This window comes from Ovis aries, chromosome 1 (genome assembly GCF_016772045.2).
Source record: "Ovis aries strain OAR_USU_Benz2616 breed Rambouillet chromosome 1, ARS-UI_Ramb_v3.0, whole genome shotgun sequence".
NCBI lineage: Eukaryota > Metazoa > Chordata > Mammalia > Artiodactyla > Bovidae > Ovis > Ovis aries.
In genome coordinates this window covers 266,115,869-266,393,460 of record NC_056054.1, presented here as the reverse complement: position 1 = coordinate 266,393,460, position 277,592 = coordinate 266,115,869, and the positions used below count along the sequence as shown (strand labels likewise).

The window sequence follows — 277,592 nt, the reverse complement described above, 5'->3', positions numbered from 1 at the left end:
AATCATCTCTTTTGATCTACCTTCAAGTTCACTGATTTTTTTTTCTTCTGTCAGTTCAGATCTACTATTGAGTCCCTCTAGTCAATTTTTCAGTTCTGTTATTACACTTTCCAATTCCAGATTTTCCATTTGTTTTTTTTTTTTTTTCAATCATTGACTCACTTCCCCAGCTGCCAGGACGCTCCCTGTGGAGTAGGGCCTATGGAGGTGGAGTTAGGGTGAGAGTGTGGGGTGCCCCTTTTGGCTGCCACCCTCCACATGGTAGGTTCTTCCGTGGTGCATGGCAGGGACACAGGACCTGCTGCCTTTTACCAGCTGCCACGCTGCCTCGTCCACCCAGAGCCTGGGGAGACAGGCTTGGCTTCTCCATGCCCCATGCCTGTGCGACTGTGCCCCAACCTTGAGAACCATGGCCTCTGCTGTCTCCCTGAGTCTCCACGGGTTTTGTGGAATGAATATTTCTTCCAGTGGCTCCTTTGCAGATTCTGGCTGATGCTCTGACTGCCTCCTTGGGGGAGAGGTTCTGCCGAGCTCCTCATATATGACTATTAAAGTGAGCATATGCTTCAGTTTAGTTCAGTTCAGTAGCTCAGTTGTGTCTGACCCTTTGTGACCCTGTGGACTGAAGCACACCAGGCTTCCCTGTCCATCACCAACTCCTGGAGCTTACTCAAGCTCATGTCCATCAAGTCAGTGATATAATCCAACCATCTCATCCTCTGCCGTCCCCTTCTCCTCCTGCCTTCAATCTTTCCCAGCATCAGGGTCTTTTCCAATGAGTCAGTTCTTCTCATCAGGTGCCCAAAGTATTGGGCCATAAGCATCAGCTTCAGCATCAGTCCTAATGAATATTCAGGACTGATTTAATTTAGAATTGAATAGTTTGATGTCCTTGCAGTCCAAGGGACTCTCAAGAGTCTTCTCCAACATCACAGTTCAAAAGCATCAATTCTTTGGCATTCAACTTTCTTTATGGTCCAACTCTCATCCATACATGACTACTGGAAAAACCACAGCTTTGACTAGATGGATCTTTGCCAGCAAAGTAATGTCTCTGCTTTTTAATATTCTGTCTAGGTTGATCAGAGCTTTTCTTCCAAGGAGCAAGCAACCCCATGGACAATACAGTCCATGGAATTTTCCAGGCCAGAATACTGGAGTGGGAAGTCTTTCCCTTTTCCAGGGAATCTTCCCAACCCAGGGATCAAACCCAGGTCTCCCACATTGCAGGTGGATTCTTTACCAGCTGAACCAGAAGGGAAGCCCAAGATTACTGGAGTGGGTAGCCTATCCCTTCTCCAGCAGATCTTCCTGACCCAGCAATTGAATTGAGGTCTCCTGCATTGCAGGCAGATTCTTTACCAACTGAGCTATCAGGGAATCCTGAGCATATGCTTAGACAATAGGAAATAAACAATAAATCTCACTTATGTGAGAACATGTGATGCAGAACAGCCAGCTCTGGACCCACCATCCCCACTGTGGAGCTTGGGATTCCACACCTGACATCTGTTCCCACTCCAGGCCCGTTGACTGCGAGACTAGGAAACTCTCCTTGTAATTCCTTCCCCACCAAGTCCTGCTTTCCTTGGGGGTCTTTGTGTCAGAAGGTGGGCCTCTCAACACCCTCCTCCTCCCTGGTGGACCTGAGGCCAGGGAGACTGTCTCTACAGCTTGAGGTGTGATTGGTGCTGGGACATGAGGTGCATGCAGGAAGCACCCCCTTTCTGGGCTCCACCATGCACCAGGGCAGGTCTCTCTGGCTGGAGCATCTGTCTTTCTATGTGTGCAGCCCCTTTCCCCATCCCTTGTTACCCAGGAGAAGAGGGGGTCTCCAGGTCCTCAGTTAACTGGCTGCCTGGCTTAGAACTTGTCAAACTAGCCCTCAGCCCCTGTGGGAGAGAAAGCTGCTAGAAGCTGGCTCTGAGACCTGTCTAGCAGCCGAGGCTGGTGGGCGTCCCAAGCATCCAAGGAGAGGCCCTGGAACAGCCTGGCTGTCCCCTCTAATCTGTCTTCAGTCTGCTTCTCACTGGATTATTTGTAAAGTGATGTTTTCTCCACATGCTCTTCAGCCCTTGTTTAAATGAAGATTAGAAGCACACCCAGGAGACGGGGCTGGGGAGCCGCCCTTCCTGGGGTCAGCACCCACGCTCCTCTGTGAGCTGCACAGCTGAAAGGGGATGAGGGTGGGGGGTTGCCAGATTTTCAGACAAAGTCAGGCCCGGTTTTATATGCTGGCTGGATCTTGCTTTAAATAAATAGAATAGATCTTGTTTAGGGCATAAATAGAAACTAACAGAGCGGAGAAGGCTTGTGGAAAAGGAATACAAATGATCCAGGGATTAAAGAACTTGTAAAATTCTCTGTTCAGGGTCTCCCTGAGTTAACCAGAAACACAAGGGGAGTTACATATCCGGTCAGGAGCCAAACAGCACCTCCTGGATACTGGTGACCTAACTGGAAGCCAGAAGCAGGCTGGATGCTGGAGGGACCAGCACGCGCTGGCCCTGCCCCATGCCATGAGCAGACTCCTCTGGGCGGAGCCCATCCTGGGCTGACCCTGAGCAGAGAATGTTCCACCCACATGGGGAACAAGCTTGTCCTGCTCAGGGGGAGAGCAGAAACCACGTCCACCTACCTAGCTGCCCTCCCACAAGTGGGCTGGGGGGCGGGGGGGGGGCCCTTGTCCTGCTTGTTCACTGGGACCATGGGGTCCCTGTCTTCTGGCAGCAGAGAGAGTTCAGAAGTCTCGGTGATGGGATACGGCTTGACCCTATGTGGGGCCACTGGCTCAGCCCAAGCTCAGGGTGGGAGTGGCAGATGCCATCAGGCTGATGCCCACCCACCTGGTATCAGAGCCCACCTGGGCCTGGTGGTCCTGCCGGGGGGCTGGGTGGCCCCCTCGGTAAAGTGGGTACGTGGGCTCTTGTTTTTGTGCTTGTCTGGCCTCAGTATATGGTTCATCTGTGTCTGAAAGGAGGTCAACTTGCTCTGAGCCAGGATAGGTGGACATAGGGTCTGCTCTGAGGGCTCAGCCAGCTGGTTCCCACACAAGGCCTGTGGCTGATGGTGCAGAGGCCCCCAGCGTCCACCCCCTTGTGCAGCAGGAGGAGCTCCGTGTGTGTTAAAGACCAGACCCCAAGGTCACAGGGAAGCAGGAAGTAGCTGGAGGTGGGCTGACGGCCGTGGCTGATCCTGGAGGCAGCGAGACCACAGCATTGGCCTGACTCAGCAGGTTTGCTGAGAATCCCATCTCAGGCCCCCGCTGCCCCAGATTTTCCCTCAGAACCCCCAAGCTGGGGCTTCTCCTTAGCAGCTGGGGGTTCGGCAGGCCTGGGCACCCGGCCTGCCCAGATGGGGGTGGGGCCATGTCCTCTGCCCCTCCCGGGCCAGCCTCCCAGCCATGGCACTAGCCCCGCCCACCACTGCTGTTTGGGAACTGGCCTTGTCAGCTGCTTGGCCTCCTCTGCCCCCTCCCTCCCTGGAGCCCTGACCAAACTGCCCAACTGGTCATTTCCAGAGTCGAACTTGGGCTGGATCCCGGTGCTTCTCCAGAGGCCCTGCTGGGTGGGGGACTGGTTGAGACTCACAGGCTCCTCCACGGACAAAGCCCCTTCATGGCAAACCCCAAGTGACACTGAGGCCTGTGGGTAGACTCCATGTGGACATGGGTCCGGTCTCACCTCATGTCAAGGAAGTTCCTGAGAGGCCCACACATCTCCGGCCCTGGTCTTGAGGAGGGTGTGGAGCCTTTAGAACAGATGTGGCCCCTAGGTGGTACCAATGTCAGTTTTCACATTAAAGTCCAGTCTCCAGGAAGAGACTGTGTGGCCTCTGCCCAGGGTGCACGTGTGCTCTGCGCATTGAAAACATGTGTTCTGCTCAGTAAACACTTGTGTCCTGACACCCGGGCCCCACCTGCTGCCACACCTGAGCTGAGCCTCCTCAGGCCAGGACAGCTGAGTGGGCCTCACATTGCAGCATGGGCTTCCCCTGCCGTCAACTTTGTCCCCAGGGGAAAAACAACCAAGTCATCTGTAATAGTAATAAAAAGAGAGTTTTATTTGAGCCAAACTGAGAATGATAGCCTGGACGACAGCCTCTCAGATAACTCTGAGGAATGGCTCCAAGGAGCACAGGTTTCAGCAGTTTTACATCTTTCAGAACAAAGAGCATTAATAGGTCAGGGTTACCTTCCTTCAAGCTTTCAAAAAAAAAGACTAGCAAGTACCTAGCAAGTCAGTTTACATCTTGGAAGAAAAGCTTTGAAAAACCTAGACAGCATGTTAAAAAGCAGGGACATCTCTTTATCACCAAAAGTCCATATAGTCAAAATTATGGTTTTTCCAGTAATCATGTACAGATGTGAGAGTTGGACCATAAAGAAGGCTAAAGAATTGATGCTTTTGAACTGTGGTGTTGGAGAAGACTCTTGAGAGTCCCTTGGAGTGCAAGGAGATCAAACCAGTCAATCCTAAAGGAAATCAACCTTGAATATTCATTGGAAGGACTGATGTTGAAACTGAAGCTCCAATAGTTGGGCCACCTGATGCGAAGAGCCAACTTATTGGAAAAGACCCTGATGCTGGGAAAGATTGAACGCTGGAGGAAAAGGGGGTGATAGAGGATGAGATGGTTGGATGGCATCACCGACACAATGGACATGAGTTTGAGAAACTCTGGGAGATGGTGAAAGACAGGGAAACCTGGTGTACAGCAGATACAGCATGAGGTTGCAAAGAGTTGGACATGACCTAGTGATTGAACAACAACAACAAGCGAGTCAGCACAGCCTTGGCACCTGGGAGGGAGTCTTATCATCAAAGACCAGCACTGACATCCCAGGAAAGGAGGCATTTCATCTTTATTTTTAACATGAACACTCTTTACTTCTAGACCATACACCCTTTTCCATTAATAATTAAAGTAGATGTACAGTATAAATTTGACAGGACACAAACAGGCTGTTTCACTGGCATAAAATTCAAGTGAACTCCTGTATGAGCCAGAAGACCTTCCCTACTCCTCAGTGTGAACTTTTCTTGCATGAGTGGCCTCAGGCCAAAGTTGAAGGCTCAGGGCTTGGGAACCATCACCCAAATCCCCCCAAAGCCCTGTCCTCAGAGCATCCATTGGTCTGCAGCAGGGGGTTGTGAGAACAGACAGGCATAGGCCTGGGACTGTTGGGGGCCAGGTGGGGATAGGTGAGGCCAGATGGGATCAGATGAGGCCAGATGGGGACAGTTGGGGCCAAGTGGGGACAGGTGAGGCCAGGTAAGGTTAGGTGAGACCCAGTGTGGCCAGCAGGCTAGTGCTTAGACACAAAGGCAGGAGGTTCTCTTTCCCAGGCAGGGAACTAAGCTGACTTTCTTCCCAGGTGGCTGCTTCTCTCTCTCAGGCACCCCCAGGAGTGAATATAATTCTCATGGGGCTGGAGGGGTCTCCAGAACTGCTTTCAGGCATCGGCCCATGATGGGGATGGAGAGTGTGCTAACCTGGATGCTCAGATGTGCCAGGTTGGGTGGGGCTGAGGCCCTGGGTTGAGATCTGGGTTTCAGGTGCCCCAACTGTCCCTGTGGATCCTTCTCAGGCTGTGGGCCCCGTCCCTGCTGACTTTCCTCATCCTGTTCACCTCTCGATAGAGAAGAACATTCCTCAGGGTGTATGGGGGACATCTTTCTATAGGAAGCACAGCTGCCGGTACAGGTGGAGGTTGGACCTGACATGACAACAGATGCAAGAGGAAGAGCAGGTGACGGTAGCCGGGTCCCGTCAGGGAGACTGGGGGCCGCCCACAGGTCGGGGAACCTCCCACTGGTCAGGGAGCTGCCCACCTGGTCAGGGAGCTGCCCACCTGGTGAGAGTGCCCCCAGGGGGAGATGCAGAGCCGGAACAGGCCGAAATGCAGAAAACAAAAGTAGCAGGTGCAGAGGAGACACAGAAGTAACAGAAGACTCAGGTCCCTCCTCTTGGTTGGGGCAAGTGGTGAAAACCAGCAAAGTCTAAGCCATGACCCAGTGGGTCCCTCTGGTGTCGTTACCAAGGGCAACAGGACACTGTGCTCTTACCTGAGTGGGTCCACCAGGCGTTTGTGCTTAACGGCTTCATCTGAGAATTTCTCACCCTGACACAAAGGGGACGTTTTCCCCTTCAGGTGTTTAAGGAGACAAAGAAAACCTCAGTATATTGAGAGATCACATTCTCTAGTTGAAGTGCAAAAAAATTTTTAGGCATTAATAATGGAAATAGGAAAAAAAATACTACCAGGAAAACCCTCTCAAACTCTCCAATAGCCACTGGTTCTAAAATGAAAGAAAGCCTCAAAGATAGGCTATTTAGAAAACAATATATAAGTAAAAACACTAGAACCTATGGGATATGGTTAAAATATAAAATATAGTTAAAAATAAAATATAAATTTAAAAAGCATAGTCAGGAACAAGACAAGGGTGTCCACTTTCACCGCTACTATTCAACATAGTTCTGGAAGTTTTGGCCACAGCAATCAGAGCAGAAAAAGAAATAAAAGGAATCCAAATTGGAAAAGAAGAAATAAAACTCTCACTGTTTGCAGATGACATGATCCTCTACATGGAAAACCCTAAAGACTCCACCAGAAAATTACTAGAGCTAATCAATGAATATAGTAAAGTTGCAGGATATAAAATCAACACACAGAAATCCCTTGCATTCCTATACACGAATAATGAGAAAGTAAAAAAAGAAATTAAGGAAACAATTCCATTCACCATTGCAACGAAAAGAATAAAATACTTAGGAATATATCTACCTAAAGAAACTAAAGACCTATATATAGAAAACTATAAAACATTGATGAAAGAAATCAAAGAGGACACTAATAGATGGAGAAATATACCATGTTCATGGATCAGAAGAATCAATATAGTGAAAATGAGTATACTACCCAAAGCAATTTACAAATTCAATGCAATCCCTATCAAGCTACCAGCCACATTTTTCACAGAACTAGAACAAATAATTTCAAGATTTGTATGGAAATACAAAAAACCTTGAATAGCCAAAGCAATCTTGAGAAAGAAGAATGGAACTGGAGGAATCAACTTGCCTGACTTCAGGCTCTACTACAAAGCCACAGTCATCAAGACAGTATGGTACTGGCACAAAGACAGACATATAGATCAATGGAACAAAATAGAAAGCCCAGAGATAAATCCACACACATATGGACACCTTATCTTTGACAAAGGAGGCAAGAATATACAATGGAATAAAGACAATCTGTTTAACAAGTGGTGCTGGGAAAACTGGTCAACCACTTGTAAAAGAATGAAACTAGATCACTTTCTAACACCACACACAAAAATAAACTCAATGGATTAAAGATCTAAATGTAAGATCAGAAACTATAAAACTCCTAGAGGAGAACATAGGCAAAACACTCTCAGACATAAATCACAGCAGGATCCTCTATGATCCACCTCCCAGAATTCTGGAAATAAAAGCAAAATTAAACAAATGGGACCTAATTAAAATTAAAAGCTTCTGCACAACAAAGGAAAATATAAGCAAGGTGAAAAGACAGCCTTCTGAATGGGAGAAAATAATAGCTAATGAAGCAACTGACAAACAACTAATCTCAAAAATATACAAGCAACTTCTGCAGCTCAACTCCAGAAAAATAAACGACCCAATCAAAAAATGGGCCAAAGAACTAAATAGACATTTCTCCAAAGAAGACATACGGATGGCTAACAAACACATGAAAAGATGCTCAACATCACTCATTATTAGAGAAATGCAAATCAAAACCACAATGAGGTACCACTTCACACCAGTCAGAATGGCTGCGATCCAAAAATCTGCAAGCAATAAATGCTGGAGAGGGTGTAGAGAAAAGGGAACCCTCCTACACTGTTGGTGGGAATGCAAACTAGTACAGCCACTATGGAAAACAGTGTGGAGATTCCTTAAAAAATTGCAAATAGAACTACCTTATGACCCAGCAATCCCACTTCTGGGCATACACACCGAGGAAACCAGAATGGAAAGAGACACATGTACCCCAATGTTCATCGCAGCACTGTTTATAATAGCCAGGACATGGAAACAACCTAGATGTCCATCAGCAGATGAATGGATAAGAAAGCTGTGGTACATATACACAATGGAGTATTACTCAGCCGTTAAAAAGAATTCATTTGAATCAGTTCTGATGAGATGGATGAAACTGGAGCCGATTATACAGAGCGAAGTAAGCCAGAAAGAAAAACACCAATACAGTATACTAACACATATATATGGAATTTAGGAAGATGGCAATGACGACCCTGTATGCAAGACAGGGAAAGAGACACAGATGTGTATAACGGACTTTTGGACTCAGAGGGAGAGGGAGAGGGTGGGATGATTTGGGAGAATGACATTCTAACATGTATACTATCATGTGAATTGAATCACCAGTCTATGTCTGACGCAGGATGCAGCATGCTTGGGGCTGGTGCATGGGGATGACCCAGAAAGATGTTATGGGGAGGGAGGTGGGAGGGGGGTTCATGTTTGGGAATGCATGTAAGAATTAAAGATTTTAAAATTTAAAAAATAAAAAACTAAAAAAAAAAAAAATAAAATAAAATGCAAAAAAAAAAAAAAGAACTAAATAGACATTTTTCCAAAGAAGACATATGGATGGCTAACAAACACATGAAAAGATGCTCAACATCACTCATTATTAGAGAAATGCAAATCAAAACCACAATGAGGTACCACTTCACACCAGTCAGAATGTCTGCGATCCAAAAATCTGCAAGCAATAAATGCTGGAGAGGGTGTGGAGAAAAGGGAACCCTCCTACACTGTTGGTGGGAATGCAAACTAGTACAGCCACTATGGAGAACAATGTGGAGATTCCTTAAAAAATTGCAAATAGAACTGCCTTATGACCCAGCAATCCCACTGCTGGGCATACACACCAAGGAAACCAGAATGGAAAGAGACACATGTACCCCAATGTTCATCGCAGCACTGTTTATAATAGCCAGGACATGGAAACAACCTAGATGTCCATCAGCAGATGAATGGATAAGAAAGCTGTGGTACATATACACAATGGAGTATTACTCAGCCGTTAAAAAGAATTCATTTGAATCAGTTCTGATGAGATGGATGAAACTGGAGCCGATTATACAGAGCGAAGTAAGCCAGAAAGAAAAACACCAATACAGTATACTAACACATATATATGGAATTTAGGAAGATGGCAATGACGACCCTGTATGCAAGACAGGAAAAAAGACACAGATGTGTATAACGGACTTTTGGACTCAGAGGGAGAGGGAGAGGGTGGGATGATTTGGGAGAATGGCATTGTAACATGTATACTATCATGTAAGAATCGAATCGCCAGTCAATGTCTGACACAGGATACAGCATTCTTGGGGCTGGTGCATGGGGATGACCCAGAGAGATGTTATGGGGAGGGAGGTGGGAGGGGGGTTCATGTTTGGGAACGCATGTAAGAATTAAAGATTAAAAAATAATAATAATAAATAAAAATAAAAGTGAAGATATTACAAAAAATAAATAAAAGCTACAAAGCCAAAAAAAATAAAAAAATTAAAAGCATATTTAAAAATATCTATATTTAAGTGAAAACAAATGGACATACAATTGGTTTTTAATGTGATATGCAAGAAAACAAATTTTAAAACAGAAGAAAACCAGAAGAAAAGAATTACTAAAAGTAAACATGGAGTAATTGAAATAGAAAAGTAATAGAATCATAAACCCACAAGCAGATCTTTGAGGGGGAAAAAAAAAACCTATAAAATAGATAAAAACACTAGATAATTCCATCAAGAATAATAGAAAGAGAAACAAACACAGAATTTTAAGAAGAGAACAGGAAATAAGCAGAGCAGCAGAGGAAATGAAAGGATCCTCTCAATCCAAGACAAACAAAGGGTGAAGCAGATAATCTTCCAGGAAGCACCGGCTGCCAAAGCTGGCCTGGAGAGCAGCATCTGAACGGGCTGCGTCCCCGGGAGCCCTCCACTGCCCGCCCCTGCCCACTCCGAGCTTCTCCTCCGGGGGGCCACAGTCCTGAGTCTTCAGCCTGTGGGGGGACCAGCATCCCCGCCAGGTCAGCCATGTCAGCACAGGGACCTGCACATAGACCTCGGTGAGTCCGCAAGGGACGCGGGTTGGGCCTTTATGGGCATGGAGAGGAGCTGGGAGGACAGGACACGCGAGCCAGTTTCCGCCTGAGTCTTAGTCTTGCTCTGAGGGCTGGAGGGCCGCAAAGTGGGAAGACTGTCTTTCATTCTATGTCTTTTGTTCCACCCGAACGTTTGAAACCCTAAGTACCTGTGTTACTCTATCAAGAAAAGATGGTGTAACGTAAACTGACAAGTGCTCACTGGTGGATGATGGATGGATAGAGCGTGATCCACACAATGGAGTCCTGCTCGGCCTCAGGAAGGAGGGACGCCAACAGGTGCTGCCACCTGGGTGAACCTTGAGGACGCTGTGCTCAGTGACATAAGCCAAATGCAAAAGGACAAACACAATTCCCTTACCCGAGGTCCCTGAAGGAGTCAGATCCATAGCAACAGAAGGTGGGGTCGGGGGCCAGGGGCTGGGGAGGGGCCAGGGAGTCAGTGTTTTGTGGGCAGAGCTTCAGTTCAGGAGATGAGAAGGCTCTGGAGGTGGTCCACAGCTGGGTGAACGTGCTTCATGCAGCTGAGCTGTGCTCTTAAAAATGGCCAGGATGGCAAGTTTTATGCTATATATGAAAGTGAAAGTGTTAGCTACTCTGTCATATCCAACTCTTTGTGACTCCACGGACTGTAGCCCGCAGCCCTCCAGGCTCCTCTGTCCATGGGATCCTCCAGGCAAGAATACTGGAGTGGATTGCCATTCTTGTCTCCAGGGATCTCCCAACGCAGGGATCAAACCTGGGTCTCCTGCATTACAGGTAGATTCTCTACCATCTGAGTCACCAGGGAAGCCCTACATTTTGCCATAAAAAGGGCACATAAAAACTTTTTATGTGGATGACACCACCCTCATGAAAGCGAAGAAGAACTAAAGAGCCTCTTGATGAAAGTCAAAGAGGAGAGTGAAAAAGTTGACTTAAAATTCAATATCCAGAAAACTAAGATTATGGCATCCGGTTCCATCACTTCATGGCAAATAGATGGGGAAACGATGGAAACAGAGAGACACTTTATTTTTGGGGGCTCCAAAATCACTGCAGATGGTGACTGCAGCCAGGAAATTAAAAGACACTTGCTCCTTGGAAGAAAAGCTATGACCAACCTAGATAACATATTAGAAAACAGAGACATTACTTTGCCAACAAAGGTCTGTCTAGTCAAAGCTATGGTTTTTCCAGTAGTTATGTATGGATGTGAAATTTGGATTATAAAGAAAGATGAGCGCCAAAGAATTGATGCTTCTTAACTGTGCTATTGGAGAAGACTCTTGAAAGTCCCCTGAACTGCAAGGAGACCCAACCAGTCCGTCCTAAAGGAAATCAGTCCTGAATATTCGTTGGAAGGATTGATGCTGAAGCTGGAACTCCAACACTTTGGGCACCCTGATGCGAAGAACTGACTCATGATGCTGGGAAAGTTTGAAGACAGGAGGAGAAGGGGACAGCAGAGGATGAGATGGTTGAATTGCATCGCCGACTCAATGGACATGAGTTTGAGTAAGCTCTGGGAGTTGGTGATGGACAGGGAAGACTGGTGTGCTGCAGTCCATGGGGTGGCAAAGAGTCGGACACGGCTGAGTGACTGAACTGAAAAACTTTTTACAAGAAAAGTAAACTACTGCCAGTGCAGCCTGGACAGTGACTCTCCCAGGAGCCTTGCTGGGTGCCCCCTGGTGGCCAGGGCACTGTGGCCTGGCAACCTCCCCTGGCGTGATTGGATGCCCACAGCGAGGGCCTGCGTGGCCCAGGGGGACAATCATGGTAGTAGTACACAGGTCCCTGCTTGACAATCTGTTCTCTGGGGGACAAGCTTGAAGGGGGCATTTCCCTGATTCTGTGATGTAAACGCTGCATGGTAGAATGTCAGGCTAATCATGTGCGTTCTCAGGGTGTGGGACTGGGGAGGGTCACCGAGCTGCACTGACTGCCCTGCTGCCCAGCATCCACCTGCACCTGGTTGCACCACCCACTCCGGAAGTAGCTCTCCACCCAGCTCCCTCCCCTCCCCTGTCCTCTTGAGCTACCATCCCCACTGCATCAGGGACCAAAATACACAATAAGTTTTGAATGTGAGTTCTTTTTGTCATCTTTGGCTTCAATGTCTGCATTTTAACCGTATGGAACAATCAGGTTGTGAAAGGAAAAGTGAAATGGAGTCAGTGATGCTCCAAGAGTCTCTCAGATGGAGACAGAGGCCTCTGAGGATGGGAATTATGTAGTCCCAGCCTGGATGGACTCTGAACCCATTACTCAGTAAAGTCACCCAGAACATCTCCAGAACCTGGTGACAGTCTCTCTACTTACCAGGCCCCGGCCCTAAAATGACTCATGGTCCCTTTCAGTTCAGTTCAGTCGCTCAGTCGTGTCCGACTGTTTGCGATCCCATGAATCGCATCCCGCCAGGCCTCCCTGTCCATCACCAACTCCTGGAGTTCACTCAGACTCATGTCCATCGAGTCGGTGATGCCATCCAGCCATCTCATCCTCTGTCATCCCCTTCTCTTCCTGCCCCCAATCCCTCCCAGCATCAGAGTCTTTTCCAATGAGTCAACTCTTTGCATGAGGTGGCCAAAGTACTGGAGTTTCACCTTTAGCATCAGTCCTTCCAAAGAACACCCAGGGCTGATCTCCTTTAGGATGGACTGGTTGGATCTCCTTGCAGTCCAAGGGACTCTCAGGAGTCTTCTCCAACACCACAGTTCAAAAGCATCAATTCTTCAGTGCTCAGCTTTCTTCACAGTCCAACTCTCACATCCATACATGATCACTAGAAAAACCATAGCCTTGACTAGACGGACCTTTGTTGGCAAAGTGATGTCTCTGCTTTTGAATATGTTATGTTGGTCATAATTTTCCTTCCAAGGTGTAAGCATCTTTTAATTTCATGGCTGCAATCACCATCTGCAGTGATTTTGGACCCCCCAAAAATAAAGTCTGACACTGTTTCCACAGTTTCCCCATCTATTTCCCATGAAGTGGTGGGACCAGATGCCATGATCTTCATTTTCTGAATGTTGAGCTTTAAGCCAACTTTTTCATTCTCCTCTTTCACTTTCATCAAGAGGCTTTTTAGCTCCTCTTCACTTTCTGCCATAAGGGTGGTGTCGTGGTCCCTTTAGGACAAGTGTATTCCATCTCCTATCAACGTCAGGCCAGGCAAGTTTGAACAAAAAGGGCTCATGGCTTTTTGTCTTCAGCGGTCCCTGACTCTCTTCCCTGAACACCCTTCCCAGGTCACCTGAATCTGGGTCTCCTAGACTGCAGTTTTTAAGGCCCCAAGTAAACTCCTTTCTTTTGTGCTGCCACTCGATTATTTTGGTTGATAAGATCTGGGATATGGACTATTCCACAAGGTACTTGTCCTGCAGTCAAAGTTACAGAATTCCACATGAACCACCAAAAAGGATGAATTCTGCATGAACCACTACCCCAGCCTGACACCAGCCCCAGAGTTGCAGCCTTGCTGCGGAGACTCAAACAGAAGAGCAAAAGCTCTGGAAGCTGAGCCGGCACTGGATTCACCACACAGCAGGGGGATCGGGACTCCAGCAGGTCTTGGGGCAGAGTGCATCCATCCCCGCTGGACAAGTGCAAGCCCCCAGTGGGTGCTGGCTCCACTTGAGAGACTCTTGGAGCATCGCTGATTACTTCTTTCTTCCATCAAAATCGAACACTTGGGATGAATGGAATGAAATGAATGGAAAGACAGAAGTTCTTAGCAGAGAAAGACAAATTTTAAAAAGAACCTAATGGAAATTCTAAAATTTGAAAATACAATGTCTGAAAAAGATTTCACACTCAACAATAAGAAAACAAACAGCCCAGTGAAAAATGATCACCAAAGAAGATGTATGGGTGACAAGTGAGCACAGGAAAAGACGTTCATCAATAGTCAATAGGGGTTTACAAATTAAACCTTAAGCTATACTAAGAATCTTCTAGAATGCTGCACACAAAGTCTGCAGCTGCTGACCCGGGTGCTGGGTCCCCTGCAGTGTCGAGAGAACCTGTACAGCCACTCCAGACATCCGCCCATAATTTTTTAAAAAATTGAACCTATACCTACCATATGCCCCAAATCATGTCCTGGGCATTTCCCCTAAAGAAGTGAAAACTTAACTGCACACAAAACCCACATGTGGATACTTGTAGCATCTTCATTTATATGACCAAAGGCTAGAAACGACCCACTGTGCTTCAGGGGGTGAATGTTGGAACAGACTGGTCTGAATCGAAAGATCAAACTGTGAACAAGTGCAGCAGCTCTGATGGACCTCAGTGGTTTCAAGCTGAGAAGGAAACCTTTTGAGGTCACATGTTGTTTGGCTCCACACCTCCCTTCACTGTACTTGTCTTCACCCCACTTCCCAGACACTGCTTTAAAAAAAAATTGTGCCTTCAGATAATGGTTTGCATTTTTAGCAATAAAGTATTTATTTCATACAGATTGTGGACTTCCCTGGTGTCTCAGACGGTAAAGAATCTGTCTGCAATGCAGGAGATCTGGGTTCGATCGCTGGGTCAGGAAGATATCCTGGAGAAGAAAATGGCAAACCGCTCCAGTATTCTTGCCTGGAGAATTTCATAAACAGAGGGGAGCTACAATCCAAGGGACTGTTAATACATAGTGATGAATACTATGTACAGTATGTAGGCTGCTTTTTAGAGATCATGTCATTGAACCAAACTCAGGTCTGCTCACCAGCTGCTCGACGAGGCCCACTTACGGCCCCCGGGTGGTGGTGCGGAAGAGGGGAACATTAAGTGTGAGGTGCCTGGTTTGGGGTCAGGCTCCGAGGACAGGCAGCTCAGTCTCTAAAGACCCAAACTCCCTGATGGCTCCTGGGAAAGCTTTTAAAGGCCCTATGAGGAGAGGGTCTTGGGGTGTGTGATCAGCTTGTGGCCGTTCCTCTGATTGGCTGGTTGTGAAGTAAGGGGGAGTCAACATCATCGGCCTTCTGGTTCCAGCCATCTGAAGGCTGCAGGCTGGTGGGCAGCACACAGTTAAATTCTCCCACCTGTGGTGAGGGGGGTCTCAATATCTGCAAAACAGTTCAAGAATATGGCTGAGCATATTATCTGTATTCTATATCCCAAAGGAATCAACTCTGAATACTCATTGGAGGGACTGATGTTGAAGATGAAGCTCCGATACTGATGCGAACAGCCAACTGACTCATTGGAAAAGACCCTGGTGCTGGGAAAGATGGAAGGCAAAGGAGAAGGGGGCAATAGAGGATTAGATGGTTGGAAGGCATCACTGACTCAGTGGACATGAACTTGGGCAAACTCCAGGAGACAGTGAGCGACAGGGAAGCCTGGCGTGCTGCAATCCACAGGATCACATAGAGCCAGACGTGACTAGCAACTGAACAACAATAACAACGATTATCTACAATCCTTGAGGAGGAGCTAAAGGCCCTTGACTTAGTTTATTTTTTTATTTTTATTTATTTATTTATTTTTACTTTATTTTACTTTACAATACTGTATAGGTTTTGCCATACATTGACATGAATCCAGCACGGGTGTATATGCGTTCCCAAACATGAACCCCCCTCCCACCTCCCTCCCCATAACATCTCTCTGGGTCATCACCATGTACCAGCCCCAAGCATGCTGTATCCTGCATCAGACATAGACTGGCAGTTCGATTCTTATATGATAGTATACATGTTACAATGCCATTCTCCCAAATCATCCCACCCTCTCCCTCTCCCTCAGAGTCCAAAAGTCCATTATACACATCTGTGTCTTTTTGCTGTCTTGCATACAAGGTCGTCATTGCCGTCTTTCTAAATTCCATATATATGTGTTAGTATACTGTATTGGTGTTTTTCTTTCTGGCTTACTTCACTCTGTATAATCAGCTCCAGTTTCATCCATCTCATCAGAACTGATTCAAATGTATTCTTTTTAATGGCTGAGTAATATTGACTTAGTTTAATGATTACTTTTTTTTTTTTTGGTCTAGCTTGACTGTTTTCCTTTGTTTCTGCATTTTCTCACTTCTGATTAAATTTGCTCTTCGGAACTCAAGGAAGGTCTAGGGGGCTAAGTCTTTTCTAAACAAGAAGCAAGGGATATGGTGAGTGGCCTGTTTCTACAAAGGACCTTTGGGGTCCTGCTGGGTTTAATTGCACTACAGCACTAATTGCACTACAGTTTAATAGACTACAGCACGGTATAAATCTAACTTTATATACACCAAGAAACCAAAGAGTTGCTGTCTCACTTCACCATGATTTTTGCTTTATTGCTGTGGTCTGGAATGAAACCCAGAGCTTCCCAGATGGCTCAGTGGGTAAAGAATCCTGCAGTGTAGGAGACACTGGTTTGATTCCTGGGTCAGGAAGATTCCCTGGAGGAAGGCATGGCAATATTCTTGCTTGGAGAATCCCATGGATGGAGGAGCCTGGAGGGCTACAGTCCTTGGGGTCACAAAGAGTCAGACACGACTGAAGCTACTGAGCACGCAAGTAAGCGTGGAACCAAACCCAAAGTATCTCTGAGGTCTGCCTGCAGATGGCCTTCTTTTTTCCTATTGCAGTATAGTTGATTTACAGTGTGGTTTTAGTTTCAGGTGTACAGCAAACTGAATCAGTTATCCATATACACATATCCACTCTTTTTTAGATTCTTTTCCCATATAGGTCATTACAGAGTACTGAGTTGAGTTCCTTGTGCTATACAGTAGGTTCTTACTAGTTATCTATTTTATGTAAAGTAGTATGTATACGTCAATCCCAATCTCCCAGTTTATCCCACCCCCTCCATCCCCTGGTAACCATGTTTGTTTTCTACATCTGTAATTCTATTTCTCTTTTGTAAATAAGTCCATTTGTACCCTTTTTTAAAAATTCCATGTATAAGGATGTCATATGTATTTGTCTGTCTCTGCCTGACTTACTTCACTCAGTATGACTATCTCTAGGTCCATCCATGTTGCTGCAAATGGCACAGTTTCACTTCTTTTAGTGTCTGAGTAATATTCCATTGCATATCTACATCACATCTTCATCCATTCTTCTGTTGATGGACCATTAAGTTGTTTCCATGTCCTGGCTATTGTAAATATTGGTGCAATGAACACTGGGGTGCATGCATCTTTTCAAATTAGAGTTTCCTCTGGGTATATGCCCAGGAGTGGGATTGCCAGATCATATGGTAGCTCAATTTTTAGCTTTCTGAGGAAACTCCATATCATCCTCCATAGTGCCTGTACCAACATGCATTCCCACCTTCAGCGTAAGAGAGTTCTCTTTTCTCTACACACTCTTCAGCATGTATAGGCTGTAGATTTTTTTGATGATGGCCATTCTGACTGGTGTGAGGTGATATGTCATTGTAGTTTTGGTTTGCCTTTGCATTTCTCTAATAATTAGCTATGTTCAACACCTTTTCATGTGTTTATCGGCCATCTGAATGTCTTCTGTGGAGAAATGTCTATTTAGTCTTTCTGCACACTTTTTAATTGGGTTGTTTATTTTTTTTTATATTGAGCTACATGAGCTGTTTGTATATTTTGGAGATTAATCCCTTGTTGGTTGCTTCATTTGCAAATATTTTCTCCCAAACTATGGGTTGTCTTTTTGTTTTGTTTGTGGTTTCCTTTGCTGTGCAAAAGTTTTTAAGTTTAATTAGGTCCCATTTGTTTATTTTTGTTTTTATTTTCTTTACTGTAGGCAGTGGATTAAAAAAGATTTTGCTATGATTTATGTCAAAGAGTGTTCTGCCTACATTTTCCTCTAAGAGTTTTATAATATCAGGTTCTACATTTAGGTCTTTATTTTATTTTTGTGTGTGACATTAAGGAGTGTTCCAGCTTCAGTTGTTTGCAAGTAGCTATCATTTTCCCAGCACCACTTATTAAAAAGAGACTATCTTTTCTCCATCAAATATTTTGGCCTTCTTTGTCATAGATTATGTGACCCTAGGTGCATGGATTTATCTCTGGACTTCCTATCCTGTTCTGTTGATCTTTATTTCTGTTTTTGTGCCAGTACCATACAGTTTTGATGAATGTAGCTTTCTAGTATAGTCTGAAGTCAGGGAACCTGATTTCTCCAGCTCCATTTCTCTTTCTCAAGATTGTTTTGGCTATTCAGGGTCTTTTGTGTTTCTGTAAATGACTTTCTGGCAAAGACAGAACCATAAGGTAGAGCAGATTCATAGGTTCTGTGCACTGAGAGCAGGGGAGGAGCTGGACTGGAAGAGGCAGCAGGAAGGACTTTTCAGGAGTGATGCTCTGGTTTGAATCTTGCACAATGATGCATTTGTCAAAACTCAGAATTGAACATCACGAAGTGGATTTTAAAGTATAGAAACTAAAAATAAAAAAAAATTAGAGAGCCACTGCTCTGGAGGAAACATCAAGAGAACTGCTCCAAACTGAAGGAGATGAGGAAACATGAGACTATGTGACGAGTGGACCCAGAAACGTGGCTACACATGATATGCTCAGGGTAACCCTGGAAGGGGAATGTGGAGCAAGGGCTGCACAAGCTTATATGCTTCTGAGCTGTGATGACCCTCTTGTGGTTTTGTAACAGGATGCCCTTGTGCTTAGGAGAAAAGGAAATTGATAGTGACACATTTGGGGAGCAGGGTTGGCGTGTTGCAAATCCCTTTCAAATATTGGGAGAGAGACATTCAGAGACAGAGACAGAGGCTGGCATGATGGTACCTGGACTTTCACTGCTTAATTTTTCAAAATTTCTGTGCATTTTCAATTTTGTAATAGAAAGCACATATATTTTTTTTTAATGTCATGGGGAAAATAACTCTAGACATGTCTTAACATCTGGGGCTGAAATTAAATTCTAAATTTCTAAGCCAAAATAATTCTACAGCATTTTCCAGTCACGCCTTCCAAACTAAAGGGATGTGTTTATTGTTAATAGACTCAGCATCTGCTTGGAAAGTTCTGGAAACCAAACCAAGAATGTATTTTGCTCACAGACTTGCTTCCGTCCTTTGAAGGGGCTGCAAGGCACTCAGCAGGGAGCTCCCTGCTACAGGGCCTGGTTGCTAGGCTCGCTGGGGGAGGACCCACCAGGCCAGTGCCCCTAACCAGGAAGCAGGGGTGCTCCCCTCTCTCCCATGGAATGGATCCTGGGGGGCTGCAGGAAGTGGGCAAGGTGGGAGCTGTTGTTTTCATCTACTAGGTTGATCACTAGATGCTAGCCTTCCACTTGGATTCACCTTCACTTGGTGCTTCCAAATTTATAATGATTTTATTTCTGAACTTTAAATGCTTGGAAACAGCAATGATTTTACCATTTTATTTAAATTTCACCAGTGATTCCAAAGCCAGGAACACATAAACTACTGTCATCTCAAGTGAGCAATTTGCAAATTTCTTTTTCTTGCAAACCATGATTATCCATCAGAAAATATGGGGACTTTTCTCTAAATGACCTCCTTTAAACCTTACACACACACACACACACACACACACACACACACACACACGACTTTTGGAGGCATATTTATCAATAAACGGACATTACTTGAGCATCAGGGTTTGAATAATTTGAGCTGCACCCTCAGAGTCCTGGAGGCCCTGCCCAGATGGCTGAGAACCTGCTTTCTGGACCAAATGGACCCTGGCATATCTTTTCTTGGCTCCCAGAGTAAACGTCATGGGGTGAAATAAATTCACTTTCACTGACTCTCCTCTTTGGATTCTCTGTCACTGTTTTTGCTTTTGGTTCTTGGCCAGGTTGGTTGGTAAGGGTGCCAGCTGGGCTCAGCTGAAACACCAAGTGGCAGCTCAGGACCCTTAGGTAGTGGGGGTGTGAGGGCGGGGTGGGGGGGTGGGGAGGGGTGGGGGGGTGGGGAGGGGTGGGGGGGCGGGGAGCGGGGGGAGACGGTGCAGGCGGGGGGGGCAGGCGGAGATGGTGAGGGGTAGATGGTGGGGGGAGACGGTGAGGAGGTAGACGGTGGGGGGAGACGGTGCAGGTGGGGGACGGGGGGAGACAGTGCAGGCAGGGGCCAGGGGGAGACGGTGCAGAGGTAGATGGTTGGGGGAGACGGTGCAGGTGGGGGCGGGGGAGACGGTGCAGAGGTAGATGGTGGGGGGAGACGGTGAGGAGGTAGATGGTCGGGGGAGACGCTGCGGGCGGGGGGCGGGGGGAGATGGTGAGGGGTAGATGGTGGGGGGAGATGGTGCAGGCAGGGGGCAGGGGGAGACGGTGCAGAGGGAGATGGTGGGGGGAGACGGTGCAGGTGGGGGGCGGGGGGGGGGGAGACAATGTGGACGGGGGGGGGGGGGGGGGGGGGGGGGAGACGGTGAGGAGGTAGTTGCTCGGGGGAGACGGTGCAGGCAGGGGATGGGGGGAGATGGTGAGGGGTAGATGGTGGGGGGGAGGAGCAGGGAGGGAGGCAGCCGGGGAAGGAGGTACTGGTGGGGAGGCACTAGGGTGCCTGTGAGAAAGGGATGGGGAGAATTTTAAACAAATGGGTGAGGGACGGAGCCCAGCTGAGACTGTCCAGACACCAGGGCTCCTGCCCCTCTGACCAGCCGGGGCCTCTCTAGTGGCTGGTGGCCTGTGGTGCCTTCTTAGGGCTGCTCTGGGAGAGGGACTGGCTGGAGAAACCATCCCTGCTGCTGCTGCTGCATGAGGGGGCAGTCAGGGGGTGAACTTCCTCCTCCAGGGTGACTCCGCAAATCCTCTGGGAACAACAGTTCCTCCAAGGTTGAAGTGCGTCATCCCCCCAGGCCATAGTCCCTGGAGCATCACAGCTGGATCACCAGCAACATCAGAACATTGGACCCTCTCCCTTCCTCCACTGCCTCTGTCCCCTGGTGCTCCTAGCAGAGCAGCCAGGCCACTCCGTCCGGCCGTGAGGACATGAGGCCACTCCGTCCAGCCGTGGGGATGTGTGGTCTCTCTGTCTAGCTGTGAAGACATGTCCCTCTTGGGGCCTCACCCAGTGCCAGGTGCCTCCCTCTCTCGCCAGAACTGCCCCCACCTGAGAGCCTCCTATTCCACTGACTTGCCCTGTGAGGGGCGTGAGGCTCCTCACCCTGGGTGGAGACACTTGCTTGCTTTCAGAACAAATCCAGGCAATTTTGGGAATTCACAAGAAGAAGGTGTGAAGTGTGATGTGAGTAATGTAAGTGCATTAACACATTTCCAGTTTGATATGGAATTATTTCTCTGATACGTAACAACAAGCCAATAGGACCAAGACTCACTGGCTGCAGGCCCAGTTTGTGTTCACAGCTTACAAAAACGCTTGCTTTCCTTTAATACCCAACAGCGTCTCCTGTGTTTGAATTCATTACTTTCATAGGAAAATTGGGCCACAGCCCAGCTCCGCAGCAGACTTCTAGGGAGTACTTCACACTCTGTTCTCCTAAAGCAGCTGGATTCAGCCGCTAAACTCGAGTCCCAGGAAGGAGCGCCATGCAGAGATGAGTGCTGACCTCATGAGCAATTCCAGGTCCATTCAAGGGGAGGTTTACTCACTCCTCATACTGAAGACCCGACACAGCAGCCCGTGGTCTTGTTGGTCTCCTGCTTTGTTGAGTTTTCTGATGCAACAGCAAGTCTGGACCAGGGGACATCAAGCCCCTTTCTGTGACCCAGCCCAGGCTCCACTGCAGCCAGGAGTGGGTGTCGCCCTGGGAGAGGCCTGACACTTCTGTTTCCTGGAACTGAACTGTCGCCCATACTCAGCCCACTCCCCTTCCAGCTCTTCCCCTCTGTTCTGCCTCCAAGTGCCCCTGTGTGATCCCCCAGTGCTCCAATCAATTCTTCAGCCAACACCATCCTGTTTTGGGGCCTGTTCACTCTCGCTGGCTAATATCCAGCTACTTCTCATGGTTTCTTGCTCTTATTCCACACTGTGAAGGACCACCCGTGAGTTTTCAAGTATATTTCCTTCCTCAGACTTATATGACCTTGAGATCCAGGAGGGTAGAAGAACAACAGAACTATCTGAGGAAATAAGGGAAACACACTTGCTCAGTTCAGTTCAGTCGCTCAGTCGTGTCTGACTCTTTGCGACCCCATGAATCACAGCGTGTCAGGCCTCCCTGTCCATCACCAACTCCCGGAGTTCACTCAGATTCACGTCCATCAAGTCCGTGATGCCATCCAGCCATCGCATCCTCTGTCGTCCCCTTCTCCTCCTGCCCCTAATCCCTCCCAGCATCAGAGTCTTTTCCAATGAGTCAGCTCTTCACATGAGGTGGCCAAAGTACTGGAGTTTCAGCTTTAGCGTCATTCCTTCCAAAGAAATCCCAGGGCTGATCTCCTTTAGAATGGACTGGTTGGATCTCCTTGCAGTCCAAGGGACTCCCAAGAGTCTTCTCCAATGCCTTGCTAGAACTACAGAAAGGTGAACGTCCTGCCCTCACAGTGTACGTAGAAGAGCCAGTGGCATGTAGAATGACGTGGTCGTGAGGGTGCTTGGGCCTGGATATTTTGGGGTGATTTGTGGACATTCCAGAGGGAGAGAGCAGATTCTCCGAACAAACAAGAGCCAGGTTCACAGCATGGTCTGGCTTATGACCATGGTCAGATCAGTGCAGCGGACTGACCTGACTTCTGTGACCATGAAATGATCATCACGGTAAGTTTAGTGACCACCGTCATCTCATGCGTGTGTGTGTGCTCGTCGCTCAGTCATATCTGACTCTTTGCAATCCTGTGGACTGTAGCCCGCCAGGCTCCTCTGTCTATGGGATTCTCCAGGCAAGAATACTGGAGTGAGTTTCCATGCCTTCCTCCAGGGGATCTTCCCCACTGAGGAATCGAACCCACATCTCTTATGTCTCATACAGACACAATTAAAGAAATAGAAAAAAGGCCCAGCCGCAGGCTGTCTCCAGCAATGCAGGATGTAGCGCTGGGTGCACAGCCCCCAGTAAAGCCCTCTGCCCGCCTGTCTCCCACCACAGGGAGCTCTCTGCCCCTTAGGGCTGAGAGACCCCACCCTTTCCCCAAGCTGAAGCCGGAGGGCTCTGAGGCACCAGCCAGATGTCATCTCACAAGGGACCCTTGGTGGCCCAGGGCAGCAGGGCTCCTACCAGCAACAGGGCAGCTGACACAGTGGAGCTGGCAGAGCTGGGAGCCCGGGTAGAGAAGACGGGCAAGTGGGCAATCAGAACCCAACCAAAGCTGAAGAGGAGCAGGCATACCCAGAGCCTCAGGAGGCGGGGGAGGAGGTGTGGGCCCCTGCAGGCCCACCATGCCATGCAGAAGGAGGAGAGCTTGTGCACGAGGTCTGGGAGGGGTGCTGGAGGGCCATCCCATATGACGCGCTCTGGACTGGATGAAGGACAACAACTACCCGCTGCACGGCCACTGGCCACCCATTCCCTCCTCCTGGGCCTGCTTCAAGAGCATCTTCTGCATCTACACGGAGACTGGCAACATCTGGACCCTCCTGCTTGGTTTTGCGCTGTTTCTCTTTCTGGGAATCCTGACCACACTCAGACCAAACATGTACTTCATGGCTCCCCCTTCAGGAGAAGGTGGTGTTTGGGATGTTCCTCCTGGGAGCGGTGCTCTGCCTCAGCTTCTCCTGGCTCTTTCACACCATCTGCTGTCATTCAGGGACAGTCTCTCGGACTTTCTCAGAACTGGATTATGCAGGGATTGCCCTACTGATTATGGGGAACTTTGGACCCTGGCTCTACTACTCCCTCCACTGCTCCCCACAGCCACGGCTCATCTGCATCCGTCGTCTGTGTTCTGGGCATCTCTGCCATCATCGTGGCACAGTGGGACTGGTTCACCACTCCCAAGCACCAACAGACAAGAGCAGGAGTGTTCCCGGGGCTTAGCTTGAGTGGCATCATGCCTACCACGCAGTTTACAATCACAGAGGACTTCATCAAGGCCACCATGGTGGGCCAGACGGCTGGTTCCTCCGCATGGCTCTGATGTACATCACCAGAGTCGGCCTCTATGCCGCACGCGTTCCCGAGCACTTCTTCCCTGGAAAATTCGACATATGCTTCCAGTCTCATCAGATCCTCCATGTCCTGGTAGTGGAAGCTGCCTTCACCCTCTTCTATGGTGTCTCCAATCTTCAGGAGTTCCAATACAGCTTGGAAGGGGGCTGTACTGATGACTCTCTCCTCTGAACCGCCCCCCAAGGGTGCAAGAGAACTTCCCAAGCACTTTTAAAATAACTTCTTTGCTTAAGTGAGAGGAAGAGTCTGAGTTGTCTGTTTCTTAGAGAATTCTGTACCGACCAAGCTTCAGCCCACTTCACACTCACTGGGCAATAAACTCTCCATTTCCTCCCTGAGAAAGGTGGGGGAGAGCAGGCGTGGCCACCCTCCCCCCGGCCGCCCCCTTGGCCAGGCACCTGCTGTCCCCTCCCAGAGACTGGGCTGTGAAGCTCACCATGAGCTCTGACGCCTCCTCCCACCATTCTGGGGAAAAGCGATGGACTGGGACTTCAGAAATTCTGTTTCTGGAAGAAACTGTCCCTCCCTCACCTCTGACCTGATTTTGTAACCTGGCTTATAACAGGCCATCCATTTTTGCAGCATACTTTTCAAAAACAGTTATAACCTGGTCCCATCTTTCTAGGGCCTGGGCCTGCTCACAAAGCAGGAAGGACAAAGCCACCAACTTTGACCCCGCCTGGCTAGTCATGGAAGTGTGTCCAGGCTTCAGATAACTTGAGTTTTAATTTTTTTTTCTTGGCAGAGTAGTGTAAAATTAAAGTGGGGAAAGATACTTAATATTTAATACTAAGCTTTAAAAAGAAACCTACTATCATTGTTATGCAACTTGATGCAAAGAGTACGATGATAATAAAAGTACAGAAGGCAAAAAAAAAAAAAAAAGGAACAGAAAACAAGTTTCCTTGTGATAAGAACTCTTAGGATTTATTCTTAAAGAACTTCCATTATATAATGTACAGTAGGGTTAACATGCTTCTCATGTTGTCCATTACATCTCTAGTACTTATTTGTCTTATGACTGTTTGTACCTTTAGACCACCTTCATCCAATCCCCTTTCCCCGCTCACCTTGGGTAACCACCAACCTGATCACTTATCCTTGAGCCTGTTTGTTTTTGAAATACAATTGACCTACAGCACTATGTTAATTCCTGTTAACACAAAATAGTGATCGATGTTTCTATATTTCAAACTGATCACCATGATAAGCCTAGTTACAATCTGTCACCACACAAAGATACTACATAGTTATTGACTATATTCCCAACACCCTACATTTCGTTGTTGTTATTTAGTCACTCAGTCATGTCCAAGTCTTTGCAACCTCATGCACTGTAGCCCACCAGGCTCCTCTGTCTGTGGGATTTTCCAGGTAAGAATACTGGAGTGGGTTGCCATTTCCTTCTCCAGGGGATCTTTCTGATCCAGGGATCAAACCTGGGTCTCCTGCACTGGCAGGCAGATTGCTTACTGCTGAGCCACCTTGGGAAACCCCTACATTTCATACTGCAACCCATTTATTTTGCAACCAGAAATTTGTACCTCTTAATCTCCCTCAACTCTTTCTCTCCTCTGCCCACCTCCCCAGCCCTGGAAACCACTTGCTTGTTCTTTGTGTCTATAACTCTGCTTCACTTTTGTTATGTTTGGTCATTTGTTTTTTAGATTTCACATATAAGCAAAATCACATGATATTTGTTTTTCTCTGTCTGCCTTCTTTTACTTAGCAAAATATCCCTAAGGTCCTTCCATACTGTGGCCAATGGCAAGTTTTCATTCTTTTTTACGGCTGAGTAATATTCCATCACAAACACACACATACACACCACACGCTCTTTATCCATTCATCTGTTGGTGACCACTTGAGTTGCTTCCATAACTTGACTATTGTAAATAATGCTGCAATAAACACAAGGGTGCATGTGCCTTTTCGAATTAAGTGTTCTTTTTCTTTAGATAAATACGGAGGAGTAGAATTCCTGGATCATATTCTAATTTTTAAAGGACCTTCCCTGCACTTCTCTGTGGCATTTGCACAAACTGACACCCCCATCAACATGTAGGAGGGTCCCTTTTCTTCACATTCTCACCCACACTGATATTTGTTGTCTTTTTTATGATAGGCATTCTGACAAGTGTGAGGTGGTGTCTGGTTGTGCTTTTGATCTGCGTGTCTCTGATGATCAGAGATGAGCATCTTTTCCTGCGTCTCTTGTCCATTTGCATGTCCTCACTGGAAAAATGTCTATTCAGATCCTCTTCCTGCTTCTCAACCACGCTGCTTGCTTTTTTGCTATTCAGAGGTATAAAGTCTTTGTATATTTTGGAATATTAACCCCTTATTGGATATATTGTTTGCAAATATCTTCTCCCAGTCAGTAGGCAGCCTTTTCATTTTGTTGATAAGTTTCCATCACTGTGCAAAAATTTTTTAGTTTGATGTGACCTCATTTGTTTCTTTTTGCTTTTGTTACCCTTGCCTGAGGAGACATATCAAAAAAAAAATTTCTGCTAAAGACCTATGTCAAGGAACATTCTGACTATGTATTCTTGTAGAAGTTTTCCGTTTTCAGGTCTTACACTTCAGTCTTTAATCCATGGAATTTACACAGTCCATGGAATTCTCCAGGCCACAATACTGGAGTGGGTAGCCTTTCCCTTCTCCAGGGGGTCTTTCCAACCCAGGGATCAAACCCAGGTCTCCAGCATTGCAGGTGGATTCTTTATCAGCTGAGCCACAAGGGAAGCCCAAGCATACTGGAGTGGGTAGTCTATCCCTTCTCCTGCAGATCTTCCTGACCCGAGAATCAAACTGGGGTCTCCTGCATTGCAGGCAGATTCTTTACCAACTGAGCCATCAGAGAAGCCCCTTAATCCATTTTTTTTTAATATATAGTGTAGGAAAAGGTGCTTCAATTTGATTCTTTTGCATGTAACTATCCAGTTTTCCCAACACCATTTATAGGAGAGGCTATCTTTTCTTCACTGCATACTCTTGCCTCCTATGACAAAGCCTAACTGCCCATAAAAGCGTGAGTTTGTCTCTGGGCTCTATTCTGCTGCACTGATCTACGTGTCTCTTTTTGTGCTGGTATCAAACTTTTTTGGTTACTGTAGCTTTGTAGTATAGTTTGAAATCAGGGCGCCTGGTTCCTCCAGCTTTGTTCTTTCTCAAGATTGTTTTGGCTGTTTGGGGTCTTTCATGTTTCCAAACAAATTTTAGGGTAATTTTAGTTCTGTGAAAATTGCCATTGGCATTTTGCTAGGTGTTGCACTGAATCTGTAGATTGCTCGGTAGAATGGGCATCTTAACCATATTAATCCCTCCATGAACACAGTGTGCCTCTCCATCCGTTTGTGCTGTCTTCCAAGTTTCTTTCATTAGTGTCTCTTAGTTTCCTGAATAAAAGTGTTTTATCTCCTTAGATTTATTCCTATGCTTCTTATTCCTTTTGATGTAAATTGTAAATAGGATTGCTTTCTTATTTTCTGATAGTTTGCTGTTAGAATATAAAGTATAACTGATTCTTATATATTAATTTTGTATCCTGAAACTTTACTGATTTCACTGATGACCTCTAGTAGTTTTTTGGTGGCACCTTTAAGATTTTCCATATATAGTGTCATTTCATCTGCAGGGAGTAATAGTTTTACTTCTTTATTTCCAATTTGGATTCATTTTCTTTCTTTTTCTCATCTGATTGCTGTGGCTAAGACTTTCAACTTTATGTTGAAGAAAAGTAATGAGACTGGGCATCCTTGTCTTGTTCCTGATCTTAGAGGAAGTGCTTGCATCTGAGTATGATGGTAGCTGTGGGTTTGACATATATGGCTTTTATTATGTTGAGATATGTTCTCTCTATACCCACTGTGCTGAGGGTTGGTTAAATCATAAATCATTGTTGAATTTTGTCAAAACCTTTTTCTGGATCTACTGAGAGGATCATATGATTTTTATTCTTTAGTTTGCTAATGTGGCATATCATATTAATTGTTAGTGGATATAAAGACATCCCTGCATCCCTGGGATAAAGTACCCTTGATCACTGTGTATGATTCTTCTCATGTATTTTTGAATTTAGTTTGCTAGTGTTTTGTTGAGGATTTCTGCATCTATGTTCATCAGTGAGATTGGCCTGTAATTTTCTTTTTTGGTGATATCTTTGTCTAGTTTTGGTATCAGTACAACATTGGCCTTGTAGAATGAGCTCAGAAGCATTCCTTCCTATGCAATTTTTTTGGAAATAACTTGAGAAGGAGAGATACTTTCTAATGTGTAGAGGACCACCTGTGAAGCTATCTGGCCCTGGACTTCTGTTTGCCGGTTGTTTGTTTGTTTTCCTGATTCTATTTCATTATTGTGGGACTTACCTGGTAGTCCAGTGGCTAAGAATCTGCCTTGCAGTGCAGCGGACACTAGTCAGGGAACTAAGATCCCACATACTGCAGAGCAACTAAGCCCCCATGCCACAAATAAGCCCCCACAAAAAATAATTAAATACTCAAATAAGTAAATAAATATTAAAAATTTCATTATTGGTTATTTGTGTGATCATATTTTCTCTTTCTCCTAGTTCAGTCTTGGGAGGTTGTGTATTTTTAGAAATTTGTTTATTTCTTCTAGGTTGTCCATTTTATTGACATATAATTTTATCACAGTAATCCAATACCCCAACCACTAAGGCCAAAGAAGCTGAAGTTGAATGGTTCTATGAAGACCTACTAGAACTAACGCTAAAATAGATGTCCTTTTCATCATAGGGGACTGGAACGCAAAAGTAGGGTCAAGAGATCCCTCCAAGTTTTGGCCTTGGAGTACAAAAATGAAGCAGGGCAAAGGCTAACAGAGTTTTGCCAAGAAAATGCACTGGTCATAGCAAATACCCTCTTCCAACAACACAAGAGATGACTCTACACATGGACATCACCAGATGGTCAATACTGAAATCAGATTGACTATATTCTTTGCAGCCAAAGATGGAGAAGCTCTATACAATCAGCAAAAACAAGACCAGGAGCTGACTGTGGCTCAGATCATGAACTCCTTATTGCTAAATTCAGACTTAAATTGAAGAAAGTAGGAAAACCACTAGACCATTCAGGTATGACCTAAATCAAATCCCTAATGATTATACAGTGGAAGTGACAAATAGATTCAAGGGATTAGATCTGATGGATTGCCTGAAGAAATATGGATGGAGGTTTGTAACATTGTATAGGAGGCCGTGATCAAAATCTTCCCCAAGAAAAAGAAATGCAAAGAGGCAAAATGGTTGCCTGAGGAGACCTTACAAATAGCTGAGAAAGAAGAGAAGTGAAAGGCAAAGGAGAAAAGGAAATCCATATCTATCTGAATGCAGAGTTCCAAAGAATAGCAAGGAGAGATAAGAAAGCCTTCCTCAGTGATCAATGCAAAGAAATAGAGGAAAACAATAGAATGGGAAAGACTAGAGATCTCTTCAAGAAAATTAGAGACACCAAGGGAACATTTCATGCAAAGATGGGCTCGATAAAGGACAGAAATGGTATGGACTTAACAGAAGCAGAAGATATTAAGAAGAGGTGGCAAGAATACACAGAGTTCAGTTCAGTCACTCAGTCGTGTCCGACTCTTTGCGACCCCATGAATCACAGCACGCCAGGCCTCCCTGTCCATCACCAACTCCCGGAGTTCACTCAAACTCATGTCCATCGAGTCGGTGATGCCATTCAGCCATCTCATCCTCTGTCATCCCCTTTTCCTCCTGCCCCCAATCCCTTCCAGCATCAGAGTCTTTTCCAAAGAGTCAACTCTTCGCATGTGGTGGCCAGAGTACTGGAGTTTCAGCTATAGCATCATTGCTTCCAAAGAACACCCAGGACTGATCTCCGTTAGGATGGACTGGTTGGATCTCCTTGCAGTCCAAGGGACTTTCAAGAGTCTTCTCCAACACCACAGGTCAAAAGCATCAATTCTTTGGTGCTCAGCTTTCTTCACAGTCCAACTCTCACATCCATACATGACTACTAGAAAAACCATAGCCTTGACTAGATGGACCTTTGTTGGCAAAGTAATGTCTCTGCTTTTGAATATACTATCTAGGTTGGTCAAAGATGGACACAATAAAGGATAGAAATGGTATGGACCTAACAGAAGCAGAAGACATTAAGAAGAGGTGGCAAGAACACACAGAAGAACTGTATAAAAAAGAGCTTCATGACCCAGATAACCACAATGGTGTGATCACTCACCTAAAGCCAGACATCCTGGAGTGCAAAGTCAAGTGGGCCTTAGGAAGCATCAGTACCAACAAAGCTAGTGGAGGTGATGGAATTCCAGCTGAGCTATTTCAAAGCCTAAAAGATGATGCTGTGAAAATGCTGCACTCAATATGTCAGCAAATTTGGAAAACTCAGCAGTGGCCACAGGACTGCAAAAGATCAGTTTTTATTCCAATCCCAAAGAAGGGCAATGCCAAAGAATGTGCAAACTAATGCACAATTGCACTCGTTTAATATGCTAGCAAAGTAATGCTCAAAATCCTTCAAGCTAGGCTTCAACAGTATGTGAACTGAGAATTTCCAAATGCACAAACTGGATTTAGAAAAGGCAGAGGAACCAGAGATCAAATTGCCAACATCCGCTGGATAATACAAAAAGCAAGAGAATTCCAGAAAAACATCTCCCTCTGCTTCATTGATTACCCTAAAGCCTTTGACCATGTGGATCACAACAAACTGTGGAAAATTCTTCAAGAGATGGGAATACCAGACCACCTTACCTGCCTCCTGAGAAATCTATACAGGTCAAGAAGCAACAGAACTGAACATGAAACAATGTACTGGTTCCAAATTGGGAAAGGAGTACATCAAAGCTGTATAGTGTCACCCTGCTTATTTAACTTCTATGCAGACTGAAGGGGATGACAGAAGATGAGATGGCATCACTGTCTGGATGGACACAAATTTGAGCAAGCTCTGGGAGTTGGTGATGGACAGGGAAGCTTGGCATGCTGCAGTTCGTGGGGTCTCAAAGAGCAGGACATGACTGAGCTCCTTAGGTCCCCTGGTGGCTCAGACAGTAAAGCATCTGCCTATCAATGTGGGAGACCTGGGTTTGATTCCTGGGTCGGTAAGATTCCCTGGAGAAAGAAATGGCAATCCACTCCAGTACTCTTGCCTAGAAAATCCTATGGACGGAGGAGCCTGGTGCAGGCCACTGTCCATGGGGTCGCAAAGAGTCGGACACGGCTGAACGATTTCACTTCACTTCAGAGCTCCTTAACTGAACTTATTGTATTAATCCTATGATCTTCTGTATTTCTGTGGTATTGCTTGAAACTTCTCCTTTTGAATTTATGATTTTATTGATTTGGACCCCCCGTCTTTTTCTGGATGAGTTTGGCTAAAGGTTTATCAATTTTCTTTATGTTTTCAAAGAATAAGCTCTTAGCTTCACTGATCTTTTCTATTGTTTGCACAGATTCTAAGAAACTATATATACATATATATATATATATATATATGTATACAGATTCACTGTATTTCTATATACTAGCAATGAAAAATTATAAACTAAAGTTAAATATTTAAAATAGTATGGAAAATATGAAATATTTCAGGGTAAGACTGACAGAAGTTTGATACACCTGTACACTGAGAACTATGAAACATTTTGAAAGAAATTAAACAACTCATAAATAGATGGAGAGATATACCTTGTTCACAGGTCAGATGACCTGATATTGTTAACCTGTCCATTATGTTCAAATTAAGCAATAGATTCTACACCATCCTAATCAAGCCAGAGCACACTTTTGGTGTGTGTAAATTTATCAGCTGACTCTAAAATTCATATAGAAATTGAAAAAGGACTTAAATACTCAAAACAACTTTGAAAAGAAGAACAATGCTGGAGGACCACCACAACTCTAAGACATGATAAGGCTACAGTCATCAAAACAGCATGGGATTGGCATAGAGATAGACAAACAGATTAGCGAACAGACTAGAGAGCCCCCAAATAAAGCTGCACATATAGGGAAAACTAATTTTTGATAAAGGAGCAAAGGCAATTCAACAAGAAAATAAAAGTACAAAATGTCTAGAAGAAAATACATGAGAAAATCTTTGTGACCTTGGTTTAGTCAAAGATTACTAGATATGACATTAAAAGCCCAATCCGTAAACAAATCAATAACTTGGACTTCGTCAAAATTAAAAGCTTTTGCTTTTCAAAAGACATTACTGAGAGAATGAAAAGACAAGCCATAAGATGGAGGAAAATATTTACAAAGCATATGATGTATCTCATAAGGTCATAGTAAGAAACAGGCAAAAGATTAGAATAAACACTTCAGGAGAGAAGAGATGCTCAACATTGTGCCATAACGGAAATGCTAGAATCACGAAGAAATGCCATTTCACACCCCATAAAACGGCTAATATTAAGAAGCCCGAGCGCACCTCACGCTCCTGAGGACATGGAGCAACTGGAGCTTTCATGCAACGTGGAGAGAACAAACAACGGTCCAACCACGTCAGACGACAGCTCAACAGTTTCTTAGACACACACGGCATGCGCCCCAGTCACTTCACTCCTGGGTATTTACCTCCGACAAAGACTTGTACAGGAACATCCACAGCAGTTGTATCTGTGAGCATGGAGGTGTGAGCCTGCTCTGCAGGCAGGCCTGCCCCTCCGGGTGCCGGGCATCAGCTGGGGTTCGCAACACGCCTGGTACACCGGCATCTCGTTTGGGCCTCACACTGGGTCCCAGGCCGGGTGGCACAAGTGAGACCCCGCTTCTTGATGCCCAGGGCGTGTCCTGTGTGGTGCCCCTCAGGGCTCCTCCTGTGGCACCTGGCCTGCTGCTTCCCTGCCTCTCCTGCCTGGACGGTGGGGCTGGCGTATCTCAACCCTGGCATGTCCCCAACTAAGCTCCCATCTCCCCCACCCTCAGCTGCAGTCTCTACAGCTACTGCTGTTTGCCTCAGGGTGAGGGGCTCCACGCAAGCAGCCTGGACCCTCTTTCTCCCACAGCACACTCGGGATCCAAAGGGAAGACTGTGTTCCTCCTCCTGAGCCAGTGCCCTGGCCCAGCCCCACCCCATCTTTCCTGTGCCCCCTGCCCCCCTGAACCAGCTCCTGCTGCCCTGGCTGCCCCTCAACTTGCTGTTCTCCTCCATTGAGTTCACTGCAGGGCCACATCTCAGCTCCCCCTCGGCCTGCGGCTTCTCGAGCCCCAGCATTGACACAGCACTTCCTACATTCCCCCCACCCCACGCTTGGCTCTGGCTCTCTAAGGCACTCCTCACCCTGTCCACTGGCCACACACCACTGACTGAGGTCCCCAGAGGAAGGCTGATGCCCACCTCATCCCTGTCGCCTCCAGGCCCTGAATTATGGCCTGCACCTGGCCGTGTCCAGTTGGTGAGTGAGCTGCAGCCCTAAACGGCTGGGCTTGCAGTATAGCCGGGTGCCTCTATGCTGTGCACCCAGCCTCCACCAGTGAACTGCAGGGAGGGCGGGGCAGGGTGCCTGTAGGGCCCGAGCACTGGAGGCCTGGCCGGCGTCTGAGGAGCAGGGCAGCCTCCTCATGGGGCAGACACAGAGGGGCTCCTGCTGAGGGGTGGGCACCGAGGAAGAGCCCCCTGGGCTGCTCGGACTCTCGGTCATGCTGGTGCCTGTGGCAGGGGCTTGGCCTCGCCTCACCTCCAGACCCCCACCTGCCACAGCACCCGTGAGCCCAGATCTGGCCCAAGGAGGCGGTGCCCATGCGGCCCAGGGCCACATAATAAGGCAGCCCTCTGCCCCAGGCCTGTGTCCCCCAGGCTTCAGCACGGAGAGGTTTGTGGTGGGCTCTGCGGGTGAGCACAGGTGGGCTAAGCTGGGGTGGGGCAGTGGAGAGGGATGGGCTCCCACTGGGAAGCTCAGGGCCACTGAGTGCAGTGTGACTAGGGGGAGGAGGGGGAGGCCTCACCTGCAGACACTGGATTTGGGGTTACATCTCTGCCATCCGAGCAGCTTTGCAGAAGTAAGACGAGCAAGACTCATACAAGCCAAACCCTGAAGGTGGGAGTAGGTGGAATCTCACTTTGTCTGAGAAGGTGGAGCTGCTCCTTGACATGTTTGGGATCTGGGCATGGTGGTGGGGGGAGGGGTGGGGAGGTCACAGAGAGGAGTCCAAGATGAGGAGCAGCGCGCATCATTTATTGAACTGGCTCCCAGTGCAGAGGTGCCTCCCAGCTGGTCCACACTGTCAGCCCCAAAGACAGATGCCTGGGGCCCAGCAGCCCGCTCCATCCTCCCCTGTCACGACCCCGAGCCCTCCACTCTCCTGCCCTCGGACATAGGGAGATGTGCACCCTAGCTGGTGCTGACCCGGGCGGCCCCTGGAGACAAAGCCGAGGGCACCAGGAGGGGCAGCTTCCTGCGGCCACAGCTTTGGGGCCTCGGAGACAACGTCCACATGTCAAACCAAGTCTTAAAAAGGTACACGGACACTAAGGAAAGACATTTCTAGAGCGTCATGGATGGGAGTGGCCACAAAGCCTTTAAAATAATGGACATGGCATGCCAACGCGTGAGGAGCAGGCGTAAATGAACTTGGAGCAGTGTCAGGGTGGAGCCGGGGGGCCCCAGACACACTTGGAGCATTGTGGGCACAGGTCTAGGGCAGGCACAGATAGCTTCTGTTGGTAAAGAAACCTCTACATCTGCGGGGGGTGGGGGGCAGTCTGCACAGGTGGTGAGCGTAGGGGCGCAGTGGGGTTAGAGAGCGCCCATTCCAGTGACCTCGGATGTCAGCCTGGAAGAGACAAGGGCACAGGTCAGGGGGTCACCGTGTTCTCACGGTTGAGGTGTCCTCAGAGTCTTGACCCCTCCTTCACAGCCTGGGGCCTGCATGCCAGTCACCACACGGGGTTGGGGTGAGGGGAATGTGACAGGCCCAGGCTGCCACGGCCATTTCTGCTGCCACTGTGGGAAGGGGTGCAGGAGTCACCATGCCAGGGAGGCATGGACGTGGGGCTCCCCACAGCGTGCTATGTAGGGTGTCAATGCCCAGCGACTTGCGTGGGGCCATGTGGGCACGGCTGGAGGGTGGAAGTCAAGGGTGAGAGGACAGAGGAGCGTGCGGTCCTGTATCACCTGGAGACTCCCCAAGCACGTCCCACCCCAAGAAGAGAACCCCGGGAGGCAGGCCAGTCCAGGCCCCACCTAGGTCCTCACCTGGCGTTGATGAGGTACTGGGCAAGGCTGATGTTGGCTGGGGTCCCCGTGATGGTGATCTGGCGCTCTGATGACCCCTCCGTGGCATTGGCGATTTTGATCTGTGCTCCAGACATCTGTCGAATTTCATTGATTTTGGTCCCTTGGCGTCCAATTATGCAGCCTATTAGCTGGAAGAAAGGATGCAGGAGCGTCTTGGAGAGAATCCACTGCGGCCTGAGTGCAGCCGAGAGGTAAGGGGAGCTGGGGGTCCCGCTGCCTTGGTCCCTTCCCCGGTCCCCCCGAGAGGCACGCCCCCACTCCTGCTGGAGGATGGGAGCCGTGAGGCCTCGACTGTAGGAAGTCCCATCAAATGAAGAGCCTGCAGTCATGGAGACCCCTCACTGGGCTCAGTGTCCTCTGCGGGCCTGAGGCCACGGTGGCCCCTCTAGGCTGCACTCTTGGGCTGGAGGGATGTTTGAGTGGACACAGGAGCTGGAGAGGCATGTCCCTAGCCATCGCCATGCCCCCCAGGCTGCTGTCCCTCCAAGGACACCAGATCCACACCTGCCCTGGCATCTTGGTTTGGGGACTGGAGTCGGCATTCTTAGGATGACTCGAGGGTCCAGAGGATGGCTGGGAGATAACTGAGTGTGTGAAGGAGGGTGTTAACAGAGCGTGTGAGGGAGTGTGTAAGGGAGGGCGTGAGGGGAGCGTGTGGCGGAAGTGTGGATAGAGGGCGTGGGAGGAGTGTAAGGGAGACCCTGTAAGGGATTATGTCGGGGGCTGTGTGGTGGAGGGCATGGGGAGAGCATATGGGCGACGTGTGTGAAGGGAGTGTGTGAGGCCCTGTGAGGGAGGCGTGTCAGGGGAGGGTGTGGGGGAAGTGTGGGAGGCCCTCCAAAGGCCTCAGGGGTGCTCTGCTCCACCTGTCCCCGGGGTGACCCTGAGCCAGGGCAGGCCCTTCGCCGGGCAGCCAGGACCCCCAGGCAGCCAGGCATCTTCATTCTGAGTTCACCCTGATGCCCCCATGGCTCCTCCCCAATGGTAACTTGGGGGTGACGTCATCCACCCCCAAGGGCATTCAGCTGCTTAATGGGGCGGGGGCGCAGGTGGGCTCAGACGGGTGAGGCTGGACGTACTCACATCATTGGGAATGGTGAGCTCATGAGTGCTGGCCGGGGGGCTGGCGTCCAGACCTGGGCACAGCGAGAGGACAGGGTTAGGCGGGTGAAGGCTGGGGGAAGGCTGTTCCCACCGCGCGGGCACCTGACCCCGCTCCCCACTCGGCCACAGGCAGGCAGGGCTGGGGAATGCCCAGGGCAGGGTCTGCACAGCTGGGGGCTGCGGCCTGTGAGCTCTGGGTCCCAACTGCCACCCTTCTCTTGACCCAGCATCTCTCAAACAGGGAGGAGGAACCTGGCAGGAGGCGGCTCCCGTTTTCCTCCTGGGTACAACTTGAATCACTTGCCTGCCATGTGGCACAGCCTGAGACATCACTCAGAGCCTCTGGTGTCTATGCCTGGTGTGCAGACCACACTGATCACACCAGCCCTGGGTGCCCCAGACGTGCCAGTACAGCCACCTCTGCTGCCCCAGCCTCCCCCACTTCCCTTGCAGGCCCCGTGGCTCTTGCCCCCCAACACTTCCAGTGTCGGGGCAGGGAGGCTGGCCCGAGAGCCGAGCCGGGGAAGATGTGCCTTTCCACAGGGTGTCTGGGGGAAGATGAGCACCCAGGCCCAGCTCCTCACACGTCGCAGCTTCCATCTCTACAAATCCCAGCTCAGGACCCACTAAGTCAGAGCCAGCCTCTCAGGATCAAGGACAAGTCCCACACTTGCTTCAGAAACAGTGACCACAAAACGGGGGTTAGGGTTAGGGGCCCCGAGGGGAGGGAGGCAATCACCGGGCAGAGTGCTCCTTCATACCAGGCACTTCCACCCTGTCAGGAGGCAGCTCAAGCTCCAGCCTGTGGCTGCGACCCAGCGGTCCTGCCTCGGCCCCACCCCTCTCGCCCCTGCAGCCAGGCATTGCAGGCGCCGCTCTCTGGAACATTCCAGAGTTCAGAACATTCTGGGACCTGAGCCCTTTGCCCACCCCCTGCTCCTCCCTCGCTGGTCCCTGCCCCTCAGCCTGATCCCCACATGCCCAGGGGCTCCTGACAAACGGGACGGCCCGGTCCCTGCCCGCATGTCCTCCTCCATGGCAACCACGTCCCTGGAACAAGACGTGCGGTGGCCCCTGGTGTCTCAAGCACAGGGACCTAGCGAGGTGGAGGCTGTTCTGGGGACTGTGGAGCACAGGGATCAGCTGTGCTGAACAAACCAACTCAACCCAAACCGTCCGCCAGTTTCTCTTACGCAGCTAAACCTGGAGCTCCTGCTCTTCATCTCCTTTTATAAAGGTATTTTCAATACAATTACCAGTCCCTCGTCCATCTGTACGCACATTCAGTCGACAGTGACATTTACAACGTCACCTGAGACTTCCTTGGTCCTGAATACCATGCAAGGACTCCTGGTTTGGGGACCACACCTGCTTCCCCAGCTTGTGTTTTCCAGACCAGGGGGCTTCGTTGAAAAGGTGCTAGAGCCATCCCAGGGGTGGGCTTCCTCTCAGGAGTCGCAAGCACTGCCTCTCCCACACAAGTCCCAGATGCTGGGGGGCACGTGACACGGCCTCAGGGTGAGACAACCGTCCAGCCTCCTGACCTGCTGCCATGGCACGTGTGTGTGCGTGTGCACTGGTGTGTGTGTGCGCATGTGCATGGGGGGGTGCATGTGCATGGGGGGTGTGAGTGCATATGTACATGGGGGTTTGTGTACCTTTGTGCACGTGTGTGTGTGCGTGTACGTGGGGTGTGTGTGTGTGTGTATGGTGGGTGTATGTGTGCCCATGTGCATGGGGGTGTGTGTGCCCATGTGCATGGGGTATGTGTGTGTGTGTGTGTGGGGGGTGTGTGTATGGGGGGGTGCATGTGTGCATATGTGCATGGGTGTGTGTGTGCCCATGTGCATGGGGTGTGTATGTGTGTGTGTGTGTGGTGTGTGTGTGTATGGGGGGGTGTATGTGTGCATATGTGCATGGGGGTGTGTGTGCCCATGTGCATGGGGTGTGTGTGTGTGTGTGTGCATGGGAGGGCATGTGTGCATGTGCAAGGGGGCATGGGTGCATATGTACATGGGGGCATGTGTGTGCGTGTGCATGGCGTGTGTGTGCCCATGTGCATAGATGTGTATGTGTGCATATTCATGGTGTATGTGTATGCCCATGTGCATGGGGGGCATGTGTGTGCCCGCGTGCATGTGTGTGTGTGTGCATGTGTCTCGTGTGGCGTGTATGCATATGTACATGGGGGGGTGTGTCCATGCACATGGGGGGTGTGTGTGTGTGCGTGGGGGTGTATGTGCACCTGAGTTCTAAGGGTCCCAGGGGCCCTGAAGCGGGAGATCATCACAGGGATGTGTTAACACAAGTCCCCTGTCTCTGAGGTCGTGCTGGGAGGGCTGTGGTGGGGTCGGGGTGTGATGAGGGAGCGTTCTTCCTGGGAAGGCCAGGCCCTGGGGGCCCCCAGACAGTCTCCCAGAGACCTGGAGGTTACTGAAATCTCACTATAAACAGCAGAGGGCTGCAGAGAGCCCCTGGACACATGTCATCACCCAGATACAGAACTGTGCAGAGGTTGGTGTCCAGCTCCATAATCAAAATTCTTCTGTTTTTCTCTAATTTCCACTCAATAAAATCTCCATTAGCTTAATTAAAAGCCACACTGAGAAGAAACCCACAGCAAGCATACGGAGCATCAGAGCTGGGGTTTCAGCTTGAGAAATAACCCCTGAGCCCCGTGGTCTCAGCCGGGCCCCTGTGGTCCTGAGGGACAGATGACAGGCAGATGCCCTGAGGTCCAGAACAGCAGTGGGGGTGGCGGCTGAGACCCTCCCCAGCTTCCCCATAAGCCGGACCCTCGTTCTTCTGCTCTGATCCAGGCCTGCATAGGCAGTGGGTCAGAGCATGGCAGGAGCCTCTGTCACTAGGCCCTTGCCAAGTCCAGGGCACATACTGTCAGTGGCTTTGCTCCCAAACAGCCTGTAAGGAGCCATGCTCCCTGCTCCAAGCCTGGGTGACGGGATCTGGGAATCCACGCCCGCCCTGCCACGTCAGGGGGTGTTCAGTGCAGATCCACCCCAGGGTGGTCTCTCCTACGAAAACTCACAGCCTGGTTGGCCCTTCCCTCCAGCCCTCCATACTGTGCCCCTGGGAGGGTAAACGACCTTCCACCTGATGGGCCCGCTGTGCCCTGAGCTCTGACAGAGACTTGACCCATCACCGCGATCGCAGAGCCGTAGGTGGAAGCCTGGAGCCGCGTGTGCAGACCTGGAGGGGCCGCTCAGGCCGGCCCCGGCTGGCGGCAGCCCTCCCCAAAGGCGCTCAGCGAGTGGCCCTCTGGCCCCTTTCACCCGCCAGGTCCCTTCCTGGCTTGCTGGCTCTCCATTTAGCGTGGTTTTATTTTACCTGACGACTGGCCCATCAGATTTTGAGCTTCTTCGGAGGAGTGTAAAGGCAGCTTTTCTCCTGGAGAGCAAAGAAGAAACAGATTTAATGTTTTGCCCTCAAGGAGAGAAGCAAGGTCACTTCAACTAGGGAAGCTCAAAGTCTGACTGGTGCGCCGCCCTGCGCTATGGGGGCGCGGTCCGGGCAGACCGCCCTGTGGGTGTATGGCCTCCTGCAGGAGGACCTCCCCAACAGCCAGAGGGCAGCAGAGCAGGACGAACCCTCGAGGGGGAGGTGTCTCCTTCAGGAAGGCCAGCTGTGGGGTGACTGACCCGCACAGAGACATCAGACAGATCCCTGCCCGCCCGCGGCAGCGTGCCCAGCACTCAGACAGCCCTACCTGCTCCGCTCGCTGCCCTGAACACAGACGCTCGGAGAGAAAGGCCCCGGGTGAGAAGAGAGGTCAGAAAGGGCGGCTGGGTACGTACCGGGGAAAGCGGGGTTGGTCTGTCCGAGGGGAGGAAAGGGGGTTTGCTGCATGGCCAGCTGGTGGAGCTTGGTCAACTGCTGGGGTAGGAGGGACACGAGAGCTAAGAAGGTTATTGTTATCGAGTACAAGTCACACCAAATTAAAAACGCGTAACAGAAGTCTGCACAGATAGATAGAGGGGGGCCATGCGACACATGGCGGACGCGGCAGCACGCAAGGACTTGGCCTGGAATAATCAATGGGCCACGGTCGGTCAGCAGGCACTGAGTCCTTCCCCACCTCAGCCCTGCTCAGACGGGTGCCCGGGCTCACCGGGGAGGTCTACAGCCAGAGAGCAGGACCCGCAGGGCCCCTAAAAGCCTCAACGCCACACTGTCACTCACAGGACTCGGGCGTGTGGGTGGGAGACCCACGGCCCCTCCCTTCTGCATACCTGGTCCAGATAGCTGCCTGGTCCTCAGTCTACCCAGGGGGTGACTCAGCGGGGGCTCCCTGCGAGCCCACAGCCCACAGCCCACCTCCTGGATCACAGGCAGAGGGCTAGAAGGCTCCACCCGAGGGTGCTACGAAGCCAAGGGTGTTGCAGAGCCTCCAGGAGGGTGCCGGGCTCCCATGGGGCCAGCCACGCCTGCACCCTTCCCTTGTCCCTTGTGACCTGACCTTTGTCCCCCATCGCCTAGACTTTTGTGGGAAGCTTTGAAATGCAGTTTCTTTAGTTATTTTATCTGAGCCTCACTTCTTGAATAAGCACTAAAAACAACAGAGAATGGAGGTAACCATGGGAGCCCTGGCCACCTAAGAAGGGCTGTCTAAACCCCACCCCCGGCCTCGGAGACTTCTGGGTGTGTCCTTAGCCCTGGCTCACCCACTGGCCCCACGTCTCCAGCTGAGCGGATGGAGGGCCAGGTCATTCCAGGACATGCTCGCAACTCCCGACCTTCACAAAGGAAGCCTAGCCTGAGTGTTTCCAGGGCCCTGAGGCCTCCACTGAGCCCCGTGGCTGGAAGGTGGGGGCACCCGAGGAGAGTTATGGGCATCCCCAGGTGAGACATGGATCTAACCAGTCACCCCACTGGTCCCATCCTGCAGAGTCTGTGGGGGAAAGAGAAGGACAAACACTGGGATTCTGATATCCCAGCCTTGAAGGGTGAGCCCCTGGGTGACAGAGGAGTGGGTTTGCTTCTGGCCTCCTGTGGGCCGGGCATGCTCTGAGAGTCCCTGATGTGATGGGGCGTGGGGAGAACTGGCCACATCTGACTCAAGCTGCCACATGTGGCGGTTCCGAGGAGGGGATGGGGTGACCCAGGGTCAGAGTCCACCCTTGAGAGTCCCCAGTGAGGTAGGGCTGGGGTTTACAGCACACTGCTGCCTGGTATGTCAGCCCAGTGACCCGACACCATGGGGCTCAGGGTGTCCTGAGCAGACGTGCATGGAAGCAGCCTGAGAGGTGTCAGGAGAGCACATCCAGGAATCATTGTCACGGGGACACCAGCCCACGCCCTGGGGATGAGCGGTGAGCGGCGACTGGCAACTACTGTGCCATAGGCAAGACAACCCTGTGCAAGAGGCTGACAGGCCAGGGACCCCGCTGTTCAGCTCCTCCTTCCAGAGATATGTTGAAAGAAAGACGGCGAGGACCCCTGGGCGCTGGGGGCATGAGGATGAGTGTGGTGGGAGCACCGACTCTGTCCTGCAAACCACCCCCATCCCAGAGCACAGCAAGCCACCCTGGGTCACTAGGACGCTGGGCAGGTGCTGTGCCCCAAGTCCATCTACACAGAGGGCTAGAAGGGGGCTAAGGAGGGGACAGAGCTCCTAGGATGGAGGAGGAAACCCATGTCCAGAGACAAACATCTAGGCGGCCATCCATAGTCCCGGTAGCGCAGGCAGGCCACCTGTGCTCACCTCACTGGGGTTTCTTGCAGACACGGCACTGGGGCATGGACAGGGGCCCGATGGGGCCCGGCCCTTCCCCTGGGGGCTCTAGCCCTTTCACGTGGGGGCCGGGGCCAGTGGGAAGCCCCAGGAGCGGGCCTGCGCTCCTGTGCAGGGTCCGGCTGCTCCCTGCTCCTGGTCCACGACTCCACCCCAGCTGGTGTCTGTGCATCTGGTGGCCGGGCTTGTGCGGTCGCCACGTGGGCAGGGCCCTCTCCCTCTGTCCCCAAGTGCCCGGGAGCGCACGGCTATGCACCGGACAGGTCGGCAGGGCAGATTGGGGCTCTAGGGGCAGGAGAACTGACCCGAGTCGGCTCCAGCTCCGACCAGCGCTGCAGACATGGGCATAGCTGGGAGACGGGCCCCACGTGGGCAGCATGCAGGCTGAAGAAGCGCTGCCATGTGAGTTGGGTGAAGGAACATAGCACACTCACGAGGTTCCCCACTGGGCTGCCCATGGCCCCCACACCTGGGATGATCCTCTGTCTCCCAGTTAGATGAATAAGTCCGCTACCACACGTGTTACAGGCACAGCCAGATGACCCAGGAGGAGGGTTCTGCTCACACCTGGCAAGTCTGACCCTCAGAAGTTCAGCTGCTCCGACCCTGAGCTGTCCTCCGGCACGTGCCTGCTGCCTTTTATGAAACAGTGGCCACAGCACACATAACCCCCTCCGGCACCCACGGATGTAAGGTGACACCTGGGGAAGGACTGGCTGGACGGGGGTGCCCAGGAAGCCCTCCCCCCGAGTCGGGGACCGCTGCATGTCAGCTGACACCTTCCCGTCTTGGTTTCGTCCGTAACGGGGCCTCCTGGGCTCCATTTCTTCATTTTGTGAAGGAAGGCGCAGCACTGGGTGCTGAGGGGACTTCCCACTTTTTGAGGCATTTCTACCACAAATGTGGCCAGGATTGAGGGAAGAAAGGAGGGGAGGTGGTGCCACATCACAGACGTTTCTCCATGGCCTGCCCTTCCCACTGAACCGTGTCGGGGTATAACACACAGACAAGTGCTCAGGAGGGAACTCACAAGCATACAGCTACACGCACATTCAGTGACAGGCTGCGTGGTTCTGGCCGTGAGTCTCCTCTCCTGTGAGGTGCTCGCTGGTGTCCTTAGCCCATCTTTCTACCGGGCTGTTTTCTGCTGATTCATGTAAACTTACGTATTTCAGATTCTCATTCTAGTTCAGCTCCATGTACTAGAAAGATCTTTCCCCCAATCTCCTTATGGAGCCTTGAGAGAAACCACAGTTAAAAATTCTAATGTGGTCAGATTCATCACTGTTTTCCTTAATAGCTTGTGCTTCTGTGAACTGAAAGATATTCTATCTTTTTTTCTAGAAGTGTTACAGCTTTCTCTCTAGCTGTTGAAGTTCTCAGTACAGGCGGAGTGTTTGTTTCCCATCAGATGTTCTCGGTGTGACCAGCTTGCTGGCTCAGGCCTTTGCTCTTTCCCATAAAACAGCAGCAGGGACTTTGTGTCACTTCTGCAGTACCCGCCTCTCAACCTGGGGGGACCCCTGATGTCCCATCCAGGAGGGTCGTGTTTTTCCTTTCATTGCGCTCTTCTGGTTGGCTTCAAGTTTCAATAAGGACGAGATTTTTTTTTTTAATCACCTTCTAACTGTTGATTTTAACTCACTGTTTTGTGGGAGAGAGCTGTCTCTCTGATTCCAGCTTTTGAGAGATGGTGAGTCTGTGCTACGTGTGTCATGGAGCTTTGTAAGCGTTCTCGTGGGTCCGGCAGCTATGCTGGGGCGTGCTCAGGGCACACTGGTTAACTCGGCTCAGGCGGGACCATCAGAATCTCTTCCTTCTTGTCTACATGGCCTTCACGTTCAGGCTCCACTGCAGTGTCTGCCAGATTCCCCTAATGGTTTGTTAATTTTTTCCTTCACGTGTGTGAAGCTGTGTTTTAGGTGCATACAAATTTAAATTGCTTTCTTTGAGTGAACTGAACAGTTTATCAATAAGTAATGAGTAAGTGATTTGCAATAGTATATTGCTTCGAGTTAGTATTTTCCTATTTTTTTTTTTAAATTTTGTCTAGGTCCTTCTTCTTTAGGTGTGCCCTTTGAAATAAAACTGAAAACTTTTTTGTTTGCTTGTTTATTTTTTAAAAATCTGACAGATCTTGTTTTTTAACTGGAAAGTTTCTCTTACTTTGGTCACCGCAGATGTATAGTAATTTCTGTTGTCTTATTTTAATTGCCCTGATCATCCGGGGTTTCTTTTCTCTTTCCCTTTCTGCTGTGTTGATTAATGATATTTTCCGGTCACCCATTTCCCCCCACCCCACACCTTTAATGAAGTCACAAAAGTGAACAGTTTTCTGTTAGCCACCACTCTGGAACTGTAACACGTACACCTGCAGTCCTAATTCAGCATCTTTGCCTTCTCCTGAATGCTACAGTGGCCCCAGGATGCTTTCATCCCCTCGGCCACATCCTAAATCTTAGCTGTGCTCTTGGGGTCCATTTAGTTCTGTATGTTAATCTCAGCAATTAGCATTGATTTTGATTTTACAAAGTGTGTTTTCATTGACCCAGATGTTTACGTTTTAATAGACAAAAATATCAATGTTTTCTTTCTGATTTGTGTCTCCTTTAAAAGGAAGGAGATGGCAGATTTCTTCGCTCACCATTCTTTCTTGTGTTCGTAGCCTTCTTTCTGAGGTCATTTCCTTTTCCTGAAGGGCGCCCCTTAGAAGGTCACAGCTGTTTGAAAAACCCCTGCCCTCAATGATCCTCTGATGGTTGTTTTATCTCATCACCCCCTTCCGGCCCCTGCATTGCTCCTCTGTGACATTCTTTCTCCCTCCATCTTCAGAAGATACGCTTTGGTCTCTGGTGTCATGTGGCTTTGTTTGGACATGTCTAAGAAGGATTTGGGTTGATCTTGTTTGAGATTTGTTGAGACTGCTGAATGTGAGGACTGTTTTGTTACTGATTCTGAGAAATTCTCTGCGATCATCTCTTAGAGTCTTCCCTCCCTCCCACCTATCCTCTCTTCCTGGGGCTCTGACTGGATCCGGGTTCTTCCTTCTCAGTCCTCCATGCAAACAAGTTATCCAGGGTCTTATGAAAATTCAGGTTCTGATTCTGGGAGGGGCGGGCTGAGAGCTCTACCACTGAAAAGCAGCTCAGTTCAGCCAGAGAGGGTGTGTGACCTGGAGGAGGGGTGGGGAGGGGAGTTAACCTGCCCTATTAGCTTCTCTGCAGCAGGTGAGGCTGAGGGTGCCTCCCCGCCACCAAAAAGAGCCAGAGGCGTGGGCATCAGCAGGGCAGCCATGCAGGTCCCTCTCAGCAGGGCTCTCCCTGGGAGAGGGGGGACACTGAGGAGGCAGGTGGGGAAGGTGCTCCGTCCTAGCTGCGTCCACTGTGAGGAGGGTCCCAGGGACCACCGTCTGCACTCGCTGTAACACACGTTTCCATTTCCCCCCTGCTTACTCACTGAGCAATAACCTGGCCAACGCAGCACCCACCCTCCCCCAGGCACTCAATACCTCTGCTGAGACCCAGCGTCATGGGGACCCACAGCTCTGCTGCTCCTGGACCCCAGCTCTGGAGCTCTCTCCGTGAAGCTCCATGTCCTCCCTGTGAACCCCGGGGCACGGCGTACACCCAGGCCCCCGTTGGTCCAGCCCAGCTTCTGGTCTAAATCCTGCTTGCTTCCAGGCCCCTTTAAGGAGAAGATGCTGAGCAAGGGAGTGACTTGGGAACTCTGAAGACTAGAAATAAGATCCTCACGTGTGGGGTGCTTGAGGGTGACTCACTTCTCCCAGAAGAAAACAGTTCCTTCCTGGTATAATCAGCATGGGGACAGGAAGAGTGGAGGTGGGAGAGAGCAGTGATGATGCTCTGCGTCTGCTCCCGCATCCTGAGTCGTGGCTGCCATGGTCCTCCCATGTGTCTGAAACCACGTCTGACCCCTCGAGCAGGACCCGTGGGGGAGTGGGCAGCTGTCCTGGAGCATTGCCGCTGCCAGCCGTAATCTAGGTCACTGGCTGTGACCGAGGCCACCAGCCATGACCCAGGCCAGCCACCCAGCGGTCCCTGGCCTCTCTGAATGCCTGAGAGCTGTGAGTCTCAGGAGGATTCTGATGAAACAAGGCCTGAGCCTAGCGAGGACCTGGAGGAAGACTGTTGAAGGCGGGGCCCTGATTCTCAAGCCGGGTAAACCAGAAAGCAGGGGGAACTGCACATGCTTTAATTCTACATGGAGAAACCCTCGGCTTCAGGAAATGTATTTCCTCGTGGTCTACGCCTAATTCAGGAAGATGACTGTGTCAGTCACTGGGGTTGAAATGTTTAAATGGTGTATTCAGTTATCTTGTAAAATAAATTAGTACTGTCTATAATTATCATATTTGTGCTCTAAGAAAAGTGAAAGTGAAGTCGCTCAGTCATGTCTTCACTCTTCACGGCCCTGTGGACTAAAGCCTACCGGGCTCCTCCATCCATGGGATTTTTCCAGGCAAGAATACTGGAGTGGGTTGCCGTTGTCTTCTCCAGATCTTCCTGACCCAGGGTTTGAATCTGGGTCTCCCAAATTGTAGGCAGATGCTTTACTGTCTGAGCCACCAGGGAAGTCCGCTCTAAGAAATGAAGCTTTAAAAAAAATCCTACTGAAAATTAAGCTCAGATGAAACTGCCTTCCTGGCCATCGTCACTTGTTACCGTTTGTTTGGAACAGACTGTCAGTGACGGTTCGAGCTGTCAACTCTCTGCTCTGCAGGAGAAGTGTTTTATCAGAGTCCTGCTCTCTTCCCAACAGCTGCTCCACAGCACATGCAGGTCTGGAGGACACGGGGGCCCTCACAGAAGCCCTCAAGGCAACTATGTAACAGCGGCTATACAACAGTTTAAAAATTTAAAAAAAAATCTGAAACTACTCATTTTTAAGAGATACTGAGAACATCACATGAAAGAGCAAAACAATCGACTGATATAAAAACCAATCCACCAAACCAGTTGACGTCCCTGGGGCTCACTAGGCGCCTGCGCCCCCTGTGTGCCAGGCCTCAGTAGGGAGCACAGGCCCCGCTCAGCACTGCATGTCTGAGCCCTGGGTCCGAGTCCAAGCTGCAGTGGGGTAAACTGGCCCCTCTGACCCAGGTTGCTGTGTGCTGAGTTCTGAATGTGCTTTTGTACAGACGCTCTTCTGAAGGCAAGAGACTGCCAGCCATGGGGATCAAAGGCTGTGCCACCCCAGAAGCTGGCTTCCACTCTGACCTCTGCCACCCCTGCAGGTGTTCTATCGGGGTTCATGGACCACCCCCCAGCATTATGAGCACTCACTCTGCATGGAGACACACCCTCCCCCACCCCAGGCTCTTTTGCGCCTTCCCTGGGTCACAGCCAATGATGGTCAGTGGGACAAGGAGGGCAGGCAGCCCCACGTGGTGTGGGGGCGGTCCCCAAGTCCTGCATCCATCAGCTTCTCTGCCATCTGACTTGTTGCTTATGAGGATTTCTTTTCTACTCAATAGCAATTTCCTGCAATGATAATGAATTGAATCTCTGTGCTTTCAACACACATACATGTACTTAGTGTCAGTTAATTCTTAAACCTCCCCCTGCCCTGCTCTGTATCTTAGGCGACTGGCTCTGAACCTGACAATTCAAATCAGTGAGGATCTGCAGAAGACTGGCAGGCATCACGGTCCCTCGTGGCCCCTATGCCTGGACAAACCCCCACCCCCGCCCCCCAGCTCTCACGAAGCAGCACGTGGACGCATCCTCCCAGCACAGGGGACATATCTCAGGTGGGATCGCGCTCGCTGCAGCTGAGGCAGCGGCACATGAGCCCATTCCCTCTCCTCCTCCCTGCAGCCCACCGCCGGGGACCAGCGGGGCAGACTGCACTGCTCGGCGCATCTATAGCCCTGTGGCCCCGAGGTTCTCCCTGCATGGCTCTCAGGGTGCCCAGCCCTCCAGCAGCAGTGCCACACTGAGCCTGGAGCGCAGTCCGGAGCAGCCCTGGGTGTGCAACGTGTCGTAACACTAGCACAGAGCCTTGTCTGCTCTGTGGGCTTCTGATGGCCGGGATCTCGTGGGTGTGGGGACTTTGCTCCAACTGGGGCTGAAAGGGAGCGCACAGCATCACCAAAGGTTCCAACGCCCGTCCAAGGTGTCCCAGCACACCTGCTGATGGCTCGTCACCTGCCTGCACAGGTGCACACAGGGCCTGAGCTGTCCCTGCCCACCAGGGTGGGTGCCAGGGACACAGCAGCCCGGGGCCACCACACAAGGGCCCAGGTGTGGAGCAACAGCCGGGCTGCAGCCACGCTCAGAACAATTTGACACCAGGCCAAGTCCTCCACATGGAAGAATTAGTGCTAAGAGGTTAAAGGTTACTCAGGGCCATATGGATACGACACAGGTCAGGAACACGGAGAACGTATTAATATTATTGTGTAATATTAATATTAGTAGCAACTGACAGCAGCATGCAGGTAGGAGGAAGTGGTGACGAGAGGAGGTGAAGGGGCAGAGTGAAAACTCACATCTGGGTGAGGGATGGCGTACTGTCCCTGGATCGTGTAGGCCTGGAGAGAGAGAGACACCGTCAGCTCGCGAAGCCGCGGCCACACACCCCCTCACCGCATGCCCTCACAGAACGAGGGCCTCCTGGGGCGGGCTCCCCTGCCAGCGGGCACCGGCTCTCTGGTTACTCTGGTTAAGGCTTTCCCCTTCACATAGGACAGGCGATCCCTCCCTCCGGAAGCTGGGGGCGGGGGTTCTGTGTCCCCTGTGGCTGGATCTACAACCAGACATGCGATGGGGTGGGGGCAGGGTGGAGGGACCAGGTGGGATATGTCCAGCTCTCACCCTGTTGTTTCTCAATAGGAAATAGCTACGCGCCATCCAGTCGACCCCTGCTGGGGACTGATGGTTATTAACACTGGAGAGTTTAATCGGCCATCAGAGTACACACTTTCAGGAAATAACTTTTCCCAAGATAACCAAACAACAAAACAGAAAACTTTAAAAGGTGGCTCAAACCCCACTTTGCAAATGTCAGATTAAGAAATGCGCCCAAATCAGCCGCAGGCTGGCGAGTGTCTTCCGGCCCCAGGGGACTGGGCGCAGCACACGCTTGGTGGTACGGCCCCTAGGGGAGTCTCGCTGGGCTTCATCACGTCACTCGCCTTCAAGACGGTGACACGGAGCAGCCACAGCAGGTGTGTGTGACCCGCAGCCTCTCCCACACCCAGGCCCCTGCCCCACAGTCCCTCAGCGAAGATTCTTCCAGAAACTCATGGCCAATCAACAAACAAACCACACAGAGTCGAGGGAGAGTGAAGACAAAGGCTTTCACCGGGACTTGGGATATGGGAGCGTGTTGCAGGGCACACTCGCCCGCCGGGGGGTGGGTGGGTGCGGAGCCCTGCCAGGGGAGGTCTGGCACCTCACAGTGCAGGAAAGCAGCCCGGCCAGAGACAGCGAGCATGCGGCAGCCTGTGGCACCTGGGGCCGAGGGACCACGAGGCCCATCTGCAGGCGTTGCATAGATGCCACTAGGCACTGTGCCACCGTGTCTCTGGGTAAGATAGGCCCTGGAGGGGTGCTGCCCACGCGCTCCGGCTTGTGGTTCTTCGCCCTGGACGCTGCTTCTGACACCTTTTTCTCACTCAGCTGTCAGTGCTATTTGAAGTGCACAGCCACCCACCATCCTCTCAGAACAGAGGTGGAGACAAGCCCAGGCAGTAGGTTCTGTCTGGGCAGACTCTGGGGTCTGAACCTGCTGCGGAGGCAGGAGCCGCCTTTCTACAGCAGGGGCCTGGCCAGTTCTTCCCTGGAAAGGTCGGGCTAAGAGGCTCTGAAGCCGGGCGTGCAGTGTTTCCTGCATTCGGGTGCGGGGGCCAGGGCCTGGGACACGGGCTCCTCCGCCCAGCTGCCTGCAGTGCTGACGACCAAGACCAGTCACTCACTGGCCACTCGTGCTGTCCCCAGGGCACAGGGGCCGGGTTAAGGTGCTGCCCTCCCACGGGGGTGGTGACCTTGCTGCCCCGCCCAGCCAGGAGGCTGCCCGGGCTCCAGCTCTTGTCAGTCCGCCTCCCTTCTGGGTAAAGCCTGTGCTTCACCACCAGGGGTCGTCACAGGCTTGCCTGCACGCACGCTGGGGCCGAGGCCTGGCAGGTAACTAACCTGCCCACTCACCTGGATGCAGCGAGGAGAGGAGCTCTGAATAGGGCTGGCCCGCTGTGGCCACCCTGAGCCACGGGCCGTGGGAACTGCTGCTTCCCCAGGGGAAGCAACCCAAAGGCGGCTGCAGGAGCAGAGACCCAGCTGTTGCCGCACAGGGGTGGGGGAGAGGGGAGAGGGGAGGGATGGGGGCAGGGTGGGGGGCTGGAGACAGGACCGGGCCATCTGATGAGGCTCCTTCACAGAGCAGGATGGGGCAGCGCAGGAAGCCGGGGACGACCTGCGTTTGCCTCTTTTCCTTCTCAGCCCCTCCCCCACCCTGGGGCACCCAGGACCTCCGTCTTCACTCTCCCTGAACAAACACACAGCACCGCTGCCCGGACGCAGAGCTCCCCCTGGCACTACTGGGCTGCGTGTGCAAAGTCCTTGACCGAGGCTGAGGTGACCCTGCCGGCGCCCAAGGGCAGGAGACGCAGCACGGCCCCTCTGTCGGCCCCACTAGGCCAACCACTGGCTGAAGACAAACCGCCACGACCCCTTCCTGGTGGGAGAGAAGGGTCAGGGACTCTTGCCCAAACCCCGGTATGCAGTGCGGCTGTGCCCAGCCTCCTGGGCCTGCGGCCAGTGTGGGGAAGGGGAAGGGCGAGGGTGCGGACCATCCGAGTAACCGGGAGGCCCAGTCGGGCCTCCTTCATCCTCCTCTTGTTCCTCACGTGCTACTGGGAGGGACATGTGTGTGGGAACGCGTGTCTCAGGGGGAAATGGGCCAGTTTTTACAGTCGTAGTCGTCTCAACCCTGAGTCCCAAGACCCCTGGCAATACCCCCGGCCCTCCTTCCCTCTGAGCTTCCTAAAAGCACCAGAGACTAGACTGGGCAAGGCTGCCCAACTGCACAGGCCTGAGCCCAGGCCAGGGTTGTCCTGGGCCCCTTCCGTTCGGGGACACCGCCTGGCAGTCTCATGCGGGGCCTGCGCTCAGCCCCGGCCGGGCCAAGGGTGGGGAGCTCTGCGTCCAGCACGGGCGGGGAGACGTGCACGTGAGAAGGGAGAAAACCTGAGTGCACTAACGGGCAGCGGCGGGGGCTGCAGTAAAAGGCTGAGGTTGGCAGTGGAGGCCGCGAGCGGGTCGGCTCTTACCTGACCACCTGCAAAAATGACAGGGGTGGAGGCGGGCTTTGGGCGGTAGGGAATGGTGGCACCTTTCGGTGGGGACTAGGAAAAGGGACAGGAGGGAGACAGAGTGTTAGAGCGGCCTCGCAGCCTGACGGTCGTGAGGCCTCCTTCCGAGCCCCGCCCACTGCGCCACCCAGCCCTCCCCAGCCCCCGGCCCTCCAGGAGCCACCACCCTAGATACAGCCCCCAGCAGGAGGCAGCGGGCGAGGTGGGAGGAGCGACCCTGCCTGCACGCAACCCTTCCCTGGAGCCAAGCTTGGAGGGGACGCCTCTGCCTTCAGTCCTCGGGAAGAGCCCTGGGACTCTGTGCCCAGAATGGCGCTCCACTTGGCCTGGGCTGATGTTCAGTTGGCCTCATCTCAGCAAAGTTAGAAACATCCAATTTCACTATTGACAAAAGAGTCATCATTTAATACACCTCAGAGTCCAAATGAAATAGTCCACAGCTGTGATGAGATCTGCTACAACTTCCTTCCACTATTCTGTGTCCAAAACTTTAGGATTTGTGTCTTGGGGTGCACGATATTCTCAGGTACCAGAAGTATGCCAGGGTCTGACGATGTCAGCCTAACCCTGGGTCAGGAGCAGTCATGCCCGCTGCCAGCTGCTGCCTGGGCAACTGTCTTCCCTGGGAGCAGAGTCCACGGGGATGGGCTTGGCTGTTGTAGTCCCAAGTCAGCTGCACCACCAGCCCGGGGCAGAGCTAGGGGACCAGAGCAGTCTGTCCCCGCAGGGAGCTCCTGAGGCCACTGCCCACCCAGGCCCAGTCCATGCCTCCGTCAGGCAGTATGACTTCAGAGTGCTCCCACCCAAGGAATGTGCAGGGATATGGGGACCGTAGACTGGCTGGTGGCTTCAACTCTGCAGCCCAGGCTGCACCATGTGACCTTGAATACATCGTGTAACCTTGGCCTGCTACTGCAACCTTGAACACAGTATGACCTTGAATGTGCTGTATGACCTTGAACACAGTGGTGTGACCTTGGTTGTGCTGTGTGACCTTGAACATGCTATGTGACCCTGCATGTACTGTGTGATCTTGAATACATTGTGTGACCTTGGAAGTCCATGTGACCTTGAATACACTATATGATCTTGGCTGTGCTATGTGACCTTGGACACACAGTATGACCTTGGATGTGCTGTGTGACCTTAACTGTGCTCTGTGACCCTGATTATGCTGTTTGACCTTGGATGTACTATGTGATCCTGAATACACTGTGTGACCTTGGCTGTGTTGTGTGACCTCAGACACACTGTATCACCTTGAACATGCTATGTGACCTTGGACACACTGTGACCTTGAACATGTGCAACCTTGGTTATGCTGTGTGACCTTGAATGCACTGTATGAACTGTGTTATGCTGTGTGACTTTGAATATGCTATATGACCTTGGATGTATTGTGTGATCTTGAATAAATTGTGTGACCTTGGAAGTCCATGTGACCTTGAACATACTGTATGATCTTGGCTGTGCTATGTGACCTTGGACACACAGTATGACCTTGGATGTGCTGTGTGACCTTAACTGTGCTCTGTGACCCTGATTATGCTGTTTGACCTTGGATGTACTACGTGATCTTGAATATATTGTGTGACCTTGGATGTCCACGTGACCTTGGCTGTGCTGTGTGACCTTAGACACATTGTATGACCTTGGACGTGCTGTGTGACCTTGTGTGACACAGAGAGGCTGCTTCAGGGACCTGTGTTTGGGTAAAGGAGGGCTCCTGTCTCTCCATCTCTGGCTCGCCCTTGGTTGTGACCAGGCACCTCTCAGGGGATTCTCTGCAGTCTCAGGGTGCCTCATGGTCACCAAGCAGGAAGCATGACTACACTGAAGGACCATTTCCACTGGTGCAAGTGGAGGACTCAGTCCACTGCTACCCCCTCTCTGTCCCAGAGGTGGGGGTGGACTCTGTGCTGCTCAGCCTTAGCCATCACCCTTGCTCCACGGTGCCCTCTGACCCCACCAACAGCAGCACCCACACTGCACCAGCCCTGATGTCTAGCTCCCATCCCCTCTGACTTCTGATGGAAGAAGGCCTTCTGAGCACACCTCCCTGGGGGCCCTGATACTCACGTTCTCCACCTAACTAGCCGTACCTCGAGCAGCCCCGCCCCCCCTCGGTGGGGATTTCTCAGGTGGAGGCCCCACCCCAAAGCTCAAAACTCCATACACTCTTCATTTAACACCAGGCCAGGGGCCTCTGGGTGTGAGAATGCTCCCTCCCCAGTAAGCAGCCTCTCCTGGGAGCCCTGTGACACCAGTGACAGGAGGCCTCGTTCCCCCCACCTCCACAAGGACCCATCACACACGCCTGTGTTTCAGTCTGCCTCCCACGGCCCCGGGGGCACAAGCAACTATAGCCTACAGGTCAGGCTCTTCTGTGGGGCCACGTCTGACCATGAATGCGGCATAGGCAAGGCCACGCATGAGGAGTCCTGAGGAGACCACAGGTCCCGCTCAGACCTCATCATCCTAGGGTGGCTCACATCTCTGCCCTGCACCCCCACAGGGCACCTGCCACCCACTAGGCTGGCATGGGCTTCCTCACTTCCTGGGGTGTCTGCCACACTAGGGGTGCCAGGTCCTGCAGGCCACCTGCCCTCCTGGCCACTCGTGGTCCCAGCACCAGGACTGAGGAAGACACTGTTCATAACCAGGACCAGTGTAGGGGATGTTGCAGAAAAAAAACATTCAGGAAAATCTGTCCAGGGCACACCTGACTCCAGGGCACACCTGACTTCCCAATATCACACTTCAGGAAAATAAAATCAATACCAACTTTTTTTGAAGAAGTTGGACATGGTGCTTTAGCGCCAGGTCAAGTACAGAAGGACGTCCCTGGTGGCTCAGACAGTAAAGCGTCTGCCTACAATGCGGAAGACCCGGGTTCAAGCCCTGGGTTGGGAAGATCCCCTGGAGAAGGCAATGGCACCCCACTCCAGTACCATTGCCTGGAAAATCCCATGGACAGAGGAGCCTGGTAGGCTACAGTCTATGGGGTCGCAAAGAGTCGGACACGACTGAGCGGCTTCACTTTCACTTTCAAGTACAGAAAAAGGAGAGCCCCTGCTGCCCCCGAGCTAGCATCCAAGCAGGACTGCAGTCAGCCAGGGTGGACGCTCCATGGCTTCACTGTGGGGGAGCAGGGCCTGATGGCCAGGCAACCAGCGCAGCTAGTAAAACCTTCCGTTAGAGGCCTGATGACCGCATTTTAGCTTTAAAAAGACCAGCAACTATTATTGACAACTTTAGTTAATCTTGTAGCAGTTTGCGTATTGACTGAAACTTAAATCTTGGGATTTTCCTCAAAATTTTGAGAGGTTCCTTTCTGCTCAGCTGCACCTTCCTTACTTCTCCTTCTGTTGATGCTTTTCTCCACCCCTTTGTCTTCGCACTGTGGGCATTTTCCTGTGCTTTCATAAGCACAGCCTGCTGTGCCTCAGCAGTGTCTCTGGTGCCTGCACGTAGTCCAGCCAGGGGGCCTGGCGGCGGTGTGGGCCACTGCACTCCACCTGCATCTCCAGCCCTGATGTGCCCCTAGGGCACACCTGCACCAGGGTACAGCTGTCTCCAGGGCACAGCTGTCTCCAGGGCACACCTGTCTCCAGGGCACAGCTGACTCCAGGGCACACCCGTCTCCAGGGCACAGCTGACTCCAGGGCGCACCTGACTCCAGGGCACGTGTCTCCATTCCACATCTGCCAACAGCGTACACCTATCTCCAGTTCATGACCACCACCAGTGCACGCCTGTCTTCAGTGCACATCTGTCTCATGCACACACCTGCCACCAATGTACACCTGATTCCATACACACCTGTTTTCAGTGCACACCTGCCCCCAGTGTACACCTGTTTCCAGCACAAAACTGCCTCCAGTACATGGCTGCCTCTAAGCCACACCTGTTTCTAGTGTACACCTACCTCCAGGGCACACATGCCGCCACTGTACACCTGCCTTCTCTGCACACTTGCCACCAGTGTACACACGCCACCAGTGCACACCTGCGTCCAGTGCACACCTGCCACAGGTAACACCTGTCTCGAGTACACACCTGACTCCAGTACACACCTACTTCAGTGCAGACCTGCATGCAGTGCAGACCTGTCTCCAGCACACCAGCCACCAAGGCACACCTGCCTCCAGTGCACACTTGGGCCCAGTGCACACCTGTCTCCAGTGCACACTTGTCTTTAGCATAGACCTGTCTTCAGGACACAGGTGCACCATTTTTAAGGCCTGCCCCTTTGCGTGGACTCTTCATTCAACTCCATAGATTTTGGCAGGGCCTGTGCCCCCACCACCTTCTCTCCCCAAATCCCCAGGGAAGATGAGATCCCACCCTGAGGTGGCAGAGCTGGCAGCCCTCCCACAGTGCCCACACACTCTGCACAGCTCTCACTCAAGTTGCCTTGAGCCTGGATCAGGGACGTGGGCCCATTCCTGAGGCCCAGTCCAGGCAACGCTGACCAAATGAATCCTCAGGGCACCCGAAACCTCCAGCACTCAGAAAAAGGGCTGGGTGTAGTGAGGGGCAGGCGGGCGAGGAGCCCGGACTTGCAGACAGACTGTACCTCCAGCATGACCACACAGATCTGCTTGACACACTGGATGATGGCGTCCGGGGTCCCCGAGATGGTCACTGCCCGCTCTGTGGAGTTGGGCAGCATGTCCCCGGCCACCTGGACCTGGGCACCTGTGGACTGGAGAGACTGGATGTTGGATGGGGCCCTGCTGAGGTGGGCGGCGCGCACTGAAGCAACATGTCCTGACTGCCCTCGGGATGCCCACGAGGCGCTGCCTCAGGTCACCCCTCCACGCCCGCTACATGCTCCATCTGGAGCACCCGTGGGCAGCCACATCCGTCTGGCGCAGACCACTGCTGCCAGCATGGACCTGTGTAGGAGGGGTGATGCTGGGTGGGGGGAGGGGCATCTCAGCAGACAGGTTTTTTCCCCACATATGTGGAATTCTTCCTCTGTGTGGAGTTTGAGGTCCCAGACAAAGATGGACTCCAGTCTTGGGGCCTGAACTATATGGCCGTCTTTCCTGGAAGGAGTCAGGCTGGGGGCTGCCCTCCCTTGAGAGAGGAAGGCTTTCCTTGGAGATGAACATATGGGTGTGGGGTCACACCTCAGGCGACCTCCACCCCAGTGGGTGGCTCAGCATTCTCCCAGGCACCTCCCTGGGCAGGCAGAGCCCATGCACTGGGGCCCCGTCCTAGAAGTCAGGCCTGGCGCCTGTGCCTGACACCCACATCGGAGATCCCCTGGCCTCTCTGCCTTGTGCTCGTCCCTCCCCCGTTCCCAGCTCCGTGCTGCAGGGTCAGCAGGGAGGGGGCCGGTGCTCTGCCCAGGGGTGTCCTGACCCGCTTGGCTCACGGCCCTGGGGTGGGGGAGGAGGGCTGTTACCTCCCTGATCTCTTTGATCTTGGAGCCGCCTTTGCCAATCAGGGACCCGCACTGGCTAGCAGGGACCACCAGCCTCAGCGTCACCGGAGGCTTGCTGGTGGCTGGACTGTTGCTCATGGAGTTGATGATGTCCTGGGGAGGGAGAGGCATGCACACCACTGTGAGAGCCCAGACAGGCTTGCTGTGGACTGGGGGAGGGGGCAGGCTGGGCTGGTTGCAGGGCCTGCGAGGCTGGGCCCGGTTCAGGTGATGAGGAGAGGGAGGTTGGAGAACACCAGGAGACCCCCAGATAGGCCTGTTCCAGCGTCACAGTGCTGCTGTGGGGTGGGGCATGGGCCCCAGGGTGCCCAAACTCAGGGTCTGACCTCTGACCTTCAGGCCTGGTGGGGCAGACATCTGGACAGAGGGTGATACATTTGACAGAAAGATTGACTCCCCAGCTTGGTTGTCTCTCAGTAAAGAGATCACATAACTAAGCAATTTCAAAAACATCAGAAACACGTAAACATCTTGAGGTGTAACTCACTGGCAGATGGGCACAGAAGCGCACAGGCACAAAGGTGTGTTGGTTCCCATGTTTGGGCTCCCTGTGCCCACATCTGAGCCAAGCTGCCCACCCCAGGGGTCAGCCACTGTGGACAGGGCTGAGGCCCCATACCGCTTCCTCACTGCCAGGCTCCAGGCCTTCCCTGAGGGCTTGTGCTCTGGGGGCCAGGCCCGAGGAAACCCTCAGTGAGGGAGGTGAGCCTCGGGAGGAGGGGCACTGGTCTGTTATCAGGTGGACTGGTGGGGAGGTTCTGGGGGAGGCAGAGGAGCTGAGAGGTCCCCTCGCCCAGAGCAGGGACCCCTTACCTCTTCAAACTTGTAGGCGATCATGGCAAAAGCCTTGAAGATGGCGTCTGTGGGGCCCGTGATGGTTACGATTCTCTCTGGGCAGTTTCCCTCCGAGATGTTGATTCTTGCCCCGCTCTGGGAGGAAGGTGAGCAAACCTCAGAAACTGGATTCAAGCTACTGGGCTGGCAGCGGGCTGGGTCCTCAGGCCTACTGACCACCAGAGATGCCCACAGGCTGGCGGCACCTGGACCGCAGCACTGATGACCAGTCCTATCCTAATGAGTGGGCTGTGACCTGGCCGTGACCCAGGAGGGTGCCTGAACCACCAGCGTGCACACTGAGGGCTCCCCACGGTCACCCCTCACTCTCATCCCTGGTGTATGGGGTTCCTGATGGATCCAGGCCTTGTGGGGCTGGGTGCAGAGCTGCTGGGAGGCCCAGCCTCCACCCTCCCACCCGCCCAGGAATGGTGCTGGGCTCAGGGGGGCCCACTCACCTCCTCACGCATCTTCTTCACGGTCTCTCCTTTCTGGAACAGAGGTTCAGACAAGGGAGGGGGTCACTTGGGCTTCTGCCACAGGCCCGGGAGGCCAGACACCCCAGCACTTAAAGCCAGACTCGGTGCCTGACACAGGTGACCCCCCAGCCCTCCCTGCCCCCTTGTCCAGGGCCCAGGCCGCAGGCTGGGTGGGCCTGGCCCCGCAGACCTGATGCACCTCCACGTCTGACCTGGGCACCTGCTCCACCTGGCAGGTCTGCACCCTTCTCCATATTCACCACAGGCAAAGTGGGGACTAGGCCAATGGACAACCCCTCAAAAAAGAGTGGCTTGTGAAAAAGAGCCTGACTCCGAGCTCTAGGGGTGCCCCCACTGTTCAAGGACCATGTGGGACCAGGGAGCCTTAGACAGCCACAGGACTTGGGGAGGGGGTCCTGGCCTGCCTGCCCACAAGCATGGGCTTCCACACCAGTGCTTGCTCTCTCTGGGGGCATTTCTGTGCGAACGGACTCACTACACTCAGGCTGGAGGCAGGACACTGCTCCCAGGAATGACGTGGGGACTCGTATGGGTCAAACTTGGGGAGAAGGACTGGCGGACAGAGCCCTGGGGGATGGGGTGGCCTCAGGGGAGGGTTCCCAGTGCCCGCAGGACCAGACAACAGGAGGCGATGGGACAGGTTCGGGGGTGCAGCCTGAAGGCAGGGGGCAGGATTCCCAAGGGACTCTCTCTGCACATGTGGCACACAGGTGCACGCCCACCCCAGCACAGGCTCTCTGGGCCTCACTTCCCCCTAAGATCCCAAGAGAGGCAGAGTTTACTCAATAATTACCTTTCCGATAATGCTGCCAACTTCCTGTAGGAAAGGAAGCAGAGAGAGGTGATGTTAGAGAGCAGAGGGAGCAGGATGCCTGTGACAGGCGTGGGAGACCGCCCACTGGCCGGAACTCGAGCGGCAGGGGAGGCCGGCAGCCAGGAGAGGGCAGGCGGCAGGCTGCCCTGCCTCTGATGGACAGACAAAGAGAATGGCAAGCTGCCTTCTCGACAGACACATTGGCAGGCATCACTTGTGCACTTAGGCCTCAAGGGAGCCTGCAAGAAACAGGTGAAGGTAAAATCTCCCTCGATGACCTTGTGATGTTAAAGTTTAGTGCTATTGCTATTTGACCTTTTTAAAAACGGTTGAACATTCCAAGGGGCTTCCCAGGTGGCTCAGTGGTTAAAAATAAATAAATAAATAAACCCTCTTGCCAATGCAGGAGATGCAAGAGATAAGGGTTCGAACCCTGGATCGGGAAGATCCCCTGGAGAAGGAAATGGCTAGCCAATCCATTTGCCTGGAGAATTCTTGTTTGGAGAATCCCACGGACAGAGGAGCCTGGTGGACTATGGTCCATAGGGTCGCAAAGAGTCAAACGCAATTGAGCGACTGACCATGCGCACGCGCACACAGACGCGCACGCAGAGAACATTGAAAGATGTCTCAACACCCTGCCATAGTTTTAAAGCCTGGGGCTCACGATGGTTCAGACATGCTCACAGCTAGGACTGCCCATCATGGCACCTTCTTACCCAGGACAAACCCTCGGGCCCCGCTGGGCAGCCCCACCCAGGGACGCAGGGCCCACTGGCTTTCAGCTGCAGAGAGCAGCTTCCACAATTAAACTCATCTTCCTTGTTCCAGCGAAGCCCTCAACAACGACAGTGCCCTGGGGCAGACTCTGGGAGGGTCTGTGTTGTGGGGCTGCCCTGGGGGCTGTGTGCAGCAGTGGTGGCCAGGCGCTGGGTGGGGGCTCCCTTGGTGGTTGGGGTACCTCACCTCCCAGGGGAGGGTTGGGTGCTCACTGTGCCAGCTGCTGCTGGAAGTGGGGTGTGTAACTGACCTCAGACTGCCCTCTGCGGTACACACCCAGCCTCCGACAACCTTAACCAAATGTCACCCCACTCTGGGAGTGGGTAGGTGGTCACCCTTCCTTCACCTCTACAGAAAGGGGAGTGCCAGGTGTGAGCTCCAGCTTCCAGAGAGCTAGGGAGAGCAGGGCCTCGGGCATGAGGCCAGCCTCTGCAGCCCCAGGTTCCTCCTGCTGCCCACACGGATGGACCACGGAGCTAGGACAAGTCTGTGTTGCTGTACTGGAGTTGGGGGTGTGAGCTCAGGGGCCCAGCACAGAGATAAACATGGAAAGCAGTAGTGTGTAAATGTGCACAGACACACACGCATATACACAAACACAACTTCCCCAGCCCTGCCTGGGACCCACAGAAGCCCGAGAGCCACGAACAACCCCATGCGCCCATACCTGGGCTTCTAAGGCCAGCCCACCAGCCTCACTTAGGGGAGTCGGGGTCTCTGGGCCAGTTCCAGAAGCAGGAGGAAAGCAGGATGAGCGATAGCAGTGTTCTACGCCAGAGGGGCTGCTGTCAGAACAATGCGACCACCACGGCCAAGTCAGGGGCAATGTGGTCATCAGAGCCAGTCATGGCAGGACAGGGACAGTGTGCGGTGACAGGAGCAAACAGGAGCCCCACGTCCAGGAGCTACGAGTGAAGCAAGGGGCATGCTGGCAGCCACGCAGCCCCTGACTGGCTGCCAGCAAGGACCCCTGATGACCGTGGAGGGGGCAGGGAGGCGCCCGCAGGCACCCCCACCAATGACGCCCTGAAATCTGCACTCTGATGGGAAGGCTTCTGGGTCACTCCTGCCAACGGCGAGGAAACAGCCGAAAAAGCCAACACGAGGGAGTGAGGGACATTGTCTTTACAAAAGAGCTGGATGGGAAGCCGAAGGCAAAAGGCACAGGGACTGTGGGGAGTGCTGGGTGAAGGGAAGCCCTGGGGTGAGCGGCGGCGGGCACAAGTGGGGGCGTGCCAGTCAGCGTGCTGTCCTGAGGAGGGCGCCCTGGCGTGAAGGACACGCAGGAGGCGGCTCAGACGCAAGAGGCTCCGGGAGGAGCAGGCGTGGGACGGCGATGCAAGTTCGCGATCACTTGGAATTGTAAGAAGCCTGGTTCGGAACTGAGCCCCTGCGTGGGCAGCCTCCACTTCCCCCAGGCCCGTACCTTTCCGTGCATCAGCAGGCGGATGGTCAGCGTCACGTTCAGGCCACCTTCCGAGACCTTGGACTCCATCTTTCTTCCAAAATGCAGCTGGGGGTGGTGGCTCAAGGTGCCGAGGGCGCCGTGAGGAAGGACAGATGGGGCCCAGATGGTGTCACCTGGTGAGGGAGGGCTCACGTCAGGGGTTGGGTCTGCCCACGGGGCCAGGTCAAGGCTGGGCTACGGCCTTCCACACTGTTGGGGTGAAAGGCGGGGCTCTGAGCAGGGGGATCTGGGGCACCCAGCCACACGAGGGAGGGAAGGGCGCCCCAGGACTTGCGCTGTGGGCCCTGCAGGGGCTGCAGGCACGTTGGGGACAGGTCCCAGGGAAAGGTCGCCAGGGACTGACCCGGCCTGCCCGTTAACGCAGGGCTCTGGGCTCAGTGTCGCCTCCGTGACGAGGGCCCGTGAGTGGCTGGAGGGGAAGGGGTGACCCCGTCAGCCTGGGGACCTCCATGTGTGGGGGGTGTCTGCTCTGCTGCCACCTTGGCCCTGTCCACTGCCCAATACACCAGGGCCAGAACCCTCCCTTCAGCCTTAAGAAACGTGGAGACCACAGATTCGTGTCCCTAGAGGTCTAGAGTTGCGATTCCTTAGCTATCCTCATTTCTAAGGTGGATTCGTTTATGTATAGCAAAACCAATACAGTATTATAAAGTAAAATAAAGTAAAAAATAAAAAAAGAATACCTTAATCACTTCCTCCAATAAAGGATGCTATTAATAAAAAAATAAATAAATAAAGTGGATTCGTCTCCACTAACCAAACTGTGAAATTGCTGAGTGTCCCCACTTTACCAAGTTTTCAGAAAATGCTTTACATCCGGTATCATGGTCCGCTTACTGTATACTTCCTGCGGAGCCTTGGATCAGCACCTCACCCTCCTGGCAACATTCAGGCTCTGGTACAAGACTATAGACAAGGGGTGGTCACAGGCAGGGGAGCAGGAGGATGGGGACAGCGCACTGTGTGTGCAGGGGACTTGGCTGATGGAACTCGGCCTGACAGAGCTGAGCACCTCCCCTCCAGTCAAGGTGAGCACAGAGTCCAGGTCCAGGGGACAGGCCACCTCCTGCAGGATGTGGAGCGGCCACAGGGGCCAGTGATGAGGACTGGAAGGAGGTCAGGGAGGCAAGGGCAGAATCTGGCGGTCAGTGTGGGGAGGGGACTCCCGGAACAAAGGGATGAGAGGTGGTGCGACTGGTGGGGACGGGTCAGGAGGGGCAGGGTGCTGGGGCCTTTCGGGAGCGCCAGCAGGCATCTCTGTGCCCATGTCTGTGGGGTGCACGGGTGGCGGTTGGCGCAGAGGGAGGGCTTCGGCCAAGCAGCAGATACAGGGTTCTGACAGCACCACTTGGTGGACAGAAGGCAGGGGAAGGGCAGGCAGGGGGCCATGCCAGGTGGCTCACCCGGGACCAGGCCCCAGGCCCACAAAAAGCCCAGGAGAGGGCCAGGAGGAGCCTTGCTCACCAGAGAGGTGGGCAGAGCTGCTCGGTGATGGAGGACAAGCCCCCCTCGCTGGGGGACACGCCGCCCGCCTGCCCACAGGAGCGGAGGTCCTGAGACAGCTGGTGCACGGTGCTGTGATACAGCAGCGTGTAAACACATCACCTTCACACACTCACGTGCTCTGTCTCAGCTGACCAGTACGGAAGCCACCGACCACTCGGGGTTACTGACACTGAAATAAAAATCTCACTGGCCATGTCTGAGTAACCAGCCTCACGTGCTGGCACTGTGTCTGAGGGCACTCCGTCTCTGCAGAGCTCTGGACAGGGCAGGCAGCAGGGCAGGGGTAAGAAGGACCCAGAAAGGAGGGGATGGTCTCGTTCAGAGGATCACAGTGGTGCCAAATAGACCTACTGCCCACCGGGCAGACACCCCACAGCAACCCCACAAGTGTCCCCGAGCTTGGGGTGTGCACAAGGCACCCACGCACCAGCAGAGGGCAGTCAGGTGGGCACTCAAGACACCCACAAACCAGCACAGGCAGGCCAGGTGGGCACCCAGGCACCCATGAACCAGCACAGGCCAGCCAGGTGGGCACCCAGGCACCCACAAACCAGCAGAGGGCAGTCAGGTGGGCACCCAGACACCCATAAGCCAGCACAGGGCGGCCCAGGCACCCACGAACCAGCAGAGGGCAGCCAGGTGGGCACCCAGGCACCCACGAATCAGCAAGGGCGGCCAGGCCAGCAACGCGGCTCCGCCTCCTATGTAATTAGAATCACCTCCTCTGGGGGCGGACAGCAGGGCCCTGGGGCCATCTGTTATGTAAATGTTCCAGCCACGGAGGAGAAAGTGGGTCAGCGAGTGCCAGGGGTGCTCCAGGCTGAGGGCTGTCAACCGCCATCCATCACACGCGCCAGTGAGTGCCAGCCTGACTCACGTGCCAGGAGCAGGCGTCCCAGGCCTCGCCTCCACGGACTGCTGCAGACAGGAGCAGCCCCAGGAGCCGATAAGGCCGCCAGGGGCACCCTTGACCCTGAAGAGCCGGCCCCGCACCACAGGGAAGGCAGGACTCTCTATCCTCAGGCTGCCCCGCCAGGCTCGGGACACCTCCCACCTGAGGCCGCCCCACGTGCCAGCCTCGCTCCCGTCCCTGTGGCTGCCAGGGGTGCTTGGCAAGAAGCAGCAGCCGCACCCCTAGGGGCCCAGCTGGACGCCTGGGTCATCAGAGAGCTCTCCCTGCGCTGGGCGCTCAGAAACTGGTAGATCCTGACAAGAACCCCTCCTTCCGTCCTCCCCACGCTGGGGATTTAATGCATTTAATTCCATTTGATGAGAGGAAGAGGAGAAGCATATATGGCCCCCATCAGGCCTGGCAGGGCCCTCTTCTCGTCCCCCCGGAAGCCTGTCCAGCAGTGGTCTAAATGCTGCTTTGTGCTGACACCACCCATGACACCTGAGTCCAGGTCTCACCCTGCACCCCCGCCCAGGGCACCCGATTTCTGACTGACACCCTCATCCTCTCTTCAAGTTCTGCTTGGGCCTGAGGTTGGGCACACGGTGGGGCAGGGTTCCATTTACTCCTCTTTTCTAGTGTCCTCGTGCGTGTGCGCACTTGCTCAGTCGTGTCTGACTCTGCACCAGCATGGATGGTAGCCCACCAGGCTCCTCCGTCAGTGGGATTTTCCAAGCAAGGATACTGGAGTGGGTTGCCATTTCCTCCTCCAGGGGATCTTCCTGGCCCAGGGATCGAACCTGTCTCTCCTGCAACTCCTGCATTGGCAGGCAGATTCTTCACCACTGAGCCACCTGGGAAGCCCTTTCTTGTATCTTTAGAAAGAAGGTAATGGCATGGACTCAAAGTCTGACTTTTTCCCTAAAGGTTTAGTTCTATAAACGGCTCTCTGCGTGTGGCTTTAGCTGCCTCCCCCAAATTCTTATATTTATGCTTTTTGTCCACTCATGGGAATATACTTTCAAATTTCTCTTATGATTTTTTTTTTTGATTCATGAGATATTTTGAAATGTGTTCCTGAATTTTCAAATATTTGGAGATTTTCTAGATGGTGTTCTATTGATTTCGAATTTAATTCTGTTATGGTTGGAGAACATATCTTGTAATACTTGAGATATTCTAAGTTTATCGAGGACTTGCTTATGGACCAGAATGTGGTCTATCTCTGGTCTGTGTGCCTGGGTGGGCAGTTCCACATAAAGCCAGTATGACTGCAACACTCTTCTGTCCATTACCGAACAGCGGTCTTGACCTGGGTGGAGTGTTCCACAGATTAGAGCATGGACGGCTGTGATGCTCTTCTGTCCATCGCTGAGCAGGAATCTTGACCTGCAGGGGGTGTTCCACAGACTCGATCAGAGCAAGGACGACTGCGATGTTCTTCTGTCCATCGCTGAGCAGGAATCTTGACCTGCAGGGGGTGTTCCACAGACTGGATTAGAGCAGGGACGGCTGTGATGTTCTTCCTGTGATGTTCTTCTGTCCATCGCCGAGCAGGGATCTTGGCATCTCTGACTGTGAGCGCGGGTTCGTCTGTTTCTCTTGCAGTTCTAGCTTTTTTTGCTTCGTGTATTTTAGGCTCCATCGTTAGCATTGTAACCTTTAGTACTGTTACGTTCTGGGGACGAAGTGACCCCTGGATCATGATGAGAGATCCTCCCTTATCTCTGGTAATATTCTTGACTCCAAAACTTACTTTGTTATTAACATAGACACCTGACCTTATTAATTACTAGTGTTAGCATGGAGTCTCTTCTTCCATCTCTTATTTTCCATGTGTGTCTTTATATTCAAAGTGAGTTTCTTGTGGGCAGCATATAGTTGGTCCTTATTTTTTATCTTTTTTGATGATGTGTCTTTTAACTGGGGGTGTTGAGACCGTTCGCGTGACTGTTGCTGCGGGGGAATTTAGTCTATCACCGCATCTGTCCTTTGTTCCCTGGGTCCACTTTTCCTCTGCCATGCTTTGGATTAATGGCACACCCGTTATGATTCCACCTCATCTCCTTTGTTCTCTTACCAGTCCCCACTCTGGGTCTTTTCATCCAGGGGGCGGCTTCAGGGCCTGTGCACAGATGCTGGATCTGACTCAGTCCGTGGGCTGCGGCCAGACGGGCGCAGCACAACCCCACAGCACGGTGCCTGCCTCTTTAGGCCTCTGCACGTTACCGCCACACGTCTGTTATAGATCCCACAGCACCTTGACTGCAGGCAGTCAACTCCCTTTTAAAGGGATTTGGATAATAATACAAATGTCTCTCACGCTCACCCGCGTGGCCATGCTACCATTTCCCTTCTGCCGTAAGAATCCCCCCTTGTATCTGGTCGGGCAGGTCTGCTGGGGATGTGTTCTCAGCTCTGGAGCCTCTGGACAGCTTTACGCCGCCATCTCTGGAAGCCTGTTTCGTCTGGCGCAGTATCCCAGGTGGACAGGGCTCTCTGCCACCCGACCTGCACACTGTCCGAGGGGAGGGTCTGTTGCAGTCTCCCCTTGTCTTTTGAAAGGAAAGCCCTCCTCTCGAGCATATTTAAAGGCGCTTCTCTTCATCACTGGTTTTGATTATGATGTGTTTTGTGTTTTGAGTTCTTGGGGCCTCACTGAACTTCTTGGATCTGTGGTCTTAGAATGTCCATCAAATTGGAAAACTGCAGCTGCGTTTTGCAAGCACAGTTTCTGCCCCACGCGGTGCAGGACCCCTGCAGGCGTGCCGGGCCGCAGCCTGGTCCCTAGGCTCATCTCCGAGGCTCTGCTCCTGCCTCGGACTCGCTTGCCTGCCGCCCTGCACGCCCCTAGGACATCCAATGCATGTGTCCTCTCGGCTCCGCCGTGTCACCTCCAGAAACGCAGCCTGGGTGCTCTTCCCTGCCCCCCAATGTCTCCACCGGACACACTCGACTTCCCGAACACAGGCTGCAGTCACAGGGACGTCAGTGCCCATGCCTGGGTTGTGTAACCGTCGTCCTTTCTGGGTCGAGGGCTGGGCAGGAAAGGTCACCCTGACGCCATATGATGGTGACAAGAGCTCTGGCCATGTGGTCACGGGGTGAGTACCCAGAGGCACCCAGTCACTCCTGGGGGCAGCACAGCCCACACCCCGCCACACAGGGTGAAGGAGACCCCAGTGCTGCCTTGGACGAGCCTGAGGCCCGACCCTGTCTCCAAACCATGTGGCTCCTCCCAACCCGGGATGTGGACCTTCAGCGTGGCCGGGGCACCTCCTCAGGTCAGTTCCAACTGTAAGGAAATTGTCCAAATCGACCCCACCCAGTGCTCAGGAGACACAAATCCACTTTGATCGCTTTGCTTTTGCTCCTCTGCTCGGGGACAGGTGTCACCTTGCCCCCTGAGGCAAAGCCTGAGCCTGAGTTAAGGAAAGGGTGACTCCAGGGACAAGGCTGGCTGGCGACTGGAACCCACTGCATGCCCCCCCTCAACCAGTCTCACGTTTGCTCCGGCCCCTTCTGTACAGAAAGCCTGTGGCGCCCAGCACGGCCCCCAGCATCACCGTTGGGGTCGCCCAGCATGGGGCAGGGACACTCCACGTCTGTGGCATCCGAGGGAGGGCTTGGGCTGCCCTGCTGTGGGCCCTGCACCCAGGTCACTGGGGTGCTCCGTCCGCCTGTGAGAGCTCCCCTGGTCTTTCTTGATGCCAGGCTGGGAGAACTGGGGGGGAGGGTGGGGCAGGTTTCCTGGGACTGCGATCCCGTGCCCACAGGACATCTCACGCACTCATGTGTCCTTCTCTCGAGGACACCGGGGCCACAGCTGGGTGTGTGCCCAGGGCCGAGGAGCGCATCCAACAGCCATTTCCAAGTCCTGCACTCGCACTGCGAGGGGAGACAGACCAGGGAACAGAGGGGGAGGAGTCCCCAGCACTGACTGTCTCCCAGAGCAGGATTTGGGGGCTGGGAGAGAGGCTGAGGGGACCCTGGGTGGGCAGATGCAGCCCCACTTTCGCCCATGGCTGGTCCAGGCTGCTGAGTCTGTCTGAGAGAAAGGCCGCCTGAGGCTGAGGAGCCCGCTGAGCCCAGCACATTCCCACACTCAGGACTGGGCAGGTCAGGGCAGAGGGCAGAGACCCAGCAGTTTCCAAGCAGACCCCAGGCTTTTGTGTGACTGGACTCCTCTCCCATCACAGGACACACATGGGGAGCGGGGGGCTTGCAGCTGACCCCTACATTCCTCTCTCCCCTCCGCTGGCCCTGGCTGCCCCACAAAGCTTTCCAGCCTGCACTCGCCCACGCCGACTGCTCCACATCTAAGGAGGAAGCAGGCCAGAGAGGCACATTCAAGAAGCGAGCACGTAAGGGCCATTCACTGGAACTCTGTCATCACTGCAGTACTGTTCTGTTCCCACGTGTAAAATGCATTCACTTACATTTCACTTAAAACTGGTGGATTTCAGAAGTCAGCGTCAGGGGGTGGGTGGCTCTGGGTGAACGCCTGAAGCTGCCTTTAGGAGGCCAGCAGGAGGGTGAAGTTACACGTGAGGCCACACAGCTGGTCACCGCAGAGGATGATCCTGTTGCTGAGCAGCCACCCCCAATGGGAAGGTACCCGAGAAAGCCTGCTGATGGCCCCTCCAGGGACACCGCCCGGTGGAGCCACTGTGGCCTCTCCTTGCTGGATACCTCTGGGTATGACAGAGGACGTGCGTCAAAGGCTAGTGCCCGGACCAGTGCCAGCTGCTCTCGCCCCTGCTCTCTCCTTCACGAATGCATTCATGCAAGATGCAGATTGAAATTCGCCTTGTAGGAAACTGGTAATTAATAACTTTGTTAATTCAACACATATTCCCTGGCCATGACTAAGCTCCAGGCATTGTGCTGTCCTAAAAAGGGGAGTAAACAGGGAGGAAGAGCCTGTCAGGAAACCCTTATCATGACACAGGAGCCAAGGAACTGGAGGAGGGCTGGGCCCACAGAGCAGGGCCCACCAGGGAAATCCCCTCCCCCAGTGTGGGGCCCCCTGAGAGCCAGTCCCCGGTCAGCATGAGACCCCAGGCAGCAACTGGGGCTGGGCGCACTCCTGGGGAAGCAATGAGAAGGACTGTTGACCGGAATCCTGGAATGCCCCCGAGGCAGCGGGTACACAGGCCGTCCCATCCCAGGAAGGGGGTGGAGCTATGAGGTTCACGGCTGGGAAAGGAGATCCCCCCACCGGCATCCCAGGGCTCCCTGCTGGCCCAGGGCTCACCTGGCCTCCTATGGTGACAGCACCTACGCTAACAGAGCATCTGCGGTGGCAGAATAAGGAGGCCTCGGCACTGAGCAAGGTGCGTGTGCCGCCCCGCGGGGCCTGACTCAGGAAACCCAGGTAGTTCCACAGGCTGCAGTTACGGTTCTCCGGATTCCTCTCGAGCAAAGCCATGTTCGGGAGCCACTGGTCCTAATTCCCACCCAACGCTCCCCTCCTTCCATCTGCCAGGAATTCTGGGAGGCTGCCAGCAATAGGAACCAACTAGCCACAGAACCCAGGGCCTGCTCTCCTTTGTGAAAGAAATCACCAGGGGCAGTGAGTTGGGAGTTAAGTGATGGGTGGTGGGTGAGGAAGTGGGGGCAATGCCTCCTTCCATGAGCAGAACCTATTAATTATACACATATAATGCAATACCTAGGCAATCACTGAAGAGCTGCAAAGGGGATACTCATGAACACTATCAATAAATCCAAATAGAATCAATAAAAATGTTGCGTTACCCACAGGAAAGCAGGTGATAAGGAAACAGAAACAAACAGGGAGAACAAACAGAAAACAAAAAATAAAATAGCTAACTTAAGTTCTAACCTCTCAATAACTACATTAAATGTAAATAGTCCAAAGTGAAAGTGAAGTCGCTCAGTCGTGTTCAACTCTTTGCGACCCTGTGGACTGAAGCCCACCAGGCTCCCCCGTCCATGGGATTTTCCAGGCAAGAGTACTGGAGTGGATGCCATTTCCTTCTCCAGGGGATCTTTCTGATCCAGGGATCGAACCCGGGTCCCCTGCATTATAGGCAGGTGCTTTTACCGTCTGAGCCACCAGGGAAGTCCAAATAGTCTAAATTTACCAATAAAGGAAACAGAATGGCAGAGAGAACTAAGAAAAATGAGTCACCCATATGCTGTCAATAAAAAAATCATTCACTTCAGTTACAAAGATGCAAACAGACTGAAAATAAACTCTGGGGAAAGGTGTGTCGTGCCACCACTAATCAGAGGAAAGCAGGAGTGGCTATATGAGTGTCAGATAAAATGTGGGTACAGAGCACTGAAAATCATCAAAGGTGGAGAGAAAGTGAAAGTGAAAGTGAAGTTGCTCAGTCGTGTCCGACTCTTTGCGACCCCATGGACGGTAACCTATCAGGCTCCTCTGTCCATGGGATTTTCCAGGCAATAGCACTGGAGTGGATTGCCATTTCCTTCTCCAGCAGATCTTCCTGACCGAGGGATCGAACCCAGGTCTCCAGCATTGTAGATGGACGCTTTACCGTCTGGGCCACCAGGGAAGGTGGAGAGAGGCACTATATAATGATGAGTCCATCCATGAAGAAGCACAGCAAGCAGTCCTAATAGCATATGAATCACACGCTAGGACGGTAAAATATGTGAAGCACAAACTGACAGAACTGAAAGGAAAAATGTAGAAATTCACAGTTACAGCTGAAGACTTCAGTACCATCTCGACAGCTGAAAGAACAGCTGGGTGGAAATCAGTAGGGACATGGAACTCACAACACCATCAATCAACCGGACCTAGTCAACATCCACAGCACGCCTGGGACCAGCACGACACACAGGACACACACCAGTACAGAACACACCCTTGGCCATAAAACAAACCTCAGCACATTTAAAAGAACCGAAATCATATGGTATGTTCTCAGATCACAAAGGAATCCAATGAGAAATCAATCACAGAAATAACAGAAAAGTCTCCAAGCACACGAAAACTAAAACAATACCCATTGAAGTAATCCTTGGGTCAAAGAGGCAGTCTCAAGGATTATAAAAACATGTCGACCTGAATGTATCATGTCTGTGTGTGTGTTAGTCACTCAGTTGTGTCTGACTCTTTGCAACCCTGTAGACCGTAGGCCACCAGGCTCCTCTGTCCATGGAATTCTCTAGGCAATACTGGAGTGGCTAGCCATTCCCTTCTCCAGGGTACCTTCCTGACGGGGATTGAACCCAGGTCTCCTGCATACAGGCAGATTCTTTACTGTCTGAACTATCAGGGAAGCCCGTATCATGTATGCCTGAATAAAATACATATAACTGAAAAAATACAATATACCAAAATTTGCAAAACACAAAGCAGTGCCTAGAGGGAAATTTATGGCACAAAATACATTTCAGAGAAAAAGAAAAAGTCTTAAATAAATAATCTAAGCTCTCATTTTAAGAATCTAGAATAAGAACAAAATAAATCCAAGTAAACAGAAGGAAGGAAATAATGCAGAAATAATAAAAATTGGAAACAGGGAAACTAAAGAAAATCAATAAAATAAAGAGCTGATTCTTTTAAAAGGTTAATAAAATTGACAGACTTCTAGGGTGACTGAGAAAAAAAGAGGACAAGACAAAACACCATTATAAGGAGTGAAACAGAAGCTATAGCTAAGAACCCCGCATACATCAAAGGGCTAACAAAGCGCTAGGAACAAGGCCACATGAACAAACTGACCCCAGGTTAACTGGCTTGCTCTTTGAAAAAGGCAGACTGGCGCAACTCACCTAACATGAAATAGATCATCTGAATAGCTCTACCTAGCAGCTGAGGAAACTGGCTTCATAATCTTGAAAACCTCCGGAAAGAAATCTCCAAATTCAAAGCATTTCACTGGAGATTTTACCAACGGTTTCAAGAGTTAATCCCAGTTCTACAAAATCTACTTCAGAAAACAGAGGAGAAGAGAAACATTTCCCAATCCACTTAATGAAGCTAGCATGAGCCTGGCACAAAAGTCAGTAGAAAGATGGTACAAGGGACAGTACAAAAGGAGAAAACTGCCCTCAAATATACTGGTGTAAAAATCCTATAAAGACCATGGTAAACAGAATTCATCAATACGCAGAAAGAAATATACATTACCATTCTTCCAGTGACTCAAGGCTGGTAGAGTATTCAAAAATCAACTTGTGAAATTAATCATATCAACAAACTAGAGAAGAAATATCACTTGATCATATGCAGAAAGGCACTTGACAAAATTCAACACCCACTCGTGATAAAAACTCTCAGTAAAAAATACAGGAATAGAAGGGAACTTCCTCAACTCGATAAACAGCATCTCCGAAGACCTGTGTCCAACATCACACTTGGGGTTGAATCCTTTCACTTAGAACAGGGCACGGATGTCTCCTCTCCTCTCCCCACTGTGACTTACACAGTCTAAGGGGTTTAGCCAGCACCACAAGGAAGAAAAGGTGACGAGAGGAGCCTGATCAGAAGGAAAAAAATAAAGCCGTTCCAATGCCTGGTGGCTCAGACAGTAAAGAATCAACCTGCAAATGCGGGAAACCTGGGTTCAATCCCTGGGTCGGGAAGATCCCTTGGAGAAGGGAACGACAACCCACTTCAGTATTCTTGCCTGGAGAATTCCGTGGACAGAGGAGCCTGGAGGGCTATAGTCCATTATGTCGCAAAAGAATCAGATACAACTGAGCAAATAACACACACACACACACACAGGTGTTAATCTAGCAAAACATGTGTAGGACTTATATGCTAAGAACTACAAAATGCTGATTAAAGAAATTAAAGATCTAAATACATGGAGATACAGAATGTGTTTACAGATCACAAGACTCATCACAGTAAAGATGTCAGTTCTCTCTGAGATGATGTACGACTTTAACATAATTCCTATTAAAACTCCAGCAAGAATTCCATAGATACAGACAAGCCACTGTAAAATCTATATGGAAAGGTAAAGGAGCTAGAATAGTTAAAACAATTTTCTGACAAAGGAAAATAAAGTAGGAGGAGTCGGTTTCCTCAACAGCTGCCATGATCAAGGCTGCGGTATCAGCAGAGGGAATCAACGGAGCAGGGACAGAGCACAGAATCCAGAAACAGGCTCACACGGATGTGCCCGGCTGATGTCTAATGAAGATGTGAATGGAGTTCAGTGGAGGAAAGACAGCTCTTCAACATGCAGGGCTGGAGCAACTGAACACTGGAGACAAAAATGGACTCTGACCTAGAAGTCATCCCTTGCATAAAAATCAACTCAAAATAGAAAACAGATTTACATGAAAAATATAAAGCTATAAAACTTTTAGAAAAAAAAAGAAAAAACCCTCGGGGTTCAGGGTAAGGCAGAATTCTTAGACTTGACACTAACAGCATGATATACGAAAGGGAAACCTGATAAATGAGATGTGTCAAAACTAAAGACCTTTGTTTGCCAAAGAATATGTTAGGAGGATGAAGACACAAGCTACAGATGGGGAGAGAATATCTTCAAGCTGCATGTCTGACACGAAACTAGTTTAAAGCATACGCAGGGATCAGACTCGACAGTGGAAAACAAACAGTCCAATTAGAAAATGGGCAAAAGGCATGGACATTTCACCAAAGAGGACAGATGTTCGTGTCATTAACTACCAGGGAGATGCAAATTACTGCCCAGGAGGAACCACCATTCACCCGTCACCGTGGCTAAATAAACCGCAGAGGCCACACCAGCCCCGCCGGGAGGGTGTGGAGCCACCAACAGGCCACGCAGGTGCTGCAGGGAGTGGCCTGGTCACCTGGAACAGTGAACATGCATCTACCCTTCGAGCTGGGATTCAGTGCAGAGCAGGGAAGACTGGTGTCCTCACAAAAGCCTGAATGTGAGCTCATGGTATTAGTAATTGCCCAAAGCAGGACCCAGCACCTAATCCAGCGGTTGGTGCGACAGTCGAGGGGCATCCCTGCAGTGGACCGAGACCGCACACAGAACCTGCTCCTCCAGGAGGTGGCACCAACTGCCCCATGCGCTCAGCAACCGGGGGTGGGGGGCTGGGAGAATTATGCTGTGTGAAAAAGGCCAGTCCCCAAGGTCACACACTGTGCAATTCCACTGACTCAACATGGTTGAAATGATAATATTAGAAAACTGAGCAGATCACGGCCTGCCTGGTCCCTGCTCTGCCATCCTTCCCTAGCCTCAGGGTCTCCCTTCCTGCAACAGGCTGACCCTTGCCAGCCCGGCCAGGGCCTTCCCCCAAGAGTGCTCCCTACAGGCCCTCACCTGAACCCCTGACTGCCAGCACCTGCCTCCCGTGCCTCGGCCCCCACAGCCCCGGCCTGCTGGTGGAGGACACGCTTCTCTCTGCCATTCAACACAGAACCCCCTGTTCCCAGCTCCAGTCCAGGCTGCCGTGAGCAGGAGCCCATCCAGTGCTCACTCAAAGACGGATGATGCAGACAGTGGATGCTGAGTCCAGCCCATTTCTAGGCCTCACAGGATGTTCTGGAACAGAACTTGGCGATTTCTGAACTCTGAACTGGTGCGTGTGGGCGTCCAAGATGGTTTTCCTTCCCTCCCGTCTGCTCCCTCACTCATTCACAGACCCACTCGCCAGGGGTCTGTTGGGTAATGGGTGGGAGCTTCCTGGGGACACAGGTGGGGAGGGCAGGACAAGGCCCTGCCTCCAGGCAGAGTCAGGACAGGACAGGGGACTCTGCCTACGCAGCCAGAGGGGGACCTGTTCCCTCCTCCTTCCCAGGCTCCGGTTGGTTTGCAAGCCTCCTAGTTCCCAGAAGAGGGCAGAGGAAGCACTCCTGTAGGAACCAACAGAAGGCTGCACAAAGTTCAGGAAGCAGAGCTGCCCCAGGTCCCTTGTCCAAGGGGAGCACCACCCGCCTCCACATTCTCCCTTCTTCTGAGTGGCTCCAATGAGGAAAACTGAGTTTGTTTTCAGTTTCATGGGTTTCTGGTCTTGCTTTTATCATTTCCTCCCTCCTGCTTGCCTCTTCTTTCCTTAGTTTCTTAAGGTAAAAGCTTGGATAACTGTCTGTAAACGTTTCCCATGTTAGCATTTCATGCTTAGGTTTCTGGAGGTGCTGACTCCCTTGATTCCTAAGAATTTAGAGACGTGCGTGTATTGTATACATTATCTCCCAAGTATTTCCTACATTCTTCTGCTGCCTCCTCTTTGACCAGCACATCATTTACAGCAGTGTGCTTTGATTTTCAAGTATTTGGGAAATTTTGTTTCTTTGGTTATTGATTTCTAGTTCAATTGCAGTCTAGTCAGAACATATATTTCTTGTGATTTCAACTGTTTTAAATTTGTTGGGCTTTTATTTTCATACATAGTATAGTCTACCTCGGGAACACCTTGTATGCCCATGAGCCATGTCCCTTGGTGGCCAGGTATACTGTCCTGCAAGGCCACTGCCCTGTCGGTCACTGAGAGGGGACCTGGATCTCCAACTACAGCTGTGACCGTGCCCCCGCTTGTCCTACCAGGTTTTGTTCTATGTTTTGAGGCTCTGTTAAGCAGTGTATGTACATTTGGGCCGGACGTGTCTTCCTAGAGAACTGACCGTCTCATATTCATGCAACATCCCTCTAACCCTGGTTGCCACCTCGTCCAGAAGCCTGCTTCATCTCACATTAGTGCAGCCACCACAGGCTGGTCTTGATCAGTGTTCACATGACGTATCTTTCAGCCAGCCTGCCAGGAGCTTTATATATTCCACGTTGGTGTCTTGCTGGCTGCACATAGACTGATCGTGCTTTTCTCTCTACTCTGATCGTCTCTTACTTTGAATCAATCTGTTCCCAGAATTTACTTTTTATGTTTAGGTGTAATAACTGTCGACTCTCATGTCTGTGGACTCTCATGTCTGTGTATGTGTATTACACATGTGTGTTGCGTACTTCTGAAATAATTTTAGATCCATGAGTAGCTGCAAAAATAATACAGAGTTTCCATGGCCCATTCACCCAGCTTCTGTCTGATATAACTGCAGTACATTATCAAAACCAGTAATGGACCTTGGTCAGACATTAGTAACTAAACAGCATGGGCTCCTACACACCTTTGTTGGTGTGTGGCTCTCTGAAATCTTGTCACACATACAGATTTCCCTAACTGCCCACATGAGCAGGGTCATGTGGAGAGTCCAGTGGGCAGTTTGCAACCACTTACTCTCCTCAGTCCCAGCCCTGGGAAAGCCCAGTCTGCTCTACATTGCTACAACTTTATCATCTCCAGAACTTCCTGGAAATCCAACCAGGCCAAGGCACTCAGGATAACGATGCTGCTTCAGGTAACGGAGGCCCGTTGGTCATGGTGACTGGGCGGCACCCACTGCACACTGCACACGACTGTGTCCAGCTCCCCCAGGAAGGACATCGGGTGGACTCCAGCTTAGGCGGATCACAAATAAAGCAGCACATGCTTGTCGTCACACGAACACAAGGTTGCATTTTTCTGTGATAGATACCCAGGGCTGTGACTGCTGAACGGTACAGTAAGTGTACATTTAACTTCGGCCCAGAGAATTCCATGGACTGTATAGTCCACGGGGTCGCAAAGAGTCAGACATGACTGAGTGACTTTCACTTCTTTTCACTTTGTAGGAAGCCGGCAAACTGTTTTCCATTCCCACCCCGCCTGCCCCGAGGGTGAGACAGATCTGGTTCTGGGCGACCGTGCCAGCACTTGGGGGTGTCAGCGTGTTACTTTGGCCATCTGCAGAGATGGTGGTGATGTCTCCTTGTGGCTGACTCTGTTTGCTCCTAGACACCCGCTCAGGTGCATGCCTCTTACCTCACCAGCCTGCTGGGAGAAGTGCCTGCCGGTCTGCTGTCTGTCCTGCAACTGCACTGTCCTCCTTTCCTTCTGTGGAGGCTAAAAGAGCTGCTCCGACGGCCCAGGACACTGCCCTTCACCGGACGTGATTGATGACGATCGTCTCTGAGGCTTTGCTTTGTCTTTTCATATCTTAACAGGATATTCCAGGCAGCAAATACTTCTAACTGTGATGAAGCACAAATTCTCAATTTTATCTTTTATGACTTTTAATACTTTTATATTTTATGAATGAGTGCTTTTCTCTTGTATTTTCTTCTAAATAGGTTATAGTTTTAGATTTTGCATTTAGAGATTTGATCCATTTTGAGTTAATTTTATGTAAGATGTGAAGTTTGCCGAGGTGTTTTTTTTTTTCTTTGTTTTATGCATCGTTCGTTTGCTTCTACACCACCTTTTGAAAAGACCGTCCTTTCTGTAATAAACTGCTTTATTATCTTTGTCAAAATCAGTTGTCCACATGTGTGTGGCATATTCCGGGCCATATCCTGTTTATGCAAATGCAGACCTACCCACCAGCACCACCGTGTCTGGATAACTGTAGCATTATGGCAACTTAAAGTTACTCCAATTTCAATCTTTTTCAAAACTTTCTTGGTTCCATGAGTTCATTAGTGTTTTCACAAACTTAAAAATCGTCTTGCGTGCATCTACACACATCCCACTGGGTATCTGACCAGAGAGGCATCACACCCTCAGACCCCCTGGGAGGCCCGAGCTCGTTGAGAGTCCCTGCTGTGAACATGGAGGGCTCTGCCTCAGGTCCTTGATTCCTCTCGTCAGTATTTTCTAGTTTTCAGCATACAAATCCTGTGCGTATTTTTAAGACATATAGCAAGTATCTAACTTTTTGGAGTTCTTGTAAATGGTGCATCTTGAACTCTGGTTTCTGATTGTTCGCTGGTGGTCTATAGAATAGAACTGACTTCTGTATGTAGGTCCTGCATTCTTAACAAGTGAACTTGCTCATTACCATTAGTTTCCAGAGTTTTTTTGGTAGCATAATGGAATTTACAAGATAGACAACAGTGATACTTACAAACAGGGACTGTTTCTTCCTTTCCAATCTGTATGCCTTTTCTTTTCTTGTCATGTTGAATGGGCTAGAACTTGCGTCCTCTGTTCACAGGTGTGGTAAGAGCAGACATCCTGTCTTCGTGATTTTAGGGGAAGCACCAGTCTTTCACCACTAACTCTGAGGTGAGTTGGTATTGATAGTCGTTTCTTACTCCAGCACTCCAGAACCCAAACTTCTTCAGATCTTTTATATTGACTCAGTGGGCAAAATCTGTTTATAACCAGTAGTATATAGTAACAATGGCACCCCACTCCAGTACTCTTGCCTGGAAAATCCCACGGACGGAGGAGCCTGGTGGGGTGCCATCCATGGGGTTGTGAAGAGTCAGACACAACTTCAGGTTCACTTTTCACTTTCATGCATTGGAGAAGGAAATGGCAACCCGCTCCAGTGTTCTTGCCTGGAGAATCCCAGGGACGGTGGAGCCTGGTGGGCTGCCGTCTATGGAGTCGCACAGAGTCGGACACGACTGAAGCAACTTAGCAGCAGCAGCAGCAGCAGTATATAGTGAAATTCTGAAGAAACAAACTTTCCAGTTCTTCTTTTTTAGAAGAATATTTGAAGCAGAAGAATCCTAGCACCGCAACACCATCCTCAGGCGACGTGCAGCAGCAACAGCAGAAGCAGCAGCCAGTGTGCCCCACCCTCACATGTCCAAACACGGGGCCAGTCCGGCCCTGTCTCACGTATGAGCCCCACGAAACGGGGTGGCCACAAACTGGTCCAGGGTTCAGGCTCCACACCACCAGCCTGGGGCCCTACTGACGCTCATCAGACATAAACCGAGTCCGTTTCAGATATGAGGGGAAGAGGTCGAGTCGCAAAGTGGGGGGTGAATTCTGAGTCCTGAGGCATGCTCTGGGGGTGGAGGGTCGGAGATTTGGATGTTAAAGCAGAGGCCGTTCACGGCAGCCCACAGTCCCCAATAGGGGAATTCCCACCCAGAGAGGGAGCTGCCAGAGTCCCGCCTGCCAGGCGCCAGCTGAGGCTGCGTGGGTGCTGTGAGCGCTTGGTGCTCTGCCGGTCCAGTGAGCTATGCTCCGTCTCGGGCTGCGCGCAGAGCCTCAGCTGTACTGGGGAGACTGTGGAGGGACCTGGGTGGGGGTGGGCGCAGATCTGATTTATCCTGTTTAACAGCTCACTGCCCCGTCAAGCTGCTCGAGGCCGGGATAGCACAGACCCACAGAGCTTCTTGGCTGCTCTCTGTCCCTGGAGGCTCACAGCGCAGAGCTCATCCTTGAGGCCGCAGAGGAGGGAGGTTTCTGCAGGAAAATGTTCTTTCTGGTCTCAGTTAACGTTAGAAAGATGTTCAGGCCAACGCAACCTGACTGCACACAGTCTGCCAGCTCATCACTCAAGTGTCTAGAGAGACGAAGGCACCGCATGCTCACCGCTGTCCCTGCTTTAGAGGCCATGGAGCAGGGTCTCTCCTCTTCTAGGAAGATGTGGACCTCACCCACAATGCCTACACTCCTGTCCCACATCTGGGGAAGTGCCCAGGGTCCAGGGTGTCACCTACATCAGGCCTCATGGCTCACACACGTTCAAATCACATCAGATGCTGATCACATCTGCCCCGGGGAGAGCAGACTCCCTGGGCCCTGCTCTGGTCCTGTGGTGAGGCCCGCATGTGGACTTGGCTCTCCTGAGGCCATGGCTGTAGGAGCCCAGAGTCTCCGTGTGCCTGGCACTGTACACAGCAGGTGCTTGTTCTGTCCCCACACTTTACCTGCCCCCCAACTCTCTGGCCACAGCTGGAGGCAGACCACGGCAGGGTCTTCAGTCTAACGCTCAGTGTCCAGCTGGAGCCTGTGCTGGGGATGCAGAATCAGGAGGCAGCCACTGCCTTCGAGGGGTCAGTCTAGGGAGAAACGGCCTGCAGGCAGGACAGCTGGCTGTCCCAAAGGCTGAGTCCATGTTTGGTCCCCATCCCGCCCCTCAGCTATCCGTTCCAGTCAGTCAGAGAGCAGAAAGGACCTCTTCTGGAACGATGAGCAGGCGGGTTGTCGTGGGCTCTGGGCCAGGAGATGTGAGGGTCGAGAAGTTGGGGCAGGTTCCCATGTTCTTCTGCACTGGGGGGCCTGGGGGGGCCTGGGCAGCCTCCCTCCTATCTGTACCCTGGACAGGGCTGTCTGAGACCCCGGAGCCAGGGGTGGGCAGGCTGAGCTTTGGCTGGGAGAAGTAGCCGATGAGGGCAGGAGCATGCAAAGCCCAGGCTGCACGTCTGCTGGACTTGGTGCTCCGCAGGCCTGGGTCCACCCTCAGCTTGAGTTTTCTGATGTCCTATGACCTGGCTCAGCACATCAGATGGAGGCTGGTGGGAGAGGACTGGATGGGGGTTTGGGGGAAGGGGACAGAGCCATGCTTATTGACCCCACCGTCCAGCAACAGGTCCCTGCAAGTGTGTGTGTGTGTGTCCACCCAGGACCTCCCAAACAGTTGGGCGCAGAGCACAGCACCTAGAGGGGCAGCCAAGGTGGAGCCCTTGGAGCCTCAGAGGGGTGCACAGCCAAGGTCACCCAGGCCGCCGGGTCCTGGCTGGGGAGCAAGTCCTGCCATGGGCTGGCCACATGTGTGCTGCAAGCCAGCAGTTCCAGCCTCTGCTCAGCTAGAGACTCTGAGTCAAAGAAGAGCGAACCGGTTGTAACACGGGACAACTACCGATTGCGATGCTGCACCTCGGCGAGGTCCTCTCCTGGGACTGACGGGGACTCACTGTGGGGACTCACTGTGGGGAGCTGGGTCACAGGATCAACACATCAAACAATCAAACGAACACTAACCAGCGATACCTAAAGCTGACATCGCGTTTACTGTGTGCCAGGCAGAGTCCTTCCGCAGCCCCACCAGGAGGGGCCCCTCCCTCCATTTCACAGACCGGCTAAAAAGGCGGGGCTGGGGGCAGGGGGCCAGGATGAGCTGGGCAGTGAAGAACTGGGACTCAGCGCCCAGGCAGGTGCACAGGGACAGAAGAAGATGTCCTCAGGACTTTGGGGGCATCTACGCAAACAAGGAAAGCCCTGGTCTGGAGCTTGTGCCCTGGGGCACAGAGCTCTTAATTCCAGCTTTCATTACAAGGCAGGGACACTGATGGTCATTTATATCAATAAGAATGTGGGAATCGGGGAATCATTTTAGATAAACATAACAAAAGAAAGGACGTAGCTCTGTTAGTGTGAAAAGCAAAGGAGGCCAAGGTCAGCTGAGCTCTTGAGATTTTTAAGGAGAATGAAACCCAACAGTTATGAAGGAAAAAGCTGGGTGCAGGGCAGGCTGGTCGACATCACAAGGTGAGACCAAGGCATGGCCTCATTCCTGAGAGGAACAACCTCCTCCACTTAGGAACCAGGGGCTCAAAGAGAGCCCCTGACCCCTCCCCAGGGTTGCTCTCTGGGCAGAAGGTGGGCTTACCAGCCCATGACTTGCCCGGAAAGCATCCCCAGAACCCTGTCTCCTCTCCAGGCTCTGAGGAGGCGGGGCATGTCCTGGGGGGCCTGCCTCCCCACTAGTCACACAAGGAGGTCGGCCTCCCTGGGCTGCCGGATCCCGTCAGGACCCTGGGGAGCAGGCAGGGAGGGTGGGAGCAAACCTCGCTTCCTCGGAGCAGGGAGCCCGCAGGCCCTGCTGAGAGGCAGGGGTCCCTGGGGGAGAAGGAGGGACCAGAAATGTGAGGACTCGGCCCCCACCCACCCCCTGCCCTGGGAGCTGGGCCCTCTCCTGGGTGAGGGAGCCTTAGGTGCTAACTTGGATCCCCCGATCGAAAGGGTGGCTTTCGTTTCCTAAAAAGACCCAGGGTCACCCGGGCTTCAGATGAGAGCTGTGCATGGGCAGAATCGCCAACTGTGAGTCCCTGCCCCCAACACTGATGCTCCGGCTGGGATTAATCCCGACTTTAATCCTCGGATGCCCGTTAATCCTGCATCTCTGCACAGCCCGCATGGTCCTTTCCCTGCAACGGCCGGCTTGTTCTCCTCTGAGCTGAGCGGGGGACGCAATGGCAGGTGCGTGCGCTGGGAGGGGGGGCTCTGTTCCGGCCTCCTAAACACAAAGGCAGATCTGTAAAGCCAAGTCCGCACACGGCATGGGCAACCCCAGAGAGCCCCCGACATGGGGTGCACATCGGGCTCCGCTCTGCTGGGAGGAAGTGGGTCACACAACTTCGGGAGACAAGGGCCCCTGAGCAGCAGGACCTGAGGCTGAACAGCAGGGAGGGAGGGACTCACAGTGCTGCCCGAGCAGACCCCACCCCCATCCACCTGGGTGCTGACAGGACGCAGCCCCCTGGTTCTGGCATCGCTCACCCATTTCCTCAGCTCCGGGCCGGGTCCATGTGTCTGGGGGCTGCACTCGGGGAACAGGCAGGGGATGAGGATGGGGTGATGTTCTGGGCCCAGGTGGTCAGCTGGCCAGGCTTCTGGAGGTAGCCCCATGGACACGGCCAGGGGACAGGGCCTGGCCCCCTCCCTCACCACCAGGGCTCAGGCAGAGAGTCCCCGAACCCATGGCATTGCCCACAGGCCCCAGGACACTGCCCCGGAGGCTGTGTGGTGTTTAAACCTCAAAAAGTGGAAGAAACATGTTTCTCAGTCACCAGAACCCTATTGTAACAAGAGTGAATCCTTTTAAAACCAAGTACAAAGAGCGGAATCAAAAGTCCGACCGCAGGGCAGGGCACTACCCCTGCTGAGGTGCGAGCGTGGCAGGGTGGCTGTGGGTGGCCCCTTGCGTGGGGACACAGGACTGGGGGCTTGGAAAGCCCTGCCTCAGAGCAGCACTGAGCCCCTCCCCGGGGGTCGCTGTGTGCGTACCCTGAGCAGTCCCCAGGGACATACAGGACCTTCTGCATACATCTCTCAGACAGCATGTGCCCTCCTGGCTTGAGGTTAAAAGCAGGGTGGTTTAAAGGCTATAGAACATGCAAGCCTCAAATCACAGCTGGATTTCAGACCCGCCAGCCCTGGAGAAATGGAAACCCACTCCAGTACTCTTGCCTGGAGAATCCCATGGACAGAGGAGCCTGGCAGGCTACAGTCCAGGGGGTCGCAAGTGTCGGACACAACTTAGCAACTAAACCACCACCACCAACCCAGACAAGGAACAGCTCTGCCTCAGGGCTCAGCCCCAGCGCCCAGCGAGCACTGTGGGGGCACCCCCATCCCCAAGGGCCCTGCCGGGGTCTGGGTGCTGAGTGCTCTGTGGCTCCTCCTGCTGAACGGGGCTCCAGGCCACGAGAGTGGCCACAGGAGGTTGACCCTGCTGTCCCTGGGCAGCGGCCTCCTGCTTGGGGTGAGGACCGTGCTCGTCCGCATGGGGACGTGGCCCTGCCAGGCTGCCCTTCTGACCCACCCACTCCTGGAACGTTGCTCGGCTTGTGCCACCCTGGTCCCTGACACCTGCAAGCTTGTGGAAACTGGGCCCTGGGCTGTTTCTGAGCTGCAGCTACAGCCTGGCCTCCAGGCTTGCAGGCTGAGCCCCTCAGTGCCTTCTGGGCCGCATGCCCATAGGGGCCATCCCTGGACAAGACCCTTCCAAGCCATCACACATCTCTGAACCTTTTAGCCCACTGCCTCGGTGCAGACATCAGCGTATGGTCTGGATGCCTGGTGGACCCATGCCTGTTACTGAGCAGTGTGTCTGCTCCTGCTGACCAAAACGCCACCGTTCCTACAGGCCCATCTCTCCCAGGCCTGCCTGCCCCTCTGCTCCCGCCACAGGTTCACACTCCGCCTGGCAGTGCGCTTCCACACAGGCTTCATTCCCTTTCCTCTCCTGCCTTCTTCTGGATCATTCTGAACAATACCCCCAGCCCACACCTCGGGCTGAGGGAAGTGAGCCCAGCCTCGGCCCTGCCGCTGGTCCCCCTGGCCCTGGCTCCTGATCGGGTTCCCAGGGTCACCCTCTGCTGCCTGGGCTCGGCCTGGACGGCGGGCCGGCCGCCCTCCTCCACAGGGTCTCCTCTGGCTCTACACTGTGGCAGCGGGGTCTCTATGCAGGAAGGGCACAGAGGGAGCAGATCCCATGTCACTCCAGGGTGAGAGGGACCCCGCTGCCAGGTCACACTCGGGAGCAGGACACACGCAGGTGCAGGACACATTTGGGGAGCAGGACACACTCGAAAGCAGGACACACGCGGCAGCAGGACACACTTGGGAGCAGGACACATGCAGGAGCAGGACACACACGGGGAGCAGGACACACTCAGGGAACGTGACACACTCGGTAGCAGGACACACGTGGGAGCAGGACACACACGTGAACAGGACACACACGGGGAGCAGGACGCACACGGGAGCAGGACACACACGGGGAGCAGGACGCACACGGGGAGCAGGACACACACGTGAACAGGACACACACGGGGAGCAGGACACACACGTGAACAGGACACACACGGGGAGCAGGACGCACATGGGAGCAGGACACACACAGGGAGCAGGACGCACACGGGGAGCAGGACACACTTGGGAGCAGGACACATGCAGGAGCAGGACACACACGGGGAGCAGGACACACTTGGGAGCAGGACACATGCAGGAGCAGGACACACACGGGGAGCAGGACACACTCAGGGAACGTGACACACTCGGTAGCAGGACACACGTGGGAGCAGGACACACACGTGAACAGGACACACACGGGGAGCAGGACGCACACGGGAGCAGGACACACACGTGAACAGGACACACACGGGGAGCAGGACGCACACGGGAGCAGGACGCACATGGGAGCAGGACACACACGGGGAGCAGGACGCACACGGGAGCAGGACACACACGTGAACAGGACACACACGGGGAGCAGGACACATAGGGGGAGGAGGACACAGTCAGGGGCAGGACACACACCTGAATAGGACACACACGGGGAGCAGGACACACGCGGGAGCAGGACATACACGTGAACAGAACACACGCAGGAGCAGGACACATGAAGTTGCAGGACACACTTGGGAGCAGGACACACACGGGAGCAGGACACACGTGGGAGCAGGACACATGCGGGGAACATGACACATGCGGGAGAAGGACATACACGTGAATAGAACACACACAGGGAGCAGGACACACAGGGAGCAGGACATACGCGGGGAGCAGGACACAGGAGCAGGACACACATGTGAACAGGACACACACGGGGAGCAGGACGCACATGGGAGCAGGACACACACGTGAACAGGACACACACGGGGAGCAGGATGCACATGGGAGCAGGACACACATGGGAGCAGGACACACTCGGGAGCAGGACACACGCCTGAACTGGACACACACAGGGAGCAGGACACACGCGGGAGCAGGACACACGTGGGGAACATGACACATGAGGGAGCAGGACATACACGTGAACAGGACACACACGGGGAGCAGGACACACACGGGGAGCGGGACACACGCGGTGGGGAACTGGACACACACGGGAGGTTCCTGCAGCTGGGCTCTGCATCTGACCCGCAGGGTCCTCAGCTGGGTTCACGAGTACATTGGCTCGGCTGTGACCCACCTGGCCGTGGCTGCCAGCAATGCCAAGTCTGCCCTTCAGCACCCTTGGCTCTCATACTCACGTGGGCACCAATGTCCCCTGAAAGGCTCCGTGGATCACAGACACAGCTTGGTGTTCCTCACTCAGGTGGTAGGCGGGGGGAGATGAGACTCTGCCTTTCCAGGTTCTCAGGGGGTGTCCAGGGTCCAGGAACCTCCCAGAAAAGCACTGGTGGGCACCATCCACTAGAATAGTGTGGTCATGCTCCGAAGAAGGACCTGGTCCTTACTGCGGGACTGCCTGGCACACCAGCTTTGCCCCTGCCCATCCTCAGACCCTGACTTCTGAAGCCCCCCTTGCCAGAGTGAAGATGGCTCTTCAGAGGCTCCACCCCGGCGTGCGGGGCCCCATACCTTCCCAAGGCTGCCAGGCTAGCACACGCCTTAAAGGCTGTGCATTTCTGTAACCCCTCCTATTGAGCGGGGGCCTCCCTGAGACCAGGACACAGATGGGCGGCCCGGGGTGCATGCAGAAGGTGACCTGACTCCTTAAGCGGCCCTTTCAGTCCCTGATGAGGCCAGACTGAAAGTAATGAGTGGTCGTCAGAGACCAGACCAGGCCAGAGTGAAGGATGAGGGTGAGGCACTGGCTGTCAGGAGCACACGAGGGGCGCCGCAGACAGAGATGGGTCCTTGGCTTAGGGGAGCTCCCTCTGAGATTGTGTGATTTCTGCAGAAACAATCTTCTCTTCCGCTGGTAAACAAGGGACAGCCAACGCCCCTAACACCAGCCCAACTGCAGGTTTTACCCCCGAGTCTCGTTTCCCCTAGAGCCAATTACGGGGTGCAACTTACACTCTCATTAACATGAACACACATGAACTTGCTCCCCACATGATGACCCAGCCCTATCCTCCCAGTTGCTGGGAGGTAGGTCGGGTGGGACAGGAAAAGGAGACAGTGTTGAAACTGCACTGAAATTCTGGGCACTCTCCCAGGCACAATGGAAGCGTTAGAATCATTAACACACACAAAGAAGATGAAATTTCCTGCTCTGTAAAAAATTTCTTTTCTTCAAGATTGCAAAAGGATAAGAACCCTTTAGAAAGAGTTCACGAGACTCATTGAAAGGTTGCAGCCGAAAGGGACTAGGTATCACCCTGGCCGCCTCACATTTCTGCAAGGAGAGAAAATCTTATTTTGTTATCAAGGGTGCAGCTATTGTTTTACATCTCACCATGGAAGAATTTATCACTGAAAGTGTCCACATTCACTTCAGTGGACTTGGCTATAGACTCATGTTTCCTGGAAAGCCAGTTAAGATACAAATTTTAAATATTTTATTTCTGAAAAGCAAAATCATTTTCTCCAGGAGAACACACTCAAATCAAATACCATACAACCTGACTTCTGGGAAAGCATTTCTGGAAACATCTTTCCCCCAAATCCAAACAAGAATGTAAAACTGTCTAAACGTGCCAGCAGTCAGCCCACTACACAGACACAGCAAACGTTCTGTGCTCCACTCACTACCCGCAAAACACCTTCAGCAGACATCCTCGGCTAAGGAATGCTTCGATTCACTCACAGGACAGGTAAAAAAATGACATTTTGTTATCTGTAAACCACACAACTCAAGCATGTTTTACACACACTTGCAAAGTACTGGACCTGTCCCCCCCCACCCCCCACTTCCTTACGAGGAATTGTACTCACTGGCCTCCCAGGGATGACAGGGGGTCATTTCTCATCTAAGCATCAGGCTCCAGAAGTGCATGTGCTCCACATGCTGCAACACACACGCACAGACTTTATTCTGACGTGTGCTTTGCACTCACGTGGGTGCCGGCAGCTCACCTGGTCACTACAGGCTGGGTGGATGCCTCCCAGCAAAGATGCTGGTCCACGGAGGGTGTGGATCCCTGGGCCCTAGGGACAACCAGCCTCTCGGGGTGGGGGTCGTATTCCCACATGTGCCCCAGGAGCACAGACAACTGAAAAAATGACCCATGAAATCCGTACATCATGGCTCACTAAGGTGGCATGTTAACAGTGACCCTGACTCTCAGAGAGGGGCCCTGCTGTCAGACGAGGGGAACATCCCAAACTCTCGGCGAGGACCCCGAGCTCCCACTCCGTCAGCACCCAGCATGGCCCACTGGATGGCCCTGGATGCCGCTGTCTGGGCTCCGTGTGGCCTTGGCCAGGCCCACAGCCCCTTACCTCAGAACAAAGCCACACTGTGCGGTCGGCAGGGCCGGATGGACGTGGCTCTGGGACAGACGGTCACTCTCCCCGTTTAGAGAAGATAAAAAGGCTAAAGGAGAAACATCAGAGTGGGGTTTTGTTCTAAACCAGAGGAGGCTACGGCTCCCATTGGTCTCAGGTTGGAGACCTCGTGACATGGGATCAGGCACATGTGACCTACTTTTTGCCCGCTCCCCTCGTTCCGCAGGAGGGTGCGCCTGGCGGATGGGCTGTCATTCCAATGACTCCGTCCCCCGACAGGGGCCACCGCACAGACTGCCGTGCCTGCAGGACATCGCGTGGCCGCTCACCCTGGAAAGGAGGGGGGCAGAGGCCTCAGGCCCCCGTCAATTGAAATGCAGCGCTGCAGACCCAGGCAGCCTCCTCTCAGCTGTGGCTGCGCTCGGGCTGGGTCCCTCCAGGACCGTCCGGAAGGTATGGCCCGCGAATCCTCTTCTCTTCCCTGTTTCCTCTCTGTGGTCAGGAGCTTCCAGATGCTGCCCCAGGAGTCAGTTGCACAGGAGCTGAGCCTCGACTGAGCCTCGTGCTGCCCAAGAGGAGCGAGCCTGACAGTGGGCCTCTCTCCTGGGCAGTGAGATGAATGGAATGACCCAGACCTTGAGACTACGTAGAGGATGCAGCTGGTCCCTCATCAGAGCAGGCGCCTGCCACCATGCACGGGAGGTGACTTATTACCTCTCTCTCTCGACAGCTCACCCCAAATCAGGTGCAGATAAATGAAAAGACCAAGCCCCTAACCAACTGGCTGTGGGGAACTTCACCCAGAAGACTCGCTGGCTGGTAGGATGGGCCTCACCCTGCCAGGTGCTGTCAGGCCCTGTAGGGAGAGCCCACAGGGCATGGAGGCGCCTCCTGAGAGAGCCCGCAGGGTGCTGGAGCACTGTGCAATGCCAGCAGAGGTGCACCCACAGGTGGTAGCATGCCACTTTGCTGCCAAATCAGCCTGATTGTTCGTTACAGGAAAAAATGGAAAATGTGTGTAATGCAAACCACCAGTAACATCATCCCCAGAAAGACCACTGAAGAGAGTGGGGTGTTCTGAAGTCGACCTACTCAGACATCTTTCCAGTAGGCATGTATCATTATATTTTTAACAAAAATAGGACCAAGCCACCCATGATTGTTCTTTTTCCCCACTTAACATTATACATGAAATATTTTTCTATGTTGCTGTATGTAAATCTGCACAGTAGTCAAATTTCCTATGGTATCAAACTGTAAGCATAAGATTTTGTGCATTTAATTTTATGCATTTTCATGCATAAGGATATAGTCAGCTGCAAGGACTCTATGCTCTGCGTCCCTGAATCATTATCTTAAACAATGCTTTCCTAGTACTCCTTGGGCGGACCTGTCTCTGTCATCTTTTATCAACTTGGAATGTTTCTTTATAGAAGGAAGGTTAAAGGACACGTGTTTGAGGCTCTGGTGTGGGTGACAAACGGGTCTACCAGCAGCACTCCCAAGATGAAGGGCCTTCCCTGTGCTTCGGCCCACCCTGGGGAGCCTGTTAGCGGTGCCATTGAGCTCTGAGACCTGGGGATGCCAGTGCCAGAGGCTGGGCAGAGGTGGAGGAGACTAGGAGCCCTGTGGTGTGCCATTCGTTGTTGGCTCACCCAGTGCCGGCAGCTCTGTGAGGGGCAGACAGAGCAGTCCTGTCACTCGGTTCGCTCGCGGTCAGAGGGCACGGGCCACCGAGGGCCCCTCTTGGTCACTGGGAAGGCATGGAGAGGACTGGGCACTGGCTTTTGGGTCTGGAGGCAGTGCAAGGTGAGCGAGTGGCCACAGTGAGGCTTGCAGGGTCGGGGGTCACAGCAAGTGGAGGAGCTGCCAAGGAGCTTGCCTGCCTTTGTGCAGGGGGCAGGGGCTGGCCGGTGCCGAGTCTTTGAAGATGTGACATGGAAACGAACAGTGAGCAGAGGGCATGAAGAACCAGAGTTGAACAGGAGGTGAGGGCTGGGGGACACAAAGGAGGCCAGAGGCCCAGCCAGGATGTCGGGGAGCTGGGGATGGTGGCACCCAGGGCGTGCGGCTGGATGCAGCTGGGCAGACATGGTCAGGACAGGATGGCCCTGCCAGCTGTGCCTGCCTTGCCCATGGGAGTAGCTGGCAAACATTGGGGGAGGCAGAGAGGCCAGTGGGGGCCCCTTGATTCCTGCAGTTGCCAAGCTGCAGCCCGGCCTGGGGGTGCTCCTGGTCTGTCCTCCACGTGGTCCCCAAGAACCCTGGTCAGATGGTCGGTTTACATAAGCAGCCTTGCTCCTGACCACAGCCCGGGATGTGCCAGCCATGTGGAAGGAGCCTTCCATCCAGCTCCTGTCCAGACCCAGAGCTGCCTCCCAGTAATTGGTCCCTGACTCTCCTGCAAACAGGTACCTGGAGGCTGAAATGTTTACACCTTCCTTGGTACAAAGCAAAGATCAAAACAACTCTGTGCAGGCACCACAGAATTGAACATGCTGAGCTGCAAGTAAAAAAGCAAAACAAACCCAAGCAGACAAGATCTGGGCAGCAGGAGAGAAGCTGGAGGGGACAACAATGAAGGAAAATTTCAGAAAGTCAGGCCCAAGTTTTGCGACATTTTAAAGACACAGGTGTTTTTCTGACTGGAGGCAGGCTGACTTGGAACCTATATGACGTGTTATGTCATGAATTTGGGTTAACAAATCACAGCTGAAAACAGGTCCTCAGTGGCCGCCTTGTGACCCTGGGTAGACCAGGTGCCCAGCCTGGAATGTACTCTTCAGGTTTCAGCAATGCCTTTGCAAACTTAAGCACATGGGTGAATAAACCAGAACTGGCTCAGAGAGGACCACGCCTTACTGCTGAGCAAGAAACCTCAAAGGCTTTCCCTACAGGTGACACACTGAGGTCAGAGATGGTCAGTGCTGCAGGCCTGGGACCCGTGAGGCCCTGGGAGAACTCAGGCCTCAGGGTGCAGGGTGGACGGCAAGGTGGCACACGGAACACACAGGCTCCAGCACACGAGCATACGGGCTCTTGTGTCCACCCCCACCCCCACGAGGCAGGACGGTCAGCAGGGCCAGGCCGCCTGCAGCGCGAGCACAGAGCCCTACATGCAGCTGGTGTGCCTCAGTGCCAGTAACAAAGCTGGCTCTTCAGACTCCCCACTTGGTGGGTGAGGCCACTGAAGCCCGGCAACGGGGCACACATAGGGGAAGGTGTCCCGCGTCTCAGAAATTCCAGGGAAGAAGCTATGGAGAACCCTGTCTGCCTCAGCCGAGACTGGTTTCTTCAAGCTCTGGGTCACCTGGATGCAACCCTTCAAGAGTCAGTGGGAATGCCGGTCCTGCCCGGTCACGTGCAGCACCTCGCTTCTCTGCTCAAGCTTCCTGCTCAGGGCGTGTGCTCTCTCCCTGGCACGGCCCCTGGCTGATGCCGCATCAGGGACTAGAGAGTGACACTAGCCTGGCACCACACACGCACACTCCCTGGTTCCAGGGGTGAGTCTGACTCTGTGTACTCCTGGTAACTGGACACACAGACACGCGCTGCGTCCTGGCCACTCACCTTCCCCCATAAGCAGGCTAGACGCGTCAGAGCAGATCCATAGACAGCGTGGGTTCACCCTCGGGACCTAGAGCATCAGAGCTGGTTCTGGCGACTCGAGGGAGGGCTGATGGGTCGTGGGGCCCCGCGACCTGGAACACAAGAACACGGGGTGCGTGAGCTGACTGGTGAGCACCTCGTTTCGGACTGAGTCTCCACAGAACGGCAATGTTTCTTAAGACTTGGCTGTGAGACACGTGGGATGTGACGAAGTGCCTGTGAGGGCTCATCCTGGGACCAGTCCTCTGCCCTGAAGGAGGCAGCTCCATAGACTGGGGGGCTTCCGTCTCATAGACGAGCAGGACGGAAGCAGAACTTGGCCACACTGTGCACACTTCTGAGACTATAAGTGAAACAGCCAACCGTCTACTTATTTAGCATATATATACATACTGATTTTTTTTCTAAAATTATGAAATTATATATTAACTTAAGTACATTTCTGGTTTCCCACTTTTTACAGCTGGTATAATCATTTCATTGAGACCCTTCCCTCTCAGCAGGCAATCTGTCCATCTAGTCTTTCCCAGAGTGCACCATTTTCTCCTTGATCTAAGTTTCTTGATTTCTCACTTTTTGAATCCACATTTGTTGCACAAACAGGAAATTTCATACCCAGGCACAAGAACCCATGCTCATGACGTCATCCTCTTTGCTGCGTGTCAAGAACAAGAATATGTTTAGATCTCCGCGCCCTCTTGTCAGATCTCTGCACCTTAGAAGGCTTCTTTACAACAGCGTCCACCCTTTGGAATTGTGAGGTCAGAGCACCAGAAACAATGAGAAGGCCATGTTAAACATCTCTGCCTTTCTCTGTGTCAATCTGGTAACCATTTTAGGTAATAAACAACATCACTGAGTCTGTTTCAAGCTCAAAGATTCTTATCTGCATAATGCCAAGGTTTGAAATGAAATAAATGAAAAAACGTGACATGTAAGGAAACGCCATGAAAGACAACATGGAATAAAACCTCGCTCTTTCACAGAGGCAGATGGTGTCCCTGCTGGCGCAGTAAAAGAATCCACGTGTTACTGACTGGAGGGTCAGAGAGGCCTGAAGCTCACGAGTGGGAACTCCTGAGGAAGCAGTGGAAGAATTCTCAGCAAGGAGCCAAAACAACCCCTGAGAAAGGAACAGGCTTTTCACATGGTGCTGGGAAAACTGATATCACACAAGCCAAAGAGTGAATTTGGAGCCTTACCTCACACCATATGCAGAAATTAACTGAAAATGGGTCAGAGATCTAGGCTTAGGAGCTAAAACTGTAAACATCTTGAAAATACTGGAAGAAAAATCTTCATGATACTGGATTTGGAATGCTTTTGTGGATATGACACCAAAAAGCACAGACAGCAACAAACAAGTAGACGGACTGGACTTCATCAAAATTAAGCTCTTCTGTGCGTTAAAGGGCACAGACAGGAAAGCGAAAACACAACCCACACAACAGGAGAGAATATCCGCAAATCAGACCCCTGAGCAGGGTTAATACTCAGACTGCATGTGGAGCTTCCACAACTCAATAATAAAGAACCCCAAAATATACAAAGGATCTGAGGATATATTTCTCTAAGGAAGATACAGAAATGGCCAGTAAGCATGGGAAAAATAACTCAACATCATTGGGTATCAGAGAAATGTAAGTCAAAACCACAGTGAGGTACTTGAAGAGAAGCTGCTCAGTCATGTCTGACTCTTTACGACCCCATGGACTGTATCCTGCCAGGCTCCTCTGTCCATGGAATTTTCCAGGCAACAATACTGGAGTAAGTTGCCATTTTCTTCTCTGGGGATCTTCCCAATCCAGGGATTGAACCCGGGTCTCCTGCACTGCAGGCAGACTCTTTACCATATGAGTCACTTGGAAAAGCCCGTGAGCTACTTAGGGTGGCTGTAATAGCAACAACAGTAACAATAATGAAAATGATAATAAGAAAAAACAGAAAATAACAAATATCAGCAAGGACACGGAAAACTGGAGTCTTCATCTATTGCTGGTAGAAATATAAACTGGTGTGACCACTTGGGAAATCAGTCTGGCAGCTCCTCAAAGAGTAAAACCTAGAATTACCATATGACCTAGCAACCCCACTCTGAGGCTTGTACCCAAGGGAGTGAAGACGTATATCCGCACAAAACCTTGCACTTGGGCATTCACAGCAGTGCTGCTCAAGACAGTCAAAAAGTGGAAAGAACCCAACGTGCATCAACTGATGATGGTGGATCAACAAACAGTTGCCTATCCTTACAGCAGAACGTTACTCAGTTGCAAAAAGGGGTGAGGAACTGACATGCGCTACAATGGGGATGAAGCCTGAAGACATAACACAAAGGGCAAGAAGCTAGACGCAGAAAGCCGTGTCTGTGATCCTATTTACAGTAAACATCCAGAACCAGGACAGAAAGTGACCCACGGTCCTAGGGCTGAGGAGAGAGGGCAGTGTGATGAGCGTGGGCTTCCTTTTGGGGCAATAAGAATGTTCTGGATTAGACAGTGGTGATGGCTGCACACCTTTGTGAGATGCTAAAAACAACTAAATGTACACTTGTAAAGTATGAATTGTATGGCATGTGAATTATACTCAATTAAAAAAACAAAGGTAATTAATAAATGCCAGCAATGTAAGAGGCCCCAGGTTCAATCCCTGGGTGGGGAAGATCCCCTGGAGAAGAGAATGGCAACCCACTCCAGTATTCTTGCCTGGAAAATCCCTTGGAAAGAGGGACTCGGGGAGCTACAGTTCATGGGGTCACAAAGGGAATGGAAGAGACCTTGTACTAAACATCACAGGGTTAACCTGCGTCTGCTGCTGCTGCTGCTGCTAAGTCGCTTCAGCCGTGTCCAACTCTGTGTGACCCTATAGACAGCAGCCCACCAGGCTCCCCCGTCCCTGGGATTCTCCAGGCAGGAACACTGGAGTGGGTTGCCATTTCCTTCTCCAGTGCATGAAAGTGAAAAGTGAAAGTGAAGTCGCTCAGATTCATGTCCAACTCTTGACGACCCCATGGACTGCAGCCTACCAGGCTCCTCCGTCCATGGGATTTTCCAGGCAAGAGTGCTGGAGTGGGGTGCCGTGTCTACCCCACTCTTAAAGGAACTGCACTGGAATGACGCTCACAAACGGCACAGACACACAAGCACTGAGAAGTCGGGAGGAGAGAGGAGAACCGACAAAGAGCTGTCAGCGCACCCCTGTAAACTGGGACGTGGGTGAACACAAGGTAAATGAGGAGCAAAGCAAAGACAGAGAAACCGCAGCCTCTAACAGCGCTGAACAGGGGAGCCGGCTGTTCACCCTGCATTCCAGGAAGAGCAGGGCTGCGCAGAGCGGCTCCATGGGCCGGGGGTGCGTGTCGGGTGAGAACAACTATGCCAATGAGAATGGTCTATGAGGAAGTTTCGGGGTCATGAGTGCCACGGTGGCCACCATCCAGCACTCCTGGACAACCAGAGGTTTCCTCTTGGGAGTGGGTGACTCTTCAGGGTAGAAATGCCAATGTGAATTTGGGAGTGTCACGGGGAAGAGAACGGGAGGCACACGAGATCCTGCGCCTCTCCCAGGGCTGCCGATGCCCCAGCAGACAGGGCCCCCCTCACTGCGAGCCACACAGAGCAGAAAGACTGTGACAGTGGTTTCTGATGAAAATGTAAGAAAGCCAGAAATTAATGAGCTGAAGGACATTCCATTTGAAATTGACATCCTCTGAGAACTCGTTTACTAGACATGTAGCTCCAACAAGGCATCACGTCTGGTAAGGGCACCAGGAGACCAGTAGTCCGGAAAGTGACGTGACAGACCCGTGTGCGTGGTGACCCACTTTCTTCAACATCAGCAGCACACTTCAGAGGGTGGGGGCACCGAGCTCCCTGCAGAGTGAGGTGTGATCGCTGGGGACAGCCTCAGAGCAAAGCCTCCATTGTTCTGTCTTCAAAACTTAACTGGTGCTGGGAAGGGGGCAACAGAGGAGATAACGTGGGGTCCGTGACCCCCTCCTCACCTCTACCGCCACCCCTCACTGCACAATCCACTCAGAGACAACAGGAGCAATGGTTTTCAGCATCTTGCTGAACAGACCGCCACAACAAATCAGTTTCAAAGGACCAGAGCCCGAGGACAGCTTGTGCCCTCACAAGCACAGTCCAGACAAAGCGGCCTGCTGAGCCGTAAATGACACACACACACACACACACACACAGGCAGACACATGTGCGTGCCTGTGGGGGCATGAGTGGCTCCTGCTGGCATCTATGCCTTCATGTGGGGCCTGACTTCTATGGATATCTGAGAAGTTAGATGCCCAGGGGCAGTGCTGTCCTCTGCCCTCCTGGGCATCCTCCCAGGAAGGCTGGGTGACAGGAGGGGAGTGGGCCAGGAGAGGAGAAGGGACAAGGGAGGAGAGGGGACAAAGGAGGAGAGGGGACAAAGGAGGAGAGGGGACAAGAGAGGAGAGGGGACAGGAGAAGAATGGGGCTGGAGAGGAGGGGGACAGGAGAGGAGGAGGGACAGGAGAGGAGGGGGACAGGAGAGGAGGAGGGAGGGGAGAGGAGGAGGGACAGGAGAGGAGGGGACAGGAGAGGAGGAGGGACAGGAGAGGAGGGGGACAGGAGAGGAGGAGGGACAGGAGAGGAGGGGGACAGGAGAGGAGGAGGGACAGGAGAGGAGGGGGACAGGAGAGGAGGGACAGGAGAGGAGGAGGGACAGGAGAGGAGGGGACAGGAGAGGAGGAGGGACAGGAGAGGAGGGAGACAGGAGAGGAGGGGACAGGAGAGGAGGAGGGACAGGAGATGAGGGGGACAGGAGAGGAGGGGACAGGAGAGGAGGAGGGACAGGAGAGGAGGGGGACAGGAGAGGAGGAGGGACAGGAGAGGAGGGAGACAGGAGAGGAGGGAGACAGGAGAGGAGGAGGGACAGGAGATGAGGGGGACAGGAGAGGAGGGGACAGGAGAGGAGAAGGGACAAGGGAGGAGAGGGGACAAAGGAGGAGAGGGGACAAAGGAGGAGAGGGGACAAGAGAGGAGAGGGGACAGGAGAAGAATGGGGCTGGAGAGGAGGGGACAGGAGAGGAGGAGGGACAGGAGAGGAGGGGGGACAGGAGAGGAGGAGGGAGGGGAGAGGAGGAGGGACAGGAGAGGAGGGGGATAGGAGAGGAGGGGACAGGAGAGGAGGGGGACAGGAGAGGAGGGGACAGGAGAGGAGGGGGACAGGAGAGGAGGAGGGACAGGAGAGGAGGGAGACAGGAGAGGAGGGGACAGGAGAGGAGGAGGGACAGGAGATGAGGGGGACAGGAGAGGAGGGGACAGGAGAGGAGGGGACAGGAGAGGAGGGGACAGGAGAGGAAGGGGACAGGAGAGGAAGAGGGACAGGAGAGGAGGGGGACAGGAGAGGAGGAGGGACAGGAGAGGAGGGGGACAGGAGAGGAGGGGGACAGGAGAGGAGGAGGGACAGGAGAGGAGGGGGACAGGAGAGGAGAAGGGACAGGAGAGGAGGGGGACAGGAGAGGAGGGACAGGAGAGGAGGGGACAGGAGAGGAGGGGACAGGAGAGGAGGAGGGACAGGAGAGGAGGAGGGACAGGAGAGGAGGGCACAGGAGAAGAGGAGGGACAGGAGAGGAGGGGGATAGGAGAGGAGGGGACAGGAGAGGAGGGGACAGGAGAGGAGGGGACAGGAGAGGAGGGGACAGGAGAGGAGGGGACAGGAGAGGAGGAGGGACAGGAGAGGAGGAGGGACAGGAGAGGAGGGGACAGGAGAGGAGGAGGGACAGGAGAGGAGGAAGGACAGGAGAGGAGAGGGGATAGGAGAGGAGGAGGGACAGGAGAGGAGGGGACAGGAGAGGAGGAGGGACAGGAGAGGAGAGGGGATAGGAGAGGAGGGGACAGGAGAGGAGAAGGGACAGGAGAGGAGGAGGGACAGGAGAGGAGAGGGGATAGGAGAAGAATGGGGCTGGAGAGGAGGGGGGAGAGGAGAGGAGGGGGGATGGAAGAGGAGGGGGACAGGAGAGGAGGGGGACTGGAGGGGGAGGGGACAGGAGAGGAGAGGACAGGGGAGGAGGGGGCAGCCGAGGACAGATAGGGGTGGGGAGGAGAGGAGCGTAACAGGAGAGGTGGGGAACAGTAGAGGAGGGGGGTAGGAGAGGAGGGGAGTCTGGATGAGGGCAGGCCGGCAGGTGCCCTTGAAGGAGGGAGCAAGTAGAACATGTGGAAAACAGGGCTGAAAGGGTTTTTGATGAACCACGCTGTCTTAACACCAGTCATCTGGCTGCTGAAGGTGACAGGGCAGGAGAGAAAACAGGAGAGAATCACATGCTGATCCAGCCAAGACATGATGCTGACAAGGCGCCTCGAAGCCCCCAGATCCTATGGGAGGTTAATCCGAGCAATGACCCTGGGGCCAGAGCAACATACTGCCCATCTGGCAGAGGCGCCGTGGCACCCTCTCACGTGTCACACAAGGACAGTGAACACGGAGAGAGAGGTGGAATAGTGTGTGTGCGTCAAGCTGCACCTGACCTTTAGAAGTTGTGCATTCTCCTAAAGCTCTGAGAGGACAAAACCAAAGTGTTCTAACTCTCAAGGCAAGTCTCCACCAATTCTGAAGACAGGGATTGACAGATCACCCTTTCCACCCAGGGGACAATTAAATTAGAAACCATTAGCAAAGAGATAACTCTGTAATGCTCCTGGATGTGACACTTTTAGTTCAGTTCAGTTCAGTCGCTCAGTCGTGTCCGACTCTTTGCGACCCCATGAATCGCAGCACGCAAGGCCTCCCTGTCCATCACCAACTCCCGGAGTTCACTCAGACTTGGATCCATCGAGTCAGTGATGCCATCCAGCCATCTTGTCCTCTGTCGTCCCCTTCTCCTCCTGCCCCCAATCCCTCCCAGCATCAGAGTCTTTTCCAATGAGTCAACTCTTTGCATGAGGTGGCCAAAGTACAGGAGTTTCAGCTTTAGCATCATTCCTTCCAAAGAAATCCCAGGGTTGATCTCCTTCAGAATGGACTAGTTGGATCTCCTGGCAGTCCAAGGGACTCTCAAGAGCCTTCTCCTACACCACAGTTCAAATGCATCAATTCTTCGGTGCTCAACCTTCTTCACAGTCCAACTCTCACATCCATACATGACTACTGGAAAACCATAGCCTTGACTAGACAGACCTTAGTCGGCAAAATAATGTCTCTGCTTTCGAATATGCTATCTAGGTTGGTCATAACTTTTCTTCCAAGGAGGAAGCGTCTTCCAATTTCATGGCTGCAGTCACTATCTGCAGTGATTTTTGGAGCCCCCAAAATAAAGTCTGACACTGTTTCCACTGTTTCCCATCTATTTCCCATGAAGTGATGGGACCGGAGGCCATGATCTTCGTTTTCTGAATGTTGAGCTTTAAACCAACTTTTTCACTCTCCTCTTTCACTTTCATCAAGAGGCTTTTTAGCTCCTCTTCACTTTCTGACATAAGGGTGGTGTCATCTGCATATCTGAGGTTATTGATATTTTTCCTGGCAATCTTGATTCCAGCCTGTGCTTCTTCCAGCCCAGCGTTTCTCATGACGTACTCTGCATATGAGTTAAATAAGCAGGGTGACAATATACAGCCTTGATGTACTCCTTTTCCTATTTGGAACCAGTCTGTTGTTCCATGTCCAGTTCTAACTGTTGCTTCCTGACCTGCATACAGATTTCTCAAGAGGCAGGTCAGGTGGTCTGGTATTCCCATCTCTCTTAGAATTTTCCACAGCTTATTGTGATCCACACAGTCAAAGGCTTTGGCATAGTCAATAAAGCAGAAATAGATGTTTTCCTGGAACTCTCTTGCTTTTTCCATGATCCAGCGGATGTTGGCAATTTGATCTCTGGATACTCTGCCTTTTCTAAAACCAGCTTGAACATCAGGAAGTTCACGGTTCACATATTGCTGAAGCCTGGCTTGGAGAATTTTGAGTCTTACTTTACTAGTGTGTGAGATGAGTGCAATTGTGCGGTAGTTTGAGCATTCTTTGGCATTGTCTTTCTTTGGGATTGGAATGAAAACTGACCTTTTCCAGTCCTGTGGCCACTGCTGAGTTTTCCTAATTTGCTGGCATATTGAGTGCAGCACTTTCACAGCATCATCTTTTAAGATTTGAACTAACTCTACTGGAAGTCCATCACCTCCACTAGCTTTGTTCATAGTGATGCTTTCTAAGGCCCACTTGACTTTACATTCCAGGATGTCTGGCTCTAGATGAGTGATCACACCATTGTGATTATTCGGGTCACGAAGATCTTTTTTGTACAGTTCTTCTGTGTATTCTTGCCACCTTTTCTTAATATCTTCTGCTTCTGTTAAATGGTAACACTTTTAAAATGAGTCTAAATAAGAAATGATGGGACTTGATGAAATCAGAAGGTCATAAAACCCAATGATAATGAAAGTACTGTATGCCAAAATTCATACCATTCACCTACAACAGAACTTAAAGAAAAGTTTACAGCTTTTAATAGCCTACACTAGTGATAAAGAAGGTCAGAAAACTAGTAAATAGAAAATCCAACGTTAGAAGTTAGAAAAAAAAGAGAAAGTATTCACAGAAAATAAAAAGAACTTAATTATAATAAATATAATATAAATAAAATATTGCATATAAACCTGGAATGTTGGGTCCATGAATCAAGGCAAACTGGAAGTGATCAAACAGGAGATAGCAAGAGTGAATGTCAACATTTTAGGAATCAGTGAACTAAAATGGACTGAAATAGGTGAATTTAACTCAGATTATCATTATATCTATTACTGTGGGCAACAATCCTTCAGAAGAAATGGAGTAGCCATCGTAGTCAACAAAAGAGTTTGAAATGCAGTACTTGGATGCAGTTTCAAAAATGACAGAATGATCTTTGTTCATTTCCAAGGCAAACCATTCAATACCATGGTAATCCAAGTCTATGCCCCTGCCAATAATGCTGAAGAAGCTGAAGTTGAATGGTTCTATGAAGACCTACAAGATCTTCTAGAATTAACACCCAAAAAGGATGTCCTTTTCATTATAGGGGACAGGAATGCAAAACTAGGAAGTCAAGAAACACCTGGAGTAATAGGCAAATTTGGCCTTGGAGTACAGAATGAAGCAGAGCAAAGGCTAATAGAGTTCTGCCAAGAGAATGCACTGGTCATAGCAAACACCCTCTTCCAACAACACAAAAGACTCTACACATGGACATCACCAGATTGTCAACACCAAAATCAGACTGATTATATTCTTTGCAGCTGAAGATGGAGAAGCTCTATACAGACAGCAAAAACAAGACTGGGAGCTCAGATCAAGAACCCCTTATTGCCAAATTCACACTTAAATTGAAGAAAGTAGGGAAAACCAGTAGACCATTCAGGGATGACCTAAATCAAATCCCTAATGATTACATAGTGGAAGTGAGAAATAGATTTAAGAGACTAGATCTGATAGACAAGAGTGCTGGATGAATTATGGACAGAGGTTCATGACACTGTACAGGAGACGAGGAGCAAGACCATACCCATGGAAAAGAAATGCAAAAAAGCAAAATGGCTGTCTGAGGAGGCCTTACAAATAGCTGTGAAAAGAGAAGCCAAAGCAAAGAGGAAAAGAAAAGCTATATCTACCTGAATGCAGAGTGCCAGAGAATAGCAAGGACAGATAAGAAAGCCTTCCTCAGGGATCAATGCAAAGAAATAAAGGAAAACAACACAATGGGAAAGACTAGAGATCTCTTCAAGAAAATTAGAGATACCAAGGGAACATTTCATGCAAAGATGGGCTCGAAAAAGGACAGAAATGGTATGGACCTAACAGAAGCAGAAGATACTAAGAAGAGGTGGCAAGAATACACAGAAGAACTGTACAAAAAAGATCTTCACGACCCAGATAATCATGATGGTGTGATCACTCATCTAGAGCCAGACATCCTGGAATGTGAAGTCAAGTGGGCCTTACGAAGCATCACTACCAACAAAGCTAGTGGAGGTGATGGAATTCCAGTGGAGCTGTTTCAAATCCTGAAAGATGATGCTGTGAAAGTGCTGCACTCAATATGCCAGCAAATTAGGAAAACTCAGCAATGGCCACAGGACTGGAAAAGGTCAGTTTTCATTCCAATCCCTAAGAAAGGTAATGCCAAAGAATGTTCAAACTACCGCACAATTGCACTCATCTCACACACTAGTAAAGTAAGACTCAAAATTCTCCAAGCCAGGGTTCAACAATACATGAACCTCCAGATGTTCAAGCTCAAGGCAGAGGAACCAGAGATCAAATTGCCAACATCCGCTGGATCATCAACAGAGTTCCAGGAAAACATCTATTTCTGCTTTATTGACTATGCCAAAGCCTTTGACTGTGTGGATCACAATAAGCTGTGGAAAATTCTAAGAGAGATGGGAATACCAGACCACCTGACCTGCCTCTTGAGAAATCTGTATGCAGGTCAGGAAGCAACAGTTAGAACTGGACATGGAACAACAGACTGGTTCCAAATAGGAAAAGGAGTACATCAAGGCTGTATATTGTCACCCTGCTTATTTAACTCATACGCAGAGTACGTCATGAGAAACGCTGGGCTGGAAGAAGCACATGCTGGAATCAAGATTGCCGGGAGAAATATCAATAACTTCAGATATGCAGATGACACCACCCTTATGGCAGAAAGTGAAGAAGAACTAAAGAGCCTCTTGATGAAAGTGAAAGAGGAGAGTGAAAATGTTGGCTTAAAGCTCAACATTCAGAAACAAAGATCATGGCCTCTGGTCCCATCACTTCATGGCAAATAGATGGGAAAACAGTGGAAACAGTGTCAGACTTTATTTTTTGGGGCTCCAAAATCACTGCAGATGGTAACTGCAGCTGTGAAATAGAAATATGCTTACTCCTTGGAAGAAAAGTTATGACCAACCTAGATAGCATATTAAAAAGGAGAGACGTTGCTTTGACAACAAAGGTCCATCTAGTCAAGGCTATCGCTTTTTCAACAGTCATGTATGGATGTGAGAATTGGAGTATAAAGAAAGCTGAGCACTGAAAATTGATGCATTTGAACTGTGGTGTTGGAGGAGACTCTTGAGAGTCCCTTTGACTGCAAGGAGATCCAACCAGTCCATCCTAAAGGAAATCAGTCCCGAATATTCATTGGAAGGATTGATTTGAAGCTGAAACTCCAATACTTTGGCCATCTGATGTGAAGAGCTGACCATTTGAAAAGACCTTGATGCTGGGAAAGATTGAAGGCAAAGGCAGTCCTAAGATGGTGGAGGAATAGGACGGGAGACCACTTTCTCCCCCACAAATTCATCAAAAGAACATTTGAACGCTGAGCAAATTCCACAAAACAACTTCTGAACGCTGGCAGAGGACATCAGGCACCCAGAAAGGCAGCCTATTGTCTCTGAAAGGAGGTAGGACAAACTATAAAAGATAAAAAGAGAGACAAAAGAGGTAGAGATGGAGATTCCTCCCGAGAAGGGAGTCTTAAAAAAGAGAGAAGTTTCCAAACACCAGGAAACACTCTCTCTGGCGGGTCTGTGGCGAGCCTTCAGATCTCAGAGGGCAAAATAACGGGGAGGAAAAAAAAATTAAAACCCACAGATTGTATGCCTAACAGCAACTCCCAGTGGAGGAGCAGCCCAGATGCTCACATCCCCCACTAGCAAGCGGGGACTGGACAGGGAGGTGTGGGCTGCATTGCTTAGGGTAAGGACCGGGCCTGAATGCCCCAAGGGCAATCTGAGGGAATTAGCTTGAGATAGCACCCCAGACTGTGGGATAGCTATCCAGTGAAAAGCCCTAATCTAAGACACTGCCAGGCCCGCTCAGAGAACAATGGGCTGAGCAGAGCTAGCCGGCTGTGGACTGGCCCATCCACCACTGGAGACAGGCAGGCGAGGGCAGCCAGAGCCAGAAGGGGGCAATTGTGGCCCCAGAGAGGCATCCTATACCAAACTGCAATGAGACTTTGTTGCTAACCAAGACTTCTTGGGATTCTGGACAGTCGACATCCGCTGGGAGGGTCACAGCCAGAGATCAGCTCCCCAGAAGAGACACATGGCACACCTGAGAAGGTGCGCCCATTGTACACCCAGAAAACCAAGTGGCTGGGACGGGAGAGGTAATAAGTTGCAGCCTTCAACTGGGGGCAACTGTGCTCACCAAGCACCTGGTCACCTGAGCTGCTCAGACCTGGGATGGGCACAAATGCAGGCCCAACCAAGTCTGCACCTTTGTGGAGTACCTGAGAACCTGAACTTGAGTGGCTTAGACCTGGGGAGTGCATGCAACCCAGTGCCTGCCTCAGACAGTTCCCAGCAGAGCAATCTAGAGCCTGAGCAGTGTAGACTGGGAAAGTACACACACCGTGAGCGAGGGCAAACCCAGTGTGGCTGAATCACTGTGAGCACACACCAGTGATATTTGTTTGCAGTGTTCCTCCCTCTCCACAACACGACTGAACAAGTGAGCCTAAAAAAAGTGATCACCACCACCCCACTGGTGTCAGGGCAGAAATTAAACACTGAAGAGACCAGCAAACAGAAGAAGCTAAAATAAACAGAGGGAACCACTTTGGAAGTGATAGGTGCAATAGATTGAAACCCTGTAGTTAGCACCGACTACATAGGAAGGGGCCTATAGATCTTGAGAAGTATAAGTTGGATCAAGGAACTATCTGAAAATGAACTGACCCTACACTGTCTGCAACAGCTCCAGAGAAAGTCCTAGATATATTTTTACTATTATCATTTTTTAAATTAAAAAATTTAAAAAAATTTTTTAAGTCTATTACTCCTTTAATTTTCATTTTTATAACCTACTTCACCTTGCAAAAAAAAAGACCCTATTTTTAAACCGAACTTCACATATATATATATTTTATAATTTTGTGACTTTTTAAATATTGTATTTTTGAGAATCTAACCTCTACTCTAGATTTTTAATCTTTGCTTTTTGGTATTTGTTATCAACTTTGTACCTTTAAGAACCCAATCTTCAGTACCCATTTTTACTTGGGAGCGAGATCACTGGCCTGATGGCTCTCTCCCCCTTTTGACTCTCCTTTTTCTCCACCAAGTTGCCTCTATCTCCCCCCTCCACCTTTTCTTCTCTACCCAACTCTGTGAATCTCTTTGTGTGTTCCAGGTTGTGAAGAACACTTATGGAACTGATTACTGGCTGCATCTGTCTCTCTCCTTTTGATTCCCCCTTTTATCCTCCTGGCCACCTCTGTCTCCTTCCTCCCTCTTCTCATCTCTGTGGAACTCCATGAACATCTCTGAGGGGTTCAGACTGTGGAAAGAACATAGGGAAGTGATTATTGGCTAGCTTGCTCTCTCCCCTTTTGATTCCCCCTCTTCTCCTCCTGGTCACCTCTATCTCCCTCCTCCCTCTTCTCTTCCCCATGTAACTCTGTGTACCTCTCTGGGTATCCCTCACTTTTACCATTAACCTAAATGTTTTATCACTGGTGCTGTATAGATGGAGAAGTCTTGAGGCTACCATAAGAATAAGACTGAAAACCAGAGGCAGGAGGCTTCAGTCCAAATCCTGAGAACACCTGAGCACTTCTGAATCCAGGGAACATTAATCGATAGGAGCTCATCAAATGCCTCCGTACATACACTGAAACTAAGCAGCACCCAAGGGCCAATGAGTTCCAGAGCAAGACATACCATGCAAATTCTCCAGCAACACAGGAACATAGCCCTGAGCTTCAATATACAGGCTGCCCAAAGTCACACCAAACCCACTGACATCTCAAAACTCATTACTGGACACTTCATTGCGCTCCAGAGAGAGAAGAAATCCAGCTCCACCTACCAGAACACTGACACAAGCTTCCCTAACCAGGAAACCTTGACAAACCACCCGTCCAACCCCATCCACAGTGAGGAACCTCCAAAATAAACAGGAACCATAAACTGCCAGAATACAGAAAGGCCACCCCAAACACACCAATATAAACAAGATGAAAAGGCAGAGAAATACCCAGCAGGTAAAGGAATAGGAAAAATGCCCACCAAACCAAACAAAAGAGGAAGAGATAGGGAATCTACCTGATAAAGAATTTAATGATAGTGAAAATGATCCAAAACCTTGAAAACAATTAGAGTTACAGATAAACAGCCTGGAGACAAGGATTGAGAAGATGCAAGAAAGGTTTAACAAGGACCTGGAAGAAATAAAAAAGAGTCAATATCTAATGAATAATGCAATAAATGAGATAAAAAACACTCCGGAGGGAACCAACAGTAGAATAATGGAGGCAGAAGATAGGATAAGTGAGGTAGAAGATAAATTGGTAGAAATAAATGAAAGAGAGAGGAAAAAAGAAAAAAGAATTAAAAGAAATGAGGACAACCTCAGAGACCTCTGGGACAATGTTAAATGCCCTAACATTCGAATCATAGGAGTCCCAGAAGAAGACAAAAAGAAAGACCATGAGAAAATACTTGAGGAGATAATAGTTGATGGGGAAGGAAATAATCACCCAAGTCCAGGAAACCCAGAGAGTCCCAAACAGGATAAATCCAAGGTGAAACACCCCAAGACACATATTAATCAAATTAACAAAGATCAAACTCAAAGAACAAATATTAAAAGCAGCAAGGGAAAAACAACAAATAACACACAAGGGGATTCCCATAAGGATAACAGCTGATCTTTCAATAGAAACTCTTCAGGCCAGGAGGGAATGGCAGGACATACTTAAAGTGATTAAAGAAAACAACCCACAGACCAGATTACTGTACCTAGCAAGGATCTCATTAAAATATAAAGGAGAAATCAAAAGCTTTACAGACAAGCAAAAGCTGAGAGAATTCAGCACCACCAAACCAGCTCTCCAACAAATGCTAAAGAATCTTCTCCAGACAGGAAACACAGAAAGGGTTTATAAACTTGAACTCGAAACAATAAAGTAAATGGCAGTGGAATCATACTTATCAATAATTACCTTAAATGTAAATGGGTTGAATGCCCAAACCAAAAGACAAAGACTGGCTGAATGGATACAAAAAAGCCCCTATATAGGTTGTCTACAAGAGACCCACCTCAAAACAAGGGACACATACAGACTGAAAGTGAAGGGCTGGAAAAAGATCTTTCATGCAAATAGAGACCAAAAGAAAGCAGGAGTAGCAATACTCATATCAGATAAAATAGACTTTAAAGCAAAGGCTGTGAAAAGAGACAAAGATGGACACTACATAATGATCAAAGGATCAATCCAAGAAGAAGATATAACAATTATAAATATATATGCACCCAACATAGGAGCACGACAATATGTAAGACAAATGCTAACAAGTATGAAAGGGGAAATGAACAATAACCCAATAATAGTGGGAGACTTTAATACCCCACTCATACCTATGGACAGATCAACTAAACAGAAAATTAACAAGGAAACACAAACTTTAAATAATACAATAGACCAGTTAGATCTAATTGACATTTCTAGGACATTTCACCCCAAAACAATGAATTTCACCTTTTTCTCAAGTGTACATGGAACGTTCTCCAGGATAGAGCACATCCTGGGCCATAAATCTAGCCTTGGTAAATTCAAAAAAACTGAAATCATTCCAAGCTTCTTTTCTGACCACAATGCAGTAAGATTAGATGTCAATTACAGGAGAAAAACTATTAAAAATTCCAACATATGGAGGCTGAACAACATGCTGCTGAATAACCAACAAATCACAGAAGAAATCAAAAAAGAAATTAAAATATGCACAGAAACAAATGAAAATGAAAACACAACAACCCAAAACCTATGGACACTGTAAAAGCAGTGCTAAGGGGAAGGGTTCATAGCAATACAGGCTTACCTCAAGAAACAAAAAAAAAGTCAAATAAATAACCTAACTCTACACCTAAAGCAACTAGAAAAGGAAGAAATGAACAAACCCAGGGTTAGTGGAAGGAAAGAAATCTTCAAAAACTAGGGCAGAAATAAATGCAAAAGAAACAAAAGAGATCATAGCAAAATCAACAAAGCTAAAAGCTGGTTCTTTGAAAGGGTAAATAAAATTGACAAACCATTAGCCAGACTCATCAAGAAACAAAGGGAGAAAAGTCAAATCAACAAAATTAGAAATGAAAATGGAGAGATCACAACAGACAATATAGAAATACAAAGGATCATAAGAGACTATTATCAGCAACTACATGCAAATAAAATGGACAACGTGGAAGAAATGGACAAATTCTTAGAAAAGTACAACTTTCCAAAACTGAACCAGGGAGAAATAGAAAATCTTAACAGACCCATCACAAGCACAGAAATTGGAACTGTAATCAGAAATCTTCCACCAAACAAAAGCCAAGGACCAGATGGCTTCACAGCTGAATTCTACCAAAAATTTAGAGAAGAGCTAACACCTATCCTACTCAAACTCTTCTAGAAAATTGCAGAGGAAGGTAAACTTCCAAACTCATTCTATGAGGCCACCATCACCCTAATAACAAAACCTGACAAAGATGCCACAAAAAAAGAAAACCACAGGCCAACATCACTGATGAACATAGATGCAAAAATCCTTAACAAAATTCTAGCAAACAAAATCCAACAACATAGTAAAAAGATCATACATCATGACCAAATGGGCTTTATCCCAGGGATGCAAGGATTCTTCAATATCTGCAAATCAGTCAATGTAATATACCACATTAACAAATTGAAAAATAAACACCATATGATTATCTCAATAGATGCAGAGAAAGCCTTTTACAAAATTCAACATCCTTTTATGATAAAAACCCTCCAGAAAGCAGGAATAGAAGGAACATACCTCAACATAATAAAAGCTATCTATGACAAACCCACAGCAAACATTATCCTCAGTGGTGAAAAATTGAAAGCATTTCCCCTAAAGTCAGGAACAAGACAAGGGTGTCCACTCTCACCACTACTATTCAACACAGTTTTGGAAGTTTTGGCCACAGCAATCAGAGCAGAAAAAGAAATAAAAGGAATCCAAATTGGAAAACAAGAAGTAAAACTCTCACTGTTTGCAGATGACCTGATCCTCTACATAGAAAACCCTAAAGACTCCACCAGAAAATTACTAGAGCTATGAATGAATATAGTAAAGTTGCAGGATATAAATCAACACACAGAAATTCCTTGCATTCCTATACACTAACAATGAGAAAACAGAAAGAGAAATTAAGGAAACAATTCCATTCACCATAGCAACAAAAAGAATAAAATACTTAGGAACACATCTACCTAAAGAAACAAAAGACCTATATATAGAAAACTATAAAACACTGGTGAAAGAAATCAAAGAGGACACAAATAGATGGAGAAATATACTGTGTTCATGGATCAGAAGAATCAATATAGTGAAAATGAGTATACTCCCCAAAGCAATTTACAGATTCAATGCAATCCCTATCAAGCTACCAACGGTATTTTTCAGAGAACTAGAACAAATAATTTCACAATTTGTATGGAAATACAAAAAACCTCAAATAGCCAAAGCAATCTTGAGAAAGAAGAATGGAACTGGAGGAATCAACCTGCCTGACTTCAGGCTCTACTACAAAGCCACAGTCATCAAGACAGTATAGTACTGGCACAAAGACAGAAATATAGATCAATGGAACAAAATAGAAAGTCTAGAGATAAACCCATGCACCTATGGACACCTTATCTTCGACAAAGGAGGCAAGAATATACAATGGAGAAAAGACAATCTCTTTAACAAGTGGTGCTGGGAAACCTGGTCAACCACTTGTAAAAGAATGAAATGAGAACACTTTCTAACACCATACACAAAAATAATCTCAAAATGGATTAAAGATCTAAACGTAAGACCAGAAACTATAAAACTCCTAGAGGAAAATATAGGCAAAACACTCTCCGACATAAACCACAGCAGGATCCTCTGTGACCCACCTCCCAGAATATTGGACATAAAAGCTAAAATAAACAAATGGGACCTAATTAAAATTAAAAGCTTCTGCACAACAAGGGAAACTCTAAGCAAGGTGAAAAGACAGCCTTCAGAATGGGAGAAAATAATAGCAAATGAAGCAATGGACAAAGAATTAATCTCAAAAAATATACAAGCAACTCATGCAGCTCAATTCCAGAAAAATAAACGACCCAATCAAATAGTGGGCCAAAGAACTAAACAGACATTTCTCTAAAGAAGACAAACAGATGGCTAACAAAAAAATGAAAAGATGCTCAACACCACTCATTATCAGAGAAATGCAAATCAAAACCACAATGAGGTACCATTTCACATCAGTCAGAATAGCGGCTATCCAAAAGTCTACAAGCAATAAATGCTGGAGAGGGTGTTGACAAAAGGGAACCTCCTTACACTGTTTGTGGGAATGCAAACTAGTACAGCCACTATGGAGAACAGTGTGGAGATTCCTTAAAAAAAAATGGAAATAGAACTGCCATATGACCCAGCAGTCCCACTGCTGGGCACACACACTGAGGAAACCAGAATTGAAAGAGACACATGTACCACAATGTTCATCACAGCACTGTTTATAATAGCTAGGACATGAAAGCAACCTAGATGTCCATCAGCAGAGGAATGGATAAGAAAGCTGTGGTACATATACATGATGGAATATTACTCAGCCATTAAAAAGAACACATTTGAATCAGTTCTAACGAGGTGGATGAAACTGGAGCCTATTATACAGAGTGAAGCAAGCCAGAAATAAAAACACCAATACAGTATACTAACGAATATATATGGAATTTAGAAAGATGGTAACAATAACTCTGTATGTGTATGTGAGACAGCAAAAGAGACACAGATGTATAGAACAGTCTTTTGGACTCTGTGGGAGAGGGCGAGGGTGGGATGATATGGGAAAATGGCATTGAAACATGCAAATTGTCCCATGTGAAACAAATCACCAGTCCAGGTTCGACATGATACAGGGTGCTCGGGGCTGGTGCACTGGGATGACCTAGAGGGATGGGATGTGGAGGGAGGTAGGAGCGGGGTTCAGGATTGGGAACATATGTACACCCACGGCGGATTCATGTCAATGTATGGTAAAACCAATAGAATATTGTAAAGTAAAATAAATAAATAAAACTGAGATTAAAATAAAAAAAGATTGAAGGTGAGAGAAGAAGGGGACGACAGAGGATGAGATGGTTGAATGGCATCACCGACTCAATGGACATGAGTTTGAGTAAACTCTACGAGTTGGTGATGGATAGGGAGGCCTGGCGTGCTGCAGTCCATGGGGTCACAAAGAGTCGGACACGACTGAGCGACTGAAATGAACTGAACTGAGTTATAATAAAGAATAGATTAGAAATTATGAGATAAGAATCAATTGTGAAAATGAACAAATATAAAATTTGGTTCTTCAAAACAGTCCCCAAAATACACAAGCCTCTGATGACACACACCTGAGCACACACACACACCATGCATACACCTTTGCACACACCCGAGCATGCCCATGCACACACACACACACACGTTTGTGCACTGTCAGAGGAGATCCCACTCTGCAGTAAGAGGCTCTCCTCCTTGCCCCTGGCATCAGTGAGACCAAGGGGGCACCTAGGCCTCCCCCCAGTCCCCTGTGAACAAGGTCCCCCACCCATGTCAGCAGAGACCTGCTAAGACAGATCTTTATAAGGTCCAACATATCATCATAAGAATCAAAATTCCCAAGATGCAAACAAAAGCTGCCTGCTATAACAAAAACTAGGAGCATCTCAACATTAAAGAGAAAAGAAAATCAATAAATGCTAACACTGAGACGATAGAGATATTAGAAATTTCCAACAAGGATTTCAGAGCATCCATCACAAAACTGCTGCAGTGAGCACAAGTGAACAGGCTAAAGTAAGTCTCTAAAAGCCTCAGCAAAGAAGTGGGAAGCCTGAAGAACAACCACAAATTACCAAACACCAGTCAAAATGAAATAACCTCAGTATATCCACAGCCATTAAAGATATGATGGAAACCTGTAATAAACACTCCAGAAAAAAGAGATCTCCAGGTCCAGATGGCTTCACTGGGGGATTTTACCAAACATTTAAGAAAGAATGAACATGAGCTTTAGGCACCCCTGTCTACAAAAACTGAATACTTCCCAGTGCATTTTGTGAGGGTGCTGTTACCTTGATACCAAAACTGGAGATAAGACAGCTCAGGAAAAGAAAAATGTAGACCAATCTCTCTCATGAACATCAACGCAAATAGATTAAATGTTCTTTTAAATTAACAAATGAATCCAGCAAAGTGAAAACAGTTAACGCACCATGGCCAAGTAGGATTTATCCAGATGTGCAATGCTGGCTCCTTATTAAAATAATCAGTCAATATATTCTACCATATCAACAAGCAAAAGCATAAAAACCATATGACAATATAAACTCATGGATTAAAATGCATTTGACAAAATTCAATACTTAATTCATGATAAAAATAAAAGCAAGTTAAGAATAAAGGGAAATTATGTCAACTTGATAAACAGCACCTATAATGGTGATAGACTGAATGCTTCCCACGAAAGTAGGGACAAGCAGGCTGTGCCTGTTACCTGGTATCCACCATAACACTGCGAGTTCAGCCACTGCAACAAGCAAGGAAAAAAACACAGGCACACAGGCTGAAAAAAGGAAGAAAAACTATCATTGCTGTTTGCAGGTGACACAATTTCCTACCTAGAAAATCTCAAGGAATCTACAAAACAAAACAAAATTCCTAAAAATAACAAGTGAGTTCAGAATGGTGTGGAATATGAGTCAGATGGTGACTGTAGCCATGAAATTAAAAGACGCTTGCTCCTTGGAAGAAAAGTTATGACCAATCTAGACAGCATATTATGGAGAAGGAAATGGCAACCCACTCCAGTACTCTTGCCTGGAGAATTCCGTGGACAGACGAGCCTGGTAGGCTGCTGTCCATGGGGTCACTCAGAGTCGAACACGACTGAAGTGACTTAGCATGCATGCATGCACTGGAGAAGGAACGGCAACCCACACCAGCATTCTCGCCTAGAGGATCCCAGGGACAGAGGAGCCTGTGGGCTGCCATCTATGGGGTGGCACAGAGTCGGACATGACTGAAGCGACTTAGAAGCAGCAGCAGACAGCATATTAAAAAGCAGAGACATTACTTTGCCAACAAAGGTTCAGTTCAGTTCAGTTCAGTTCAGTTCCTTCTGACTCTTTGCGACCCCATGAATCGCAGCATGCCAGGCCTCCCTGTCCATCACCAACTCCTGGAGTTCACTCAGACTCACGTCCATCAAGTCAGTGATGCCATTCAGCCATCTCATCCTCTGTCGTCCCCTTCTCCTCCTGCCCCCAATCCCTCCCAGCATCTTTTCCAGTGAGGGTCTTTTTCTATCCCAGGGTCTTTTCCAGTGAGTCAACTCTTCACATGAGGTGGCCAAAGTACTGGAGTTTCAGCTTCAGCATCAGTCCTCCCAATGAACATCCAGGACTGATTTCTTTTAGAATGGACTGGTTGGATCTCCTTGCAATCCAAGGGGCTCTCAAGGGTCTTCTCCAATACCACAGTTTAAAAGCATCAATTCTTCAGTGCTCAGCTTTCTTCACAGTCCAACTCTCACATCCATACAGGACTACTGGAAAAACCATAGCCTCAACTAGACAGACCTTTGTTGGGAAAGTAATGTCTCTGCTTTTGAATATGCTGTCTAGGTTGGCCATAACTTTCCTTCCAAGGAGTAAGTGTCTTTTAATTTCATGGCTGCAATCACCATCTGCAGTGATTTTGGAGCCCAAAAAAATAAAGTCTGACACTGTTTCCACTGTTTCTCCATCTATTTCCCATGAAGTGATGGGGCCAGATGCCATGATCTTAGTTTTCTGAGCGTTGAGCTTTAAGCCAACCCTTTCACTCTCCTCTTTCACTTTCATCAAGAGGCTCTTTAGTTCTTCTTCACTTTCTGACATAAGGGTGGTGTCATCTGCATATCTGAGGTTATTGATATTTCTCCTGGCAATCTTGATTCCAGCTTGCGCTTCTTCCAGCGTTTCTCATGATGTACTCTGCATATGAGTTAAATAAGCAGGGTGACAATATACAGCCTTGATGTACTCCTTTTCCTATTTGGAACCAGTCTGTTGTTCCATGTCCAGTTCTAACTGTTGCTTCCTGACCTGCATACAGGTTTCTCAAGAGGCAGGTCAGGTGGTCTGGTATTCCCATCTCTTTCAGAATTTTCCACAGTTTCTTGTGATCCACACAGTCAAAGGCTTTGGCATAGTCAATAAAGTAGAAATAGATGTTTTTCTGGAACTCTCTTGCTTTTTTGATGATCCAGCCATCAAAGCCAACAAAGGTCCATCTAGTCAAAGCTATGGTTTTTCCAGCAGTCATGTATGATGTGAGAGTTGGACCATAAAGAAAGCTGAGTGTAGAAGAATTGATGCTTTTAAACTGTGGTGTTGAGGACTGCAAGGAGATCCAACCAGTCCATCCTAAAGGAAATAAGTCCTGAATATTCATTGGAAGGACTGATGCTGAAGCTGAAACTCCAATACTTTGGCCACCTGATGCAAAGAAGTGACTCATTTGAAAAGACCCTGATGCTGGGAAAGACTGAAGGCAGGAGAAGAGGATGACAGAGGATGTGATGGTTGGATGGCATCACCTACTCAATGGACATGAGTTTGAGTAAACTCTGGGAGTTGGTGATGGACAGGGAGGCCTGGTGTGCTGCAGTCCATGGGGTTGCAAAGAGTTGGACACAAGTGAGTGACTGAACTGAACGGATGAGTCAGACACAAAAATTAACTGCATTTCTGTACATAAACCAAGGACTTCCCAGGTGGTACCAGTGGTGAAGAACTCTCCTGCCAGTGCAGGAGGCATAAGAGAACTGGGTTCTATCCCTGGTCAGGAAGATCCCCTGGAGGAGGGCAAGGCAATTCACTCCAGTATTCTTGCTTGGAAAATCCCATGGACAGAGGAGCCTGGCAAGCTAAAGTCCAGAGGGTCTCAAAGAGACTGAAGTGACTTAGCATGCAAAACAAATATTTAAAATCACTGAAAAATAAAGTGAAATCCTTATGTACATACTTTATGAAACATATGCAGGATCTGTATGCTGAAAAATGCAAAATGCTGATGAAATAAATCAAAGAAACCTAAACAAGTGGAGAGACACTCCATGTCCATGGACTGGAAGACTCAACACGGTAAAGATATCAGCTCTCTTCAAACCAATCTGTAGGTTCAAGGTAGTTCTTATCAAAGTCCAGCAAGGTTTCATGGAGATGAGCTGTGTGTGTGCCCAGTCACTCAGTCATGTCTGACTCTTTGCGACCCCATGGACTGCAGCCCACCAGGCTGCTCTGTCCATGGGATTCTTCAGGCAAGAACACGTGAGAGGCTTGCCATTTTCTCTTCCAGGGGGTCTCCTGCCTCTTCTGTATTGGTAGGCAGACTCTTTACCACTGAGCCACCTGGGAAGCCCTCTGTAGACGCAGACAAGCTTATTCTAAAATTTATATGGAAAGAGATGAATAAAAGGGGAAAAATCCCTCAGTTTGATAACAAGGCTTACTTTGCATATACAGCATTCAAAAGAGCATTGCGCTGACATCGAGGACTTAATAAGTCAGTGGATGAGAAGAGAGCCTAGGAGCAGACCCAGCACAGGTCTGGCTCCTCTCAGACAGGACAAAAGTAGTCTGGCTCAGGGGGGTGGTCCCCCAACGAAAGGTGCTGGGACACGGTGCTCACCCAAGCCTCACACCTCACACAAATACCATATCAAAATGGGTCTCAGACACAGAGGTAAAGCAAGAAACTACAAAACTTTCAGAAAAACAGGAGAAAAAGCTTCAGGACCCTGGGGCCTGGCAAAGAGTTCTTAGACTTGACACAGAAAGCATGATTCATCAAAGGCAAACTGATAAACAGGACTTAAACAAAATCAACAACTTTTGCTCTGCCAAAGACCCTGTTAAGAGAATGAAAAGACAGCCTACAGATTGGGAGCAAATATTTACAAGCCACACATCCTACAAATGGCTAGTGCTCCTTGGAAGAAAAGCTATGACAAACTTATACAGGGTATTAAAAAGCAGAGACATCACTTTGCTGACAAAGGTCCATATAGTCAAAGCTATGATTTTTCCAGGAGTCATGCATAGATGTGATAGTTGGACCATAAAGAAGGCTGAGTGCTAAAGAATTTTGAACTGTGGTGTTGAAGAAGACTCTTGAGAGTCCACTGAACAGTAAGGCGATCAATCCAGTCAATCCTAAAGGAAATTAACACTGAATGTCCATTGGAAGGACTGGTGCTGAAGCTGACGCTTCCATACTTTAGCCACCTAATGTGAAGAGCTGACTCATTGGAGAAGACCCTGACGTTGGGAAAGATTGAGAGCAAGAGGAGAAGGGGGTGACAGAGCACGAGGTGGTTGGATGGCATCATGGAAAATAAGTACATGGAAAGATGTTCAATAAGATTTCTTCAGGGGATCTTCCTGAACCAGGGATTGAACCAGGGGGCTGTCTGGACTGGCTTCTGTAGTCCGCAGACTCGCCTAGAGGTGCCTGTTTTGGGGCCAGATGGGTGGCCTGGCCTGTGCCTGCTCCTCCCCACAACCCCTCAGCCAGGGCAGTGCCCGTAGAACTTCACAAGGCAGAGTGCTGGTGGCTGCACCCCCAGTGCTTCCTGAGCAGCCCCCTCCAGACAGAGCTGCTGCAAGCTAGGGTCTGGAAAGCTCCAGGAGGCTCCAGTCAGGCTTCCCCTTCCCACCTGACAGTGTCACTCAGCAGTGGGGATAGAGTGTGCTGTGGACTGACTGTGTCCCCAAAATCCGCAAGGTGAATCTCCACCCTCCAGCTTGACTGTGTTTGGAGTCAGGGCTTTAAGGAGAGTCAGTGGTGTCAGAGGGTGGGATCCTACCCAACAGCACCATTTTAAGAGGAAGAAGGGACAGGGGAGAAAGCCCTCAAGAGGAAAGGCCACGGGAGGACCAGGGAGAGGACCGCCACCTGCACAGTGAACAAAGGCTGCAGGAGGGCCCATCCCCACCACACTGGACCTCAACCCCAGCCTCCCGCGCCCTCCAAGGTGTGCTCCCACACCTGACCTCGACCTCCAGCATCCCTCGTCCTCCAAGGTGTGCTCCCACACCTGACCTCAACCCCCAGCATCCCTCGCCCTCCCAGGTATGCTCCCACACCCGACCTCAAACCCCAGCATCCCGCGCCTTCCAAGGTGTGCTCCCACACCTGACCTTGACCCCCAGCCTCCTACATACTCCAAGGTGTACGCCCACCCCTGACTTCAACCACCAGCCTCCTACACACTCCAAGGTGTGCTCCCACCCCTGACCTTTACCCCCAGCCTCCTGCACCCTCCGAGGTGTGCTGCCATACCCTGGTTTCCTGAAGAAAGCTCACTCATGCCCAGCCAAGCTCCCAAGTGTGCAGGCCACGCAGGGCTCTTTCTCCCTGTGATGGACACAGACCTCGAGGCACCCTCGGTGCCCAGGTATTAGTCCTCTGGTCTGACACAGAAATCCAGATGCCCAGAAGACAGATGTCTAGGGAGGTACAGAGAGAACTCAAGACAGTGGGCTGGGAGGGACCCCAGGGCCAGAACCAAGGCCTGTTGAGAAGGTCACTGATGGGGCTCTCAGCCCTGTGGAGTGTGGGCACCTCCTGCTCTTGCTTACCGAGAGGGCCTAGTCTGAGTTGTTGCATGCTGCCCCCACCCATGGACATGGGGGGCGGTGAGAAACCCCTCTGGTCCTCAGGTGCCCAGAGCAAGAGGGGGAAGTCTGGAGCCAAAAAGACGAGTGCCCAACCAGGAAGTCTGCACTGGGGCAGGGGACAGGAGGGAGCGGATGTCTGCGTGCCATTCATTCCCTGGACACTCCCGCCTGCCCCAGCACTGAGGTCAGCCTGGTCGCCAGGCGCCCCTCAGGAAGAAGCTGCATGGCCAAACACAGTTCTCCGAGTTCTCTCCTCCTGCCACAGTCCCGGGTGTTCCAGGGAGAGTTTGAGCCATTAGCCTGGGAAGGGGGTGAAGTCAACACTGGAAGAGCCACAGTAGACCTGAGCGTGCAAAACAGACTGTGTGTTTACAAGCCACTCAGGCTTGAGGATTGTTTGTTCCTGCAGCTCAACCCAGACCCTGAGCAACCCCTGCGGGACCGGGAAAGGAGCAGAGGCCCTCGGATAGGCTTTCTGTCCCCACACCTGGCCCACCGGGCTAGGCCACTGAGGAAGAAAAGTGTGGAGCACAGGTTCCTGCTGGGCATCTTGTCTGTGACCCAGCTGCCCTGTGAACCTGTCCCCGTGGGCTTGACTCTTACGAGCCAAGCTCGTCCACCCGTGTCTACTGCTATGACCCGTGCTGCCTGGACTTGTCTCTCCCTCGCTGCTGCTTCTTTTTCTCCCTCTGTCACACACTCTCTGTTAACAGGTCCTGCTCTGTTTCCCCGGGGCACCTGCTGCACACACAGGGACCCGTGCTCCTGCAGATGTGGGAGACAGAGCAGAGAAGGTGGACGTGTGAGCACAAGGCAGGGGCCCAGCTGTGGCCGGATGCTGGGGTCTTCCCAGGGGATGTCCCTGCCCTGGATACCTGCGCGGGGTCTCCTTGCCCTGCTGGGGCCTTGAAGCCTAAGCCGGGACTGAGGGCCTTGCAAGCAGCGTTCTCCCGCACTTCCTCTGGGAGCCAGCAACCCTGACTTGGAAATCATCAGAGGGCATGTCGCCAAGATGCCGGGTGACCCTCTGCCTCCACGATGGAGTTGAGCGGCTAGACGAGCCTCGGAGGCCGTTCTTTCTGATGGGATCTGGCTTGGTGCCCTCCTGCCCTCTTAGAGGATGGGAAGCCCATATGAGAACAAAGGAACAAGATTTAAGACATGCAGCAACAATCAGAATGTTGTAAGCACCCCACGCTCTGCAAACTCATTTTCAATCCAGTTCGGTGATCCTTGTGTGCGTGTGTGTTCTGTCGTGTCCGATTCTGCATGTGTGCGTGCGCGCGTGCTCCGTCACTTCAGTCGTGTCCAACTCTGTGCGACCCTATGAACTGTACCCACTGGGCTCCTCTGTCCGTGGGATTCTCCGGCAAGAATACTGGAACAGGTTGCCACGCCCTCCTCCAGAGGATCTTCCTGACCCAGGGATCAAACCCGCGGCATCTCCCACATCTGCATTGCAGCCAGATCATTTACCACTGAGCCACTCAAGAAGCCTGAGATGATCCTTAGAATTGTCTAAAGTGTTCTAGAGAGATAAGGAGTAGGGTGGGCTTCTGGAAGGTGGTATGAGAGGCTCGGTGAATGCTGTCCCCAAATACAATGACAAAACTAGACCAAACTTTTCAAATAGGCATTGATATGCCAGAAATTAACCACAAAGCACGTGACAAGTCAAGGGGCATTCACACTAGGAAGTCGGCTGAGCCCAGGGAGCATGGCAACAGTGCAGAAATGGGCGCCAGGCCAGGGGGCAGGCACAGCTTTCCAGGCAGCAGCAAACTCAACACTGTGTGGCTGCTAAACAACAGTTGTTGCAGCTCAGTTGTTCCTGACACATCCCCACTGCTCACTGACGTGGACAGATGTCACCAGAGATGCTGGAGCACACGCAGCATGCTGACCTGCTCTGGTCTGCTCATGCACACACATGTGCACGCAGGTGTGTGTACACACAGGTGCCTGCCACCTGTGCGCACCATCACAGCCTAGCTTCCTACAATGAGACTAGGGAGAAACCAGGGGCCGAGAGGGTTGACCAGTGAGCCTTGGCTGCTCACAGGGACCAGGCCTCCCACCGCCTCCTCCCAGGCCTCAGGTCACAGAGCTCCCAGGCCGTGTTGCCACAAAAGTGGTCCTTTTTTGTGGAAAAGAAATTTCAATCTGCAAGCAGCAATCTCACTGAGGAAAAACGTAGGATGAAGCAGTATTCTTAGATAGGAACTGACCACACATTTACTTGCATGCCATCCACTCCTGGGCCCAGTGCCCCTGGGGCTGGAGGGTCGACTAGCTGCCTCAACCTGAGCAGAGCTTCACCTCAAAGACACATTATTGACAGGAGCTAGAAAGGACATCTGCTCCGCCTCGAACCCCATACTCCTCTTATCAGTCCCTTCCTGTGCTGGATGTAGGGGACAGAGGTCTGTCATGGGGGATTCAAAGCTGAGATGCTAAAAGTTACACAGCTATTGAGCTTTAAAGAAACAAATAAAGAAAACCTCATATGTGTTTGCGTTTATCCAAGAACAAAAATACTGTGGACTCCTTTGAGAAAACCCATGCCAAGAGGTCCGGACACCCGTGGTGAGGACACCCAGCACCCGCCAGCAGTGGGTTTAGACGATGCTTCCAGCCCACTCCTGCCGAGCAGCCAGACTCCCATCCCCAGGCCTCCCAGGACTCCAACCACACCTAGTCTAGGCCGCAGGCAGGCAGGCGGGCAGAACTTCTTCAGGGAGGTCTACAGATGGCAGGAGGGGGCCCAAGCCCCTGGATGCAGTGGAGGAAGGCAGAGAAGCCTCTTGGAGGCAGGCTAGGTGTCTGGAGATAACGGCCAACTTTCCACCATTTGTGGTCTCCACCCCTTCTGTGAGGTGGCCTCACCGCCCACTGCCCTGCTGAAGGCACAGGCCCTTGAGTCACAGGCAGCCCCCCGCCCCACCCTTTTCAGTGGCCTGAAGCTCCATCTCCTGCTGATGTCAGCCCAAGTTCCCTGGACGGTAAGTCCAAGGTCACAGAGTGGGCCAGACCCCTGAACCTGAGCACGGGCTGGCCTCCCCTCCTGATCTCCCACCTTCCCTCTGCCGGAAGCCCCACAGGTTCCCTGCGGTTCCCCCAACCCTGGGGTCAGGGGGTGGGTGTTGGTCCTTCACTCCTGAGCAGCCCCGGGGGCTAAGGAGCTCTGGAGGACAGAGGTCAGGGCAGTTCTGGACACTGGGATCCCCTCCAGGGCCACTCCCTGCCCTGCCGCCTGTGGTGTCAGGCTCGCGGCCCTCCTTGGAGGGGCCTGAGACCTAAACCATGGAGGGGATGGCGCCACTGGCAGGCGGGGAGGATCGGGCCTCACCACAGAGGCCAGAGCCCCCTGAACGCCACTGGGTGGGAAAATCGCTTCCCACAGGGGTATTGTAGGAGCCCCAGTCTCCCCTGCACACAGGAGGCCCTGGAGACGAAAGGATGTGACTGGATCCTGCAGAAGTAAATGGCAACCCACTCCAGTATTTTTGCCTGGAGAATCCCACAGACAGTGGGGCCTGGGGGCCACCATGAGGTCACAGAGTCCCACAGGACTGAGCGTCTGAGCACGCACGTGACTGGATGCAGCAATACTAGCCACTAGGGGGCAGCAGAGCTCCACTGGCCAAAGCCTAATTCCTCAAAGAAAACAATTTGAGAGGATTTGCAAAAACAGACGGGGGTGGAGCGTGGGGGACAACAAGTCGCCCTCTACCCCCAGCCCTCAGGCTTCTGGTTCGCAGCCACGCCCACTACGATGGCAGCCTTAGGTGAATGGTAGATTGCGCCAGTGGTGGGTTGGGGGGGGTGCCCTCAAAACTGGAACCGTCTCCCACCCACCCTTCCAGAATCGTAGGCCGACCTGCTCTAACTCCGGTCACAGGGCCTCCCCAAGAGTCCGTCTGACAGTAAGCAGCGTCCCTCAGTCCTGAATATAGGCCTGGGTATGAGCAGAGAGGCGGTCCGCACGTGCACCTCTGCCAGGGGCAGAGGGCTCAGGGGGACAGCAGGGAAGCCCTGAGAAGCCGCAGCTCTTCACTCCTTTCAGAGAACAGAGTCCCTGGTCACTGGGAGTCTCACCTGAGTTGACACCCCCTCCCCCAGCCCTGGCCTCAGTGCCATTTGGGGGGCCTGAGAAACAGTGCTGCATGGAACAAACACCCACCTCAGGGAGGCTGCGCTTGAGTGGACGAGATGGAGGACGTGCAAGACAAAAGCAGGCCCAAGAGGGTGCTGAGCAGGGAGAGCAGTCAGGACAGTGCTCAGGACAGGTTGTGGGTGGCCTCACCAAGGGGCAGGGAAGGCCCACCAAGGTCCTTGGAATACAGACCTGAAACAAGTGAGGGAGCCAATCAGGGAGCAGAGCACCCAGCAGGCAGGCTGGTGCAAAGGCCCTGGGGTGGGGGTAGGGGTAGTGTGAAACGGGCGAGGCAGTGAGAGGTCACCCCAAGGTTCCATCTGCTGCAAGAACTGACTCCACTTTGGCACAGCCTGTCCCTGCAGGAGCAAGGATGTCGGAAGTTTCTTAGTTTGGGAGCCTTGACTAACCATGTCTCGCTCCATCTCTGGTGGAGAACTGGAGGTTAGCTGGTTAACAGGTGGTTCTTCCCCGCTGTGCGCTCCTGGCAGGTGGCAACCACGCCTGCTGCTTCTCAGCCCAGCAGCACGTGGGGACCTCTGAGAACCGAGTGCCCAGCCGGGATGCTCACTGGGCATGCCTTACCCTTGGCTTTAAGGGCACCCCTTCCCCACTCAGCTACAATACCCCAAAATAAGAATTTCAAGTTATTTTAGCACGATGCACAGGCCTCCGCGGTGTGCAGCTCTAGAGGGTGCCAGGAGCTTCTAGGATGTGGCTCCCAGCAGCCGCCTGCACCTCCTGGTCTCCTGGATGGACTCCCCTCACCTCCACCGCTGGTTTTTTCTACCTCACACTTTACATCCTGACTGAAGGGCTCCTGAGGTCGGGTCAGGGCACCACCTCTGAGTCACTGATGGTCAGCTGACCAGGAACCTGATCAGCATCCACAAAACCCCTTTGCCAGGCAACATGACAGTCCAGGGACCACGGCCTGAATCCCACCCACTCTCGAGGGGCAAAGCTCAGCACAGCTGCTAGACCAGGGTGAAAAGCCCACCACACCTCGTCCTGGGCTGACTTCTGGTAGGTTCCACTGAGGGAAGTGCTGGAGGGAGGTCCAGGCCGCCTGCCAGTGCGGTGGTGGGGGTGGGACAGAGAGCCCCATGCAGCGAGGCGGCCCTGCAGCAGGACTCGGAGCCTGTGCAGCTGTACCTTGACCAGGCAGCAGCTCCTCTGACCCCAGAGGATGCACTCTGGGGCCTGTGACACCTGGCCTGTGACACAGCCCCTGGGGGCTTGCTCTGAGGGGACCCACATCTCAACCCCAGGCTAATGCCCACAACTCGGCTGCTCTCGACTCAGCTCCATGTTATAAATATGAAAAAGAAAACACCCACCTTTCAGCGATGTGGAAGGTATTCTGTAATTGCAAAGTGCTCTACAAATGAGGGACTTGAAGCCCATTTTGCCAGGATAATTCTACAGTGAGAGTGGAGACGAGAGACAAAGCCGAGGGAGGAGCGCACGCACTGACTGTATTTCTTCTGAGTGACCAGGTCCAGACAGCACCAGAACCAAGTATCTGCTGGGGCTGGAGCTGGGAAGACAGGAGGTCTGTGCTCTCGGGGGACCCGGCCAGGAACCTGCAGGTGCGGGGAGGGGGAGAGGGGCCAAGAGCTAGGCCTCCCGCTGAACATCTCCTCCAGCAGGAGATGAGAGGGAGGCGGACAGTGCTGTCTCCCAGGCCCAGCTCAGCTTTAGCTGCCTCTGGGCGCCCCTCTCGCTGCTGCCCGGAGGCCACAGGTGGCCCCAAGGCTCTGTGGATGGACAGTGGGCACCACAGGACAACAGACCAGCTCAGTCAGTGTCACAAAGAGACGCAGGAGGGGCGTGCACCACAGTTACAGATGTGACTAGTTTCTGTAACATGATTGTGCTGAACTCTGCTGGACCGCAGGGCATGATGGTGTGGGTGTGACTCACGCAACTGTGTCTCCCTGCCAGGCCGCTTTACCTCTCGCTGCACCAGCCAGACACCAGCTAGGGCCTCAGAGCTGCAGCTGTCCTGACACCAGGAGAACCCCCAGCCCAGAAGCCCCCAGGAGAAAACGCCAGCCCAGGGCACAGAAGGAGCCAGAAGCCCACAGTGGGGTGCGCCTGCAAGAGTCTCTAGCCACCAGCCACGTGGAAGAGGTGTGCATCCACGGAGGGAGATAGAGTGACCACGAGCAGCCAGAAACCAGCCGGGAGCCTTGGAGAGGGGCACACAGGGGCGCGGCTGGGGGGTCATCTGTGATCCCACCCAGACACCCAGGGGGGCGGGGCGGGGGGAGGGCCACAGAGCAGAGCACGAGGGTGGGGGGCGGCCAGGACCGGCCGTGAGGCTGGCATAGAGGGTCACCGCAGAGCCTGCGGACGTGCCTCCTGAGCACAGAGTAGGCACTACTGCGTCTGGCGAGCTGCTGCCTCCCTTTCCCCGCACAGGACCGCAACCTTCTCGGCCACATTCTCCTCTTCACACGGGCTCATGTGGTCTGCAGGGTTCAGAGCCTGCGGGTGGCTTCCGCATCCTACCCTCCACTGCCACGAGATGGGGGAAGTGGCCCCCAACCCCCCCATGCACCCCCCTCCCTAAGTTCAGAGACTCTCCAGGCACTTCCTGAGTCTGCGGAGAAGTGCACAGAGCCTGGTCCAGTGGGCTTGGTGACCAGGGACCCTGGGACGGTGGGAGATGCTCTCACCAGCCTCCCTCTGGACCTCCTGGGTTGCGAAATCCCAGGTCACTTCAAGAGGGTGCTTGTCCTCTTCTCCGCAGATTTTATATTCTGAGGCATTGCTTTTAATTAAAATTCCAGTTAGAGGAAAGTGTTGAGAAGCTGGAACAGTGGCTCTGGCAGCAGCCCAGAGCTCAGCAACCCCTTGGCTCACCCAGGACCCCATCTGCCACCTCCCAGGAGACCCATTCGGAAGAGAAGGGCCTCTGTGTTTTCCGCTGAAGAATTCATTTTACTTGCTTATTTGACAGCTTCTTACTGGGTTGTAATGTGGAATCTGGATTAAAGTTGTGTGATCGTTACAATGCGCTTCGCGTGTCCTGCAACTGTCTCCCGCCACCCCCCATTGCTCATGGTCAGGCTGGCTCGCCTGTCACATACCAGTTCATTCCCCATCGTGCACACTGGCTGAGAGTGACTGTGGAGCTCTATACCAAGGCCACAGGTGTGGAGCCCTGTACCAAGGTCATCTCTGGAACTGACAGAGCCCCATAGCAACCATTGCCATGGGCCTCCCTTACCTCAACTGGCCATCCCCCAACTCCTTATTAGGTAAAACACCCACCCTATAGCACCCTAACCAATCACCTAATGCCACTCTTCTGGCAGGGAGTTTCTTTGTTTTGAGGCTATAAAAATTGGGGGCTGGCCCACAAAAGGGGGGCCTCTGCCTGGTCTTTCAGGAGGCGGGCCCACTGTGCTGCCGCGCCCACGTTATCTCTGCTCTCTGTTCTTGATAAACTCACTCCCTTCTGCACTGCTCTGCTTCTGGAAATTCTTTCCCAACCTGCGCACAGACCACGACAGTGACTACAGACAGCACCTGCCTTGACTCCAAATACTCTCGAGTGTATTTTCTGAAGATGAGGGCGTCTGGGTAGACCAAGTGCAGTTATGAGAACCAGAGCACTTAACAGCAACCCAGGTCTTTACCCAGCACCCCCAGCCCGCAGCAGACACACTCTGACCTCAGGTTCTCATACTTCACCTTCTTAAAATGAACAGAAGAGGGCATTCTAGAGCCATGAAATCAGCAAAGCTATCCTAAACAGTATTTTCTTAAAAGTTCAGGAAAACAAATTTCATGTGCTATCAAGTATCATACAAAGAGTTTCTTTTCAAAATAAGAAACAGAATAACATTCCTACTGACAATAAACACAAACCGTAAAGCCACGCTGACCGAAACAGAAAAACTATAATCTAATATCTTTAAGTTGATTAAGAGACATTAAGATAATGATGCAAGCAATTAAAAAAACATAAACTAGAATTAGAAAAACACAAAAATTATGTCATAGAACTCAGGAAAGAATTGGCAATAAAAGAAAAAAATGTTTCAAAAATCCAGATGAAATCAGAAGACATGCAATTTAATAAATACAGCAGAGGAAAACAGAAGAAAGAGAACATTTTTTTTTAAAAATCAAAAACAAAGCAGTGAGACGAATTCAAGAAGAAGGATACGCAGAGAAGGCAAGCCAAGAAGGCCAGACAGACAGGAACAGGGCAGAGAGGACAAAGGCAGGGGACCAGGCACTTCTCCAAGCCAGGACTCCTGTTAAATTAAAGATGTACCTAAAACAAAATGCACTGCTGGATTTGATCTGCTAACACTTTTTTTTTTAGGGCTTGCATACCTGTCTCAGAAGGCAGAGTTATCTATTGATTATTTTAGTATTACTCACATGATTTTTCCATTATAGTATGGCTGATCTCATAAAATGGTTAGGGAAACTTCTGACTTTTTCCATTCTCTAAAACAGTTTGCATACCTAATAAGGATTGTGTTTCCTCTCGGATATGTGAGGACATGCCAAGAAGCAGGATGCCCAGCCACACCTGAGAGCAGACTGAGTGCCGTTTCAGTCATTCCCATAGTTACCCAGACTTTACACATCATATGTGGCAAATTTCTTGATTTACATTTTTCTAGAAAAGTATCCATCTCATGTAAATTTTCCAGTTCTGTTGCATAAAGTTGTAAACATCTCAGAGGTGTTCTTTACTGCATTAACATTGTTTTGAAGTTTTATTGATGCATTTTTCTAATTTTTAGTTTGTACTGGAGTCTAACAATGTTGTGACAGTTGCAGGTGCACAGCAAAGGGGCTCATCCATGCACACACAGGTGTCCAATACCCTCAAAGCTCCCCTCCCATCCAGGCTGCCACGAAGTTCCCTGTGCTGTATGCAGAAGGACCTTGTTGGTTTTCCAGTTTAAATATAGCAGTGCATACACGCTGACTGAAAGTTTTAAGAGCCTCCACATCTTATATCTACTCCCTGGTCACCGAAGTTTTAAAGTTTTGTCTTCCCCCCACCCCCACACCCTGGACCAGCGTTGCTAACTGTTTTAAGTATTTCATATTTCTTTACCAGCATTTATTACACTCAGCACCTTGTTTTCACATTCTGCTGTGTTCACTTCTACCTTTAACTTCATTTATTTGTCCTACTTTGTCCTGAGTTATTTTTTAATTCTTTCTCTAACATTTAGAGTCATGGGATTGTTTTATTTAAATATCTCTGGTTTTCCAAAGTTTTCTCCTTAGAATTGCTCTGACAGCATCCTTTGTGTTTTGATGTTCAGTATTACCTCATTTTCCTTACTTTTTATACAGTTTATGCTTTTATTTAGAAGCATCCTCAAATCTCCAGACTCCAAATAACAGAGTCTGGGCTGCTTTTGGTTGTCATTTTGTGGTTAATTTCCATTTTTATTGTACTTAATGATCTCTGCTGTTGAAAAATATGATATTCTTTAAAATAAAATACATGGTGAATATATTTGTGAATGGTCTTGGTGTGTTTGAAAAATTGGAAGAAAGGAGAGAGGGAAGGAAGCAAGAGAGGGAGGGAGGAAAGAAGGAAAGTATGTTTTGTATCTGGGGCAGAGTTTGTCAGGAATGCTATTGAGGTTCATCGTGACCATATGCACTTTTTGTCTTTCCAATTTTTCAATTAAAGTTTCCCATTATGGTACTAGATTTGTCCATTTCCTATTCTTAGAGGCTCTTCCTTCATAAAATTTACATCTATGTAATTATGTACATAATTAGGGATACATAAAAGTTCATGAATATCATATCTTCTTAGGGGATTACAACTTATCAAAATGATGTATCTTTGTCCCATTTAATGCTTTTCATCTTTTTCTTGAAAATAACGTCGCTTGGCCTGCTTTCCAGCGATTAGCATTTGCTTAGGACCCTCCCAATACATTTTCTGTTTCGGTGTCATTTTAAAGACAATCTGAGCTTTGCTTTTTAATAGAGAAATTTCACATATACTTGAACTAATGCCTACAAGATGTCTGGCTTTAACACTTTGATTTCTAATTTGCTCCTTCTTCTCTACATTTTGGTTGTTCCAGAGTTCTTCCTCCACAAGAGCCAAAGTTGCACCATCTGTGCCTATGCCTGGTGGCTCCTGGTAGACTGTTAGTGTGTTCAAATGCACATTCATACACTATAGGCTTGAGCAGTATCTACATCTTAACCCAGAAGAACCACCGAAGTCTAGGAAACCTTCACTCTTCTCCTCATCACCGTAGGAAAGTGGAAAGCGAAAGTCACTTAGTTGTGTCCGACTCTTTGCAACCCCATGGACTATACAGTCCATGGAATTCTCCAGGCCAGAATACTGGAGTGGGTAGCCTTTCTCTTCTCCAGATTTTCCCAACCCAGAGATCAAACCCAGGTCTTCTGCATTGCAGGCAGATTCTTTACCAGCTGAGCCACAAGGGAAGCCCAAGAATACTGGGGTGGGTAGCCTATCCCTTCTCCAGAGGATCTTCCTGACCCAGGAATCAAACTGGGGTATCCTGCATTGCAGGTAGATTCTTTATCAATGGAGCTATCACTATATAAATACATATATGTAAGATTTTTTTTGGCTTGTAGTATGGAGACAAGACGGTGGAGTAGAAAGACATGAGTTCACTTCTTAGGAGAACACCAAATCACAAGTAACTGCTGAACAACCAGGGACAATAAACACTGGAAGCTACCAAGATTTTTCAACTATCACTTTAATTTGCAAACCAACAGGCGTCGATGATTATTCAGAGTAGCTGCCTACTGCCCAGGATTCCTTCCCGCCATTGTCAGTGGGACCAAACGCCACCTCTCTGTGGATGGCTGTCTCCCTCGTTTTGTCAGTCTTAGGGTGAGCCTGGAAACCTCTGAGTCCTTGACTGTCTGACAGCACCCTTCCTTTGTCCTTCAACCTGGATTATGGCTGTGTCTCAAATTCCAGGTTTGGAATCTTTTCTCCCCAAGTACTTTGAAGATATTGATCCAATTAATTCTAAAATACTCATGTGGTATACAGAATTTTATGTCAATTGATAGTGAGAGCTTTGCTCCTCTTGCTGACCACTTTGGGGTTTCTCTTCGGTCCTATCCTAAACTTCCATCCCACTGCCTCCCAGTCCTTACGGTTTCTCTGCCCACCCCATCTCACCCAACATTTCATCCCTGATATGCTCTGTGCCCTGACAGGCCTCTTCCGAGACGCGTTCGTCACCTTCTTTCAATCTTCTCCACTCTCCTTTTCAGAATACTCCTGACAACCATCGAGCTTCTCAAACTCCCCATGGGCTCCTCCTCTTCTCTTACACTCTCCACCTCTCAGTCCTTGAGACCTGCATCTGGGACAGCTCTGGGTGCTTTAGGCCTGCTTTCTAGAACCATCCTTGTTTCATTTGTCCAATCACTAATTCCTTCTTCATTTCTGTCTGTTCTGCAATTTTAACCATCAAGAGTTTTTCATTTTCATAACTTTTCTTTCCAAAATCTTTGCCTGTCTCTTTTGAAGGAGCTGTTTCTTTTATGAACACTCTTGTCCTCATGCCATTAGGTCCTCCCTGGAACATGTTCTTTCATTGCACTTGGTACTTCTCTCCCCTGCTCTGTGGTTCTCAAGTGGGTGACAGTTCTCGGCTCTGCTCACAGTCTGCTTTTGAGAGACCTGACTCGCCTGCATGAATACTGGTTCTGCGAGTGTCTGAATTCGAATACTTACCTGCAGTAGGCTCGCCACACATCTCCTGTGATGTTTTCATTCGCAAATGTTATTTGCTTCTGTCTCTTGGTAATTAACCTGAAGTCTGAGCTTCTGACTCTGTGGCCCCTGTTTCTGGGACAGCATGGACTCTGCAATCTTAAACTCTGTCTTTGGAGGATCCTGGTAGGGGGAACAGTAGGTATGAGTGTTCTGACCATCCTGTCCCAATCTGTGAGAAATGGATTTGTGCTCTGACTTTTCTGTCTTTTTACCCTATTTAGGGGTTGTTTCATAGCCAGTTGATTAAAAAAAAAAAAAGCCCAGAAACACCCTTCTTAAGTTCTGGTTGATACATTAATGTCAATGGCCACAGCCTCGAGCCAATGTACGGCCTCCATCTGCCTCCAGCCTGACCTGGCGAAGGCCTCACAGAGGCACAGGTCAAGTGGGCCTGGGGACGACCTGCCTGAGGTCCCACTGTGGAGCAGGGAGGACAGTGGGACTCACACGCAACAGGCTGAACAGAGAGGGGCCCTGCCCCAAGGTGACCGCCCAGCCCGAGGGCAGGCTCTGGAGCAGACAGACAGCCAGAAACGGCCACAGCCTCACTTCAGCAGCAGAAGCTAACCACACAGCCACTCTGTATTTATGTAAGTCTTACCCTGCAATTTCCCTGTTGTCTGTAATTACCCCATGTCACCACGTAACACTTGCCCTAGTTAAATGGTTGGCAGTTACCATAGAAACCAAGTACTGTTCTCTAACTGGAAAAGGCGGTTGTATTTTTTAAATATTTCTAAGTTATATTCTACTTTGATGGAGATCAATTTACAACTGCCACCAACTTGAAGAGAAAGTCAACCGTGGTCACCGCCCACCTCTGCTGTCCCAGCCCTCCCTTCAGGAAGGCCCCTCCCGGCCCACCTGTGGAGCAGCCACTTCGGCTGGCTCTGCGCGCCTGTGCCCGGCTCCTTCTGTCCTCACTTGCTTCCTCCTCCCGCCTGGCAAGAGCCACAGCTCAGAGCCCCACAGTGCCATGCCTCTCCCCAGGTTGCCGCTTCTTCTCACACCACAGATGGCACGGAGCCTAGGGCCCCCCACCCTGCCCTCCCCTGGCCCAGAAAGGCCCCCAGAATGTCCCTGCACCATGTCCATAGGCCGGAAGAAGTTCAACCATAAGCTGGCCCACATGAGGGCGTCCTGTCCTGTGTGTCACCAGTGGGCGACCACTGGCAGGCAGTTCACGAGGACCACATGCATCTCACAGGACTTCCCCATCTTCTCGGCTCCCGGGTGCCCCCTCAGCTTCCTGGGACAGACCTGCTGTCCAGCACATCCATGGCTGCTTCGTGACTGCGTGGCCCCTCAGCCCACCTGCCGCCCTCACAGAACCAGTCCTGTTTTCGCTCATCGACAACACTCCCCTGGGCTCCCCCTTGCTCCCCCTCTGCCCACTGCAGCCAGTCATCAAAGCCCCTGTTCTCCTGCCCGGCTCTTCCCTGCTCTTCTCCTGCACGTGCACCCGCTTTCCACCTGTGTCTGTCCAGACCACCTGGGTGAAGCCCAGTTCTCCTTCCCCACCCACAGGAAGGCTGGAGTCTGCTCGGCTCTAAAGGTTTACCTGGGACCCCACCCCAAGTGGAAGCTGCTATCTGGCCCCAGTGCCCCACCTTCCCACCACTCCGGCCACACGGGCCTCCAGCTGCTCTCCAGCCTCCTTGCCTACAACCTTCGCACTGGCTGTTCCCTCTGCCTTCCCATCCATGACTCGCCCCCTCACCCTTTCTTAAATGTCACCTCAGTGAGGCAACCCCGACACTCCTGTGGGTCCCTGGTGGGCCCTGCTGGGGAGCACGCGCACTTGCTTGTCCCTCGCCCTCCCCTTCCCTAGGCATGGAGCGCGTCACCTCCGGACTGCTTAGGCGGCATCTACCGCTGACGCTGTCTCTGGGGACAGAGCCCATCAGTGTGTCTGCTGATGGATGCGACCCCTCCCAGAGCCAGACCGGGTGCAGACGGTAGATCTGAGCTGTCTGCCCAACAACTCTGCAGACTCCGGGACAGCAGCCCTACCCTCCCAGCCTCATCTAAAATTGTTCCTGAAATCAGTTCCGATTCTGAAGCATCTCATCTCCTTCACTCTGCTCCTAGGCCAGTGACAGAGTGGCCATTCTGTGTGGCTCAGGAGGGGCAGCAGCACGCAGCCCGACCGCATCGCTGCAGGAACCAGCGTTCCTTCTCAGTTCTCTACAAACCACCCTGTTGAAGGAAACGGACACACAAAAAGCACATCCGAGAGGCTGTGAGCACCAGCAGGTGGGAGCCCACCCCCAACAGGGGCCTCTCCACATGCCTGGTGGCCAAGCCGGGTTACTGGGAGTCACAGAATGACTGAGAGTTAAGAACCTGGAGAGAAGTGGTCAAGCAAAGGGTCAACCAGAAGTGAGGACCAGGCCCGGCGTTGGGATGGGAGGGGAAGGTCAGATCTGGGCTGAGGTGGGTCAACCGACAGGCACTGAGGTTGGGCGCAGGCAGGGCACAGGTGGCAGAGCAGGCCGGGGGGAGGCGGGGGTCACAGGCGTCACTGGCTGGAACGGGGGGGCCGGGCGAGCAGGTCACCAGCGGGGGTAGATGAGAGTACCTGCGAGCGGCTCCTCCTCCCGGCCTGGGGACGCCTGTCCTGCCAGCCCGCCTGCTTCCCCGTGGGCAAGGACACTGTCCATCTACCAAAAAGCAAGGGAAAAATGTCACGTCACTCGATGAGCTTGGCACGCCCGAGATCCCGCTCAGCCCCGCTTGTTCCCGGTCATCCTCACGTGTGGAGGCTCATAACACCTTTATACGTGAAATTTGTTTTGCATCTGTTAGCAATTGTTATAACAGAAATACATTTAAAAGCTGGCAACACACTTGAAGAGGTGTCCGGGTGCTCTGGGCCCAGCCAAGCGCTGCGTTCCCTTAATGGAGTAAAGTGTGGAGGAGGGGGCCCTGCCCTGGACGGGGTTACCCTCCTGAGGCTCCTCAGCGGATGCCAGCAGCAGGAGAACGCTTCCAAAACACTCTGAAACCGCAAGGTCCAGTCATTATTCTAATCCTACCTAATGAAGAATGTTCCAGAAATATAGGCTGGGTTATGAAAATGCAAAAAAATCTTTACAAGGAAGAGACACTAACAATTTCTAAGCACTTGTTACTTCCAGCGCTCTCACGCCTGTTCTCTCACACACTCTGGCGGGGTGAGGAAGCAGTCATCATCACCACTTCACAGAGGAGCCTCGGGCTCGGAAGAGAGCAGTCGTCAGGGTTGCAGGGCTGGCAATGCCCACCGGAAGATTCTCACTGACCTGGCCGGAGACCCTGCAAGGGCGCTGGCCGCTCTGGGATGTGTGCACTCTCTTGGCGGGGGCGGGATGCTCCCTCGGAGGGCACGGGCAAGGGTGGGGCTCCTGGCCTTCACAGCACTTCAAGTGACTGCGTTCCGTGCCCCGTCTCCCTAGGGACAACAATGATGCCAGAATACTCTCCACTTGCTGCGTTCCCCAGTGATGGCTGACTTACTTCATGGTTCACGTTTCAATTATTAAATAATATTAACATCATGAATTTGACATGACCTTGGCAATGCATATAGATTCCTTTATTAATGTAACTATTAAAACTTTTCATGGTCGTGGGCGGTTTTCATAACTCTTCAAAACTATAGATACTTAAATATAAAGAGTAAACATTTAAACAATGGAAAATAAGACTCTCTGGTAGCATTTCTGAGCTCAGTCACTCTTAACACTGCCCGGTGGATCCATCTATCACGTTCCATGCACATGGAAGGAACATTAGTGTCCATTATGCACCTGGCATGTGATTCTTTACCATCAATGCATCTTAGAACTTTTTGACTCAGTACAATCAGAGGTACCTTGGCATGAGATGTGAAATACTGCCAAAATCATCTCCAGATGGGTCTCTGCAAATTACATCCCCATCAAATTCCTGAATGCTGTTTCTCTAGCCACTGCCAATGCAATTCACTCTCACTCTTAACTTTGACAAAGTGAAGGACGAAAACTGTTACCACAGTTTAATTGTTGACACTTGAAAGCTGTAAACATCTTGAATGAGGCTGAGCTCTTCCTCATATTTACCAAGTATCTGTACTGTGTGTGGGGCCTCATCCACTAAGCAGGACAGGCGATGACTCACAAGGATGAGTCAGGAGTGACCATAGTTACAACCCCCCACTGCCCAGTGTGAGTCCTCATCGAGCTATTTTTGGCTCTTTTGCTAGTAACTCTGGATGATGCTCTTAAATCCCTGTGCACTGATTAGTTGGCCCGAAGAGCATGAAATGCATGACTGGCGCCCCTGTCCCCTCTGCACACCCTGCTCCCACCTCCCTCCCGTCACTGCTGTGGACACTGCTGCTGCCACCTAATGAACAAGGTCTGCAATACCAGATCCCCGACCTCGACAGCCCCTCATTCCTGGAACCCTGCTCCTGGGTCCCCACCAGCCTGTCTGTGGCCCTTCTCCCTGACTCCACTGCACTGCCTGGAGTCTGGCTCCATTTTCAAGGAGCCCTGCCAGTGAGGGTGCATACACATCACTTCTCCCCAGGACCTCACATGTCTGAAAATGGATTATTGAGAAAATTCTCTTCCCTAAAGATTTTGTATACTTTCTCTGGTGAAAATTGCCATGGAAACATCCAGGGCTAGCCTAATTGCTCTCCCTTATACATGATACAAACATAAATAGCAAAATGGGTAGGAACTGAGAAATACTTCATAAAGGAAGAGGTCTAAATGACCAATAAGTAAGTAAGTAAGTAAGTGTTAGTCGCTCAGTCGTGCCCGACTCTGCGACCCCATGGACTGCCGCCCACCAGACTCCTGCGTCCATGAGATTTTCCAAGGAAGAATACTGGAGTGAGTTGCCATTTCTTTCTCCAGGGGATCTTCCCTGACCAGGGATCGAAACTGGGTCTGCTGCACTGCAGGCAGATTCTTAACCAACTGAGCTATGAGGGAAGCCCGTATAAGCACAAGAAAACGTGCTCAGTCTCATATTGGTCAAAGGTGTGCAAACTAAAACTAGAAATAGATGCAAATACATGGACCTCCCTGGTGGCTCAGCTGGTAAAGAATCCACCTGCAGTGCAGGAGACCTGGGTTCGACCCCTGGGTTGGGAAGATTCCCCGAGGGAAGGGAAAGGCAACACACTCCAGTACTCTTGGGCTTCCCTGATGGCTCAGTTGGTAAACGATCCTCCTGCAATGTGGGATACCTGGGTTCGATCCCTAGGTTGGGAAAATTCCCCTGGAGAAGGGAAAGGCAACCCACTCCAGTATTCTGGCCTGGAGAATTCCACAGACTGTATAGCCTATGGAGCATGGGGTCGCAAAGAGTCAGCCACAGCTGAATGTGTTTCACTTTCACTTCACACACCCACTGAAGGTGAAGGTGAAGGTGAAGTCGCTCAGTCGTGTCCGACTCTTTGCGACCCTGTGGACTGTATCCTACTAGGCTTCTCCATCCATGGGGTTCTCCAGGCAAGAATACTGGAGTGGATTGCCATTTCCTTCTCCAGGGGATCTTCCCGACCCAGGGATTGAACCCAGGTCTCCCGCATTGGAGGCAGACGCTTTAACCTCTGAGCCACCAGGGAAGCCCTCTGCCTTAATATGATAGTCTGGCAACACCCTGCCAGGTGCTGGAGAGGGCGAGGTGCACTGGGACTCCTAAACACCAGTCACTTAGGCTACTATTTTCTTCTGAAAAATCCCTCTACTAAATAGGAAAAAACCATGTATCCACTAATTATAAAAATTATGATGCATTCAATCCCCACCAAAGATAACCAAACCATTTTTACAGGTAGAAAAGTATTTAAATTAACAGTGAAAACAAATTTATAAAAGTAATAAGCAGATGAGAAGTAAATAAGCAGATTGCGCACTTGCACGAATGGGATGTAAGCAAGACTGATGGTCTGAGCTGGGGAGGCGGGGCTTCCCAGGGAACCCTGTTGCAGGACAGTCCCTGGGGGTACCCTTTGGGAGGCACATCATCATTTCTGCACTGTTTTCTTCACCGACTTACAAACATTTCTGAGGGTCACAGTTGTTTTGCACTCTGAGTGCATTTACAAGTAGAGTTCCAGCACAGCCAAGCACATTAGGATCTAAGGATGGGTCCCAGGCTGGGGAAAACCCAGACACACAGAACCAGACCCAGAACCATGAGCTGGGGAGGTCTGTCTACATCCTCTCACAGAATGGACACACACAGGGTGCTGCTACTCATCTAGACACGTGCACGAGGACACTCCTGCCATGTCTTCTGTTGTTCAGTCCGTCAGTCGTGTCTGACTCTACAACCCCATGGACTGCAGCATGCCAGGCTTCCTTGTCCTTCACCGTCTCCTGGAGCTTGCTCAAACTTATGTCCATCAAGTCAGTGATGCCATCCAACCATCTCGTCCTCTGTCACCACCTTCTTTTCCTGCCGTCAATATTTCTCAGCATCAAGGTCTTTCCCAATGAGTTGGCTTTTTGCATCAGGTAGCCAAAGTATTGGAGTGTCAGTTCCAGCACCAGTCCTTCCAATGAATATTCAGGGTTGATTCCCTTTAGGATTGACTGGGTTGATCTCCTTACTGTAAAGGGACTCTTAAGACTCTTCTCCAGATTCACAATTCCAAAGTATCAGTTTTCCAGCGCACGGCCTTCTTTATGGTCCAACTCTCACATTCATACGGAACTACTGGAAAAATCATAGCTTTGACTATATAGACCTTTGTTGGTAAAGTGATGTCTCTGCTTTTCAATATGCTGTCTAGGTTTGTCACAGCTTTTCTTCCAAGAAGCAAGCATCTTTTAATTTTGTGGCTGCAGTCACTGTCCACAGTGATTCTGGAGCCCAAGAAAATAAAACCTGTCACTGTTTTTACTTTTTCCCCTTCTATTTGTCATGAAATGATGGGACCAGATGCCATGATCTTAGTTTTTTGAATGCTGAGTTTTAAGCCAGCTTTTTTCACTCTCCTCTTTTACTTTCATTAAGAGGCTGTTTAGTTCTTCGCTTTCTGGCTCTAGAGTGGTATTATCTGCACATCTGAAGTTTTGGTGATATTTCCCCTCCCAGCAATCTTGATTCCAGCTTATGTTTCATCCAGCCTGGCATTTGGCGTGATGTACTCTGCATATAAGTTAAATAAGCAAGGTGACAATATACAGCCTTGACGTACTCCTCTCCCAGTTTTGAACCAATCCATTGTTCTATGTCTGGTTCTAACTGCTGCTTCTTGATCTGCATACAGGTTTCTCAGGAGACAGATAAGGTAGTCTGGTAGTCTCATCTATTTAAGAATTTTCCAATTTGTTGTAATCTACAAAATCAAAGGCTTTAATATGAAATAGAAGTAGATTTTAAATGAAACAGAAGCAGATTATTTTTTGGAATTCCCTTGCTTTTTTGCCAACAGATGTTGGCAATTTGATCTCTGGGTCCTCTGTCTCTTCTAAATCCAGCTTGTACATCTGGTAGTTCTCAGTTCACATATCGTTGGAGCCTAGCTTGAAGGATTTTTCTGGTGGAAATGGTTACATCAAGGAATTGGTGAATGTCCCTTTTTTGGAGCCATAGTGCTGTAACACCACTCCTAATGGTTTATTTACTTAATTTTGGAGGTAAAAAATTCATTGTAGAGAGGGGGGAAAGGATGCTGCTCTCTAAAATCTGGTGTAGTTTTGAGAAGCAGTGGGAAGAGGTGATTGCTTGAAACGTCATATTGTGGTAGGGTCTGCATTTTACTGCTACGAGTACAGACTTTGGGGCCTAAGCCAGCAAAGTAGAATGAGTGTATAAGCCAGGATATGACGATTCCACTCAGGACACACACCCAGAGTGGTGTGTGCATGCACCAGCCACGAGACACGCTAGATACAGCTCTGAGAGCAATGTGTGTTGTGTGTGTGTGTGTGTGTGTGTGTGCGTGTGTGTGTGTGTGTGTGTGTTAGTCACTCAGTCATGTCTAGGCCACAAGGCTCCTCTGTCCATGGGATTCTCCAGGTAAGAATTCTGGAGTGGGTTGCCATACCCTTCTCCAGGGGATCTTCCCGACCCAGGGATTGAACCTGGGTCTCCTGCATGCAAGCAGATTCTTTACCATCTGAGCCACCAGGGAAGCCCCCTGAGAGCAATGGGCCATCTTTAATTCTGGTTGCTCTGAAGGTTTTCTTTGCTGTAGTTTTTAGGAGTCCAGCAATGATGCCCATACATGAAAAATTACTTTTGTTTGCTTGTTTGCTTGCTTCTTTATTTATTCATTTCAGGGTCAGCTGTTTCAGAATTGAGCATATCATCCAATGCTTTAGAAAACTCCATGGCCTTTCTGAAATCTCCCCTCTTCCTGGGCTACTCATTACACACATGAGATCTTCTGACTCCATCCCACAGGTCTCTCACATTGTATTATTCTAGTCTCTTTTCTCTTGTGCTTCAACACTTCACTGAACCAGTGCCCACTTCACGAAGCCCGAGTCCAGTGTTCTGTTACAGACATCCAGTGAAATTATTCATTTCATATCCTTTATTTTTTTAATTCATAGGATTTTGAAATCATAGATTATGATTTCACTGGAAATTTTCTATTTTTAATATATTCTTTTTTTTGAATTAATAATCTTCATTGTTTTAAAGTTTTTGTCTGGTAGAGCAATTATATAAGTCCTCTGTGGTTTTAGTTCTCAGATCTTGTTTTTTGCTCACTGGTCCACTTTTAACGTTTCACTTAATATTGAACATTGTGGTTGAAAATAATTTGGGCTCTAGACAATGTTATCTTGCTCCAGAAAAAGGGTCCTGCTTTCTTCTTGGCAAAAAAAATCAGTCAGTCAGTCAGCTTTGAGATATAATGGACATATACTCAGATGTGCATATATTGTGTACACACTGAAAAGTTCCATCGCATGTGTACATCCATGAAGTCATCACCAGTCAGGATAAGGAACAGGCACATACTGGTGTTCTCTGCGGCCATCTGCAATCCCTTCCTCTCTGCTTTGCAACAACCATCATGTCCCAAGCAACCTCTGACTTGCTCTCTGACACTACAGAACTCACCTTCTCTAAAAGTTTATATAAATAAAAGCATACTGGATGCACACTTCTGGTCCGACTACTTTTACTCAGCTTAATTGAGATTCCCCAATGTCATTGTGTGACCATACACCACAATTTGTGTGGTCATTCATTTATGGATAGACATTTGAGATGTTCCAGTATTTCAGTTTATTAAAAAACAAATTTCTGCAAGCATTCTTGCTCAAGTTCAGTTCAGTTCAGTCGCTCAGTCGTGTCCGACTCTTTGCGACCGCATTAACTGCAGCCAGTTAACTGCAGCCAGGCCTCCCTGTCCATCACCAACTCCCAGAGTCTACCCAAACCCATGTCCATTGAGTCGGTGATGCCATCCGACCATCTCATCCTCTGTTGTCCCCTTCTCCTCCTGCCCTCAATCTTTCCCAGCATCAGGGTCTTTTCAAATGAGTCAGCTCTTCACATCAGGTGGCCACAGTATTGGAGTTTCAGCTTCAACATCAGTCCTTTCAATGAACACCCAGGACTGATCTCCTTTAGGATGGACTGGTTGGATCTCCTTGCAGTCCAAGGGACTCTCAAGAGTCTTCCCCAACACCACGGTTCAAAAGCATCAACTCTTCTGTGCTCAGCTTTCTTTATAGTCCAACTCTCACATCCATACATAACTACTGGAAAAACCATAGCCTTGACTAGACGGACCTTTGTTGACAAAGTAATGTCTCTGCTTTTTAATATTCTGTCTAGGTTGGTCATAACTTTCCTTCCAAGGAGTAAGCATCTTTTAATTCCATGGCTGCAATCCACCATCTGCAGTGATTTTGGAGCCCCCCAAAATAATTCTTGCTCAAAGCTTTGTATGAATATATGCTTTCATTAAGACTGGGTAACACCTGATAGTGGAATGACTGGTGGGGTGTATATTTAACTAGCTTTTTGGCTTAACTGCCAAAATGATTCCAAAGCAAAGATACCATTTTACATTCTCACAAGCAGTATGGGATGGTCTCCATCTTTGCCAGTGCTTGGCAGATGGGTCACACCAAGGAATATCTCACTGTGAATTTAATTTTGCATTTAGCTAATGACTAGTGATATTTAACTTCTATTCATGTACGTATTTGCCATCCACACATTTTCTTTGGTGAGGTGGATGGTTAAATCTTTTGGTCATTTTTAATTATGTTGTTTGTTTCCTTAGTATTGCATTTTAAGAGTCAGTTATACATTCCAGATAAATTCGATTTGCAAATATTTTCTCTCAGTGTGTGGTTTGTCTTGTCATTTTCTTAATACTGTCTTTTGGAAAGTAGAAAATTTTAATTTTTTTAATTTATTGAGGTCCAATTTATAAACTTGTTTCTTTGATGGATAATGCTTTTAATGTATTAACTAAATAAACTTTGCCTAATGCAAGGTCACAAAAAAAACATCATTTTGTTCTTGGTGTATAAAATTTTAGCTTTCTGATCTGATTCAAATTAATTTTTATACATGATGGGAGATGTGGATGAACGGTCTTTTTTTCCTTTTTTTTTTTTTTTGCATCTGAATGTGTAATGGTGTTGCAGCACCATTTTTTGACAAAACTAGCCCTTTCCATTAAACTGCCTTGGCACTGTTGTTGAAAACTAACTGCCCATCTATGTGCAAGTCTGTTTCTGACCCACTGGTCGATTTGTCTCTCTTAACACCAACATCACACTGTCTTCATTACAGTATTTTAAAAATAAATCATGGAACCAAGTAGTGTTAGTTGTCACATTTCTATCAAAAAACCCCTTGTTTTGGGGGGGTTTTTTTGGAATTCTCCTTGGGAGTCCACTGAACTCACAGGCCAGTCTGAGGAGACTTAGTATCTTAACAACACTGAGTCTTTGTGCAATGTATAGTTCTCCATTGATCTGTCTTCAATAATTCCATTCAGCAATGTTTTGCTATTAGATGTACTGTTTTCCCATTTCTAATTATTTGTTGATAGTATAGAGAAATACACTTGATTTTTTTGTATCTTGTATACAGTAGCCTTGCTAAACCCAGTTATTCTTGCAGCCTCCTTTTGATGCTATAGGATATTCTACATAGACAAACATGTTGACTGAGAATAAAGACAGTTTTAAATCTTTCCTTCCAATTTCAATGTCTATTATCTCCTATTGAACTTGATAGAACCTCCTGGAAAATATGTAATAGAAGAGGTGAGAACATGTGTCCTTGCCTTACTCTCAGCTGCAGGGGAATGACTCACTGTTTCCACCTTGACAGCATCAGCTGTGAACCTATCACTGCTGCCATTCACTGGAAGCCTCCTTCTATTCCTAGTTTTCTGAAAGCTTTTACCTGGAGTGGATGCTGTGTGTGTTAGTTATTTAGTCATGTCTGACTGTTCGCAACTCCATGAACTGTGTAGCTCACCAGGCTCTTCTGTGCAAGGGATCTCCCAGGCAAGAATACTGGAGCGGGTTGCCATTCCCTTTTCCAGGGGATCTTCCTGATCCACAGATTGAACCCGGGTCTCTCCCATTGCAGGTAGAGTTTTTACTGTCTGAGCCACCAGGGAAGCCCCTGGAGTAGTATTACATTGTATCAAATACTTTTACTGCAGGTACTGAGATGATACAGTTTTTTGGTTTTGGTCTGTTAATAGGGTGAATTATATTGATGAAATTAAAAGACGCTTGTTCTTTGGAACAAAAGATACGACAAACCTAGACATTGTATTAAAAAGCACAGACATTGGTCCATATAGTCAAAGCTAAGGTTTTTCCAGTAGTCATGTATGCATGCGAGAGTTGAACCATAAACAAGGCTGAGCATCGCAGAATTAATGCTTTTGAACTGTGGTGTTGGAGAAGACTCTTGAGGGTCCCTTGGACTGCAGGAAGATCAAATCAGTCAATCCTAAAGGAAATCAATCCTGAATAATCATTGGAAGGACTGAGGCTGAATCTGAAGCTCCAATACTTTGGCCACCTGATGCAAAAAGCCAACTCATTGGAAAAGACCCTGATGCTGGGAAAGATTGAAGGCAGGAGGAGAAGTGGGTGATAGAGGATGAGATGGTTGGATGACATCACCGACACAATGGACATGAGTTTGAGTAAACTCCAGGAGATGGGGAAGGACAGGGAGGTCTGGTTTGCTGCAGGCCATGCGGTCGCAAAGAGTTGGATACAACGGAGTGACTGAACAACAACCAAACAACATATTGATTAATTTTAGAATGTAGATGATACTTTGAATTTCTGGGATAAAGTTCAATTAGTTATTCTATTTGACTGGCTAAAATTTTGTTGAGTTTTCATATGTTCATGAGAGGTACTCATCCATAGTTTTCTCTTCTTCTATCTTTGCCTGGCTTTATTATTAGGGTAATATTGGACTCAGAATAATTTTGGAAGTATTCCCTCCTTTTCAATCTTCTGGAAGAGTTTATATAGAACTGGCAATATTTCTTCTTTAAATATTTAATAATATTCCCTATTAAAGCCATTTGGTCCTGGAGGTTTTTCCTGGGCCAGAAGAAGTGGTTTACAACAAAATTCACTTTTAAATCTATTTTGGAGAATCAGGATAATCAACCTGTACTTGAGTTAGCTTTGATACTTTCTTTCAAAAAACAATATGCATTTCATCTAAAGTAATATAATGTGTTGGCATAAGGCTGATCATAGTATATCCATTCTTCCTGTCTGACTACAGGTTGATCAATTTCATCAATTTTTCTCAAAGAACTACCATTTGCTTTCACTGATATTCTCTATCATTGTTTCTAGTTTGTATTTCGTTAATTCCTGTTTTGATTCATATGATTTCCTTTATTCTGCTTAAAGTGATCTTTTCCTGGTTCCTTGAGGTAGAAGCTGAAGACATTTCTTCTTTACTAATGAGGTGTTTCATACCCTAAGTTTCCTTCAAGTGCTATATTAGTTACATGGCAAATACTGTGATGTGATGTGTTTTCATTTTCATTCATTTCAAAATAAGCACTTTTCATTTCTTTTTGGGTTCCTTCTTGGTCCATAGGTTATTTAGAAGTTTGACACTTAATTTCAAGTATTTTAGGATTTTTCAGATACCTTTCTATAACTGATTTCTAGTTTGATTCCATTATGGTCAGAGAATGTAGTTGGTGTAATGTGAAATCATTTAAACTTATTTTATGGCTCAGATCGGTTCTATCACACTTCAAACATGAACTGCTCAAGATTAAATCCTCTTTCAAACGCAGCCCACCCCCGGTGCTCTTCTCCTGGCACAAGTGGCCCTGGACAAGAAGTAGAGGGAGGGGAGGCGTCTGTAGGTTCCCGGGAGGCGCGTCTCTATGGTGGTGATGGCAGCGGATGACTACAGCCACTGTGCTCCTGCTCTGTCTGTCTCAAGCTGCAACTCCAGGAAAGCCAAAGTGAAGAAGGGTGTTCACCACATTTTCAGGGGATGGGTGATGGGTGAACAGTGCAGCAATTCATTGAGAAAACTGTGCATCCCAAAGGCAAGGGAGGGAAACTATGGCCTCAGCAGAAAATTTAGACTTTCAGGGAAAATATGAGAAGTAGGTCATTTTGACTGGAGAAGGCTTGGTTGCTCCAACATCTAGGGTTTGCACCTTTCTGGACTTAGCTAATATTTGGGAAGTAATGCAAATCTTAAAAGGAAAACTGTTCCTTAACCTAAAGAGTCCAAGCCTGCTATGAAGCCAAGTGGAGGGAAGGGAGGGGGTTCTCTGAGCAGCCCACCAGACACATCAAACACACCGAACTCCCCCTGCAGTACATGGAGCTGCCAGTCCTGAACCAAATTGTCCTATTTTCCTCAAATATAACAACTAAACTCAGATATGCTTTACCAGAGGAAATGCATATAGCTGAATTTGCCATCTAAAATAGTTCAGGTGATGACATGACCTAAGAACTGAATGGCCATCCTAAGAGTTATCTGGGTTCACCCCACACTTCACCACATCCCTCTGGCATCTCTGACTGTGGACCATGGACATGACCCCCCAGTGCCTCAAACCTTCATGATTTGTCTCTGAAATCCTTCCAATGTCTCCTTACCCTGAGCCTGCTCTGGACCCCTCGGTTCCTACCATGGGTTCTAGTTACACTGTATTCAGTCCCAGAGGCCATAAGTGGGCTAGCCCCGCTGCCTCTCCGCCGCCCCCTCACAGCCCCAGGAACCTGGACAAGGACACTTCATGGGACCTAATGCACCGGCTGCCCCCAGTTCTCCCTCCTCTGCTCCAGTCTGGCATGGGGGTAGAGCTGCACAACAGTGGCTGGCCTTGTGGCCACAGTCTTCAGTGACGTTGCCTGGCCCCCACCCCACTAATATTGTTTGGGACAACACGCTGCTCTGAAAGGGCTTAAAACTGACGTTTACTCTTTAGAAAGGGCAGTAGCATGTGAGATGGCTGGATGGCATCACCGACTCAATGGAGAAGAATCTGAGCAAAGTTCTGGAGATGGTAAACAGGGGAGCCTGGTGTGCTGCAGTCCAAGGGGTCACAAAGAGTTAGACACAACTGAGTACTTGAACAACAACAACTCTTTAGCCACCCGCCATAGTACACGGCTGAGTTTACCATCATCTCAGATTTCTCTGAGCCATCACCAAATACCCACCAAGTGCTCCAAATGAAACTGTAGTGCATTCACTGAACACGCCACCTGTGGGGCCCTGTGTGGAGTCATTACTTAGCCCAGCATCCTGGCCTCAAAATATACCATCTGTTGATGCGGACATGGGAAAGCTTAATGTCATAAAATCCAAAGACTGGTCCCAGGTGACAAAAGCCGCAGTGTCATGAGGAAGGTGTCACTCCATGGACAGTGACGCAGACTCCAGGCTACACAGGAGCAGAGAACAAACCCTCTGAGTGGTGCCAGAGGGCAGTGAAGGCACCTTTATGCCCCGCCACCCCAGTTTCTAATCAGTCAAGCAAAGAAATCAAGACAACAAAGACTCACACCACACGCATGGAGGTGACAGCACCGGTGGCTGGGAGGCCCCTCTGCAGTCCCTCCAGAGAAGCAGTGTGTGTGGAGGCTGGGGGTTGGGGAGACCAGGGTCCCACCAAACCGGGTGCCAGGAGGAGTCAGAGGCCACAGAGCCTCCTCTCAGCACCCTACGGGCTGCTGGTCCCCACAGCGATGTGAGGCCCAGCCCAAGTGAACTGTTGCCCAGCTCAAAGTCCACAGACCCGGGACAGGACTCAGGTGGGCCGATGCAGGATACATCTCCCACCTTGGGAGACAAGGCTGACTTCTGCTTCCAGGAGGAGAAACAGAAAAACACTGAAGCCATGAAAAAAAACTTATGCCACACAAAGAAAATACCAAAACACAGCAGGAGGTAGAAGAAGAACATATGTTCAGAAATATGTACAGAAAGAAACATAAGTGATTTTAGTCTGCAGCCTGCCATGTGCTTTCAGAGAAAGAAAACAAAAACTCATGAAACGGGAGATCAAAAAAATTATAAGACGGCATTCAAAAAGCAAGAGCAATTAGTACATCAAGAAACAAAGTTATAATAGAATTTAAAATTGCTTTAGACAAAATCAAGTCTAGACAAGCTGTAAAGAAATGTAGGGCTCTGGGACCTGATGGAGAACTTCCAGCAGGGGAGAGCGGGGTGGGGGAAGCAGCGCCAGGCCACACATTCCCTGGCCGCCTGCATTTTCTAGCCCTTCCAAGAAGTTACCGAAATCACCCAAATGGTGAGTTCCCTCTCTGTGGATGCAAATGGAACAACTGTCTGGGTGGTGGTTATGGGGTCAGATGCTTCATGGAGGACTGAAAACGAGCCCCACACACGGGGAACTCGCTACCAGGGAGGGGGTACACACACACACAGGGAGCCCTCCTGTCGGGGACGGGACACGCATAGAGCCCCACACGCCAGGCGCAAGTTCGGGAGGACAGGGAGGCACTGGTCACAGACTGCAGGAGAGCAGCATGGGGAAGGCCCTGCATCCCCGGCACCTCGCAGGGCCTAGCGAAGCGGCAGGAGACGCGGGATCTGCAGGGCATCATCCCGAGCTCCAGGAACAGCCCAGCCTGCCACCTCCCACGGGTTCGTGCTCATATATCCGGGCTGCCACTGGCAGAACAGGGCACGTCTGCCTGTCCCCTCCACTGGGCAGTTTAGGTAGAACTGAACCAGCTGCTCAGGCTGAGGGCACATGAAATGGGCACATGAATCTGCTAAACAGATTTAAATCTCAGCAATTTACAAGGAAAAGTGGAGCTGATATATTTTACTAAATCAAGTTGAATTATCAGGAAACTATCACACAAGAATGTGATAATGATATACTGGAAAATCTGAATAAATCTCCCTTCAAATGTATCTGCTTTGCCACCCATCAGAAAGCACGATTATACCCCACAGCCTGATGCTAAACAACAAGAATTCTGCTAATGATTTTCACTGTGCAACTGAAAAGCCCTCAGCAATATACTGTAAGTAAAAGCAAAGTCATTATTCTAAAGGAGAACATCTCCACCTGCAGGAGCAGTGGGGGTGGGCGTGACAGGGAGTCCCCTGAGCCAGCAGCTCATCACAGCCTCTGGCGGGGACACAGTTGCTGACTTGAGATTCACCAAGCACTTTCCCTGTTCACGTGTGCTGTCCTCCTAATATTTTCAGCTGTTGTTTCTACCAACTTCTTCATTTCAGGAAAATAATTTTTCTAAATCAAAACATCTGATCACATCACTCCTTGTTTCACACCAACCAAAGGCTCCCCCGCCCCACCCCCACAGCACCCAGCAGCCCCAAAGCCGTCACCGCTGTGCAGTAATCTGGCCCATGAGGGCCGCCAGCTCCCACAGCTCTGTCCACCTGGAGCAGGCACTCCACCTCGCACCACCCTAAACAGCTGTACCTCCAACTGGGCACCTCCAGTGCCACCCACCATCCCAGCCCCCATTAAAACCACGTGGCCACAGATTGAGCCCTAAAGACAGAGGAGTACTTAAGACAGCCCCTCCAATCCAAGCAGGCACAGGCCACACCCAGGCGGGGCAGCTCCCAGGCAGGGTGGTTCTGGATCAGGCTGGGTGTGGGCTGGACGTGCAATAGCAGGGGGTGTGCATGTGCCCATGCCAGAGACACAGGGAGATCGCCACACTCATCTCTGTCTTATTATACATACCAGATACTAACTCACACACTTATTTCCACTTGGCATCTGGAAACCTGTCTAGGTCTCTAGAGGCCTGCTATGCCCATGTGCCTCTAGTTCCCTGGACCAGGCCCTCCTCGCAGCTCCCTGTGTGCAGGGCACACGCATGTGCAGGGAGGAGGTCTTCCAGGCTGTGCCCATGGGGAGGGGAGAGGGAGTCGACGCCCTGCCCAGGACCACCCTGGGCCTGCATCAGCTACCCTGACTGTGTAGAGCACGTTTCTGGGGCCCTGGCCATAGCCCTCCTTCCCCAGGGAACAGCATCTCTGGCCCGGCTCTAGCCTGCGCCCAGGAAGCTCACATTTGTCTCCTGCTGGCAATGATCACTTAGCAAACACAGACTGATGGCACTGCTCCCCGTCGCCAGAATGTGGCAAAGAGAAACAAACGTTTTAAAGCTGACTTTTATGTTCTATGACTTCGTTTACATTAAAAGTGTGAAAATACTCTCAGGGTGGCTGACTCCATACCCTGGTCCCCAGGCACTAACCACATCTGCCTTCCCTCCCAGGAAACTCTCTGAAGGCAACATCCAACCCCAACAGAAGCTGCCCCATGAGTGCCCTGCCCCCTCCCCCCGCCCGCCACTGAAGCCAAGCTTCTGAGAGGGGCTTCAGCAGTGAGATGAATGGGGACAGAAGTCGGGTCAGGACACCCCGCAGCCTACACACAGTGGGTGATGAGGGCACAAGCTGCTTTTGCTCAGCTCAGTTGTCTGTGAAAGTGTATCACAGAAACAATGATTTCAAGAAGAATAAGAGAGGGGAGGAGGGCTTAGAGCTAGTTTCACAACAGTAAAGCTATCCTTCTGCAGGGTTCTTAGTGGTGAAAGCCACATGGGGCAGTAGACGCATCATATGATCAGAAGCTAAGCTAGCTGCTTGTTTGGTAAAGATGGAATCAAGCCCCATGAGTCCTGAGCGAGGCCAGACTGGACCCCAGAACTAGTGACCAGACGAAGGCTTCCGGGAGCAGACACGTGGGGCAGAGGCCTCTAGAGAAGAACAAAGTGGCTGTGTCGGATGCTGTGTGGAGCTTGTGACCCACTGCAGCCCAGGAAAAGCAAACCGCTCCCACAGGGCTGACACCTCTGAGAGGGTCTGAGGTCAAGTGCCCACGTGGGAAGCTGTGAACGCACCTGAGCCCAGGTCACCAGGGCCACCACGGTTACACCATCCACATCTGGGAGACCTCTTCTGACCCTCGGCTCTGCCAGGCACTCAAGCAGTTAATCCTGCCCCTCTACCTTCTCAACTGCTGAGTACTCTGCAGAATTCAGGGGAAAGAGGGGAAGGAGAACAGAAATGAAATCTGTGTGCAGACAGCCCTGCAGGGCAAGTCCCCTTGTGACCATGGGCACCACTGTGCCAGCACTGAGGGGCTGGGGTCCACCTCACTCGGAGCCTCAGCAGGTGGGGAGCTGTGGCCAGAAAACTGTGCCCAGAGTGCCACACAGGGCCCGGGCATGACCAGAGCACGGTGAGAACTGAATGGATGTTGAATAAATAAATCATCATCCAATATGTCATCCAAGCCAGAAATAGGGAACTGCAAAATGTGTCCTGAATAATAGAAATGCCCTGGCCATTTGTACTTCATCTCTGGCTAAACTGTGGGTAAAAGGGACGGCAGGGCAGGCCTGGTTGCGGCACTGGCTGCCCAAGAGTGAGCTGCCTGGAAACTCCTGGAAACAGTGTGTCTGACTCAACAATGAGAAAGAAAGCAAGTCAGACACTTTTAAAATTAGGTTACATAGACAAAAGCCTATAACCAAAGACAAGATAATGACGATAACCACAACTGTAAGACATGGAAAAGCCCAGCTCATCCACTGAGCTGAAGGTGAGTGATGGTCCAGGAGGAGAGACACGCTCTGCCCCTGAGGACACTGGAGAAGCTCCTCAGCCAGAGGGCAAGGTGCAGATACACCCAGGGATTCTCCCTGAACAGAGCAAAGCACAGCGCCGTCCCCTTGGTAACACACTTGTAAAGGTCACGGTGGGGCACGAGGGAACCGAGTGCCATCACCATCCAGGGCGAGGACGTGGCTTCCTCCTCTCTCCCCCTCTGGGATCTCTCGCTTCAGGGGACGGAGCCGCCTTTGGGGGCCAAGGCCTCTGGCCTAGCGGACCTGCGGGTGACAGAGCGCAGCCACACCTGCACCCTCGTGACAGACTCAGAGCCAGAGCCACCAGCGAAGCCATCCCCCGCTGCTTACCCACCAAAACCCCAGGATAATACATATGTGTTGTTTTAAGCCACCCAGTCGTGGGCGACTTGTTACACAGCAACAGAAAACAACACTGAAAGGGGAGGGGAAGCAGGGGAGGGGAAGTCTATGGAGAAATGACTGTGAAGAAAAGCAGAGCACAGAATACCAGCCTGAGTCGGGAAGGTGAGAGAACTGTGTGGAGAAGTCAGAGGAGTGGAGAGAACTGAGAGCAGGGGGCCAGAGAGGCTTGCAGAATGCTGCCCAAGTGGCAACTTCCCGCCAGGGAGGCAGCCGTGTCCCCGCTCCTGAGAGGCGGGGCACCTGCTCCTGAGAGGGTGCGAGGAGAGAGGCAGGGCACCTGGGACAAGCCATCCTGGCCACACACCTGGCAAGCTCCTACCGGAGACAGGCGTTCTCACAATGCAAACCTCATCAGCCAACTAAGAGATAGCATTTGAAGAAAACCAATGTGATAAAGGGCTTTCCCAGTGGTTCAGACAGTAAAGAATCCACCTGCAATGAGGGGAGACCTGGGTTTGATCCCTGGGTTGGGAAGATCCCCTAGAGGAGGGCATGGCACCCCACTCCAGTGTTCTTGACTGGAGAATCCCATGGACAGAGGAGTCTGTTAGGCTACAGTCCGTGGAGTTGCAAAGAGTCGGACGTACCTGAGCGGCTAAGCACAGCACAATGTGATGAAAGAGACACACCAAGCTCTAAATAATGGTGGTCTCTGAGAATCACAGGACAAATAAGCTTGCAACTTCTATGTTCAAAGCAATGGACACGATTTTCCACACAGGAGGGAGAAACAAGTAGACAACTTGAGAGGGAAAGATATTGTCAAAAACCGAAGAAACTATGGACATGTATTGTGTAATTGGACATGGCTTCAGAGTGAAGCAGAAAGAAGATGAAGCTAAGGAACTTTCCAGAATGCAGAGTGAAAGGAAAAAGAGAAAGAAGGTATAAAAGACATGAGGAAGAAATCCTTAAATCCCAGAAGGAAAGAACACAGAGGACCCATAGAACAATATTCTGATTAAACCAAGAAAATCCAAGGATGAGGAGGGAATCTCAAGCTTGCCGATGGCATCACCATGGGGTTGTGAAGATAGAAGTTCTGAGTGGCGGGCTCTCAGTGCAGCTCCATAAAGCATGGAGGCCACTGATATTACAGAAGCTTTGGTGTATCTGGATTTATATACCATTGTATGTTGTGCTTTCTACATTTCTTAAGTTTCTTATGTCTCCTTTATTGTCTTCTTGTAGATATTTTGTATACTTTATACATTTTGCTGTCTTGTAGATATTTCCCTCTACCATTTTATACAGTTTTTTTCTTTTTTACTTCTTACCCTAAAAATGATCACCTGAGTTCCTAACTATCAAACTCTGACATCTTCTCTCTCCACCAAAACAAGCCCTGGGTCTTAAGACCCTGTAACTCCACTCCCTCGTCCCTCATGAGGCCCTAGTCATGCATTTTAGTTCTTCTCTTTGTTGTTAAGTCCAGTAGACATTTGCCTCATTGCTTTAAGCATTTAATGTATGTTTGGATTCATTGAAATCCACTCAACTTTCTCTGTTTTTAATTTCTTCTAAAATCTCAGAGCTTCTGTACAGGAAACATTCTTTTCTCTTGAAGTATATCCTATAGAAATGCTTTTAATAAAGGCCTACACCCCCAAGGTATCTTGGGTTTTATTTCTACGAAATGCGTTTACTGTGTCCTTATCCCTGAACAATTTATTCATGAAGTACAGAAAAACCCAAACAAACTTTCTGGCTAACCAGAAGATATCTGACAAGATAAATCACATGAAATGTTAAAGGAGATTACTCCAATAGAAGGATGATGGCATCAAATAAAAATTTTGTTTCATGGATCCACACAAAAAAGTGACGAGTATCACAACAAAGAAATTGAATTCATACTTTAAAACTTTCTGACAAAGAAAACACAACACTCGAATGGCTTTAATGGAAAAATTCTAGTAAACAATTAGGAAATAGAGTACACCAATTCTACACAAGCTCCTCCAGAAAATAAAAAAATAAAAAAGTTGCTTCTCAACTCATTTTCTGAGGTCAAAATTACATCAACAACAAACCCGCAAAAACCAATTTCAAGGAAAGAAAATTACACCCCCAAATCCTTCATGAGCATACATGCAAAAATACTTAAACAAATCCCTTTTATATAATACATCATAACTAAGTAGGATTTGACCCAGTAATGTAAGTTCAACATTTGACAGTCAAGCAATGTAATCTACCATTTTACAGACTAAAAATTAAAAAACATTTTTAAAATAGATGTAGAAAAAGCATTTGACAAAATTCAACAAGCATTCATGATACAAATTCTTAAATTCCTATACTTGATAAAAGGGCTTCCTAGGTGGTGCTAATGAAAAAGTATCTGCCTGCCAATGTAGGAGATGCAAGAGTTGCGGGCTTGATCCCTGGGTCTGGAAGATCCACTGGAGTAGGAAATGGCAATCCATTCCAGTGTTCTTGCCTGAAAAATTCCATGGACAGAGGAGCCTGGTGGGCTATAATCCATGGGGGGGTCATAAAGAGTAGGGCATGACTGAGTAACTGAGCACAAACCTGATAAAGGCGTCTATGGAAAACCTATAGCTATTGTCATACTTAATGGTGAGAAAGTGAATGCTATCTGCTCAAGATGAGAAACAAGGCAAGGATGTCTATTCTCACGATCTCTAACCAACATCACACTGGAGATTCCAAGCACAATAAAGGGAGTAAAAGAAATAAAGAGTATATGGATTGGAACCCATAAAAGAAATAGACACAAGATCAGTATACAAAAGCCATGTATTTATCTACATGACCAAGAAAAATTCAAAATAAAATAAAGAAAACAATTACATTTGCAAAGGCATGGAAAATAATAAAACAAGAATAAGTTTAACTAAAATGTAAGACTTGTATTGTGAAAACTATTAAAAATAAAAAGGAATGGCTGTATATTGTCACCCTGCTTATTTAACTTCTATGCAGAGTATATCAAGTGAAATGTCAGGCTGGATGAAGCAGAAGCTGGAATCAAGATTGCTAGAAGAAATATTAACAACCTCAGATATGTAGATGATACACCCTAATGGCAGAAACTGAAGAGGAACTAAAGAGCCTCTTGATGAAGGTGAAAGAGGAAAGTGAAAAAACTGGCTTAAAACTCAACATTCAAAAAATGAAGATCATGGCATCTGATCCCATCACTTCATGGCAAATAGATGGGGAAACAGTGGAAACAGTGGCAGATTTTCTTTTCTTGGGCTCCAAAATCACTGTGAACAGCGACTGCACCCATGAAATTAAAAGATGCTTGACCCTTGGAAGAAAAGCTGTGACAAACCTAGACAGCATATTAAAAAGCAGACATTACTTTGCTGACAAAGGACCTAGTCCAAGCTATGGTTTTTCCAGTAGTCATGTAAGGATGTAAAAGTTGTACCATACAGAAGGCTGAACGCTGAAGAATTGATGCTTTTAACTGTGGTATTGGAGAAGACTCTTGAGAGTCCTTTGGACAGCAAAGAGATTAAACCAATCAATCCTAAAGCAAATCAACCCTGAATATTATTGGAAGGGCTGATGCTAAAGCTCCAATACTTTGGCCACCTGATGCGAAGAGTCAACTCATTGGAAAAGACCCTGATGCTGGGAAAGTTTGAAGGCAAAAGGAGAAGGGGGTGGCAGAGGATAAGATGGTTGGATGGCATCACCGATTCAATGGACATGAGTTTGAGCAAACTCTGGGAGATAGTGAAGGACAGGGAAGCCTGGCGTGCTACAGTCCATGGTTGCAAAGAGTTGGACATAACTTAGCAACTGAACAAAAACAACAAAGACTTGTATCATGAAAACTAAAAATATCACTGAAATAAATTACAGAAGACCTAAATAAAGATATCTTCTGTTCCTGGATTGAAGGACTTCCTGTTTTTAACAAGGCAATACTCTGAAATTTATCTACAGATTCAAGATAATCATTGTCAAATGTCCATCTATCCTTTTTTACATATATGGGCAAGCTGATCCTATCACCCATATGGAACTGCAAAACAAACAACAACAACAACAAAAGAATATCCAAATACTCCAAACAGTCTTGAAAAGAATAAAGTCAAAAGACTCACCCTTGCCAATTTCAAAACCTACTACAATTCTATGGAATTTGAGACTGCATAGTACTGGTTGGCCAAAAAGTTTTAACATCGTACAGAAAAAAATGAACAAACTTTTTGGCCAACCCAATACTAGCGTAACAGTATACATATGGATAATGGCTTAGAACTAAGAGTCTAGAAATAAACCCATATGTCTATGATCAAGTGAATTTCAACTAGGATGCTGAGACCATTCAATGGAGGAAGGAATAGTTTTTTCACCAAATGGTGCTGGGACAATTGGATATCCACATGCATGAGAATGAATTTGGACTCTTGATCTATACCATATGGAAAAATTAACTCATAATGGATCATAAACCTAAATATAAGAGCTAAATTATAAAGCACTTAGAAGAAAATAGGGCAAGAGCTTCACAACACTGGATTTGGAAGTAATCAAAGAAAAAAATAGATAATTGGACTTCATAAAAATTTAAAACTTTTGTATATCATTACCAAAGGCACAAGTAACCAAAGAAAAAATAAATAATGGAACGTCACAAAAATTTAAAACTTTTGTGTATTAAAGCATACTACCAAGAAAGTGAAAAGATAATACAAAGAATGGGAGAAAAATTATATCAATTATATATCTGAGGGTCTAGTATTCAGAATTTATAAATTCAACAATAAAAAAGACATACCAATTAAAAATTGAGAAAGGAATTTGAATAGACATTTCTCCAAAGAAGATATACAAATGGCCAACAAACACACGAAAAGATGCTTAACATCACTAGTCACTAGAAACATGTTAATCAATACCACAGCGGGATACCACTTCTCACCATCTAAGATGGCTACAACCCCAAAACTGGATGATACAGAGAAATTGGAACACTGAAACATTGCTGGTAGGAATTAAATGGTATAGCTACACTGGAAAACATTTTGGCATTTCTTCAAAGAGTAATCATTTGGTCCCACAATTCCACTCCTAGTTATAAACCCAATAAATTAAAACATGTATTCATACAAAAATATTTGTAAATAATTATAACAGCTAAAAGGTGGAAAAACTTAAATATGCCTCAATTGATGAATAGATGAAGAAAGTGTGCCATATCCCTAGGACAGATTATTATTTAGGCCCCAAAGGCATACAGTACTAAAAGATGCCATACTATACACAGACCTTGACACGATTATGCTAAGTGAAAAAGCCAGTCACAAAAGGTGACACATGCTTCCGCTTACATAAAGTATCCAGAATAAGCAAATTCATAGAGACAGAAAGTAGATCAGTGGTTGCTAGGGACTGGGAGAAAGGAATGAGTAGGGGATGACTGTTCATGGGTGTGTCACCCCTTTCCTTTAAGGCTGATGACAACGTTCTGGAATTAGACTGTGGTGATGGATGCACAAGTTAGTGAACATACTGAAAACCACTGACCTTTATACTTAAAATGGTGACAGCCATGATCTATGAATTTTATCCCCAAAATAAAATAAAAACAAAGAAGATGCTGATTACCCTCAAATGAATCTGTAGATCCAACACAATTCCAATCAGTCTTTTGTGTAGAAATTGACTAATACTAAAATTTCTATGGAAAAGCCAAGGACTTAGAATAGGAAAACAAATGACATGCTACTATACATACAAAATCCTGAACACTCTACCAGAAAACTACTAGAGCTCATCAGTGAATCAGTAAAGTTGCAGGATACAAAATTAGAAATCTGTTGCATTTCTACACATTAACAATGAAAGATCAGAAAGAGAAATTAAAGAAATAATCTCATCTACCACTGCAACAAAAAGAATAAAATACCTAGGAATAAACCTACCTAAGAAGGCATAGAAAAGAAAGAACGAAGCCACTTGCAGCAACTTGGATGCACCTAGAGATCATCATGCTAAGTGAAGTAAGCCAGAGAAAGACAAATATCATATGATCTCTCTTATATGTGGAATTTAAAAAATGGCACAAATGAACTTACATGCAAAATAGAAATAGACACGCAAACATAAAACACAAATGTATGGCTATCAAAGGGAAAGGGGGCAGGGAAGGATAAATTAGGACCTTGGGATTAACAAACATACAGATTAACAAATACACAAAATAGATAACTGACAAGGACCTACCATATAACACAGAGAACTATACTCAAGATTTTGCAATAACATATAGCAGAAAAGAATCTAGGAAAAATAGATATATTTGTATGCATACTTGAATCACTTTGCTGTATACTTGAAATTAACACAACACTGTAAATCAACTATCAGTTCAGTTCAGTTCAGTTCAGTCGCTCAGTCATGTCTGACTCTTTGCGACCCCATGAACTGCATCACGCCAGGCCGTCCTGTCCATCACCAACTCCCAGAGTTCACTCAGACTCATGTCCATCGAGTCCGTGATGCCATCCAGCCATCTCATCCTCTGTCGTCCCCTTCTCCTCCTGCCCCCAATCCCTCCCAGCATCAGAGTCTTTTCCAATGAGTCAACTCTTCTCATGAGGTGGCCAAAGTACTGGAGTTTCAGCTTTAGCATCATTCCTTCCAAAGAAATCCCAGGGTTGATCTCCTTCAGAATGGACTGGTTGGATCTCCTTGCAGTCTAAGGGACTCTCAAGAGTCTTCTCCAACACCACAGTTCAAAAGCATCAATTCTTCAGTGCTCAGCTTTCTTCACAGTCCAACTCTCACATCCATACATGACCACTGGAAAAACCATAGCCTTGACTAGACAGATCTTAGTCAGCAAAGTAATGTCTCTGCTTTTCAATATGCTATCTAGGTTGGTCATAAGTTTTCTTCCAAGGAGTAAGCGTCTTTTAATTTCATGGCTTCAGTCACCATCTGCAGTGATTTTGGAGCCCCCCAAAATAAAGTCTGACACTGTTTCCACTATTTCCCATCTATTTCCCATGAAGTGATGGGACCGGATGCTATGATCTTCGTTTTCTGAATGTTGAGCTTTAAGCCAACTTTTTCACTCTCCTCTTTCATTTTTGTCAAGAGGCTTTTTAGTTCCTCTTCACTTTCTGCCATAACGGTGGAGTCATCTGCATATCTGAGGTTATTGATATTTCTCCCAGCAATCTTGATTCCAGCTTGTGCTTCTTCCAGCCCAGCGTTTCTCATGATGTACTCTGCATATAAGTTAAACAAGCAGGGTGACAATATACAGCCTTGACGTACTCCTTTTCCTATTTGGAACCAGTCTGTTGTTCCATGTCCAGTTCTAACTGTTGCTTCCTGACCTGCATACAGATTTCTCAAGAGGCAGGTCAGGTGGTCTGGTATTCCCACCTCTTTCAGAATTTTCCACAGTTTCTTGTGATCCACACAGTCAAAGGCTTTGGCATAGTCACTAAAGCAGAAATAGATGTTTTTCTGGAACTCTCTTGCTTTTTCCATGATCCAGCGGATGTTGGCAATTTCTATACTCCAATTAAAAAAAAAAGTAAAAACACCCAATTTTGAAAAAGAAGACTAACGTTGGAGGGTTCATCCTACTTGATTTCAAGGCTTACTCTAATACTACAGTAACCAAAATATTGCATTGTTGGTGAAAGGACAAGTGTATAAAGCAATTAAACAGAATAGAGAGTCCAGAAATAGATCCACCCATATATGGCCAACTGATGAAGAAAAGACAATTAACAGAGAAAACAATTGTACTTAATAAACTATGCTGAAAGAAATGTACATCCACAGGGGAAAAAAGAAACTATAACTGTAGCTTACACCATATTAAAAACAAAAGAAAAGAAAAATGCAAAATGGATCAGGGTGGAGAATGTAAAACCCAATACTACACAATTTTCAGAAAAAAAAAAAAAGGAAATAATCTTTGTGACCTTGAGGAAGACATAGAATTTTTGGCTAGGATGTAGGGCATTAACTATAAAAGAAAAACTAAACAAATTTTACTTTATCAAGACTAAACACTGCTGTTTGAAAGGCATTATTGAGAAAATAAACACTCAAGCCACACTCTGGGAGAACATATTTGGAAAATAAGGGTCTGATAAATGACTATTACCCAGAGTATACAACAAATCCTCACAACTCAGTGACAATAACACAATTCGCATGGATTTTTAATAGGCAAAATATTTGAACAGACATTTCACCAAAGATGACACACAGATGGCAAATAAACATAGGAAAAACATTCAATATCATCAGTCATCAGAAAGATGCAATTGAAAACTGAGAAATACCACTATACACCCACTAGAAAGAATAAAATTTTAAAAACTGACCTCAAGAGCTAACATTTCAAGAGCAAGTGCTGTGGGGATAATAGTGCAGTAACTTAGGAGAACAACTCAGGTGTTTCTTAACAGAGTTAAACACACACACTTACTATATGACATAGAAAAGCCCACTCCTAGGATTTACCTATGACAAATGAGGACATACATCCACATAAAGGCCTACATGAGAAAGTTTATAGCAGGTTTATTTAAGATCTCTGAAACTGTAAACCCCCAAACATCCATCAATCAGTGGATGGACTCAACAACAATATGGACACATCTCAAAGGCATTATGGGTAAATGGAAAAAAAAAAACCAGACTCGAAAGCTACATACTGCAATTCCATTTACACAATATTCTATGTAAGAAAAATTGCAGATACAATAAACAGATCAGCATTTGGGGCTGGAGGTGAAGGGAGAAGGGGTAGGAAGGAATTTGAGGGTAAGGAAAATATTCTATCACTATATTATGATTGTGTTGATAACTAATATTTGCATAAGCTTGTCAAAACTCTAAAACTGTATTCCTAAAAAAGTGAAATTTATACTACATAAATTATACTTCAATAATCTTGATGTGGGGGGAGAAAAATAAGATGACTCCCATCGGGATAAGCATAAGGAAATCTAGATGACTCCTACACGAGATAAACATAAAGAAATCTATACCTAAACAAACCATGGTGAAACTATATAACACCAAAGACAAAGAAGATTTTAAAAGTCACCAATTTCAAAAATTCCTTGAAATGAGTATCACTTAGATTAAGACATAGCTTCTCAACAAGGGAAGCCAAAGACAGCAGAATACAATCTTTGTCAACTCCAAGAAAGTAACTTTCCACCTAGAATGTTAAGAAATACCTTTCTTACACATCTTTTAAGAATAAAGTGAAAGATAATTTTAGTGTTATTTTGAGACATTTTTGTTGTAATTGTTTTTGGCTAGGGGTAGGAACTGCTACTAACTGCTCTATTACTGAATCTTCAGCCTCTACTAAAGCCTGAACTAGGATCAGTCAATCCTAAAGGAAATCAACCCTGAATATTCATTGGAAGGACTGATACTGAAGCTGAAGCTTCAATACTTTGGCCACCTGATGTGAAAAGCCAACTCACTGGAAAAGACCCTGATGCTGGGAAAGACTGAGGACAGGAGGAGAAGGGGACGACAGAGGATGAGATGGTTGGATGGCATCACCAATTCAAAGAACATAAACTTGGGCAAACTCTGGGGGATGGGGAGGGAAAAGGAGGTCTGGTGTGCTTCCATCCATGGGGTCACAAAGAGTTGGACACAACTTGGCGACTGAACAACAACGGGATCATGGGAAGTTCCATCTATGTCTTTAGGGTACTGTGAGAAGATCCTACGCTCAACAAAAACTTGAGAGGATTTTCAAGCTGTACCAAGAGCAAAAATGAAAATTAAAAAATGCTGCTGAAACTTAAAATAATTTCTAGGAGTCATAAATAGAGACATAGACAGATTTTGGTAGATTAACACCAAAATTAAACAACCGCAGAGAAGGAAATGAGTCAGTGAAAAAATAATCACCAAAACAAATAAAAAAATTAACCCACTGGCAAGACGCCAACAAGTAAGTCAACACACTAGACTTCCAGAATTCAATGGAAAAGGTTTCTTGGTTTGATATTAATTTTTTACTGGATACCTGAATATTTCTGTGATACCCCCTCTTCACTAAAGCAATATCTTATATATATCTACAAAGCAAAGATGTATCACTATTCCTGAACTTGTAAATAAAGTTTTTCCTAAAGAAGAGTACAGTGCATGCCAGTTTTTCCCATTAGAACTGATTTTCATTTTTGAAAGCAATCTTAGGTAAAACACCTCAGCATGACTTATTAAATATGTTTTGAACATTAAAATAAAACATATGATAAAAGGAAAATGAAGAAGAATGCAGTTTAAATTGTTTTCTCCTAACATTCTACCATGACGCAGAAGCAGCAGCACATACAGAAGAAAAGAAGAGCCAAGACGGAGAAGGGGCATGGGAGCATCTAAACGGGCAGCACTGGTGGGAAATGAAACAGGGCAGGGTGCCATCAGTTCAGTTCAGCCACTCAGTTTTGTTCGAGTCTTTGCGACCCCAGGAATCGCAGCACGCCAGGCCTCCCTGTCCATCACAAACTCCCAGCGTTCACTCAAACTCATATGCATCAAGTCAGTGATGCCATCCAGCCATCTCATCCTCTGTTGTCCCCTTCTCCTCCTGCCCCCAATCCCTCCCAGCATCAGGGTCTTTTCTAATGAGTCAACTCTTCACATCAGGTGGTCAAAGTATTGGAGTTTCAGCTTCAGCATCAGTCCTTCCAATGAATACCCAGGACCGATCTCCTTTAGGATGGACTGGTTGGATCTCCTTGCAGTCCAAGGGACTCTTAAGAGTCTTCTCCAATACCACAATTCAAAAGCATAAATTCTTCAGTGCTCAGCTTTCTTCACAGTCCAACTCTCATATCCATACATGACTACTGGAAAACCATAGCCTTGACTAGACGGACCTTTGTTGGCAAAGTAATGTCTCTGTTTTTCAACATGTTATCTAGGTTGGTCATAACTTTCCTTCCAAGGAGTAAGCGTCTTTTAATTTCATGGCTGCAGTCACCATCCGCAGTGATTTTGGAGCCCCCAAAAATAAAGTCTGACACTGTTTCCACTGTTTTCCCATGTATTTCCCATGAAGTGATGGGACCGGATGCCATGATCTTACTTTTCTGAATGTTGAGGTTTAAGCCAACTTTTTCACTCTCCTCTTTCACTTTCATCAAGAGGCGTTTTAGTTCTTTTTCACTTTCTGCCACAATGGTGGTGTCATCTGCATATCTGAGGTTATTGATATTTCTCCCGGCAATCTTGATTCCAGCTTGTGCTTTTTCCAGCCCAGAATTTCTCATGATGTACTCTGCATAGAATAAGCAGGGTGACAATATACAGCCTTGATGTACTCCTTTTCCTATTTGGAACCAGTCTGTTGTTCCATATCCAGTTCTAACTGTTGCTTCCTGACCTACATACAGGAAAACAACAGAATGGGAGAGACTAGAGATCTCTTCAAGAAAATTAGAGATACCAAGGGAACATTTCATGCAAAGATGGGCTTGATAAAGGACAGAAATGGTATGGACCTAACAGAAGCAGAAGATATTAAGAAGAGGTGGCAAGAATACATAGAAGAACTGTACCAAAAAGAGATTTGCTACCCAGATAATCACGATGGTGTGATCACTCACCTAGAGCCAGACATCCTGGAATGTGAAGTCAAGTGGGCCTTAGAAAGCATCACTATGAACAAAGCTAGTGGAGGTGATGGAATTCAATATGCCAGCAAATTTGGAAAACTCAGCAGTGGCCGCAGGACTGGAAAAGGTCAGTCTTCATTCCAATTCCAAAGAAAGGCAATGCCAAAGAATACTCAAACTACCACACAATTGCACTCATCTCACATGCTAGTAAAGTAATGCTCAAAATTCTCCAAGCCAGGCTTCAGCAATACGTGAACCATGAACTTCCAGATGTTCAAGTTGGTTTTAGAAAAGGCAGAGGAACCAGAGATCAATTGCCAACATCCACTGGATCATCGAAAAGCAAGAGAATTCCAGAAAACATCTATTTCTGCTTTATTGATTATGCCAAAGCCTTTGACTGTGTGGATCACAATAAACTGTGGAAAATTCTGAAAGAGATGGGAATACCAGACCATCTGACTTGCCTCTTGAGAAACCTATATGCAGGTCAGGAAGCAACAGTTAGAACTGGACATGGAGGGTGCCATTAGATAAATGTAACAACAGAGAATGATAATAACAGCTGAGGCAGGAGAGGATAACCACAGATAAGGCATTTTAAGAGTCTTGTATCATTTGGGATGTTTAAAGATTAACTTTAAACACTGATAAATCAAGTACACATGGAAGACAAACATGAAAATAAGAGAAACCAAAATTATATAAGTGAAGGAGAAAACTGATGAGGCAAAAATATACAAAAGGACAGAAAAAATTTAAACAAGATTTCCAAGTTATGTCCACTGGACATACACTGAGCTTACACTCAAAACAGCAAAATAGGTCTACCCTGAAGCACAGAATATTGCTGATGCTTGCCCACATGAGCCATCTCCTACGCATGTGAAAGCTGATGAACACAGAGACCACCTTGCCAACAATGCAGTGAACCAAGAAATTAAAATATTCTAAAATATTCCATATATAAACTCTGACGTATATTTTAATGTAATATACTTTCAAACTCCATGTGTTCAGAATTGAGAAACATTTCTTAATAACTTATAAGTCAAGAAAGAAGCCATAGTAGAAACATAACATCTATAAGTTAAGGATTATAAAAGTCGTATATATCTTAATTTGTACACTACAACAAGCTGTACTTAGAAAGAAATGCTTAACTTTAAATTAGATTTATCAATTATATTTATTTATAAATTAATCTGTATGAAAAGAATGCCAAATATCAATGAACAAAAATCCAATATAAATTAGAAGAACAGCAAAATGAACCACAAAAAGCAAAAGGAAGAAAATAAAAACTGAAATTAATGAAATAAAAAATAAATCTCCCATTAAAAAAATCAACATACTAAAATGCTTGAAAAAATAAAAAATTAAACTATACAAGTACTAAGATAAAATGAGTGATTTTCTCTTTAGTCTGAGCTTGGGAAAAGGCTCTCTAGCTATGACTAAAAACACTGGGTATAATAAAGAAAAGATAGATAAACTGAACTTTATAAAAAATAAAAACATTTGGCATAGCAAATGGAAAAAATATCTCAACATATATCACCATATTCTTCACAATATGGTGTCATAAAAGTGACAGAAAGGCTGTGAAAATGTTCTAGATTAAAGGAGACTAAAGTCCCCAGACAACGAAGTGTGACACAAACTGGAGACCAGACCCTGGACCTGATGGGGACCTGATCTGGACTTGAGGGAAGCTCTACTGCAGACAGCACTGAACCAATGGGAAATACTGGATCGCAGTCTGTGGGTCAAAGCCTGGTACCTGACTGCGTAAGAGAACATCCCACTCCTGGCAAACAGCAGCCCCTGTGCCCTAAACCCAAATGCCGCAGCCAGACTCCTTGGAGACCAGCATTTTAGTAGCATTCCAGGTTTGCTGTATATCCTCAAGCTTCAAAGTTTGTTTCTTTACTAACTCCTTTTCAGGTTTTACATGCATTCAAATAGTTCCTATTAAGAAACAAGCAGACAACTCTCCTCTAGAGCCATGCTTTCAGGGTCAGACATTTAAACAGCCATCCATCTGTTCTCTCTCCATCACTTGAAGCCAGTGACCACGGCATGCTCTGGCATCAGTGAGATGATGTTCTCACTCCCTCCCTGTGTTGCTGAGTCACAAACACACCCGATAGACATCTTCTATCCTTATCTTACCACACTTTCCCTCCCTCTCAACATGGAAAAAAGAAACAAGTTTTGCCATGCTCTGACATAAATCCTACCAATTTTTTCATAGGTCAGTCTCCCAAGGCAATAGAAATGAAAATAAACAAATGGAAACAAAAATTTTAAAAATAAACTAATCAAACTTATAAGCTTTTTTAAATTTTAATTTTATTGAAGGATAATTGCTTTATAGAATTTTGTTGTTTTCTGTCAAACTTCAACATGAACCAGTCATAGGTATACATATAACCCCTCCCTTTTGAACCTCTCTCCCATCTCCCTCCCCATCCTACCTTTCTAGGTTGATACAGAGCCCCTGTTTGAGTTTCTTGAGCCTTACAGCAAATTCCCATTGGCTATCTAATTTACATATGCTAATGTAAGCTTATGCCAAAGAATGCTCAAACTACCGCACAATTGCACTCATCTCACATGCTAGTAAAGTAATGCTCAAAATTCTCCAAGCCAGGCTTCAGCAATACGTGAACCATGAACTTCCAGATGTTCAAGTTGGTTTTAGAAAAGGCAGAGGAACCAGAGATCAAATTGCCAACATCCACTGGATCATCGAAAAAGCAAGAGAGTTCCAGAAAAACATCTATTTCTGCTTTAGTGACTATGCCAAAGCCTTTGACTGTGTGGATCACAAGAAACTGTGGAAAATTCTGAAAGAGATGGGAATACCAGACCACCTGACCTGCCTCTTGAGAGACCTATATGCAGGTCAGGAAGTAACAGTTAGAACTGGACATGGAGCAACAGACAGGTTCCAAATAGGAAAAGGAGTACATCAAGGCTGTATAGTGTCACCCTGCTTATTTAACTTATATGCAGAGTACATCATGAGAAACGCTGGGCTGGAAGAAGCACAAGCTGGAATCAAGATTGCTGGGAGAAATATCAATAACCTCAGATATGCAGATGACACCACCCTTATGGCAGAAAGTGAAGAGGAACTCAAAAGCCTCTTGATGAAAGTGAAAGAGGACAGTAAAAGATGTCGATGGACATCTAGGTTGCTTCCATGTTCTAGCTATTGTAAATAGCTGCAATGAACAATGGGATACATGTGTCTTTTTCAACCCTGGTTTCCTCAGGGTATATGCCTAGGAGTGGGATTGCTGGGTCATACGGCGGTTTCATTCCTAGTTTTTTTTTTTTTTCAAGAAATCTCCATACCGTCTTCCATAGTGGCTGTATCAATTTACATTCCCATCAACAGTGCAAGAGTGTTCCCTTTTCTCCACACCCTCTCCAGCATTTATTGTTTGCAGACTTTTTGATTAGGGCCATTCTGACCGTTGTGAGGTGATATCTCATTGTGGTTTTGATTTGCATTTCTCTAACAATGAGTGATGTTGAGCATCTTTTCATGTATTTGTTAGCCATCCGTATGCCTTCTTTGGAGAAATGTCTGTTTAGGTCTTCTTCCCACTTTTTGATTGGGTTGTTTGTTTTTCTGGCATTGAGTTGTATGAGCTGCTTGTATTTTGGAAATTAATCCTTTGTCAGTTGTTTCATTTGCTATTATTTTCTCCCATTCTGAGGGTTGTCTTTTCACCTTGCTTACAGTTTCCTTTGCTGTGCAAAAGCTTTTAAGTTTAATCAGGTTCCACTTGTTTACTTTTGTTTTAATTCTGTTACTCTAGGAGGTAGGTCATAGAGTATCTTGCTTTGATTTATGTCATCAAGTGTTCTGCCTATGTTTTCCTCCAAGAGTTTTATAGTATATGGTCTTACACTGAGGTCTTTAATCCATTTTGAGTTTATCTTTGTGTATGGTGTTAGGAAGTGTTCTAATTTCATTCCTTTACACGTAGCTGCCCAGTTTTCCCAGCACCATTTATTGAAGAGCCTGTCTTTGCCCCATTGTATATTCTTGCCTCCTTTGTCAAAAAAGGTACCCATAGGTGCATGGGTTTATTTCTGGGCTTTCTATCTTGCTCCATTGGTCTATATTTCTGTTTTTGTGCCAGTACCATACTGTCTTGATGACTGTAGCTTTGTAGTATAATCTGAAGTCAGGAAGGTTGATTCTTCCAGCTCCATTCCTCTTTCTCAAGACTTCTTTGGCTATTCGGGGTCTTTTGTGTTTCCATATGAACTGTGATGGAGAAGGAAATGGCAACTCACTCCAGTTTTCTTGCCTAGAGAATCCTGTGGACCGAGGAGCCTGGTGGGCCGCCATCTACAGGGTCACACAGAGCCGGACATGACTGAAGGGACTTAGCATGCATGCATGCATGCATTGGAGAAGAAAATGGCAACCCACTCCAGTATTCTTGCCCGGAGATTCCCTGGGGCAGAGGAGCCTGGTGGGCTGCCGTCTATGGGGTCGCACAGAGTCGGACATGACTGAAGTGACTTAGCAGCAGCAGCAGCAGTGTGAATTATGAAATTTTTTGTTCTAGTTCTGTGAAAAATGCCATTGGTAATTTGATAGGGATCACATTGAATCTGTAGATTTCGTTTGGCAGTATAGTCATTTTCACAATATTGATTCTTCCTACCCAGGAACATGGAATATCTCTCCATCTGTTTATATCATCTTTGATTTCTTTCATTAGTGTCTTATAATTTTCTGTGTACGGTTATTTTGTCTCCTTAGGTAAATTTATTCCTAGATATTTAATTCTTTTTGTTGCAATGGTGAATGGGCTTGATTCCTTAATTTCTCTTTCTGATTTTTCATTGTTAGTATATAGAAATGCAAGTGATTTCTGTGTATTGATTTTGTATCCCACAACTTTGCTAAATTCATTGATTAGCTCTAGTAATTTTCTGATACTATCTTTAGGGTTTTCTATGTACAGTGTCATGTCATCTGCAAACAGTGAGATGTTTTACTTTTCTTTACTTCTTCTTTTCCAGTCTGGATTCCTTTTATTTCTTTTTATTCGCTGATTGCTGTAGCTAGGAGTTCCAGAACTATGTTGAATAATAAAGGTGAAAGTGGACACCCTTGTCTTGTTCCTGATCTTAGGGGGAATGCTTTCAGTCTTTCACCATTCATAGTAATGTTTGCTGTAGGCTTATCATAAATGGCCTTTACTGTGTTGAGGTAGGTTCCTTCTATGCCCATTTTTTGATGAGTTTTAATCATAAATGGGTGCTGAATTTTGTCAAAGGCTTTTCTGCATCTATTGAGATTATCATATGGTTTTAATCTTTCAATTTGTTAATATGGTGTATCACATTGATTGATTTGTGAAAATTGAAGAATCCTTGCATCCCTGGAATAAACTCAACTTGATCATGGTGTATGAGCTTTTTGATGTGTTGCTGAATTCTGTTTGCTAAAATTGTGTTGAGGATTTTTGCATGTATGTTCATCAGTGATATTGGCCTGTCAGTTCAGTCGCTCAGTTGTGTCTGACTCTTTGCCACCCCATGAACTGCAGCATGCCAGGCCTCCCTGTCCATCACCAGCTGCTGGAGTCCACCCAAACCCATGTCCATCAAGTTGGTGATGCCATCCAACCATCTCATCCTCTGTCATCCCCTTCTCCTCCTGCCCTCAATCTTTCCCAGCATCAGGGTCTTTTCAAATGAGTCAGCTCTTCGCATCAGGTGGCCAAAGTATTGGAGTTTCAGCTTCAACATCAGTCCTTCCAATGAACACCCAGGACTGATCTCCTTTAGGATGGACTGGTTGGATCTCCTTGCAGTCCAAGGGACTCTCAAGAGTCTTCTCCAACACCACGGTTCAAAAGCGTCAATTCTTCTGTGCTCAGTTTTCTTTATAGTCCAACTCTCATATCCATAAATGACTACTGGAAAAACCATAGCCTTGACTAGACGGACCTTTGTTGGCAAAGTAATGTCTCTGCTTTTGAATATGCTGTCTAGGTTGGTCATAACTTTCCTTCCAAGGAGTAAGCGTCTAATTTCATGGCTGCAATCGCCATCTGCAGTGATTTTGGAGCCCAGAAAAATAAAGTCAGCCACTGTTTCCACTGTTTCACCATCTATTTGCCATGAAGTGATGGGACTGGATGCCATGATCTTAGTTTTCTGAAATATTGGCCTGTAGTTTTCTTTTTCGTGTTATCTTTGTCTGATTTTGACATCAGGGTGATGGTGGCCTCATAGAATGAGTTTGGAAGTGTTCCTTCCTCTGCTATTTTTAAAGAGTTTTAGAAGGGTAAAAATTAGCTCTTCTCTAAATGTTTGATAGAATTCTCCTGTGAAGCCATCTAGTCCTGGGCTTTTGTTTTTGGGAGATTTTTGATCATAGCTTCAATTTCAGTGCTTGTAATTGGGTTGTTCATAATTTCTGTTTCTTCCTGTTTCAGTCTTGGAAGACTGAACTTTTCTAAGAATCTGTCCATTTCTTCCAGGTTATCCATTTTATTGCCATACAGTTGCTCCTAATAGTCTTTTACAATCTTTTGTGTTTCTGTGTTGCCTGTTGTAACCTCTCCTTTTTAATTTCTAATTTTGTTGATTTGATTCTTCTCTTTTTTTCTTGATGAGTCTGGCTAAAGGTTTGTCGATTTTGTTTATCTTCTCAAAGAACCAGCTTTTAGTTTTATTAATCTTTACTATTGTTTCTTTCATTTCTTTTTCATTTATTTCAGCTTGAATCTTTATGATTTCTTTCCATCTACTAATTTTGGGGTTTTATTGTTCTTTTTCCAGTTGTATTAGGTGTAAAGTTAGGTTGTCTATTCGATGTTTTTCTTGTTTCTTGAGGTAGGATTGTATTGCTATAAACTTCCCTCTTAGGACTGCTTTTGCTGCATCCCACAGGTTTTGATTTGTCATGTTTTCATTGACATTTGTTTCTAGAAATTTTTTTATTTCTCTTTTGATTTCTTCAGTAAACTGTTGGTTACTTAGAAACGTGTTGTTTAATCTCTATGTGTTTCTGTTTCTTACCGTTTTTTCCTTGTAATTGATATCTAGTCTCATATCACTGTGATCGGAGAAGATGCTTGATATGATTTCAATTTTCTTAAATTTCCTGAGGTTTGATTTGTGACCCAAGATGTGGTCTATCCTGGAGAATGTTCCATGTGCACTTGAGAAGAAGGTATATTCTTCTGCATTTGGATGGAATGCCTTGAAGATATCAATGAGATCCATCTCGTCTAATGTATCATTTAAGACTTGTGTTTCCTTATTAATTTTCTGTTTTGATGATCTGTCCATTGGTGTGAGAGGGGTGTTAAAGTCTCCTACTATTATTGTGTTACTGTCAATTTCTCCTTTTATGTCTGTTAGTTTTTGTCTTATGTATTGAGGTGCTCCTATGTTGGTTGCATAGACATTTATAACTGTTATGTCATCCTCTTGGATTGATCCCTTGACCATTATGTAGCATCCTTCCTTATCTCTTGTAATTTTCTTTATTTTAAGATCTATGTTGTCTGATATGAGGATTGCTACTCCAGCTTTCTTTTGCTTCCCATTTGCATGGAATATATTTTTCCATCCTCTCACTTTCAGTCTATATGTGTCTTGAGGTCTGAATGGGTTTCTTGTAGACAGCATATATATAGCTCTTGTTTTTGTATCCATTCAGCCAGTCTGTGTCTTTTGGTTGGAGCATTTAATCCATTTACATTTAAGGTAATTATTGATATATATATGTTCTTATTGCCATTTTCTTAATTGTTTGGGGTTGATTTTGTAGATCTTTTTTTCTTCCCTTGTATTTCTTGACTATATAAGTCCTTTTAACATTTGTTGTAAAGCTGGTTTGGTGGTATTGAATTCTCTTAACTTTTGCTTGTCTGAAAAGCTTTTTATTTCCATCAATTTTGAATGAGATCCTTGCTGGGTACAGTAATCTTGGTTGTAGATTTTTCCCATTCAGTACTTCAAGTATATCCTGCCATTCCCTTCTGGCCTGCAGAGTTTCTGCTGAAAGATCAGCTGTTAAGCATACAGGGTTTCCCTTGTATGTTACTTGTTGCCTCTCCCTTGCTGCTTTTAATATTCTTTGTCTTTAGTCTTTGTTAGTTTGATTAGCATGTGCCTTGGCAAGTTTCTCCTTGGGTTTATCCTGTATGAGACTCTTTGTGCCTCTTGGACTTGATTAAAGAATTCCTTCTCCATGTTGGGGAAATTTTCAACCATAATCTCTTCAAAAATTTTCTCATACCCTTTCTTTTTCTCTTCTTCTTCTGGGATCCCTATAATTCGAATGTTAGTGCATTTGATATTGTCCCAGTGTTCTCTTAGACTATCCTCAGTTCTTTTTATTCTTTTTATTTTATTATGCTCTTCAGAAGTTATTTCCACCACCTTATCTTCCAGCTCACTGATTCTGCTGTTCTTCTGCTTCAGATATTCTGCTACTGATTCCTTCTAGAGTATTTTTAATTCCAGTAGTTGTGTTGTTTGTCTCTGCATATTTATTATTTAATTCTTCTAGGTCTTTATTAATTGATTCTTGTATTTTTTCCATTTTGCTTTCAAGGTTTTTGATCATCTTTACTATCATTATTCTGAATTCTTTTTCAGGTAGTTTGCCTATTTCCTCTTCACTTAGTTGGACTTCTGTGTTTCTAGTTTGGCCCTTCATTTATATAGTGTTTCTCTGCCTTTTCATTATTTTTTTTAACTTATTGTGTTTGAGGTCTCCTTTACCCAGACTTCAAGGTTGAATTCTTTTTTCCTTTTGGTTTCTGCCCTCTAAGGTTGGTCCAGTGGTTTGTGTAAGCTTCTTATAGGGTGAGATCTGTGCTGAGTTTTTATTTGTTTGCTTCTCCTCTGATAAGCAAAGCTGAGTGAGGTTGCAATCCTGTCTGCTGATGACTGGGTTTGTATTTTTGTTTTGTTTGTTGTTTAGATGAGGCATCCTGCACAGGGTGCTGTTGGTGGTTGGGTGATGCTGGGTCTTGTATTCCAGTGGTTTCCTTTGCATGAGTTCTCACTATTTGATACCCCCTAGGGTTAGTTCTCTGGTATTTTAGGGTCTTGGTGTAGGTGCTCCCACTCCAAAGTCTCAGGGCTTGATCTCAAGTTTTATGTGGGTCTATATATTCTTTTCTGCTGGTCAGGTACTCCTGTCTGCTCTCAGCTGGTATTTTGCATGCACTTCTGTGTCTGAAGGTGTATTCCTGATGGAGAGAGATGTACTCCACGTCCACCTACTCCTCTGCCATCTTGTTCTCCTCCTGAATTAAACAATTTTTTTCACAGAGAATAGAGAAAGCGTTTGTAGGAAGATTTGGTAGTTCCAAATTTTTCCAAGTGGAGCCGATAGAGAAAGTTTTTTCTTCTTATAAACCATGGACTCTACTACATGGAAGAGCCTTGCTGGCATGGGCAAGCAGCTAGGCCTACAGCTCCTTCAGCTCCCACCATATCTTACTTCAGCCTCTCCAAGTGCTGGGCCTCTCTGTATATTTTACTTGATGAGTTCAGATACAAAAATGATCAGATAGCTAATGAAGTGTTATGAGCAAAGTGACACAAGAAAAAATCACTTAAAGTATTTAAATGATGATCCAAATTTAAAGTGATCTTAGGATGCAGTTTCGTGGTGTCCATACGTTCTGTTCCTTGCTGAGGACCAAAAGCAACCACCATCTGCTCCACCAGCTAAAGCAAGTCTGTGATGCGAACAGTGGCCCCACCCTCCTCCAGACTTATAAGCTTTTGCTCACCAAAGGGAATCAAAAATAAAACGAAAAGACAACCTATGGACTGGGAGCAAATATTTGCAAACATGCAAACATCAAGGGCTTAAATTCTAATATACAAACAGCTCATACAACTCAATAACAAAAAAACAAATGAACCAATCAAAAAATGAGCAGAAGACTCAGACAATTTTCCAAAGAAGAAATAAAAGTGGCCAATAGGCACATAAAAAGATGCTGAATACCTCTAATTATTAGAGAAATGCAAATCAAAACTACAAGGTATCACCTTACACCAGTCAAAATGGCCATCATTAAAAACTCTACAAATAACAAATGCTGGAGAGGATGTGGAAGAAACAGAATGCTCCTACACTGTTGGTGGAAATTTAAGTTGGTACAGTGTACCAACTATGGAAAACAGTGTGGAGGTTCCTCAGAAATTAAAAATAGAGCTACCATATGATACAGCAATCCCACTCCTGGGCATATATCCAGACAAAACTCTGATTCAAAAAGATACATGCACCCCTATGTTCACAGCAGTACTATTTCACAATAGCAAAGACCTGGATGTCCATCAACAGATAAACAGATAAAGAAGATGTGGTGCATGTATACAATGGAATATTACTTAGCCATAAAAAGAACAAAATTCTGTCATTTGCAGCAACCTGAATGCAACTAGAGATTTTATACTGACTGAATTAAGTCAGAAAGAAAAAGACAAATACCATATGATATCACTTATATGTGGAATCTAAAACATGACACAAATGAACCTAGCTATGAAACAGAAAGATTTGTGGACATGGAGAAAAGACTTGCGGCTGTCAAGGGAGGTGAGGGAGGGATGGAGTGCGAGGTGGGGTTAGCAGATTTAAGCTATTGTATATATAGGATGGTTAAACAACCAGATCCTACTGTATAGCATAGAGAACTGTACTCAATATCTTGTGATAAACCACAATGGAAAAGAATATTTTAAATGTATATGTATAACTGAATCACGTTGCTGTACAGCAGAAATAAACACAAATTCTTAATCAACTATAATTTTTAAAAAACTTCAACTTCACTGATAGAAGAAAAAACAAAAAAGAAACATGTTTTGTGCCAGTGTACAGTGTTACCTTGGGCTCTAACAGGCACTCTAAAACTACTGGTGAAAATGGAAAATAGCCCAGTTTCCTGGAAGGTAACTTGGCCATAAGACTTGATGTCTGAATTCCTAGGACTTAATAGTGGTGAAGTGAAGGGTTCCAGGGGTTCTGAAAAGGGAGCTCTGGCCTCTGCTCTGGTGTTGATGTCAGTGTCCTCACTGGAAATAAGATACTCAGAGGCCTTGGAGAACTGTGGAGACCCGGTGAGATGCTTCTCCTGGAACACAGCAAGCACTGGGACTATCTTCTCATGTGGTCATATGCATACCCCTGGAAAGACCCCAATGCCCCTGCCCTCTGTGGAAGCCTGAACAGCTGAATCTCCTTCTCTGGGACTGGGCAGGACAGATAAGGAGATCCCGTCTCACAGATGGAGAAACAGCTTAGATGGACAAAGACCTGGCAAGGTGCCAAGGTCACGGGGTGATCCAGGAGAAGGGCTGGAAGAAAACCAGATCCCCAGGCTGACTCCACCAGCCCAGGCAGGCTCCTAGTGGAAGGTTCTCTTTCCATAATTTACACCCCACTCTGCCAAATGAATACTAGGGATGATGAGAGGAACTGACTGCCGGGCACCCTGGAACAGCTGTGCTCTGGCCAGCCAGTCTGGCCTGAGGCCCTGGCTCTGCACAGACAGACGGCCCACAGGGGCCCGGGGGTGCTGAGGCCTCTCATGACTGGCGTGCTGTGTGCAGAGCCAGAGACAGGAGGGCAAACTCTAGCACATGGACCCACCTACGGGTGAACAAAGCTGCCCAGTGATAGGTTTAGGCCCCGAAGGACTGAAACAGCCAGAGCTCTTGGAAAACGTGAAAGTCCTCACTGAAAACCTCTTTCCAGCTCGGTATAACTGGAGCTCACCAATGCTCACCCCTCATGTCTAAAGAGAAGACAAAGTGCCTGGGAGTGTGAAGGGCATACCTAGTGGTATAACCCTTAAGTTCCACGGGAATTTCAGAGGAAGAATACAGGGGCCTGAGTAAGCAGAGTGTGTTTAACCAGAGAGCTAGAAGCACCCTTGGCCGCTATGACTGTGCAGGGCACTCCCCAGGGCAGAAAACACCAGGCCACCCAAGCAAGGGCTAAAGTGGGACACAGCCCTCCACACCTGGGCACAACAGACCCACTCTCGCCAGAGCGTGGGTGAAGCTGCGGCTGTGCACGGCATGCGCAGGATGCCGAGAGGCTGGCTCCCACTCATCTGCGGTGTACCTGGGGGCGACTAATCCTGCAGCCATGCACGCCATCCCTGGCCAGCCACACAGCTCCAGATCCATCGCTGTCTCTACAGGGCCACCAGACGGCCCAGCCATGAGGCAGGCAGTGGGGGAAGGAGTGAGTCCTCTCCTGGAAAGGCATTAGCCCCTTCATGCCAGGCTGCTCTGGGGCGACAGCACTTGCCAGAGGCGCCCAGAGTGAACACAGGCCAAGGAAAGAGAAAGGAAAGCCAAGAACAGGAAGGAGGGAGGGAATGGGTGCCTTGAGGCCTCTGCAGGACCAGAGGGCAGCACCGAGGCCCTTTGTTTCCATCCGTGCTCAAGAGAGTGGCCAGGGCTGTGAGGAATCCAAGGGATGAAAGGTGAGTCAGAACCTCAGGAGGCGGGGGAGTGGGGCCAGGCCCATATGGTCTGCACTCTTTCCTGCCCTCTCAGAGCAGGAGCCTTGGCTGCATGGGGCTGGCCCAGCCTCGGGGGCTGCGGGTCCTGCGCCACACCCTAGCACACACCTGCCCAGGTACCGCCACTGCTACACGGCCATCCTTACACCACTGCAGGAATGCACTTGGTTCTATGAACACTGCTGGTGTTCAGAGGTCCTGTGGACTGTGACAGTGGGTGTAACTCGGGCTTCTGGTCCCTAAAAGTAGTTGCCCGCCCTCCATCTCAACACTTCTCCTTCCCATCAGCTGACTCAGTGCAGCTAGAGGTCAAGACAACAGAGCCAGGTAGGAGCACACAGAGTGACAGGCCACCCAGAGTGTGGAGTGGGCATGGTCTCTGGGCAAGGGGCCTCGTGGAGCCTAGCCCACCCATCCCAGACCTGTTACAGCCAAGGGAACTGACTTTGACTAAATCTGATCAAAGCCATCATGTTTGGGAAAGGGGTGGCAGAGGATGAGATGGTTGGATGGCATCACTAACTCAATGGGCATGAACTTGGGCAAATTGTAGGAGATTGTGAAGGACAGGGAAGCCTGGCATGTTGCAGTCTGTGAAGTGGCCAAGAGTTGGACACAACTTAGCGACTGAACAATACCGTGTTTGGGGTGCTCTGTGTTCCAGCAGAGTCCTGTCCCCGTGGGCTCAGCTGCTGCTCTCTGTAATCACTGCTCTGCATGGACCCTTTCAGGATGGCGCCTGTATTCCTAATGCCCGAGGCCTTTCTCCCTTGGGTCCAACACAGAAACTTACAGAGCACGACACTCTGGCTCTGGCCCTGATCCTAACCCTCACACTCACCTCTACAGTGACTACTGCTCACACAACCCAATCCTTTAACCTTAGCTCCAGCCCTAACCTTATTGTGTGTGTTAGTTGTTCGGTCGTGTCTGACTCTTTGCAACCCCTCGGACTGTGGCCCGCCAGGTTTCTCTGTCCATGGAATTCTCCAGGCAAGAACACTGGAGTGGATTGTCATTCCCTTCTCCAGAGGAACTTCCCAACCCAGGGATCAAACCCTGGTCTCCTGCATCACAGGTAGGTTCTTTACCATTTGAGCTACAGGAAAGTCCTAACCTTATTACTAACCCTCATTCTTGCCCAAATAAGATACTGAAAAGGTATTGCAACTGGGAAGAGATCTAAAAGTATCAGTAAGACCTAACAGGATTTATTCCAACAATCAACACTTGGAATTTCATTGATGTGATTCTCTTTGTTAAGAGATAAAAGGAGACAATCCTGTGACTCTCTTAATGGCAGCAACGAACATTCAGTAAAAGGTAAGTTTTATTTTTTATTTCAAAAAAAATTTAATAGAAGAGCAACAGAAGGAAATGTGTGTAACTTGATGAACACCATGTACCGGACAGCCAGCTGCCACAAGCACGCTTCACGGTGAAGGAGCATTCGGGTCAATGAGTCAAAACTCAGCTGAGAAACCCACTGCAAGTAAAAGCATGGCTGTGTGCAAATACAGAAAAACTGATAGCTTTCCTATACATTATTAAATATTCGAGGAATGTAATAGGAAAATTCCAATTTCAATAAGTAGATAATATAAGTCAGGAAAGAGCTCAAAAGAGAAAACATACAGCAAAAAAGCTATAAAATATAATGGAAGGCTAATTAGGGAATCAATGAAGAAACAGAATATCTTCCTCTTTTAGAAGCTGAATCTTGCTAAAATACCAGCTGTCTATCATTTAAATCATAGGTTTGATCCATTTGAAATGAAACCCCAATCTGATTAGCTTGGGGTTTAAAAATCATCCTAAAGTTCATCTAGAAATTGAGTAGCCAAGAATAACCAAAATAAATATACCATGAAACTAAATTAAACCAGCGTACTGGCTTCCCTGGTGGCTCAGCAGCAAAGAATCCACCTGTCAATGCAGGTGATGTGGGTTCTATCCTTGGGTCAGGAAGATGCCCTGGTAAAGGAAATGGCCACCCATTCCAGTATTCCTGACTAGGAAATCCCATGGACAGAGGAGCCTGGCAGGCTACAGTCCATGGGGTCCCAAAAGAATCAGATAAGACTTAGCAATTAAACAACTGGCACAAGAACAAACAGATCAATCAGAGAATTCTGAAATAGATATTAGTATATGCAATATTTTCAAATAGGACAAAAGTAGCAAAACAAACGACTGGGAAAATGACGTCGTTTTCAACATTTGCAAGCAACTTAATTGTTCAATATTTGTAAGCAAATTATATATTCACCTAATAACATAACTTTGGCCACCTGATACAAAGAGCCAACTCATTGGAAATGATCCTGATGCTGGGAAAGATTGAGGGCAGGAGGAGGAGGGGACAACAGAGGACAAGATGGTTGGATGGCATCACCAACTCAATGGACATGAGTTTGAGCAAACTCTGGGAGATGGTGAAGGACAGGGAAGCCTGCCATGCTGCAGTCCATGGGGTTGCTAAGAGTCAGACATGACTTGGCAACTGAACAACAAATACCATATATCAAATTAAATCCCAAGTGGACTGCACATGTCAAAGCAAAAAGTAAAAGCAAAAAGTTAAACACAAGTGACTACCTACATTTCAGGCTGGGAAAGGATTTTCCTAATGCAAAAACCATAGAAGATGACATCACAGAGCAGCATATTGATAGACAGCACCAAATGGCCAACGTCTGATTAAAGGTGAATGGCTTCAGGGAAAACAAAAGCCTGGAACATGGAAGCTCAATGTCCTCAGTGCACAAGGATGCTCACACTTGAGGAGAGCCACGTGCTCTAGAGGAGAGGCTCAGCTGCTTGTACTGGGTATGTTTCTGCTTTCGGAGATGCATAAACCCAGGGTTTTCAGGGGCTGGGAGCCCAGGCACTCAGGCTGCTGTAGTTCACCAACTGAGAGCAACTGGGCAGTAGCACGTCACACCCCTTCTAAAAGGTTTGTCTCCCCTGACCCGGGCTGCACAAGGATGAACACCGCCATACTGCCTTGGGAAGGGGTGCTGACTGATGCACAGGATGTCCACCTCATGACTACTAGCTCTAGCGATGGATCTGCAAACAGTCCAAACACTCTGAACGGAAAGGGAGTGATTTAACAGAATAATACCTATATCCCTACAGTGGAAACTGCACAACTTTTTAAAAATAACGTTTTCAAATGGTAACTTGGAACATTTTGTGGTACACCACTCCGATTGAAAGCAGGGCACAGAAATGTGCATGCCACTTAATCCCAGAGGCGAAGCCTGGAGTGAAATAGAGCAGACTGTCTCAGTAGAGGCTCAGCCCCCGCAGTCCCGGAGCACCGCCACCAGCAGGGTCCCCTCTGAGCACCAAGATGCTGTGACAGTCACGCATGGGGGGAGGAGGCAGCAACACCCAACAAACATGCAAGACCGAGAGGGCACAGGGTCCTGGAGCCTGTGAAAGAATACAACGTAAGAAGCCGCAGTGCTCAGCTCCCCGAGGAGAAAGACTTTCCACCAGACTCAGCAAGGCAGAGGCCACGTGATGGAGCAGAGACGCAGTCCTGCTGGGAGGGCCAGATGGCCGTGGCGCTTGGCCCCAGCAGAAGCAGAGGCTGATCCGGGTAGAAGGCTGCTTTTGTTGTGTGTGTGTGTGTGTGTGTGTGTGTGTGTGTGTGTGTGTGTGTGAAACAGTATTTGCTGTACAACCCTTTACGTTTTATTTTTAACAAAATTACAAATGTACCTAGTTTCGAAAGGTAGAGCTCCACAGAGCTGCAGGTTGAGTGTTGCCTGCCGTCTCCCCACCTTGGCCCCATAGGCTCCTGCTCCTTTATCTTTTACCCTCTTGCTATTTCTCTCCCCAGTTCTTACGATCAGTTTGTATGGCTCTTCTTGACTCCAAGATCTTGTGTGTCATCCACTAGCTGCCTCCACCCCTCCCTCTCCCCTATCCCTCTAAGTGTTACACCTCTGTCCACCACCCAGCAGGGACCACAGGCAGTTCACTCCTCACACTGCACCTCCCTCCTGTACATGCGAGTCCTGGAGTAAAGGACAGCCTCCCATAATTTTCTGTGTACTTATTGTTGATTCACCTCCAGACTCTTGCCAGGGATCTGTGGCCATCCGACCCCTCAAATACAGCAGGGAACAGCCCGCCAGCTCCTTCAGGAGTCCCATCTTTCTGCTCCTCCATCCGAACAGCAGAGCCCTAAGGTGTCCCCTTACATACACATATACCTATAGTCGCTAGCTGCTACTGCTAAGTCGCTTCAGTCGAGTCCAACTCTGTGCTACCCCATAGACAGCAGCCCACCAGGCTCCCCTGTCCCTGGGATTCTCAAGGCAAGAACACTAGAGTGGGTTGCCATTTCCTTCTCCAATGCATGAAAGTGAAAAGTGAAAGTGAAGTCGCTCAGTCATGTCCAACTCTTAGCAACACCATGGACTGTAGCCCACCAGGCTCCTCTGTCCATCAGATTCTCCAAGCAAGAATACTGGAGTGGGTTGCCATTTCCTTCTTCAGGGAATCTTCCCTACCCAGGGATCAAACCCGAGTCTCCTGCATTGCAGGCAGGTTCTTTACCTCTTTACCGACTGAGCTAGAGGAAAAGCCCTGCCTGCTCCCAAAAGCCCACCCCAGGTTCCTGCTGTTCCAGGGGCCAACAGAGCAGGGACTGGGGTCACTGGCTCCATAACCCACTTAAGTGTGACCATACTTCCTGCTTAGGACCGTCTGTTCTGCATGCCCCTGGCCACTGCTTCACCCTCCAGCCTTCAGCCAGGGTGGGGAAGGGGTGCGTCCCATCGTGGGAGGGGCCGAGTCTTAAACAGGCTTTCCACCGCCTTCTTACATCTGCTTTTCTTCCTGAGGCTGCAAGCTGATGACAGGAGAAGGCCGAAGAAGAAAGGTTGGAAGCACAATAAGGGTCACAGATAAAAGCAAACCTCCTAGGGGTCAGAGCGGGGTAAGGTCCTTGATCAGTCTTAGGGCCGTTTGGTCCCCGGCAGCAGCAGGACAGAGGACGACAAGAAGGACCGGGTGTCTGTGTACAGGGCTGCCCCGTTAACCATAGGCTGAAGGCGGAGGGGTCACCAAGAAGGACATGGAGTGGGGGGAGGCCCTGATGGAGGAGTCCCGTGGCAGGGCTCTGCCTGCATTCACTGTTTGTGAGTTTTAAAGTTCTTTTCCATATTTTCCAATTGTGTAGTGAAGGTAGTCAATTTAATGCGGGGAGAGGGGCGCGGACGAGTTTGACAGCAAATAATCATTCTCAGTATCATGAAGAATAAAAGACTAGAGTGAATAAAACGTCACCAAACGTTCGTGATTATGCTTCCTTAATTCCTTTTAAGGAATTTTTGAAATTAAAAGGAATTTAAGGAATTCCTTTTGCCTGGAAAATCCCATGGACGGAGGAGCCTGGTAGGCTGCAGTCCATAGGGTCGCTAGAGTCGGACATGACTGAGTGACTTCACTTTCACTTTTCACTTTCATGCATTGGAGAAGGAAATGGCAACCCACTCCAGTGTTCTTGCCTGGAGAATCCCAGGGACAGGGGAGCCTGGTGGGCTGCCGTCTATGGGGTCGCACAGAGTCGGACACGACTGAAGCGACTTAGCAGCAGTAGCAGCAGCAGCATGTTCAATGGCAGTCTCCAGCCCGGCGGGGAGCCAAGTGCCTGTGGAACAAAGCGGGTCAGGGGCCCAGCGGGGTCTGAGCGCAAGCGCACGGAGACGGGGAAAGGCCCATCTGCAGCTGCTCCAAGGCACTAAGTTCTCGGAAGACGTGCAAATGGAAAACTGCATTCTTCCTGGACCACCGTCCCCTGGGAAACATCCAGGGCAGATGAGCTCCGTTCTGGCTCGTCAGCCCCCTGGATCCCACAGGAAGACGCAGGCGGCTTCACCAGAGATAGACATATCTGTTCCAACTAGCTCAGAGCTCCTAACGGCTCCCTCCCTACCCGCAGAAGAGGGACAGGTGCCCTATGAAAAGCCTGCGCCTTGCCTTAGCCAAGCCTCAGGGGAGCCCCCAAATAAGCCACAGTCCCTGGAGCCACCGTCCTGCCGGGGTGCTGGCGTCCTCAGCGCCCACACTCAGCCCACGGGCTGTGCACACGCGGACAGGGAGGTGCCTGGCCAGCTCGCCCCACCCAAGCGTGCTGCTGTGTCCAGAACTGGTGGCCAGGTCTGAACCCACGTTTCCTGCATGCCGGGGTGGATATGTGGGCAACAGCAAAGTCCAGGGGAGAGAGGCCCACCACACACACGGTGCTGTTTATATGCCTGAGTTCCACAAGCCTTTCCTTGGAGATTTCTGTGAAAATTAGATCCAGATTTGCACAATTACAAAGTTGGTCCCATGCCAGCAGGGATCTGGATGTCCTCTAAGAACCAGGTATTATAACAGCTTTAGTCTGAAACAATTCAACACACAGAGGAAAAAAGACCACCCAGCTCCCTGCTCCCACGCTCAGCAGCACAGCTGTCAAGGACAGAGATGTGTCTGCCCCGCCCTCCTCCCAGGCCCCGCCCCTTCACGCTCCCTTAGGCCTGGAGCCCTTCCCCCTCCACCACCCACAGGGCCGGCTCTGACGCCTCCTCCAAGGCTCTGCTCAGATGCTTCTTCCCAGGGCTATACTGACCACCCATCAGTGCCTCCAGACTCCAGTTCTTTCTTCTCTGTTCATCCCCAGCAAGCGTCACCACCCGGCACACTTCTTACTTATATGTTTTATAGGCCCCACGAGAATGTAATAAAGAAGGCTGTGATTCCAGAAGCATGCCCAGCCCATCACAAGCATTCTGTCAATATTTGCTGAACAAATGCATCAAGGTCTTTGCTCAAGCAATCTGTAACCTAAGAACTTTTCTCCTCAGATATTGCTCATCTGGTTACCCACCAGCCCAAAGCCCCCGTGTGCACGTGCTCTTTGACTCCTTGCCCGTGTCTCTCACATCTCCCGAGGGGGCTGCTGGTGACAGGCCCCGGAAGGTCACAGTGACCCTCTAGCGCTCTCTGATCCGGATCGGGTGAGCTCAGGACCGCTCGGAGCTGTGGTGAAGGTCACCGGAAAAGGCAGATAACAAGTTTGGAGCCCACATTCTGTCATCAAGGCAGCTCCCAGTTATCCTGCCATCGCTGGATATGAGTGGATGTGAGCTCATGAGGTCAGAGGCTTCACCTCATAGCCCCATCTCACCACCAACAAGCACAGTGACCAGTGATGTTGCCTCCCAAGCCTTGGAAAGTGAACAGAAGGACAGCACCACCCCCACAGGGCAGGGCAAGGGGCTCGGAGGAGCAGAAGGGGCACAGAGCAGCCGCCAGCATGACCACAGCAGCCTCCCAGCAAGGCCACTGAAAACTTTTAGAAAAATGAAGGCATCTTAAGGATATATCTAAAAGGAATCCTTTCAAGGTAGTTTTGCAAAACTGGAGTCACAGCCACAAAGAGGCGTCCTTGGGGCCTGGACATGACACCATGACAGCCACAGTGCACACTGGTCACTGCTGGAACCTGGGACGAAGGCGCTGTCTGCTTGGCCCAGGCTAACAACTGGTTCTCAGGCCCCTGCTGGACAGTGTAGTCAGGGTGACTCTGAAGAAGGTTTTTAGGAAAGGAGGAAACTACCTCTTTTTACATACTGGTTCTCCAGAAACCAGAGGGAAATGAAACACCGCTGACAGGGCGCTGTGCCTGACCTGTGATGGGGCCCTCGTGTGACTTGAGGCCAGGCCACAAGGAGAGTCAGCAAGACACATGGCTTCGTATGTAAGCAAGACTTCACAGCTCAACTGATGTGGAAAGAATCACTCAGTTTAAAGACATACCTCTCCAAAGGCATCACAAGAAGTGCTACTTACATGGAACCATGTGAGGAGCTTCCCTCTGTAGGCAGCCCTGTAAACAGGTTAAAAAAATTATTATAACTGGAAATCATAGTAGAAAATAACCCAAAGAATGCTCCATCATCTTAGATATCAAATTTTATCAAACTAAATAAATGTTTTAAAAGAATGTAGCCATGAGTCAGTTATTTAGAAGGCCAAAGATAGTCTCCAGGAAAAAGAATTCCGTGAAAGATGGTTGGATTCTAAACTGAGTCTGGAACTTGAAAGACACCAGTAACCACTCAGAGCGTGGTCTCCCCTGAACCCTAGCCCACAGTCCTAACCCTGGTGGAAGTCTGGGTGGCACTGACTCCTACAGCCCTTGAGGTCTGTGGCGAGCAGCAAGGAGAAGAGCACAGTGAGATGTAGATAGGACCCCCCACCGCAACCCCCACCTACATGGTTTCAGCTCCAAGTTGAAGAACGCTGTGCCTTGGAGCAGGACCTTGGAGCCCAGCCTGTGCAGACTCCCTGGCAGGTAAACAGCTCTGCCCGGGCCTCCTCTAGGAGCCCTGGGACATTGATCCAGGGAGGACTGAAGGCCAGGGGAACTCAGGAGACATCCACTTCTGGCATGACAGCGAGGAGGAACCAGGTGGACTCTCCAGCCTCAAACAATGAAGAAACAGAAGACATGAGACAAAGGTGCTCAGCGGTGGGACAACAGGCAGCACAGACAAGGAGCCTGAGGGGGAAACACATGGGAGGCGTGCTGGCTGCGCAGATGACAGTAGGGAAGGTTTCAAGGCCACGGCGCCAGAAGGGGGACCCAGGCAGAGTCAGGGGAGTCTTGAGGTGAGGAAACAGCTGAGGCTCAAGGAGGCGATGGCAGCGAGAACCAGCAGGGTGGAAGACCAGAAAGGAGAGAGCTAAGACGTGCACTGGAGACCAGTGGGGGTGCGCTTGACTTTTAGCCAGGACACTAGTCAACCCGTGTGACTGAGGCCAGGGAACACGTGACAGCAAGAAGCAGGACAAAGTGTCACCATCACTGGCGCAGGCTCAGGAGTGGACCTCACTCCCACCAACTGGACTAGGGAACCTACGACACAGGGACCACTGGGCCGGGCACTTAGGAGAGCACAGACGACTAGGTGCTGCCTGCTGCTGCTGCTGCTGCTGCTGCTGCTAAGTCGCTTCAGTCATGTCTGTGCGATCCCATAGATGGGGGCTAAACTTTCCAAGCAATGAGTCCATTTCAAGAGGAAAATCTAAAGTAATTAAAAGAATGCATAACCCAACAACATACAATCATGATGTCTTTTGTTCATTTAAAAAATACCAGGGATGCAAAGAAGCATGAGGATATATCTCATATGGAGGACAGTTGATCAATAAGAAAAGGAACCAGAAATTACCCAGGAAATAATTAGCACATGCAGTCCCTAAAACAGCTACTATAAACACATTGTACATGTTCAAGAAGATAGAGGAAAGCATAGCGTGTAGGAGAGACATGAAAAGCATTTTTTAAAAGACCCAAATTAAACACAAAGAGATGAAAAATAACGTCTGAAATGAAAAATACACTAGATGGCATTAACATCACATTAGACACTAGGAAAGGAAAGATTAGTCAGTGAGCAGACAAAACAATCTGTGAAGACAGAAATGATCTAAAATGAAACACAGGGAAAGATTCCCTCTTCCCTAAAAACACAGAAATATTTGTGTAATTGAACACTTGGGGCGGGGGTGGAGAACAGGATGGAACAAAATGTATTTAAAGATATAATGACTTTTTTTTCAAAAATTGATGAAAATTATGAATCCATAAATTCAAGGTCAACAATCCCCAAGCAGAAGACAACATGAAGGGAATAAAATCAAGGTTCAAGGTATATTGTAATTGACTTACCCAAAGAGAAAATCTTCAAAGTAACCAGAGGAAAAAAAAAACGTATGTTCAGAGGAACACAGACATGGTGGACAAGGACTTCCCAGAAACAATGCAAGCCAGAAGTCAATGAAATAACATCTCAAAGTAATGAAGGAAAAAGCTACCAACTTGAAAAACTATAAACAGTGAAAATAACTTTCAAATACAAAAGCAAAATGAAGATTTTTTTCCCAATAAACAAAAGCTAAAATAATTCATCACCAACACTTCTGGACTACAAGTAATATTAAAGTAAGTCCATGATACAAAAGAAAAATTATATCAGAAGAAAATCTAGATCTACAAAAAGAAATACAAAGCACTGGGAACAAAATTCATGAATAAATATAAGAGGCTTTCTTCTTAATTTATAAGATTGTTTTAAAAGATAATGGACTATATAAAGCAAAAATAATGACAATGTATTGTGTGGTTTAGAGCAGTGTAGAAGTAAAAGTATCATGACACAGTAACATAAAGGTCAGGAGAAGTGAAAAGGAAGTATATTGCTGTTGGGTTTTATACTATAAGTGAACTAGTGTATTATTTGAAGACAGACAGTGATAAGTTAAGGATATACACAATGAACCCCAAAGAAACTAATAAAAATGAAGTAGTGATATAGCTAATAAGCTAGTAAAGATGACACAATTCATAATAAATAGTACTTGACACAAAATGAGTCAAAAGAAAAAGAGGACAAGAGGACCTAATGGTACATGGGACCAATAGAAAACCAATGGCAAAATTATAAATTTAAGTTCAATCATATCAATAGTCATATAAAGTATGTGCTAAGTCATTTCAGCCATGTCCAATTCTTTGTGACCCTATGGACTATAGCCCACCAGGCTCCTCTGTCAATGGGATTCTCCTGGCAAGAATACTGGAGTGGGTTGCCGTGACCTCCTCCAGGGATCTTCCTGACCCAAGGATCGAACCTGCATCTTTTATATCTCCTGCACTGGCAGGCGGGTTCCTTACCACTAGCACTACCTGGGAAGGCCCTTGTTGTGTATAAATGGTCTAAAACAACCTAGTTAAAATACAGAAATTTTTAAGATTGGATTAAAAAAAACAGGACCTCACTACAATATTTGTAAGAAACCCACTTTAAAAATAAATATACAAATTAAATAAACAGATTAAATTAAATATACAGATTAAAATAAAAGGGATGGAAAAAGACGTACCACTCTAATCCTAATCAAAAGGAAGTTGGAATGGCTATATCAACATCAGAAAAATGAGGTTTCAGTGCAAAGAATATTGTCAGAAGTGAAAAAAAAAGGCATTACATAATAATAAAGGGATCAAAACAACTAGACAGAAGATTAGTAAGAGATATAGGAACAACAACACTATCGCCCAACATCACATAACTGGCATTTATAGAGCACTCTATGCAATAACAAACCAATATACACCCAAGTGTTGGGGAGGACCTAGAGAAACAACCACCTTCACATATCACTGGTGAGAATGTAAAATTGTGCAGCCTATATGGAAAACAGTTTACCAGTTCCTCAAAAAGTAAAACACAGAATTATCATATGACTTGGCCATTCTATTCTTAGGTATATATCCAAAAGAACTAAAAGAGAGAATCAAACAGACACTTGTTCAAAGCATCATTATTCACAATAGTCAAAATGTCCATCAACACATGAATAAACTAATATTAATATGTCCAAACAATGGAATATTCTGTGGCCATAAAAAGCAGTGAAGTGCTGATACATGCTACAACTCAGATGAACTTTGAAAACATTATGCTCAGTCACAGAGGTCACATACTGTATAATTCCATTTATAGGAAATACAATAGGTATTGTATTGAATAGGTAAATCCATAGAGATAGAAAGAGAATTAGCAGTTTCCAGGTTATGGGGAACAAGGAATATGGAGAGTAATTACTTAATGGGGATGTGATATTTCTCTGGGGTGGTGAAAAAGTCTGACTTTGAAAAGTCTAAGATTGGGTGGTGGCTGCTCGACACCGCTGAATTCACTGAACTGCACACTTTCTAATGATCAATTATGCATGACATGAATTTCACTTCAGTAAAAAGAAAATAAATATAATAAGGGAATGTGAGAAACTATTGCATGCCAATACATTTAACAGCTTAAATGGAATTCTTAGAAAAATAAAGCTATCAAAACTCACTCAAGAAAAATCAGATAACTCTATAAGTATTCAAGGTAAAAATCTTCCTACCAATAAAAGAGCCAATCCAGATGGCTTCAATGGAAGAAATACTCAAGGAAGAAATAATAGAAGTTTCTTACTAACTTGTCCTGAAGATGGAAAGTAAGGAACCACTAGACAAATCCTTCTGTTAGGCAAGAGTTAACTTGATACCAAAATCAAAAAAAAAAAAAAAAAAAGACACTATAAGTAAACCAGTATTCCTCGTACATATAGATGAAAAACTCTTACATTTAACATATGTAATCATACAATATAAAAAATATACCATAAGAAAGTGGATTTCTATCTAGAAAAGCAACTGATTCTATACCAAAAACACACACACACAAAAACAAAAAAAACCCAATGTACAGGCACTTCATTTTACTGTGCTTCAGATATTGGTTTGGCTCTGTTTTTTCTTAACTAATTGAAAGCTTGTGCGACCCTGCATCGAGTAAGCCTATCAGCGGCATTTTTTCTGGCAGTGTTTGCTCACTTCGTGTGTCGGTGTTGCATTCTGGTAACTCAGGCAAGATTTCAAACCCTCCACCAGGACAAAGGTAACCACTTGCTAAAGGCTCAGATGATGATTAGCATTTTTGAGCAATAAAATATTTTCAAATTAAGGTGCACATTGTTTTCTAGACATGATGCTATTGCACACATAATAGACTAGAGCACAGTGTAAACATTCAGTAAGCTGAAGTTCCAGTATTTTGGTCATCTGATGCGAACAGCTCACTCATTGGAAAAGTCCCTGATGCTGGGAAAGATTGAGGGCAGAAGGAGAAGGGGACATCAGAGGATGAGATGGCTGGATGGCATCACTGATGCAATGGACATGAACTTGGGCAAACTTCGGGAGATGGTGAGAGACAGGGAGGCCTGGCATGCTGCAGTCCATGGGGTCACAAAGAGTCAGACATGACTAGGCAACTGAACAACAACAACATACTGTAAACATAACATATATACACAGGGAAACAAAAAAATTCATGCAACTCTTTATTTCAATATTTACTTTATAGCTCTGGTCTGAAATCAAACTCACAGTATCTCAGAGGTATGCCTGAAATTGTTTATGGACCATATAAACAGAAAAAAAGAAAAACTATACATGACTTCAAAGATGCAGACAGAAAAAGCATTTGACAAAATTCAATACCACTCATGAAAAAAAAAACCTCAGCAAATTTGGAATAAGAGCACTTTATGAACCTGATAAAGGACCTCCAGTAAAAACCTACACATAACATCACACATATGGGCAAAAGACTGAACTCTTTCCTCTAAGATCAAGGACAAAGCAAGTATGTCCCCTCTCAACACTTCTATCCCACAGAATGTCAACTGCACCAAACTCATCTATCAATTCAACGTGATTTCAATCAAAGTGAAAGCAGGCTAAACAGGCAGATAAGGTCATCTGGTATTCCCATCTCTTAAAGCAGTTTGTTGTGATCCACACAGTCAAAGGCTTTAGCGTAGTCAATGAAGCAGAAGTAGATGTTTTTCTGGAATTCCCTTGCTTTCTCTATGATGTTTGAACATTCTTTGGCATTGCCCTTCTTTGGGACTGGAATGAAAACTGACCTTTTCCAGTCCTATGGATATAAAATTAATTCAAAATATATCATAGACTTAGATATAATAGCCACAATATAAAGCTAAGAAAAGCCAAAGGAAAGAATAAGAGAAATAAGAATAAAAACAGATCTCCAGTTTTACAAAAAATTCATGAGTATGATACAAAAAAACATGTTGTCTTTTATAAAAAGAAAAAAACTGATCAGTGGGATGTCATGAAAATGTCAAACCTTTGATTTTCAAAATAGACATAAAAATGAGAAGTCAAGCTACAAACTAGGAGAAAATATTTGCAAAACGTACTCCATTAGGGACTGTACCCAGAATATACAAAGAACTCTCAAACTCAATAAGAAAACAACCTAATTTTTTAAATAGGCAAAATATTTGATCTATTCCTTCACCAGAGAAAGTATGTGGATGGCAAATAAGGAGACAGAAAGATGGGCTGGTGAGAAAAGAGGAAAGCACAGCAGCCAGACCAGCCAGAACGCAGCACGGGAGCAGAGCACGCGTGCGGGTCACATGGAGACACTCTTCCAAATCTTGAATGCCAAAGTGAAAGAAGTGGAACAGAGACCAGCCTCCCAGAGGGAGACAGTGCACCAGGGACAGGCAGCCCAGCGTGGATAAGGAGCTCCCAGCAGCTTGCGAAACACAGGACAGGGAAGCACGGGGCCCTGTGGGGGTGCGTAGGGTGGGCATACAGCAGGGGCCTGGGTCAAGAGCACTGCATTCGGGCAGCTCTGGCCACACTTTCCCCCCTCAGGAGGACTACACTGCCCCAAGTGAGCCCACCCGGTCTATAGCCACAAAGACTCTTTCTCCACTGATGATGACTCTGGTAATGCTGGTGGTTTCACAGTGGGACGCTCTTGGAACTGCAGATCCTAGGAATCTGTTCATGGTTCCCATTTTTGCTAAATGGGAACTCACACCAAGAGAGATCTCAATAAAGGAAGAAGAGCAAATGCACTGCTTTTGCCCAAAACTAAATCGGCCGTAGCAAAGATATGACTTCTAGTGGACTAAATTCTCCCAGTTTGGGGGATGGAGTGTCTCCTTAACTCACCCCCTCCAACAGAGCACATTCAGAACCCTGCAGTGCCAACATGAAGACAGGGTAACTAGAGTTTAAAAGAGCTTCCAGGGGGAGGACGGGCAAGGATGACTCAGCGCCATTTCTATCATAGAATCTACCAGTGCAATTACTGTGTCCAAGTAATTACACTCCTGGTGATGGTCTCAGCAGAAAAGAGAAGGAGGAGGCAGGGGGTTGAACTTCTTTACTCCTCCACCTCAAAAAATAGCATCTCGAGGCCAATGCATGCTGGTGACATGATCACCAAGGAACCAGAAGCCAAGACCCCAAAAGGCCCTCACCTGACCTCTAGCCCAGCATTGTCCTGCATGCCATGCCAGGCACACTCCCTTGCCTGGGAGAGCATATTTTCACCTTGTCCACATACCCTTGATTGCAAATTTCCTCTGCTTAGAAGGTCAGTGTTATGCTCACAGCACCCACGCACGTCCCCAGATAATTTTTGTTTTATTTTCCTATTTACGATAGATCACACTCAATGTATGTAAATATAGATGTGCACAACCACATTTCAGTCTTTTTAAGTTATCTTGATGGACTTCACTCACTACCAACAAGCAAGAATTTATAAAAGGATTTTGTTTCACTCTCAGCACATGGACTTATTAAATTAAAATTTCAAACTGCAATTTTTACTATCTCATTTTTTTGAGTGGGTCACTCTCACTACCAGAATCAGACCCAAGAAATCTGCTTGGCCTCTCACCAAGGTATTGAAGTTACCTAAAACACATCCACTAGACTTTCTAGACAACTCCCCAGATATAAGCACTTCAATCAGTGGTAGAAAGTTAGTTCTGCAGGCCCCTACCCTGGACCTCCCGGGAGAGCACATGCCAGGCAACAGCAAGTCCTGGTGGGGACAGAAGCCGTATGCTCAGCCCTGCTCTTTACAACAATGACTGCAGATCCTTGCAGGACACATGCTTGCTGTCTGTGTAGAAAACTTAGGAAGTGCAGAAAAGCACAAGAAATACATTGGGTTGGCCAAAAGGTTCATTCAGGTTTTTCCATAACATCCTGAATGAACATTTGGCCAACCCAACATTTAAAAGCATCTCCAATTTCCAAACAAAAGCAATGACAGCAGTAGAGGGTATTTTCTTCTGGTAGTTTCTCACTGTAACATTCATGTATTTTTAAATGAGGCAGAATATATATGCTTTCAGAACAATATAATACATGTGTCTGTAATAGTTGCAGAAAATGTTCACAACAGCTTGTTTTAGCTTTTAAACTGTTCATTGAGGGGCTTCCTAGTGGCTCGGCAATAAGAATCCTCTTGTTAGTGTAGGAGACGTGGGTTCAGTCCCTGCATCTGGAAGATCCCCTGGAGAAGAAAATGGCAACTCACTCCAGCAGTCTTGCCTGTGAAATCCCATGGACATAGGATCCTGGCACACTGCAGTTCATGGGGTCACAAAAGAGTTGGACATGACTGAGTGACTAAACAACAGCTGTTTATTGAAATTCAAAGAAATATGTCTATGAAAATCAAACATCTATTATTTGAAATTACTGTGCTGCTTTTATGCCTAGAACAATGTTTCTGTATATCAAAGGTCAGGCTAATTTTTGCATAATTCTTCTCTAATTTTTTTTTTTTTTAAAAAAGGACTTCCCTGGTGGTTCAGTGTCCCCAGTGCAGGGGATATGGGTTGGATCCCTGGCTGGGGAACTAAGATCCCATATGCCATGGGGAAACTAAGCCTCATGCCACAACTAGAGAGCCTGCACACTGCAATCTTCACCTAGCACAGCCAAAAACAAAAGGATTATATATATATATAGTTTCTCCTATGAGTATAAAAGCAATGTATGTTCACTTCAGAAAATTCAGAAATGTATGAAAACAGGTTTTAGCAATGATCCCAGTTCTCAGAAACAGACAATATAACCCTTTGGTTATACCTCCTTGAGGCCTTTAAAATACGCACACAAACACACATACACTTTTATTTTTTGTCAAATATGCTGTTTTTACCTGTGTTTTGACTTCATATTCTGGGCTCATTTTTCCATGTTATGAATCATTCCTATAAACACTAATTGCTGCCTAATAGTCCATTGTGTGTATAAGTCCAATAACTGATTTACTAAATCATCTATTATTGGGCATTTGGGGTGCTTCCAATTTGTTATTTACGTAAATTAATGATGTAATAAACATCCTCTGTACATAAATGTAATGCTTATCTGACTGTTGAAGATAAGTTCTTAAGAGTAGAATTTTAAGACAAGTGCCTGATGTTTTTAAAGCTTGTGATACACAAGGACAAAGAGCTCTCCAGAAACTTGTCTCCCTTCAGTCACTTTCTGAGACACAAAACAGTGATGTCTCAGAGTCTGATCTCTGTGATTCCTTGCCAAAACTCCTTTGTATAAACCTTCTCAACATATACGCCAGCAAGAGGGTCAGAGAATGAGGTGCATGCATTCGTCCACTAATACGGAGGCCTGACACCTTTTCATGGTTGTTGGTATCTGTGCTCCTTTTGTAAACCACCTGCTCAATAATCACCAGCAAAGCAACTAGATGAGAGTTGATGAAATTCGTGAGGATTATAAAAAGGACACATAACTAATTTATGGCCAAAGATTCAACAAGTTTTAAGTAAATCTACTGTAGAAAATATGAAAATCATGTTTTTAATATTAGAATTAAACATTTTTAATAACCTAGTAATAACTGAATTGAACTGGGATGGAATCAATGTGAACTGAGGGCTACCACAAACACCCAGGTGCAGCTCCAGAGTCAAGATTTTAGCTTCTAACACTACTTTCCACAAAAGGAAAAAACATCCTTTGCTGTTTCTTTTTGTTTCTATGACTGAGCCAGGAGGTAGCATAGAGCCTGAAATTGACAAGTGACTCAAGAAAAAAAAATACAAAATCTGAATAGAGATAGACATAGATGATATAGTATATAGAAATATATCTATCTCATCTATAGAGATAGATATAGATAATAACTATCTCTGAATAAAGATAGATATAGATGATAACTATACTATACTATAGATATACTATACTACACACTATAGTGTATACTATATACTATATCATCTCTATCTATATATATAGATGATATACAGACATTTCAATGGAAGAATCTAGAAGAGAGACATTTATAGCAATACAAATTTACCCCAAGAAGCAAGAAAAATCTGAAATAAACAACCTAATCTTATACCTAAAGGAAGTAGAAAAAGAACACATATAATTCAAAGCTATTCGAAAGAAAGAAATAATAAAGCTTGGGGCAGACATAAATGAAGTAGAGACTAAAAGAAAAAAAAAACAGAAAAGATGAAGGATAAATGAAACTAAGAGCTGGTGCTTTGAAAAGGTAAACATAACTGATAAACCTTTAGACAGACTCATCAAGGAAAAAAAAAGAGAAGAGCCCAAACATGTAAGATCAGAAATGAAACTAGAGAAGTTACATACAACTAACACCGCCGAAATAAAAAAGATCACAAGAGACTGCTATGGTAAACTAAGTGCCAATAAAATGGAAAACCTAGAAGAAATGGACAAATTCCTAGAAATGTATGATCTCCCAAGGCTGAACCAAGAAGAAATAAAAAGTATGAACAGATCAATTACCAGTAATGAAATTGAATCAGTAATTTAGAAACTCTCAACAAAAAAAGTCTCGGCTAGTCAGCTTCACAGGTGAGTTTACCAAACATTTAGAGAAGAGTTAACACCTATCCTTCTCAACTGATTCCAAAAAAACTGCAAAGGGAGGAACACTTCCAAACTCATTCAGTGAGGCCATTATCACCCTGACACCAAAACCAGAAAAAGATATCACCAAAAAAAGAAAATCACAGGCCAATATCACTGATGAATACAGATTAAAAAAATCCTCAACAAAATACTAGCAAACCAAATCAACAATGCATTAAATGGATCATACACCATGATCAAGTGGTATGATACACCCCAGGGATAGATGGGTTAATATCCACAGCCAATTAATGTGATACAACACATTACTAAATTGAAGAATAAGAATCACATGATCATCTCAATAGATGCAGGAAAAGCTTTTAACAGATCTAAATATCCAATTATGATAAAAGCTCTCTACAAAGTAGAGAGGGAACACCTCAAAATAATAAAAGTCCTATATGACAAACCAACAACTAACATCATATTCAACAATGAAAAGCTGAAACCATTTCCTCTAAGATTAGGAACAAGACAAGATTCCCACTCTCACCACTTTTATTCAACATAGCATTGGAAGTCGTAACCACAGTCAGACAAGAAAAAGAAATCAAAAGGAATCTGAATTGGAACGCTGAGTGCCGAAGAACTGATGCTTTTGAACTGTGCTTTGGCATTAGTTTGAACATAGTTTGTACATGCTTTGGCATTGCCCTTCTTTGGGATTAGAATAAAACTGACCTTTTCCAATCCTGCGGCCACTGCTGAGTTTTCCAAATTTGCTCACATATTGAGTGCAGCACTTTCACAGCATCATCTTTTAGGATTTGAAATAGCTCAACTGGAATTCCATCACTTCCACTAGGTTTGTTGGTAGTGATGCTTCCTAAGGCCCATTTGACTTTGCATTCCAGGATGTCTGGCTCTAGGTGAGTGAACACACCATTGTGGTTATCTGGATCATGAAGATCTTTTTGGTATAGTTCTTCTGTGCATTCTTGCCACCTCTTCTTAATATCTTCTGCTTCTGTTAGGTCCATACCATTTCTGTCCTTTATCGAGCCCATCTTTGTATGAAATGTTCCCTTGGTATCTCTAATTTTCTTGAAGAGATCTCTAATCTTTCCCATTCTATTGCTTTCCTCTATTTCTTTGCACTGATCACTGAGGAAGGCTTTCTTATCTCTTCTTGCTATTCTTTGGAAGTTTGCATTCAAGTTGGTATATCTTTCCTTTTCTCTTTTGACTTTTGCTTCTCTTCTTTTCTCACCTATTTGTAAGCACTCCTCAGACAACCATTTTCCCTTTTTGCATTTATCTTTCTTGTGGATGGTCTTGATGGTCCTGTGCAATGTCACAAACCGCCATCCACAGTTCTTCAGGCACTCTATCCGATCTCATCCCTTGAATCTATTTGTCATTCATTATACAATCATAAGGGACTTGATTTAGGTCAGAATGGTCTAGTGATTTTCCCTACTTTCTTCAATTTAAGTCTGAATTTGGCAATAAGGAGTTCATGATCTGAGCCACAGTCAGCTCCTGGTCTTGTTTTTACTGACTGTATAGAGCTTCTCTATCTTTGACTGCAAAGACTATAATCAATTTGACAGCAATAACCAGCAATATAATCAACCTGACCAACCTAGACAGCATATTAAAAAGCAGAGACAATACTTTACTGACAAAGGTCCATATAGACAAACGATGGTTTTTCCAATAGTCATATATGGATGTGAGAGTTGGACTGTAAAGAAAGCTGAGCACCAAAGATTTGATGCTTTTGAACTGTGGTGCTGGAGAAGACTCTCGAGAGCCCCTTGGACAGAAAAGAGATCAAACCAGTCAATCATAAAGGCAATCAGTCCTGAATATTCATTGGAAGGACTGATGTTGAAGCTGAAGCTTCAACACTTTGGCCACCTGATGTGAAGAGCTGACTCATTGAAAAAGACCCTAATGCTGGGAAAGTTTGAAGGCAGGAGGATAAGGGGATGACCGAGGATGAGATGGTTATAAGGCATCACTGACTCAACAGACATGAGTCTGAGCAAGCTCCAGGAGTTGATAATGGACAGGGAGGCCTGGCATGCTGCAGCACATGGGGTTGCAAAGAGTTGGACACGACTGAGCAACTGAACTGAACTGAACCATATGATTCAACAATTCCACTTCTGGGCACTATCTAAAGAAAACAAAACCACTAATTAGAAAAGATATATGCATTCCGTGTTCACTATAGTATTATTTACAACAGACAAGATATGGAAGAAGCCTAAGTATACACCAATAGATGAATGGATAAAGAAGATGTCGTATATAAATACAAAGGAAGGGACTTCCCTGGTGGTCCAGTGGCTAAGACTCAATGTTCCCAATGCAGGGATCCAGGTTCAATCCCTGGTTGGGGAATTAGACCCCACATGCCACAATTAAAGATTCTACATGTCCTACTGAAGATAGAAGATCCTATGTGCTGCAACTAAGACCTGGCACAGCCAAATAAATAAAAATAAATATATATTTGAAAATAACATATATTTTAAAAATAAATAAATGGAATATTATTTGTGACAGCACTGACAGACCTGGAGAGAATTAAGTAAAAAACATCAGACATAAAAAGACAAATATAGTATGATTTCATTTATATGTAGAGTCTCAAAAAACAAAATGATTAAACATACAGAAACAAAATCATAGATATAGAGGACAAATGGGTGGTTGCCAGAAGGGAGGAAGGAAAGGGAAGAAGAGAAACAGGTGAGAAAGATTAAGCAGAACAAACTTCCAGTTGCAAAATAAATGAATCACAGATGCAAAACGTACAGTGTGCAGAGAATAGTCAATACTTATGTATATATTTGTATGGTAACATATCATAACTAGACTTACGGTGATCATTTTGAAATATACAGAAATATAGAATCACTGTGTTGTGTCACAGAAACTAACATTGTACTGGAGGACAATTATATTTCAAAAACAAACAAAAGCAGAGAAAAAGAAATCAGATTTGTGATTACCAGAGGCAGGGGTTTGGGAGGGAGAGCTGTATGATGGGAGTCAAAAGACACGAACTTCGAATTATGAGATAAATAAGTACGAGAGGTACAATGTACAACATAACACTGATGTAGGTTATATGTGAAAGTTGTTAAAAGATTAAATCCTAAAAGTTTTAATCACAAGGAAAACAATTTTTTTTTCAATTTTATATCTATATGACATGATGGATGCTCACTAAACATACTGTGATAATCATTTCGTGATTAAGTCAAATCATTATGCTGGATACCTTAACTTGCACAGAGCTGTATGTAAATTTTGTCCAAATAAAATTGGAAGAAAAATAACCCAAAAAATGTAATAAAATAAAAAATACAAAAATTGCAAATCACACACAAAAAAATAAAAATAAATTGGACTTGATCAAAACTGAAAAGTGTTGTGCCTCAAAGGAAACTGTAAATAAAGAAAGGGAGAATACAAGCTACAAAATGGGAGAAAACTTCTATAAATCTGATAGGTATCCAGAATACATAAAGAATTACAATTCAGCAACAAAAAAGACAACTCAATTAAACAATGGGCAAAACATTTGAATATACTTTTCCCCAGAGAATCTATATAAATGGCCAATAAGCAAGTGAGAAGATTTGAAACATCATTAGTCATTAGGTGTATATATGTGCTCAGTCACTCAGTCATTTCTGACTCTTTGTGACCCCATGGACTATAATCCACCAGGCTCCTCTGTCCATGGGATGTTTTCAGGCAAGAGTACTGGAGTGGGGTACCATTGCCTTCTTCACCATTAGTCATTAGGGTGTATATATGTGCTCAGTCACTCAGTCATTTCTGACTCTTTGTGACCCCATGGACTGTAACCCACCAGGCTCCTCTGTCCATGGGATGTTTTCAGGCAAGAATACTGGAGTAGGTTGCTGTTTTCCTCCTTCAGAGGATCTTCCTGACCCAGGGACTGGACCTGTGTCTTCTGTGTCTCCTGCATTGCAGGCAGATTCTGTTACTGCTGAGCCATCAGGGAAACCATAGTCATCAGGCTAATGAAAATCAAAACTCACAATGACAGACTATGTCACACCCACCAGAATGGCTATAATCAAAAAGACTGACAATAACAAGTGTTAGTGAGGATATTCAGAAATTAGAACCCTCATATAATATTGGTGGGAAATATTTTTCCTGCCATTTTGGAAAACACTCTGGCAGTCTGTCAAAAAGTTAAATATATTATTGCCCCATGACTCAGCAATTTCACTCCTATATACTTAAGAGAATGAAAAATACACATTCATACAAAAACCTGTACATCAAGTTCATAACAGCATTAATCACAATAGCTAAAAAACAGAAACAACCCAACGATCCATTAAAAGATGAAAGGATAAACAAAATGCTATGTTCGTAGGATGGAATATAATTCAGCCATAAAAAGGAATAAAGTACTAATACATGCTACAACATAGGCAAACCTTGAAAACATTATGTTGAGTGAAGAAGTCCACGTACCACATTCTATATGATTCCATTTATACAAAATGTCCAGAATGGGTAAATCCACAGAGATAGAGAGTAGATTAAGGGTGGGGAGGGACTGGAGGAGGGGAGAATGGGAGGTGACTGCCAATGGGTATGAGCTATCTTTCTGGGTTGCAGAAAATGTTCTGGAATTAGATGGTGATAGCTCTGTAAATATGCCAAAAATCGCTCAATGATAAACTCTAATCAGGCAAATTTTACGGCATGTGAAATTTATATCTCAAATCAAAAAATAAACATAGTAGATATCTACGTACTTACTATGAAGAATAAAGAGTTGTCAACATTTTGCTTTATTTGCTTCAGATCTCTATTTAAAATGCTTTCAGATGCCACTGAAGCCCTACACCCTACTGATAACCTCTCCTTCTCTGTAGGAAAATAATGACATAATCTAAACACATCACTCACATTCAGGTGTTTATACCTCTACTGGCTGTGTAAATATGCAAAAGCAAAGACACCATACAGCACCCATACTTTCATAACTTGATTTTTCACAGTTAGCATTGTACTGAGATTTATGCATCTTGATATGCAGAGATCTAATTCATTCTTTTTAACGCAGAAAAATTTTTGACAGTGTGAAGAAAACAAATGTTTGGATCCACTTATTGAGGATAGTTGGGTAGTTTCCAGGGTCTTGTTACTATTAACACTGTAGGACCATGTCCTCAGGTACTCATGGGACCTTCTAGAACAAATGCTGAAAATGGCATTGGTGGGTCCTACCAGGTGCACATTGCTAACTTCACTGATGTAACCAAATCAGCCTCCAAAGTGGTTATACCAACCTGTACTCTTAACAGCAGGGGGTAAGAGTTCCCATTTACCCACACCTCACCGATACTTATTAACTGGCATCACGCTTATCAGTCTGAGGAGTAGAAGTGGTCTCTCACTGTTTTCATTCACATTTCATAGATTAATTGAAAAATCATACAATTTTCATACATTTATAACCTTTATGATTTCCTCATTTGGGATTTTTTTTATAGCCTTTATCCACTGTAAGCTTATTCTTTCTAGATCTTTGATGTCAATCCTTTTCAAGTTATATGACTTTCAAATGTATCTGCCTGTCTGTAGTCTGTCTTTTAATTCTATAAATATCTTCCGCCACACAGATGACTTTTCTACTTCATATAGACAAATAAACCAGTCTTTTTCCTTACACTTGGCGCTTGGTTTAAGAAATTCATCTTCAACCAGATGTCAAAGACAGTCTTCTGTCTTCTGTAAATTTCAGTTTTGCCTTTCACACTCAGGATTTGATTCCATCTAGAATTCAGTCTCATATGTGAAGCATATTGTATGGATCTAATTCTAATCTTTACCATAGGAGTAGAAGATTATCCCCACAGTATTGACTAAAAGATCCCTCCTCTGCCCATGGACTTGTAGTGTAACCTTGTAAAGTATGAATTCCTTTGGGCGTAGGGTGTGGGGGAGTATGGACATGGTTGGGTGGGGGCATATCTGAGTGTGCAAGTATGTGGGTATGTGTAGGTAGGTGGGTCGATGTGGGTGCATGTGAGTGTGTATGGGGGGTATACGGCTGTGTGTGATATGAGGGTATGTAAATATGTTCCCTACTCTGTTGCATTGGCATATTTGTCTGTGCCTGGTCTAATAATGCAGATATCAAATTATACTTTTATAATAAGCTTTGACATTCATATGGGTAAATCCCTCTTATTTTTCTTCTAAAGTAATTAGTATTTTGATCCCTGACTCTTCTACCTGGATTTTAGAACCAGCACTTCCATACCCATGAGAAGACCTGTCAGGATTTGATTTTGCAGTTAACTGACAAATGTCATTTTAAAATACTAATTATTCACACTATTAACAAGACCCTGATGCTGGAAAAGATTGAAGGCAGGAGGAGAAGGGGACAACAGAGGATGAGATGGTTGGATGGCATCTGACCCAATGGACATGAATCTGAGCAAGCTTCGGGAGTTTGTGATGGACAGGGAAGCCTGGCATGCTGTAGTCCATGGGATCGCAGAGTTGGACACAACTGAGCGACTGAACAATAACAACAAGATACATACAGGTAATATTGTTTATTTATGCCTACTATTTTCATTTTTTGATCAATCCTATCAAAGATTTGAAAATTTGACTTTCTTGACAAAGGCCCAGCTTTTTATTACTCGTACTTTTGTTTGTCTTACAAATTTCTGTTCTTATGCTATAATTTCCTTCCTTCTACTTTCTTTTGCTCTCCTACCTTAAGGCAAACACTTACTAGATCAATTCAGAGTCTTTATTCTTTTCAAGCACTTAACTCTCAAGACATACATTTCCCTCTAAGTACTGCTGGTCCCACAAGCCTTCGTTTACATCTCTGGAGTCAGCCAGTCTAAATACTCCCATTGTCACTTCCACTTTAACTTGAAAGATTTTTAATGTTTCTTAATGGCTACCCACTCCAGTATTCTTGCCTGGAGAATCCATGGACAGAGGAGCCTGGCGAGACAAGGGACAAGGACCCCTGCAGTCCATGGTGTTACAGAGAGTCAAACACAACTAAGCGACTAACACAAATGCCAAATACATAAACTTTCTTTCTTTACGCTTTTATAACTGAACTCTGACTTAGCTTCATTTGGTCAGAGAATATACCCTGAAAGAATGTGAGTTTACATTGTGACCAAATACAAAGTCAGATTTTGAAACTATTTCACATGCATTTAGAACTTCAGTTCAGTTCAGTTCAGTCTCACAGTCGTGTCCGACTCTTTGCGACCCCATGAATCGCAGCATGCCAGGCCTCCCTGTCCATCATCAACTCCCAGAGTTCACTCAGACTCACATCCATCGAGTCAGTGATGCCATCCAGCCATCTCATCCTCTGTCGCCCCCTTCTCCTCCTGCCCCCAATCCCTCCCAGCATCAGAGTCTCTTCCAATGAGTCAACTCTTCGCATGAGGTGGCCAAAGTACTGGAGTTTATGTATTCCTTAACGGCTGCATTTTTTTTATATGACCAAGAGATAAAGTTGTTCAAATCTTGAACACTTTACTCATGTGTATATTGGATCTATCAATTCCTGAGAAAGCAACATTAACACAGTCCATATGATGGCAGATTTATCAATTTCACCTTATAAATCAGCCAATTTTCCTATATAATGTTTTAGTTATTACAAATATATAAATTCAGAATCAATCTGTCTTTATCATAACTATTTTCTTTTATCATTATAAACTACATCTTATATTAAAAAGCCTTCTATCTTTATATGTGTTCATCTGACACTAACAGACGACCCCAGTTTTAAGTGCCTAGTACATTTTCTTTATATAAATTATCAAACTCTCTCCCAGATGATTTTATTAAAAGCATTTGAATGGATTTGGTATTGTGTTATTCAAATCCGGCCTTAAGAGCCACATGTCCTCATCAGCTCGTTGGGCACCCTGAAACACAGGATTTCCCAGAGGACTGGATGTAGGTTTGAGATAAGAAGTGATGTCAGGGAGACTCCAAGGCCTTGGCTCCATCAGGTGAGACGTGAGGGCTGCAATGGGAGTTCAAGAGTTCAGCTCTCAACCTGTGAAGTCTGAGACATGCTTATGAGCCTTGTGAGTGGAGACGTCAAAGAGGCAGACAAACAGTCCAAGGTGACGGGGAAACTCCGGTGGGACTTGTCAGAGAGTGGGTCAGACCCTGAAGGAGTGAGTGAAGCTGGGGCACCAGCAGCCACACTGGAGAGACATAGGAGTGAGGGCAGAATGGTGGCTGCGGAGGCCACCAGCCCTCCAGGGGAAAGACAAAGCAAGAACGGGAAATGTGAAACATCCATATCCTCCCAACCACAAACTGAGACACGCTACAAACGCAATGAGAGTTTAACACATGACTCTGGGCAAGCCCCACTGGCAGCTGACCTGGCAACAGCCCCCGTCCCCAAGCCAACCAGGAGCATTCAACAGACAAAGGAAGAAAAGAGAAACCTGGGCGGAGCTGGGACAGCAGGCTTGGGAGGAGTGACCCTTGGGAAGAGTGACTGAAGCAGATAGAGAATCAGCTGGTGAGGAAAGGCATCTGCATGTGACTACAGGGCATGTAGGCGACCCAGAGCTGAACTGGCTTGAGGGCTTCTGCTGCCCCTGGCCAGGTCCGTGTGGATCGTAAGTCACACGGCCCTCCATCTTTGGAGTCATCCTCGCTGCCAGTGTCATCTCTGAGCCCACCAGCTAGGTGCTGCATACCCTCAGCCCGCAGGCCCCTCGTGAGAGGGCAGGACGGCAGCAGCCGAGAGTGGTCCTGCTGCGCTGGGCTCCAGGGAGGTGACTCGGCGGCCGGGCAGGGGGCACAGGCTGGAGGAGCCCACTGTGCAGGGGAGAGGCCATGCAGCGCCCTCATGAGAGGAGCGGATGTGGGGGCACAGCAGCCGTGATGCAAGGCAGGCACATCTCCCTGCCCGGCTGAGGTAACAAGCAGGGAACCGCGGTGTTCACGACAGGCTGCTTCCTTCTGGGCAGGCCAGGAGAGCTGCGTGGATGGACAACAGCGCTCTGCCAGGCCCGGGGGCAACACTGACACACGGGCCCGGGGGCAACACTGACACACAGAGCTCAGAGGGCAGTCCCAGTGGATGGAAAGCAAGAACAAGGTCAGAGCTCTGCCCAGTTTGGCTGGAACACAGACGAAGCGAAGGGGTGAAGTGGGGGTTCCACTGGAAGCACAGCCTGCAGCCAAAGCCAGAGGCCCCAGAGTGTGTGGAGCAGGAGCTCACGAGCCTGGATTTTTCCTGAAAGATTCAGGATGCCAAGGACAACTTCTGATCAGAAATCAGGAGTTTCAGTTTCCAGACATCTGGAATTATGTTACCATTGGAGTGATTTCCTACAGTCCAGATGATACATTTGTCCCCAGACTCCATCCAGACGTCTGGAATTATATTATCATCAGAGTAATTATAACACATTTGTCCCCAAACCCCACACAGTGCCAGAAGATAACCTGTGTATTTCACTGCAAAGGCACCAATATTTCAATGTAAATGATAGAGAAGCAACTCTCCCTAAAATGGATCCTTATAATCAGTGTATGAATGTAGATTCTGAAAGTAGCTCAAGCTAGAAAGATGCTGACCACAAACCAACATTCACACTGCCAATAGAAGACATGGAAACAGCTTGCTTGGAAAAGAAAGAGTTCACAGTTGTCCTGCTTATCTGCACTGGCTATGTTCCAAGACCCCCGGGGGATGCCTGAAATCATGAGAGGAGTGAGCCCTTTGTATAGTATGCTTTTTCCTAAACACACAAACCTATGATCAAATTTAAGTGATAGTTTGGGCATAGTAAGAGATTAATAATATCTAATAGCTTCTCCAGTAATTTTTATATTTTTTCAGCCCAAACGTAGTCCTGAATCTGTGTACCCTATCCTATGTGCAGTAACTGGCTGGGGCTACTCGTTTAGGGCCTCCCTTGCTGAAGACTTCTTACAAATCATGCCTTCTGTCCCAACACATTGCCAACAATCGGAACACACCTTCTATTTTTGTCTTTCCCCCAACTTGGTGCTGTTTCCATGTTAACCTAAGCACTTATCACACACTATGCCGTAACTTTTGCAGTTTGAGGTGTGACAGCAAAACTAGCACAAATTTCTTTTTCCTTCTTCACAATTTCACACAGAGAAGATTCCTTCTTACTGTAGACCCCAGCAACCTCAGCATACAATTTTTTCTGTCCTTATTAAGATCAGAATTTTCACCTTTTCACTTAAAGGAAATACTTGACAGCTTCTCATTTGAATTGCTAGCATCACTATTCTACAGTCTGGGGCCAGTATTAAGTCAAATAAGGGTAACTTGACCACAAGCACTGCAATACTGCGACAGCCATCTGATCACAGAGAGGACTGCTAAGTGACTAAAGGGCAGGACACACAGGCAAAAGGGTGATCCATGGCCCAGGCAGGACAGAGCAGGACAGTGCAAGATTCCATCATGATCCTCAGATTCATGAAAAGATGAATTGTTTATTTTTGGACCTCAGGTAAATGAAACTGTGAAAAGCAAAACTGCAGATAGGGGAGGCTACTGTATCTGCAAGCAGCAGAAGAGAGTCAGTCTTCAAGATTGACTCACCAATTGAAAAACAGAGCAAAACTGCAAATTTGGGGAATTTAGGAAATTGCAAATTAAAAGAATGAGATACAACTATACACTTTTAGGATTATTAAAGTCTAAAAAATCCTGACATTACCAAAAGCTGGCAAGGAAGCAGAAAAGCAGGAGGTCACTCTCATTCATTCCTAAAGGGACTAAACACAGTCTTACGATGTGATGTGCTCCCTGACATTTGCCCAAATGAATTGAAAACTGCATGTCCAAAAGAACCTGCACACAAAGGTTTATAGAAGCTTTATTCATAACCAGCAAAAGCTAGAAGCAACAGAAACATCTTTCAATAGGTAAACAGATAAACAAGTCACAGTATGTTACTACAATAGAATATTATTCAGCAATAAAAAAGAAATGACATATCAAACCACATATATACACAAAATAAATGAATCTTTAAATACTTACTGCTAAGTGAAAGAGGTTTGTCTGAGTAAGCTACATACTGTATGATTCTAACTATATAACATTCTGGAAAAGATACACTTGCAGAGATGGTAAACAGATGAGTGATTATCTAGGGCTCGGGGAAGGGGCTGAACGGGAAGCACGGGAGATTTTTTAGAGCAGTGAAACTATTATGTTGCAATGGTGACTACAAAACAGTAAGCATTTGTCAAAAGCTACAGAACTTTACAGCACAAAAAGTAAACCTTAATGTATGCAATTCTGAAAGCATTTAGGATATCAGGAGACTCCTGAGATGGAATGTGAAATGTGACAAAAGGCTTCAACTGCACTTCAACTGCATCAGCCTCCCTGGAGAGGGTGGGGCATAGGAGTTGGGGTGAGGAACTCTGGAAACGAGTAGAGGCCGTAAGAGTAAAAGCAAAGGAACTGTGCTCAGCGCTGTGCTCTAGTTGATAAGGCTGTTTCCCAGGAGATGTAAGCTGATGAACGATCCTGGTCTTGCTGAGCATGTGTGCTGGAATTAAGTCATTAAGTAAAAGTAGACCCAGTGGTAGGAGCCAGGTGTCCCATTGTTTGAGGGGAGGTTATACACAGGAAGGGGAGAGGCTGGGTGAACTGGCGCTGCAAATGTCAGCATGAACTCATGTTCAGCTTTATACCAATACAGATGGTTACACACAGAAATATTGATAGCTATGTCTGGATACACAGGTTAGTATATACATACATCTACCCTGCGCTGTCAGCCAGGAATGCCTAGAAGTAACCACACCTCAGTAACAACATCCACACCAGCCTCCAGACACTGGTTTCTTATGCCATTTTCTGATCAAAGGAACCAGGCTCCTGCTTTTTAGGACAGGGGCAGGATACACAGAAAATGGGCCTGGAGTATCTTATAGCACAAGAAAAGAAAGATACGCTTAAAAAACAAGACAGAGCAAACACACACACAATGATGGGGGCACATCAAAGGGACACAGGAGCCAATGAATAAATTCCCATCCGTCAAAACCACAGCAATCTGAGCAACTGAATAAAGAAAGCAGCACAGGGCTTTGCACCAAATGATAAATAAATTCCCACTGATCCAAACTGACACAAGTGAGTGTCGGTGAATAAGGGGAGAATAAGGGGAGAAGAGGGAAACTGCTCTGTGGGAAAATCCATGGGTTCTCAGTTGCTCCATCCTGGGGAGGGGAGGGAGCAGCCCCTCCTCAGCTACAGGGTAGGCACGGCAACCTCCTTCCAGAGAATGGTGGAGGGGTAACAGCTATGCAGTGGAGAGACCAGACAGACACACAGGAGCCAGGTGACCCCGGTCAGTTTCCACCATGTAGGTCACATGAGGGCACCCACCCTGGAAGGACATGGTGAGAAGGGCCCTTTGCCTCTGTGGACTTTCTTCCAAAAACCTACACCCTCAATCTGATCATGGGACAACATCAAATTTCAGTAGAGGAACATTCTACAAGATATTTGCCCAGTCCTACCCAAAACTCCATCAAGAACAAGGAAAGCCTAAGAAAGTATCATAGCCAAGAAGAGCCTAAAGAAACATGACGAATGTATCCTGGGACAGAAAAAGGACGCTAGGGAAAAACTAAGAAAATGGAAAGGATAGATTTTCATGACTAATAATGTATCAACATCAGTCCATTAATTATGACAAATGGACCTGACTAATGTAAACCATTAAACTGGCTGTGAGAATTCTCTGTACTATCTTTATAATAAATCTGTAATTCTAAAACTGTTTTAAAGAAAAGTTTGGGGTTTTCTAAATATAAAAACAGTAATTAAAGGAAGAAAAAAAACCAAGGTCGCCAAGTTTTCAGTAGTCTGGTCATGGTATTTCATTAGTCATGTTCAACAGCAACTTCCTCAAGTTCAGAGAGCGTGTCATGGACTTGGAGACATGGACACTGTGAAGCCAGAAGGTCCACGTTTATAGGAACCGCTTCAGACTTCACCATCTGCAGGCCTTGTAACCAGCAGCGTACCTGAGATGCAAAGTGTCTCTCCTCCCGCTAAGGTAGGTGATCTGCTCAGCTGTAACGGAAGCAGAACAAAGTGTCTGCTTTGTAAGATTATTTCAAATTCTTACACTGAATATAAAGCATGGGACGCTGACTATTCTAGAAGGCAGGCCATCAATTCTGGACACTGTTAAATTCTCCTTGCACTTGCTGGCCACTGCCTTAACAGCAGCCCCCTCTCGCTGAGCACTCTCAGCTGGCAGGCCCCTCCTCACACCAACTCATCAAGATAGTGACTATACTTCCATTTTCTAGATGCAGAGCCTGAGCCCAGAAAGGCTGAATGGTTTGTCCAACAGCTCCACAGCCAGCAAGCAAGGGAACCAGTCTTTGAACTCCACGCTGCCAGGAACTACAGCCAGGCCAGACTCTATTCGAGGGCCCAGGAACATGGCAAGGTGGCTGCCACCCAGGGCCTGGCCTGGCCGTGGGGAGAGCTCCTGTCAGATCGACATTTTTATGAAAAGTGTGGATGCTCCTGGGGGAACAAAGGACTCTTCCTACATGGAGAAAGATCGGGAGTCATCTTAAATCTGTGCCCTTGAAACAGAGCCAGAGTCTAAAAGCTTTTACGGAACCACACGCATCACAGTCATCAATATGCCATTAGATCCTGGACATTAATTCCCTAAAAGTATTTCTGAACCTCTGAAAGGATTAACCCTTTGCGGCAGTAAATCCACCCCTCCTCCCGCACGCTCCAGCTGCTGGCTCTTCTGTTTCTACTTCAGTGAGGCACTGATCTCCTTCTGTCGCATTAAGGTTACCTGGATACAGCTCTGTTTCACAGAGCTTTCACTCTGCCTCCCGTATGTCAGGAGGACTCCCTTCAGCTGCCAAAAGTTCTGTGGTTCCTCAACGTCATGCAGCAAAGACCGTGGTTCCCTCCTGGCTGCTGGACCCATGTGCGGTGCTGTGAGGGCTCAGGGAGTCACAGACCGCAGGGGCATACGGGATTCCTAAAGTCTCCCAAGAGAACCATTCAGGGTTTTTAGATATCACCTAACCCTCTGCCCCAGCACGGGGCTCCTGGCCACCTGGCCATCTCCCACTGCCACCTCCCTCCCCAAGGTGGCCAGACGCCCCCCAACCCGAGCTCGCCCACACGGTAAGCTGGCCATTGCTGTGCGTCTAAGTACTGACGCTTCTCTCACACTGAACGTCTCTCAGCCTATCTCCAAACCCAAGTCTTTCCAGTCTGCCACCTTCCTATCGCTCAGGAGGAGGGGCCGGGGAGGGCCGGGTCTTCTGGGGCAGCTTTTTCTGAGTCATGCCAACCGGCCCCAGTCCCTTGTGGTCACCCAGGGTGCAGCAGGACCAGGCTTTGTGCTCAGAGAGGCCTGGGCTGCATCCTGACACATTTCCTAGCAGAACAACCTTCTAAACCTTCTCGACTCTTCTAAACCGCAGTGTCCTCCCCTGGGCAGCCAGTTCTTGGACAACACAGGGGAGCACACAACACCCACACAGCACCACTCAGCTGCCTGGCTCCTGGCCTGCGCACCCCTCCCCACCCGCTCCAGGAGCCTGATGGCGGACAGACAGAACACAGTGAAGCCAGAGGCCATCTCCATCATTCAGGGGCCTCGATCTGATACCACAACCTGTACCTTCCCTCAGACACCAAGCTGGTGACAGACACCTGGAAACAGACCATGTGGGCTGACAAGAGTCTCTCCAAGGGGGGCCAGGGGAGCTCACTGGAAATGAAGAGTCCCAGGCCTGCCTTGAACCTACTGGATCATAATCGGCATTTGAAGACTCCCAGTGATTCACGCGCAGGGTAAAGTCTGAGAAGCACTGGCCTAGATCCCTAGGGACAAACAGGATTTCAAGTCCAAAGTCAGGGAGTCTTTCAGAATAGAAAGCATTCTTTCTTTCCCACACCTGCTATTAATAACGTGTGTGCACATTCAGTCTACAAGGAGAGTAAATGGAGACTGCCTCAAGGCCCTGGAAATAAAAGTTGTAAAAAGGGAAAAAATAGGTGTGCTGACAATGACGAGTCTCATAACCATGAGAATTTGTCATCTTTTTTAACCAACCTCCCTCTAAGCACTTTCTCCTCTATTTGATCCAAGTTTGCAAAGCTAAGATTTTTCTAAATAAACAAGTACCCTATTCCTAGAATTAAGCCCCCCTGGGAACTGGAACAGTCTCAGACTGGAGAAGAAAAGGCACAGGAATCCATTGGCTTTTCTGAGCTCATCCCTACATGTTCATGTGGGCCAGCACTGCCTCTGCCAACAGGCCAGAGCTTCTTACTCTAAGCTGTTAAAAGGCCCTCCTGTGCCTTTGGGATTTGTGCTAACTGAACAGCATTTGCTGATTAAGCTAAAACCTCTTCTTATTCAAGAGTATTTTCTGCATATGGGGAGAGAGAGGGGGTGGGGTGAGAGGAAGATGGGGGCGGGGTGGAAACCAGCACCAACGGGACTGATAAACTCAGCACACACCATCGTGTTAGGCCCTGACTACAAGAAACAACAGCCAAAGGAAAGCGCCAAGACTCCTTCCCAGGACTAAGTGCCAACAGCAACGTCCCTGCTCAGCCTTGGGACCAACACAGCTGAGCTCCCCCTCGGCACTGGCTGACGGTGGGGAAGGATGTCAGAACGCAGAGCACACGAGAGTGTTCACACTCAGGAACCTTGCCACACAGACAGCTGCAAAGCACTGAAGAGAAGAGCCAGCAGAGACATTCCTGCTGAGCCAGAGCCCCTGTCAACAGCTGCCTGAAGACCCTCTGGCAGATTCTGCAACCAACTCAGCAAACCAGAACAAGTAGCACCGCTTCCCAGACCGGCCTCTGGAGATGGCAAGAGCAGCAGCCAGGCTCCCGGACCCAGACCCCGACCGAAGGAAAGCAGCCTTTGAGAGTCTTTAGAACCAGTTGTCCTAATGCATTCAGCAGACAGGAGTGCTCGGCCGCACACTCGCACTACGTCACATCCCTCTGTAGGTCATTTGGCTCACAAAATTGATTTAGGAGAGATTATTCAATTCCATTTTACATTTTCATGTTTTGGAACTCTGCCAGCAGCAACTTCTGTTCTTCCAGAGGTCAGGAAGCTATGGACAAGGCAATCTCCTGCTGCTGTAAATGGAACTCCATATTCCCTTTATGAATTTCCTGTCAATCTTCAAATTACTTCAAATACGATTGCCCTTCATTCAGACAGTGTTTTACGTCTCCATGTCTACCTTCCTCCCATATCCGATTACCTCCCGGCTGCAGCCAGCTCCCCCTGGAGCCCCTCTGGGCGCCCACGTGGGTGGGAGCCCATGAGGACGGGCATGGGGGCCCCTTCAGTGGCAGGTTTGCAGCAAGCCCGCTGAACCGCCAAGAGAAGACAGAAAGTCTTGCATTTACAAAATCCCTGTTCCTGGCCCCGCTCCCCAACCCGCACCGCCATATGCCTTATTCTTTTTGGAAGGAAAACATGGGCACAACCCTGGCTATCTCCTCTTCTCACCTCACCGGCTTTGCCTGCCCTTCCCCCAGCCCCAGCCACTCCACACCGCAGGGTCCTGCTGCCAGTGCCCATGAGCACCCCCGACCTCTGACACCAGCCACCCACCTACTCCTGCTCCCTGGGCTCTTCTGCACCTGACCTGCTGCTTTCAGCAGGTCTCCTTGACCTTTCAGCACTGGAGGGCCCAGTCTCAGCCCAAGGCTCTGGACCCTCTCTGCTTCCCTTTCAGAAGCCCCATCCATCCACTGAATGCGCACCAGCCCACACCTCTGTCTCTGAGGCCTACTCCACTCTCCCAAACCCCATTCACCTGCAGCAATTAGCCTGTTCCCACCTCCAGTGTGACTCATCCACACAGGGACCTGGATCGCCCACCACTCCCCACCAGGGGTCCTGAGGGCTTCCCCACAATGACCATCGAACGCCTGCTTCCCAGACTAGCAGGCCAAAATTCACTCCTTTCCACATCTCCTGTCTGATTGTGTGCTACCGTGATCGCTACCATCCAACAGGACCCAGAATCAAAACATCATTTCCACATGACCCTGATGCGAACCGCCGTCTCCCTTCCCCTGGGTTAACGGGATGGGTTCCCCATCCTGTCCTCACCATCCTGTCCTCACCCCCCACAGGGCAGGCAGAGTCAGCCCATTATAGCCTACGTCCATTCATGCCACTGCTCTGCTCAAAACCCAGCAATGGCATGCCCTTTCCCGAAGTTTGTCGTCCTTCAGTCGTTAAATCATGTCTAACGCCTTTGTGACCCCATAGACACGCTCCTCTGTCCATGGTATTTCCCAGGCAAGAATACTGCAGAGGGTTGCCATTTCCTCCTCTAGGGAATCTTCCCTCTCCCTTGACTGAACTCACACCTCCTGCCTGGCAAGTGGATTCTTTACCGCTAGCGCCAGGGAAGCCCCATTTCCCCAAGAGTAAAAGCCAAATCCTCCAATTGTGCCAAGGCCCCTAACAAGCTCTGCTCGCCCTGATCCCGCCCATTATGGTTCAGCCCCGCCCACCATGGCCTCGGCCCAGCCCACAGGCTCTCAGTCACCACCCCCATCACACCTACCTCACCTGTCCTCTGGCCTCTGAAAGTGCTCTTTCCCCCAGCCACCTGTCTAACTCCCTCACCTGCCCCCAGCCTGTCTTCGGGTGTCACCTGCTCCACCAGGGCAGCCCTGTACGCCAACCTGCCCCACCCCATCCCTGCACTGCCCTCCAGAACAACAAGGCAGTGGTTCCTTTATTACAGTCTCTCTACTGGACTTCTCTCTCTCCTGACAACCGGGCTCCTTTGGTTGGGGGCGGGGGGCGGGGCTCCATCCAGTCCATTCACGGAGAGTGCCCAAGTGCCTTATAGGGCCTGGCACTTGGTAAACACTCCATAAATTTGAATTTAAAAATTGTTGGTTTGGGGCTCAGTGGTAAAGAACCCGCTTGCCAATACAGATTACACGAGTTGGATCCCTGATTTGGGAAGGTCCCACATGCCACAGAGCAGCCATATACCACGGAGCAGCCATATACCACAGAGCAGCCATATACCACGGAGCAGCCATATACCACAGAGCAGCCATATACAACGGAGCAGCCATATACCACGGAGCATGCCATATGCCACAACTAGTGCTCTAGAGCCTGGGAACCACAGCTACCGAAGCTGGCGTGCCCTAGAGCCCATGCTCCACTAGAGAAGCCACCACATACTGCTGTGGTTTTCTACATTTTTTTCTATACTGGGTTCCCTACACTGTTCCACTTACCTCTGTGTTTATCCTTCCAACAATACCACATAATTTTGACTATTATGGCTAGAAAATAAGTCTTGAAACAGGCAGAATGGTTCCTCTCACTATACTCTTTTTTTTAAAAAATTGTTTTAGCTATCTTGGTTCTTTTGTTTTCCATATTTACTTTGGAATCAACATGTCTATATCTATAAAAATTTTGGCTGTAATTTTAGTAGAAACTGCATTAAGCCTGTATGATAATTTGAGAAGAACTGATATCATAACTGTGTTGGAGTTTCCAATCCATGAACATGGTATGTCTCTCCATTTATTTAGATACACTTCGATTTCTTTCACCAGGATTTTGCATTTTTCAGCATAAAGTCCTATAACTGTCTTGTTAGATTTATACCTACGCTTGTTTATTTTTCAGGAAGTATAATGAATTTTTAATTTTAGTGTCCACATGTTCATTAACAGTATGTGAAATCAATTTTTGTGTGTTTATTTTGTATTGTGCAATCTTGCTGAACTCGCTTAATAGTTCTAGATTTGGGGGAACTGTTTTGCTTTTGTAGATTCTTTGGGATTTTCTACATAGATAAACATGTCATCTGCAGATGCAAACAACTTTGCTGCTGCTGCTGCTAAGTCGCTTCAGTCGCGTCTGACTCTGTGTGACCTCATGGATGGCAGCCCACCAGGCTCCCCCGTCCCTGGGATTCTCCAGGCAAGAACACTGGAGTGGGTTGCCATTTCCTTCTCCAATGCATAAAAGTGAAAAGTGAAAGTGAAGTCGCTCAGTCATGTACGACTCTTAGCGATCCCATGGACTGCAGCCCACCAGGCTCCTCCATCCATGGGACTTTCCAGGCAAGAGTACTGGAGTGGGGTGCCATTGCCTTCTCCAGCAAACAACTTTATTTCATGTTTTCTGATCTGTAAGCCTTTTATTTTATTTTCTTGTCTTACTGTATAAGCTATAACTTCCAGAACCATGTGGAATAGAAATATACATCTTTGCTTATTCCTAATCTTTGGGAAAAATCATTTAGTCAGCCATTATTAAGTATAATATTAGCTGTATGTTTGTGTAGATACTGTTTAGTTAAATAAGTGTTACTTTATTCTTCATTTTCTGAGAGCTTTTAATTAGATGTTGGATTTTGCTACATGCTTCATTACATCAAGTGATACAATCATTTGATTTTTCTTTATTTATTCTGCTAATATGGTATATCACATTAATTGATTTTCAAATATTGAACCAGGCTTGCATCCCTGGTACAAACTCCACTTGGTCATAGTGTACAATTCTATATATGTATTGCTGAATTCTGTATGCTAATATTTTGCCAAGGGTTTTTGCATCTATATTCACAAATGATGTTAGTCTGTATTTTTTAATGTCTTTTTCTGCCTTTAATACCAGAATAATTCTAGCTTTATAAAATGAATTGGGAAGTATTCACTCCTTTTATATCTTTTGGAAAACACAGTAACCAAAATTTAAAAACTCAATGGATGGGCTCAGTAGCAAAAAAAGGAGGAGTCAGAAAAAGGAATCAGTGAAATGGAAGATGGAATTTTAAAAATTACCCACTCTGAAGAACAAAGAGATACACTGAAAGTAAATAAATAGAAGCTAAGAGACCTGTGGCACCATGACAAAAGAACTAACAATCATGCCATCACAGTCACAAAAGAAGTAGAGAAAAATAGCAGAGCTAAAAAAAGTACTTGAAGAAATAATGGCTAAAGATTTCTGTGCTGTTTGTCTGGAGAACAGCAGTTATTATCTAACAGCTTTCTGTCTTGCTAAGCTGTCTCTTTCTTGGTCCTTTGGCTAGAGAGAGCAGGCTTCTGTTGCACTAGTATTTATGGGTTGCCAGCATCTCAGATTGAAGCCTGTGATATATATGGCAAAAAGAATACTCAAGGAATCCACTGTCATGTCATTCCCTGGGTCCTGGGGTTGCTGGCTGGACTACCTTCTTCTCAGCATCATCCAGAGTCCATGTTTGTTTAATATATAATGTCTAGGATCTTTAGCTGTACTTAGAAGGAGGAATAGGAAAAAGTACATCAACTCCTTCTTCCCAGGGAAAAAAGTTAACCAACTATTTTTAGAAAGATTGTTCAGACTATTATGGGAATAATCACCTGTAACTGGGAAAAAACTGAAGCCAGAAGACCTGTTAAAAAGTTAGAGATTATCTAGGTGAAAGAAAAGTGTGGCTTGGAGCCACAGTTATAGCAGTGAAGGTGGTAAGAACCAGTTAGATCCTGAATGTACTGTGAAGAAAGTACAGACAAAAATTGCAGGTATATCAAACTTGGGAGTGAAAGAAGTAAAGCTGAGTCCCAGGGTTTTAGCCTGACCAGTGGAAGAATGAAGTTGCCATCAACCAATCTAAAGCAAGCTGAGGAAAAAGCGGGCTAAGGGGAAAGAATGATGATTGAGTTGTTTTTCAAACATGACATAAGAGATACCCATCATAAAGCCAAATGGCAGTACTATATATATAGGCTTATGCATATGAGCCTGGAGTTTAGGGGCTAGGGTTCAAGTTAGAAAGATATAGTTAAGATTCATCAGGGCACAGTTGTATTTAGGGCCATGAAATCAGGTAAGACCACTGAGGGAAAGAGGTTAAAAGAAAAGAGTACCAAGGATGTAGCCCTGGACTCTCCACTGAAGACTGAGATATGAGAAGGAACCAGCAAAAAGACTGAGAAGAAGCAATCAGAGATTTAAGAGAAAAGCTAGGAGAAAGGAGTGTCCTAGAAGTCAACCAAAAAAAGTATTCTAAGAAGTGGGAACAATGACCTGGATTCAGATGCTACTGATGGGTCAATGAAGACTGATAATTGACAACTGAATTAAGCAAAGTCAAAGAGGTCTTTGGGGAATTCTGACAAAGATGTTTCTGTGGAGAAACAGGGGAAATCCAGATGCAGTGGGTTCAAGAAAGAACAGGAAGAAATCAGAGGCAATAAATCAAGTCTGAGACAAATGGGTCACTAGCTTCATCCATGACTGCAGATAGGGATGCCTTTTCTTCCTTAAATTAATCTTTAGTGAGTATCTACTTTGGGTTAAATACAGCAAAGTAAGGAAATATAAGGAGAACAGGACTTGCAGGGAGAGTTGCTGTTTAGTCGCTAAATCATGTCCATCTCTAGGCGACCCCATGGACTGGAGCCTACCACGCTCCTCTGTCCATGAGATTTCTCAGGCGAGAATACTACAGTGGGTTGCCCTTTCCTTCATCAGAGGATCCTCCTGACCCAGGGATCAAACCCGTATCTCTTGCATCTCCTACATCGGATGCTTTACCATTGCACAACCAGGGAAGCCCTTGCAGGGAGAGACATAAACATAATAACCATATTGGATCCTGAAAGGAGGTTTTTGTCGCTCAGTCATGTCTGACTCTTTGCAGCCCCATGGACTGCAGCACGCCAGGCTTCCCTGCCCTTCACTATCTCCTGGAGTATGGTCAAACTTATGTCCATTGAGTTGATGATGCCATCCAATCATCTCATCCTTTGTCATTCCATTCTCCTCCTGCTTTCTATCTTTCCCAGCATCGGGGTCTTTTCCAGTGAGTCAGCTCTTTGCATTAGGTGGCCACTTAGCATTAGCTATACTTAAAAATGATTAAAATACTAAATTTTATGCTATGTGTATTTTACCACAAAATAATAATAACACAAAGAGAGGAGACTCTTGCTTCTGCACATGATGAAGTAACCATGGTAGGACTTATCCTCTTGTGTGAATCAGAACACTGAAAAAACATATATTTGAAACAACTAATTTTGGGCATTAAACAAAGCTACACAAAACTGTGATAAAAATAATCCCTAGAATTGCCTTTCTTAGTGCAAGAACTTGCATCATAAGGAGGAGAACCCAAGAAGAAAACCACAGCCTGCTAAGTTGATGAAACATATGAGAGAGAGCTCAGTTAGAGATTGAGCTCAGTTAACATATGAGGCAGTGAAGAGGAGATATGAGGGGAGGCTCTGAAGAAAAGAGAGCCACATTAAAAGAGCTCCGATAATCTGCAAAGGGGGGAGGTTCCCATCATCTGTTGCCTAATTCTAAGCAACACACGAAACTCAATGAGGCAAAGCAAAAACTGAACAATTTCCATTGTTCAATAGATAGTTGGGAGACATTTAGAATTTTGACCAGCAAGAGCAGAGTTCCAGTTGAATGGCCAAGGCAATAAGTTAGAGACAGCAGAGAAATGCACCTAAATAATGAGGCTAAATTAGCGCTAGAGGAAAAGATACCCCAGGGGCTTCCCAAGTAGTGCAGAAGTAAAGAATCTGCCTGCCAATGCAGGAGACAAAGGAGATGCCAGTTCAATCCCTGGGTCAAGAAGATCCCCAGAAGAAGGAAATGGCAATCCACTCCAGTATTCTTGCCTGAGAAATCCAACAGGGGTCGCAAAAGAGTCAGACATGTAAACAACAAAAGATACTCCACATTCATCTAAAAAACTTGAAGTAAAACTTTAAAAAATATAAAACTGACTCACAAATACCTCACTTGCCTCAAAGTATAAAGTTCAATCAGAGAAGGCAATGGCACCCCACTCCAGTACTCTTGCCTGGAAAATCCCATGGACGGAGGAGCCTGATAGGCTGCAGTCCATGGGGTCGCTAGAGTCAGACACGACTGAGCGACTTTACTTTCACTTTTCACTTTCATGCATTGGAGAAGGAAATGGCAACCCACTCCAGTGTTCTTGCCTGGAGAATCCCAGGGACGGGGGAGCCTGGTGGCCTGCCGTCTATGAGGTCACGCAGAGCCGGACACAACTGAAGCAGCTTAGCAGCAGCAGCAGCCCCATAAAGTTTAATAGTCTTAAAAAACAACAAAATCCAGACACTAATATTCACAATGTCTACCATCCAAATCAAAGTTACTGAACCTACAATGAAGCAAGAAAATGTAACCAAAAAACAAAGGGAAAAGCAGTCAGTATGAGTAAATCCTGAAATGGAGGGATGTCCGAACAAGAATTTTAAGACAACTATCATAAATATGTATAGGTATTTAAAAGACAACATGAACGTGGTAGGAGATAAATGGAAGATATAAAAAAGAAACAGATGGAACTTTTAGAAGTAAATATATATATATCTATATATATATATATACACACACACACATATGGAATATATAAATATATGAAAATATATGTGATGCATATATATGAAATATAATGAAATATATATAATGAAAAATTCAATAAATGAGACTGCTACTTAGGCTAATCCCCAAAGGCCGTATACTACATAATTCCACTCATATAACATTATCATAATGACAAAACTATAGAGATGGGGGGCAGATGAGCTGATTCCAAGGGTCGGGCAGTGGGTGGCATGGAGGATGGATGAGAATACAGAGGTAACATAGGGAGGTCTTTTGTGGTAATGCAACACTTCTGCATCTTAACTATGGTGTTGATTACACAAATCTGAATAAACTGCATAGAACTCTACATACACACAGCAAGAAAGATATACAGCTTAAAAACACAATGAAAGCTGAATAACATCTGTGTTCTGGTTAACAGTATGTCAATGTCAATATATCAGTGTCAATTCCTTGCATTTGATATGATATTATACATGTGCAAAATGTCACCACTGAAAGAAAGTGGGTGAACAATACACAGAATTCTTCATATTATTTTTACAATTTCCTGTGAGTCTACAATTATTTCCAAATGAAACGTTTAAAAAAATATGTGAAATACAGCTCAAACAGAGTTTTGAGGGAAATTTATAGGTCTAAATGCTACTATAAGAGGAGAAAAAAAATCCAAAATCACTTATCTTAGCTTCCACCTTAAGAAGCTAGAAAAAGAACAGTACAGTATATCCAAATAAGCAGGAAGAAAAGAATAAAATCAAGAATAAAAATCAATAAAAGGAAAGTCAGATAAAAAAAGAGAAAATCAATGAAAGCAAAATCTATATATTTGAAAAATAAATAAAGTTGATGAACCACTAGCTAGATTTATTTTAAAGAGAGAGAAAATACAAGACACAAATCTCAGTGAAAAACGTAACATCCTTTCAGATCTTATCATAATTAAAAGGATAATGAAGCAACATAAAGAGAAAGCTGACATCACTGAATTTAATAACTAGAAAAATAAGTACTTCACAAATCACAAATTACTAATGCTGACTCAGGACACAAAAATCTGAAAGGCGCTAAAATCAATTCCATTAAAAATCTTTTCACAAAGGAAATTTGAGGACTGAATGAATTCTATTGAAAATTTAAGAAAAAAAAATATAACCCAACACAAACTCTTTTAAAAAACAGAGGAAGGAACCCTACCTAATACATTTAATGAGGCTAGCTTTATCCTGTCACAAAACCAGACAAAGAATCTACAAGAAAAGAAAACGACTGGCCAATTTCCCTGATGACCACAGACATAAAATTTCTTTAAAAAGTATCAGCATATCAAAATCAGGAAAAAAACTAGATATATTTTTCTTTAAAAAAAGATAATCCATCAGGACCAAGTTGAGTTCAACCTATGAACATAAAGTTGGTTTCACATTCAAAATTTAAATGATGCAACTCAAGGAATAACAGAACAAAGGAAAAATAACCTGTAATTATTTTAATAAATGCAAAAAACACTTGAAAAATTCAACAAACATTTATGATAAACAATTTTTAATTTAGAAAACATGAAAGTAAAAAATTGCCTCAAGCTGATAAAAGAATATTTGGAAAAACCTGTTAACATATTTAATGGTGAATGACTAAATGTGTTCCTCTTAAGATGAAAAAGAAAACAAAAACATCCTCTCTTACCAGTTCTATTTAATATTATACTAGAGGACAATATAGAGGGAAAGATAAATAAAAGGCATACATATTTAGAAAGGAGCAAGTAAGGCTATCTTTACCTGCAGATGACAACATCATGGAGTAAAAGGTTATTAAAATTAATAAGTGACTTTGGCTAAGTAGTGGATATAAACTCAGAATATAAAAACAAACTATATTTCTATATACTAGCTAATGATTAGAAATGAATATCTTATAAAACTACCAATTAATTCAGTTCAGTTCACTTCAGTCACTCAGTCATGTACAACTCTTTGTGACTCCATGGACTGCAGCATGCCAGGCTTCCCTGTCCATCACCAACTCCCAGAGCTTGCTCAAAGTCATGTCCATCAAGTTGGTGATGCCATCCAACCATCTCATCCTCTGTCATCCCCTTCTCCTGCCTTTACTCTTTCCCAATATCAGGGTCTTTTCTAATGAGTCAGCTCTTCACAACAGGTGGCCAAAGTATTGGAGCTTCAGCTTCAGCATCAGTCCTTCCAATGAATGTTCAGGACTCATTTCCCTTAGGATTGACTGGTTGGATCTCCTTGCAGTCCAATAGACTCTCAACAGTCTTCTCCAACACCACAGTTCAAAAGGATCAATTCTTCTGTGCTCAGCTTTCTTTATAGTCCAACTCTCACATCCATATATGATTACTGGAAAAAACCATAGCTTGGACAAGATGGACCTTTGTTGGCAAAGTAATGTCTCTGCTTTCTAATATTCTGTCTAGGTTGGTCATAGCTTTTCGTCCAAGGAGCAAGCATTTTTTAATTTCATGGCTACAGTCACCATCTGCAGTGATTTTGGAGCCCCCCCAAATAAAAGTCTGTCATTATTTCCATTGTTTCCCCATCTATTTTCCATGAAGAGATGGGACCAGATGCCATGATCTTAGTTTTCTGAATGTTGAGTTTTAAGCTAGCTTTTTCACTCTCCTCTTTCACTTTCATCAAGAGGCTCTTTAGTTCCTCTTCACTTTCTGCCATAGGGTGGTATCATCTATGTATCTGAGGTTACTGATATTTCTCCCGGCAATCTTAAATCCAGCTTGTGCTTCATCCAGCCTGGCATTTCGTATGATGTACTCTGCATATAAGTTAAATAAGCAGGGTGACAATATGCGGCCTTGACATACTCCTATAGCTCAGCTGGTAAAGAATCTGCCTGTAATGCAGGAGACCCTGATTCGATTCCTGGGTCAGGAAGATCCGCTGGAGAAGGGATAGGCTACCTACTCCAGTATTCTTGGGCTTCCCTTGAGGCTCAACTGGTAAAGAATCTGCCCACAATGCGGGAGACCTAGGTTCTATCCCTGGGTTGGGAAGATCCCCTGGAGACAGGAAAGGCTACCCACTCCAGTACTCTGGCCTGGAGAATTCCAGGGACTATACAGTCCATTGGGTCGCAAAGAGTCAGACACTACTGAGTGACTTTCACAATTTGGAACCAGTCCGTTGTTCAATGTCTGGTTCTAACTGTTGCTTCTTTACCTACATACAGATTTCTCAGGAGGGAGGTAAGGTGGTTTGGTATTCCCATCTCTTGAAGAATTTTCCACAGTTTGTTGTGATCTACACAGTCAAAGGCTTTGGCATAATCAATAAAGCAGAAGGTGTATCTCTGGAATTCTCTTGCTTTTTCTATGATCCAACGGATGTTGGCAATTTGATCTCTGGTTCCTCTCTAAATTCATCTTGAACATCTGGGAAGTTCACGGTTCACATATTGTTGAAGCCTGGCTTGAAGATTTTTGAGGATTACTTTGCTAGCATGAGAGATGAGTGCAAATGTGCAATAGTTGGAACATTCTTTGGCACTGCCCTTCCTTGGGATTGGAATGGAAACTGACCTTTTCCAGTCCTGTGCCACTGCTGAGTTTTCCAAATTTGCTCACATATTGAGTATAGCACTTTAACAGCATCATCTTTTAGGATTTGAAATAGTTCAATTGGAATTGCATCACCTCCACTAGCTTTGTTCATAGTGATGCTTTCTAAGGCCCACTTGACTTCATATTCCAGGACATCTGGCTCTAGGTGAGGGATCACACCATTGTGGTTTTCTGGGTCATGAAAATCTTTTTTGTATAGTTCTTCTGTGTATTCTTGCCACCTCTTCTTAATATCTTCTGCTTCTGTTAGGTCCATACCATTTCTGTCCTTTATTGTGCCCATCTTTGCATGAAATGTTCCCTTGGTATCTCTAATTTTCTTGATGAGATCTCTAGTCTTTCTCATTCTATTGTTTTTCTCTTTTATAAAAATACCCAAAAGCACAAAATATTTGAGGGGATAAATTTAACAAAATATATGCAAGCACTGCAAAAGGAAAACTTTAGGATTCTGCTAAGAGAAATCAAAGATTTAATAATTAGAGAGATTACAATATTGATTGGAAGATTCGGTATTATTAAGATGTGATTCTGTGTGAACCGACCTATAGATTCAAAGTGATCTCAATCAAAATCCTAGAAGTTAAGAAGCTGATTAAAAAAATAAAAATTAAAAAAAGAAGTTGATTAAGAAGGTGACTCTAAAATTAAAAAAAAAAAAGCAAAGGCCTAGAATTGTCACAACTATTTGGAAAAATAAGAACAAAATTAGAGGATTTAGTTTATCTGATTTCAGATATCCAGTCATCAGTACAGTGTCATATTATTATAAAGATAGACATAAAAATGAAATAGGATACAGACTCTCAAAATAGGCCCAGCATTTATGAAGTTATGATCAACTGATTTTTGATAAAGGTGCAAAGACATTTCAATGGGGAAAGTATTTCCAACAAATTGTGTCAGAAGAACTGGGTGAAGAGAGAGACATCCCTGATGGCGAAAGAATCCACCTGCCAGTGCGGGAGATGCGGATTCTACCCTCGGGTGGGGAAGATCCCTGGAGAAGGAAATGGCAACCCACTCCAGTATTCTTGTCTGGAAAATCCCACGGACAGGGGAGCTTGGTGGGCTACAGTCAATGGGGTCACAAAGAGTTGGACACGACTGAGCAACTAAACAATAACAAGAATATATGAATGAAGCTCAATCTTTAGCTAACAAAATACATAAAGTTAACCCACAGTTTAAAGCCAAATTTGTGAAACTTTTGGAAGAAAATTAAGAAAAAAATCTTCTTGGACTTTGGACTACAATTTCTTAGAAACATCAATAAAAAGCAATTCATTGAAGAAAAATGATAATTTATATTTCATCAAGATTCTAAAATTCTGCTCTTTGAAAGATACTATTTACAAAATGAAAAGGCAAATAGATGGAAAAGTTCTCATACATATATCTGAAAAAGAACTAGTATTCAGAATATACAAAGAACTTTTTGTAACTCGATAATAAAGAAACAACAACCGGATTTTAAAAATAGCAAAACATTTCAATAGATACGTCATGAAAGACATACAGCTAAGCAGCATACGAAAAACAAGCTTGTCATCAGTCCTCACGAAAATAACTAGGACCACAGTGAGATACTAGTACCTATCATTAGTCTTTAGGAAAATAAAAGTAGAGTCATGATGAGATAACCAGTGCATATTTAGTAAAATGGCTAAAACAGAATGACTGGCAGTATAGAAATGGCAGTTAACTGGAACAATCAGGTGTGGCTCCAAGGAATGCAGATTCACCTAACACCTTTGGAAAACAGGTAGATTCTTGTGAAAGCATTTCCATAGCACTTACCATTCCATCCAGTCACTCCACTCCCAGATACTTACACAAAAGAAATGATAACAAATTCTCACACAAAGATAGCCACACAAATACACATAACAACTCTGCCGATAACAGCCAAAAGCTGTAAACAATCCAAATGTCTGTCCATATGCAAAAAACCAAAGATGTCATACAATGGAATAGTACTCAGCAACAACAGGAATAAAACAGATTCACACAGCGTGGATTAATCTCAAATGCATAGATACTGAAAGAAAGAAAACAGACAAAAAAGAAGCCAGTACCTACTGTATGATTCCATTCACAGGAAATTCTGGAAATAGTGAATCGCATAAGCAGTAAGATCTGAATGGAAAGGGGCACCAGAATATTTGGGGATGATGTTCTTCACTGTGGTAGTAGTTACAAGGAATATACATATGTCAAAATTTATTCATCTGTACACTTAAATAGATGCATTTGATTATATGTAAATTATTCAGAAGGGATGGAGAATTCTGCCTTCTATCACACAGTTGCGGTCAGAGCAGGCCAACACTACCAATGGAACAAGATTTTTTTTTTTTAGAGATAAGTTTCAACAACTGTATTTCTAAAACCATCAAAGCAATGAAGACTATTTGAATTAAAATTCCTCACAAGGAAGAGTCCTTATAGATATGCTAAAAATAAGCTGCTAATTCTGAACACTGGCTAAGAATCAGGCTTGGTCCAAGCAAGGGATTCTACAGGAGGAAAGAAAAATCGGCCTTGCTTTTCTGCAGCCTCAAGGCTTGCAACAGACTGGAAACTAAAGGAGTGTCCAACACAAGATCTGTTCTCCCCACTGGACAACTGCTGAGGCTAAGACTAAGCAAAATGCCAGGGAGCTGGGCCAGCAAGACTGACATTTCTCCCCTCGTTTAGGGCCAGGAAAGGGGCCTGCAGTCCATATACAACCCACCTCCCACCAAGTCATCTGCCAGACTTTGCACCCATCAGTGTGTGGCAGCAGCTCAAAATCGTCCAACTGGAACATTCAGGGTTGAGGAGACAGGAGCCTGTAAGCATTTTGGTCAAGAACCCAGGAAAGCCATTCTCAAAATCGGGGACAAACTAGAGGTTTTTAAACAATGGTCTTAGAGTCCATCTCAAGGAGCTGAAAAAAAAAGAGAGAGAGCGAGCAAAGTAAACCCAACCTAAGTTGAAAGAAATAACGAGCAGAAATTAACAGTGTTTTTAAAAGGTAGGGAGAAAAGTAAGCTAAAAGCTGGTTCTTTAGGTAGATCAACAAAATGTATAAATGTGCAGAAACTCACAGAACAATCAAGATAAAAATAATAATAAAGAGTATAAATCATCAATACCACACGTAACAGAGGAACCATCTCTACGGATCCTTTAGACAATAAAAGAATAATAAGAGACCATCCTGAACTACTTTAGGCAACAAATTCAACTTAAAAGAATTGGTAAAATTCCTTGAAAGATAACAACTACCAAAGCTCATTCAAAAAGAAACAGATAACCTGTGCAGGGCACACTGATGACATAAACCGAATTCCTAGTTAAAAACTCTAAGATTAGAGGGCCACACTAGTAAAGTCTACCAAACATTTATGAAGGAAATAGTATTAATTATACACAAACTCTTCCAGAAAACAGGAGAGAATACTCCGAATTCATTTTATAGGCCAATATTATCTTGATACCAAAACCAGACATTATAAGAAAAAACGTATAAGATACATTTTTTCTATCCCTCACGTAACTGGACACTAAAATCTTTAAAACATTCTCAAATCAAATCCAGAAATATTTTAAAAGGAAAAAAAATCACAACCGAATGAGGTTTATCCCAAGAATGCAAAGTTTGTTTAACATTTATCATTTAATATAATTCACCATATTGACAGAATAAAGGAGAAAAACCAAATGATCATCTCAACAAATGCAAAAACACCTTTGACAAAATTCAGGACCCAGTGATGAGAAAAATTCTAAACAAACCAGGGACCGGAAATCTCTCAGCCTACTAAGAAGTGAAAGTCACTCAGTCGTGTCTGACTCTTTGTGACCCCATGGACTATACAGTCCAGGGAATTCTCCAGGCCAGAATACTGTAGTGGGTAGCCTTTCCCTTCTCCAGGGGATCTTTCCATCCCAGGGATCAAACCCAGGTCTCTTGCATTGCAGGTAGATTCTTTACCAGCTGAGCCACAAGGGAAGCCTACCTATTAAAAGCCTACAGCTAACTTCAGATCTAAAGGTAAAATACTAAATACTTTCCTCCTAAGACCAGCAACAAACTAAGACTGTCCACTCTCACCATTGCTATTCAGTACTGTGTTGATATCCACAACACAAATGAACCTCAGAATTATCATGCCGAGTGAAAGAAGCCAGACAGAAAAGAGTACATACTGTATGATTACATTAATAAGGAATACAAACTACTCTAAAATGACAAAAAGTATCTCTGTGCTTTCCTGCAATCCAGAGGAAGAGCAGGGAATGGACAGTATATGGACAGAAGGAATCTTCTGGGGTGATGGAAAATTCCTGTCTCACAGTTGTACACAGCTGTCAAAAGTCACCCAGCTGTACACTTTAAATGGATGTAGTGTATTTTATGTGCATCATTTTTCAATAAATTTTATAAGAAAAAACTGATTAAAATGTTAATAGATAAACTGAACTTCATCAATAAGAATTTATATTTCTCAGAAGACATCACACATCACCAACTCGATGGACATTAGTTTGAATGAACTCTGGGAGATGGTGATGGACAGGGAGGCCTGGCGTGCTGCAATTCATGGGGTCGCAAAGAGTCCGACACGACTGAGCGACTGAACTGAACTGAAGAGAGTGAAAGACATGCTACCCCAATGGTAAGATGTCTGCACTGTATATTTTAAACAAAGAATTTGTCTCCAGGATGTACAAAAACTACTACAACTTAAAAAAAGAGAGAGAAAACAAATCAAAACTGGACAGGAGACTTGAGCAAGCACTTTGCAAAGAGGACCTTCCAGTGAACAACAGTGACAAGGAGGTGTCAGTGTTCTCAGCTGCAATACTATTTACAACAAGAAAGATATATTTGGTCTTCATCCCTGTTCCTGGCAAAGAACTCCTACAGCCCTGGGAATTTCCTGAAGTGAAAGAAGGACAAGGGCATCTTTTACTATGTAATGAAATGACTTTGAGAAATCCCTAGATAATCCAGGGATGGAAGCTGATGGCCTGGGGAACCACCCACATGGTTAGGGAGCCAGACCCTTCTGGGGAGGGGAGAGGGGCTGGACACTGAGTTCAATCAGTCACCAGTGGCTGATGATTCATTGAGCTGTGCCTAGGTAACGAAGCCTCCCCAGAAATCCAAAAGGCTGGGCTTTTGGCTTTGGAGAGCATCCAGGTGGGTGAGCAGGTGGCACTGAGGGGAATGTGGTGGACCAGAGAGCAGGGGCGCTTCAAGGCCCTCTGCACACTACAGATCTTCTACTGACAGCTCATTTGTAGCCTTGACAACAACTGGCAGTGTGAGTAGATGTTTCTCTGAGTTCTGTGAGTCACTCTAGCAAATTAATCAGGCCCAAGGAGGGGGTCATGGGCACCTCCAGTTTGTAGCCAGTCAGTCAGAAGCACAGGTGATAAACTGGACTTGTGATTGGCGTCTGAAAGGGGACAGGGAGAGCCTGCTGACACTGAGCCCTGAGCCTGTGGAATCGGATGCCGTCTCCAAGTAGATGCTGTCATAATCGAGCTGAACTGTAGGACACACAGCTGCCGTTGCAGAACTGTTTGTTGGTGTGGGGAAAAAGCACACGTTATCAGCAATCAGGAAAATACAGATTAAAACCACAACAAGGTACCACCAAACAACTCCAGAAAGGCCAACATTAAAGAGACAGAGACCTGCAAGTGTTGTTGAGGGTGCAGAGCAACTGAATTCTCAGACATGATCGGATAGCTTGCAAACCAGCTCAACCACTTTGAAAAACTGGCAATTATCTACTAAAAATAAACAGACACCAACCCTACAACACAACAATTCCACTTCTGGGTACATAAGCAAGAAAATGCATGTCTATGTTGGCCCGCAGAAACCTGTAAGAATAGTCGGAGAAAGCTTTATTCTTCATAACCCCAAACTGGGAATACCCAAATGTCCATCAGAGGAAGAGGAGGATGTGTGGCTGCATGGACACTGGAAGACCAAAGAGCCACAAACAATCCTCTACACATCTTTCTGAATTCCTGCTCCGGCACAGACTTTTCGAGAATACCCTCTCTGTTGATCTCATTGTTGTCACTTTTTCCCCTTATAATACTAAAGGCTTTTCAAAAAGCACAGAGATTGTTTCCCCACTGACAGTATCTTATGAGAAAGACCAAGAAAGAGCTGGTCTCTGTGGCTTTATCGGACAAGCAGCATGTGTTCACCTCCACACCCTGCAGAGGGCGCCTTCCCATCCGCCCGGTGGCTGCAGAAGTGGCTGAGGGTGGACAACACCCTCACTCTTGCCTCGATCCTGTGCACCAGGTGCCCACCATGCCTAGGAGCCCTCCCTGGGGGCTCCGTGTCATCTCACAAGCTCCACCCCAGCAGATGTGGAGACACTTTTTTTCTGTCATACTAGTTAGAACACAGAAGCGTAGGAGTGAAGCAGGACAGAGGTCACCCACTGCCCACCCACCACACCTGCCCACATCCTGCCATCTCCAGGATGCAGCTGAGATGCCTGTCCTCCCCCAGGCCTTCTTCCATCCCCCTGAAGTGCCTGCCTCCCCAAAGCCCCACATCCTTCTCCTGCTCTTCTCCAATGCCATGTGGCTGACACCCCTACGGTCCTGAGGACACATGAGTTTGTGCGCCCTGCCCCAGCCCGAGTGGATCATGGGCTCCCTGGATTAAAGGAAGATGCACCCCTGTGTTTTCAGTAAACAATCTGTTGGGCTGAATTCCTAGCAGCACATCTCAGAGCCTCAGCCTGGAAAGGCCTTCTGAAGGAGAAGGGGCTTAGGGCTCACGTGATGAAAGCACATGCCAGCATATGACATGAGGAAAGAAAGAGCAACCTTTGTGAGGACTCTGGTTTGCTGCAGTGACAGTATTAATTCCAGTGGAGCGCTTGGCTAGGAATGTGGGAGTGATTAGCTTATTGCTGAAACGCTGGCGAGCGTGCTGGTTCCTGGCCCGGCCCCAGCAGAGTGTGATGTGAACATTACACGCCATCAAGCTGACTCAGAGAACAAATGACTAAGTTTCCGATAATCAAGGAGATTCTGGCTTGGCCGTTCTTCATCCTGATGCAACCTGAGTGTAATGCATCGTGAGGGATGATCCGGCCAGGCCTAGAGGAAATGTCTCTGGTGCGGCGGCGTGTGTGTCCGCAGCCGATCTGGCCTCACAGTAGGGGAGGAGTGAGGACCACTTTACTGTCTTTCTGATGCTCAAGCAGCCATTCAGAATCCTCTCTGAACAATCGTCTTCAAACCCAGGCTGTAAAACAGGTGATTCTGTTTCTAGGAGCTGTGCTATTTAAAGCCCAGCCAGCTCATTAACATCAAGTGCCACAGCCCTGCGCTCCACGGAGCAACTCAGATATGGCCCACAAATGGAGGAAAATCTCCAGGCACCAAGGAAATGAAAAATGTCAGAGGGAGCTAAGACGGGCACAGATCACCTCATCTACGTCTCTGAGGAATTCGACACTACGTCTCTGGGCAGGGGTGGCCAGGGCTCTTCCAAATGACCTGAAGGCCAGCAATTTCAGGTCGTTTCCCACACTGTCATTACTCCTTATTCCTTCATTCTGGAGACCATGCCTCTGTGTGTGTGTGCGTGTGTGTGTGTGTGCACATGCGCACATGTGCATGCGCTAGGGGAAGGGCAGGTGGACAAGGGGGCTGAGACTCCTACAAGTGACTTTAAACCAGCGAGAGGTGATGACAGCATTCAGAAAGTGAGCCAAAGTTCAAGGTGCCCTCCCTCCACTCAACTCTGGCAGAGACCTTGACCACACACCCATCTTCCTATTGGTCACTAAACACCCACCTCAGTGACACTCAGTTTCCAGAACAAGACACAGGCATTAAGAGAGCTTAAGGGCACATGCAGCGTATCATATGGAGGACAGGAGGCCCGGTTTCGGACTTCATTTCTCCAGCAAGGATCTGGGGGCAGGAGCCACTTGTGACAGTGACAGTACCCCCTGCAGGCACTTCTGCTCTGAGATGAGGAAGCCTAGCCAGGCAAGATTTCTCAGGAACCTGGGAATAGTATGAAATCTATGGTCAATGATGCCCTGAAGCCCTGCAAAATCCTGTCTTTTTAGAAAGATTCAATCATGTTTAACATATTCTAGATAATATATTAGAAACTTAATCTTAGGGTTTAAAATTTTTTTCTGATGGTCAGGAACTGAAAGAGAAATGCAATTAATCAGAATTCCCTACTCCCCAATTTTCATTAGAAGAAGCTTTACTGTTCTTTCCACTAAGAGCAGCCCAGAGTCATGACCCAGGGAGAGGTGTTGAGGCAGAGCCAGGGCAAGCACAGGACACTCCACACCCCAGGCACTGCCCCCAGCAATGATGACCGTCCTGTGACTGGGTGGCACGCTTCTCCACCTTTGTTGCACTACTGGTACCCACGAACCACAAGGGAGCCAGCCAACAGCTTCCTTCCTAACACCAGTCAGTGAGAGGTATACTTCTGTCCAGGGGACCTAAGCCACCAGACCCAGGGTCATTCCCTCTTCCTCAGTCACCCAGACCCTTTGCAGAGCAGTGGCTGCAGCCAGGCACGACTTTCCTGCCTCCTTTGTCCTGGATCTTCTCACACAGCTTTCAGCTGAGAACTTGCCCTACCCAACCTCTCTCCCTCATAAATTACTGGAGAAATAAGTCCTTTAGCATCAGAAAAAAACCATCTATAATATCTTTGGTCTCCCTCCTAGCATGCAGCACAGAGGTATATACCCCACTAGTAATGCTGGTGCTAATAAATGCTGTGTGTTTCCCCTGGGGAGACAGATTTCCCATCACAGAGCAGAAGCGCCTGTAGGGCTTTTTTCTTTTTCCTGTTAGAGAAGAAAGCCTTTATTTCCTTATTTTACAAATAAAGCTGGCTCAGTTGGTTGCTTTTGTCGGGCTTTTGTCTTGAAAATCAAATTCTGATGTCAATTTCTGAAATTATTTATAATATGAAAGTTGAATCTCTCAGTTTCTTTCCAGTGTCAATCTTCCAGTTGAACCCCACTTTCCTATTAGCATTTACTTAAAAACAAACAGAGGAACTCTGCTTTCTCTCTCTGACTCGGTGTTTGGTAACAGCTATCATCTCCACGGTCCCCTGACGTTCTTCACCAAACACAGCCGCGTGTCCATGCAGGCACCACAGTTCCCGACAACACCACACCGGCGGTTCTCAAGCTTTTGGGACTCAGGACCCCTTGTAGGCTGCCAGGCTCCTCTGTCCATGGGACTCTCCAGGCAAGAATACTGGAGTCAGTAGCCATGCCCGTCTCCAAGGGATCTTCCCAACCCAGGGATCGAACCTGGGTATCCTGCATTGCAGGCATATTCTTTACTATCTGAGCCACAAGGAAGGCTCTATTTTTTAAATGGATTCTATTTATTGATATTTCCTTGAAATTAACACAGAGATTTGAAAATTATTTATTAGGTAATTCATTTACAATGAATAATAAGCCCATTACATAATAACAAAAACAACACTTTTTAATAAAAATAACTATATTTTCCAAACCAAAATAAATTAGTGAGAAGCATTTCTGGAACTATTTGTCAGGATTAATAGAAGACAGTTGGATTGCCACACCTGCTTCTGTATTCAATCTGTTGTGAAATGCTGTGTTGATTAAAGTATGTGAAAAAAGCCCATCCTCACCCAGACATGTGGTTGAAAACAGGAGTATTTACATAGGCTTATCAGATCATCACAGATATTCTTCAATATGACATCAAAACTTGGCAAGTGGTCATTTCTTAAAGGCTACTTTGCAACACAGAATTTGAAACCCCATCAATAAACGTTTCTCACAGTAAAACTCATTCCTTATCGCTCTTGCGCCTAAACATCTATTTCATCCATGCATGGCTGGCACGGCACCACGCATTAGGCATTTCAGCAAATACTGGCTCTCTGAGTTACAGGATCTTCATTAACACATTTCATTATAAAATGTCAAACAATTCACATTTGTTAACATCACCACTGAGTTCATCAGAAACATCTTTAAGTATTGGGGAGCTGTCAAGCTCACCAAATCAGACACAAGTTTTCAAAATTCTAATTTTTGCCTGAAAACTCAAATTTTGTCAGTTGCGACAAATACCGGCAGTTTTTTCCTTTGAAGTCACAGTCTCACTTAGTTAAATTTTCAGACATTGTCTGCCAAAAACACAAATCTGCATAACCATGGTTTGTCTGTCAGTTATTCTTTAGAGCAAAAACAGTATTCCATGAGCAGTTCAGCTATCCACCCAAAAAAAGCACCAGTGCTTTTCCTCGAAACAGTTGTTGTGATTCCATTTGCAGACACACGTTATGCAAACCCCCAGTCTGTCTCTCCAAACATGTAAAAGACGTGAGCTCAAGAGTCAAGACTTCGTTAGATTAATAATTCTTACTGCTTCATTAAGGACAGCGGCTCTCCGGAGGCGGCGGCAGTGCTGAAGGACTCGGGCGGTGAGAGCCCAAGGCCCAGCCGCAAGGCCGCTCAGGCGCCAGCAGTGTGCCTGCCCTCCCTTTTCTGCCATCAGCTCAGATGTCAACACTGTGAGAAAGGAACTCCCCTTATGAACACAGTTTTGACCTCACGGACCCCTGAAAGGGTCTCTGAGAGCCCTGAACGTACATAGACACAGGTTCCGTTGTCATCCTGTAGGTGCTGGGGGCCCAACAAGGGCCTTGGGGTCTCAGGTTGGCTGGCCTTCATGGGCAAAGCGACAGGCCTATGGTGACAGTCCTGAGCTTGAGCCTTATGGGAGGTGGGGGTAACTGAGAGCCCTGCAACCACTCACCAGAGAGCCCTTGCCTCAGTGTGAAATTTAATCCTCCGTTCAGTACGGGCTTGAGACCCACTTCCAGCTCAGCATTCCCCTTGGTGCTTTGCCTAACACATGCTGCGGATGACAGTGCAGGGCCTCGCCCTCGGCTCCACCGAGCCTGCTTGGAGAGTGCGCCCACCTGATTCAGATCTGACCGCAGGCAGACAGTCTCGGCCAAGGACCCTGGCCTCACCAAACCAACCCTACAACCCCAGCTCCAGGTGTTTCCTCCTGGGTCTGAAGGACGGGGCTGACAGCCAGGCTCCTCTTACAAGTCTGAGAGAACACGGCCTCGGCCCTGCCAGATGGGAGAGACCCTGGAGGCCTGGCCACAGAGCACTTGGCAGTGGAGATACTCCTCCAGTTCTCAGGCTGTCCCATCCACCCAGGAGAAGCTGTGCCCAGAAGCTGCAGTGGTGCCCAGAACAAGAAAAAGAGAAATGACCAGCACTGTGTGGGGTGTATCTAAGAGCATGAAGCCCCTCAGAGCCAAGCGTGCCAGGGAGAGAGTGTTGTGTCCCCAGGGGCCAGAGTCCAGCTTCAGGAACTCCAAGAAGTAGGGAAGTGAGGTGGCAGGAACCAAGGTCACAGCACCTGTGTGGACCAGTGGTCCACATGCCACCCCAGTGCCCTGAGGTAAAATAACTACTACGCCTCTGTTAGGCTTCCATGATGGCTCAGACAGTAAACAATCTGCCTGCAGCGCAGAAGACCAGGGTTCGATCCCTGGTCGGGAAAATCCCCTGGGGAAGGGAATGCAACACACTCCATTATTCTTGACTGGAGAATTCCATGGACAGAAGAGCCTGGCGGGCTACAGTCCACAGGTTCACAAAAAGTTGGACACAACTGAGCAACAAACACACACCTCTGTCAATGTCGCTCTCCATGCTTATCACATGGTAATACATGAATTTGAAAAGACCATTAAATGAAAAATCTCAGTTTCCTAAGTGGACCTAGAGAAGCAGAGCTACCTCACAGTTAACAATTTCTCAGTAAGCAACATAACCTATTTCACTATTTGTCTGTTTAATTAATAAGGTAATCTATCAAGTCTAGGAAATTCAGCAACAGCTTAATCATAAGGGGTTATGGAAGACGTCAGTAAGAAACATGGCTCTGTTACAAAATCTCATCTGTTTAAAATTCCAAGAAAACTCAAACTACCAATCCAGGACACAAAGTCTCGTCAGCGATTATTAACTGTGTCGCACCGCAGATACCTGAAAGCTGCACTCTGAATGAAGCGTCATTACTTTGGACTATTTCTTATTTGCTTAAGGACAATTGTGAATAGAGCTCAGAAACCCCTGGAAAAGCACCCAATTCAATAAAAGTCACAGAAGGACAGGCCCGCTGCCCTCCTCACTCTGAGGTGCTGTAAATTTCCAAGGCTGGATTGGGTACATTCTGGTAGGAGTGCTTGGCCTCAGAGGATGAACTTAGTTTGCCAATAAATTATTTACCCCCAAAAGTACTTCAGGATGAAATAATAATGCCTTTTCCACCCAGAGAGTTTCACTATTGAACATGCATGCACGTCAGTCATCTCATTTCGCTTCCACAAGAGAAGCTCCCAAGAGAACACAGGCCAGGTACTCACATGCCCCTTTCTGCAAAATAGAAACAGACTCAGAGCAGGGGCGAGGGGTGGGGGTGGGGGGTAGTAGGCTTCAGCCACCAGAGAGAAGGGGGAGGGTGCTCTGTGCGTCTCCGACACCACTGCTACTTGGTCTCAAAGTGGTTTTCTTCACTGATTTTATTTATCTTATTTATATCACAATTTAGTCCCCAAACTGAAGCATCTAATTTTTTCTTCTTATAAGAAATCAGAAATGTCTTGATTTCCCAATGTGAATACAGCTAAAAACAAGAAAAAGATGAAATACCAACAGTGTGCCCTTATAATGTCTGCCTAGAAAATCGCCATGAACATATGGCTTCACACCCAGGCAGTGCAGAAGCAGAGAACAGAAAATGGCTCAAATAATCCCCAAAGAAAGAGTTTAAATCTGAGATCTTCCTCTTTTAAAGTCTCTCTCATTAAATACATATTTCAACAGAGATGAATTAGGATGCAACTGGCTTCTTTGAAAAGGGCTGATACAGTAATGAAAATGGGGGTCAGGCAGCTGGAGATGAGGAAGCCCTATTTTACATACTGCAGAGCGGTAACCATCTGAAGGCAGACCACGCTCACACACAGCCTCCACTCAGGAACAGAGGGAAAAGGACTGCCAGCAGGTTGGGTGACCGTCACCCACTCTGCCAAAACAGGCATCACAGAAGAGAAGAGCTCAGGAAAACTGGCTGACTTGTGAGAGAGACAGGAAAGTACTCCGAGACAGTTGGGAAACCTGGGCCTCACCTTGTGGGAAAAGCCTCCCTCTCTGCACCCCAAGAGTAAGACGTAAGACTGAAACTGTTTTGAGTCCTCGTTGGTCAATCAGAGGGCTCCACAGTACACACAGATCAGACAGGAGGGGTCCTCTCCCACCCACAGTAATAGCAGAAAGACATGGCACAAGAAAGCAAAGACAATAACCAGGCCAGAGGGGTGCAGCTAAGAAAGAATTCAGGATGTAGGGACTGGCACACAGAAGGCATTCAGATCAGAAGCTACAGAACTGGGGGAATTCTGCCAAAAAAGCATGAGCCAAAGAAAGTCAGTGACTGTCAAAACCATCCCCAGCTCCCAAATTCCTCAGGTGGAAGCAAGCTCTGAACCCTGGGCAGATCCCACCCCTTAAGGAAGAGATCTTCGCCAAAGCTCCAGGTACTGTACCTACAGAGGACAAGGATAAGAAAAAGCCTCCTGGGGTCAGGGCAAGCATGTGGGAGGACATTCCTGGGAGAGGGAAGAGAATCAGATGAGGCCACAGCAGAACCAGAATGGATTGAGACAAGAGCACACCATCATCACATCAGAGCACACCCCAAACAGGAACCTCAGCCATGCCCCAAAACACCACCCATGGCCTCTCGCAGTCAACACTGGGGAGGGAGGGCTGCTTCCTGAGCCTCGCCCTAGGTCACCCTGCCTTAGATTTGTTAAGATATTCACGGATAAAATGTCCCTGCTTACTGACAGCACCCTCCTCTCCTGGACTCTCCCCAAAGCACCCAAAGCCCAGATCCTGTAACAGATTCTTTCTGCCACCCTCACTTTGATACCCCACAGTACCCCATGGTTCATGGTCCCAACCATTCCATCACAGGTGCCAGGTGAGTTCCTGGTGGCCTCTGCCTCATAGTCATTGACAGACACCTTCATGATACTTGCTTTCAGGGGGTCACTCTTGCATTGGACCAAGGACTGATATTTATCTTCCAGTTCCCCCCTTTCAAATGGAAGGTTTTTTCCACAGTAATTGTCAATGGTTTGGCTCCATCATTGTACAGTGTGAGCAGCAGATAACCTGTATGTTAGCTCAGTTACTGAACCTCAAGAGCTGTATCTGGCTTTGATTATCTCCCTGGAGAAGATGAGTGTAATACAGCTGGGAAAGAAGAATATGCACACATGCTTCAGGGCCAAGCGGAAGGACTGAAGCAGGAGTGAGTGTCCACCAATCAGACATGCAGCTGCTAACCATGGACAATACTTCCCCCACCTCGATACCTGCATTGAGGCAGACCACGTGACTAGTTCTCCCCAGTGAAATATCTACAGTTACCGTCCATGTAACGTCCGGGCCAACATGGGTGAGAAGCACACATGTGTCCTCCACACCGTGCTCCCCATCTGCCAGTCAGACAAAAAGAAAGTTCAGGCCCTAGACGGTGCTATCAACCTAGCAGAAGCAGAACCAGAGCAGCCAGAGCCGGGCCCCAGTCACCATGTGGAGGAAAGCTGATCCCTGGCAAGGAACACCCACAGTGGACAGTTACACGAAGGAGAAGAGACATTCTGTGTAAGGTCCTGATACTTGGAAGGGATTGTTTTTTTTTGGGGGGGAGGGGTTAACATGTCTTTTTATGGGCGGATAATTGCTTTACAGTGTTGTGGTGGTCTCTGCCATGCATCAATACAAATCAGTCATAATTATATTTACATCCGCTCCCTCTTGAGCCTCCCTCCTCACTGAGAGTTTTACTATGGATGCTGAAGTTACCTGAAATAATCCAGAAATCAGGGGCTGCAGACTAAAAGCATAACCCAGACTCTGAGAAACCAGCCTTCAACTTGTGCTGGAAGCACAAAGGGATAAACCCTAAGGCAGAAAAGTCCTGAAAAGCAAGCCAGCCCTCTCATGTACTGGTACCTTGTTTTGCTTACCTGGTTGGCTTCAGGCCTGCACTGGGATTAGGGTGACATCTTTAAGAGTAAGGTGACCTGGGGACTCCCCTGGTGGTTCCATGCTTAAGACTCCATACCTCCAATGCAGTGGGGAGTGGTTGGGGAACTAGAACACACATGCCATGTGGTGTGGCCAAAAAAAATAAATAAATAAGTTACTAAAAAAAAGTATGAAGAACCTTAGCAAAGACGAAAGAAAGCCTGTCCAAAAATAATACAATCATCCTAGGTCTCAAAATAATTCTGCAAATACAATGTCTAGCACATGCAAAGAAATTAGACACCATGAGCAAGAACAACATAAATCACAGAAAACAAAAACAGACCCACAAAGACATGAGAAGTCAGAATTATCCAATACAGATTCTAAAAAACTACTCTTGCAATAATACAAAAACAAACAGCCTAGTTAAAAAATGGGCAAAAGACTTGAATAGACAATTCTCTAAAGAAGATATATCAAGGGCCAATAAGCACACAAGAAGACGTACAACACTACTAATCATAAGAGAAATGCTGATCAAAGCCACAGTGAGATGTCACTGCATGCCCACTAGGATAATCAAAGAACCAGAAAATAATGAGATGGTGAGGATGTGGAGACACCAGAACCCTACACACTGTTGATGGGAATGTAAACTGCTACCACTGCAGTGGAAAATGCTATAACAGTTCCTCAAAAAATTCAACACATAATTATCATATGATCCAACAACTCCATTTCTGGAAATATGGCAATATGCCCAAAGAAGTGAAGAAAAGAAAAAAAAAAGTGTGAAGTCGCTCAGTTGTGTCCAACTCTTTGAGACCCCTTGACTGTAGCCTACCAGGCTCCTCCATCCATGGGATTTTCCAGGCAAGAATACTGGAGTGGGTTGCCATTTCCTTCTCCAAAAGAAGTGAAAGCAGGGACTTAAACAGATACTTTACAAGCATGGTTAATGGCATTATTCACTATAGTCAAAAGGCAGAAGCAATCCAGGTGTCTGTTGACAAAGGAATGGATAAACAAATGGTAGTTTACCCATAAAATGGAATATTATTCAGCCTTAAAAAGGAAGGGAAATCTGACATAGGCTACAAAATGTTTGAACTTTGAAGACATTTACTGGCTAAGTGAAATAAGCCAGTCACAAAAGGACAAAACTCTGATTCCACTTTTGTGAGGTACCTAAACAAGTCAAATTCATAGAGACAGAAAGTAGGATGGTAGTTTCCAGGGGACTGGAAGAGGAGACTACTGTTTAATAGGGACAGAGGGCTTCCCTACTGGCTCATCTGCCTGCAGTGAGCAGGGTTCGATCCCTGGGTCAGGAAGATACCCTGGAGGAGGAAATGGCAAACCACTCCAGTACTCTTGCCTGGAAAATTCTATGGATGGAGGAGCCTGGTAGGCTACAATCCATGGGGTCACAAAGAGTTGAACATGACTGAGCAACTTCACTTTCTTTCTTTCCAATTTTGCAAGACAAAAAATGTTCTATAGATGGATGGTGGCAATAGGTGCATAACAACGTGAATGTACTTAAATCACAGAACTATACATTTCAAATGTAAATTTTATATATGTTTTTACTACAACAAAGAAACACTACATTCTGTAGAAAAGAGTGCCAGTTTCTCAAAAAATGTAAATGTAAAATTACCATTTGCCTGGAGAAGGAAATGGCAACCCACTCCAGTATTCTTACCTGGAGAATTCCATTGACAGAGGAGCCTGCAGGGCTACAATCCATGGGGTCACAAAGTATTGGACACAACTGAGCATGAGCCTCTCTCCTCTACTAAGAAAGAGACAACCACACTACAGTGGAACCTCGTCAAAAGAAAAAGACTTCATGCTTTGTCTTCTACAGGATTATAACATTTTGAAGTTGTGATATTCAAGGGGAAAACTGTTTTCTTCCATCAAATCCAAGATTATCAGCCTGATCTTTTTTAAAGTTATCCATCTGTTGTCATTTCATTGTTCTTTTTTGACATTTTTCAGAACATAAAGAAGGATAGGAAGTTCTGAAAGTCTAATCCATCAAATTGTGAATTTTGTTGGCTTCTCCCAAATGTTTGGATATAAGGAGGAAGGTAGGTGGGGGATAGAAACTGGACAAGATGAGGGTTAGAGGGGTTATCATTATATTAAAAGTTAACATTTATAGAGTGAAAAAAAAGTCATCTGATGTATGAATGCAAATGATACCACTATATTAAAAGATATTCAGATTCTATTACAATGGAACAATATAAACGGAGTTGAATGATTGATAGAAATGCCTTTATATGTTTGTATCTATACTGTATATGTATTTATATGCCACCATGTGAAAGAGCAATGCTGAGATAATTTCCTTCCATCTCAAATAATGGCTAATACTTGTTTTGATAATGCTAGTGTTCTGTGAAGTACCATAAAAAAAATAAATAAAATAAAATTACCATTTGATCCAGCAATTTCACTTCTGGATATATATCCCAAATAATTGAAAATAGGTCTTGAAGAGATATCTGTACACTTATATTTATAGCAGTATTATTCACAAAGGCTAAAATGTAGAAGCAACCCAAGTGTTCATTGACAGTTTAAACAGATAAGCAAATATGGTATATACATACAATGGAATATTATTCACTCTTAAAGAAGAAGGAATTTCTGGCACATGCTACATGGATGAACCTTGAAGGCGTTATGCTAAGTAAAACAATTCAGTCACAAAAAGATAAATACTATATGATTCTACTTACCTGAGGTACCTTGAAGTATCTCATAAATTAGAGAGACAGAAAGTAGAACCAATCAAAGGTGGTTGCAAGGGCTGAGAGAGAAGGGGGATGGGAATTCTTATTTATTAGGTACAGACTTTCAGTTTTACAAGATGAAAAACGCTATGAAGATGGATGGAGGTGATGGTCCCACAACATGATGAATGTATATAAATAATAGCACTAGACTGTGTATTTTACTACACTTGAAAAATTGGTTAAAAAAAAAAAAAACAAGCAAAAAACACTGCACTTGCTATGGTCAAAAACACAAATGAGAGATGAGGAGCTATAAAAAGTAACTCAGTTTCTATCTTTTTGTTTAAATCTAGAACTGAAAAGTTTTAAAATCATGAATGGGATTTAATGTAGATTAGGTGCTACTGAAGGGAGAACTAGTGACTATATCAGAAGAAAATATTCAAATTAAAGCATGAGCAGACCAGAACCTGAGAAATATAAAAGACAGGGCCTGAGAATACATGGTGAAAAACATGATTCGAGTCCCAGAAAGACAAGAGAGAGAAGATAAAACAGAAGCAAAATCTAGATAACAGCAGTGAACATTCCAGACTTATGAAGACATGCCATAACAGATACAAGAAGGCAACACGGTTGCAGGGTGGGGGGAGGGGGGCGGCCAGGGTGGCATGCATGGAACTTAGTCAAACTATGTAAACCTAAGGCCAATGAGAAAATCCTTTAAAAGCAGTGGGAAATGTGCATATTACATCCAGAGAAATAGCAGCTACATTGACTACTGACTTCTGAACAACAAAAATAAAACACAGACTCACAGACTCAGTGGAAAGAAATTTCTAATGTGCTGAAAGAAAATAATGCCGACATAAAATTCAATATACAGGAAAAGATTATTTAGAGAATAAAGGTGAAAGAGTGATGTTCATGAAAATAGGAAAGGAAAGACCTCAAAAAATAATAATAACTCTTCAGTAAATGCAATGAGAGTACAAAAAAAAAAAAAAAAAAACCTGTCAGATTCAACTTTTTCAGAAATCTGGGAGTTTAATTAACCTGAGGTTTGGGAAAAGGAAATGGCAATCCACTCCAGTATTCTTGCCTAGAGAATCCTGTGGACAGAGCAGCCTGATGGGCTGCCGTCTATGGAGTTGCACAGTCGGACACGACTGAAGCGACTTAGCAGCAGCAACCTGAGGTTTGCCACAACTGGGGAGCATGTGTTAAAGAAAAATGGTTGATTCTCAAGAATACCAAGTTTGGCATTCTAGCTTGCCCTATTCTCACCATTTCCCCTAACCTCCACTTCAACTCCATAGTAGTCTTGAGACCCAACAGCCTACAATCACAGTGAAAACCAGCAGCCTGTCGGCCACAGAAGAGGACAGAACAGGACTGGAACTCCTTCAAAGCCTTGTTCCCAGAGAACTGTCATTATTGGACATAGCTAATGGGCTCCACGTGCAAGGCTCTCTTTGACCTAAGTCAGAGCTTGCCCAGTAAGAAAAGCATTTTCCTCAGAGATATATGTCAAAACAATTAGAGGCAATTGTTTAATCCTGCAACTACCTGAGACACTGTACAACTGCTGGGGCAACAATTAACCCAAAAGGCTTAAGAAGAAAAGCTGGGGAGTAGGCCTTCTATATGGGATTTGAAAAGCTCCAGTATATTCCTGAAGATGTAAAGGTGACATTGTATACAGAGGGCAGTGGTCATATCCAGCCTGTGTGAATGAACACCTAGGGGAGACCCAAAACAGCCGCAAGTGCTCACATTTGGCTGACTCTGAGGCTCTGCGCTAGCAGAAGGTACAGGCTAACACAGAGCTTTAAACTGTCTGGTTACATCTTGAAGCATGCCCCTGATACAGATACACACAGAGCCCTTCAGGAAAGAATAGGACACTTGCTGGTTCCCAGCATCTAAGGAAGTCTCTGCCCAAGTGTGAGCTGACCACTACCAAACCAAGACTTCATGTAAATATGTGACAAACAACATGGACTTTACAGAGTTAGTTCAGAAAAGTCACCAAACAAACAAAAACTGCCATGAAAAGCAGCACCACCAAATATCCCAGACTTGAACCTTCAGAGCAGCTTGTGTCACCTGACATACACATATATACTGTGAAAGTGAAAGCCCCTCAGTCGTGCCCAACTCTTTGCAACCAACCCCAAGGACTGTAGCCCACCAGGCTCCTCTGTCCACGGGATTCTCCAGGCAAGAATACCAGAGTGGGTAGCCATTCCCTTCTCTAGAGGGTCTTCCCAATCCAGGGATTAAACCCATGTCTCCCACATTACAGGCAGATTCTTTACCATCTGGAGCCACCAGGAAAGCCCACTTAAATGTTCAGTTTTCAACCAATCATTATAAGACACAAAAAACAAAAACAAGAGAATAGGCCTATACACAGGGAAAAGAGCAGTCAACAGAAACTACCCCTGAGCAAGCCCTAATGTTGGATACATAAGACAAAGACTATATATGATCTATTTTAAAATGTTAGAGAAACAAAGGAAACTAGGTATAAGGGACTTAAGGAAAGTATGACAATGATGTCTGATTAAGGATAGACTACTAACAAAGACACAAAAATTACAAACAGGCATTATATAAAAATTCTGGAGCTGAAAAGTATAATAACTGAAAATGATATATTCATTAGAAGGATTCAATAGCATATTTGAGCAGAAATAATTGGCAAATGTGAAGACAGGTCAACTGAAATTTTCCAGTCTAAGGAATGGAGGAATAAAAATGAAGAGAGGAGCTGAAGACAATCTCTCTCCCACTGCAAAACCCCAATGTAGTAGTCCCTTTGAACAAAGTCTTCCTCACACAAAAAAGAATCATTTCATGAACACTATCAACCACACCAACATGTGCATAATAAAATCCTCAGAATGAGAGAAGAGAAAGGGGTACAATGAATATTTGAAGAGATAATGGTGAAAAACATGCCATATTTGATTTAAATATAACAAATCCAAGAAGTTCAATAAACTCTAAGGACAAATTCCAAGATAGCCACACCTATACAAATCATAATCAAACTATCAAAACACAATGACAATCTGCAAAGCAGGAAGAGAAGCAACTTACCATGCAAAAGGTATCCTCAATAAAATAACAGCCCATTTCTCACCAGAAACCTTTCAGGCTAGAAAGTTGTGAGATGACAAATTCAAAATTATAAAAGAAAAAGACTGCAAAACAAGAATTCTATTTCCAGTAAAATTATCCTTCAAACGGAAATTAAAAATTAAGACGTTCTCAGATAACAAAATTGAAAGACTAGGTCACTAGAAAACTTGCTCTATAAAAAATACTAAAAGGAGTCCTTCAGGCTAAAATGAAATGATATTCACTAGATAGTACTTCAAATTCAGATGAATAAATAAAGAACACTGGAAAAGGTAATATAGAAGTAAAAAAGATAATATAAATATAATCTTTGTTTATAACTTTTTCTCCTGTCTGAAATAAAAGATAACTGCAAAAGGCAATAATTATATCTGTGCTGATCTGCCCAAAATGTATAAAGATGTACTTTATAAGACAATAACAGTATGAAGTAGAAGGGGAGAAATGGAAATATACTAAAGCAAAATTTTTATATACTGCTGAAATTAAATTGGTATAATCCAAGCTAAATTGTTATAAACTATTATGGTAAGAAGCTCCAGGCAACCCCTAAGAATATGACTAGCAAAAATAGTAAAAGAAATGACAAGGAAAATAAAAGAGCACACTAGAAAATATCTATTTAACACAAAAGAAGACAATAACAGAAGATAGAATACAAAAAAAAAAAAAGACAGACATTAAGAAAACAATTAACAAAATGGCAGGAATAAATATCACCTTCACTGCAGATGGTGACTACAGACATGAAATTAAAAAATGCTTGCTCCTTGGAAGAAAAGTTATGACCAACCTAGACAGTTTATTAAAAAGCAGAGATGTTACTCTGCCAACAAAGGACCGCCTAGTCAAAGCTACGGTTTTTCCAGTAGTCATGTATGGATGTGAGAGTTGGACTATAAAGAAAGCTGAGTGCCGAAGAATTGATGCTTTTGAACTGTGGCATTGGAGAAAACTGTTGAGAGTCCCTTGGACTGCAAGGAGATCCAACCAGTCCATCCTAAAGGACATCAGTCCTGAATATTCATTGGAAGGACTAATGCTGAAGTTGAAATTCCAATACTTCGGCCATCAGATGCAAAGAACTGACTCATTGGAGAAGACCCTGATGCTGGGAAAGATTGAAGGTGAGAGGAGAAGGGGACGATGGGGGATGAGATGGTTGGATGGTATCATCGACTCAATGGACACGAGTTTGAGTAAACTCCGGGAGTTGGTGATAGACAGGAAGGCCTGGTGTGCTGCAGTCCATGGGGTTGCAAAGAGTTGGACATGACTGAGTGACTGAAATGAACTGAACTGAACTGAACTATCAAAACTGCACTAAATGTAAATACATTACACATCACAATTTAAAGGCAGAAATTGTGTTAATGGAATTTTTATGTATTATATGCAATATACAAGAGGCATTCTTAAATTCAAAGGGACAAACAGACTAAAAGTGAAAAGTCGAAAAAATATTTACCTTGTAAATAGTAGCCAAACAAGAACTGGAATGGCTTTACCAATATCAGACAAAATGGTCTTCAACACAAAAATTGTTACTAGAGACAAAGAAAGGATATTTTATATTGATAAAAGAGTCAATTCATTGATAAGATATAACAATTATATACATATGTACCTAACAACTGATCCTGAGAATACATGAAACAAAATTAAAAGACATGAATGAGCAATTAGACAATTCAATAATAACAGTTAGAAACATCAATATTCCATTTTCAATACAGGATGGAACAAAGACAAGATCTGCAAGGAAACAGATTTCAACAATACTATAAAACAATTACATCTTATAGATATCTATAGAACAATCCATTCAAAAAGCATATTATTTTATTGTTTAGTTATAGACAGAAATGTACTACATACACTTCTAGAGGCTGAAAATTCCAAGATCAAGGTGCCAGCACAGTTCACTTGTGGTGAGGGCCTTCCTGGTTCACAGCCAGTGCCTTCCTGCCCATCCTCATAGGGTGGAAGAGTCTCTGGATCTCTCTGGAGCCGCTCTTAAAGGGCACTAACCCCATTTGTGAAGGTTCCAAGAGCATGGCCTAAGCACCTCCCAAAACCTCACCTCCTAATACTACCATTTGAGGGATTTGAATTTCTATCATTCACCTTAATTTTCTATATTATTTTTAATTGAAATTTGATTTAAAATATATTCATTTCAGATGTACAATATAGTGATTCATAACTTTTATAGATTATACTCCATTAAAGTTATTATAAAATATTGGCTCTCTTCCCTGTGTTATATAATATATCCTTGCAGTTTACTTAGTTTATGCATAGCAGTTTATACCTCTTAATCCCCTTTTGCTTACTTTGCTTTTGTCTCCTTTGCTTTAGGAGACAGATCCAAAAAATAAATATTGTTGCATTTTATGTCAAAGGGTGTTCTGCCTATTTTTCTTCTAGAAGCTTCATAGTTTTAGGTCTTACATTTAGGTCTTTCATTCACTTTGAGTTTATTTTTGTATATGGTATGAGAAAAATGTTTATTTCATTTTTTTACATGCAGCTGTCCAGTTTTCTCAACATCACTTATTGAAGAGACTATCCTTTCTTTATAGCATATTCTTGCCTCCTTTGCCATGTATTAATTGACCATAAGTGCATGTGTTTATCTCTAGGCTTTGTAATCTATTCCATTGATTTATGTGTCTGTTCCTCTGTCAGTTCCATACTGTTTTGATTACTGTAGCTCTGTAGTATAACCTGAAGTCAGGGAGAGTGATATATCCAGCTCTGTTCTTTTTTCCTCAAGCTTCTTTTGATAATTCCAAGTTTTCTGTGTTTCCAAACAAATTTTAAAATTAGTTGTTCTTGCTCTGTGAAAAGTTCCACAGGTATTTTGATAGGGATTACACTGAATTTGTAGATTGTCTTGTACAATATGGTCATTTTACCAGTTTTAATTCTTCCAATCCATGAACACAGTATATCTCTCCATCTGTCTATCATCTTCAATTTCTTTCATCAGTGTGTTATAATTTTCTGAGTATAGGTTTTTATCTCCTTAATTAGGTTTATTTTTAGGCGTTTTATTCTTTTTGATGAGACTGCAAATGGGGTTATTTCCTTAATTTCTCTGATAGTTCATTGTATTGCATAGAAATGCAACATACTCTTCTGTTAATGTTCAGTCACTAGTTGTCTCCAACTCTTTTTGACTCCATGAACTGCAGCATGTCAGGTTTCTCTGTCCATCACTATCTCCCTGAGTTTGCTCAAACTCATATCCAATGAGTCAGTGATGCCATCCAGCCATCTCACCCTCTGTCACCCCCTTCTCCCTCTTGCCCTCAATTTTTCCCAGTATCAGTGAGTGAGCTTTTCCCATCAAGCGGCCAAAGTACTAGAGCTTCTGCTTCAGCATCTGTCCTTTCAGTGAATATTCAGGGTTGATTTCCTTTAGAAATGACTGATTTGATCTCCTTGCTGTTCAAGGGACTCTCAAGAGTCTTCTCCAGCACCACAGTTCAAAAACATCCATTCTTCATATACAGCACAAATCTTTTTTTGTGTGTTTCAGTTGTGTTTTACCTTTCTTGAAATAATAACATATAACAGGCTGAAAATGTTCCTTTTTTTCTTCCAACTTCAATATTAAAATGGCTACACAAAAATTCACCAATTTTAATGTTTTTTTAATGTATGCTGATATGTCAGCTGTCACAATACAATCTAACAAAATTCTTTTGAATGAAGTTAAAGACAACTAAGAACTAGTATAGCCATCTTACAGAAGAAAATGCACAAAACTATGGCCAACTCAACATTATTTTTATTCTTAAATTTGTTAATAGGGTGTATCACACTTATTAAACTGCAGATGTTAAACTATCCTTGCTTCCCAGGCATAAATTCCTCTCAATCACAGCATATCATCCTTTTAATATATTGTTGGATTCATCTTGCTAATATTATGATGAGGATTTTTGCATCTATGTTCATCAGTGATAATGGACTATGACTTTCTATTTTTGCATGACATCTCTCTCTGGTTTTAGAATCAGGGTAATGCTGGCCTCATCCAGTGAGTCTGGAAGCATTTCTTCCTCTGATTTTTTTTTAATAGTTTGAGAATGATAGGTGTTAACTCTTCTCTAAATGTTTGATAGAATTCATCTGCAAAGCCATATGGCCCTGGAATTTTGTTTGCTGGGAATTTTTAAATTACTAATTCAATTTCATTAGTGGTAATTCGTTTCTACATATTTTCTGTTTCTTTCTGGTTCATTCTTGGGAGATTATACATTTCTAGAGATTTTTCCATTTCTTCTACATTATGCATTTTATTACCATATAGTTTTTTAAAGTAATCCCTTATAATTTTTTCTTATTTCCATGATATCAGTTGTAACCTCATTTTTGCTTCTGGTTTTATTTCAACCTTCTCTTTTTATTCTTGATGAGTTTGGTTAAAGGTTTATCAATTTTCTTTATCTTGTCAAAGAACCAGCTCTTAATTTCATTGATTTTTTTCTATTATTTTTTAAGTCTCTATTAAATTTATTTCTCCTCTGATTTTTAATGATTGCTTTCCTTCTACTTTGTACTTTGTTAGTTTTTTCTAGTTCCTTTAGGTGTAAGTTAGTTTGCTTATTTGAGAATTTTCATGTTTCCTGAGGTAGACCTGTACTGCTATATACTTCCCTCTAAGAATTGCTTTGGATACATCCCATAGATCTTGGATCATTATGTTTTCATTTTCATTTGTCTCCCTGTATTTCCCGACTTCTTCCTTGACTTCGTAAGTGATTCATTATTTCAGTTCAGTTCAGTTGCTCAGTCATGTCCGACTCTTTGCGACCCCATGAACTGCAGCACGCCAGGCCTCCCTGTCTATCACCAACTCCCGGAGTCTACCCAAACCCATGTCCATCAAGTCGGTGATGCCATCCAACCATCTCAACCTCTGTCATCCCCTTCTCCTCCTGCCCTCAGTCTTTCCCAGCATCAGGGTCTTTTCCAGTGAGTCAGCTCTTCACATGAGGTGGCCAAAGTATTGGAGTTTCAGCTTCAGCATCAGTCCTTCCAATGAATATTCAGGACTGATTTTCTTTAGGATGGACTGAATCTCTTTGCAGTCCAAGGGACTCTAAAGAGTCTTCTCCAACACCACAGTTCAAAAGCATCAATTCTTCGATGCTCAGTCTTCTTTATAGTCCAACTCTCACATCCATACATGACTACTGGAAAAATCATAGCCTTGACTAGACAGACCTTGGTTGGCAAAGTAATGTCTCTGCTTTTTAATACGCTGCCTAGGTTGGTCATAACTTTCCTTCCAAGGAGTAAGCGTCTTTTAATTTCATGGCTACAGTCACCATCTGCAGGGATTTTGGAGCCCAGAAAAATAAAGGCAGCCACTGTTTCCACTGTTTCCCATCTATTTCCCATGAAGTGATGGGACCAGATGCCATGATCTTCGTTTTCTGAATGTTGAGCTTTAAGCCAACTTTTTCACTCTCCTCTTTCACTTTCATCAAGAAGCTCTTTAGTTCTTCTTCACTTTCTGCCATAACGGTGGTGTCATCTGCATATCTGAGGTTAATGATATTTCTCCCAGCAATCTTGATTCCAGCTTGTGCTTCCTCCAGCCCAGCGTTTCTCATGATGTACTCTGCGTGGAAGTTAAATAAGCAGGGTGACAATATACACCTTGATGTACTCCTTTTCCTATTTGGAACCAGTCTGTTGTTCCATGTTCAGTTCTAACTGTTGCTTCCTGATCTGCATACAGGTTTCTCAAGAGGCAGGTCAGGTGGTCTGGTATGCCCATCTGTTTCAGAATTTTCCACAGTTTATTGTGATCCACACAGTCAAAGGCTTTGGCATAGTCAATAAAGCAGAGATAGATGTTTTTCTGGAACTCTCTTGCTTTTTCCATGATCCAACAGATGTTGGCAATTTGATCTCTGGTTCCTCTGCCTTTTCTAAAACCAGCTTGAACATCTGGAAGTTCATGGTTCACATATTGCTGAAGCCTGGCTTGGAGTTAAGCATTACTTTACTAGTGTGTGAGATGAGTGCAATTGTGCAGTAGTTTGAGCATTCTTTGACATTGCCTTTCTTTGGCATTGGAATGAAAACTGACCTTTTCCAGTCCTGTGGCCACTGCTGAGTTTTCCTAGTAGCATATTGTTTAACCTCCACATGTTTATGGGGGTTTTTTTGAAGCTTTTTGCCTTGTAGTTGATTTCTACTCTGATAGCTTTGTGATGGAAAAACATGCTTGATATGATTTCAGCTTTCTTAAACTTATTTTTTTTTGATGGTTTTTAGTTGTGCCTTTATTCACCTTAGTTCATTAAAAATGGTTTAAAGATCCTATAAATAGAGTGACCACCCATTAATGTGGGATATAAGTTAAGTCAGCCCTCTCAGCACGGTATTTTTGTCTTTAAAAAGCAGAGTTTCTTATAGGAATCTTATTGATCACACAGTAGTTACAAGAATGTCAGATATAATGATGTACACAATCTACACAAGACAGGCTAATTAAGAATGTACATAGTGTAAAAATATACATGTTAGAAGTTACGTGTGGACAGATGCATGCAGCAGGAAGAGCAGATGGGGCTGAGTGCCCGTATGCAGTAATATTGTTTTTTCTTCCTCAATTACAGTGAATAACTGCCACTAACAGATACAGGTTTTCCACACACATCTAGATACACAAGGGGGAATGGTGGCCTGCTGCGTGTACAGTCTCAAGTGGGTCTGTGATCCTCTGTGGCAGCTCTCACAAAAAATGGTACATAGTGAACCCCATGCAGGTAGTAAGCACTCGTTATTTACTCTAGCTGGACTTCAAAAATGTTTACAGTTTGACATTAATATCTGTGAAGAATGTTTCCTTTTGCTATTTTCAAAAGTGACATGCACATGGAGTGGGAGTACTCTGATGACTGCCTGACCTAACAGTCACAACTGAAATACTCTTAAAAATGTTTTAATAACAGATTTTAGTCACACACAACATAAAACATGGATCATCTACAGCTACAAGCCAAAAGGCAGAAGACGCGCATCTGAATTTCAATGCTTTTAGTTTCAGTATCCTGCAGTTTTCTACCTTTGTCCCAAAGAATGAAGCCCATGTAACTGCTTGTTTATCAAAGCAGGCACCATTCTGAGCTCTTAAGAGAATATTCAAAACAAAAAATGTCTTTCTCTAGGCCTTCTGAGAAACTTGACCAAAATTATAAATTATTCAAGGTCCCTATTGAGCAGTGGTGTTCTTCTGTGTTACTTTCTAGAGAACAAACCAAATGAGAACTCTGGAACGAGAGTGCTAACTTGAAACACACTTCCTAGCAAGTGGGGACCCTGGACAGCAGCATGGTTTCCTTATTTCCTGTACACCCCCATTCACCCTGCTTTTTGCCAACTATTATGGCAAATGCATTGGGGGTGGGTGGCTACACCTGACAACATATACTTAGATCCTCTCAAGGAGCGTCCTCCAATTGACTGCAAACCCTTCTATAAAAAGTTGGCAGCTTCTATGAACCTAGAGAAGACAATGTCTCGCTGAATGCTCAAAACTGCAAGTTTCTTTTGGGGAAAAAAAAAACATTAACTTGAAGGTCTATTTTAGTGGCAACTTATAATGCAAAGTATTTTATTTTTAAACATTAAATTTAAAACACAAGATAGCCTAGGTTAAATAATAAAGTTTCCCAAAGCTGAATGTGCTCACTTGGAGCTCAGTTTTTCTGCTTGAAGTACAAAAAAACCAACTTCCTAAATCTCCTAGGCAGGAAACTACTGTTTTGATGATGGGTGATTAGATGAACTGATCAACCTCAGTTGGTAACATCCCTTTTTTATTCCTTGGTAAGGGTTTAAAAAATTCTGTAACAGACGCATTTTTCTTTTAGTCTTACACAGATAATTTCATTCCAAAAGTCTCCTGAGAGGCGTATACCATATACAGGAATCCATCTTCATCCTTCTCGCTTTCATACACTTCACAAATCGGAGTGGACACACTCACCATGCTATGTCCATTCACTAACAGGAAGAAGGCTTGATTAGCATTGAGCTGTAAGCGCCTTCTTATTATCTTGATGAGCTCACTCATGTTGACATGATCAGGCACCAGGAACTTTGTTTTATCCAGGACAGGAAGCTGTTTCTCACCTTTGTATCGTTCTATTATTACCGGGATTTTGGTAGGATGCTGCTCTCGGATAAGTCGGACATCTTCTACTCTTTGTTCGAAGGTTCGGCGCTGTTTGAAGGTTTTCTTGGACGACATGGCGCTGCAGGCTGGGTGGGGGCGGCGAGTTGGAGGGTCCAGGCGGCGGCGGAGGCGGCGACAGCTCCGACGGTGGCGACAGCGACTTCTCTTGTCAGCTTTCTTAAACTTAATGAAACTTGTATTATGGCCTAGAATGTAATCTATCCTGGAGAATGTTCCATGTGCACTTGAAAAGAATATGTATTCTTCTAGGTGGATTGTTCTATGCATATATATTTATTAATTCCATTTAATCTAATGTCATTTAAGGCCTGTGTTTCTTTAGTAATTTTCTGTCTGGACAGTCTATCCATTGACTCAAGTGGGGTGTTGAAGTTCCCTACTATTATTGTGTTACTGTTAATTTGTCCCTTTATGTCTCTTGGTATTTGCTTTATGTGTTTAGGTGCTCCTATTTTGGGTGCATATATATTTATAATTGTTATACCTTCTTTTTGGATTGATCCCATGGTTACTACATAATATCCTTCTTTGTCTCTTGTTACAGACTTTGTTTTAAAGTCCAGTTTTTGTCTGATATAAAAATTGCTACCCCAGCTTCCTTCTCATTTCCATTTCCATGGAATAGCTTTTACCATCCCCTCATTTTCAGTCTGTCTGTCTTTAGATCTGAAATGAGTCTCTCATAAGCAGCCTATGGATGGGTCTTGTTTCTATATCCATTCAGCCACCCTCAGTCTTCTGATTAGAACATTTAGATTACTTACACACAAAGTAATTATTGATAGGTATGTCCTTATTGCCATTTTGTTAGTTGTTCTGAGGTTGTTTTTCTAGTTCCTTTTTCTTCCTTTCTTCTTTTGCTCTCTTTCCTTGTGATTTGGTGAATATCTTCAGTGTTACCTTTGGATTCCTTTCTCTTTATGGATTATAAACTTATTAAAGATAATAATAGGTAATAGATAATTATAGATTATTATTTATCATAGATTTTTGTGGTTACTAGGAAGTTTATATTTACCTATACATATATGACTATTTTAAGTGACTTATCTCTTAAGTTCAAACATACTTTAATAACCCTGTATTTTTACTCTTCTCTCTCTATGATTGCTGGATTTGATATAATATTTTACATCTTTTTGTTCTGTGTATCCCTTAAGTATTAATACTTATTTCATATATAGCCTATTTTGTTACTTTTATCTTTTAACCTTCCTACCAGTTTTGTACATAGTTGATTTACAACCTTCACTGTGCTTTTGCCGTTGCCAGTGAGACTTTTCCTTTTGTAATTTTCGTGTTTCTAGTTGTGGACTTTTCTTTTTCACTTAAAGAAGTCCTTTTAACATTTCTTGTTAAGCTGGTTTGAACTTGTTAAGATGGTGATGAACTCTGAGACTTTTGCTTGTCTATAACTTTTTTTTTAATCTCTCCATGAAAATGAATGAAAGCCTTGTTAGGAAAAGTACTCTTAGTTGTAGGTTTTTCCCTTCCCCACTTGCTTCTGGCTTTAAGTTTCTACTGAAAAGTCAGCTGATAGACATATGGGTATTCCCTTGTACTTAACTTGTCACTTTTCCCTTGTTTCTTTTAATATTCTCTCTTTATCTTTAATTTCTGCCAATTACAATGTGTCTTGGTGTTATCCTTGCTTGGCTGATCCTGCTTGGGACTCTCTTTGTTTCCTGGACCTGGATGTCTGGATGTCTGTTCTTTTTTTTCCCAAGTCAAGGAACTTTTAAGCTATTTTGTCTCTAAATAGGTTCTCTGCCTCTTTCTCTCTTCTCCTTCAGGGACTCCTAAAATGTGAATGGTACTATGTTTGATGCTGTCCCAGAAGTCTCTTAAACTGTCCTCATTTCTTTTTATTCCTTTTGCCATTAAGCATCAGTGATTTTCAATACTGTCTTCCAGGTTGCTCATCTATTCCTTTACATCATTTAATCAGCTGTTGATTCCTTCTAATGTATTTTTAATTTATGTTATTGTAGTCCTCTGTTTGGTTGTTCTTTATATTTTCTAACTCTTTGCTAGAAACTTCTAACTTCTCACTCTGTTCATCCATTCTTCTCCCAAGTTCTTTGATTATCTTTATGATCATTATTTGAACTCTTTATTGGATAGACTGCCTATCTCCATTTCACTTAGTTCTCCTTCTAGGGCTTTATCTTGCTCCTTCATTTGTAACATGTTCCTCTGTCTCCTCATTCTGCCTAATTCACTGTTTTTACATTTCCCAGCCTTGGAGATGTTGCCTTTTTAAGGAGACATCCTATGTGTCACAGAAGAAGACTCACTGTTGGTTACCAGAGCTATATGATCTAAGTTTGCCCACTATGTCCATTATACAGTCCTTCTGTTGTGGTGGATTGACTATTATGAGTGGTCTAGTAGGCATAGTGACCCACACAGTGGTTGGTTCCAGGCCCTGCCTAATGCAGAGGCTGCCAGTCACTGGTTGGTGGGGCCAGGTCACAAGGTAGCTGGCTGCAGATATCTGGTGGTTCCCAGGGCTAGTGCTGGCTCACTGGTGGACAAGGCCAGGTTCTGGGGTGTGTCTTATGAGGCAGGTGTTCCTAGATCTAGTGCCCATCTGCTGATGGATGGGTAAGGTAAGAATCCGGAAGTTCCCGGGGCTGGTGCCTGACCACTGGTGGGTGAAGCCAGGTCCTGGGGCTAGTGCTGGCCTTCTGACAGATAGTTCTGGGTCCTAGGATTTAGCTGCATGACCCAGGGGTCTCAGGGCAATTTTGGACCACTAGTTGGTGGGGTCCTGACGCTGCTGGCTGCAGAGTACACAGTATCCTGAAGTTTGTGTAGGCCCTCTGGTGCCTAGGGCCAGATTCTAGGGCCAGATCCTAGGGCAGGTGGCTGAGAGCCTAAAGTGTCTGAGGTGGGTTCTGGCATGGGCAGTGGCCCAGTGGGTCCCAAGGCTGATGCCAGCCTATTTGTGGGAGGGCTGAACCCTGCCATGGCAGTTGCAGGTCTGTGGTACTCCTGATGCTAGTGTCTGCCCTAAGACCCCTTGGAGGTGGTGCCTGCTGACTGGTGGGCAGAGCTGGGTCCAAGGTTCTCTGGTTACAGGGCCAGAATCTAGTGCCAAACACTAGTGTGCCAGGCTGGGTCCTGGGTCCTCTGGTGGACATATCCAGGGATGACTGTGAGCTCAAAGGGTCGTAAGGCAGTCTGCTGCAATTGGGATGAGGCTATGTCCTCATCCAGCTATTTGCTTGACCTGAGGTATCTCCTGGTATCTAGAGGCTGGTGGGCATAGGCAGAGCTGGGCCCCAAGGCTAATATGCTAGGGAAAGGATTCCAAAATGGTACTTGCCAGCACCAGTGTCTATGTGATAGAAGGACCCCAAAATGGCTATCCCCTGTCTATGTCTCCAAGATGAGCTCCAGTTGCTTCCTGCCTCTCTGGGAGGCTCTCCAAGATAAGTCGGTCGGCTTGACCCAGGCTCCTCTCAAATTACTGCTTCTGTCCTGGGTCCCAGATCATATGAGATTTTGTGTGCACATTTTAAGAGCAGAGTGTCTATTTCCTACAGCCCTCTGGCTCTCCCAAAAGTTAGCTCCCTGACCTTCAAAAAGCCACACATTCTACAGGTTTATCTTCCTGATATAGGACCCCCAGGATGGAGAGCCCCACATGGCATTTGGACCTCTCATGCCTTGGAGAAAACCTCTGAAATTATTATTATTCTCCCATTTATGGGTCGCCCATCCAGGTGTATGGGTCTTTACTATAATGCAATAGTCCATCTAATTTCTTCTCTATATCTCTAGTAGTAGAAGATCTTTTCCAGTAGATTCCAGTCTTTCTCATAAATAGTTGCTTTGTAAGTAGTTGTAATTTTGGTGTGCCCATGAGGATTTGAGCTCAGGGTCTTCCTACCCCACCATCTTGGCTAAGTTTTCAAAACACATTATTTTAAAGTACACATGGAACATGATCCAGGAGAGACTAAATGTTACACTCAAAAAACAAATGTCAAAGTCATTTAAAGGAAAGAAATCAAAGTATGTTTTCTGATGGCAAGGGAAAGAAATTCAGACATCAAGAACATAAATATAAACATTCACAACTTTGTAACAATTAAACAACACATTTCTAAAGAAACATGGAATCAAAGAAGAAAGCACAGAGAAAATTAGAAAATACTTTGAGATAACTGAAAATGAAATCACAACATACCAAAACATTGATAGGCAGCAATTTATCTCATCACTGATGAGATAAATCTGTAGCTGTGAATACCTATATTATAAAAGAATAAATATCTCAAATCAATAACCTTACCATTTATTCACCATAAGAAATTAGAAAAGAACAAACTAAATACAAAGAAAGCAGAAGAAAGGAAAAAACAAGCATTAGCACAAAAATAAATGAATTAAGAAATAGAAAACAATAGAGAACAAAAAACAATGAAACCAAAAGTTGATTCTATGAAAAAATCCAAAAAAACTTTATCCATATCCACATCCACAAGAAAAAGAGAAGGAACACTTAAATTACTAAAATCAAAAATGAAATTAAGAACTTTACAGAAATAAAAAGGATCATCAAGAAATACAATGAGCAATTGTTTGCCTAGATAACCTAGGTATAATGCCTGAATTCCTAGAAAGACAAAAATTACCAAAATTGATTCAACAAGAAATAACAAATCTGAATAGACCTAAGACAGGTAATGACTTTGATTTAGTAACTGAAAAACTTCCCACAAGGAAAAGTTCAGGACCAACTGCTGAAGAATTGATGCTTTTGAACTAAGGTGCTGGAGAAGACTCTTGAAGAGTCCCTTGGACAGCAAGGAAATCAAGCCAGTCAATCCTAAAGGAAATCAAACCTGAATATTCATTGGAAGGACTGACGCTGAAGCTCCAATACTTTGGCCACGTGATGCAAAGAGTCGAGTCATTGGAAAAGACCCTGATGCTGGGAAAGACTGAGAGCAGGAGAAGGGGGTAACAAAGGATGAGATAGCTGACTTAATGGACATGAGTTTGAGCAAACTCCAGGAGGAAAATAGTGAAGGACAGGGAAGCCTGGCATGCTGCAGTCCATGGGATCAGAAAGAGTTGGACATGAATTAGCAACTGAACAATAACAAACTGACTTCAATAGTGAATTCTGCCAAACATTTAAGGAATTAACATCAATCCTTCAAAGACTCTTCCAAAAAGTACAAAAGGACACTTCCCAATTCGTTCTATGAGACCAATATAATCCCAATATCAAAACCAAAGATATCACCAAGAAAAAAGAAAACTATGGGCCAATATGCCTAATGAATACATATGCAGAAATCCTCCATAAAACACTACAATCTAAATCTAGCAACATATAACAGGATTATCCACCATGACTAACTGGAATTTATCTAAGGAATGCAGGGTTCCTTCAACATGTGAACATCGGTCAGTATAATGCACAACATTCAGAGGGACAAAACCACATGATCATCTCAATAGATTACAGGGAGCATCTGACAATAATAATCTTTTATGATTAGAAAAACAAAATAAAACTAGATGGAAACTTCCTCAACCTAAAAAAGGGCATTTACAAAAATCTGAAGCTAACAATATAATTAGTGGTGAAAGGCTGAAAGCTCTCCCCCTAAGATCAGGAAGAAGACAAGGGTTTCTGTCAAGACAATTCAACATTATACTAGGAGTTATAACTAGGGCAATCACACAAGAAATAAAAATACAGGGACTTTCCTGGTGGTCCAGTAGCTAAGCTCCCAGTGCAGGGGGCCCGGGCTCGATCCCTGGTCAGGGAACAAGATCCCACATGCCACAACCAAGAGTTGATATGGCACAACCAAAGATCACACATGCTGCAACAAAGACAGAAGTTCCCAGACACCTATGACTACGACCTAGCGCGGCCAAATAAATAAGCTACAGGGCATCCAGATCAGAAAGGAAGGCATAAAGTTAACTATATACACACAGAAAACGTTCAGAGTCCACTAAAAAAAAAACTATTACAGCTAATAAATTCCATGCTCGTGGATTAGAAGACTTACTACAGTCAAAATAGCAGTATTCCCAGACTGATCTACACATTCAGTGCAATCCCTACCAAAATTCCAGCTGCCTTTTATGCAAAAATTGACAAGCTAATCCTAAAAATCATGGAAATGCAAGGGATCAGGAATAACCAAAACAATCTTAAATAAGAACAACAAAGTTGGAGGACTCACACTTCCCAATTTCAAAACTTACCACAAAGTTCCAGTAATCGTGACTGTGTGGTTTTGGCATAAAGATAGATATACAGATGGATGGACTCAGATTGAGAGTCCAGAAATAAATCCATGTTCTATGGTCAACTGATTTTCGACAAAGCTGTTAAAAGACCATTCACTGAGGAAATAGTCTTTTCAACAAATGGTGCTCAGACAACTGGATAGACAGATACATACGCTACTCCCTCACATCATACATAAAAATTAACTCAAAATGTATCAAAAGTCTGAATTTAAGAGCTAACACTTTAGAATAAAACACAGGTGTAAATTTTTGTAATCTGGGATTAGGCAATGCTGTCTTAAATATAACACCTAAAGCACAAGCAACAAAAGAAAAAATAGCTAAATTAGACTTCATGAAAATGTTCATCAAAGGACACTATCATGAAAGTGAAAAGGCAACTCACAGTTGGAAATATTTACAAATCATGTATTTGATAAGGAATTGGTAAACAATATAGAAAGAATTTTTGTGCTAGCGCTAAGTCACTTCAGTTATGTCCAACTCTGTGCAACCCTATGGACTATAGCCCACCAGGCTCCTCTGTCCATGGGATTCTCTAGACAAGAATATTAGAGTGGGTTGCTATGCCCTCCCCCAGGGATCGAACCCACATCTCTTATGTCCCCTGCACTGGCAGGCAGGTTCTTTACAGCCCAGCAATAAAAAGACAATCCAACTTTAAAACGGCCAAAGGATCTAAACAGGAATTTCTCCAAAGATATACAAATGGCTGCTGCCGCTGCTGCTGCTGCTGCTGCTGCTGCTAAGTCGCTTCAGTCGTGTGCGACTCTGTGCGACCCCATAGACTGCAACCCACCAGGCTCTGCCATTCCTGGGATTCTCCAGGCAAGAACACTGGGGTGGGTTCCCATTTCCTTCTCCAATGCATGAAAGTGAAAAGTGAAAGTGAAGTCGCTCAGTCGTGTCCGACTTTTCGCGACCCCATGGACTGCAGCCTACCAGGCTCCTCCATCCGTGGGATTTTCCAGGCAAGAGTACTGGAGTGGGGTGCCATTGCCTTCTCCCATACAAATGGCTATGAGCACACAAAGAAGTGCTCAAAAGCATCAGTTATCAGGGAAATACTAATCAATACCACAGTTAGACACCACTTCATACCCACTAGGATGGCAATAATCAAAAAATTGAAAATAACAAGTGTTGGTGAAGATGTGGAAAAACTGGAACCCTTATGCATGGCTGGTAGGATAAAATGGTACAGCAGCTTTGGAAAACAGTCTGGCAGTTACTGAAAAAGTTAAGAGTTATTATTTGACCCAGCAATTTCACTCCTAAATATATAGTCAAAAGAAATGAAAACATGTTTTCATACAAAAATTTGTACATAAAAAAAAATCTGCACATGACTGTTGACAGCACATTATTCATAATAGACAAAAAATGCAAAAAAGCCAAACGTCTGCCTACTGATGAATGGATAAGCAAAATGCAATCTATCCATACGTACTAATCAGCCATGTTACAGTGGATCATGGAAGGACCTTGACATTATTCTAGTAAATGAAAGCAACTAGATACCAGAGGTCACATATTTATGACTCCACCCATACAAAAAGTACATATTAAGCAAAACCTTACAGACAGAAAGTAGATTAATGGTTGCCAAGTTCTGGGGGAAAGGAGGAATGGGGAGTGACTGTTAAGAGGTATGAGGGTTTGTTTTTTTCTTTAAGGTGATAAAAATGCTCTGAAATTAGGTATTGATGAAAGTTGTACAACTTTGTAAATACCAAAAACCACTGAATCTAAACTTTAAAAAGGTGAATTTTACACATGTAAAACATACCCCCCAAAAAAATTTGAAGTAAAGGAATTTTTTAAATAATAAAAGTGAAATCTAAGTACTTTTAGAAAAATCAGGAGTGTCTACTATCACATCTATTTCTGCTTTATTGACTAGGCCAAAGCCTTTGACTGTGTAGATCACAATAAACTGTGGAAAATTCTGAAAGAGATGGGCATACCAGACCACCTGACCTGCCTCTTGAGAAACCTGTATGCAGGTCAGGAAGCAACAGTTAGAACTGAACATGGAACAACAGACTGGTTCCAAATAGGAAAAGGAGTACGTCAAGGCTGTATACTGTCACCCTGCTTATTTAACTTCTATGCAGAGTACATCATGAGAAACGCTGGGCTGGAAGAAGCACAGGCTGGAATCAAGATTGCCAGGAGAAATATCAATAACCTCAGATATGCAGATGACACCACCCTTATGGCAGAAAGTGAAGAACTAAAAACCCTCTTGATGAAAGTGAAAGAGGAGAGTGAAAAGTTTGGCTTAAAGCTCAACGCTCAGAAAACTAAGATCATGGCATCTGGTCCCATCACTTCATGGGAAATAGATGGGGAAACAGTAGAAACAGTGTCAGACTGTATTTTTTTGGGCTCCAAAATCACTGCAGATGGTGACTGAAGCCATGAAATTAAAAGACGCTTACTCCTTGGAAGGAAAGTTATGACCAACCTAGATAATATATTCAAAAGCAGAGATATTACTTTGCCAACAAAGGTCCGTCTAGTCAAGGCTATGGTTTTTCCAATGGTCATGTATGGAAGTGAGAGTTGGACTGTGAAGAAAGCTGAGTGCCAAAGAATTGATGCTTTTGACTGTGGTGTTGGAGAAGACTCTTGAGAGTCCCTTGGACTGCAAGGAGATCCAACCAGTCCATCCTAAAGGAGATCAGCCCTGGGTGTTCTTTGGAAGGAATGATGCTAAAGCTAGAATGATGCTAAAGCTGAAACTCCAGTACTTTGGCCACCTCATGCGAAGAGTTGACTCATTGGAAAAGACTCTGATGCTGGGAGGGATTGGGGGCAGGAGGAAAAGGGGACAACAGAGGATGAGACGGCTGAATGGTATCACCGACTCCATGGACATAAGTTTGAGTGAACTCCGGGAGCTGGTGATGGACAGGGAGGCCTGGAGTGCTGTGATTCGTGGGGTTGCAAAGAGTCGAACACAGCGGAGCAACTGAACTGACTGACTGACTGACTATCAGTTGATAGGCAAAAAGAATTCCACTTTTCTAAAGAAGGCTCTTCAAGCAGAAGGGAAATGACCCCAAAATAAAGGTCAGAAATGTAAGAGAGCAATGAAAAGCAAAGAACAGATAAGTGAAAGAGAAAGTTGTTCAGTTGTGTCCAGCTCTTTTCTACCCCATGGACTGTATAGTATAGCAGGCCAGACTACTGGAATGGCTAGCCTTTACCTTCTCCAGGGGATCTTCCCAACCCAGGGATTGAACCCATGTCTCCCACATTGCAGGCGGATTCTTTACCATCTGAGCCAAAAGGGAAGCCCAAGAATACTGGAATGGGTAGCCTATCCCTTCTCCAGCAGATCTTCCCAACCTAGGAATCGAACCGGGGTCTCCTGCATTGCAGGCAGATTCTTTACCAACTGAGCTATCAAGATGAGTAAATCTAAATGAACATAGACAGTATGTTAAATATTAACACTGTTAATGTTAGTTTGTTGAGTTTAAAAAGAGCATATAGAATTAAAATATACAGTTACAAGTACACATAAATCTGAAGGGGAGAATGGAGTTTAAGTATTCTAAGAAACTGCAGTCTCTGGATGGCCCAAGAGAAAGGTATAAATGAATTATCTGGATGAGTTAATAACACGTTATCTAATTCACATGGTAACCACAAAAAGAAAATAGAATATAACCTCCAATACACTAGAGAGAGTGGAAAAGCAGAATGATTTTTCAAAATCATAATACTAGTTTCAAATAACACAAGAGAGAAAAATAAACACCTAAAACATGGGACAAGAGTGACATATAATAGACCTGTAGATTTAAACTCAAATAGATTGTAATTACATTCAAAATAAATGAGTTGAATGCTCCCATTAGAGGACAAAGATAATCAGATTGGATGAAAAAAATCTAACTGTATAACCTTTGCAAGAGATATATCTAAGGTACAAAAACATAGTAAGGCTGACAATAAAATGATAAAAAACAAAGATTTCATGTAAATATGAGCCTAAAGAAATCTGATATAACCATAATAGTATCAGACACACTACAACAAAAAGGCAAAGATACATTACTAGAGATAAAGAGAACCACTCATAATAATTAAAGTCTGAATTCATCAGGACGACATAACAATTTTAAATTTGCAGTCTCCTAATAATATGGTTTCAAAGTATATAAATAAAAGTTGACATAACTGCAAGAAGAAATAAGACAAATCCATAATCACAATGAAATTGTGTAATTATCTTAGTAACAGATATAACAACCAGACAAAAAGGCAGTCAGAAAACAGAAGATGTGAGTAATATGCTTATCGAGTTAGCTGAACAGGATATAAAGAACACTGAACTGTTTTCAAGCACACAGGAACATTTGAGAAAACATATGGACCATATTCTACTATAAGGCACATCAGAAAATTTCAAAAGATTAAAATAAAGAGCGTGATCTCTGGGCAATGCAATTGTGATGGAAAAGAATAAAATAAGAAAATATGCAAATGTTCGGAAATTTTAAAATATACTTCTAAATGACTTACAAATCAAAGAAAGATATCTTAATGAAAATTATATTGTACTAGCTCAGGCTGCTATAACAAAATACCATAGACTGGGGGCTTAAACATAGACATTTACTTCTCAGTTCTGGAGGCTGGGAAGTCTGAGATCAAGGTGCTGACACGGTCATGTTCTGGTGAAGGCCCACTACCTAGCTTCCAGCTATCTGCTTTCTTGTTGTGACCTCACATGGCAAGGAAAGAGAGAAAGAGGGCAAGCTCTCTGGTCTCTTCCTATAAGGCACTAATCCTTTCATAATGACCTCACACTCATGACCTCATTTAAACCTAATCACCTTCTGAAGGCCCCATCTCCCAGTACCATGAATCTGGGGTTTGAGCTTCAGCAGGGGAATTTGAGGGAGGAACAATTTAGTGCATAGCATTTACTAAACAATGATGAAAATACCCCAAATCAAACTCTGTATGATGCAGCTGAAACATTTATAAGGAAATGTGTCACCTTAAATGTGCACACTAGTAAAAGATAAAAGCTGCAAATGATAAAGTAAACATTCATCTCAAATTAGACAGTGAACAGCTACAGGAAAAGAAAATTACAGATCAATTTCATTCATAGACATGGACTCAAAATTTTCCCCTAAAACATTAGTAATCAGCATCTAATCAATAGATGATAATAATAGGCTAGTATGAACAAGTTTTGTTTATATTGTAGTCATCTGTGGGTGGTGGAATTAATTAAAGAATTTTATTCTGCTTTTGATGCTAATCACTATTTCATAAAATTTCTAAATAAGTACTCCTTATTTTATGAATTAGGAACAATATTTTTGAATTAATAATTAATACTTTTCTGATCTTTCATCTTTTTGAAGTCAACTAGTTAATGAACGATGAGAAGAAAAGAACAAGAGCTCATTCAGAAGAGCTACTTCATCTGAGTAACCATTTCAACTACAAAACCTTCTTTTCAGTGTCTCTATTTGGTTGAAAACAAAGAAAGGGTGGATAGGAGTAGAAAAGGATTTGCAAAGATAGGGATGTGATAATAGCAATTCAAAGGCTTTTTGCCCAGACATTAAGGGAGCAATCTCATACACAAATGTGTCTATAAATAGAATACTGCACTTTAATGAATAATTTAAAAGCACTTTGCAAACAGGGTTAGGAAAACAGGAACCTAAATGCTCAAAAATCAATAGTTCTGTCCTATCCCCACGTGGTGAGTTACAGAAACAGATGCTTGAGTTGTACACTTTTTAAAGAACACTGGAAGCTATATGGTTAATATCGAAAAGCTTAAAAACCTCTACAAGTTTTGACATGAGAATTCTGCCTTTAGAAATCTCTTTCAGAATAATCAAGGATACACACAATGAGTTTTGTAAGGATACTTATCAAAGCATTATTCATTAAGGTAATATTATAAACGGCATCAATGCCCAGCTATATGAAAGTGGTTCAATAAATTGGGACACCCACTGGAATATTATGCAGTCATTCAAAATAATAATTTAGAAAAATATGATATGATGCAAAAAATGTTCACTATCTACAAAGAAGAAAGTTGTTCATAAAACATATTATGGAATGAATCCCAACTTGAGGAAATGCATATCATATATTATATAAAAGTAGAAAAAATTGGCTATCCTTGCGTGGTAAGATTATAGATGATGTTGATTTTGTGCTTTATACTTTCTGCCTATTTCAATTCTTTTATAAATAGAAAAAGATTTTAATAATTTAAAAATTGTTTATCTCCAATAGATTCAAACAACTTTCATCAGCCTAAACCCACCTCTAGTGAGGTCACGGGAGGTCAGTACAAATTTGGACCATTAGTCTTCTACAGCTGCATGACAAACTGAAACAAGGCCACAAGTCTGAACAGGCTTGACTGGGTCCTCTGCTTAGGGTCTCATAAGGCTGCAGTCATGATGTTGGCAAGATCATATTCTCATTTGCAGGCTTAACTGGGGAAGAATCTGCTTCCAAGCTCACTCAGGTTGTTGGTGGAAGCTGCTTCCTTGCTGTAAGACTGAGGGTCCCTACTTCCCATTGGTTGTCTCTGGAGGTGGCCCTCAGCTCCTAAAGGCCACCTTGTAGTTCCTGCTGTGTGGGCTTCTCCAACACAGGTGCTTACTCAAGCCAGCAGAGAGACTCTCTAAATCAGTTTCCGGGCTTCCCCGGTGGCTCAGTGGTAAAGAACCCACCTGCCAATGCAAGAGACACAGATTCAATCCCCGGGTTGGGAAGACCCCCTGGAGAAGTTAATGGCAACCCACTCCAGTATTCGTGCTTGGGAAATGAACAGAGGAGCCTGACAGGCTACAGTCCACGGGGTCACAAAGAGTAGGACATGACTTAGTCATTAAGCAACAACAACAGCAAATCAGTTTCTAGCAAGATAGAATTGCATAATGTAATGTAATAATGGAATTTGTGTACCATCACTTTTGCCTTATTCCATTAGTTAGAAGCAAGTCGCAGGTCCCACCTCAATGGGGATAGGGGTATTAAACAAGGTATGAATACTAGAAGGTGAGGACATGGTGAGCTCAACTTCATTCACATAGTCTGTCCACTCTACCTAGCTTCCCACTGCAGAGCTCAGACAAAGGAGAGAAGCTTGCACTTGGATGTGAAGACTCTTCTGATCAACCAACCACTCATAAACACAACTGAACCCTGCCCTTTGCACCTCTGATGTAGGATAGTACTGTAAAAAGTGATAGGAATGTTCACGATGAGCCAGAGTTCACGTAGAGGATTTCAGCAGGTCCTGTGCCAGCCGTGAAGGATGATTAAGATTTTGATCAGGGGGAAAGGAATGAGAATGAGAGATATTTCCTCTGCAGTGAGGAGAGGTAGACAGGCAGGAACTCCCAAAATGGATTCTGGAGAAAGTGAGCAGGATGGTTTGTTCACAAGAAATCTAACTGGCCCCTTGATAGACAACATACTTGGAAAAACTTCAAACAAGACCTAGAGAGGAACACAGTTTTAATTTTGGCTTATTTGGCAGCACAATTAGCTTCCACAGTGTGGTTAAATATTACTAATATTTACCAGTCTCCAGTTAAAAGCCTCTTGATGAAAGTGAAAGAGGAGAGTGAAAAAGTTGGCTTAAAGCTCAACAGTCAGAAAACGAAGATCATGGCATCTGGTCCCATCACTTCATGGGAAATAGATGGGAAACAGTAGAAACAGTGTCAGACTTTATTTTGGGGGCTCCAAAATCACTGCAGATAGTGATTGCAGCCATGAAATTAAAAGACGCTTACTCCTTGGAAGAAAACTTATGACCAACCTAGATAGCATATTCAAAAGCAGAGACATTACTTTGCCGACTAAGGTCTGTCTAGTCAAGGCTATGGTTTTTCCTGTGGTCATGTATGGATGTGAGAGTTGGACTGTGAAGAAGGCTGAGTGCCCGAGAATTGATGCTTTTGAACTGTGGTGTTGGAGAAGACTCTTGAGAGTCCCTTAGACTGCAAGGAGATCCAACCAGTCCATTCTGAAGGAGATCAGCCCTGGGATTTCTTTGGAAGGAATGATGCTAAAGCTGAAACTCCAGTACTTTGGCCACCTCATGCGAAGAGTTGACTCACTGGAAAAGACTCTGATGCTGGGAGGGATTGGGGGCAGGAGGAGAAGGGGACGACCAAGGATGAGATGGCTGGATGGCATCACTGACTCGATGGACGTGAGTCTGAGTGAACTCTGGGAGATGGTGATGAACAGGGAGGCCTGGCGTGCTGCGATTCATGGGGTTGCAAAGAGTCGGACACGACTGAGCGACTGAACTGAACTGAACTGAGTTGTTCTAAACTTCCAGAACATGGAAGACTCCACCTTCCTGCTCCATCTGAAATTAGGCATAACCAGAATGACTCCCTCCAGCCAAAAAAATGTGAACAGAATGGACCAGCTTCTAAAGTGATTAACTGCAAGTGTCTCCATGTCCTAAAAGGGTCCACATCTAGAACATTTAGGAAGCAGTTCTGCCAAACTTCCAAGGAACAAACATCTCTCCCTTTCAGAAATTATTGCAGAGATGATGAAGCATCATCTTGATACCAAATCTGATTAAGAGCAATATAAGAAAAGATTATTAGTCAATACGTCTTATGAAATATATACCAAAATCAAAAGTGAAAGATTACATACTTGGATCCAATAATAATTTTTAAATGTAGTATATCATGACAAAGTAGAGTTGATCCCAAGAAACCAATGATGATTTAAAATTTAAAATATTAATGATGATTTAAAATATTAAAATATTTCACCTCAGAGTTCAAGGAAGAAAATACGTAAAACTATAAAATAGGTAAAGACACCATCTGATAAAATTTAAAATCTATAGATGATTTTTTTTAATATTTACTTAGGTAAGACCATCCTTACCCTAATAAAAGGAATCTACCATACACGACAAACTTCATATTTAACAGTTTGAAAACATTGCCTTTAAAGTAAAAAACAATATTAGGATAGCCTTACCACAATTTCTATGCAACTTTGTTTAGTGGTCCAAACAAAGGGAATAAGACAAAAAAATAAAATAAAATAAAAGATTTAAGGACTAGGAAGGAAGAAATGAAATTACAACTATTTACACAGAGAAATTCGAAACAGATCCACACATTTGTGAGGTCTGGTATGTCTCAAAGATAGTACTGCAAATCACGGGCGAAAGAACAGTACTCAATAAACAGTACTGGCAGAAGGGAAAAAAAATCAAAAATCATATCTCTACCTCCTGCTTCATACAAAAATAAGTTCAAAGTAGAATATAAGGAGGAAATATTTTTAAAAAATCTTTAAGAGGAGGATATCTTATAACCATGAGGTAACAAACAATTTCTTAAATAAGACTTAATAACCACAAACAGTAAGGAAAAGATTAATAAATTTGACAACATTAAAATTAAACATCTGTTCATCAAAACAGCATTTTTAAAAGGATAAAAAATAGGACACAAATAGAATCCAAATATATAAAGAACTTCAAAAAAGCTATAAAAAGGATAACCCAGGCACAGAAACAGACAAGCAATATAAGAATATAATTTATAGACTTGAAAACTCAGGGAGCCAATAAATGGGTTAAAAAATCCTCAAACTCACTAGTAATCAAGGAAATAGAAATTAAAACAGTGAGATGTTTCATATCTACTCAACTGACAACAATTAAACATCTGAATTACAAAGGATCAGCAAGGAAATAGGAGAAGGCAGTGGCACCCCACTCCAGTACTCTTGCCTGGAAAATCCCATGGGCGGAGGAGCCTGGTAGGCTGCAGTCCACGGGGTCGCTAAGAGTCGGACACAACTGAGTGACTTCACTTTCACTTTTCACTTTCATGCATTGGAGAAGGAAATGGCAACCCACTCCAGTGTTCTTGCCAGGAGAATCCCAGGGACAGGGGAGCCTGGTGGGCTGCCATCTATGGGGTAGCACAGAGTCGGACATGACTAAAGTGACTTAGCAGTAGCAGCAGCAGCAGCAAGGAAATGAAGAAACAAACCTTTGGACATTGTTTGCAACAGCTTCACAGTTGGAACTGGGCCTACCCTATGATCCTACAATCCCCACAATATCATGCATAGATAGATGTATACCTGATCCACTCTCCCCTGTGTTCCCAGCACAGGGAAAAGCGGACCAGTGGGACATGGCAACTAGCAGGGGTGGAGGCTGAGCAGGATGCTTGGAGGAAAACTTCAGCTGAGACTCAAGCCAGCTAACGTAATGTCAGAAACCAGTCTTGCCAGGAAATGACACTGGGGACCAGAACCCTGCTAACTTAGAGCAGTATAGTATAGTATAGTGAAGTCGCTCAGTCGTGTCCAACTCTTTGCTACCCCATGGACTGTAGCCCACCAGGCTCCTCCGTCCATGGGATTCTCCAGGCAAGAATACTGGAGTGGGTTGCCATTTTCTTCGCCAGGGGATCTTCCTGACCCAGGGATCGAACCCAGGTCTCCCGCATTGCGGGCAGATGCTTTAACCTCTGAGCCACCAGGGAAGCCCTTAGGGCAACTTAGGGCAACCTCCTCCTAAATAGCAACTGGATCTGTTTATCTTCTACAGCCAAACTGACAAGGTTACTTCCTCTTTAAATTTCCCCAGTTGAAACTTTCTAGAGCAGAGTCCCAACTCAGTTTCTTGCAGCCGCTCTAAAAAATTTTCCATTGAATATAATGGTTTAACATAACACAAATTAATTATCTTATAGTGCATGAGGTCAGAAGTCAGCCTACAGCTATACCACCCTAAAGGCACCCAATCTCAGCTGATCTCGGAAGTTAAGCAGGGTCAGGCCCGGTTAGTGCTTGGATGGGAGGACGTCAGACACGGGTCTCGATGGGCTAGAATCGAGGTGTCAGCCCAGTTGTGTTCCTTTCTGGAGGTTTGACTGGAGAACCAATTTTCTCACCTTTTCCAGAGTCTGGAGGCTGCCTGTATTCCTTAGTTCATGATACCTTTCATCTCCAAAACCAGCAGTGAAGGATAGAGTCTTCCTCACTTCACAGCACTCTGACACTGACTTTTCCGCATCTCTCTTCCATATTTAATGACCCTTGTGACAATTTTAGGCCCACTTGGGCAATTCAGGATAATTTCTTTGTTTTAAAGTCAACTGACTAACAACCTTCATTCTAACTGCTACCTTAAATCCTCTTTGACACAACATATTCACAGCTTCTGGAGCTCAGGATGCAAACAGCTTTGGGAGGCCATTATTCTGCATACTATATCTCTCCTCAACTTCTCCTCCCCCCACAATACCTCTAGCAGAGTCCCAACCTTTTCACAACATCCCCCATACCTCCAGCCTCAGCACCACCATACTCCCTGTCCTCCAATGACAACAACTTTCTGGTCTTTTGTAATCAGTGTATACCTATCTATGCCCAAATATTGCAACCCAAACTCCAGGGCTCAGCCCAGAAGTCAGCTCCTCTCTGAAGCCTTCTTTGATTCCCAGTGCGAATGAATCACACACCAACCCAGCTTTCTGTGTACCCCAATTGCAGCACTGAGTGTGTCCCCTGTAATCATCTGTCTTCATGTCCTATCCTCAGTTCAAAGTGCTGAGTCTTTCACAGATAACTCTGTCTCATTTTCCTGTGGGTTCCCAGATCATAGCACAGGGCCTGGCAAACAGCAGCCCTCAGAGAGGATTTCTGAAATTTGGAGGAGGCAGAAGGAAGCTGCCTTCAGTCTCCCTCAACAAACCAGATGTCAAAGAGTAACTGGGGTTACATGTACAGCTGACAGGGCCAAAGAACTAGTTCAGATGTTCATAACAAAAAACACCTCAACAATCCACTGCTTTGTTTGATGCACAATTTACTATCATGTGGAAGAATCTCTGTACAAGTGACACTCATTATTTTTTACTGCTAACCTGTTCTAAACAGACAAAATTCACCTCAAGATAAAGGATTTCTCTAAAATTACATACAAAGATGTACTCAAAACTCTAGACAAGAGAGTAGATATTGCTCCAGTACAACAGGAATGCTTGGCAATTGCCCAACAGCCCCACCACATTCTCAGAGGGCTCCAGCCCCTCTCCAGGAAGACTGGGAAGCATGATGCCAATGAGGCTGAAGGATGTTACAGTCAACTCTGTTTGTTGTTGTTTAGTCACTAAGTCATGTCTGACTCTTTTGTTACCCAGTGGACTGTAGCCCACCAGGCTCCTCTGTCCATGGGATTTTCCAGGCAAGAATACTGGAGTGGGTTGCCATTTCCTTCTCCAGGGGATCTTCTAGACCCAGGGACTAAGCCTGCATCTCCTGCATTGCAGGAGGATTCTTTATCATTGAACCACCAGGGAAATCCCAGCTCTGTTTAGGGAAAAGCAAAGCACCTCTATGTACAAATATACATGTATATTTTAGTGAACAGTACATTTTTAAACAGGGTGTTAGTTAAGTAAACAGGGTCTCACTTAATTTCAATGGCTTTTTAGTTGATGTCCATACTGTAGGAGGAAAATTCTCACCTGGGGTGAAGGGGACTAACCAAAACATAGGTTGAATCAGCACAATTATCAACATTTTAGAAAAAGAGATGTTAATATGCCTTAAGTTTTTAAAAGGCATACTTCCATTCAGGTCCAATAGGATTCCTTTGTTCAACTCTTCTTTAGCAGTGTGAATCCTGAAATTCATTTTAAAACTCCGAAACCACACTCACACTGGAAAGGAAATTTGAGACCAAAAAGAAAAAAAGAAAAGAAAACCCAGAAATAAACGGGCTAGTATTCAGCACCATGGACAGTGGGGCTGGGCGCTTTTAAGAGTCTCTGTAGCCAGACGTGACAACTAACAGGAGAGCCCTCCCGAAATCTACAGTATTCATTCTAATGTTTAACTTGGGATTGATTACAATACACGAGCAGGTATTTTTCTTTGTTACGGCCTAAAGGACAGCCTTTTTTTACCAAAGGGGATGCACAACTTTCATCTACCAAAATCTGCTTTGTGACCACGTTCACAATAAAGCCCTGAGATTTCTGTGAACATAGGAATAACCTTGCCATTGACTCATGACTACAGGTCCAGGAAGTGAAACTGCTGGAATAGAAACAGTGTCCAACCTTGAATGGCTAGACTGTTTCAAGGACCTTGGGAGACTTCTGCAAATATAAACAGTGCATGCTCTTTTAAACATGGAACAAAATAAATCCATATGGTAAAATTTTCTCATAAATACCTTTAAAATGTAATCATAAAACTGTGTATTTTCTCCAACTCTGAGTATTAATAAAGATATCTGGAAAAGTGATGTTGTAAAGTCCAACATTGCCACCAATTACCACCACCTGTGGCAATATCAGTCACAAAGCCCTGATTTCTACGCAGGATATCTAATCTTTTCAGCTCAAAAACAAAACAAAAACTCCTTTTACCAGCAAACCTTTTTTCAAAACCTTATAATATTGAGTATTAGCTAAGAAAACTCATGCTATGCTTAGTCACTCAGTCGTGTCCGACTCTTTGAGACCCCATGGACTGTAGCCCACCAGGCTCCTCTGTCCATGGGTATTCTCCAGGCAAGAATACTAGGGTGGGTTGCCATGCATAAAGTTATATAAATCCTAACACACTTGTAATGAACTTGCACTGTGTAAATAACAGCATCTACAAACAAGAGAACATTAGTGCTCAAAAGTGACTAATGTCAATCAATGACTGCACTTGTATTTGAAGACCCGTTGATCTGGGTGGATCTCCAGGTCTGAACACACCACTCACAACTACTCCAGTTCCTCTGATGTAAAGATCAATGAGATTGTTTCAGATTCTGCCAGCAACCCCTCCAGAGTGTCACTGTTCTGCAAACAGTCTCTGGGCCAAAATGCACATCTCTGAGACATTTTATGATGATATGAGTTGTTCCTGTGTGCGAGAGGACTGGAAGTCAGTTTTCTTCAATAGGAAAGTACCTTTGCACACTTCCTTTGGTTCCCAATTGTAAAGACAAGTTAAAGAACAGAAACGGGGCAACAGCTCACCCCTGGTAGCAAATTAAATTCTGGAAGGATGAGGGCAACCTGTGCCAGAGGAATGGTGTGAACTGCATGGTCTGTTTATTACCCAGTCTAGTCTGTAAACGTCTCTCATCAAGGCCCTGCTGCCTTAGGATTCCTTTTGGCCAATTACACATCAGAAATCCTCATCATCCCAGAGTGCCCTTAGCCCACATGCAGAGCCAAAGAGACCCGGAAGTCCGTGTTGCCTCAAAAGAAGGTGGGGAAAGATAATCAACCTCAGGCACAAGGTTTAAGACCCGGCTTTTCTTAACTTTCAAATTTGTTATGCAAGTGCTTCGGAGTACTAAGCAAAAAAAGCAGAAGCAGAGAAACACACACACACACTCTCAGTAAACAATACTTCCAGAGTGAAACATTTATGGGAACAATAAGAACACTTTTGGACCCACCCGCAAATAAAAGAAGAACATACAGCAACCAGAAGAGGGGGGCCGCACCGCCGTTGGTGCCCTGCTCCAGGCTCTGACACGGGTCACGGAGGGAGGCAGATGCGAGTCGAGGCGGCAGATGCTGGGCGTGTGAGCGAAGGGGACACAAAGGGCACCCGCGGATCCCCTCTCTCGGTCCCGGCGCCGCCCCGAGCTCCCCGCGCCCCTTCCCTCCCCTGGGCCCGCCGCCCCAAGCCCAGCGCCAACCGTGCGCTTTCCCTCACATCTTTCCTCGGTCAGACGCGAGGAAACTTACACCGTTTTGAAATCTGAGCCTCCTGAAGTCCAGAGCAGACCTGCGGCGGACACCGGCTGACAGGCCAGCCTGAACCCCGCGATCCTTGTTTACAACTTCTGATCGCGGAAGGCGGCCCAGGCGGGGTCCGCGCTTCGCCGAAGCCGCGCTGTCACTTCACTCAGAAACCCTCCCGACGCCCAGTTTCCGTCCGGATCCGCTATCCCGTGAGCTCGCAGCGCGGCCCGGGCGCCAACTTGAGGAGGGGGCGCCGCCGGGTCCTCTGGGACCGCCCCGCCCCGCCCCGCCTCCGGCCCCGCCCCGCCCGGCCCGCGACCCCGCGGCAGCCCAACTTGGTCCGGGCCCCACGGGGGTCCGCCGAGCTCTCCACGGAGCTCGGTTGGTGGAAACCTGCGCCCCCTGCCCGGCCTGAACCCCGAACCCGGTCACGGGTTCCCGACCCCTGGTTCGACCTCGATCTCGGCTCAATCTCGACCCCAGTTAGGGGTCTGGGGCCCCGACTGGAACCACGATCCCCCGCGCCGATCCGGGCCAGGACTCCGACCCCCGACCCCTGATTCTTGTTCCCGATCCCTGGTTACGATCCCGGCTCGATCCTGGCCGGGACCCCTACCCTCGACCCCCGACCCCGGCCCCGGACTTCAGCCGATTCCCCACCCCCGATCCCCCGCCCTGCCCGCTATCACTCACCTGTCCCGCGGCAGAGGGCTTGCCCGCGGGCCGGCCCACGGGAGGGCGGCCGGGGCGGGGCTGGGGGTGAGGACTGAAGATCCCGGTGGTGCCTGAGCCTGAGGCGACCAAGCCTGAAGCGACTGAGGCGACTGAGGCGGCAGTAGCTGCTCCTGGCGCTTCTGGCGAGGCACTGCGCGCGGCGTGGGCCCGCCCCCTCTGAGTCGCTGACCAATCCTGCTCCGCGCGCCGCCGCTGGCCCCGCCCCGTCGAGGAGCAGGTCCTCGCGAAAGCGGGCCCCGCGGGCCAATCGAACAGCGGAACGGAGACGAGTACAGCCAATCGGAGCTCAGGAAGCTCCGCAGAAAGAAACCAATTAGCGTGGCCGGGGCAGGGCGGGGCCATGGGAGGATCACCGTGGGGGCGGGGCCAGATCCGGGCGGAGCCCAATGCGGGGAGGGAGACGTCAATGCCAAGGGGCGGGGCCTAGAGCTGGAAGGTCCACCCACCGGGGCGGTGACGAGGGAGAGGCAAGGGGGCGAGTCCACAGATTGGGTGAGGTGGGGAGGGCCCCAGAACCGGGAGAGGAGGAGGGGAGTTGTGCAAGGTAGGTTGAGACCATCAATGGGGAGGAGGCGGACTACTGGGTGGGGGCGTGGCCTGGGGCGGGTCCCGGGACCGTAGAAGTAGGAGCAGGGGGAGGAGTGTACAGGTTGGGGCGGAGGGGAAGGGCGGGTCCCTGCAGGGACAGGGGCGGGGCCTGGACGGTCTGAGATGCCTGCCCCCTGCACCCGCCAGGGCGCGCCTGCCCTCGCTCCGCCCAGGGCGCAGGGTCCTGCGTTGGTGGCGAAAGCGGGACTGCGCCCCGCCATCCCCCCGCCTGACACGAGTCAGACCCCCACTGTCCCGGTGCCCCGCCTGGTGTCCCTTGTCCCGCTCTGCCGAATCCCGAGTCTGGCCGCACATGTCCGCCTACCCGCCTGGCAGACCCAGGACGCGGTGCGCTTGCACATGTATGTTCTCAGGGGCCTGGTCAGCACACCTGTCCGCAGGTGACAGGAGGGGGCTGTGGATGTCTCAGGTGTTTTTGTCCCGTTACCCTTTTTTCTGTCCCTCCTGAACTGCGTTCTGCTTTTCTTTGTTTCTATTGCGGTCATTCGAGGCACTGAACCCCAGTGTCCCATCCCTGCTTTACGGCTATTCTTAGCAGAGGATTATTTCTTGCAGCCCACCTACTAAAGACTCGAGCCAGGTCACAGGTACTGCTGCCTGTGATGCCGCCCTTGATGGGGCAGGGGAGCCAGCAGGGTTCTGGGACGTTGCCCTCCCCCAGAACCCCTGTCCAGAGCTGGACCCCCTCCCCGGATCCATGAGGGGATGCCCCTCAGCCCAGCCCAGCCTCCTTAGGCATTGTAGAAGTGGAGGGGTCAACCAGAAGTCCAGATACCTCCAGGACGGAAGGACTTCTGACCCCAGGTCCCAGCAGCTCAGGCCACCACGCCTGGGCTTGGGTATTAGCCTGGGAACACAGCCTCATCCTCTGCGCAGTCCTGTTCATGGCCCCATCAGTACCGTTTGCTCCTGAATGGGAGCAGGAGGCATTTCCCAGGCCTCTCCTCTGTGAACTCCTTCGTGGATCGCAGGAAGCTGACACTCTCAAAGTCACCATTATGACCACTTCTTTCTGAGGAAGCATTAAAAGTGATCCTAGCGCCCAGAACCTCACCACAGTACACAAAGGACCCCACTGACACCCAGAGGAGACAAAGCTGGGCAACACTCAGGAAGTTGGCACTGTCCACCCCAGACACGGGGCGGCAGTCAGTGAAAGCACAGGGTGGGGGGTGGGGCAGGAAGAGCTGTGCGCTCATTCGTCTTCACATGTCACTTGTGTGATACACAGACAAGCTTTAAGAAAGAAAGAGCCTAGGCTGGAGGGCTGTGGGTGGGCCCACAGAAGGGCAGCAGCGCTGGGGGAGGCTGGAGTCCCAGCAGCATGTGGGGTGTGAGTCCTCCCTAAGAAGAGGATCTCTGTCTCAGCCACGCAGGGGGCACCTGTCACACTTCTCCCAGCAGGAAGACGTGGTTAACTGTGTGCCCTAGAAGGACCGCCGTGGGGGGAAGGAGGAAGGTACAGCAGGAGAAGAAGGTGGTGGAGGCCCTGGCTGGGTGGTCCCGAGGAGACATGAGGCTGGAAGTGAACAAATGGGGCAAGGGCACGCCTCAGCCCCAGAAGAGGGAGTCCAGAGACCAGGGCTGTAAGAATGTGCTATGTCCTGAATGGGGCTTAACCTCACCTTGACTTTGCAGGCAGGGGTCGGGGCAGAGGCACCCTAGGACCTTACTCCAGAGGCCAGAACAGGGCGGGGGTGCAGGCAGAGCACCCTCAGCCCACCCCCTCCCTCCAGATTACAGGCTGCCAGCCGCCCACTTCCCCGTCCTCTCCAGGAGCCCTCGGCCTCTCAGCTGCCTTCATCGCCTCCTGAGACACAGTTAGTCATTAGGAAAGTAATGATAGTGTTTTCAGGACAGCATGTTGGACCCTAACAACTCTCAATTATTTCCAGTTCCTGCCAGCCCCAGGAGGAAGAAAGCCGCTCTTCTTGTGCCTCCGCCCTTGACACACAAGACAATCCATGTTGCTGGCATATTATCATAGGTTAGCAGATCTCTGAAAGCCAGGCTGCGCAGGGGAGCAATCCCCACCCCCGTGCCACAGCAGCTGGGGGCCTGGAGTGGGTCTAGGCTCCTCCCCTCTAAGCAGGTTGCCCTGCCTCGAACTCTGCCCTGAGTTCCAGCCGCTTCCCCTCCACAGGCCCTGAGGACACGCGTATGTGCACCCTTTAGATCACTGTTACCACCACCATCCTTCGCATGAGAAGCGCCTCCAGGGGCCCATGTTTATAAATAACTCCCCGGTGTCTTGTTGGGGGCACAGGGAGCTGGGAGAGAAGGGACTGCGTAATTATCATCTGCTTGGAATGATGTCAGATGAAGCCCAGCACTCAGCCTTCCTGACTCTCACACACACCCCAGCGGCTGGAGAGTGGGGAAGGGTGGGAGGGGGTGAACACATTATCTTGGCTGGAGCCTGGGGCGTGGGCTCCAGATCAGTCAGCTAAAAGGGTGGGAACACAGCTAAGAGCAGAAAGCAGTCCTGGAGTAATCTGTGCCAACATCCTCCCAGATGTGAGGCCCCAAGCCCCGGTGCCCTCATGCACAGCCCCCAGCAGCCCTGCCACGCGGAGAGGTCTGGAGCATTTGACCTGAGTCTGCTGCGGGCCTAGGGCGTCACTGGCCTTCCGCAGTGAGAACTCACGTGGTGCTCACGACCACCCCAGTGCTCAGCCTGAACCAAGTGACACAGTTTGCCCATCGCGGACTGAGGTGCTGCTGCTAAAATCCCCTTCACAGAGCCAGAGGCAGAAGGGCCTTCCGAGGCCCACAGCCCAGTTCCTGCTGCCCTGGCTGGCTCACAGGTGACTCTGATTGCCAACTGATGGAGTGAAAGTCAGAAAGCTAGTAAACCAGTCTGTGCCCAAGCTGCCCTGGTTAGGGGAGTACATCGGCTGCACACGGTGCATCTCACGTGACCCAGAGTCCAGGGCACAAACCTGCCCTACCTCACCTCACTGCTATAGCATCTGGCTGTGATTGGATGAGGGGCAATTGAGGGAGCCCTGTCCCCTGGCCCACAACCAGGGGCGGAGGCCGCACCTGCCCAGAGCAGAGCCAAGCCAACCAGGGTCCAAGGTGCCCCAGCTGGGGTGAAGTGACAGTGGACACGTGCACCACAGGCAGGAGAGAAGGGCATGGGGGGCATCTGAGGGAGACACGCAAGAAGGGGGAGAAGGGCTTGTCAGCAGGTGCTGAGGCCGCCAGGACTCCGCCTTGCTGTCTTCACGCCTCCCTGTACCTGAACCACAGGCTGCCCCGTGTCTGTGTGCCCGAGAGACCCTGTCCCCTCAGATTTCTACGACACCCAGCAGAGAGTCCTGTGGATCTGAGGGACCAGAGGCCACAAACTGTCCTCGGGGTAGACGTGGAATGTACCTTTGCTGCTGGGAAGCTGGATTCAGATCACGTGTGGAAGCAGGGACTCTGAACCCCAAAGGACGCACACCCTCGGGGTGAACAGGGCTCTTCTTTGCACCTGTGAGAAAAATTCCAGCCCATTGGCTCAGGTGTTAGCCTGGAATGAGCACGTCTGTGCCCCACAGTCTGCTGTGACAGAGGCAGGGGCTCGCCCTGCCCTCCATCACCCCCAGTGCACTGGGCTCAGCCGCCTCCGCGCTCTTGGCCCCACACACGAGAGCCCGTGAGTCACGACTGCCCTTGACTGCACCTCCCAGCTCTGAACAGTCAGGCTCCGGGGCCAACAAGCCACTTCCAGCAGGGAGAGACAAAGAGACAGAGAAACAGAGAGACAGACCGAGACAGAGAGAGAACAGAGAGACTGAGACACACACACAAAGAGAGATACTGAGAGAGAGGACAGAGACAGAGAGACATGGAGACGGAGAGACGCAGAGAGAGAGAGAGAGGCAGAGGTAGAGAGAGACAGGCAGGGACGGAGGAACAGAGAGACAGAAAGGGTGACAGAGACAGAGGCAGAGACCGACATAGAGACAGACTCAAACAGAGACACAGAGAGAGAGGATGGGAGAGGGGGACTGGCCCTGCCCTCAAGCCCCAGACCCTCTGCTGCCTCCCCTCCCCGACTGCAAGCAGAGCAGCCCCGCTTTTGTCTTTCTCCTGAGCAAGATTTCTGATATTTTGCGTAAACAAGAAAGTCTGTGTTGCCTTCTTTTTGCTCAGAAAAGAAACACGCGTCTGGACACACCTCCCCGAGCAGCAGTGACGTCATGGCTCATCCGGACTTTATTTCAGGAAGACTTTCAGCTCTGGGAAAGTGTCAGCCAAAGCCCCGGCCCTTCTCCCTGAGGGCGCCTGGGCTTCGGAGCGACAACTCTGCCTTTGTCTTTGTCTCCGCAGCCCTCCCTCCATGCAGGGCTTCAGGAGGAAGTCGCTGGTCCCTGGGGTTGGGTGGAGTGGGCTCTCGAGCTCCGCACTACAGACACCTAAGGCTCTAAAAAAACTCTTAGTCGGCTGCTTTTTTGCTGAAGGTCACGTGAGCCTTTTCTGTTGATATAAATAATCATCTCTCCGTTGTGTCCGACTCTTTGCAACCCCATGGACTGTAGCCCACCAGACTCCTCCGTCCATGGGATTCTCCAGGCAAGAACACTGGAGTGGGTAGCCACACCCTCCTCTAGGGGATCTTCCCAACCCAGGGATGGAACCCAGGTCTCCTGCATTGCAGGCGAATTCTTTACCGTCTGAGCCACCAGAGAATCCCCAAATAACATCAGTGGAGACAAATTTGAATACATAGAACTGCTTATTGAATGTTCTGTCATAGAAAGAGGAGGAGGGGATAGGCTCAACTACGGCCCCCAAGCCTCTCTTTATTTGGAACCCCCAATTTTCTTAGGCTCCAGTTAGTCTTCATTCCTCTGCTGCACTGCCCTCCACTTTACTGGACTGTACTTCTGTCAAAGACCTCTGGTAAGAACGGTAAGGTGAAAGTTCAGAAATGTAAATGTTGAAAAATTGCCATTAAACATTAAATTTGGGGGAGAAGCCCTCGTTGTGAAGGGATCACAAACTGATCTGGCTCCCAGAGGGGTCTGTGAACCCCCTCCCCCAGTTACCAGCCAAGTGGGCAGGGAGGTAAGGGGGCATCTGCAAACCCAAGAACAAACACAAGGTGACCAAGAAACGTCACAAGTTCTCAAAGGTGCCCTGCCCACTGCCCTGAAGGTGAAAAGCCAGGGCCCACACAAGGCGGTGCAGAGCAGCAAATGGGTTCCCTTGGCAGGTGGAGTGCAAAGGCAGGTCCCTTCCCCTCCAACTGGACATCCGGACAAGCCCGAGGTCAGTCCCTCCCCATCCCCATGTGCCATGCTCAGTGGTCCGACTGAGGGATGGGCCGCTCTATCCCCACCCCTCTTGCTCCTGCTGAGGATGACCTTGATCCCAGTCAGCAGGGCACGTCTCCTTCCTCACCTCTGCGGCAGGCCCAGCTCAGGTCCTGAGGGTGGAGGCAGAAGGGCCTCTGCTTTCACGTTCCCAGTCTCAGCCACATGCTGCTCCAGCACATGTGGGAACACTGGCGCATGACTCTGGAACTCTCTGGTGACACGGTGTGCCCACCAGACAGCAGCAGCCAGCCTAGTGAGGATGGGGGGAAGGCTGGCTATGGCTCAGCTGAGGCTCCAGCTCTGGCCTGCACCCTGCAGGATTCAATCACCATCCTCAGGGCACAGGGTCTGTGCTGAAACGGGGGTCAATGAGTGGCACCAAGCCCCCAGTACCTCAAACCCAAGAAGGCAATCGGCTGGCTGCTTGACACCAGCAGGCAGAGCCATCTGGGCTCCACCCACCAGGGAGAGGGAGGGCACCTCCTTGATTTGTCGGAACGAGCCTGATGAAGCTGAGTGCTGAAGAATTGATGCTTTCAAGCTGTGGTGCTGGAGAAGACACTTGAGAGTCCCTTGGACTGCAAGGAGATCAAACCAGTCAATCGTAAAGGAAATCAACCCTGAATATTCATTGAAAGGACTGATGCTAAAGCTGAAGCTCTAATAAATACTTTGGCCACCTGATGCGAAGAGCTGACTCATTGAAAAAACCCTGATGCTGGGAAAGATTAAGGGCAGTAGGAGAAGGGGGTGATAGAGGATGAGATGGTTGAATGGCTTCACTGATTCAATGAACATGAGTTTGAGCAAACTCCAGGAGGGAGGTAGTGAAGGACAGGGAAGCCTGGTGTGCTGCAGTCGATGGGGTCGCAAAGAGTCAGACACGACTGAGCACTGAACTCAACAAATCATGATGAATGCAAGACTCGGCTCCACTCGCCTCTCCCAGTGCAGTGGGGTTTATGGAGGGAGCCCACCCTGGCTTCTCTGTGGCCCCGCAGCCTTGAGCCCTTCCCACCCCACCTCTTCCCACCTACAGCATGTCCCACCCTTGGGGTGGACAACCCAGCCCGCTGAGCCAAGTTTTGTCCACCACATCTGAAAACAGCCCCTGCTTGGCCTGCCGCAGCCCAGGGGACACACTGGTAACTGAGTCTGCCCCAGGGACACCGGGGAGGAAGTCTGGCAGCAAGTCTCAGGGTGCGGGACCCCAGGGTGTGGTCCATAAGGCAGGGACACGGGATCCGCATGGACGCCTCCCCAGGCCCCTGTTGGTACTACAGGGAGAGGCAGACCAGGCCAGAGGAGTCTAAGGGGCCGTGTTCCAGGGCACCTGTGCCCGGTGATGTGGCTTCCCAGACGCTGCTGGTTCACTTTTATAAGTACTTGAGCGGGTACACGTGCATTCACACCTGTGTGCACATGTACACTTGTGGGCACACACATGCACCTGCATGCACACACCTGCACACACAGGCACACCTGTGCACACACATGCACAGGCAGCCCGCAGACAACACTGGCACCGCAAGCCCAGGTGGGGCTGGACGGTGCTGCTGGCCTGGCAGCTCCCACAGCCTCGCGGGCCACCTTGGGATGCAGAACCGACTGCAGGATCTGTGTCCTCATCAGGACTGGGAGCTGGGAGCTGTTGGGCGATTTCAACAAAAGAGTAGAAGAGCTCTCATAATCTTCAGGGGAAAGGAAGGTTTTTAAGAGTTTAAAATAACTGTGCTTTAAAAAAAAAAAAACAGGTTCTGTGCTCTGAAAACCAATGTTTGAACTGTTTTTGACTTCATGTGAATTTGTAGCTAAAACTTGTTAAATCTGTCACTTTTAATGTTCTCATACTTGCTCAGTTTTAAAATACAGAAACATTTTTTTCTAATTTGTTAAAAAATTTTCTAAGTAAAAACTTTCAGTGAGTTTTGAATCCATTTGTTGAAAATACTCCAATGCAGCTCTTAGTTTGTAAGAACTGCGACTAGTCCCACTGTGCTGTGCTTAGCCGCTTAGTTGTGTCTGACTCTGTGACCCTATGGACTGTAGCCCCCTAGGCTCCTCTGTCCATGGGATTCTCCAGGCAAGAATACTGGAGTGGGTTGCCATGCCCTCCTCCAGGGGATCTTCCCAACCTAGGGACTCATGTCTCCTGCACTGGCAGGCAACTTCTTTACCACTGAGCCTCCTGGGAAACAGTTAGTCCCAGGGAAGATGGAAATTCACCAGCTGAATCTCACCGAAGCATTTGCATAACTTATGGATGGACAGAAACAAACTGTTGCAATTTTGTATGTGCAGCCTATGACGCTCTGGTTCATTTGAATTTACATATTTCAGGAGCTGTTCTCTTCAGCTCTGGCAGCCGAGCATCCAGAGAAGCCCGCTTCTGCGAAGAGCCTGGATGAGGTGTTAGAAGGGACAAGCATCTTTGTTCACACTAGCCTCCTGAAATAGCATCATAATTATTCATCTTAAATTAGTAATAATGTTAAATCGAGTGCAAAATGTTTTTAATAATAAATTCTAATAATAAATTGTTTTAATAAAAATCTTTGAAAGATTTTTAATCTCATTTTATCTCTTCTTTTCTCATTTTAGTATATATGTTTTCTTGTGTATTTAATATTTTAGCACAGTTGGTCATGTACATATTCT

At 46.8% G+C, this 277,592-nt stretch overlaps 2 protein-coding genes and 1 pseudogene across 22 annotated transcripts; 1 reads left to right on the top strand and 2 right to left on the bottom strand.

Annotated features, from left to right (window-relative positions):
- Positions 1-23,087: 23,087 nt before the first annotated feature.
- LOC101111417 (adiponectin receptor protein 1-like) lies at positions 23,088-24,299 on the top strand (annotated as a pseudogene).
- A 10,002-nt stretch (positions 24,300-34,301) lies between these two features.
- Positions 34,302-269,104, bottom strand: PCBP3 (poly(rC) binding protein 3). 21 transcript variants are annotated; one of them, XM_060406306.1, is made up of 18 exons: positions 268,972-269,104; positions 233,068-233,194; positions 180,293-180,329; positions 131,310-131,391; positions 91,031-91,161; positions 61,378-61,532; positions 59,151-59,174; positions 58,316-58,348; positions 57,837-57,953; positions 56,985-57,116; positions 56,148-56,276; positions 51,458-51,601; positions 48,749-48,790; positions 40,301-40,379; positions 39,834-39,893; positions 36,468-36,520; positions 35,343-35,512; positions 34,302-34,920 (listed from the first exon to the last, which is right to left on the bottom strand). In XM_060406306.1, exons 5-18 carry the CDS (start codon positions 91,038-91,040, stop codon positions 34,884-34,886), a joined length of 1,185 nt encoding a protein of 394 aa, XP_060262289.1. In that variant the 5' UTR covers positions 91,041-91,161; positions 131,310-131,391; positions 180,293-180,329; positions 233,068-233,194; positions 268,972-269,104; the 3' UTR covers positions 34,302-34,883. The 21 variants fall into 21 exon arrangements, with proteins under 21 accessions (XP_060262289.1, XP_060262290.1, XP_042093836.1 ...); XM_060406307.1 differs by lacking the exon at positions 131,310-131,391; XM_042237902.1 differs by lacking the exon at positions 233,068-233,194.
- LOC105604794 (microtubule-associated proteins 1A/1B light chain 3B-like) lies at positions 246,808-247,354 on the bottom strand. Its single transcript, XM_042237960.1, has one exon. It carries the CDS (start codon positions 247,256-247,258, stop codon positions 246,881-246,883), a length of 378 nt encoding a protein of 125 aa, XP_042093894.1. The 5' UTR covers positions 247,259-247,354; the 3' UTR covers positions 246,808-246,880.
- Positions 269,105-277,592: the final 8,488 nt, after the last annotated feature.

Excerpts from the sequence above, each read along its gene's own strand:
- PCBP3 (XM_060406306.1), bottom strand. Across the intron at positions 57,117-57,836 it reads TCGCCTACAAGTTTGAAGAG|GACATCATCAACTCCATGAG; the intron begins GTAAGGGGTCCC and ends CTCCCTCCCCAG. Across the intron at positions 34,921-35,342 it reads CAGTACCTCATCAACGCCAG|GCTGACATCCGAGGTCACTG; the intron begins GTGAGGACCTAG and ends TGTCTCTTCCAG.
- LOC105604794 (XM_042237960.1), bottom strand. The coding sequence starts at position 247,258 with ATGTCGTCCAAGAAAACCTTCAAACAGCGCCGAACCTTCGAACAAAGA.